Raw genomic sequence first — 251,713 nt, forward strand, 5'->3', positions numbered from 1 at the left:
GAATTGGACATGTGACTGATAAGTGTTTGCTGGATGAAGAGACGCCAGTTAGGGGTGGAAAGTTTGGAGTGGGGGGAGCCTGACTGGGGAGCCTGCCAGAGGTGGGGCTCTATGTCCCTAAAACTCATTCAGTTGTTCCATCGGTCAAGCTTTCAGTCAAGCATTTCCCAAGTTGCCTCTGTGCTAAGCCTTGGGGTCCAATTTGTGTGTGTTGGGGTTCTTTTTTGAGATGAAGTCTTGCTCTGTAGCCCAGATCTTGGCTACAAGTAGCTGAGACAACAGGTATACTACAGGCATATGTAGCTCATATCTCGGCTTGCTGCAGCCTCTGCCTCTCGGGTTCAAGCGAATCTCCTGCCCCAGCCTCCCAAGTTGCTGGGATTACAGGCACGCACCATCATGCCTGGCTAATTTTTGTATTTTTAGTAGAGACAGGGTTTCACCATGTTGGCCAGGCTGGTCTTGAACTCCTGACCTCAGGTGATCTGCCCACCTGGGCCTCCCAAAGTGCTGGGATTACAGGCATGAGCCATGGTGCCTGGCCAAGCTCCTGTTGTTCTAGGCATTTTAGCAAGAGAGAACAGCATGTGCAAAGGCCTGCAGAGAAGATGAAAATCTACTCTGCATATGCACCTGGTGGTATGGAAATATGTGGGAAGCTGCCAAGGCTTAAGTTAGTGACTCTTTTACTGTCCAGTGCCTCTCATCACCCTCAGAATAAAACCTCCACCCTCCTGTGGCGCAGTCCATCTCTCTATCCACATCTCCCTCTACCCATACATCACTTGTTACCCTCGGCTGCCCCTTTACAGTTCTTGGCTTCCTTTCATTTTGGCCTCAGGGCCTTTGCACTTGTTGGTCTGTCTGCCTTTCTGTTCGCTTTTCACATTGCTGACTCCAGCTCATTTCTCAGGTCCACTTCCTCAGACAGGCTCCCCTTGACCATTCTGTCTAAAAGTAGCTTCCCCTCCTTCCGGAAAAAAAGTATTTAAAGTCATAGAAAATTTCTCTTTCTCTCTCTCTCTCTTTTTTCCCTTGTTTACAGCCCATCTTACTTAGCTAGACTGAGACTCCATGAAGGCGAGGATTTTTGTCTTTTGGTTAATGCCTGCATCCCCAGCATCTAGAATGGTGTCTAGTACACAGTAGGTGCTCAACAAATATTTTGAAAGTAATCAAATAAATGTGAACATATTCATTTCTTATTTGAATAATAAAACTAAAACAGGCTGGGTGTGGTGGCTCACGCCTGTAATCCCAGCACTTTGGGAAGCTGAAGCGGGCAATTGCCTGAGGTCAGGAGTTTGAGACCGGCCTGGCCAACATGGCGAAACACTGTCTCTGCAAAAAATACAAAAATTAGCCAGGCATGGTGGCAGGCGCCTGTAGTCCAAGCTACTCAGGAGGTTGAGGCACGAGAATCTCTTGAACCCGGGAGGTGGAGGTTGCGGTGAGCGGAGATTGGCAACTGCATTCCAGCCTGGCAACACAACATGACTCTGTCTCAAAAACCAAAAAATAATAAATAAACAAACAAACAAAAGCAAATAATAGGTATACTTGGCAGGCTTTGGTGATGCAAACAAACAAAGAATAGTTATACTGAGAAACTTGCAGGGAAGAGGGGAGAATCTGAGGCCATTGGATCAGTGAGCATGTTAGAGAAAGGGAGGAAGGAACCCTGACTTTACCCTGCCAGCGAGGCAATGGAAGGGGACGCTTACAGCTTGGGGTGTGCCCTTCAAGATTCCCAGGAAGGGAGGTAGGGTGTAGTGTCTTGGAGAAAAAATTCCCATCTCTAACTCCATGGGAAAGGACTACCGTGTCTCTGGCAATATTAGGGACTTGGTGCACAACAGGCCGTTAATAAGCAGTTGATGGAGGGTGAATGAAGATGAGAGGGGTCTGTGTGTGTGAGAGAAGTCCCAGTGAGGAGCACCTCTCATTCTGTGTGACCAGGATAGGACCCCTCGGAGGCTGGGCTAGGAGTGGCTGGGGTGGGTATTGGGGGTTTATGTGACAGAAATGGGGTCCTGACAAGCAGGGATGGAGGGTGAAGAGATGGAGTTACTTAAGAGATAATGCATGGCCGGGCGCGGTGGCTCAAGCCTGTAATCCCAGCACTTTGGGAGGCCGAGGCGGGCGGATCACAAGGTCAGGAGATCGAGACCACAGTGAAACCCCGTCTCTACTAAAAATACAAAAAATTAGCCGGGCGCGGTGGCGGGCGCCTGTAGTCCTAGCTACTCAGGAGGCTGAGGCAGGAGAATGGCGTGAACCCAGGAGGCGGAGCTTGCAGTGAGCCGAGATCGCGCCACTGCACTCCAGCCTGGGCAACAGCGTGAGACTCCGTCTCAAAAAAAAAAAAAAAAAAAAAAAAAAAAAAAAAAAAAAAAGAGATAATGCGATCCCCAGCACGGAGACTCACGCCTGTGATCCCAGTGCTTTGGGAGGCCGAGACGTGAGGATCACTGGAGGCCAGAAGTTGACACCAGCCTGGGAAACATAGTGAAACCCTGATCGCTACAAAAAATAAAAATAAAAATTAGCAGGAGATGGTGGCATGTGCCGGTAGTCCCCGCTACTCTGGGGGCGGAGGCGGGCTCCCAACAGGCAGAATTGAGCTGGGTAGTAGGGCGGTACGCTTCCAACAGGGGATGAGGGATGGGAATCTATGTTGCAGTTTGGGGATCCCTGTGACAGTTGGGTGGTCTGGGTGAGGTGGGATAGAGGTCACGGTTTGTTGCAGAGTCGGGGTATACCGTGCTTAGTGGAAACGGGGTCCGTGCTGCAGACCCACGCGCAGTGGGAATGGGGGGTTCTTTGTCAGAGTTAGGGGGTCCGGTCCGGTGAGATGGGGATGTGGGTTTAGATAATACGGATGGGAAGTTCCGCGTGTGCGGTGGATATAAGGTCGGCGTAGACTTGGACGTTCAAGTGAGGCGGGGTCCACACTCGGTGGCCCGGTGACTGGGTTATCGAGTGGAGCCAGGGCAGCCTAAGGATGCTGGGGTCCCGCGAGCCAAGGTTGGGTTTCCATGGCCGGGGCCTAGGCAGCGGCTCCTGGGCGCCCCCTGGCGGCCCTGACTCAGCCGCCGCGGCTCCCACAATGCTCGCGTAGCCGGGCTTCGGCTCCGGTGGCGGCGACGGCGGCGGCTCCAAGATGGCGCAGGCGATCTTTGAGGCCCTGGAGGGTGAGGGGCAGCGGGGCCAGGGGAGGCGGCTGTTCCGCGCTGCCGCTCCCTCCCGCCGCGCCCTCGCAGCGCCCGGCGTAGGGCGCGCGGCGGCCGCGGGGCGGAGGGCGCCGGGGCCGGAACAGCCGCGGGGCGGGAGGGGCGCGGGCGGGAACAGCGCGGGAGCTGAGGGCCGGCGGGGGAGCTCCGGGGCCGGAACAGCCGGAGAGAGCCGGGCCGGCGGGGAGAGGGCCCGGGCCCGGAACAGCGCCAGCCTTAGCGGCCTCGGGCTGGCGCGGGAGGGGCTCCCTGCAGGGAACCGCGCGGGAGGCGACGGCGGGGCGATCTGGAACAGCTGCGGCCAGGGAGGCGGCTAGACGGCGCGCGGGGCCCGGGACGGGGGTGCGGCCGCAGCTGCGGGCCGGAGGGCCTCGGCGGCCTGACCACGAAGAACTTCTGCAGATTGGACTGTATGCCTCGTGCTAGGACGTAGTCTCAAAATCAGACCACAGCAGCAGAGGCGCCACCTGTGTGCACAGTCTGGACTCAGAGCTTAGGGACCTAAGCCAGCAAACACCTGGCGCCTGAAGTGTGCACCGTGGCCGGTGCAGTTTTACAAATTCAGCCGACACTGTGGGTGCCGGCGGTGTGCCCGGCCGGGACGTGGTGCTCCCAGACCCACGCCAGCCAACGCTGGGTGCCGACGGACTGTCCCGTGCTCTGCAAGAACCTAGGATGGGGTTGGTGCTCAGGCTCAAAATTGTGGGCTTTGGAGACAGCAAACACTGAGCACCTCCATGTGTACACCTGCTGGGAGTCGGGGAGGAAGGGCAGCCTTAGCGACTCGGGGCCATGACATAGAATAGACATTGTGGGAAATACAGACCAAGTTTGGTCTTGGAGGAGTGGGATGAGATGAGTATACAGATAGGATACAAACTCGAAGTGCTGGACTGGAGGGATGAAGCTGAAGCTTTGAGTCCTGCAGCTTCCTAGGAGATCCTCAGCCACTCCCTGCACTTTTTTATTTTTTTGAGACAGAGTCTCACTCTGTCGCCCAGGCTGGAGTGCAGTGGCGCGATCTCGGCTCACTGCAACCTGCTCCTCCCGGGTTCGAGCGATTCTCGTGCCTCCGCCTCCCAAGTAGCTGGGACTACAGGCGTGTGCCACCACACCTGGCTAATTTCTTTCTTTCTTTTTTTTTTGGAAACGAGTCTCGCTCTGTCGCCCAGGCTGGAGTGTAGTGGCGCGATCTCGGCTCACTGCAAGTTCCGCCTCCCGGGTTCACGCCATTCACTTGCGTCAGCCTCCCGAGCAGCTGGGACTACAGGCGTCCGCTCCAACGCCCGGCTAGTTTTTTTTTTTTTTTTTTGTATTTTTAGTAGAGATGGGGTTTCACCGTGTTAACCGGGATGGTCTTGATCTCCTGACCTCCTGATCGCCCTCCTCGGCCTCCCAAAGTGCTGGGATTGCCACCATGAGCCACCGCGCCTGTCCTTTTTTTTTTTTTTTGGTATTTTTAATAGAGATGGGGTTTCACCATGTTGGCCAGATTGGTCTTGAACTCCTGGCCTCAAGTGATCTGCCCACCTCAGCCTCCCAAAGTGCTGGGATTACAGGCGTGAGCCACTGCTCCAGGACTCCCTTCTCTTCTTGAAGGATCACAATTCGCACCAGGAAATGGGGGGGAAGGGGGATGGCCTGCCTCCATCTAGTGGGGTTCCGATTCAGAAGACTCACTGAGCCAGACACTCCCCGTAGTCTCTGCCCTGCAGTCTGGTGGAGGAGAGAAGTTATAAAACAAGCAATTAGAGAAATGACAGAATTATGGAAAAGGTCATGTAAAATAAGATGACCTCAGCTGGCCATTCCTACGGTGAATAACATAAGCTGGGGGGTGGTGGATCAGGAAGGCCAGGGTCAGTGGTAGTTCCCTCCCAGAGGCCAGTAGAATGGGGTGAGGCTTACTTTCTCTTTAGGCTGTTTGGACTTCCTCATTGTTGGAATTTTTACTGCAAGAATGTGTTTGTGTTTTGAGTAATGAAGACAGTTAAAGAGAAATCCATTCCTAGGACAGTGGGATGCATGTTGGGTGAAGAAAGGGCAGCAGGACTGTGGAGATCTCGGCGAGGGGGGGCATGAGAATGGCCCAGGCAGTGGGAACTGCATTTTCACAGCCATGGGGAGAGAAGTCTCCTGGGATTCACAGAAGCTCGGTGTGGGTGAGCTGCTAGAGATGGGGTTTGATGGAGCAGCTGAACTTTATCTTGGGATCAGTGTGGACCTAACAAAAGATTTTCAGCAGGGGAGCAGTACAATGTGATGTGTGTTTTATAAAGTTCACCGAAGCTGCTCTGGAACAGACTGGAGGGGGCCAGAGTGGCAGTGGGGGGTCGGGGTGGAGGTTGTACAGCAGAGAACTGGGCTGGGGAACAACTGTGGGGATGGAAAGAAAGTTTATTTGAGATGTACTGGGGAGGCAGAATAAGCTAGACTTGCTGAAGAACCAGAAATGGGGAGTGGAGAGGGGGAGCAGTGGGTTGAGGGAAGACCCAAGGGGTGCCCCAGAGGCTGTAGATGGGTGGACAGTGGTGCCCTGTTCTCCTTGATGAGGATTACTGTGAGAACAAACTTTGGGGTGGAGGATGACATTTAATTCGAGTTCAGTTTTACACAGGCTGCCTGTTTTTGTTTTTGAGACAGTCTCACACTGTCTCCCAGGCTGAAGTACGGTGGTGCAATCTCGGCTCAGTGAGACCTCCATCTCCTGGGTTCGAGTGATTCTTGTACCTCAGTCTCCCGAGTAGCTGAGACTACAGGCGCATGCCACCACGTCCAGCTAATTTTTGTATGTTTAATAGAGAAGGGGGTTTCACCATGTTGGCCAGGCTGGTCTCGAACTCCTGACCTCAAGTGATCCATCTCTGCCTCCCAAAGTGCTGGGATTACAGGCATGAGCCACTGAGCCTGGCCCAGGCTGCCTTTTAAATTTAATTTAACTTAATTTTTTTTTTTTTTTTTTTGTGACAGTCTCACTGTGTCACCCAAGCTGGACTGGAGTGGTGCGCTCTTGGCTCACTGCAACCTCTGCCTCCCAGGTTCAAGTGGTTCTCCTGCCTCAGCCTCTCGAGTAGCTGGGATTACAAGGCATTTACCACCACGCCTGACTAATTTTGTATTTTTAGTAGAGACGGGGTTTTACCATGTTGGCCAGGCTGCTTGAACTCTTGATCTCAAGTGATCCACCCGCCTCGGCCTCCAAAGTGATGGGATTACAGGCGTGAGGCACTGTGTCCAGCCAGCCTTTTGTATTTTTATTTGTAGAGACAGGATCCTACTCTGTCTCTAAAGCTGGAGTGCAGTAGTGCATTCATAGCTCACTGCAGCCTCAAATTCATGCGCTCAAGTGATCCTCCCACCTCAGCCTCCCAGGTAGCTATAGGTGCATGCCAGCACACCCAGCCAATTTTTAAAATTTTCTAGAGATGAGGTCTTGCTATGTTGCCCAGGTTGGTCTTGAACTGCTAGCATCAAGCTATCCTCCCACATTGATTTCCCAAAGTGCTAGGATTACAGGCATGAGGCACTGTACCCACCCTGCATTTGTTTAAATTTTTTTATTTTGAAATCACTTTTTCTGTAGATTCACATGCTATTGTGGGAAATAATAAAGAGAGATCCCTCATGTCCTTTACCCCATTTCCCCTGGTGTAACATTTTGCAAAACTACAGTATATTACCACCAGTCAATATGCAGAACAGGACATCACTCCAAGGGGTTGCCCTTTTATAGCCACACCCTAAATCCTCCCCTTCTCCCACCATCCTTGATGCCTGCAACCACTAATCTGTCTCCATTTGTAAAGTTTTGTGATTTCAAGAATGCTATGTAAATGAAATCATAAAGTATATACCACTGAGATGGGCTTTTTTCACCCATCATAATTCCCTAGCGATTCATCCAAGTTGTGTATAGCAATAGTTTGTTCCTTTTTATTGCTTAGTAGTATTCCATAGTATGGCTATTCCACCATTTAACCATTCACTCACTGAAGAACATCTGAACTGTTTCCAGTTTTTACTATTTTTTTTAGACCCTGTCTCAAAAAAAAAAAAAAAAGTAAAAACTGGAAACAGTTCAGATGTTCTTCTGAACCATTTCCTACACCCTCTATCTCCTCTACTACCTTCTGGTCTTCCTCCCCTACTCTAATGGGGCTTAAGCCCCCCACCATTCTGAAACTGCCTCTGCAAAAATTGTAAGAGTGAGAAAATCATGACAGAGAAAGACGCCTGACCTAACCAATCCCCACCTTGCCTTTAACCTCCAAACCCTTAGTCATCCCTGGGCTTAGACCAAGCTAACTTTGGCAGAAATTTAATTTACAGTTTAAATGATAATAGCCCTTCCCCAAAACTAAACTGCCTTTGTAAAGCTATTGAAAGACCACCAGGTTTTCACCTGGGCAACCTGGGGAGATTCCATGTCAAAAGTTCACTGTTGCCCAGGCTGGAGTGCAGTGGCATCATCTTGGCTCACTGCAACCTCGACTTCCCAAGTTCAAGCGGTTCTCCTGCCTCAGCCTCCTGAGTAGCTGGGACTACAGGTGCGTGCCACCACACCCAGCTAATTTTTTCTATTTTTAGTAGGGACGGGGTTTCACCATGTTGCCCAGGCTAAATTTTTTACTATTATACCTAAAAGTGCTTTGAATATTTGTGTACAGATTTGCATACAAATGCTAAAGCACTCACACTTTTACATAAAATGGTAGAAGATTCACTGAAGCTTGTTCAGGGGAGCTTGAACCCCAGGCTTGAAACTCGAGATATTGGAAGGAAGTAAACGGGGTGAGTGAGACTGCCCAGGGACAGCACAAGAGGCAAAGGAGAGAGTCCAGACAAAGGAACAAAGGACAAAGTGTTTCCTCAAAATGGAAACACTTGGCCGGGCGCGGTGGCTCAAGCCTGTAATCCCAGCACTTTGGGAGGCCGAGACGGGCGGATCACGAGGTCAGGAGATCGAAACCATCCTGGCTAACACGGTGAAACCCCGTCTCTATTAAGAAATACAAAAAACTAGCCGGGCGAGGTGGCGGGCGCCTGTAGTCCCAGCTACTCGGGAGGCTGAGGCCGGAGAATGGCGTGAACCCGGGAGGTGGAGCTTGCAGTGAGCTGAGATCCGGCCACTGCACTCCAGCCTGGGCGACAGAGCGAGACTCCGTCTCAAAAAAACAAAAAAAACAAAAAAAAAATGGAAACACTTAGGGGGTAGCCAGGAGAAGAGAGTAAAGGAGGCACAGAGAGGTAGAGAAGACCCAGGGAGGCTGTGCCCTGGAGCCAAGAACAGAGTGTTTCAGGGAGTGGCAGGTACTGCCAGATGGTCTTTGGTGATGATGGGTCTTTGGTGATGATGGTCTTTGGTGATGATGGGGAAAGTGTTTTGGTGGAACTATGGGTCCAATGGGTTCATTTTGCCTGCTGCCCAGATACAGCCAATTTATCAAGACAGGGGAATTGCAATAGAGAAAAAGTTAAATTCACACAGTCGACTGAACAGGAGACTGGAATTTTGTTATTGCTCAAATCTGCCTCCTAGAAAATTCAGAGACTAGGTTTTTTATTTTTATTTATTTATTTTTTGAGATGGAGTCTCGCTCTGTTGCCCAGGCAACATGGTGAAACGCCATCCCTATTAAAAATAGAAAAAATTAGCTGGGTGTGGTGGCACGCACCTAAAGTCCCAGCTACTCGGGAGTGCAGTGGCGCGATCTCAGCTCACTGCAAGCTCCGCCTCCAGGGTTCACTCCATTCTCCTGCCTCAGCCTCCCGAGTAGCTGGGACTACAGGTACCCACCACCACACCTGGCTAATTTTTTATATTTTTAGTAGAGATGGGGTTTCACCGTGTTAGCCAGAATGGTCTCGATCACCTGACCTTGTGATCCACCCACCTTGCCCTCCCAAAGTGCTGGGATTACAAGTGTGAGCCACTGCACCTGGCCAGAGACTAGGTTTTTTTCAAGGATAGTTTGGGGGGCAAAGGAATGGGTGCTGCTGATTGGTTGGGGGTGCAATCATAGGGTTGTGGAAAATGGCCCTCCTACATGCAGAGTCTGCTTCCGGGTGGGGCTGCAGGACTCATTGGCGGGTCTGGGTGGAGCCATTGGTTGTCAGAAATGCAAAAATCTGAAAAGATGTCTCAAAAGGCCAATCTTAGGTTCTATAATAATGATGTTGGGGCCAGACGTGGTGGCTCACACCTGTAATCCCAGCACTTTGGGAGGCTGAGGCGGGTGGATCACCTGAGGTCGGGAGTTCGAGACCAGCCTGACCAACATGGAGAAACCCTGTCTCTATTAAAAATACAAAATTAACCAGGCGTGGGGGCACATGCCTATAATCCCAGCTACTTGGGAGGCTGAGGAAGGAGAATCACTTGAATCTGGGAGGCGGAGATTGCAGTGAGCCGAGATTGCGCCATTGCATTCCAGCCTGGACAACAAGAGTGAAATTCTGTCTCAAAAAAAAAAAAAAAAAGTTGGCCAAGCATGGTGGCTCATACCTGTATTCCCAGCACTTTGGGAGGCCGAGGTGGGAGGATCCCTAGAGCACAACAGTTTGAGACCATCCTGGGCAACATAGGGAGATCTATCTCAAAATAATAATAATGATAATGATATTATCTGCAGGAATAATTGGGGAAGTTGCAAATCTTGTGACCTCTGGAATAATGGCTGGTAATATTTATGTCTACAATTTAGCAGAATTTAGGATCCTCTTATCCTCCTAACCTGGTGGTCTTTCATTAGCTTTACAAAGGAGGGTTAGTTTTGGGGAAAGGCTATTATCATTTAAACTGTAAACTAGGCCGGGAGGGCGGGCGTGGTGGCTCCTGCATGTAATCCCAGTACTTTGGGAGGCTGAGGCTGGCAGATTGTGAGGTCAGGAGATCTAGACCATCCTGGCTAACACGGTGAAACCCTGTCTCTACTAAAAATACAAAAAAATTAGCCAGGCGTGATGGCGGGTACCTATAGTCCCAGCTACTCGGGAGGCTGAGGCAGGAGAATGGTGTGAACCCGGAAGGCGGAGCTTGCAGTGAGCCGAGATTGCACCACTGCTCTCCAGCCTAGGCGACAGAGCGAGACTCCGTCTCAAAAATGAAATAAAATAAAAAATAAACTGTGAACTAAATTTCTCCGATAGTTATCTTGGCCCAAGCCCAGGGATGACTAAGGGCAGTTTGGAGGTTAAAGGCAAGATAGGGGTTGGTTAGGTCAGGTGTCTTTCACTTCATGATTTTCTCACTTTGTCGTTTTTTCAGAGGTGGTTCCAGATGGTGGAGGGCTTAAGTCCCACTAGAGTGGGGGAGGAGAACTGGAAGGTGGTAGAAGAGATAGAAGGTGTAGGTGACCCTCATGGGATCTTTGCTGTTGAAGGGAGGAGAGATGGAAAGGTGAGTTCTCAGGAAGGCACTCTGGAGAGGCTGTGGATGGTTCCCAGGCACAGTGTGGTGAGAGTTGGTGGAGAGTGGCTTCTGAGGAGCAGGAGGAGATGAGGGGGAGGGCTGGCGTCAGGAGGGACACAGCCTGCATTGTGACAAGGGAAAGCATGGATTCAGTTTGGCTGCAGGAGCTGATGGTTTCAACTTTTTTTTTTTTGAGATGGAGTCTCACTCTGTCACCCAGGCTGGAGTGCAGTGGCGTAATCTCGGCTCACTGCAAGCTCCGCCTCCCGGGTTCAAGCAGTTCTCTGCCTCAGCCTCCCTAGTAGCTGGGATTACAGGCGCCCACCACCATGCCCAGCTAATTTTTGTATTTTTAGTAGAGATGTGGTTTCACCATCTTGGCCAGGCTAGTCTTGAACTCCTAACCTCTTGATTCACCCGCCCCTGCCTCCCAAAGTGCTGGGATTACAGGCGTGAGCCACCACACCTGGCCAGAGATAGCTGGTCTGATGCTTTCAATTTGTATTGTAGTTAGAAGCTGGGGCAGACATCCCAGTAAGAGCTGAGAGGTTGGAGGCAGAGCATTGGCTGTGGGGTCATAGAGAGGAGGCACCATCTGGGTCTTTTGGGAGGGGTGCAGTGTGCCTTGGTGGCCACTGAGATGTGAGGAGGCCTCTCATCCGGCTAGTGACATGGCCAGGCAGTGTACTACTGTGAACTTTAACTGTGATAACTGATTAGAAAACATGGAAGAAATCAGTTTCTCGACCCCCCAGCCACCAATTCAGAGTCTATTGTTTATTGCGGAACAAAAAAGACAAGCACACATTGAGAAATAAGGAAGACAAGGATGCCCGCGTGCACACAGATTTGTGGGGTTTGCGGGGTGTGCATGAGGACGACTGGCTAACATGATTTCTGGAGGGACTTTGTCACATAGGATGAGAGTCAGCCATGAGTAAGACAGGCCCCACGTCGCAGTGGCTTCAACAGGCTGGAAGGTTATTTCTTTCACATGAAATTCCAGAGGAAGGCAGTCTAGGATAGGAGGATGGCTATGTTCTACAAGGTTCTCAGAGGGATTTATCCAGCTTTTTTTTTTTTTTTTGAGACAGAGTTTCGCTCTTGTCACCCAGGCTGGAGTGCAGTGGCACGATCTCGGCTCACTGCAACCTCTGCCTCCTGGGTCCAAGCAATTCTCCTGCCTCAGTCTCCCAAGTAGTTGGGATTATAATCACACACCACCATGCCCAGCTAATTTTATATTTTTAGTGGAGACAGGGTCTCACCATGTTGGCCAGGATGGTCTCGAACTTCTGACCTCAGGTGATCTGCCCGCGTTGGCCACCCAGAGTGTTGGGATTACAGGCGTGAGCCACCGCGCTTGGCTTCATCCAGCTTTTTATCCTATGATCCTAAGGTTTGTCCTTATGATCCAGGATGGTGGATTGAGTTGCTACCACCATATTCTTATTCTGGAAAGTGGAAAGGAGGATGGGACAAAGAAGAGGGTCACATATCAGGCAGTTTTTTTGTTTTTTTTTTTTTTTTTTTTGAGACGGAGTCTCGCTCTGTCGCCCAGGCTGGAGTGCAGTGGCCGGATCTCAGCTCACTGCAAGCTCCGCCTCCCGGGTTTACGCCATTCTCCTGCCTCAGCCTCCCGAGTATCTGGGACTACAGGCGCCCGCCACCTCGCCCGGCTAGTTTTTTTGTATTTTTAGTAGAGACGGGGTTTCACCATGTTAGCCAGGATGGTCTCGATCTCCTGATCTTGTGATCCGCCCGTCTCGGCCTCCCAAAGTGCTGGGATTACAGGCTTGAGCCACCGCGCCCGGCCAACATATCAGGCAGTTTTAAGAAAACTTTCCAGAAGCTGCCACATAGCACATTTATATTCCTTTGACCAGAACTTAGTCATTCCCTAACTGTAAGAGAGCCTGGGAAGTGTAACCTTTATTTGGGGGCCATCTTTCCAGCCCAAAATCTTGGGCTCTCTCACAGTGGAAACAGGAGAGAATGTATATTGGGGCATAGGAGCCATCCTTGCCACAGGGTTTTGTTTTGTTTGAGACAGGGTCTTGCTCTGTCAAGAGCAAGTACAGTGCAGTGCAGTGATATGATCATGGCTCACGGTACCCTTGACCTTCTAGGCTCAAGCAGTCCTCCTACCTCAGCCTCCCTAGTAGCTGGGACCACAGGCATGCACCACCACGCCTACCTAAATTTTGTATTGTTTTGTAGAGGTGGAGTCTCACTATGTTGCCTAGACTGGTCTTAAACTCGTGGGCTCAAGCGACCTCCCGCCTTAGCCTCCCACAGTGCTGGGATTACAGGTGTGAGCCACCGTACCCAGCCGCCACAGGGGTTTTGCCGTGGGTCTGGCTTGTAAGGGTGGTGTCAGAGCATGACGCTGGGCCTACCTTCCAAAGAGGCTGCATTTCTTTTTTCAGGAATGGACAATCAGACCGTTCTGGCTGTCCAGTCATTATTGGATGGCCAAGGAGCAGTCCCTGATCCGACAGGCCAGAGTGTCAACGCGCCGCCTGCTATCCAGCCATTGGGTGAGTATCTGCTCAGGTTTACCAGTGGGAGAGTGAATGGCTCCCTGCGAAGAGTAGGTGGAGCTCGTGCTGGGCTGTGGGAGTGAAATGCCTGCTGTGGTCCCCAGGACATGCTCTGGTGCCTAAACTTCTCCCCCACCTCCCAGCCTGGATCTTTGGGCTCATGCCTTTCTCTGCTTAGCTCTGAGGACGCCACTCTCAATTGCTTAGTAAATGTGGGGAGATGGGATCGTGATGCAGGGAATGGCTAAGGGCCCCAATGCCTGACAACAATGCCTGTGCCTTTGCCCTAGAAGTGATTATTCAACTTCCCTTCTGTGGAAAGAATGGGCTGAGAATGAATTTCTCCTGTTTATGGGCCAGGACTGTAAGGGCCTTTTTTTTTCTTTTTTTTTTTTGAGACGGAGTGTTACTCTGTCCTCCAGGCTGGAGTGCAGGGCACGATCTTGGCTTACTGCAACCTCCACCTCCCAGATTCAAGCAATTCTCATACCTCAGCCTCCCGTGTAGCTGGGATTACAGGCGTGTGCCACCACTCCTGGCTAATTTTTTGTATTTTTGTATTTTTAATAGAGATGGGTTTTCACTGTGTTGGCCAGGCTGGTCTCAAACACCTGACCTAAGGTGATCCGCTCACCTCAGCCTCCTAAAGTGCTGGGATTACCTGCGTGAGCCACTGCACCCAGCCTGTAAGAACTTTCTTTTGGAAGTTTCTTTTTTTTTTTTTTTTTTTTTGAGATGGAGTCTCGCTCTGTCGCCCAGGCTGGAGTGCAGTGGCGCGATCTCGGCTCACTGCAAGCTCCGCCTCCCGGGTTCACGCCATTCTCCTGCCTCAGCCTCCCGAGTAGCTGGGACTACAGGCGCCCACAACCGCGCCCGGCTAATTTTTTGTATTTTTAGTAGAGACGGGGTTTCACCGTGGTCTCGATCTCCTGACCTTGTGATCCGCCCGCCTCGGCCTCCCAAAGTGCTGGGATTACAGGCGTGAGCCACCGCGCCCGGCCTCTTTTGGAAGTTTCTATGTGAGACTGTTCATTTATTCATTCCACAAACATTTCTGTGTACTTGGGAATCACACTAGGGACAGGGAGCTAAACAGCTGGGTTTTAATTATTGTTCTTATAGTTCTTAGCTCTGTGACCCTGGGCAAGTGAGTTAATTTCTCTGTGGTTCAGTTCCTATGTCTGTAAAATGGGGACAATTGTTCTGCCTCATAAGAATCTTATGAGAGTACTTGGGATTTGGTTCTAGCTATTGAAGTTTACCATGGTTTCTACAAGATTAAAGGTTGTTTCTGTGTTATGTGAAGTCCTGATGGGCATTTGGGCATTTGAGGTGGGCATGGTGAGACTCAGACTCCTTCTTTCCCATGGCTCTACTGCCCTCAAGCTGCAGCCCAGGATGGTTGCTCTAGCTCCCACTTTGATTTGCACATTCCAACAAACATGAAGGGAAGAAAGAGGGAAGTGGAAGTCATACCCTTGTGCTGTGTTTTGTTTTGTTTTGTTTTTTGAGATGGAGTCTTGCTCTGTCACCCAGGCTGGAGTGCAGTGGTGCGATCTCGGCTCACTGCAACTTCTGCCTCCCGGGTTCAAGCAATTCTCCTGCCTCAGCCTCCTGAGTAGCTGGGATTACAGGCGCCGCCACCACGCCCAGCTAATTTTTGTATTTTTAGTAGAGACAGGATTTCACCACGTTGGTCAGGCTGGTCTTGAACCCCTGACCTTGTGATCCACCTGCCTCGTCCTCTCAAAGTTCTGGGATTACAGGTATGAGCCACTGCACCTGGACAAGTAGACAGGATTTCATCATATTGGCCTGGCTGGTCTCAAACTCCTAACCTCAGGTGATCCACCCACTTCAGCCTCCCAAAGTGCAGAGATTACAGGCGTGAGCCACCATGCCTGTCCAAAAAACTTCTCTTTAATTAAAAAAAAAAAAAAATAGAGACAGGGTCTCACCGTGCTGCCCAGGCTGGTCTCGAACTACTGAGCTCAAGCAATCCTCCCGCCTCAGCCTCCCAAAGTACTGGGATTACAGGCATGAACCACAGTGCCCTGTCCATACCCTTTTCTTTTCCTTTTGTGGGGAAGTTGCAGATACCGTACAGTTCTGTTATTGTCCCATTGGTCAGAATTCTGTCACATGACATTCCTAGCTGCAAAGAAGCCTGGGAAATATATTACTTAACTAGGAAGCCATGTTTCCCACTGAAATTTGTATTATTATATAAGAAGGATACAAGTTGAGAGTGGTGTGCACTATGATCATGCCTGTGAATAGCCCCTGTGCTGCAGCTTGGGCAACACAACAGGACCGTGTCTCTCTTTTTGTTGAGATGGAGTTTCGCTCATGTTGCCCAGGCTGGAGTGCAATGGCACGATCTTGGCTCACTGCAACCTCCGTCTCCCGGGTTCAAGTGATTCTCCTGTGTCAGCCTCCTGAGTAGCTGGGACTACAGGCACCTGCCACCACACCTGGCTAATTTTTGTATTTTTAGTAGAGACAGGGTTTTGCCATGTTGGCTAGGCTGGTCTCGAACTCCTGACCTCAGGTGATTCGCCTGCCTTGGCCTCACAAAGTGCTGGGATTATAGGCGTGAGCTACCATGCCCTGCCCTTTTATTTATTTATTTTTTTGAGACAGAGTCTTGCTCTGTTGCCCAGGCTGGAGTGCAGTGGTGTGATCTCGGCTCACTGCAACCTCCACCTCCTGGGTTTAAGTGATTCTCCTGCCTCAGCTTCCTGAGTAGCTGAGATTACAGGCATGCACCACCATGCCCAGCTAATTTTGTATTTTTAGTGGAGCTGGGGTTTCACCATATTGGCCAGGCTGGTCATGAATTCCTGACCTCAAGTGATCCACCCACGTTGGCCTCCCAAAGTGCTAGGATTACAGGTGTGAGCCACCTTGCCTGGCAACCCGTCTCTTAAAAAAATAAATAAATAAAAAAGAGTACAATTAGAATTGAATAACAATTAGACATTTCTGCTACCACATGTTGGGTGCTTGACCCAGTGACTGCATAGCTGTGGTAGACCCTCAGCAATGGATGATGTTAACTGTAGCTCATCATTCATTTAGTTTTTCATTCATTCAACAAACATCCATTGAGAACCTCCTCTGTTTCCAGGAGATATTATAGTTATGGTGATAAATAAGACACATTTCCTTCCCTTAGGGAACTCACAGTCTGGTATTGATAAGAAAACTGTTATATGATAGGTGTGCCAGAGGAAGGAACTATAGCCGCTGGCTTTTGATGAAAGTCTTCCTGGAGAGGCCGGTGCAGTGGCTCATGCCTGTAATCCCAGCACTTTGGGAGGCCAAGGTGGGTGGATCACTTCAGGTCAGGAAGTTCAAGACCAGCCTGGCCAATATGGTGAAACCCCGTCTCTACTCAAAATACAAAAATTAGCAGGGCATGGTGGTGCACGCCTATAATCCCAGCTACTGGGGTGGCTGAGGCAGGAGAATCGCATGAATCTGGGAGGCAGAGGTTGCAGAGAGCTGATATTGTGCCACTGCACTCCAGCCTGGGCAACAAGAGTGAAACTCTCTCTCAAAAAAAAGAAGAAAAAAAGAAAAGAAAAAAAGACTTTTTGGAAGAGGTGATAGTCAAGGTGAGCCTTGCAGAACAAGTTGTCCACAGAGAGGCAGCCTGGCAGGGCGAACGGTGGATGCAAAGGCATGGAGGAGTATGATCAGGTGGTGCATTTGGGGACTGATGAATAAATTCAGACAGGATAAAGATTCTGAAGTTCTCAACTTTGTAGTGAACACACTTTACTGTTTTTTGATTTCTAATTAATTGATACCTGGCCGCATACGGCTATCCCTGCAGGAACTTGTTTTTTTTTTCTTTTTTTTTAAGATGGAGTCTCGCTCTGTTGCCCAGGCTGGAGTGCAGTGGCACTATCTGGGCTCACTGCAACCTCTGCCTCTCGGGTTCAAGCAATTCTCCTGCCTCAGCCTCCCAAGTAACTGGGACTACAGGCGTGCACCACCACGCCCAACTAATTTTTGTATTTTTAGTGGAGATGGGGTTTCGCCATGTTGACCAGGCTAGTGTTGAACTCCTGACCTCAGGTGATCCACCCTTCACGGCCTCACAAAGTGCTGGGATTACAGGCATGAGCCACTGCACCTGGCCACCTGTGTGGTTTAGAAAACTCCTAGGAAGCACATAGTTGATGACTGACACCTGCATGTCGAGTCGCGGCATTCCTCCCAGATTGCTGCTTGTGGTCAGCTGCAGTGCTCCTGCTTCATACTGTGATGCCCCTTGACATATTCTTGCTTTTTATTCATTACTTGACCTTTGTGGCCTCTTCCCACTACCCTGCGGGTGTGACCCCAGATGATGAGGATGTCTTTCTCTGCGGGAAGTGTAAGAAGCAATTCAACTCGCTGCCAGCGTTTATGACCCACAAGCGGGAACAGTGCCAGGGGAATGCCCCCGCCTTGGCAACAGTCTCCCTGGCCACCAACAGCATCTACACACCTTCGGCAGCACCCGCAGCAGTCCAGCAGGCCCCGCCTCCTGCCAGTCGCCAGGTATTTGTTCATTCATTCATTCAATGTGTCTTTTTTGAGGGCCTGTCGTGCTCAGGCACTGTGCCGGGCACTGGGGCTGTAGCAATGGATAAGACAGACCAAGTCACTGCCCTTGTGGAATGGGGCGAGATGGATGGTGCACACGTACTGTTTTCAGCACGTTAAATGCAGAGAGATAGGGGATGCCAGACGGGGGTGGGAGGTTTTGCCATATTGTCTATGGTGCTTGGGGAAGGGCTGTGTGAAGAGGTGACCGGGAAGAATACTATATAGCAGATAAAAGGTTTTGTATGAAAAATCAAATTGTAGAATAATAGTAGATAATATATTATTATTTTTAAAATCTAAAACAATAGTACTATATAATTTCTGCAGTGACTTAAATCAGTAGGAAGAACATACCAGATAGACCTAAGGAGGTGTGGGGATGAGTCATGCAGCTGGTTTGGGGAAGTGGGAGCCAGGTGCAGGGATCAGCAGATGCAGAGGCCTTGAGGCGGGAGTGTGCCGGGTTTGTTCCAGCAACTACGAGGAGGTGAGAGTGGCTGGGAATGAGTGAGTAAGTAGGAAGGTGGGAGGTGATAGGAGAGGCAGCAGGAGGGTCTTGGCAGATCATGTAGGGTCTGGGGCTTTTTTTTGTTTTGTTTTTTTGTTTTTTTGAGATGGAGTTTCGCTCTTGTTGCCCAGACTGTAGTACAGCGGAGTGATCTCAGCTCACTGCAACCTCCGCCTCCCGGGTTCAAGCGATTCTCCTGCCTCAGCCTCCAGAGTAGCTGGGACTACAGGTGCGCGCCACCACACCCGGCTGATTTTTGTATTTTTAGTAGAGATGGGGTTTTACCATGTTGACCAAGATACTCTTGATCTCCTGACCTTGTGATCCCCTCGCCTCGGCCTCCCAAAGTGCTGGGATAACAGGTGTGAGCCACCATGCCCAGCCACTGCGGCTTTTACTGAGAATGAGATGGGAGCCATTGGAGGCTGTTAAGAAGAGGAGGGACATGGTGACTTTAATCAGGTCACTCTGGCTGCTGGACAGAGAATAGGTTTTGAGGGAAGGCAAGAGAGAAGGCCAGGAGACCCGTTGAGGGGCTGTGGCACAAATCCAGGCAGTGGATGCAGGTAGCTTGACCAGCGTGTTGGCAGTGGAAGTGGTAAGAAAATGAGATTTTAGAAACACTTTGAAGGTGTTGCTGACAGAACTTGTGAATTGACTGGGTGAGGAGTGTGAGATCAGGAAGGGTCACGGGGGACTCCTGATTTAGAGTTGCCACTGACTGAAAGGAGGAGGCTGTGAGGAGAAGGTTTTGAGGGGATGTCAGGAGTTCAACTGGGCCCGTTGAAGCTGAGATGCCTGCGACCTTTAAGCGGAGGCAGTGAGGAAGTAGACAATGTAGATTTCCAAGTCTGGAGGCCAGAGCAGAGGACCAGGCTGGAGGCATCTGGGGAAGCTTCCAGAGTCCTCAGCCAAAAACATGGTTCTGGAGCAAAGACACCCTGGGTGGCGGGCTCATAGAGAGATTAAAGGATCCCTCATAAAGGAGGCTGGGCATATCTCAGGATGCCAGGTCAAGGGGTCAGAGTTTCAACTGACTTCCTTTTCTTTCCTTATCTCTTTAGAACATTATCTTCATTCATTGTACAGGTATCATTTCTGTCATCACAATGAAAGCCTTCACCCCAGACCTATAGGACATGGAGACTGAAACAGGCATCTTCTGGCATAAAACATAGTCATTTTTCTCACTGCTTGACTATGAGTTTTGCTAGTAGAAAATATTCCCCTCACCCTCTGTTATCTTTTTTTTTTGAGATAAAGTCTTACTCTGTAGCTCAGGCTGGTCTTGGCTCACTGCAACCTCCATCTCTGAGGTTCAAGTGATTCTCCTGCCTCAGCCTCCCGTGTAGCTGGGACTACAGACACCTGCCAACACGCCCAGCTAATTTTTGTATTTTTAGTGGAGACGGGGTTTCACTCTGTTGGCCAGGCTGGTCTCGAACTCCTGACCTCAAGTGATCCGCCTGCCTTGGCCTCCCAAAGTGCTGGAATTACAGGCATGAGCCACCGCGCCAGACCGGATATTCTTCTTGACCTAAGATACTTGTGGACTTCTGTGGACATGTGTTCAGTGTTTCTTTAGGATAGATACAAGGAAGTATTTTTTTTTTCTCTTGAGATGGAGTCTCACTCTGTCACCAGGCTGGAGTGCAGTGACGCGATCTCAGCTCACTGCAACCTCCACCTCCCAGGTTCAGGCGGTTCTCCTGCCTCAGCCTCCTGAGTAGCTGGGACTACAGGCATGCACCACCATGCCTGGCTAGTTTTTGTATTTTTAGTAGAGATGGGGTTTCACCACGTTGGCCAGGATGGTCTTGATCTCTTGACTTCGTGATCTGCCCACCTCAGCCTCCCTAAGTGCTGGAATTACAGGCGTGAGCCACCATGCCCGGCTGATACAAGGAAGTATTATTACTGAGTCATAGGGTATGTACTTTGCAGAGAGATGTGAGTTATTCTCCTCATTGTTTTTTCTTTCTGTTTTTGTTTATTTTTAGAGACAGAGTCTCTAAAACCACACCAGCTGTGCACAAAACCACACTGGCTAATTTTTGTATTTTTCTTGTAGAGACAGGGTTTCACCGTGTTGCCCAGGCTGGTCTTGAACTCCTGGGTTCAAGTGATTCACCTGCCTCAGCCTCCCAAAATGGGTTCAAATGATTCAACTGCGTCAACCTCTCAAAATGCTGGGATTACAGTTGTGAGCCACCATGCCCAGCCTTATCCTCCTCATTCGGTAGATGATTAAATGGAGGTACAGAGAGGTAAAGTGACTTGCCCAGGGTCACACAGCAGGGAGCAGCAGAGGTAGAAATGGAATCCAGGTCTGTGGGATTCCAGAACCGGGATCTTTTGTGCCATACCCTCGGCTTACTTACAGAGCCTCAGACATGTCCACACATGCACACACGCACACATGTGCACACACACACTCTGTCTCTCTCTCTGTCTCTCTCTCTCTGTTTCTGTCTCACTCATTCTGTCTCTCCCGCTGTCCAGATCTCCACATACATCACAGTGCCCCCGTCCCCACTGATCCAGACCCTGGTGCAGGGGAACATCTTGGTGAGCGATGATGTGCTCATGTCTGCCATGTCAGCCTTCACATCCCTGGACCAGCCCATGCCCCAGGGCCCCCCACCTGTGCAGGTAAGAAGGTGTGGGCTTCTCACAGGGTCTTGATTCCAGACCTGTACATTAACTCCTGCAGATTCAGAATCTTGTAGAATAAAGGGGGCCTGGCCCCAGCTCTCCCTGATGCTGAGGGAGGCTATCAGCTTCCCCTTGTTCAGCTCTGCTATAGGTGGGAAGCTGCTACATCTAGGTGGGGATCCAGAACATGTGGGGCTTTGTCAATACAGTGCAGCTATTTTGACTTTTTTTGTTTTTTTTTTTTTGTTTTTTTTTGTTTTTTTGAGATGGAATCTTACTGTGTTTCCCAGGCTGGAGTGCAGTGGTGCGATCTTGGCTCACTGCAACCTCTGCCTCCTGGGTTCAAGTGATTCTTCTGCCTCAGCCTCCCGATAGCTGGGATTACAGGCATGTGCCACCACAGCCAGCTATTTTTTTTTTTTTTTGTATTTTTAGTAGAGACAGGTTTTCTCCATGTTGTCCAGCTGGTCACGAACTCCCGACCTCAGGGGACCTCCCTACCTCGGCCTCCCAAAATGCTGGGATTACAAGCATGAGCTGAGCCACTGTGCCCAACCAATTTTTGTATTTTTAGTAGAGTTGGGGTTTCACTATGTTGGCCAGGCTGGTCTCAAACTCCTGACCTCAAGTGATCCTCCCACCTTGGTCTCCCGAAGTGCTGGGATTACAGACGTGAGCCACTGCCCCAGCCTGAGTTTTGTTTTTGTTCTTTTTTTTTTTCTTTTTTTTTTTTGAGACAGAGTCTTGCTCTGTTGCCCAGACTGGAGTGCAGTGGTGTGATCTTGGCTCCCTGCAACTTCTGCCTCCCAGGTTCAAGTGATTCTCCTACCTCAGCCTCCTGAGTAGTTGGGATTACAGGTATGCGCCACCACACCCAGCTGATTTTTGTATTTTTAGTAGAGATGGGGTTTCACTGTGTTGGTCAGGCTGGTCTCAAACTCATGACCTCAAGTGATCTGCCTGCCTTGGCCTCCCAAAGTGCTGGGATTACAGGTGTGAGCCACCGCACCGTGCCTGGCCTAAAAAAAATTTTTTTTTTAGAGACAGAGTCTCACTATGTTGCCAGGCTGGTCTTGAACTCCTGGGCTCAAGCGATCCTCCTCCCTCTGCCTCCCAAAGTGCTGGGATTACAGGTATGAGCCACTGCACCCAGCAGTACCATCATTTTAACAACTGCAAAGGATTCCACCATATGGATAGGACATCTTCTGTTTAGCCAAGTTTCTATGTATAGACATATAGGTCATTGTTGTTTTTTGCTGTTATAAAAATGGCTGGAGTCACCATCCATGTACAGAAGTCTTTGCCCACCTGCTTGGTTTTTTTTTGTAGCATAAATTTCTAGAAGTTACTGGCTGCGTTTCACGACTACCCACACATTCATGATTCTCTCGAAAGACTCACGGGACTCAGAGGTGGTTGTACTCATGGCTGTGGTTTATTACAGCAAAGGAACACACAGCAAGATCAGCAAGGGAGAAAGACACTTTGGGATCTGGAGGAATCCAGAGTTCTTTGTCTTGGGAGGAGGGGAGAGGTTGCACAGAGCACACTTCTTCCTGCAGCAGTGAAGTCTAGAAACATGTGTGCTGGGTTGCTACACAGGGAAACACACTTAAGACTCCAAAGCCAGGGTTTTTTTTTTTTTCTTTTTTCTGAGACAGGGTCTCACTTCAACTGCCCTGGCTGGAGTGCAGTGGTGCGATTTCAGCTCACTGCAACCTCCACCTCCCTGGGCTCAGGTGATTCTCCCACAGCCTCCCAAGTAGCTGGGACTACAGGTGTGCACCACTATGCCTGGCTAATGTTTTTGTGTTTTTAGTAGAGATGGGGTTTCGCCATGTTGCCCAGGCTGGTCTCGAATTCCTGGACTCCACCTGCCTCGGCCTCCCAAAGTGCTGAAATTACAGGCGTTAGCCACTGCGCCAGGCCCAAGGCCAGGGTTTCTGTTAGGGATTGGTCATGTAGGTGACCAGCCACCATGACCAAAATTCCGGACTCCCAGAAGAGAAGGAAGTGTTCGCCATGAATCACATATTTTGTCTAAACACTCTATGTAAGCTGGTACCATAGAACAGTGCCCCAGGTGGCAAAACAAGCCTTGTCAACAAAGGAGGTGTCCCACAAGCCTGGTTCTCAGGTCCCAGTCATGAGCTAGTGCTGCAAGCAAGCCCTTTTTTATTTTTATTTTTTGCAATTTTATCACTTTATTTGAGGTATTTGACGATCAGCGATTAGTTCTCTTCCACTTTGACTGTCTGTAGATTTTTGAAAGTGGTAACAGGTACATAGGTAACCAAAGTATAGAGCTTATTTGGTGAATCTTCATCCTCATTACGTTTTCTGGACAACCGCGCACGGATCCGGTATCGGACATTCCTTATTCCTTTGGCCCAGACAGCTTTGTTGAGCCTGGTATCAATGCGCACATCTGGAGTTACCATCTCCTTTATGGCAAATTTCCGAATCTCTTTGAGTCCCTGAGGGGCACGCTTCTTGAAGCCCACTCCATGGATGCGCTTGTCAATGTTTTTGGTATATTCTTGGGTCACCACCTCGTTGATGGCAGAATGGCCTTTTTTCTTCTCGCCACCCTTCTTTGTGGGAGCCGTTCTGCCAGGTCCAAGTTGGAAAGGGAAGCCCTTCTTTTTTTTTTTTTTTTTTTTGAGACGGAGTCTTGCTCTGTCGCCCGGGCTGGAGTGCAGTGGCCGGATCTCAGCTCACTGCAAGTTCCGCCTCCCGGGTTTACGCCATTCTCCTGCCTCAGCCTCCGGAGTAGCTGGGACTACAGGCGCCCGCCACCTCGCCCGGCTAGTTTTTTGTATTTTTAGTAGAGACGGGGTTTCACCGTGTTAGCCAGGATGGTCCCGATCTCCTGACCTCGTGATCTGCCCGTCTCGGCCTCCCAAAGTGCTGGGATTACAGGCTTGAGCCACCGTGCGCGGCGGGAAGCCCTTCTTAAGATAGCAACATTAGGCTGCTATATTAACTCTTTTGTATATCAGTGAGGTTATTTTTGCCAACTTTCATAGGGAAAAGGGATAGCAGCACCAAGCTGAGGCTTCCTTCGAATTCTCCCATGACTTTGTTTCCCCATCCTCTCTTAGCCCCTCCCCTGAGCTGCCTGGTGAGTAGCTGTTCTTTCCACCTGGCTGGCTAAAGCAAATGTCCTTCCTCCCCAATAAATAAGACAACTAGTATCAAGAGGCTGTAACACTTTTTCTTTTCTGATTTCAGAGCAGCCTGAACATGCATTCCGTGCCCAGCTACCTCACTCAGCCTCCACCCCCTCCTCCACCTCCTCCACCACTGCCCCCACCGCCACCACCTCAGCCCCAGCCACCTCCACCCCAGAGCCTGGGCCCCCCCGGGCGTCCCAACCCTGGTGGGAACGGTGTGGTGGAGGTGTACAGTGCTGCTGCGCCCCTGGCTGGGAGTGGAACGGTGGAGATCCAGGCGCTGGGGATGCAGCCCTACCCACCCCTGGAGGTGAGCAGAGGGGGCAGGGTGGAAGAGGACACTGGTCATGGACATCATGGCCAACCTGGACCCATCCTGAGCACCAGCTGTGTGCCAGGCACTGTGCCGGGGATACCATGAAAACCAGATCCAGTCCCGACCACATCACGGGGGAGAAGGACTTTAATCAAAGCATCACACCCACAGATGTAAGATGCAAGCCATGAGAAGGTGGAATGGAGTGCAGGTTGTAGCAGAAATATAAGCTGTCTGTAGGTAATGCTCAGAACAGTCAGAGAATGCCTACCGTTTTGGGCAAAAAATGAAAAAAGTTTCAAAAAAATTATCTGCCTAAGTGTCTCTTACAGTTTTTAATAAGCTAGGTGTATCAGTTAGCTATTGCTGGGTAAGAAATATCCATCAGGCATCAGTGGCATATAGCAAAAGTGTTTATTGTTCACGTGTTTGCAGTGGTCAGCTAGACAACTGTGGGTCTTGGCTGGGCTCACTTATGTCTGAAGGTTGGCTGGCTGTCAGCTGCTCTAGGATAGCCTGGGCTGGGACAAGTGGTGTGACTCAGCTCTGTTCTGCGTGACTCAGCCTCCACTAGGTTCTCATGGCCATGGTGGAAGTACAAAAATGCAGGCAGAAATGCCCAGGGCCTTTTGAGGTTTAGGCTTGTAAGTAACACAGAATCACTTCTACTGGCCAAAGCAGATCACAAGGCCAGCTTAGATAGTGCAGGTAGGGAAATAGACACCACCTCTTGATGGGAAGAGCTGCAAAGTCACACTGCAAAGGCATGGGTATGGGGAGGGGTGAAGAACTGGGTCCGTAATACAATCAATGTACCATAGTAATTCCCTGACGATGAACTCTAAGCTACAGGCCGTCTACTCGAAATGCACTGAGTTCACAGAACCTTCCAAGACACCAGTGCTGGAGGGTATGGTTATGACAGAAACAACTCACTGCACTAGAAATCACACTAACTCAGACTCACCATAGAATCCAGCCACGGACATCCCCTGTCAGGTAGTCTCTGTATAAAGAGAGCCCAGACCAGTGGGAAGATCCCACCACAAGGCATTCATGTGATGTTCTGAGGGGCTGCAAGGGGATTTGCCCTCTCCTGGGAGAATAGAGCAAGCTTCTCTAGGGAATTTATTGCGTTGAGAAAAAGTTAAGTTAGCGGGATGCTGAGATAATGCTGGTGGCTTGTGGTAGTCAGAGGGGACCAGCCCAGAGAGGACCAGCACAGCGGGAGCTGCTGCTATTGATTTTCCATATAGATGAGGGTGATATTTGAGGGCAGGGCCTGAGTCTTACTAGACTTTGCATCCTTAGCACCTAGCAGAGCACTCCTAGAGTAGATACCTTACACTGGACTGTCTGACCTCAGTTTGCATTCCTCTAAAATGGGAACTCTCCCTGAAGAGCTGTTGAGGATAGTAAGAGCCTATGCCAGTGGCAGTCACATTAATTACTCAGTAATGCCTTGAGTGATGGCTGAATTTATTCACGTGACAAGTATTTATTTATTTATTTGAGACAGAGTCTCACTCTGTCGCCCAGGATGGAGTGCAGTGGTGCGATCTTGGCTCACTGAAGCCTCCACCACTCAGATTCAAGTGATTCTCGTACCTCAACCTCTCAAGTAGCTGGTATTACAGGCGTGAGCTACCACACCCAGCTAAATTTTTTTGTATTTTTAGTAGAAATGGGTTTCGCCATGATGACCAGGCTGGTCTCGAACTCCTGGCCTCAGGTGATCTGCCTGCCTCGGCCTCCCAAAGTGTTGGGATTACAGGTATGAGCCACCGCACCTGGCCCAACAAATATTTGAGTGCTGTATTGGTCGGGGTTTGGTCAGGAAAATAGAAACCAGGCAAGGTATTTCTGTAGAAGGTTTTTTTTTTTTTTTTTTTTTTAAATTAGAGATGGGGGTCTCACTTTAGCCCAGGTTGGTCTCCATCTCCTGGCCTCAAGTGATCCTCTCACCTCAGCCTCCCAGAGTGCTGGGATTACAGGCATGAGCCACCACACCTGGCCAGATTTTATAATTGTTATTATTATTTTTTTACCCTTTTTTCAGCTTTGTTTGATTTTATTATTCCAACTGTAGCTTTCTATTTATTTGTATTTGTCTGAAATATTTTTTCAACTTTGGGTATTTTGCTGAGTTGAATTCTTTTTTTTTTTTTTTTTTTTGAGGCAGAGTCTTGCTCTGTCACCCAGGCTGGAATGCAGTGGCGCCATCACGGCTTACCATAGTCTTGATCTCCCAGGCTCAGGTGATTCTCCCATCTCAGCCTCCTGAGTAACTGGGACTACAGGCATGCGCCACCATGCCCATCTAATTTTTTAAATGTTTTGTGGAGATCAGCTCTCCCTATGTTGCCCAGGCTAGTCTCAAGCTCTTGTGCTCAAGCGATCTTCCTTCCTTGGCCTCCCCAAGTGCTGGAATTGCAGGCATGAGTCATCGTGCCTGACCAGAAATCTTGGATAGGACACCTCAGGAAGACCAATGAATGATGAATAGGCCAGGCACAGTGGCTCACACCTGTAATCCCTGCACTTTGGGAGCCCGAGGTCGGTGGATCACTTAAGCTCAGGAGTTTGAGACTAGCTTGGGCAACATGGTGAAATCTCGTCTCTACAAAATACACAAAAATTAGCTGGGTGTGGTGGTGTGTGCCTGTTATCCCAGCTATTTAGTGGGGTGAGGCGGGAGGGTTGCTTGAGCCTGGAGGTCAAGGCTGCAGTGAGCCGAGATCACATCATTGTATTCCAGCCTGGGCAACAGAGCAAGCAAAAAAAAAAAAAAAAAAAAAGGCTGAATAAATGAATTCTTTACAATGTCACAGTATGGGGATGTAAGCTTAGTGTTAACTAAATCTGAATGCCTCAGAATTCATTTGGTAATTTCTTGTGGTTTCAGTTCTCAGTGAAAGGAAGCCTGCTACTGTGGCATTGGGTAGTGTCAGTCAGGAATTGGAGCAGCTGGGGGAGCACAGACCCCTCTGACTTCCTGGTTCTCTTTTTTTTTTTGAGACAGAGTCTCACTCCATCGCCCAGGCTGGAGTGCAGTGGCGCGATCTTGGCCCACTGCAACCTCCGCCTCCCAGGCTCAAGCGATTCTCCTGCCTTAGCCTCCTGAGTAGCTGGGATTACAGGCACACAACACCATACCTGGCTAATTTTTGTATTTTTGGTAGAGACAGGGTCTCACCATGTGGTCCAGGCTGGTCTCAAACTCCTGACCTCAGGTGATCTGCCCACCTTGGTCTCCCAAAGTGCTGGGATTACAGGTGTGAGCCACTGTGCCCAGCCACCTAGTTCTCTTATGCTAGGAAAGTACCACTGATAAGAATAGGCATGGCAATAGTAACAGCTAATGTGTATTGCATGCTCACTCTGTGCCAGTCACTGTTCTAAGCCCTTTATGTGTTGCTTCATTTAATCTTCACAGTAACCGCGTGAGAGGGGTACTATGATGAGTCCCATTTTACAGATGTGGAAACTGAGACAGAGAAATTAAAAAGATGCCTAAGGTCACCTAGGTGCTAAGTGGAAGAGTCAAGATTTGAACCCAGGCAGCCTGGCTCCATAGCTGTTCTGGCCTCCTGGCTTCATGAAGTTCTAAGGGGGCTTGGGAGTGACTTGGGTGACTGGGCCAGGTGGAGGGGCTGTGATGGTGATGTAGGGGAGAGTGGCTGAGGTCAGCCAGGGAGGCAGGGAGAGTGTGGCTGGCTGGGAGCTCTTCCCCTCCCCTGGCAGGGCTTTTTCTTTGACTGTGTTGTCCTTCTAGGTGCCAAACCAGTGTGTGGAGGCTCCAGTATACCCCACCCCCGCAGTGTACAGCCCTGGCAAACAGGGATTCAAACCCAAAGGACCAAACCCCGCTGCCCCCATGACCAGCGCCACCGGGGGCACGGTGGCCACCTTTGACTCTCCACCAACGCTGAAGACCCGACGGGCTAAAGGTGCCAGGGGACTCCCGGAAGGTGGGCCCCCAGCCTGCCATGGGCATCTTTCCTCAGCATTGGCCAATCCACAAGCTGCTTGGTTCTGGTCTTCCCTTTTATGGTAGTTCAACTTTGGTTGCATGTAATAGAAAATTCAAAACAGCAATGACTTCAAAATGATAGAATTTTGTTTCTCTCCTGTATAAGTCAAGGCCAGAAGCCAGACAATCTGGGGATCATGTGACTGCATGGGCACCAGGCACCCTCATTTCTTCTGTCTTTCTGTTTCCACCACCTCCAAACATGGTATCAGTTATCCTGGTGCCTCATTGTCTAAGATAGCTGCTGGAGCTCCGGTCATCACTTTAATATTCCAGGCAGTAAGAAGAAGGGAAAGGGAAGGATAAAAGGGGCTTCTCCCAGCTTCTGGAAGTTCTGTTTGATATTTTTGCTTATATCTCATTTCTGAAAACTTAGTCACGTGGCCATACCTAGCTGCAAGAGAAGCTGGGAAGTGTCTCTTTTGGCTGGGGACATTGATACTCCTATTATGGGATTTGTGAGGAGTGAAGGAGAGAGTGGCTATTAGGCAAGCAGTAGTATCTGCCATCCTAATGCAGGTGGTAAGTATGGGGTGGGAGGTGGTGTCAGAGCAGGCAGCAGATGGAGAGGATAGAAATTGAGAATTTTTCAGCAGCTTTCCAGTCAACTACTCCTTCCCTTCCTTCCTTCCGCAATGATGTATTGAGCATCTTTGTGCCAGGCCCTGTGTCAGGCACTGGAATCTAGTCTCTTGGTCTGTGATTCCTTCTGCTTTCAGTTTAATGGAAGAGACAGGGAATAAATAAGTAAATATTTCTGGGTTGCTCCAGGAAGGAGGTTAATGGGTCTTACGATTGAGAACAACTAGGAAAATGCTTCTAACTATTCATGTGGGGAGGAGAAGGAAGCAGCCTTGTGGGTATCTGTGGGACAAGCATTCCAGGCAAGGGGGAACAGAAGGTGCAAAGGCCCGGAGGCAGGAACATGCTTGAGGTCTTTTAAGGTTAGCAAGATTAGCTGGGAGTTCACTGCAGCTGGATGGACAGAATGATGAGGTTGTCAGGAGTGAGGGGATGCAGAGTGATGTGGGCCATGGCAAAGAGGGTGGATTTGATTGTAGGGCAGAGGGGAGCCTTTGAAGGTTTTGTCTTGCTTTCCCAGCTGGAGCATATCCTAGGCTTTTCTCCCCAGGCCCTGTGAAGCTCTCCCATGTCTCCTCCCTGGCCTGTGCATGGGCATAGACTTCCCTGGGATATGCATTGTCCGGCTCAGGTACAGTAGCCAGAGGCTACTCTTGGCGCCCTGGACTGCACCCCCAGCCTCATTGTCCCCTCCTTCCACTTGTCTTTCAGCTGCAGGGAAGCCAAAGGCTCAGAAACTCAAGTGCTCATACTGTGACAAGTCATTCACCAAAAACTTTGACCTGCAGCAGCACATCCGAAGGTACACATGCGCGGTGAGGCAGGTGGCTCCTGGGCAGGTGTGGCTGGGACCATCTGCGCTGGAAGCGAGACTCCCTTCTCATCCCCTAGCCTGTAGGGTGACCCAGGCTGCACTTGCATGTTCAGGCTGTAGTCCAGGTTGAGTGGTTTTCCTCTTCTATCTCAGGAGCTGTGGGAGGGACCTGTGAAAGCTGTGGGGCCTGCCCATAGAGACTGGGAAGGTCAGGGATGGGCCGTGTAGGGGAAGAAAAGCACTGAACCCAGAGGGGCTTCCCAGATGTGTTAGGGCTGTCTCAGGTCTCCCCTCTGCAGAACAGACTGGCCTGCCAGGGCTACTGTACTTTGCAAATAGGACTCTGTGGACTCTGTGCTCACTCCAGACTAACCATGCGGGGATCCCTTCTGGACCTTGGTTTTTCCATCTGTGGAAGGGGAGGGTGGGCTTGTTCAGCGTTTCTTACACAGTGAGATGCACTGGTACATGAGATGGTTTTTTTTTTTCTTTTTGAGACTGAGTGCTGCTCTTGTTGCCCAGGCCGGAGTGCAAGGTGCGATCTCGGCTCACTGCAACCTCCGACTCCTGGGTTCATGTGATACCCCTGCCTTAGCCTCCCAAGTAGCTGGGATTACAGGCATGCGCCACCACGCCCGGCTAATTTTGTATTTTTAGTAGAGATGGGGGTTTCTCCATGTTGGTCAGCCTGGTCTCGAACTCCCAACCTCAGGTGATCTGCCTGCCTCGGCCTCTCAAAGTGCTGGAACTACAGGAGTGAGCCACCACGCCCGGCCGATGAGATGATTTTTGGTGGTTCATGAATATGGGGTTGAAAAGTTCTGAAAGATGTAGTGGGAAAGTTATTCCCTTTGCAATTTCAGTCCTTAGGGAGTCATAGAGAAAACCTCAGTTTGGTATAATTTGGTCTTTAACACCTTTGGTATACATGCTCATCTCTTATAACAGAAGGGGAGAGAGAGAGGGAGAGAGAGAGAAACAGAGAGAGAATAAACCTCAGATTCCAGCCATGGCCGGCAACAGCTTCTATCTAGACAAGGGTTTTTCAGTCTTGGCACTACTGACATTTTGGGTCTTGGATCATATCATTCTTTCCTGTAGGGAGCTGACCTGCACATCTTGGAATGTTTAGGAGCATCCCTGGCCTCTAACTATTAGATGCTAGTAGTACTGCAGCTACAGCTGTGACAATCAAAAATGGCAGATGTCCCCTGGAGGGCAAAACTGGCCTCAGTTGAGAACTGGTCTACACGAGTGCTGTCACTGTCCAATAGAACTCTCTGTAGCTGGCCGGGCGCGGTGGCTCAAGCCTGTAATCCCAGCACTTTGGGAGGCCGAGACGGGCGGATCACGAGTTCAGGAGATCGAGACCATCCTGGCTAACACGGTGAAACCCCGTCTCTACTAAAATACAAAAAAAATTAGCCGGGCGAGGTGGCGGGCGCCTGTACTCCCAGCTACTCGGGAGGCTGAGGCAGGAGAATGGCGTGAACCCGGGAGGCGGGGCTTGCAGCAAGCTGAGATCCGGCCACTGCACTCCAGCCTGGGCAACAGAGCTAGACTCCGTCTCAAAAAAAAAAAAAAAAAAAGAACTCTCTGTAGCTATAGAAATGCTCAAATTGGGCCAGGCACGGTGGCTCACCTGTAATCCCAGCACTTTGGGAATCTTGAGGTGGGTGGATCACTTGAGGTCAGGGGTTTGAGACCAGCCTGGCCAACATGGTGAAACCCTGTCTCTACTAAAAATACAAAAATTAGCTGGGCATGGTGGCAGGTGCTTGTAGACCCAGCTACTCCAGAGGCTGAGACAGGAGAATCCCTTGAACCAAGGAGGCGGAGGTTGCAGTGAGCCGAGATCGCGCCAGTGCACTCCAGCCTGGGTGACAGAGTGAGACTCTGTCTCAAAAAAAAACAAAAAAGAAGAAATGCTCAAATTGGCACTGTCCAATATGGTAGCTACTGACAATACATGGCTGTTGAGCACTTGGAATGTGGATAGTGAGACTGAGAAACTGAATTTTGTGTTTTGTTTTATTTTAATGAATTTAATTTTTTTTCTCTTTTTTGAGACAGGGCCTTGCTCTGTTGCCCAGGCTGGAATGCAATGGTGCAATCTCGGCTCATTGCAGCCTCAACCTCCCAGGCTCAAGCTATCCTCCTACCTCAGCCTTCTGAGTAGCTGAGACCACAGGCTCGCACCACCACACCTAGCTAATTTTTGTATTTTTTGTAGAAACAGGGTTTCATCATGTTGCCCAGGCTGGTCTCAAACTCCTGACCTCAAGTGATCCACCTGCCTCAGCCTCCCAAAGTGCTGGGATTACAGGTGTGAACTACTGTGCCAGGCCAGGAGTCTTCATTTAAATGGGCCTGAACAATTAGGAAATGTTCTCTCACAGTATGAGATGGCCAGAGGAGGGCGGCTCCAGGGTTTGTTGATGAGCAGCTCAGTAATGTGACCCAGAACCCAGGGTCTTTCCATCTCTGGTCTGCCTGCCTCAGTGAGGGGGCTTGTCCCTGTGGTGTCAGAATGGTGGCCAGCGGCATCTGGATATTCTTTCTGGGCCTTCCTGGTGGCTGTGAGCTCCTGGGCTGAGGCCTCATCCCCGTTCCTGCAGGAGGGCACTGACAAGCTTGTCTTCCACAGCCACACCGGTGAGAAGCCCTTCCAGTGCATTGCGTGTGGCCGTGCCTTTGCCCAGAAGTCTAATGTTAAGAAACACATGCAGACCCACAAGGTGTGGCCTCCGGGACACAGTGGTGGCACCGTGTCTCGAAACTCTGTGACCGTACAGGTCATGGCCCTGAACCCCAGCAGGCAGGAGGACGAGGAAAACACAGGTGGGTGGAAGTAGGGAACTCCGTGCTCCCCACACCTCTCTTCTGCTGCTTCACAGATTTTTTTGCAAGCTGTGTGATCTTGGGCAACCCCCATGACCTCTCTAGCCTTCAATCTACCTTTATCTATAAAATGTGGCATAAGATGAAAGGAAGGATGACAAACATACAAGATGTGTGGCATTACTCTAATACTGTACCCATGGCAGATATCACTATTCAATCACCTACCCATTTTTTGTTGAGCCTGGATCTCACCTCAGAATCTTTTTTTTTTTTTAACTTATGAATTGTTTATTTCTGGAATTTTCCATTTAATATTTTCAGACCATGGTTGAGTTAGGGTAATTGAAATCATGGAAAGCAAAACTGCAAATAAGGGGAGACTACTATAAAATAAAAATTTATGAGCCCATACTCTTAAAATGAATGAATAAATAAATAGGGGATAAAAGAAAGGCCTTTTTTTTTAACTTGTGCTTTAAGTTCTGGGATACATGTGCAGAACGTGCAGGTTGGTTACATAGGTATACGTGTGCCATGGTGGTTTGCTGCACCTATCAACCCGTCATCTGGGTTTTAGGCCCCACATGCATTAGGTATTTGTCCTAATGCTCTCCCTCCCCTTGTCCCCCACCCCCCGACAGGCCCCCGTGTGTGATGTTCCCCTCCCTGTGTCCATATGTTCTCATCGTTCAACTCCCACCTGTGAGTGAGCACATATGGTGTTTGGTTTTCTGTTCCTGTGTTAACTTGCTGAGAATGATGGTTTCCAGCTGCTTCATCCATGTCCCTGCAAAAGACATGAACTCATTTTTTTTTATGGCTGCATAGTATTCTGTGGTATGTATGTGCCACATTTTTTTTTTTTTTTTTTTTTTTTTTTGAGACAGAGTCTCGCTCTGCCACCCAGGCTGGAGTGCAGTGGCCGGATCTCAGCTCATTGCAAGCTCCGCCTCCCGGGTTCACGCCATTCTCCTGCCTCCGCCTCCCGATACGTGCCACATTTAAAGAAAGCCCTTTCTTATAGTAAAATGTGAACTGATAAAAGTAGAAATAATGATTAAATTAGAAAATAACGATTTGACAACCACCATAGTAATACAGTCACATGCTATGTAAGGATGTTTCCATGAGTAACAGATGGCATATGTGACAGTGGTCCCATAAGATTATAGTAATGGGGCTGGAAATGTCTGTCATCTAGTGGCATTGTTGCCCTTGTAAAATCATAGCACACTGCATTACCTTTTCTATGTTTAGTTATGTTTATTTTTAAAATTTTAGGTTTAGGGGGTACATGTGCTTGTTTGTTACATGGGTATTAGATGTATAATGGTGGTGGCTGGGCTTCTAGTGTACCCATCACCCAAATACTAGACATTGTACCAACAGGTAGTTTTTCTTTTTTCTTTTTTTGAGACAGCGTCTCTGCCACCTAGGCTGGAGTGTAGTGGTGCTATCTCAGCTCACTGCAACCTCTGCCTGCCAGGCTCAAGTGATCCTCCTGCCTTAGCCTCACGAGTAGCTGGGATTACAGGCATCCGTTACCACACCTGGCTAATTTTGTATTTTTAGTAGAGACAGGGCTTCACCATGTTGGCCAGGCTGGTCTCGAACTCCTGACCTCAAGTGATCCTCCCACCTTGGCCTCCCAAAGTGCTGGGATTACAGACATGAGCCACCATGCCTGGCCAACAGGTAGTTTTTCAACCCTTGCCTTCCCTCACCATCCCTGCTCGGAATTTGTTTTCTATGTGTTGCTCCAGGCAGTCAGTGTAGTTGATCAGAAGTTGAAAGCTGTTTGACCTCCATGGTTAGTTGGTCTCCAAAGCTCTTTATACATGTGAGATTCTCATCATTTGTCCCTGAGCTAATGTTCCTACCCCTGATATTGGTTGAGTTTCTTTCTTTCATGAAGACTGAGAACTTGACTAGGTTTAGAGCATTGCTGCCCAACAGAAATAGAATATGAACAACATACATAATTTAAAATGTTCAGCTGGGCATGGTGGCTCACGCCTGTAATCCCAGCAGTTTGGGAGGTTGAAGTGAGAGGATCTTTTGAGCTCAGGAGTTCAAGATCAGCCTGGGCAATATGGTAAAACCCCATCTCTATTTTAAAAAAAAATTTATAAGTTCTGTCTTTAGTGGCAAAAATAATCTTAAATAAATGAAATAAAATTTTCTAGTAGCTACATTAAAAACAATTTTTTAAAAGATCAAATTAATTTTAATTATATATCTTATTTAACCATATATATTTAACCATATATAATATATAACCATATATATTTATATATATTTAAATATATATATGTGTGTGTGTGTGTGTGTGTGTATATATACATATATATATATTTTTTTGAGATGGATTCTTGCTCTGTTGCCCAGGCTGGAGTGCAGTGGCATGATCTCAGCTCAATGCAACCTCCATCTCCTGGTATTTAACCTAATATATTAACATTATTATTTTAACATATAATATAAAGATTAAATATACTTTATATTCTTTTTTTTACTAAATTTTTGAAATCCAGCAGGTAAATACATGTATAGCACATTTGGATATGGACTGGATACATTTCTTTCTGTTTTTTTTTTTTTTTTCCAGTTAGGGTCTCATTCTGTCACCCCAGACTGGAGTGCAGTGGTGCAATCATAACTCATTGTAGCCTCGAACTCCTGAACTCAAGTGATCCTCTCTCCTCAGCCTCCTAAGTAGCTGGGACAGGGGTGCACCACTGTGCCTGGCTAATTGTTAAAAAAAATTTTTTTTTGTAGAGACAGGGTCTTGCTTTGTTGCCTAGCCTGGTCTCAAACTCCTGGGCTCAAGTGATCCTCTCACCTCAGCCTCCCAAAGTGCCGGAATTATAAGTGTGAACCATCATGCCTGGCGCCACATTTCAAGTTCTCAGTAGCCACGTGTGGCTCAGGACCACTTTATTGGACAGTGTAAGGCCAGAGTCTAAGCCATTCCCATGTAGCCCCAAGGGTGAGCAATGCCAGCCATGTGCTAGGTAATGAAGGGAGTGTTTTGCTGGGAAAACAATGTGTAGCCACTTTTATCTGACCTTCTTTCAGGCTTCCTGTTGGAACTAGCCCTACTGTGTGCCCTCTGAGTTCTTGTGAACTCCTTTTTTTTTTTCTTTAAAAAAATTTTCTTTCGAGACAAGATCTTGCTCTGTCACCCAGGCTGGAGACCAGTGGCACGGTGGTGGCTCCCTGCAACCTCAACCTCCTGGGCTCAAGTGATCCTCCCACCTGAGCTTCCTGGGTAGGTGGGACCACCGGCACATGCAACCATGCCCAGCTAATTTTGTTTATTTTTTGTAGAGATTGGGTCTCATTATGTTGCCTAGGCTGGTCTTGAACTCCTGGGTTCAAGGGATCCTCCTTCCTTGGCCTCCTAAAGTGCTGGGATTATAGGAATGAGCCACCACACGGCCCTACAGAATAAATCATTTCTTCCATTTCTTTTGAAGCTCCTTTAGTGCCTAGCATCAAAGGTTTAACTATTTAGCAAACATTTATAGAGGCCTACTATGTGCCCGGCCACTGGACCTGCAGGGATGAGGCCAGAGGTCCCTGGTATCAAGGGAAGTGAGGAACAGTGTAGTGAGGGAAGGATGATGAAACAGATGATTACAATTTTGTTTGTTTGTTTGAAATGGAGTCTATTCTTTTTTTTTTTTTTTTTTTTTTTTGAGACGGAGTCTCGCTCTGTCACCCAGGCTGGAGTGCAGTGGCCGGATCTCAGCTCACTGCAAGCTCCGCCTCCCGGGTTCACGCCATTCTCCTGCCTCAGCCTCCCGAGTAGCTGGGACTACAGGCGCCTGCCACCTCGCCCGGCTAAGTTTTTGTATTTTTAGTAGAGACGGGGTTTCACTGTGTTACCCAGGATGGTCTCGATCTCCTGACCTCGTGATCCGCCCGTCTCGGCCTCCCAAAGTGCTGGGATTACAGGCTTGAGCCACCGCGCCCGGCAAAATGGAGTCTATTCTTATGGCTGAGGCTGGAGTGCAATAGCGCAATCTTGGTTCACTACAACCTCTGCCTCCCGAGTTCAAGCAATTCTCCTGCCTCAGCCTCACAAGTAGCTGGGATTACAGGTGTGCGCCACCACGCCCAGCTACTTTTTTTGTATTTTTAGTAGAGATGGGATTTCACCATGTTGGCCAGGTTGGTCTCAAACTCCTGAACTCAGGTGATCCACCCGCCTTGGCCTCCCAAAGTGTTGGGATTACAGGCGTGAGCCACTGCACCCGGCTGATAATTACAATTATTATTATTATTCTTTGAGACAGAATCACACTCTGTCACCCAGGCTGGAGTACAGTGGCACAATCTCTGCTCACTGCAACTTCTGCCTCCCAGGTTCGAGCAATTCTCCTGCCTCAGCCTCCCATGTAGCTGGGATTACAGGCACCCTCCACCACGCCTGGCTAATTTTTGTATTGTTCGTAGAGACGGGCTTTCGCCATGTTGGGCAGGCTGATCTCGAACTTCTGACCTCAAGTGATCTATCCGCCTTGACCTCCCAAAGTGCTGGGATTACACGTGTGAGCCATCGCACCCGGACAGATGATTACAATTAGAAGGGACTGGGGAGGCATTATGAGTACAACTAGGATGGTGTTCAGAATTTTTAACAACCATGGAGAGGTCTGCAATGTCTGAGGGGAAGGCCAGAGAGGGGAGGCCTGAGGCAGCAGCTGTTTCGCACTCAGAAAGGAAGCATTTCTGTATTTGAGCCTGGGGTTGGCCGTATCAGTGCACACCGGCTGAGTGTGAGTGCAGCACCTTAAGCACAGAGTCCGACCCAAAGCGGGTAGCAGGTGCTGGGTGAACACAGAGGAACACAGGGTAGGGGTTCTGTGCGTCCTTCCTGAATGGGCTGGCTCCTTGTCCTGACTTCCCTGGCTTTCTCCATAGGGTTGGGCCAGCCCCTGCCGGGTGCACCACAGCCCCAGGCCTTGGCCATAGCCGGTGAGGAAGAGGGGGACAAGCCGGAGCCCAAGCAGGTGGTCCTCATCGACAGCTCCTACCTGTGCCAATTCTGCCCCAGCAAATTCAGCACCTACTTCCAGCTCAAGTCTCACATGACCCAGCATAAGAACGAGCAGGTAGGTGGGTGGTGGCAGCAGGGGCCCATAGGACACCAGTCCCCACCTTTCACTGGTGCTAGGGTCTTGAATGCTGCCTAGGAAGGGGTAGGAACCAGTGAGTCAGACCTTCCACGGCTCTATTCCCCCCAGTTAGATTCCGAGCAGGGGATTGATGGAGTTAAGTAAGGTTACCCTTGGGGCAAATCACAGAAAACTTTGACTCACCTCCAGAACTGAGACAGCTGACTCCACCCAGCGTAAGGACCCTGTGTCTTTCCAGCTCTGGTCTCTGCCATCTCAGGGTATGGCCTTGACCTCTCCTGATGGCTCACCTTGTCCTCCTGTCCTGGGATGGTGATCACTTTTTTTTTTTTTGAGATGGTTTTACTCTTCCGCCCAGGCTGTAGTGCGGTGGTGTGATCTCAGCTCACTGCAACCTCCACCTCCGTGTTGGCCAGGCTGGTCTTGAACTCCTGACCTCAAGTGATCTGCCTGCTTGGCCTTCCAAAGTGCTAGGATTATAGGCATGAGCTGCTGCATCTGGCCGGTGGTCACTCTTTCTGGGCACCAATCCAGACCCACTGTTATCTATGAACCAAAAGGGGTTATCTCTTCTGTATCTTTTATAGCAGCAAGAAAGCTTTTCCTAGAAGCACTTTGTAGATCTCTTTTTGGTCAAACCCAGTACATGTGCTCTATCATTTAAGAATGCATTATTATGCTACAAATGATAGAAAACTGGCTTCATAGGGTTTTATTTCTCTCACATCAAATAAATTCAAAGAAGAAGTCCCTAAGTAGGCAGTGTTGGGCTTATATAGAGCAGACTCTATATCACCGTAGACTCAGCTGTCTGATCTGCCATTCTTAGCTTATGGACTTCATCCCCAAGGTTGCAGGATGGCTGCTATGTCTCCATCCATCACATGTGTATTCCAGTCAAGACAAACACAGAAAGCAGAGGGGGTTTCTCCTGGGAAGCTTTTGCCTTTGTGTTCTGGAAGTGATGCTGTCCTCAAAGACTACTGATTGTATATCATTGGTTAGGAAGGAGTCACATGGCTGACACTAGATGCAAGGGAACCAGAATCAAGTGGTTTTTTTTTTTTTTTTTCTTTTTTCTGAGACGGAGTCTCACTCTGGTCACCCAGGCTGTAGTGCAATGGCACGATCTCGGCTCACTGCAACCTCCACCTCCTGCATTCAAGCGATTCTCCTGCCTCAGCTTCCCAAGTAGCTGGGATTACAGGTGCCTCCCCACCACACCCAGCTAATTTTTGTATTTTTAGTAGAGATGGGGTTTCACCACGTTGGCCAGGCTGGTCCTGAACTCGTTACCTCAAGTGATCCACCTGCCTCGGCTTCATAGTGTGTTGCGATTACAGGTATGAGCCACCGCGCCCAGCCCGTGTTTTTGTTTTTTTTAGACAGGATCTCACTCTGTCACCCAGGGTGGAGTGCAGTGGCTTGATCTCAGCTCACTGCAGTCGCCACCTCCTGGGTTCAAGGGATTCTCCTGCCTCAGCCTCTCGAGTAGCTGGGATTACATGCATGCACCACTACACCTGGCTAATTTTTGTGCTTTCAGTAGAGATGGGGTTTCACCATGTTGGCCAGGCTGGTCTCGAACTCCTGGGCTCAATTGATCTGCCTGCCTTGGCCTCCCAATGTGTTAGGATTACAGGCATGAGCCACTGCGCCCGGCCTGGATCGAGTGTTTTAACTAGGTATGTTGCTATCCTGAGCAAATCAGGGTTCACGTTGTTAAGTAGAAGGAGTGCATGATATTGTGTAGGCAACCAGGACTTATGTGCTATTTATCAAAGTATAATTTTCAAGTTGTTAAAAACATACTTCTCATACAAATGAGACCTAAAAGTGAGTCAGAATTTTACTTAACTCATTAGCGAGGGAACCCGAAGGAAGACAAAGCCTGTTCAACAGAGGCCGTGAGACACGGATAGCTATGCCTAATAACTGTCAATGAAAAAAAGAGATAATGAAGTCAGATTGCCAAATTACATACAAATCTGGTTAATGTCCTGCAAGACAACAAAACCTGTGACCTTTGGGGTTATCTTCTTTACCTGACACAAATCAATGACATTGGATCAGTTTTTTACAAATTAACAAATTAACATTTAACTGTAGAGTCCTAATCAATGGGAAGTAGTCAGAAGTAGCCACATCCCGTAGAGTGAGATGACTGTGGGCAGGCTATAGATGGGCTCCTTAGACAGCAGTTCTCAAAGTAAGCTTCCCGGGTGGCAGCGCCAGCATCCCCTGAGGATTCCTCGTTAGTGATGCACGTATTCAGTCCCGCTGAGTCAGATTTCTCAGGGTGGCGGGGGTGGTGGGAATGGCGGGGGCGGCGGGAGTGCAGCCTTCAGCAACCTGTAATTCTGAGGCCCGCATCAGTTTGAGAGCCGCTATTCCAGTATGACATTGAAAGGGTACACTATCATCTTTTCACTGTATAGCCAGGTCTTGAATAATTTTTCTAAATATACTCATGCCACACAGAACCTGAGGGAAGGGTAGTAGGGACATCATGACTGGCTGAGAGGAGGGAACCCTCTAATCAAAGTAAAACCAGGGGCCGGGCCCAGTGGCTCACACCTGTAGTCCCACCACTTTGGGAGGCCAAGGCGGGTGGATCACTTGAGGTCAGGAGTTCGAGACCAGCCTGGCCAACATGGTGAAACCCCGTCTCTACTACAAATACAAAAATTAGCTGGGCATGGTGGTACGTGCCTGTAATCCCAGCTACTGGGGAGGCTGAGGCAAGAGAATTGCTTGAACCTGGGAAGTGGAGGTTGCAGTGAGCCAAGATTGCGCTACTGCACTCCAGCCTGGGTGACAGGGTGAGACTCTGTCTCAAAAATGAATGAATGAATGAATGAATGAATAAAAACCCTGGGATCCAGTAGCAGCAGGGGAGCCGAGGGAGCAGTGGTCAAGTCATCTACCAGCAGTCCAGGGCCAATGCCACAGGCCAGGGGCTGCGGTGGAGGAAGCTCTCCTGCCTCCTGTCACCTGCCCAGCATCTTCCCTCAAGGTGTACAAGTGTGTGGTCAAAAGCTGTGCCCAGACGTTCCCAAAGCTCGACACATTTCTGGAGCACATCAAGAGCCACCAGGAGGAGCTGAGCTACCGCTGCCACCTCTGTGGCAAGGACTTCCCCTCGCTGTACGACCTGGGCGTGCACCAGTACTCCCATAGCCTCCTGCCACAGCACAGCCCCAAGAAGGACAGCGCCGTCTACAAGTATGTGCCCTCCCGCTTCCCTCTCCCTGGGTGGATGGGTGGGTGGGCAGGGAGCCCAGGGCCTGTGGCCTTGGTAGTTCTGACTGCTCAGGACCAGTGAGATACTTGAAAGGAGAAACCGAGGCTCCTGGCTGGGGTCCAGCCTGGCAGAGTGGGTTCTGGCTTTGGCACTGGTGGAAGAAAGGATGCTGGCTCTCCTTATATCATTCTTATGTCTTGGCAGACATTTTTCCCAAAAAAAATCCTTAAAAAGAGGAACCTATATTTCCTTGTTCATAGTGGAAAAAGGTTTGAGCATTTTATTCCAAACTAAACAATTATGACAGTATTATTTTGTCTCATAATCTACAAAATTTAGCTTACAATCGAAGTGGTACACCAGTTCTCACAGTGAAAAAAGAATGAGCAGGGTGTGGTGGCCCACATCTGTAACCCCAGTACTTTGGGAGCCCAAGGCAGGAGGAGGCCAGGAGTTCGAGACCAGCCTGGCAACATAATGAGACCCCATCTCTACAAAATAAAATACACTTTAAAATGAACAGTAACATGTTTAAAAGCAAAAATCATAAAAATAATATTCATTTGTTTTATAATCTGTAAGATCTAGGTTAAAGTTGAAGCTATATGCTGATTCCTATTTTTATTTGATTTTTTTCTTTGAGACAGGATTTTGCTCTGTTGTCCAGGTTGGAGTCCAGTGGCACCATCACAGCTCTCTGCAGCCTCCCCAGGCTCAGGTGATCCTCCCACGTCAGCCACCTGAGTAGCTGGGACTAACAGGCATGCACCACCACCCAGCTAATTTTTGTATTTTTTGTAGAGACGGGGTTTCGCCATGTTGCTCAGGCTGGTCTTAAATTCCTGGATTCAAGTGATCCTCCCACCTTAGCCTCCCAAAATGCTAGGTTTACAGACGTGAGCCACTGTGCCCAGCCTATATGCTGATTCTTAGAATGAACAAGTAATGGATCAAGTATGGATTTTATTTGGGGTAATTTATTCTGATAATCATTTTTATCACTTCAGTCTTCCATTGTGGTCGTGAAGAGGGTTCCTTTGGCAGAAATGATGAAAAGCTCCCTCAGTTTTGCAATGTGCTTTTTATCCTTAGATCTTCACGTTAAAGCCGGGTATAGTGGCTCACGCCTGTAATCCTAGCACTCGGGGAGGCTGAGGTGGGAGGATGGCTTGAGCCCAGGAGTTTGAAACCAGCCTGGGCAACATAGCAAGACCTTGTCTCAACAAAAATAGAAAAATTAGCCAGGTGTGGTGGCACGCACCTGTAGTCTTTGGAGCTACTTACCTCTGATCATCCTTGTTGAGTTTCTCTGCCTCAGTTGTTTTCTGGTCTGTTTGCCGGATCTTCCTTTGTTGATGGTGTTATTTGCAGATGTCTAACATCACTTTGATGATGTCGTGAAATCCCCCATCTGCAGTCATTTTGCTGTACATTTGCCTGCATCATCTGGGAGCAGCTGCCTCACAAAGCTCATGGGGGTAGATAGTAGCAAAAGGCCAGGAGTGGTGTTTGTCTGGGGCCTCCTTCCAGTTCATTACCAAATATTTTACTGTTACAATGGTTTTTGCTTCTCTGTACAAACTTGTACCTGCAGAGATTTGGTGATTCTGTTAATGAGGCCCTGTAACTCCTGGGTGAAGCTTCTGGGTTCAGAGATAAGTAAATACCTTGAGCTTAAAATGCGTGGGCTGCTCAGGGTGACAGGTGTGTAAACAAAAGCACCCTGTCACTTGATAAAATGCTATCATATATGTTTATAAGGTATAGAGGTACCACAGGGGGAGGCAGGCTAGATAAGCTGTCCCAGGAGCAGTGACATCTGAACTGGGTTTTGAAGGATGAATAGGAGTTTGCCAGGTAGACAATGGATGGGGTGGAGTGTGTTCTTAGCAGGAGGAACCACAAGTTTAAAATACAATAGCAAGTGGTTTATTAATAGAATGACTGTTAGGCTGGCGCGGTGGCTCATGCCTGTAATCCCAGCACTTTGGGAGGCCGAGGCGGGTGGGTCAGGAGATCGAGACCATCCTGGCTAACATGGTGAAACCCTGTCTCTACTAAAAAATACAAAAAATTAGCCAGGTGTGGTGGCGGGTGCCTGTAGTCCCAGCTACTTGGGAGGCTGAGGCAGGAGAATTGCGTGAACCCGGGAGGCGGAGCTTGCAGTGAGCTGAGACTGTGCCACTGCACTCCAGCCTGGGCGACAGAGCGAGACTCCGTCTCAAAAAAAAAAAAAAAAAAAAAAAAGAATGACTGTTATGTAGAGTGGAAGTGGGAGGGAGATGTTTAGATGGGGCCTGTGGGAAAAAGTGGGGCCAAGGCATGAAGGGCCGCGTAGAAATCACAAGAGCTTTGAGAAGTTGGCGGAGGAGCTAGAACTCAAGAAATGCAGTGTAGGGTAACTTGCCTCCAAGACTCTGGGAAATGGGGCAAGAGAGGCAGGGAAGCCGGGCAAAGCTTTGGTCAGCCAAGGGGCAGAGATTTCTGGCAGTGATGACTTATTCCCATTTGCACTCGAGAAATTTTCTTTGGCTCTTGCCCTTCCGATTTGTGGGTTATCTGTGAGTTCCTGTGGCTGTGTCACTCTGGAGTGAGATGCCAAGTAAAGGGAAGGAAGCACCTGCTCTGTGCCAAGCTTTGCCCTTAGTGACATGAATCCCTGCAGTCCTGGGAGGAAGGTGGTATTCTCCCCATTTTGAAGATGAAGACATTGAGGTTCAAAGAGAAGTGGCCTGCCCACCAGAGTAGCAACATCAGCAGAGTTTAGATTCGAACCCTAGTGTGAGATCTTGGAAGCCTCACAGCCCTGGTCTTGGAGTTTGCAGTGCTGATGACCCTGTGCAGTCCCCTTGTAGGGTCATAGTGTCAGTGGCCCTTTTTAGACATTGGAGCTGTTGTCCTGTCCCAAAAGTAAGGCCCAATGAGCCAGGCCCCCATCTGAATGGCCTGAAGGTGGAATGGTATCATGGGTAATGGTAAGGGTTCTGGAGCCATTGGCCTGTGCTTAAATCCTGTCTTGACTGCAAATCCAGTGGATGACTTTGGGCAAGGTATTCAGCCACTCTGAGCCTCGGTTTTCTCCTCAATGAAATGGGGATCACAGTAGTGCCTGCCCTATTGGGTTATTTATAAGGATCAAGTAAGACAAGGCTGAGGCTCTTAGACATGGTACCTGGAACATAGTAGGTACTCAATAAATGTTATTGCTGCAATTATTATTATTCATGGTATTTAAGTAGAGGTTTGGCTGCATGCAGTAGAGACCTAAAATAACAGTGGCTTATACACCATGAGAGTTGATTCTATCTCATAGTGACATTTGAGTGGCTGTGGTGGCTTCATCATATTTTTAGAGGTCCAAGCCCTGTCATTCTGGTTTCTGTTCCCTGTCAGCCACATTGCCTTGGCCTGCCTATGTCTACTTTCCCCAAATCTCTCAAATGGATTTTAGTCATGTCACTATATGTTTACTATATGTTTAATATTTTCTTTTTTTTTTTTTTTTTTTTTTTTGAGACGGAGTCTCGCTCTGTCGCCCAGGCTGGAGTGCAGTGGCCGGATCTCAGCTCACTGCAAGCTCCGCCTCCCGGGTTTACGCCATTCTCCTGCCTCAGCCTCCCGAGTAGCTGGGACTACAGGCACCCGCCACCTCGCCCGGCTAGTTTTTTTTTTTTGTATTTTTTAGTAGAGACGGGGTTTCACCGTGTTAGCCAGGATGGTCTCGATCTCCTGACCTCGTGATCCGCCCGTCTCGGCCTCCCAAAGTGCTGGGATTACAGGCTTGAGCCACCGCGCCCGGCCCATGTTTAATATTTTCTTTTAAAAAATAAGATTTGGCCAGGTGTGGTGGCTCACTCTTATAATCCCAGCATTTTGGGAGGCCAAGGAGGGCGGATCACTTGAGGTCAGGAGTTCGAGACCAGCCTGGCCAACATGGTGAAACCCTGTCTCTACTAAAACAAAAAACAAAAAACAAAAAAAACAAAAATTAGCCGGATGTGGTGACACACTCCTGTAGTCCCAGCTACTCCGTAGGCTGAGGCAGGAGAATCGCTTGAACCTGGGAGGTGGAGGTTGCAGTGAGCCAAGATCGTGCCACTGCACTCCAGCCTGGGCGACAGAGAGAGAGATTCCGTCTCAAAAAAGAAAAAAAAGAAAAATAAGATTTATTGATTTTTCCCCCTAATTGCAAAAGTCAATATTCAATGCAAATGTTCAATGCAGAGAAAAGAATTTTGTAAAAACCCATGCAAAAACAAAAAAACAAAACTGTCACCCAGGGATTGCCACTGCACCATTAACCTCTTGGTAGATATCCTTTGGCATATGTGTGTAATAAATATGTTTACAGATACGGATACGGATATAAACATCACAGACTATATTTGAGTCAGGTGATCCCAAATACAGTCACTGAATTTGGTGAAAATTCATCCCACTGTCTTCCTGTAGCGCAATGTCCAACAAACAGACTGATTTAATGGGACCACTGTACATGTAGTTTTATCACTTAAAACTTTTTCACTTAAAACAGTAATTATAGCTGGGCACGGTGGCTTATGCCTGTAATCCTAGCACTGTGGGAGGCCAAGGCAGGCAGATCACTTGAGGCCAGGAGTTCAAAACCAGCCTGAGCAACATGGTGAAACCTTGCCTGTATAAAAAATACAAAAATTAGCCAGGCATGGTGGCATGTGCCTGTAGTCCCACTTACTTGGGAGGCTGAACTGGATTGTTTGAGCCCAGGAGTTCAAGGCTGCAGTGAGCCATAATCATGCCACTGCACTAGTGAGACCCTGTGTCAGGGAAAAAACAAAAACACCAGTAATATGGACCGTCTTTGCATTTCAGCAACAATAGACCTGCCACATTCTTTAAACAGTTACTTAGTATTCTGTTGTGCATGGATGTTCTGTGATTTACTTACGTCATCTCCCATTGTTGGTTAGTGAGGTTATATTCAGTTTGTCATTAGTATAATAAAGATACAGGGAACAACTTCAGAAGTACATCTTTGCTCTTTCGTAAGTTCCTAGAAGTGATTTTGCAGGTCAGAGTTCAAAGGTTTTTTTGTTTTGTTTTGGTTTGTTTTTTTTTTTTTTTTTTTTGAGACGGAGTCTCCGTCTGTCGCCCAGGCTGGAGTACAGTGGCGCGATCTTGGCTCACTGCAACCTCCACCTCCCAGGTTCAAGCGATTGTCCTCCCTCAGCCTTTCTAATAGCTGGGACTACAAGTGCCTACCACCACGCCCAGCTAATTTTTTGTATTTTTAGTAGAGACAAGGTTTCACCGTGTTAGCCAGGATGGTCTCAATCTCCTGACCTTGTGATCCACCCGCCTTGGTGTCCCAAAGTGCTAGGATTACAGGCGTGAGCCACTGCGCCTGGCCTTTTTTTTTTTTTTATTAAAGATTAATTATCTACTTCAAAAACTAATTATGTGTATACAGTGCAATATTTTAAAACTATCATAGGGCATAGAGTGAATAGGAATTCTCCATCCACTGTGACCCACTTCCCCATATCACAGACAATCGTGTTCAAAAAATATTCTTTTTAAATGTTTTATTTTGTCATAATTTGATTATAGATTGATTGATTTTTGAGACAGGATCTTGCTGTCTCACCCAGGCTGGAGTACAGTAGCACAGTCATGGTTCACTGTAGGCTTGACCTCCCTGGCTCAAACAATCCGTCCCCCTCAGCCTCCTGAGTAGCTGGGACTACAGGTGTGTGCCACCACTGCCAGCTAATTTTGGTATTTTTTGTAGCGACAAGGTCTTGCTATATCGCCTAGGCTGGCATAGAACTCCGAGGCTCAGGCAATCCACTCTCCTCAGCCTCCCAAAGTACTAGGATTACAGGCACGAGCCACCATGCCTGGCCTTCAATATATGTGTTTTAAAGCTGTCCTTTGTTTCATGAATTTAACTTACGTATTTATTTTAATTTTAATATAATTAATTAATTTTTTGTTTAGAGACAAGGTCTCACTCTGTCACCAAGACTGGAACGCAGTGGCATGATCATGGCTCACTGCAGCCTTGACCCTTGACCTCCCCAAGTTCAGGTGATTCTCCCATCTCAGCCTCCTGAGTAGCTGGGACTACAAGTGTACACCACCATGCCCATCTAATTTTTTAAAAAATTTTTTTGTAGAAACGGGATTTTGCCATGTTGCCGAGGCTTGTCTCGAACTCCTGGGCTCAAATGATCCTCCTGCCTTGGCCTCCCAAAGTGCTAGGATTACAGGCATGAGCCACTGTACCTGGCCTTTTTTTTTTTTTTTTTGAGATAGTGTCTCACTCTGTCACCCAGGCTAGAGTGCAGTGGCATGATCACAGCTCACTGCAGCCTTCGCCTCCTGGGCTCAAGCAATCCCCCACCTCAGCCTCCCCAGTAGCTGGGACCACAGGTGCCGTGCCACCAGGCCTGGCTAATCTTTTATTTTATTTTTTATTTTATTTTTTATTTTTTTATTTTTTTTGAGACGGAGTCTCGCTCTGTCGCCCAGCCTGGAGTGCAGTGGCCGGATCTCAGCTCACTGCAAGCTCCGCCTCCTGGGTTTACGCCATTCTCCCGCCTCAGCCTCCCGAGTAGCTGGGACTACAGGCGCCCGCCACCTCGCCCGGCTAATTTTTTGTTTTTTTTTAGTAGAGACGGGGTTTCACCGGGTTAGCCAGGATGGTCTCGATCTCCTGACCTCGTGATCCGCCCATCTCGGCCTCCCAAAGTGCTGGGATTCCAGGCTTGAGCCACCGCGCCCAGCCAATTTTTTATTTTTTATAAAGAGGGGGTTTCACTATATTGACCAGACTGGTCTGGAACTCCTGGGCTCAAGCGATCCACCTGCCTTGTTCTCCCAAAGGTCTGGGATTATAGGCATGAGCCACACACCTGGCCAATTTTTATTTTTTTAGAGACAGAGTCTCACTGTGTTGTCCAGGCTAGAGTGCATCAGCTATTCACAGGTGTGGTCCCCTTGCCTCAGCCTTCCCAGTAGCTAGGACTACAGGCAGGCACCACCACTCCTGGCTAAATTTTTTTGTTTGTTTGTTTGTAGAGACAGAGTCTTACTATGTTGCGCAGACTGGTCTTGAACTCCTGGCCTCAAGTGATTCTCCTGCCTGGCCTTCCTAAAGTGCTGGGATTACAGTCGTGAGCCATCACACCTGACATGTATTTCCTAAAAACAAGGATAACCTCTTCCATAAGCGCAGTATATTATAGTTACCAAAATCAAGAAGTTGGGCTCCGTGCGGTGGCTCATGCCTGTAATCCCAGCACTTTAGCAGGCTGAGGTTGACAAACTGCTCGAGCCCAGAAGTTTGAGACCAACCTGGACTACATGGCAAAACGCCATCTTTACAAAAAAAAAAAAGAGCTGGGCATGGTGGCATATGCCTGTGATCTCAGCTGCTCAGGAGCCTGAGGCACAAGAATTGCTTGAGTCCAGGAGGTACACGTTGCCGTGAGCTGAGATCGCACCATTGCACTCCCGCCTGAGGGACAGAGTGAGATGCTATCTCAAAAAAAAAAAAAAAAAAAAATCAGGCCAGGCACGGTGGTTCATGCCTTGGGAGGCTGAAGTGGGCAGATCACCTAAAGTCAGGATTTCGAGACCAGCCTGGCTAACATGGCGAAATGCCGTTATCTACTAAAAATACAAAAATTAGCTGGGTATGGTGGCGGGCACCTGTATTCCCAGTTACTTGGGAAGCTGAGGCAGGAGAATCCCTTGAACCTGGGAGATGGAAGTTGCAGTGAGCTGAGATCGGGCCACTGCACTCCAGCCTGGGTGACGGAGTGAGACTCTGTCTCAAAAGAAAAAAAAAAAGAAAAAAAAAAAGAAAAAAAAAAAGAAATCAGGAAGTTAATATCAGTACAATTCTGTTATCTAATTACAGGTCTTATTCGGAATTTTCCAGTTGTTCCAATAACATGCTTTAGAGAAAAAGAAAAACAAAAAGGCTTCTTTTGGCCCAGAATCACATGTTGAATTCAATGATCATGTCTCTCTCATCTCTCTCATGTCCTGTAAGCTGGAACAGTTCCTCCTTCTGCCTTTGTCTTTCGTGACCTTGATATTTCTGAAGAGTATAGACAGGGTATTCTGTAGAATGTCTCAGTTCGGGTTTGCCTGATTTTACCCCATGATTAAATTCAGGGTATGCACTTTTGTCAGGAATGTCACAACAAATTCTGTGTCCTCCTCTGTGTGTCATATCAGGAGGCATGTGATGTTGATTTGCTCCATTACTGGTGATGTTACCTTGGATGACTTAATTCAGGCGCTGTTTCTGGCAGGAGATTTTAATTTTCCTGGCTATTGGTAAATTATCTCCCACACAAACCTATGTCTCCCCCAAACCCAGCCCCTGAAGCCTGTGAGATTCTGTCCTTTCCCATCTCACTAGCTAGTTAAGTCTCTGCCCTCCTGGTACCTCTACTCCCACCCCACCTTCCCTTTCTTGCTACCTGGAGGCATTTAATATGTGGTTTCTTTCTTTTTCTTTTTCTTTTTTTTTGAGACAAAGCCTCTCTCCGTCACCCAGGCTGAAGTGCAGTGGCGTAATCTTGGCTCACCACAACCTCTGCCTTCCTGGGTTCAAGTGATTCTTGTGCCTCAGCCTCCCGAGTGGCTGGTATTACAGGTGTGAGCCACCACGCCTGGCTAATTTTTGTATTTTTAGTAGAGATGGCATTTCTCCATGTTGGCCAGGTTGGTCTCGAACTCCTGACCTTGAGTGATCTGCCCACGCTGGCCTCCCAAAGTGTTGGGATTACAGGTGTGAGCCACCCGCCTGGCTAGTGTGTGGTTTCAGAGTGCAGTCTGTGGGGCTCCCCTGGGCCCCTCGCAGGTGCAGCCTGCCCGGGGTTTCCCACAGGCAGTACTCTACACAGCCTGCCTTTTTGTTTTTGGTTTGAATTTTCCCCCTACCTGTGACATTCCTCACTGATAACTCATTGTAAATAGGCCAGTTTGCTGACAAATGTTTTCTTTTTTTGTCTGATAATCCCCTTTCTTCCTTAGCTGGCACGTGTTTTTTTTTTTTTTTTTTTTTTGAGACGGAGTCTCGCTCTGTCACCCAGGCTGGAGTGCAGTGGCGCGATCTCGGCTCACTGCAAGCTCCGCCTCCTGGGTTCACGCCATTCTCCTGCCTCAGCCTCCCGAGTAGCTGGGACTACAGGCGCCCGCCACCGCGCCCGGCTAATTTTTTGTATTTTTAGTAGAGACGGGGTTTCACCGTGGTCTCGATCTCCTGACCTTGTGATCCGCCCGCCTCGGCCTCCCAAAGTGCTGGGATTACAGGCGTGAGCCACCGCGCCCGGCAGCTGGCACGTGTTTTCATGATGGGGAGATGGCGGTGTCTTTTCTCCCTTCAGAGTGGTTTGTGGCCTCAGACTGCTGTTGTGAGGACATGTTTATAAGCTGTTTGGCACAGTTGTGTTTTTTGACTGTGTTAGGCCGTTCTTGCGCTGCTATAAAGAAATACCTGAGACTGGGTAGTTTGTTTTTTTTTTTTAAGATGGAGTCTCGCTGTGTTGCCCAGGCTGGAGTGCAGTGGCGCAATCTCAGCTCACTGCAAGCTCCGCCCCTCCGGTTCATGTCATTCTCCTGCCTCAGCCTCCTGAGTAGCTGGGACTATGGGCACCCGCCACCACGCCCAGCTAATTTTTTGTGTTTTTAGTAGAGACGGGGTTTCACTGTGTTAGCCAGGATGGTCTTGATCTCCTGACCTCATGATCCGCCCGCCTCGGCCTCCCAAAGTGCTGGGATTACAGGCGTGAGCCATCGTGCCCGGCCAAGACTGGGTAGTTTTTAAGAAAAGAGGCTTATTTGACTCATGGTTCAGCAGGCTGTACAGGAAGCATAGTGTCTGAGCTAGCGGATCTGCCTCTGGGGAGGCCTCAGGAGGCTTTTACTTATGACAGGAGGAGAAGGGGGAGTAGACATGTCACATGGCCAGAGCAGGAGCCAGATAGAGCGAGAGGGAGGCGCCATACACTTGTAAACAGCTAGATCTCACGAAACTCACTCACTATCCTGAGGACTGCACCAAGGGGATGGTCCTAAACCATTCATGAGAAATCCACCCCTATGAACCAATCACCTCCCACCAGACCTCACCTCCAGTGTAGCAGGACGAGCTGCAGACAAAACTCCTCAGACGCTGAGTTAAAGAAGGAAGGGGTTTATTCTGCCAGGGGCATCGGCAAGCTCCTCTCTCAAGAGCCGAGCCCCTGAGTGAGCAATTCCTGTCCCTTTTAAGGGCTCACAACTCTAAGGGGGTGCCTGTGAGAGGGTCGTGATTGATTGAGCAAGCAGGGGGTACGTGACTGGGGGCTGCATGCACCGGTAATTAGATTGGAACAAAACAGGATAGGGATTTTCACAGTGCATTTCTCTACAATGTCTGTAACCTATAGATAACAGAACCAATTAGGTAGGGGTCGATCTTTAACTACCAGGCCCAGGGTGCGGCACTGGGCTGTCTGCCTATGGATTTCATTTCTGCCTTTTAGTTTTTACTTCTTCTTTCTTTGGAGGCAGAAATTGGGCATAAGATGATACGAGGGGTGGTCTCCTCCCTTACCAGCACTGGGGATTATAGTTCAACATGAGATTTGGGTGAGGATATAGATACAAACTATGTCAGACTCTGTGACAATTTCTTTTTTTTTTTTTTTTTTTTTTTTTGGAGATGGAGTCTCACTCTGTCGCCCAGGCTGGAGTGCAAGTAGCATGATCTGAGCTCACTGCAACCTGCATCTCCCAGGTTCAAGTGATTCTCCTGCCTCAGCCTCCTGAGTAGCTGGGGCTACAGGCAGGTGCCACCACGCCTGGCTAATGTTTGTATTTTTAGTAGAGATAGGGTTTCACCATATTGGCCAGGCTGTTCTTGAACTCCTGACCTCAGGTGATCTGCCCACCTCGGCCTCCCAAAGTGCTGGGATTACAGGTGTGAGCCACTGCACCCAGCAATGTGACAGTCGTAAGAATGAGTGACAGGCAGGTCTGTTTGGGACTCACACCCCATTTTTTGAATGAGGAGGCCCAGAGGGTCAGAAATGGGAAGGCTTTGGGCTTGGATCCCTGTCTGTCTGACTCTTTCACGTAACAAGTTCTCACTGGTGCTGGGAGCAGCTTGTGAATGGGCAAGATGTGGTATCTGGAACAGGGACCACTTGCTAGTGGAGGAGACAGATAATAACCAAGTAAGCCAATAATAAATAATTCCAGTTAAGAAGTGGTAAGAAGAAAATAAAAGTGAGTGACGTAATAGGGAGTGGCTGAGGGTGCATGGTCGGGGGCAGCTTGAGACAGGGTGGCCAGGAGGGTCTTTTTGGGGAGGTGACATTTGAGCTGAGACATGAAGGATGAGAAGGCACTGCCTGGGGAAGACTTGGGGAAGAGTGTTCCAGGGAACAGGAACAGCCAGTGCCAAGGCCCTGAGGTAGGAATGAGCCTGGTGTGTTCAAGGTAGGTCAAGGAGGCCAGGGTGGCCAGAGCAGAGTGAGTGAGGTGGAGAGAGGAGAAGGATGAGGTCTGAGAGGTGGGAGTGGGTCAGACCACAGGGCCTTGTAGGCCAAGGTGGGAGGTGGGTTAAGCAATGGTGTGGCACAGTCTGACTTACTTTTTTGTTTTGTTTTGTTTTGTTTTGAGACACAGTCTCACTCTGCCACCCAGGCTGGAGTGCAGTGGTGCGATCAAGGCTCACTGCAACCTCTGCCTCCTGGGTTTAAGCGATTCTCCTGCCTCAGTCTCCTGAGTAGCTGGGATTACAGGTCCATGCTACCATGCCTGGCTAATTTTTGTATTTTTAGTAGAGAGACGGGGTTTCATCATGTTGGCCAGGCTGGTCTCAAACTTCTGACTTCAGGTGATCCGCCTCCCTCGGCCTCCCAAAGTACTGGGATTACAGGTATGAGCCATCACACCAGGCCTTTTTTTTTTTTTTTTTTTTTTTTTTTTTTTGAGACGGAGTCTCGCTCTGTCGCTCAGGCTGGAGTGCAGTGGCGCGATCTCGGCTCACTGCAAGCTCCGCCTCCTGGGTTCACGCCATTCTCCTGCCTCAGCCTCCTGAGTAGCTGGGACTACAGGCGCCCGCCACCGCGCCCGGCTAATTTTTTGTATTTTTAGTAGAGACGGGGTTTCACCGTGGTCTCGATCTCCTGACCTTGTGATCCGCCCGCCTCGGCCTCCCAAAGTGCTGGGATTACAGGCGTGAGCCACCGCGCCCGGCTTTTTTTCTTTTTTAAATAGAGACAGGTTCTCTTTCTGTTACCCAGGCTGGAGTGTAGTGGCATAATCATGGCTCACTGTAACCTCAAACCCCTGGGCTTAAGCGATCCTCCTGCCTTAGCCTCTTGAGTAGCTGGGAAGCCACCACATCTAGCTAATGTTTAAATTTTTATAGGGATAGGGGTCTTGCCATGTTGCCCAGGCTGATCTTGAACTCCTAGGCTCAAACGATCCTCTCACCTTGGCCTCCCGAAGCGTTGGGATTGCAGGTGTGAGCCACTGTGCTCAGCCTAAGTTTCATTTTTAAAGGTGCCCCTGGCCGCCCTGTGGAGAATGGACTACAGGAGGCAAGGCAGGGAGAGGGCGGCCAGCGAGGAGGCTGCTGCACAAGTCCGAACAAGAGACGACGGCGCTCAGATGAGGACGGGCAGTGGCAATTGAGAAGAGTGGATGGATTTGGAATGGATTAACTGGAGGATGTTGCCTCCTGACGTTGGCCCTGGGGTGGCCATGGGCTGCTTCCTATGCCTGCTGTGTTTCCTCCCTCACCTCTCCTGCTCCTTCCACTTAGGTGTGTCAAATGTGTCAACAAATACTCTACTCCCGAGGCCCTGGAGCACCACCTGCAGACCGCCACTCACAACTTCCCCTGCCCACACTGCCAGAAGGTGGGTGCCACTGTCCTCTTTTCTGGGGCCCCACGCCATAATAGGGGCAAGGAGGTGGTGGGGTGGGGTGCACACCTCACCCTTTCCTTCTCCTCTCTCACCACAGGACGCACAGGCAGGGCTCAGGGGCTGCTCCACAGATGACAAAGTGTCTCTGTCTGGCCATCTCATCCATCACATTCCAGATGTGGCCCTGTCTGGGCTGCTGCTGGAGCCAGGCAGGGCAGGCTGTCCTGGTCCCAGGCCTAGTGTCTGAGCAGCAGCCTCCCAGCTTCCTGATGTAAGATTATCCTTATTACAATTGGCTCTTCTTTTTAATTTTTTTTTTTTTTTTTTGAGACAGAGTCTTACTCTGTCACCAGGCTAGTGTGCAGTGGTTTGATCATGGCTCACCGCAGTCTCAACCTCCTGGGCTCAGCCTCCTGAGTAGCTGGGACTATAGGCATGTGCCACCATGCCCAGCTAATTTTTGTATTTTTTGTAGAGATGGGGTTTCACCATGTTGCCCAGGCTGGTCTCGAACTCCTGGGCTTCAGGGACCTGTCCACCTTGACCTCCCAAAATGCTGGGATTACAGGCATGAGCCACTGCACCCAGCCTAAATTTTTTGTAGAGATGGGGCTCACTATGTTGCCCAGGCTGGTCTCAAACTCTTGGCCTCAAGTGATCCTCCCACCTCAGACTCCCAGAGTGCTGGGATTACAGGTATGAGCCACCATGCCCAGCCTGGATTCTTTTCAGTGACTCTGGAAGCCTCACTAAAGCCTGTTCCTAATAACATCAAACATCCAGGAAGTGCTCCAATTTCTAGTTGTCTCAAAGCTTCATCATTTTGTAAAGTTTATTTGAATCAGTTCCATGGATTGCAATTGATTGATACAAGACAAGTCTCTATTAATCTACAGCCCTGCCTGCCCCCCACCACTGCTCCATATTTTCTTTCCTCTGAATTTATTTGTTAAAGAAACTGGGCCATTTGGTCCAGCGGTGTTCCCCGCAGTCTGGATTTTGCTGATTACGTCTCCCTGGTGTGTTTAACTTGCTACTTCACTCTACTCATTTTCCTTTTTTTTTTTTTTTTGAGACGGAGTCTCGCTCTGTCACCCAGGCTGGAGTGCAGTGGCCGGATCTCGGCTCACTGCAAGCTCCGCCTCCCGGGTTTAGGCCATTCTCCTGCCTCAGCCTCCGGAGTAGCTGGGACTACAGGCGCCCGCCACCTCGCCCGGCTAGTTTTTTGTATTTTTAGTAGAGACGGGGTTTCACGGTGTTAGCCAGGATGGTCTCGATCTCCTGACCTCGTGATCCGCCCATCTCGGCCTCCCAAAGTGCTGGGATTACAGGCTTGAGCCACCGCGCCCGGCCTAGGTGTACTACTACTATCTCCCTTTACAGGAGGGGAAACCAAGGCAGAAAGGCCACCTACCTAGGAAATGATGGGGCTAATAAGCAGTGGGGCAGCTGGGTCTGTGCCCCTGACCAATGCTCCACCAAAATGAAAGAATGTGTGAATACATGCCCTTCCTTTGCCTGGATTGGAAAGAGATTTTCACTTCTGTGTTTTCTGGCTTTAAAAAAATTACCTTTCATACAAAAATTAGCTGGGTGTGTGTTGGGCGCCTGTAATCCCAGCACTTTGGGAGGCTGAGGTGGGTGGATCACCTGAGGTCAGGAGTCCGAGACTAGCCTAACCAACATGGAGAAACCTCATCTCTACCAAAAATAAAAATTAGCTGGGAGTGGTGGCTGGCTCCTGTAATCCTAGCTACTTGGGAGGCTGAGGCAGGAGAATCGCTTGAACCTGGGAGGTAGAGGTTGCAGTGAGCCGAGATCGCACCATTGCACTCCAGCCTGGGCAACAAGAGCAAAACTCCATCTCAAATAAAATAAAATAAAATAAAATAAAATAAATAAAAGTTAAAAATTACCTTTCCATTGATTTCTTTAGTAATTTGCTCATTTTCCATTAATTCTTTTACTTGTCAGTCATTTGACCCAGACCCTGTACTGGGGAATGAAAGCCCCTCTCTGCCCACTTGGAGCTCCTGTAAGCAAAAGGCTGTCATTCAGTGGGTTAAATGCTGACTTAAAAGTGTGGGTGGACGTTCAAAGGCAGAATTGACTTTGCCGGGCATAGCACCAGGGAGCTAGGGAAGGCTTGACAGAAGCAGTGACACCTGAGTTGGGTCTTGAAGGATGTGTAAGAGTTTGTCAGTAACGAGAGAAAGGCCCTCTGGGTGGGAAGAACATCTGGGCAAAAGCTCAGGGCAGGCATGTTCTGTCCGGGCTTGTGGGGAGCCATGAAGTTCTAAGGGCTGAGTCTGACAGTCTGGGTCCTGGCCCCAGGTAGCCAGAAAGGAAGGTGTCTCTATGGGGGCTGGAAACAAAGGACCTTTGAGCTCAGAAGATGGCCAGGGGAGGGGGGCCCGGTGAGTCAGACCTGAAGGCCCCTCTTCTCTGCCAGGTGTTTCCTTGTGAACGCTACCTGCGGCGTCATCTGCCCACCCACGGTAGTGGTGGCAGATTCAAGTGCCAGGTGTGCAAGAAGTTCTTCCGGCGGGAGCATTACCTCAAACTGCACGCTCACATCCACTCAGGTGGGTACCCTGCCCCTGAGAACTCCAGCCCAGCCCCTCCGCTCCTCCTCACCCTCTCCTCATCCCTTTCTCTCTCTTCCCATCCCCATCTGGCTCTTCTCCCTGTCTCCGTCAGCCCCTTTTCCCTCTGCTTCCCCATCTCCCTCCCCATCTCACTCAGCCCGTCTCCCCTCCCCCTCCCTATCTCCCTCCAGCCCCTCTCCCCGCATCTCCCTCTAGCCCCTTTCCCCCTCCCCATCTCTCTCCCATCCCTCTCAGTCCCTGTCTCCCTCTTCCTCCTCCTCTCCCCCCTCCTCCCCCTCTTCCTCCTCCTCCCCATCTCCCTCCTTCTCCCCATCTCCCTCCAGCCCCCTTCTCCCTCCTCCTCCCCATCTCCCTCCAGCCCCCTTCTCCCTCCTCCTCCCCATCTCCCTTCAGCCTCCCTTCCCTTCCCTCTCCCCATCTCCTTCTAGCCCCCTCCAGCCTCCCTCCGCTGTCCTCTCCCCTCTCCCTCCAGCCCCCTACCCCTCCTTCTCTCTGTTGCTCTCTATCTCCCTCCAGCCTTCCTGCCACCCTCCTGCCTCTTCCCTTGCTCCTCCTTCCTCTCTCCTTCCTGGCCCCTGACCCACCTGCCTTAACTGATGAACAAGGGGTTCCTACCACCACTAGAGCAGAGAAGAGCCCCTGGAGGTTGTGTGGAAGGGACTTTTTTTTTTTTTCTTTGAGACAGTCTTGCTCTTGTTGCCCAGGCTGGAGTGTAGTGGTAGATCTTGGCTCACTGCAACCTCTGCCTCCCGGGTTCAAGTGATTCTCCTGCCTCAGCCTCCTGAGTAGCTGGGATTACAGGCTCCCACCACCACACCCAGCTAGTTTTTTGTATTTTTAGTAGAGACAGGGTTTCGCCATGTTGGCCAGGCTGGTTTCGAACTCCTGACCTCAGGTCATCTACCTGCCTCGGCCTCCCAAAGTGCTGGGATGACAGGCGTGTGTGAGGGACTCTTGACTCTGCCCCCTGTGGTGGGGACACTGCTCTCACTGTATGTTCCCACTCAAACCTGGACAAAACGCCGGCTCCTTGTTCCCCAGTTGAAACACACTGACATTTTCTTTTCTGTTAATCTTTAGATTTTTAAATTATATTTTAAAAATTGTTTTTTAATTGAAAAGGATCTAAAGATTGAGAAAACCTGAGGGAAAATCCTTGACAGGACAAAAGCATATATAGTACAAATAAACTCCCTCTCACTTCAGATGAACAATCCAATGTTTTTTCTTTTTTTTTCCTTTCCTATGACCTATGGTAAAAAATACATTTCATATTGCAACCCAAGAAGCACATATATACACATAGGATATATTGCAACAAAAGTTTTACAAAACAGGGTTTTCTATTTTGTCCTGTTCAATTTTAGTTCTTTTATTTTTTATTTTAATTTTTTTTTGAGACAGGGTCTCACTCTATCACCCAGGCTGGAGTGCAATGGTGTGATCTCACTACAACCTCCGCTTCCTGGGTTCAAGCCATTCTTGTGCCTCAGCCTCCCGAGTAGCTGGGATTACAGGCGCCCGCCACCATGCCTGGCTAATTTTTGTATTTTTTGTAGAGACGGGGTTTCACCATGTAGGCCAAGATGGTCTCAAACTTCTGGCCTCAGGTGATCCACCCACCTTAGCCTCCCAAAATTCTGGGATTACAGATGTGAGCCACCACGCCCAGCCTATGTTTAATTCTTAAAATAACCACCAACAGGGTGTGACTTGTAGTTTGCAGTTTGCAAAATACTCCTAATTCTCTTCCCCAAAGATAACTGTTAGCGGTCTAGTCTGCATTCTTCTAGTTTTATTTTACACGTATATAAAACGCTTGCTTACGTTTGCAAAAGTGAGCACATACTATAACTGATATGCCCTTTTTTCTGATCGTATACCTTGGCGATGTTCCCCGAGGAGTGTGTGCTTACAGTTTCCCTGGAGGCTAAATTCTGTGGGTCCCCCTCCCCCAGGCCCCCCCCAGAAAGATGTTACCAACAGCACCTTCTTTTTCACATCTGGGTAGTCTTCCTCAATTAATTTTTCATCTTGTATTTAGCCAGTTCTCTATGTATGAACTTTTTTTTTTTTTTTTTTTTTTTTGAGACTGAGTCTTGCTCTGTCACCCAGGCTGGAATCCAATGGCACGATCTTAGTTCACCACAACCTCTACCACCTGGGTTCAAGGAATTCTCCTGCCTCAGCCTTCCAAGTAGCTGGGATTACAGGTGCCCACCATCACACCCAGCTAATTTTTGTATTTTTAGTAGAGATGTGGTTTCACCATGTTGGCCAGGCTGGTCTCAAACTCCTGACCTCAGGTGATTCCCCTGCCCCAGCCTCCCAAAGTGCTGGGATTACAGGTGTGAGCCATCGTGCCCAGCCTATGTATGAACCCTTAAATTACATTTCAGCTATTAGTTTGTACACACAATGCTATGTTGGTCCCTTGGCAACCTTTTGGAAGTGTATCTGTAGTGTATATCCTTAGGAGTGGAAATGCTAGGTTAAAGTGCATGTGTAATACTGAGTTTCAGTTTGGGATGATGAAAAAATTCTAGAGACAGATGGTGGTGATGGTTGCATGATGGTGCAAATGTACTTAGTGCCACTGAATTATACACTTAAAAGAAGCTTAAGATGGTCAATTTTCTGTTATGTATATTTCTCCACAATAAAGAAGGGAAAATAGGCCGGGCGCGGTGGCTCAAGCCTGTAATCCCAGCACTTTGGGAGGCTGAGGCGGGCGGATCACAAGGTCAGGAGATCGAGACCACAGTGAAACCCCGTCTCTACTAAAAATACAAAAAATTAGCCGGGCGCGGTGGCGGGCGCCTGTAGTCCCAGCTACTCAGGAGGCTGAGGCAGGAGAATGGCGGGAACCCGGGAGGCGGAGCTTGCAGTGAGCCGAGATCGCGCCACTGCACTCCAGCCTGGGCAACAGCGTGAGACTCCGTCTCAAAAAAAAAAAAAAAAAAAAAAAAGAAGGGAAAATAAGTAATGCATTGTAAGTTTGATATTACCAAGTTGCACTTTATGGCTTTTAAAAATTATTATTCAAAAGTAATACATGCTGCCAGGTGCAGTGACTCACACCTGTAATCCCAGCACTTTGGAAGGCCAAGGTGAGTGGATCACCTGAGATCAAGAGTTCGAGACCAGCCTGGCCAACATGGTGAAACCCTATCTCTACTAAAAATACAAAAATTAGCCTAGTGTGGTGGTGCACACCTGCGATCCCAGCTACTCGGGAGGCTGAGGCAGGAGAATTGCCTGAACCCAGGAGGTGGAGGTTGCAGTGAGCCAAGATCGAACCACTGCACTCAAGCCTGGGCGACAGAGCAAGACTCTGTCTCAAAAAAAAAAAAAACCAAAAAAAACCAAAACCAAACACACACACACACACACACACACACAGAAATACATGGTTATTATAAAAATGGAAGCAATATAGGAATACATAAAGTAAAATGTTACATTTCCCCTTCAAGTTGTAATTGCCACTGACACTTTGGTCTGTCCTCTCCCTATACCTCCCCATCTTTCTCCCTGCATCTTCAGTTTATTTACAGAGACACATGGCTAGGGCTTTTTTTGGGGTATGCGGGTTGTATTTTTTCTTTCTTTCTTTCTTTTTTTTTTTTGTTGGAGCTTACATATCCAGTAAGGATTATATTTTTTTCTATGAAAGATGAGATTGTGTTAAGCTATTCTACTGCTTTCTTTTCCCACTAGCAATATGTCCAGGAGATCTTTCCAGATCAGGAAACACAGATTGACCTTTTTAATCTTTTTAATGACCACAGAGCATTCCATTGTAGGGACCAGCATTTCCGTATCAACTGGGTTGATGTTTTTTCAGAAGTACGTTATTCATTCCAGAGGGAGAACAGAGAGGAAATAATGGCAGGAAGTCACAGCAGCCCAGAAACAGCTCCTTCTAAAGGGCAGGCTGTGACCCCACGGCAACTTTGCAGGCACCTCCCTTGATTTCCTGTGGGTTCCTCAGGTAGCCCATCAGGCGAAAGCTGCCCCAGGACAGGTTTAACAGCAGGAAGATCTGGGGTAGCTCAGATGGGCTCTGGATCACGCTGCTGGGCTGGAATCTTGGCTCCCCCAACCATAGGGGTAGCCCCTGAGCCAGTCCCTTCACCTCTCTGAACTTCAGTCTTCTTTCTCATCTGTGAAATGAGGATGATGGGAGTCGGTGCCTCCTGATTTGTTGGAAGGATTCAGTTAGATAAGGTGTGATTCCTCATCCCCCAGGGTGGACCCCATTGCCATAAATGCCATGAGGCCACCTTGCTACTCAGGCCACGCCTCAGATTCATCCTTGACTCCCCTCCTCCTCTCACAGCCACAGCCAATCCAGTGGCAAGGGCTGCCGATTCTGCCTTCCCAACATGGCTGTCCTGGGCCACTTCCTGGTTATCCTCACCTCCACCGTCACCCCCTCAGTCTGCTCTCCACACGCAGCCAGAGGGAGCTGGTTAAAAGCTTACATCAAAGCCCATCCCTGCGCTGCTCAGACCTTCTGGTGGCTTCTCTTCTGCCTCAGAGTAAAAGCCAAAGTCCTGGCAGGGCGCGTTGGCTCATGCCTGTAATCCCAGCACTTTGGGAGGCTGAGGCGAGTGGATCACTTGAGGTCAGGAGTTTGAGACCAGCCTGGCCGACATGGTGAAACCCCATCTCTATTAAAAATACAATAATTAGCTGGGTGTGGTGGCACACACCTGTAATCCCATCTACTCAGGAGGCTGAGTTGGGAGGATTGCTTGAAGCCAGGAGGCAGAGGTTGCAGTGACTCATCTGAAATCTCGCCACTGCACTCCAGCCTGGGTGACAGAGCAAGGCTCTGTCTCAAAAAAAAAAAAACAGGCTTGAGCCACTGCGCCCGGCCAGTTTTTTTTTTTTTTTTTTTGAGACAGAGCCTGTAATCCCAGCACTTTAGGAGGCCGAGACGGGCGGATCACGAGGTCAGGAGATCGAGACCATCCTGGCTAACACGGTGAAACCCCATCTCTACTAAAAATTACAAAAAAAAAAAAAATAGCCGGGCGAGGTGGTGGGCGCCTGTAGTCCCAGCTACTCGGGAGGCTGAGGCAGGAGAATGGCGTGAACCCGGGAGGCGGAGCTTGCAGTGAGCCGAGATCGCGCCACTGCACTCCAGCCTGGGTGACAGAGCGAGACTCTGTCTCAAAAAAACAAAAAAAAAAACAAAAAAAACAAACAAAAAAAAACAAGTCCTTAGCTCCGCCTCCCAGGTCCTCCCTTGTGGGCCTGGCTGGCTTGCTGCCCTCACCTTCTGCCTTGTTCTCTGGCCACACCAGAACTGTTGTTCATCAGCACCGCCAAATGCGCTCCTGCCTCAGGGCCTTTGTACCTGCTTTCCCTGCTGCCTGGACCATCTCCCTGATGACCTGAGGTCTCTCCTCATGCATGGCCTCATCAGAGAGGCCTCTCCTGAGCATCCTATCAAAATAGCCCTGTCTTGTCCCTGGCAAAACAAAGCCACCGAAGAATGAGAGAGGCTATTTTCTCCCCTGGCCACCTCCCTAGAGGAGCTGCTCCCCTGAGGGGCCCAGCGGGGACCCTTGTGCCCTGGATTCCGACTCCTGGCGAGTGCTGGCTCTCCCTGTCTGTGTCTGCTGCAGGCGAGAAGCCCTACAAATGCTCAGTGTGCGAGTCTGCGTTCAACCGCAAGGACAAACTGAAGAGACACATGTTGATCCACGAGCCCTTCAAGAAATACAAATGCCCTTTCTCGTGAGTAGAGACTGCCATGCAGGGGCGGGTAGCGGGGCAGATTCTCCAGGGGCGCTGCCCGGGAGGGTGGGACAGAAGTGAGGCCTGAGGGCAGGCCTCTCCTTTTTTTTTTTTTTTTTTTTTGAGACGGAGTCTCGCTCTGTCGCCCAGGCTGGAGTGCAGTGGCGCGATCTCAGCTCACTGGAAGCTCCGCCTCCCGGGTTCCCGCCATTCTCCAGCCTCAGCCTCCTGAGTAGCTGGGACTACAGATGCCCACCACCGCGCCAGCTAATTTTTTGTATTTTTAGTAGAGATGGGGTTTCACCGTGGTCTCGATCTCCTGACCTTGTGATCCGCCGCCTTGGCCTCCCAAAGTGTGGGGATTACAGGCGTGAGCCACTGTGCCTGGCCTTTTTTTTTTTTTTTTTTTTTTTTTTTTTTGAGACAGAGTCTCACTCTGTCGCCCAGGCTGGAGTGCAGTGGTATGATCTTGGCTCACTGCAACCTCTGCCTCCTGGGTTTAAGCGATTCTCTTGCCTCAGCTTCCCAAGTAGCTGGGATTACAGGCGCCTGCTACCACACCTGGCTAATTTTTGTATTTTTAGTAGAGATGGAGTTTCGTCATGTTGCCCAGGCTAGTCTTGAGCTCCTGACCACAAGTGATCCATCCACCTTGGCCTCCGAAAGTGCTGGGATTACAGGCATGAGCCACTGTGCCCGGCCAAGCCTCTCTCCTTTTATCCTGTCCTGGGCCCCGTCTACCTCACTCCCCACCCTACCTCCTTGCCCAGCCCTTAGGGTAGACAAGGCTGTCCCTTGTGCCCAGGGCTAGCGGAGGGGCCAGCAAGAGCATCCTAAGCTTAGTGAACTCCCCCTGACCGGTGGCTTTGGGTTTTAGGACACACACAGGCTGCAGTAAGGAGTTCAACCGGCCAGACAAGCTGAAGGCCCACATCCTTTCCCACTCTGGTAAGTGGCTCTTGGGCCTGCCAGGAGGGTCTGGTTCAGCTCTAGTTCACTGGGATAGACCCGCCAGGAGGAGAAAGAGCAGACATATCCCGTGAGGCTTGTTTTCCCTGCCTGGCACATTCCAGCCAGCACTTGCACTTATGTGGGCTATGAGCCAGGCCTGTATTAGGGACTTTAGGATGAACAGAGATGAATCAGACACAGTCCCCCAGTCCAAGGAGGAAGCTGACCTGAGCAGAGATGACTCAGTCAGAGCAGTGCCCAGTGTGATAGAGGTGTGGACCAGGTGTGGAGGGAATCAGATTCTAGGCGGGTCCAAGACATGGCCAGGAAGCTTCCTTGATAAGGCGGGGCAGGGGTCTTCAAGTCACTCCTCAGTTTCTCAGCAGCTCCTCAGAGCAGACTGGCTGGCTTTCCACATGCCAGCCGAGGTCTAGAACAAAGTTCTTCAACCCTGGCACCACTGACATTTTGGGCCAGATAATTTTGTTTTGTTTTGTTTTGTTTTTGAGACAGAGCCTCACTCCGGCACCCAGGTGGAGTGCAGTGGTGTGATCTCAGCTCATTGCAACCTCTGCCTCCAAGGTTCAAGTGATTCTCTTGCCTCAGCCTCCCAAGTAGCTGGGATGACAGGTGCCCGCCACCACGCCCAGCTAATTTTTGTATTTTTAGTAGAGATGGGTTTTCACCATGTTGGCCAGGCTGGTCTTGAACTCCTGACCTCAAGTGATCTGCCCGCCTCGGCCTCCCAAAGTGCTGGGATTACAGGTGCGACCACCGGCGCCTGGTCTGAGCTAGATAATTTTGTCCTGGGGGCTGTCCTGTGTCCTGTAGGATGTTTAGTAGCATCCCTGGCCTCTATCCACTGGGTGTCAGTGGCATCCCCCCCGCAGCTGTGACAATCAAAAATGTCTCTAGGCATTGCTGAGTCCCCTAGGGGGTAAAGCCTCCCCTGTTTGAGAAGATTTCCAGAAAGAAGTCAGTCACTAAAGAAAGTGTGAAAACTGGGAGAGTAGGTCAATGACTTGGACACATAGAATGGGTTGGAGTCTTGGTGCTGCCACGTTCCTGTGGGTGGCCTCAGGCGTCACTGCCCCTCCCTGAGCCTGAGATGACCTGGCAAAGCAAGCCAAGGTGCAGGGAGTGAGCGGCTGTTCCAGGCAGAGGAGAATGGCAAGTACAAAGGCGCAGAGGCAGGAGCCAGCGTGGCATCTCTGAGGAGAGCGAGTGTGGCTGGCACAGAGAGTGGCTGGGAGAAGGCAGACGACGAGGGTGGAAAGAGCTGGGGCCAGATCACACAGGCACTGGTGGGGTAAGAGCCTGGATTTTATTCCCAGTGCAAGGCACCGTTGCAGGGTGAAGGTCCGGATGCTTCTCACTGACTTTCCCTTGCCCTCCAGGCATGAAGCTCCACAAATGCGCCCTGTGCAGCAAGTCCTTCAGCCGCCGTGCCCACCTTGCCGAGCACCAGCGTGCCCACACGGGCAACTACAAGTTCCGCTGTGCTGGCTGCGCCAAGGGCTTTTCCCGCCACAAATACCTCAAAGATCACCGCTGTCGTCTCGGCCCCCAAAAGGACAAGGACCTGCAAACCCGGCGCCCCCCCCAGAGGAGGGCAGCCCCCCGCAGTGGCGGCAGTGGTGGGCGCAAGGTGGTGACCCCCTTGCCTGACCCGCTGGGGTTGGAGGAGCTGAAGGATGCAGGGGCTGGGCTGGTGCCCGAGGCTGTCCCTGGCAAGCCGCCCTTCGCAGAGCCGGACGCCGTGCTGTCCATCGTTGTGGGTGGTGCGGTGGGCGCGGAACCTGAGCTGGTGGTACCTGGACACGCTGAGGGGCTGGGCTCCAACCTGGCTCTGGCGGAGCTGCAGGCTGGGGCCGAGGGCCCATGTGCCATGCTCGCTGTGCCTGTCTACATCCAGGCCTCGGAGTGACGAACCTCAGGTGTGTTTCCTGGGCAGGCCTGATGCTCCTGTTTGGGTCCAGGGCCCTGGGGGCAGACTGCTGATCCTTACCAGTGGAAGCGAGCCATTGAGCCATTGGCAGAAATCCTGCTGAATGTCATTCAGAAACCCTGGCCCATGGTCGCCCTCCTGTGTCCCTTCTCTTGCTGGAAAACCCTGCAACATTCTAGGGTCGGGGGCAGGGCTGCCTACGGTTTCTGGGCAGAGCCACAGCGGCAGGAGAGAAATGGCTGAAACCTGAGCAGCCCAGAGTCTCGCTAGTCTAGGCTGGTGGTTGGGGCCCCTGGGAGAGAAGACTGGGCGTTCCTCCCCACTCTGCCTCCAGGCTGCCTCTGGGTGGCCTCTAGTCCGCTGTTCTTCAGGAGGCCTGCCATAAACTCTTCGGAGTTTATGTGTTGGACCTTTTCACAGACAGTTCCCCACAGTGTCCTCAGACAGCTCTGTGATGTAGCTTTTAGGAGGCACTCAGGTGTGACAGTTAGACTGCAGCTATGAGACCGATCTGGCTTCAAATCCAAGAGTTGCCATGCATTTGCTGTGTGACCTTGGGCAAGTCACTTCACCTCTCTGAGCCCCATGTTCCTCATCTGTACAATGGGGCTTACGATACTACTACCTCATAGGGTTGTCCTGGGGATCCAGTGTGATGAAGTTCGCCAGGGGCTCGGCATGGTGCCTGGCACGCAGAAAGTGCTCAATAAATGTTTTTGTCATAGTATGTGTCCGGGTGGCATGGGCCAAGCTGTGGCAGTTTCGTTCTTTGCCCCTAGGTGGCAGCACTCCCATCTGCAGCTTGTGGTGGCTGAGGGGTCCTGGGCCCCTCACACAGGGAGCCCTGGAGAGGTGATGAGGGAAGCAAGGCTGGGCACAGCAGCTCATGCCTGTAATCCCAGCACTTTGGGAGGCCAAGATGGGCGGATCACCTGAGGTCAGGAGTTTGAGACCAGCCTGGCCAACATGGCGAAACCCTGTCTCTACTAAAAATACAAAAATTAGCCAGGTGTGGTGGCGCACGCCTATATTCCCAGCTACTTGAGGGGCTGAGGCAGGAGAATCACTTGAACCCAGGAGACAGAGGTTACAGTGAGCTGAGATCGTGCCACTGTACTCCAGCCTGGGAGACAGCGTGAGACCCTGTCTCAAAAAAAAAAAAAAAAAAAAAAAATTAGCTAGGCGTGGTGGCCGGTGCCTGTAGTCCCAGATATGCAGGAGGCTGATGTGGGAGGATCACTTGAGCCCAGCAGGTCGAGGCTGCAGTGAGCTGAGATTGTGCCACTGCATTCCAGCCTGGGCAACTGAGCAAGACCCTGTCTCAAAGATTAAAAAAAAAAAAGGAAATTGGGAACACCCATCCACAGAAAACGGTCCAGGACAACACCCCACGGGGTCAGGGTTTGTACTTACTTGTGGGAATTCGGGATTGTTAGCCACCTCCAAATCCGTTGTAATCAAGATCAGAAATTCCTCTCGCGTGGGCATCTGGAGGCCGTCAGTGTCCCCACGTCCAGTGCTTCCTCCTCCCCCTCAGCTGGTCCAGGTGGGAGGTGGATTGGGCTCATGAGGAGGCGGGAAGAGAAAAGGGCCTTTGACTAGTGTTTTCTGTTTATCTTCACAGCCACCCTTCTGGGCTGTCAACTCCATTTGATGACTGAATTGTTTTGAAGGCTGGCAGGTCCCTCAGTCATCTGTGTTGGAACTCAGGGCTGGAACCCAGAGCCAGGCCCAGCTTCCCACGTCCTCAGGAAGGATGTGAGGCGGCAGGAGGGACAGAGTTGATGGGGGTGAGGTGTGAAAGTGTACTGGCCTGCACAAAGGCCCAAGGGGGACTGGTGGGGACAGGAAGTCAGAGGGGATGCCCCTGGAGCTGGGCCTTGGCCTGGGGTGCTTTGATGGGTGGATGGATAGGGGAAGGTGTGCCGTGTGAGAGCAGGGCGTGCACAAACACCTTGGGGTGGGACAGCGCCGGGCCTGCTATGTTCTGGGGCCGGCGGATGTTCCAGGATGACCAGAGGTCTCGGAGGAGTAGGTGGGTAATGATCATGGCTGATGCTTCCAGCTTCTCCACACGAGGAACACTGTGCCAGGCTATTTACAGTCACATCGCCTCAGCCTGTCATGTGAGTGCTGTTACTTTCCGTATTTTACAGCTGAGAAAACCCAGGCCCAGAGGGGCAAACTTCCTTACCCAAGCTCACACAGCCAGGAAAGCTGCAGAGCTGGGACTCAAGCTGGGGCAGCCTGCCTCCATGGGTTCTTAGCCACTTTCTGCGATTGAAGTGTGGGTTGATGAATCAGAGAGGGACTTAGATATGGGTTAAGGAATCTGGACTTTATTCTCCACGTAATGAAGGAGTCGTGGGAGACAGTGAACATTTAAAAAAATTGTATAATGGCATTGAAAGAAATGTGAAGAATGACATCTTCAGCCAGGTGTGGTGGTTCACACCTATAATCCCAGCACTTTGGGAGGCCGGGGCAGATAGATTACCCGAGGTCAGGAGTTCGAGACTAGCCTGGCCAACATGGTGAAACCCCGTCTCTACTAATAATACAAAAAAATTAGCTGGGCGTGGTGGCACATGTCTGTAATCTCAGCTACTGAGGAAGCTGAGGCAGGAGAATCACTTGAACCTGGGAGGCGGAGGTTGCAGTGAACTGAGATCATGCCATTGCACTCCAGCCTGGGTGACAAGAATGAAACTCCGTCTCAAAAAAAAAAATGACAACTTCTTCCTATTTAAGTGGTTTTTCTATTGCTTCTTCCTGTCAGTGTACACAGGCATACATGTCTACTGGTAATCACAAGAACTTACATTTATTAGTTATCAAATGCCTGGCACCATCCCCAGCACTTCAATGGAGGCGCTACTTTTAAGCCCATTTTGCAGCTAAGATGAGGCAACAGGAACATTAAGGCTAAGCAACCCGAAGTTACACAGCAGGGAGGTAGCAGAGCCAGGCCACAGATAAGGACATACCAAGATCAGCTATAATGTTTAACAGAAAGTTGGTGACAAATCCCAGCACTTTGAGAGGCCGAGGTGGGCAGATCACAAGGACAGGAGATTGAGACCATCCTGGCTAACATGGTGAACCTCCATCTCTACTAAAAACACAAAAAATTAGCCAGGCGTGATGGCACGTACCTGTAGTCCTAGCTACTCGGGAGGTTGAGGCAGGAGAATCTCTTGAATCCGTGAGGCGGAGGTTGAAGTGAGCTGAGTTCATGCCACCACACTCCAGCTTGGGGGACAGAGCAAGACTCTTTCTCAAAATAAATAAATAAATAAATAAATAAATAAATAAGAAAGTTGGTGATAGCTGCTCCAGGACCCCAGGGTCCGCCACCGAACTCCAAGATGCTGGACAGAGTGGAGCATAAAAAGGGGCTGGCCTAGGCATCCAGGGTCTCACTCTATCCCCAGAAAGATGACAGTCTTTGACCCGGCGCGGTGGCTGACTCCTGTAATCCTAGCCCTTTGGGAGGCCAAGACGGGCGGATCACCTGAGGTCAGGAGTTTGAGACCAGCCTGGCCAACATGGCAAAACCCCATCTCTACTAAAAATACAAAAAATTAGCCATTCGTGGTTGCGCTTGCCTGTAATCCCAGCTACTTGGGAAGCCGAGGCAGGAGAATCTCTAGAACCCAGGAGACGGAGATTGCAGTGAGCCAAGATCTCACCATTGCACTTCAGCCGGGGTGACAGAGTAAACTCCTGGACATGTGAGTGTCAGAGTAAGAGTAAACTCTGTATCCAAAAAAATAAATAAATAAATAAATATAAGTCCATCTCAAAAAAAAAAAAGAAAAAGAGAAAGATTAGAGTCTTTGGTATCAAGCAGAGCTGGGTTTGAATTCTGGCTCTGCCCCCTCCTAGCTGTGTGACTATGGCAAGTCACTTCACTTCTCTGAACCTCAGTTTCCTCTTGTCAGTGTGGAGAATAGTAGTACCTACGTGGCGAGGTTGATGTCACAATTCAGGGAAATAATTCAGGTAAAGCAGAGATCACAAATTGCCGCTCATGGCAGCCTCCAGACAGTTTGGCATTCACAGTGTCTGAAAAAGTGAGCCAACATTTAACAACAAATTTAAAATATACTGCAGTGGTGAAATGTGAGATGCTACGCGTCAGGAATGACACAAGGATGTTATGCTGTTATGACTCCAATATTACATTAGCGGCCTGGCCAGAATAATAGAGCAAGAAAAAGAAAGAAATAGTATCAGGATTGGAAAGGGTGAGATAATAGCAAGGGTGCTGAAATAGTAGCAAGATCAATATATACAAATCGACTATGCTCCTCTACTCCAGAAGCAATTAGAAAATGTAAAAAATTGGGACATTTGGGCCAGGCGTGGTGGCTCACACCTGTAATCCCAGCACTTTGGGAGGCCGAGGTGGGCGGATCACAAGGTCAGGAGATCAAGACCAACCTGGCCAACGTGGCAAAACCCCGTCTCTACTAAGAAATACAAAAAATTAGCCGGGCATGCTGGTGCGTGTGTGTAATCCCAGCTACTCGGGAGGCTGAGGCTGGAGAACCAGTTGAACCAGGGAGGTAAAGGTTGCAGTGAGCTGAGATCATGCCACTGCACTCTAGCCCAGGCAACAGAGTGAGACTCCATCTCAAAAAAAAAAAAAAAAAAAAAATCAAAAACCAAAAACACTCATTTCCTCTGATAGTTTTCCTTGGCCAATCTGTCTAACATAGCCCCACCTCCATCATTCTCGAATTCCTTACCCTATTTTATTTTTATTCATCACCCTTGACATTATATTAGACATTTGTTTATTGTCTGTTGTCCTCATTAGAAACAAAAGGTCCACAAAGGCATCGACTTTTGTCTGTTTTGTTCCTGATATATCTACAGTGCTTAGACCTTCCCAGGAATTGTTCGATCAATATTTGTCGAGTGAATAAACAACAGCACTTTGAGAGAAGAAGGCCCACTTTACCCACCCCCTCCTCTCACCCCAGGGAGGCCAAGGGGGAATCTGTCATGTAGGCTGAGATAGGACTGGCCCAGACTCCAGGGAAGTAATGTCTGATATAAAAGGATATTTTCCTTTGTTCAAAGACGGAGCAGAGAATATCTGGGCCAGATGACTAATGCAGGTGGCTTGGAAGTCTCCGGCAACAGAGCAGGTGTCTCTGTGACCCAGGAGAACTGGCTGGACTAGTTTTGTCTCCCTTGGGGAAGAAGGAGTGGAGGTGGCAGCTACTGGTGCTCCCAACCCCCAAGGCTGCCAGCAAGTGACCCCCCACACACAAAGCTTTCAGGGCCTGAAGGGTGGTGATCAGGGAGGTGAGCAGGTTTCACCTAAGGACTGGGAGTGACCTCTTACTATCTGAGGGTGCCTCGGGTAGGCTTAGGCACAGAACCCAGAGGCAGGAGGCCAAGGCCGAACTTTTAGGGCCTTGGTTCCTTTGAAGAATCACAGAGAATAAACAGTCCCAGGGAGGGAAAAGGTCTTGTCCAAAGTCTCATCAAGGCAAGGCTGCTTCCCAGGTCACTGCTTCCTCAGTCCACTTATTTATTCATGGAACAAATATTTCTTAAGTACCTACTATGTGCCAGGCATAGTTCTTCAATGATACATCATGAGCAAAACAATTATTTGTGGAGATCCTTTGTGAAGGAAGCAGAAGATAAACAACAAAGTAAATAAGTAAGTTATAGATGTTAGGAGGTGACGAGTATTACAGAGAAGGAAAAAAAGTAGAGGTGAGTAGAGGTTTTGAGAGTTTGGGGGTTGCTGGTGTGTTTGAGGAAGAGTAGAGAGGCCAGTGTGGTTGGAGTGAGGCACTGGAAAGGAGGAGGGCAAGGAGGTGACGGGAAAACCATGACATCATGTAGGGACTTGAGGGACATTGAAAGGACTTTGGGTTTTACTTGAGGGACGTGGAAAGCCATTGGAGGATTGTGAGCATTCAGTGACTGGATCTGACATACGTATATATGTCCAATGTCAAAACATATGTATATATGTGTATATGTGTGTGTATATATATGTATGTGTGTGTGTGTATATATATGTCAGATGTCAAAAAAAAAAATATATATATATGTTTTGGTTTTTTTTCCTGAGACAGAGTCTGTCTCTGTTACCCAGGCTGGAGTGCAGTGGCATGATCTCGGCTCACTGCAACCTCCAACTCCCAGGTTCAAGCGATTCTCGTGCCTCTGCCTCCTGAGACTACAGGTGTGTACCACCATGCCTGGCTAATTTTTGTATTTTTAGTAGAGAGGGGTTTCACCATGTTACCCAGGCTGGTCTTGAACTCCTGGCCTCAAGTGATCCACCTGCCTTGGCCTCCCAACGTGCTGGGATTATAGGGATGAGCCACTGTGCCCGGTCAAACACATATTTTTTAAAGGATACCTCTGCTTACCATGTAGAGAATGAACTGGAAGGAATAAAGATGGAGACAGGAAGGCCAATGGGGAAGAGTATTAGGTTCCTCTTGCTTCTGTAATAAAGAACCAGAAACTTAGTGGTTTAAACCAACACAGATCTTACCACTCTGGAGGTCAGAAGTCTGATATGGTTCTCACTGGACTAAAATCAAGTGGTTGGCAGGGCTGTGTCCTTCTGGAAGCTCTAGGGGAGAATCTGTTCCATTGTCTTTTCCGATTTCTAGAAACCACCTGCATTCCTTGGCTTGTGGCCCCTTTCTCCATTCAAAGTCAGAAGGGCAGCATCCTACCAGTCTCTGACTCTGAAACCTTTTGCTTCTGTTTTGTGATTACGTTGAGGCCAGCTGGATAATCCAGAATAATCTCATCATTTCAAGCTCCTTTTTTTTTTTGAGATGGAGTGTCGCTCGGTCGCCCAGGTTGGAGTGCAGTGGCACTATCTTGGCTCACTGCAAGCTCTGCCTCCTGGGTTCACCCCATTCTCCTGCCTCAGCCTCCTGAGTAGCTGGGACTACAGGCACACACCACCATGCCTGGCTAATTTTTTGTAATTTTAGTAAAGACGGGGTTTTGCCATGTTGGCCAGGATGGTCTCGATCTCCTGACCTCGTGATCTGCCCACCTCGGCCTCCCAAAGTGCTGGGATTACAGGTGTGAGCCACTGTGCCCGACCATTTCAAGCTCCTTAACACTTCTGCAAAGTCCATTTAAGGAGATTCTGGGGATGAGGACACGGACGTCTTTGAAGGACCATTATCCTGCCCACCAGGAGGCTACTGCAATAGTGCAGGTACTTTTGACCAGAGTGACAGCAATGAAGATGGTAAGAAATGATAGGGTTCTGGATATATTTTGAGGGTAGAGCCAACAGGACATTCTAAGGGATTGGATGTGTACTTTTCCATCCTCGTGCAGGGAGACTTCTAGTCTACCTATGCCTTGGGCCTGGGCCTGGGTGAGGATGTGGGTTTCCCTGGGGTAAAGTCCAGGAGTCACAGTCATTGACTAGAGCCTGTGTGGCCGTCTAGGGCCTGCTGCATGGCCTGCATGTGGTCAGACATATAGGTATGGAGTAGGCCCTGTAACCCACCATTAGCATGAGTGTAGGGTCCTTTCAGGGTCAACAATCTCACCCGCCTCCCCCTCACTCCTCCCTTAACCCCTCAAGTTCTGCTGGGCCAGGCCTTTCCTGCCCCCATTGCTTACTTTGCCCCACTCCCCTGGGAGGTCAGACCTGCTCCCAGGCCCACCACACTTTATTTATTTACCTGTTTGTATGTGTGAATGTCTGTTCATTCATTCATTGGCATGTAGGCAGAATAGTACAGTGGCTAAATGGGTTGCATTTACAGTAAGAATCCCAGCTCTGCCTCCTACAAGTGTGTGATCTTAGGCAAGCTGTCCAACCTCTGTTAACGTATAAAATGGGAACAATAAAGCCTACCTCATATAGTTGTTGTGTGGGCTAAATGAGGTAATGCATGTAAAATCCTCGACTCAGTATCTGGCTTAGCATAAAGTGCTGAGTGAAGATTCTCTGTTATTTTCTCACGGTTCAAGTGCCAACCAGACCACTCAATAATGGTGTGATCTTCGGCAAGTTATTCAACCTCTCCAAGCTTCTGTTTCCTCAGCTGTAATCTGTACCTGCCTCATAGAAATATAGTTGGATGATTAAATGAAATAATCTGGCTGGGCATGATTACACCTGTAATCCCAGCACTTTGAGAGGCCAAGGTGGGAGAATCACTTGAGCCCAGGGGTTTGGGACCAGCCTGGGCACCATAGGGAGACCCTGTCTCTATAAAAGATACAAAAATTAGCTGGGTGTGGTGGCACACACCTGTGGTCACAGCTACTCGGGAGGCTGAGGTGGGAGGATTGCTTGAGCCTGGGAGGCAGAGGTTGCAGTGAGCCATGATCGTGCCACTGCACTCCAGCCTGGGTGACAGAGTGAGACCCTGTCTCAAAAAATAAAATAAAATAACAATAAAAAAAAAATGAGATATTCTATGTAAGCTGTCTGTCGGAGTGAGGGTTCCATGGATATTAATGATTATTATTCCTGTGGTTATTATTTCATAAATATTGGTTGAATACATATTCTGTGCTAAGGCCTTTGTCTGTGTTGTCACTGAGTCATCAGAATGGCCTGGTGAGGAATATAGTGTTATTTCTGTTTCTCGGATAGGAAAACCAAGGCAGGTAAAGCACATGGCTGAATGGCAAAGCCCCACTTCTAATCTAGGTTTGTGTGGTAGGCATCAAAACATGGTCCCTCTTCATTACTTCAATGCACTTTTAAAAATTGAGATAAGGGGCCGGGTGCGGTGGCTCACGCCTGTAATCCCAACACTTTGGGAGGCTGAGGCGGGCGGATCACGAGGTCAGGAGTTTGAGACCAGCCTGGCCAACATGGTGAAACCCCGTCTCTACTAAAAATACAAAAATTAGCTGGGTGTGGTGGCACATGCCTGTAATCCCAGCTACTCTGGAGGCTGAGGCAGGAGAACTGCTTGAACAGGGACCCGGGAGGCGGAGGTTGTGGTGAGCCGAGATCGCACCATTGTACTCCAGCCTAGGTGACAAGAGTGAAACTGTCTCAAAAAAAAAAAAAAAAAAAAAAAAATTGAGATAAGGCCCGGCGTGGTGGTTGTAGCCTGTAATCCAAAACTTTGGGAGGCCGATGTAGGCAGATCACCTGAGGTCAGGAGTTTGAGAGTTTGAGACCAGCCTGGCCAAAATGGTGAAACCCTGTCTCCACTGAAAATACAAAAATTAGCCGGGTATAGTGGTGGGTGCTTGAAACTGGGTGGTGGAGGTTGCAGTGAGCTGAGACTGCGCCACTGCACTCCAGTCTGGGCAACAAAGCGAGACTCTGTCTCAAACAATAAAAATAGAAATTGAGATAAAATTCACATGACATAAAATTGACCATTTTGGCCGGGTGTGGTGGCTGATGCCTGTAATCCCAGCACTTTGGGAGGCTGAGGCGGGTGGATCACCTGAGGTCAGGAGTTCGAGACCTCCCTGGCCAACACAGTGAAACCCCATCTCTACTAAAAATGCAAAAAATTAGCCAGGTATGATGTCAGTGCCTGTAATCTCAGCTACTCAGGAGGCTGAGGCAGGATAATTGCTTGAGCCTGGGAGGCAGAGGTTGCAGTGAGCCAGGATTGCACCACTCCACTCTAGCCTGGGCAATAGAGTGAGACTCCAGCTACCAAAAAAAATAAAAATAAAAATAAAATAAATAAAAATCACCATTTTAATTAAAGTATACAACTCAGCACTTTTTAGTACATTCACAATATTGTGTAACCATCATCATAATCTAGTTACATAACATTTTCATCATCCCAAAAAGAAACCCTGTACCCATTAAGCAGTCATTCTCCTTTTCCCCCCTCCCTGGATCCTGGCAACCACTAATCTGCTTTCTATCTCTATGCATTTGACTATTCTGAACATTTCATATAGGGTCAGCCTGGATGACAGGGTCTCACTTTGTCACCCAGGCTGCAGTGGAGTGATGAAATCACAGCTCACTGCAGCCTTGAACTCCTGGGCTCAAGTGATTGTTCCACCTTAGCCTCCTGAGTAACTGAGACTGCAGGCACACACCACCATGCCTGGCTAATTTTATTTATTATTCTTTTTTTTTTTTTCAGAACTGGGGTGTTACTATGTTACCTAGGCTGGTCTTAAACTCTTGGGCTCCTGCAATCCTCCTGCCTTGGCCTCCCAAAGTGCTGGGATTACAGGCATGAGCCACAGGACCTGGCCTCATTCCTTTGCATTTGGATACCCAGCTGTCCTAGCACCACTTGTTGAAAAGACTATGCATCCCCCATTTAATGGTCTTAGCACACTTGTTGAAAATAAATTGACTATAGATGTATAGGTTTATTTTTGTACTCTCAATTCTTTTTTTTTTTTTTTTTTTTTCTTTTTTTTTTGAGACGGAGTCTCGCTCTGTCGCCCAGGCTGGAGTGCAGTGGCCGGATCTCAGCTCACTGCAAGCTCCGCCTCCCGGGTTTACGCCATTCTCCTGCGTCAGCCTCCCGAGTAGCTGGTACTACAGGCGCCCGCCACCTTGCCCGGCTAGTTTTTGTATTTTTTGGTAGAGACGGGGTTTCACCGGGTTAGCCAGGATGGTCTTGATCTCCTGACCTCGTGATCCGCCCGTCTCGGCCTCCCAAAGTGCTGGGATTACAGGCTTGAGCCACCGCGCCCGGCCTGTACTCTCAATTCTATTCAACTGATCGATAAACATCTTTGATTATTGTAGCTTTGTAGTAAGTTTTGAAATCAGGACATGTGAATCTGCCAACTTTATTTTTCTTTTTGAATACTGTTTTGACTATTCAGGGTCTCTTGCAATTCCATATGAGGTGTGGGATAAACTTGTCCATTTCTGCAAAAAATGCAGCTCAGATTTTGAAAGGCTTGTATTGAATCTGTTGAGCAATTTGGAGAGTGTTGCTATCTTAACAATGAAGTCCTCTAATCCATGCAGATGGAATGTCTTTCCATTTATTTAGGTCTTCCTTAATTTCTTTCAACAAGGTTTGGTACTTTTCAGAGGACAAGCCTTTCCTTTCCGTGGTTAAATTTATTGCTAAATGTTTTATTATTTTTGAGGCTATTGTAAATGGAAAAGATTCTTAATATCATTTTTTTTTTTTTTTTTTTTGAGACGGAGTCTCGCTCTGCCGCGCAGGCTGGAGTGCAGTGGCCGGATCTCAGCTCACTGCAAGCTCCGCCTCCCGGGTTCACGCCATTCTCCTGCCTCAGCCTCCCGAGTACCTGGGACTACAGGCGCCCGCCACTGCGCCCGGCTAGTTTTTTGTATTTTTTAGTAGAGACGGGGTTTCACCGTGTTAGCCAGGATGGTCTCGATCTCCTGACCTCGTGATCCGCCCGTCTCGGCCTCCCAAAGTGCTGGGATTACAGGCTTGAGCCACCGCGCCCGGCCTAATATCATTTTCATATTGCTCATTGCTAATGTACAGAAATACAACTGATTTTTGTGTATTGATATTGTTGAACTGTGCTGAACTCATTTTTAGTTCTAATAGCTTTCTGTGTATTCTTTAGGTTTTTCGCTATATGAGATCACGTCATCTGCAAATATAAATAGTTTTACCTCTGGTTTTCCAATCTGGATGCCTTTTTATTTATTTTTCTTGCTTAATTGCCCTGGCAAGAACTTTCAGTACAATGTTGATTGGAAGTGATGAGAGTAGGCATCCTTATCTTATTCCTGATCTTAGGGGGAAAGCTTTCGGCCTTTGTCTTCACCATTAAATATGATGTTAGCTGTGGGTTTTGCACAGATGCCTCTTACCAGGTTGAGATGTTCTCTCCTCTTCCTAGTTGGCTGAGTGTTTCAGGTTTGTTTTTTTGTTTAATCAGGAGAGGATGTTGGATGAACTCTTTTTTACAACTAAAAATCAGCAAAGTCCTCTGTATTTAACTTGGTGTAATTATGTGAGACCAAGTTTCATAATTAAGGTTTTATTTCATAATTAATGCTTTCAAGGAAGTTTACAAATATATGGCTGGGTATCTTTAACCATGTGACTTTAGTCAATTCCTACTTCTTTGGGCCTCGGTTTCCTCAACTGTAAAATGGAGGTGGATAGTAATGCTTATTTCATGGGGCTAAGAGGGATGATGGAGATGAGATGGGATTTTTGTGTGCAAAATAAATAAAAACCATTCTTCTGTTGCTCCTCTTATTAGAGATATTTTGTGTGTGTGTGTGTGTGTTTTTGTTGTTGTTCGTTTTTTTTTGAGACAGGGTCTCCCTCTGTTGCCCACGCTGGAGTGCAGTGGTGTCATCATAGCTCACTGTAGCTTTGAACTCCTGGGCCCAAGCAATTTTTCCACCTCAGCTTCCCAACTAGCCCAGACTACAGGCTTGCACCACTATGCCCGGCTAATTTTAAAATTTTTTTCTAGAGAAGAGATCTCACTATGTTGCCTGGGATGGTGTTGAACTGTGGCCTCAAGCAATCCTCCCACCTTGGTTTCCCAAAGTGCTGAGATTACAGGCATGAGCCACCATGCCCAGCTAGAGATGTTATTTATTTACTTATTTACTTATTTTTGAGATGGAGTCTTGCTATGTCGCCCAGGCTGGAGTGCAGTGGCATGATCTCGGCTCACTGCAACCTCCACCTCCTGGGTTCAAGCGATTCTCCTACCTCAGCCTCCCGAGTGGCTGGGAATACAGGTGCGCGCCACCATGCTCAGCTCATTTTTGCATTTTTTAAGTAGACTCAGGGTTTCACCATGTTGGCCAGGCTGGTCTCAAACTCCTGACCTCAAGTGATCCACCCACCTTGGCCTCTCAAAGTGCTGGGATTACAGGCATGAGCCACCATGCCTGGCCTAGAGATGTTTTATTAAATTGTAATGTAACATTTTTTTTTTTGAGCCAGAGTCTCGCTCGGTGGCCCAGGCTGGAGTGCAGTGGCCGGATCTCAGCTCACTGCAAGCTCCGCCTCCCGGGTTCATGCCATTCTCCTGCCTCAGCCTCCCGAGTAGCTGGGACTACAGGCGCCCGCCACCTCGCCCGGCTAGTTTTTTGTATTTTTTAGTAGAGACGGGATTTCACCGTGTTAGCCAGGATGGTCTCGATCTCCTGACTTCATGATCCGCCTGTCTCGGCCTCCCAAGGTGCTGGGACTACAGGCTTGAGCCACCGCGCCCAGCCAATGTAACATGTTTAATAAAGTACATAAGATATGTAAAGGGCACTAATCTTAAGTATAAACACTGATGAATTTGTATACAGCCATGTGAACACCTCTGGATCCTGCTATTGAACCTGTTAGCACCTCGTAAGGTCCTCTTCCTGGTCTGTACCTCCCTGGAGGTAACCATTATTCTGATTCCTAACACCACAGATTAGTTTTGCCTGTTTTTGAGCTTCGTATATGTGGAATCATACAGGCTTTTGTATCTGGTTTCTTTCACTCAGCATAATATCTGTGAGTCATCCAAATTCTTGCATGTACCAGTGGCTCATTCTTTTTCACACAGTTTTGAAGAAGTTAATACGAGTTGGTCAGAGTTTGAAATGGCTGTGCATTTGTCTGAGAGACCAGAAAAATAAAGACCAGCAAAGCCCAGGACTCTCCAGTACTGAGCCAGTCCACTCTGTGAATCTCTATCGTGGCAGCTGAATTCTCAGCCAAGATGGCAGCTACTGTGCCCACGTGTCACCACTCCCCATCCCATACCCTGGGTAGACATCACAAATCCATCTTGAGCACTTTTTTTTTTCTTTTTTTTTTTGAGACAGCATCTCACTCTGTCACCCAGGCTGGAGTGCAGTTGCATGTTCACAGCTCACTGCAGCCTCAACTTCCCGGGCTCAAGTGATCCTCCTGCCTCAGCCTCTTGAATAGCTGGGACCATAGGTGTGTGCCACCATGTCCAGGTAATTTTTAATTATTTCTTGAGACTGGGTCTCCCTATGTTGCCCAGGCTGGTCTCAAACTCCTGGGTTCAAGCAGTCTTCCCATCTTGGCCTCCCAAAATGCTGAGATTACAGGTGCGAGCCGCCATGCCAGGCCAATCTTGGCACTTTTTTACAAGAATTTCTGATGCAGCCTCAAAATTGTTTTCAACCCAGAGGTCCAGGTGACTAACACTAATTGCTTGTAGTTGGTACTTGATATAGTTTGGCTGTGTCCCCACTCAAATCTCATCTTGAATTATATCTCCCATAATTCCCACTGTTGTGGGAGGGACCTGGTAGGAGATAATTAAATCATGGCAGCAGTTTCTCCCATACTGTTCTTGTGGTAGTGAATAAGTCTCATGAGATCTGATGATTTTATGAGGAGACACCCCTTTTGCTTGGCTCTCGTTGTCTCTTTGCCTGCTGCCATCCATGTAAGACGGGACTTGCTCCTCCTTGCCTTCTGCCATGATTGTGAGGCTTCCCCTGCCATTTGGAACTATAAGTCCAATTAAACCTCTTTCCTTTGTAGATTGCCCAGTCTTGGGTATGTCTTTCGCAATTCCAGGGCTAGATGATTCGTTCTTACTGCAGATCCCAGTAAGCTCAGCATATGATTTTTTTTTCTTAAGCTGAGAACTTCCATCCTTACATTTATTTATTTATTTATTTATTTATTTATTTTTTTTGAGACGGAGTCTTGCTCTGTAGCCCGGGCTGGAGTGCAGTGGCCGGATCTCAGCTCACTGCAAGCTCCGCCTCCCGGGTTTACGCCATTCTCCTGCCTCAGCCTCCGGAGTAGCTGGGACTACAGGCGCCCGCCACCTCGCCCGGCTAGTTTTTTGTATTTTTAGTAGAGACGGGGTTTCACGGTGTTAGCCAGGATGGTCTCGATCTCCTGACCTCGTGATCCGCCCGTCTCGGCCTCCCAAAGTGCTGGGATTACAGGCTTGAGCCACCGCGCCCGGCCTCATCCTTACATTTAAAAGAAGCACTTTACAGCTTCAGTTTGGCATATCCAAACTGCCAGCGTTACTACTCTTGCACTTTAGGCCATTATTTAGTAAAATGAGGGTTACTCGAACGAAAGCACTGAAACACCGTGACAATCCATCTGATAACTCCTAAGCTGGTAAGTGACTAACAGGTGGTAGAGGTATGTTGGACAAAGGGATGATTCACATCGCAGGTGGGATGGAACAGGATAGCATGAGATTTCATTAGGTCAATGGAAATTAAAAACTTATGAATTCTTTATTTCTGGAATTTTCTATTTAATACTGTCAGACCTTAGTTGGACAAGTGAAACTGCTGAAAGTAAAATCGCAGACAACCGTACTTAACTGGAGAAGATACTGCTTTGCTTCTGTGACCACAGAATTGACAGGTTGAAATTGAAAACAACTATTGCCTTCACGCTTTTAAGACAACTTCACATGATGTAAAGTTCAAGCATACCGGTATCCCATTCTAGCAATACATTTTTGAGCAGTGTTGCACACTTACTGTTATTTGTCTTACTGTTATACTACTCCTACAGAGCACAGGCCAAGAAGACTACATTTCCCACCATGCCACACGCCCTTTGACCCCAGCTAGACCAAAAAGACGCGCCGGGGAGCGCCTGAAGCCGGAAGACTATAGCCTCCCGGCATGCAGCGCGCTTCCCTCCATTAGATTTGAGGTGCGGCCGGCGCGTTGCCCACCGGGAGTTGTAGTCAGCGGCGCGTTGCCCTGACGCCGGCCGGGCCGGGCGTGGGGGCCTGTGGGAGGTGGCGCGGCCGGGCCCAGCTGCGGGGCGGAGGCGGAGGCGGAGGAGAGGCCTGCGGCGGCAGGGAGCAGCGGGGCTGGGAGCGGGCGCCGGAGCCGAGCCGAGCCGAGCCGGAGCGGGCGGCGAAGGCCGGCGCGGCGAGCAGCAACCATGTCGGTGTTCGGGAAGCTGTTCGGGGCTGGAGGGGGTAAGGCCGGCAAGGGCGGCCCGACCCCCCAGGAGGCCATCCAGCGGCTGCGGGACACGGAGGAGATGTTAAGCAAGAAACAGGAGTTCCTAGAGAAGAAAATCGAGCAGGAGCTGACGGCCGCCAAGAAGCACGGCACCAAAAACAAGCGCGGTGAGGCGGCCCGGCCCCTTCAGACTTCCCACGGGCTCCCCCCAGGATCCCTGGGCCCGGACTTCCCCCTTCGTGACTCACCTCGGGGTCTGGTCTGACCCTGGAACTCTCCGGGTCAGACTTCTTGCCGGGTCTGGGACCCCCTCTCCGACTCCCTTCAATGTCTTCGCGATCCCTGGACTTTTCCATCGTCAGACTTATTCTGCTCTCTCCTCTCATCCTCTCTCCACCCCGCGAGGCCCCTTCAGACCCAATCTCACAGCACTTTCCTCTGTCCTCACACTGTCCCTTTCTCTTCCGCCTTTTTCTGCTCCCTTTGGCCTCACCCACCTGCCTAGCTACTGCCCCTGCCTGCTCCTCGGCTCATTTCTGCCCCCATCCCAGCATTTCTGTGCTTCCTGGTCCTACCTGTGCCCTCTCCCGGCTCCTCGGAGGAATCTGTGAGCTGCCCTTGGCGTCTCCGCCGTCCTCTTAACTCAGAATTCTCGTTGAAAAGCCTCCTTGGTGGAGAGAAAAGGGGACTGGGGGAGAGGAGATCCCCTGATTCCTGCTTGTTCACTTGCTAAGTGAACTTGAGCAAGTTGCTGTCCCTTTGAGGCCTCAGTTTCCCCATCCGTCAGCCAGGGTTTGGCCTCAGTTGAGGCCTAAGGTGTCTTCTAGCGTTGTGATTCACTTTTTGTTGCCTCATAGCTTGGCCTTACCAAAGTTTCCCGTGGCGCAAGCCTTCACCCCGTGACTCACCGCTTCCCCATCCCTCTGAACCAGAAATAGAGACTCCCGACTCCTCCCCAGTCCCCAATACTGGGATTCAGGGCCCCGGCATCGAATCTTGAAGCACTGCTTACTTTACTTCCTGTTGTTGTATAGCTTTCTGGGCATTCTAAGTGCTTTGTGTTTTTCTTAAGTGAGATGAATGTGAAAATGCTTTAAAACTGTAAAGCTGTTTAGAAATGTTTGCTTTTTCTTGTTATGGCCGTGTGAGAGTGAAACACAGAACGACATCCCTTCCCCTTGAGAGGGGTTTAGAAGTGAAGTAATTCACTCAGAAGTCTGCTAGTGACTAACAGTGTGACCTTGAGCTAATTTACCCTTCTGAAAGGAAAATCATGGATTTACAGTGCTCAGCACATAGTAGGGGCTAAATCGATGTTTTCTGCATTCTAATAGGAGAACAAAATAGCCTATCTTGAGGATGCTTCTCTGCTGATAGTCAACAAATATTCTGGAAATTCTTTTTAGTGCCTGGTGCATGCGCTGTATTCATAGGGGTGAACAAAACACAGCCTCAACCCTAATGGGAGAGAAGACCGAAACAGGAAAATAAATGAAGAAAATACTGTCCGGGGGTGATAAGTACTAAACACACAAAAAGATGGTCTGATAGGGAGTGGTGGAGTGGGAGGGATGCCACTTGAGGTAGAATGGTCAGGGAAGGCTTCTTTGAAAAGGTAAAGTTTGAACTGAGTCTGGAGAAGGAACCAGCTCTGTAAAAATCTGGGGGAGGAGTCTTTCAGGCATGGAAAGCAGCATGGGAAAAGGCTCAGAGGTTGGCAGGTTGTAAGAAACAGAAGAGGGAGACCCCTGTGTCCGGAATGTAGTGCTTGGAGGGAGAGTGGTATGAAATAAAGGGGGCGGGGGTTGGACTTTGAACTTGTTGGTGAGGAGTTTGGATTTTATTCCAAGTGGATGAAAAGCTTTTGAAGGGTATTTTGCTGGAACGTGTCCTTATTGACAGGGTTTTTAAAACATCATCTGGCTGCTGTTTGGAGAGTGGGTGGGGGATGAGGGTGGGAGCAGGGAGAACAGTGAGGAGGCAGCTGCAGGGTCCATTTGTGGCCTGGACTCCAGCTTAGTTGTGGAGATGGGAACAGGGTTATATTTTGCTGTCTCTAGCTTTTTCCTCTGATGACTCTCCCTTAGTCCAGATCCTCTGTGGTCATCAGAGTCAGTGTTTTTACCTTTCTGCATTTTGGAATGCAGGAGGAAGGTGTCAGTTTACCATTCGCCTCTGATCTTTTGGTCTGGAGCTCGCTTAGTTTCCGCAGTTTTGTTTTTTCTTTTGAGACGGAGTCTTGCTCTGTCACCCAGGCTGGAGTACAGTGGCACGATCTCAGCTCACTGCAACCTCTGCCTCCTGGGTTCAAGTGATTCTCCTGCCTCAGCCTCCTGAGTAGCTGGGATTACAGGTGCGCGCCACCATGCCTGGCTAATTTTTGTATTTTTAGTAGAGATAGGGTTTCACCATATTGGTCAGGCTGGTCTCGAACACCTGACCTCGTGATCTGCCTGCCTCGGCCTCCCAAAGTGCTGGGATTATGGGCGTGAGCCATTGCGCCCAGCCATTTCTGCAGTTTTGGTGATTGAATTGACTTTCAAGGGGCTGTGGGAGAGCTCGTCAGCCGACTGCAGAGGACCAATCTCAGTTGTCAGACTTGCTGAAAACAGGCTGTCTTCCTGAGTTTGCTTGAGAGAATGGGAGCTACTGTAACCTACCCTTCTTTTTAGCATCCTCTGGGAGGAAGGTCTTAGTGTGGGGAGGTGAACACTACCACATTCAGTTAGTCTACTTATTCACCTGCCAGTATGCTGGGACCTTGAGAGTCAGAGATGAAAATACACTGTGCCAGCCCTTCAGGAACTCAGAATTGCAAGTGTGGGGTGGGAGTGTGTGTGCGTGAGAGAGAGAGAGCAGGAAATGATTATAACAGTGCAGACACGTGAGTGTGTACATGGGCTGAGGCTGCAGAGGAGGAGGCATCTGTTTTGGGGGAAAGGATAAAGAAGACTTGGCAGAGGAAGGAGAATGTGAGGTGGGTCAGCAAGGAGTTGGGTGTGATTGGGAAGCAGGGACAGTGTCACCTCTGGAGTCTGTGGGTGGGACAGGAGATAACACTTGAGCCTGTAGTCTTTGGACCTTGACCTGGAAGTGGTGAGGAGCCCTTAGCTGTCCTTTATTGTTATTTATTTATTCATTTTAAGCAACAGGGTCTCGCTCTGACGCCCAGGCCGAAGTGCAGTGGTGCAATCATAGCTCACTGCAGCCTGCAACTCCTGGGCTCAAATGATCCTCTTACTTTAGCCTCCTGAGTAACTAGGACTTCAGGCATATACCTAGCTAATTCAAAACATTTTTTTTTTGTCGGGACAAGGTCTTGCTGTGTTGTCCAGGCTGGTCTCAAACTCTTGGCCTCAAGCGATCGTCCCGTATTAGCCTCCCAAAGTGTTGGAAGCAGAGAGTCATCATATCTGCTTGGAATTTTGAAAGAGCACTCCAGCAGCAACTTAAAGGAAGAAGTGTAGACTGACCAGGAAGGGACTGGAGGCAAGAATCCCATACGGGGCAAGGTTAGCATCTTTCGGACCTGGGTTTGAGCCACAGCTTCATCATTTACTAGCTGTGTACCTGGGGGGCAGGTTACTCTGCACCTCAGATTCCTCCTCTACAAATCGGGGTACTAGCATCTGCCTGATTGGATGAAAATATATTACACATGCAAAGCTCTTAGGACAATGACTGCCATATGGTAAGTGACAGGTAAATGCTTGTCATTATCATTATTACAAGGAGACTTGCAATTCTTCAGGTGAGAACAAAGGGCCTAGTATAGAAGCATGGGAAACTGGAAGAGAAATAATACATGTCTGAGACTTTTCTGAAGGAGAATCAAAAGGACTTGGTGATTTGTTGTAATTGTGGGAGTGGGCAGGACGAAGGAGAGAGGGGAGTGGAGGATGATTCCCCAGTTTATAGGTTGGGCAGCTGGTTGGATGGTGATGGCATTAATGAAGTTGGGAAACAGGAGAAGGAGTGGGTACTTCATAATTGTATAGTCCCTGTAAGTTTGGAAAACCCCTCAGCATCCACTGAGACTGTGAGGTCCACGAGGTAAGATGTGATGGTCACATTCATCACTGTGTCCCCACCACCTGGCACAGTGCTTTGCACGTGGTTAATGGTCAGCATTTGTTAAATGAAAAAAAACAATCTTGTGGATAAGTTCTGTTATTCCCATTGTACAAGAGAGGAAAATGAGGCTCACGAGGGGACGAATTCAACTCAGAGACCAGTTCTTCTGTTGACTGTGGGCATCTTGTGTTGTTTACTCCCATGATGACCAAGGGTGTCATCATGGCCATCATCATGTTCATTAAACACTCAGTTCATTAAACACCCACCTGTGCAAGGTGTGGTGCTGAGTAGGGGAAAAAGAAGTGAAGGAGAAACAGGCCATTCCCTGCTAGGTGTGTAGCCAAATGTGGATGCTATCTTTGAGGCATACACTTTGGAAAGATGAAACAAACTTTAGAAGCTTTGAAACAGACCTCAGAAGCTTCAGTAGAGTATTTGCAGTGTGTAGGTGTGTCCCAGGTAGTGGTTCCAGTGAGGGGCCTAGAGCAAAATTTGGATTGCATGTTTTTTCCAAATTTCATTTCTTTTTCTTTAGTCACATATTCATTCTTTTTTTTTTTTTTTTTTTTTTTTTTTTTGAGACAAGAGTCTCCCTCTGTTGCCCAGGCCAGAGTGCAGTGGTGCGATCTCGGCTCACTGCAAGCTCCGCCTCCCGGGTTCATGCCATTCTCCTGCCTCACCCTCCAGAGTGGCTGGGACTACAGGCGCCTGCCAGCACGCCCGGCTAATTTTTGCATTTTTTAGTAGAGACGGGGTTTCATAGTATTAGCCAGGATGGTCTCGATCTCCTGACCTCGTGATCTGCCCGCCTCGGCCTCCCAAAGTGCTGGGATTACAGGCGTGAGCCACTGCGCCCGGCCTAGTCATATATTCATTCTTAAGCACATAGCAGGCCCTTACTGTGTCCTCGGCCCCATTCTTGGTGCTGAGAATGTAGATGTGAACCAGATGTGGTCTCTGCCATTCAAGGGACTTAAATATCATTTATGAAATAATATTCATCTCACATGGCTATGGTGAGGATCAGCTAAGATAATATATGAAAGAGTGTGGCAAATTGTGGATATTGAGTAAGTGTACTTTTCTGATAAAGTTATTGTTGGTCAGACTTCTTTGGTTTAGTTGTCAAATGGAAAAGTTCTTTCATTGAGAGCTGGATGGAAACCAAGATCAGAGTTTAGGTGAAGTGACAAAAATCACCCAAAACTAGGTCTTTTTTGGTACCTTTCTAAACAATGCCCATTAGTTTTTTTCCCTAAGAAAGGTGATCATACTTTTCTGGAGAACATGTGGGGAAAAAAAGAAAATAAAAAAATGGAAGATGATCAAATATCAAAGATTCTTTTATTTTTAAGTCTGATAACTAGCTAAGGAAATATCTACTCTAGATGGTTCAGATTGTCCTTTTTTTTTTTTTTTTTTTTTTTTTTTGAGACGGAGTCTCGCTCTGTTGCCCAGGCTGGAGTGCAGTGGCCGGATCTCAGCTCACTGCAAGCTCTGCCTCCCGGGTCTACGCCATTCTCCTGCCTCAGCCTCCCGAATAGCTGGGACTACAGGCGCCCGCCACCTCGCCCGGCTAGTTTTTTGTATTTTTTAGTAGAGACGGGGTTTCACTGTGTTAGCCAGGATGGTCTCAATCTCCTGACCTCGTGATCCGCCCGTCTCGGCCTCCCAAAGTGCTGGGATTACAGGCTTGAGCCACCGCGCCCGGCCCAGATTGTCCTTTTTTTCCTGTTTTAGTAAAGATGAAAACAGTTGTAGACAAGATCATAATTCTTTTTTTTTTTTTGAGACGGAGTCCCGCTGTGTCGCCCAGGGTGGAGTGCAGTGGCCAGATCTCAGCTCACTGCAAGCTCCGCCTCCCGGGTTTTTACGCCATTCTCCTGCCTCAGCCTCCCGAGTAGCTGGGACTACAGGCGCCCGCCACCTCGCCCGGCTAGTTTTTTGTATTATTTAGTAGAGACAGGGTTTCACCGTGTTAGCCAGGATGGTCTCGAACTCCTGACCTCGTGATCCGCCCGTCTCGGCCTCCCAAAGTGCTGGGATTACAGGCTTGAGCCACCGCGCCCGGCAAGATCATAATTTAACAAGAGAATTGTATAAGATTTGGAAATGGAGGCCGGGCGCGGTGGCTCAAGCCTGTAATCCCAGCACTTTGGGAGGCCGAGACGGGCGGATCACGAGGTCAGGAGATCGAGAGACGAACCCGGCTAACACGGTGAAACCCCGTCTCTACTAAAAAATACAAAAAAATAGCCGGGCGAGGTGGCGGGCGCCTGTAGTCCCAGCTACTCGGGAGGCTGAGGCAGGAGAATGGCGTAAACCCGGGAGGCGGAGCTTGCAGTGAGCTGAGATCCGGCCACTGCACTCTAGCCCGGGCGACAGAGCCAGACTCCGTCTCAAAAAAAAAAAAAAAGATTTGGAAATGGAGACTGGCATCTAAAACACCCTACATTGGTACATTTCTGTGGATTTATGGATGCAAATCAGTTCATTTACAGGTTAATTTAGGTGTAGCTGAGAATGTCTGATGGATGCATAGAGGCCAGGAGCTCACAAGAGATATTTCTTCATTAAGTTGTGCTCATTGCTGGAGTGAGAGTGGTTTTCTCCTGTTTAATAAAGTCTCTCTAAAACATAAGCGTGTGTGAAGACACCGTAATAAGTTAAATTTATAGTGAACTTAACTATGGTTCTCTGGAATCAAGATCTCAGGTTGAAAAGCACAGTGTCTCAATGGGGCATGTGCCAGCAGGATCTCTTATCCTAGAGGCCCAGGGATAGAAAACTCGAAATCCACCCAGGGAACTGAGCAGTGGGAATTTCCCTCAGTGATGCTTAAGTTTCTTGTTTGGAAAAATGGTTGGCTAGGTTGAGTTTGGTTTACTTCTTAAGACAGATGGAGTACCAGAGGCCCTATGTGTTGACTATCCAAACATGCTGGTGCCTTTGATTCAAATGACAAAATCCTTATTTTGCCCCATTTGGCAGGTAGATTAGATATTTTTAAGTGCCTGCCAGAGTAGGTTTATAATGTGATTTGTAACTCAAGATAGATTTTGTTTGGAAGTTTAACTAAACGTGAAGACCTTTGAGCAGGACTGTTTTGCTTGGAGAAACCTTGAGTTGTCCAGAGTTGGGTTTCAGTGTGGAGGGAGGTCTTGGAGACCATCCTATGAAGATGTGTGCAAGCCAGCCATTTCTGAGGCATAGAACCAGGACCTAATTTGTTTACAGTGGTCTAGAGCCTTGGCATGGAGCCAGGGCCCACCAGGAGGAGGGGCAGAGCTATTGGGGCCTTGAGGATTTTCTTATGAAAACTTAGTCTTCTTGCTCAGAATTATTTTGTGTTGTGTCACTGTCTTTAAAAGTGTGTGAGACAGAGGATGTTAGAAAACAACTGTAGTTGGTCATTTTGCAGATGGATGATTATATTTAGAAGGGGAAAATCTGAGCATAGCAATGGGAAACTACAGATCTAGCTGGTTATAGTACTGGTCTGTTTTTAAGCTGTTTGGCTCAAGTCAGCCATCATTTATTACGTGTCTTCTCGGAGGAAGGCAGTGTGGTGATGTGGGCAAAAGATTCCCAGTTTGAATGCAGCTTTCCCTCTCACCAGTAGTACCTTGGCAGTTACTTAGTTTCTCTCAGTCTCAATTCCCCCGTGTGTGAAAAGGGAAATACTACCAATGCTTACTTGTTAGGGCTCTTGTGAGGATATGGAATAAGTTGATGTATGTAGAATGCCTGGCAAATAGGCGAGATGAAACTGTTTCCTTGGCTTCCCAGGGATAGTCTTAGGGACAGTAAGGGTTTAAAGATAGATGAGACACTGCCTTCTCCCCACAAGGGCCCACACAGTTCATTGAGGAAGACACAAAGGTAAAAGTAACTATGAGAAAAGGCAAACCCCTAAGTTTACAAATGAAATGTTAGAGGAAAATACAGCAGGAAGAGTTTAATTCATCTCTGAGGTTGCAGGTTCATCTCACCCAGCTACCCATCCAATGCCCAGATTCCCTTTGTGGCATTCCTGCCAAGTGATTAACCTCTGATTGAACCCCTCTGTTGACAGGATTTGTATTAGGTGCCCTATCCCCCCACACTACAGCCTAGTCTGTCTCCGGATAGCTCCGACTGTAAAATCACCTTTCTTATTTGGGATTGATATCTGTCGTTCTGTAGTACCTACCTCTGCTACAGGTTGGGATGGTAGCTTCATAGGGAAGCAGCCTGGGCTGGTGAAAAGAATGTGGGATTTGGGGACAGAAGGGTTGGGGCAAATCCCAGCTTTGACACTAGACATTTGTGAACTGGAAAACGGGTCGTGATTTCTGCCTCTTGGGGCCACAGAGAACAGGTCTGATTCCCCTTCTCTACATGACAGATCAAGGACGATTGTGCTTATGTCTAAGCCTGCACTTCTCTAGGACAGCCCTTCTACATTTCATTGACTGTCCATTTTCTGGTGCTTCTGTTCCTTCCTTTTTACCCTCCTTTGGATATGCTGCTGTTTACCAGTGTTGCTCTTTTTTTTTTTTTGAGACGGAGTTTTGCTCTGTTGCCGGGGCTGGAGTGCAGTGGTGCAGTGGCGCCATCTGAGCTCACTGCAACCTGCGCCTCTCGGGTTCAAGTGATTCTACTGCCTCAGCCTCCTGAGTAGCTGAAACTACAGGCATGCGCCACCAAGCCCAGCTAATTTTTTTGTACTTTCAGTAGAAATGAGGTTTCACCATGTTAGCCAGACTGGTCTTGAACTCCCGACCTCAACTAATTCGCCCGCCTTGGCCTCCCAAAGTGCTGGGATTACGGGTGTGAGCCACCGTGCCCGGCCAATGTTGCTCTTAAGGTGTGGAGTGGACAGAGCTGAATAATCTGAATATTCTAGCCAAAGTCTGAGCAGGACAACCCCAGAACATGCAGGGCCAAGCCATTTGTTTAGGAACTAGTTTGGTTACGTGTGCTCTTGAGCCCTGATACTTCCGGTATCACTGAGACAGGGAAAAGTGATCGTATTTTCCTGTGGCTTATTCAGTAGTAAAGGGATGAGCATCTAGGAACCCCTAAAGTTTGTTTGGTCCTTCTTAAGGAGTCTTAGCTGAAGGATTGAATGATTTAAGTTCTTAACAAGAGCATCTGGCTGGCTTGATTCCCCAACAGCTGATATTTCTAGCTCTACCTCCTCCCTCTTCCTTAAAGGGCAAAGCTGGCTTGGAGGGTTTTTTTGAGTGATAAAGTAAAGCTATACATCCCTCTGGTTGTGGTTGTTTAGCTCAAAAGGCCAGTGATATGGTATAGTGGAAAAGGTGCTAGCTTTGGGGTGAGAAGGCCTGACTTCACATTCCACCTCTGCCACTTGCTAGTTTAGTAATCCAGGGTAAGCCTCCTCATATCTCTAAACAACAGCTTCTTTAGCTACAAAAAGGAATACAGAATTGACTACACAAGCTTTCTACTCAAAGTGTGGTCTATGGAAACATCTGGTACATTGTTAGAAATGTGGACTCTTAGGCCCCATCCTGACCTACTGAAGCAGAACCTGCATTTTATGAGGTGCTCAGGTGGTTTGTATGCCCATCAAAGTTTGAGAGATTTTGAAACAGATTTGGATATTTTGCAGTTTGGGGACTCTGATGTTGAGATCCCAAATCTTTGATCTTAATGCTGTATAGGTACACATTTGTGTTTAATTTCAGTTGATCCATTTTCAAAGATGGTGGCTGGAAACTTTTGCTTCACTCATGAATCTAGTTGATAGGTAAGTATGTAGTAATTTGAACTGTGTGCCAGATACTGTCCTAGTTGCTGGGTAAACGCAGATGAAGACAGGTCATTGCCTCTGAGGTGCTTATAATCTAGCCAAGTGACACAAGTAAACAGATAACCAGGATACAGTGCGATTTGTTCTCGAAGCATATTCAGGATTCAGTTTGTGACATGCACCAGAGGGGAACTGGAACAACTTCATTGTGGGGGCTGGGGGACTTCAATTTATGTTTTATTGAGTAGTTATTTTGGGGAGTAATGAAATGTTAGAGCAGAAAGGAACTCAAAATGTATGAGTGCTTGAAACTTTAGATTAATAGGAAAAGTTTTTTGAGAAAGAAAAACCAGGAATGTGGAACTATTTGCAGTACTTTTAAAAAGTACTTTATTTGAATCAGAAGCCCCTTGGTGGGGACATGAGAATGGGTCAGTGTTTAAGTTGGTCATAAAATAATTAGCTTTGGAATACTAAATTTAAAGTATAGTTTATTCTGATAATTAATTTGCTTAATTATTCAGTTAATGATTCAGTTAAAATTGTCTTCCTAAGAAAGGAAGTAGGAACTAAGAAACCTGAGTAGTGGATTCTCTACTGTCTGCATAAGCAATCATTATAAATTCCTGGTTTGTAATCTTTATAAGATCTAATAGTTGTATAAATAAAAATAAGACTTTACATGTGTGTAGCCCAGCCACTATTCCCTGCAGAGGTTTGGAGACGAGTTGCTACCCAGACTAGGATTTACTCTGTGACTCCCCCATTAGGGTGAGGAATTTGATCAACATGGTGTGTCCCAGAGTTCCCTGGACTTGGAGACATTGACTGACAAGGCTGACATTTAAAACCCAGATTAGGCTGGGCATGGTGACTCACACCTGTAATCCCAGCACTTTGGAAGGTGAGGTGGAAAGATAACTTGAGGCCAGGAGTTTGAGACCAACATGGGCATCAGAGCGAGACCCCATCTCTATTTTTAAAAAAAAGTTAAAATAAAGCCCAGATTATTGCTAGTTTCTTTCTTTCTTTCCTTTCTTTTCTTTCTTTCTTTCTCTTTCTTTCCTTCCTTCCTTCCTTCCTTCCTTCCTTCCTTCCTTCCTTCCTTCCTTCCTTCCTTCCTTCCTCCCTCCCTCCCTCCCTCCCTCCCTCCCTCCTTCCCTCCCTCCCTTCCTTCTCCCTCCCTTCCTTCCCTTCCTTTTCTTTCTTTCTTCCAGTCTTGCTGTCGCCCAGGCGGGGAGTATGGTGGCAAGATCTTGGCTCACTGTAACTTCTGCCTTTCGGTCTGAAGCCATCCTCCCACCTCAACCTCCTGAGTAGCTGGGACAGCAAGTGTGCACCACCATGCCCAACTAAATTTTTGTATTTTTTCTTTTTTGTAGAGACGGGGTTTTGCCGTGTTGCCCAGGCTGGTCTCAAACTGCTGAGCCCAAGGTGTCCACCCACTTTGGCCTTCTAAGGTTTTGGGATTACAGGCGTGAGCCACTGCACGCGGCCTATTGCTATTTTATTTATTTATTTTTTTGGAGACGGAGTCTCGCCCTGTTGCCCAGGCTGGAGTGCAGTGGTGTGATCTTGACTCACTGCAACCTCCACCTCCCGAGTTGAAATGATTCTCCTGCCTCAACCTCATGAGTAGCTGGCGTTGCAGGCACATACCACCACACCCAGCTAATTTTTGTATTTTTAGTAGAGACGGAGATTTCACCATGTTGGCCAGGCTGGTCTCGAACTCCTGACCTCAGGTGATCCACCCACCTTGGCCTCCCAAAATACTGGGATTATAGGCGTGAGCCACCGCCCCCAGCCTACTCTCTTAATTCTCTATCAGGTAAACTAGTTGCTTTCATCTCTCCAAAGCATGTTCTCAGAATTTTGCACATAGGCAGTGTGTCATTGCAGATGCTTGGCAAGTCTGGAGTTAGGACTTTGGGCGTCAACTTGTAATGGACTCCGATAGCCTTCTGTGGCCTTGTCTAAGGAGGGAACTGATATCAGCCTGGCATTCAGCTTGCTTCTCCTAGCTGACAGGGCTGCAGGGCTTACAGCTGCGGACAGCCCTCATGGTTAGATTTTAGAGGTAATTTTGGAGGTGTAAAGGACACAGCAATATAGGCCCAGTTAAGTAATTTTCTTTCTTTTTTCTTTTCTTTTTTTTTGAGATGCAGTCTCGCTCTGTCACCCAGGCTGGAGTGCAGCGGTGCAATCTGGGCTCACTGCAAGCTCCACCTCCCAGGTTCACACCATTCTCCTGCCTCAGCCTCCTGAGTAGCTGGGACTACAGGCGCCCACCACCATGCCCAGCTAATTTTTTGTATTTTTAGTAGAGACGGGTTTCACTGTGTTAGCCAGGATGGTCTCGATCTCCTGACCTCATGATCCACCCGCCTCGGCCTCCCAAAGTGCTGGGATTACAGGCGTGAGCCACCACGCCCGGCCCAGTTAAGTAATTTTCATTGTGCTTAAAAACATTGTATTTCAAAGAAAAAAATTTTTTTCAGAAAAGGTATCCTCAGGAAATGAAAACATTTCCCCCATCTTTGGGAAATGCCGTGTACTTTACAAACTTCATCGTGTGTGAGTGGTATTGTTCCATTTTAGAGATGAGAAAGTCGAGGTTCAGATTATATGAGTCACTGGGCAGATCTAGCTCTGTGACTTGGGGATCCTGAGGTGGGCTGTATCACAGTGGATTTTCTGGTGTGTTTGGTATTCCGTAGGATCTCAGCTCTGTCGCCCAGGTTGGAGTGCAGTGGCGTGATCATGGCTCACTGCAGCCTGGACATCCTGAGCTCAAGTGATCCTCCCACCTCGGCCTCCTGAGTAGCTGGTACTATAGGCATGCACCACCAAGCTTGGCTAACATTATATTTTATTTTATTTTTCTGACAGGGTCTCACTCTGTAGCCCAGGCTGGAGTGCAGTGGAACGATCTAGGCTCATTGCAACCTCCGCCTCCCAGATTCAAGCAATTCGTTTATCTCAGCCTCCCGAGTATCTGGGATTATAGGCGCGTGCCAACACACCCGGCTAATTTTTGTATTTTTAGTAGAGACAGGGTTTCACCATATTGGTCAGGCTGGTCTCAAACTGCTGACCTCAGGTGATCCACCCGCCTCGGCTTCCTAAAGTGCTGGGATTACAGATGTGAGCCACTGCACCCGGCCTAATTTTTTATTTTTTATAGAGAGGGGAGTCTCACTATATTGCCCAGGCTGTTCTTGAACTCCTGGGCTCAAGCATCTTCCCACCTTGGCCTCCCAAAGAGTTGGGATTACAGGGATGAGTAACCACACCCACCCCAGATTGCTATAATCCTTGAGTGCTTGTAATTTATCAATAGACAGAATCTTGTCATTGGAAATCAATTTTTATAATATTTCCTGTACAATGTGAGCACCTATCCTTATTCTGCAGAGGAGTACTTCACAGTGTTTTATGGCTTCCAAAGAACTTTCACATACATAATCTGGTTTTGAAACTCAGAGAAGCCTTCTGTAGGGCAGATTATGATTTTTAGCCCCGTTTTTTTTCCTTTTAAAGAAAGGAAGAAACTAAGGCTCAAAACAATTAAATGGTGTTCCTAGAGGCAGAGTCAAGGCTAGAGCCCTTCTTGAGGCTCCAAGGCTAGTGCGTTTCTGCCACTCTGTGCATCCACCCTGGCTCCTTCCTGTTAATGCTGCATTTCAGATTCCCCCCAGCTTCAGCAGGGCTGTGTCAGTAGTGGGTGTGGTCAGTCAGGTTGAGGAGGACAAGGTTGGGGTTGCGGTGTGGGGGCCTCAAGAGTGACTGGACCGTGTTATACACAGCGGGACTAGTGCCAAGGAGAAGACCAAGAGGAGACTGTTGTTACATTCTGGAATGGTTTGAGAGCCTTTATTCACTCGTCTTCATTCATTCAGTTTGCTACAACATCAACATTGTGCATTTCCCTGCCAGGTTTCCGTCTTTTCCCACAATAAGCTCATTTTCTCTGTGGCCTCTAGAGTAGGGTTTCTCAACCTTGACTATTGACATTTTGGACTGGATAATTTTTTTGTTGTGTGGGACTGTCTTGTGTATTGTAGGATGTTTAGCAGTAGCTTTGGCCTCTACCTACTAGATGTTCTTAATACCTCCCTATCCAGTTGTGACAATAAAAATGTCTCCAAATATTGCTGAATGTCCCCGAAAGGGTGGGGGGAGGGTGGCAGAAGCTCCTAGGTTGAGAACCATTGCTCTAGGGCTTGTCAAGCCACTGCAAATAGAGCTCTAGAGTATCAGAGGCTGGTCTAAGGATAAGGGGTCATAAAGAGCAGGGCCGGGGGAAGTCTACTAGGTACTTTTCACCCTACCATTTTGTTATTCTGCTCGGGAAACCAAGATCTAGAAACTTAGCCAAGGACCACCTGGCTCTGCTTTCTGGAAGTCTGGCTAGGGCTGGGAATCCCTCCCACCCAGGACTCTTTGATCAACCCATAGTCCCTAGTCTTTTCAGGTTGAATAACCCTTTTCTAGTTTCAAAAAATATTGAGAATGGGTGTATGATAATGGTTGTACTTTTAATACCTGTTAATTCCGAAGATCAGATATTAATACAAAATTCCCTTCATCCGATATTCAGTATATAGCCACTGTCTTTCTTCCCTATGTCTGTGTCTGTGTAAGTGGTAAATTTACACACATGGTAGTTGTTTTTATTATTGTGTGATACATTCATCATTTCGTTTCAGGCAGGGCACAGGTGGGCACATTCACAGAGCGCTGGAGTGACCACTGTGAACCCCATGAGCTCACAACCCATAGGTTGGGAACTTATTGACGTATTATACTAGGAGACTTGAGAGAACAGCAGACCTGAAACTCGGCTTTTCCTGAAACCATGAGCTGTCTTCACACTTGAGATGGAAATCTCCACACTCTGGAAATGAAAAGCCGACAGGCTACCCAGAGTGCTCAGTGCTGCTCTCTCAGCAGCTATACACTAGGGCATTTGTGATAAAAGAAGAGGCATTTGGCTGGAAACAAGCTTTAAGTTTCTAGCATTAGTTGGTAAATGGTGCATGGGTCTAAGGGGAGTTTAAAATAATGGCCTTTAACTTGGGAATCTGTGTTTGCAAACCCTCTCATCTCAAAGCACTGAGCTTCTCTGACAAGAACCTTTATTCTTATTTCAGAAGTAAGAAGCAGAGAGGCCAAGGCCACACAAAGGGTCCCTGAAAAAGAGCCAGCTCCTCCCAGGTTTAGGAGATGGACCGGTGGTTGGCATCACAGGGTGGAGCTGTTTGTTTTTATCAGGTGATGGTGGGAAAAGGAAGAAAGGTTGTTAAGTTCCACCCAGTTTGGCAAACATTTTGAGTGTTTACTGTGAAAGACTCAATTTGAAGGGATGGTGTGGGTCATAGTTCTTACCCTCTAGGAGCTCCCGGTCTGGTGAGGGCTGTAGAGAAAGACAGTGCATAACTCTCTGTAAAATAAGGCACGCCTACCATTGCTATTTAGTCAAAGTATGGTAGGAGAAGGAAGGAGGAAGAAGTGAATTCCAGCTGGGAGACTCTAGGGTAGCGCCAGGGGGATGGCAGGGGTTCTGAGCTGGGACTTGATGAATGGGATTTGGGAAGGAGGAGGCCGGCAGGACCATTTGAGGCAGAGGGGACTGTGGGACCCAAGGTACAGAGATTAGCATGTGCTGTGTTTGTGTGTGGGAGGGTTGAGGGGTTATGGAGTATAGATGAGGGTTGGTGGTGGCTCAGGTGGAGTGAGAGTGTGGGTTGCAGCCTCCCTGAGGAGCCCTGGATGCCAAGCTGAGGAATCTGTGTTAGTCTGAATTTAGTGAGGCACATGCCAAATGGACACTTTCTGTCTGTAGAGAGCAGTTTGCTGGGACCAGCAGCCATCTCCCTACAGCACTCAGGTGAAGTTTCCCATTGGTAGGCTGTCTGTCTATTACTGTCTGAGGGAACAAGGTGTGTCTGGGGGCTGTTCCCTTATAAGGAAGTCCATCAGTCACTACCGTTTCTCTTGTTTGTTCTCCCTGTTCCCCTTCTGCTTTATTTGAAGTCCAGCCATTCTGGGCAGCTTGGTAGAGGCAGAACAGCAATTTTTCTGTTTTCAGAGTATCTCAGGTTGCATGCCAAAGGTAAGCAGGCAAATCCTCTTTGCTTAAACTAGCTTGACCCAGCCTCATTTATTAATCAGGTCCTTGGCTAATATTGCGCATTTCACTCCCAGCTGGCTCGCTGGCTAACTCAATTAGTTGTGATCTTTGGGACTGTTTAATCTTCCTTTCATGTTTATCTTTGGTTCAAAAGAAAGCTAGTTATTCTTTTTGGTTGATGACAGTGACCTGTATTTCTGAGGCCATACATTTCAGGCCATACAGTTCAGCCCAGGCTTGATCTATCCCATTCCCAAAACTCTGAGAATGAACTCTTCCCCTCTTCCCCGTTTCCGGAGTTCCTGGCCTCCTGTTAGCTGTCCTATCCCTGGGTGTTCCCTCCATTGCCCAGATTGGTCTGGCAGACACCTAAGACTTCGAGACGCTGCACACTAGTTCAGACTCTGTCACTGTATATCTTTGGACAAGTAAGGGCCTTCCTACCTCTGGGCCTTTGTTTTGTCAACAACAGAATGGGAAACTGGATTAAATGAGTGCTAAGATTTCTCTGCTGTAACATTCAACAAGTGCCACATTACAGTAACCTTACCCTCCAGACAGCCAGGTGTTGCTCTAAGCAGTTTCACTGCATAAAAAGATGGAGTAACTCAGCCTTCATCTTATCTACTAACAGCTTAGGTACATGCCTGCTTATTGTAAAAGTTGAGGTCAGCCATAGGCTTTTTTGTAGAAGGTACTGGACATTTTTCTATTTTGATTCCTTCGATCAGAGGCCAGAACTGAATAATGGTTTTTAGCTGCTCCCCTGATCCTGCATCCAGGCAAGCAGCACAGATGCTGGAGGGCATCTCTTCTGGTACCTGAGCCTTGTTTGGATCAGTAGCCTGCCTCTGACTTTACTGCCAGTGTTTTGGCAAATCAGAGGCACAAATTTCTGTTGGGGCTCGGCAGGTTCACGCCCTACTGGACAAACCCCCAGCAGTGACCAGTTAAGCACACTGGGGTAAGACTTGTGATAGGACTTGACTTCCTCACCTGCCCACCTTTGGGGCCACAGGATGTAGGGGATTTGTCTCCTGTGTAAGGATAGTAAAGAAAGGAACCAGTTGCTAAGGGCTGGCCTGACTTGAGTCATTTTAATTCAATCTGCTTTTTAGGATGGCGATCGAAGAGAAAATCAATGATCCTGGCGGTGTCAGAAAGAACAGCGGGGCCGGGTGCGGTGGCTCAAGCCTGTAATCCCAGCACTTTGGGAGGCCGAGACGGGCGGATCATGAGGTCAGGAGATCAAGACCATCCTGGCTAACACGGTGAAACCCTGTCTCTACTAAAAAATACAAAAAACTAGCCGGGCGAGGTGGCGGGCGCCTGTAGTCCCAGCTACACAGGAGGCTGAGGCAGGAGAATGGCGTGAACCCGGGAGGCGGAGCTTGCAGTGAGCCGAGATCCAGCCACTGCACTCCAGCCCGGGCGACAGAGCGAGACTCCGTCTCAAAAAAGAAAAAAAAAAAAAAAAAGGAACAACGGGCTTTTCTGCAAAGGCCTCATGTGCTTAGCGTAAGTCCTGGCTCCATCGTGAGCAGCTAAGCCTCTTAGGAATATGGTAAACATTTACCCACCTGGTTCTAAATTAGGCCCTTTAAAACCTCAAGTCTCCACTAGTGACATTAAAACAGCCCTCTCCCTTTTATTAACCTGCCCAGTACATTGCTGTCTCCTAAGCAGTTCTGGAAGATCAAACTTTAGTGCTCATCTTGTCCATACAGAGGGAAATCCCAGGCCCAGAGAGGTGAGGTGACCTATTAAGAGTAATACAGCTCATTGAAGGGAAAGCTGAGACTGGAACTCATGGCTCTTATCTCCTCATTCCAGTGAATTCTGCTGTGGCCTCATCTGCTTCTCAACAGACGCTGTGGTAAATGTGGCCAACCCTGCCAGAATAGTTTTGAAAATAAAGTTAAAGTGCCATGCAGAAAGCCAGCTGACAGGAGAGATGGAGTAAACAGTTACTATTTTAGGGGGTTGTTTTCTTTTGAGTTATAACTAGCGGTCGGTGGTTAGGCGGGCGGGCACAGCCGTGGTGGAGGATCATAAACTACAGGATCTTGTTGCACCTACATTTCTGACTCTCTGTGTGACCAGGCTGAACAAGTCTCTCCCTGCATCAGTTTCCTCCATGCAAGCCATCAGAATAATTCCTACCTTCAGCTCATTTTACAGGACTCTGGGGAGGGTTAGGAAGTCTATAAAGAGACCTAAGAAAAAGTTGATATATAAATAGTAATTTTTGGTGCTGCTTGTTTTTTTTTTTTTTCGTTGAGGTATAATTTATTTATAGTAAAGCAGAGAAGTCTTAGGTGACAGCTGAATGAATTTTTAAAATGTATACACTTATGTAACAACTACACAGATCAAGGTATGAGAACATTCCAGCACTCAGCAGTCTGGAGGGTTTATAGCAGTTTAGGACTTGAGAATAGAGCAATATTTGTTTATTCTGGCCCCTTTTAGAATTTCAGAGGCCATTTATCCTTCTGTTACTCATTCAACATGTTTCCCAAACACCTTGTAGTACTGGGCACGGTGCTAGGTATTGCTGGGAGAACAGAAATGAAGAATTGTTGGCCTCTGTCTTGGGCTCACAGCCCATTAGGGATTATGACTTGAATCCAAGGGAGAAAGCGAGAAGAGCTGTGAGAGGAAGCTTGGAGGAGAGAGGCTGCTTCTTGCTGGGAGAGAGGAGGGCGTGTGGTATTTATGTAGACACAGAATTTTCCCCAGTTCTCTCTGTTTGTAAACATAGGAAAGGGACCAGATTATGAACTTTAGCCCCTTCTCGGTCAGTTCTTTGCATTCTCAGACCATGTTGGGTACTTGGAGAGGTGCAGGCCCAGCCGAGAATGCCCATCTGTGGTGTTTGCTCAGCTTTGCCTTTCCCTTGGGAAGCAGAAACAAACTCAGGCAAGAACAAGAGACACTTCCCTCCCTTTCTTTGGCCCCTAGGCTCTAAGGAACTGATTTCCCTTCTGTCTTGGGTCTTAAGGTTATAAGGCCACAAATCTGTGAATTAATTTTGGCCTGAATTTCTTTCTTTGCCCTCTTTGGTTGAGTAATTAAAAATTTCAATTTCTTATGTGAAACCAGACCCCAGAAAGACTTTCCTGATCATTTTCATATATGAGAAATAAGTTTTAGATTTTCTTGCTGGCTGATATACACACGTATAGCTCTGTGGTTGGAAGAAAGGAGGAGGCTGTATCCAGAGTAGACACATGGTGACCCCTTTCTTTAGAGAGAGTCTCCGGAGATGGTTTAAGACCAGTGCCTAATGTAGGGTCAGCCTGAAGAGATAACACCATAGAACATCTGAGCATTATAGAGCCACATCTTGGTACATGTGTAGACAGTAGATAGGAAAGGAAGAAGGGCAGATGGCTCCGCCTGGCTGAACCTTGTTCAGGGTCTGATGAGTTGTCGGTCTTGGAAATGACTTGAGAGATCATCTGGGCCCATTTCTGCACTCCCATTTTACAAATGAGGAAACAGACTTTGATTTGACCAGAACTGACTGGCAGCAGAGCTGGAACCATAACCAGGTCTCACATGTGGTGGAGAATGAAGACGTTCTGGTGGAGTGCTCAGCAGGATGTGGAAGGAAGCTTGGCTGGGAGAGGGTGGTGGTGAAGAGGAGGATGAAAGGAGTGGCAGAAGCATTTGATGGTTCCCTCAGCATATGGAGCCAGGAAAAGCAAGGCGCCGAGGTGGGAGAGACACTGAGGTTGTTAATCATCTCAGGGGAGGGACCTGGGAGCCCTACAGCAAGAGGGTATGGGGGATACCGTGGCCAGGCTGAAAGATTTTGAATGTCTTGGGCATCTATAGTGCTTATCTTCCTTGTATTAGTTTGCTTGGACTGCCATAACAAAATACCATAGACTGGGTGGTTTAAGCAACAAAACTTTATTTTCTCAGTTCTGGAGACTCAGAGTCCGTGGTCAAGGTGCTGGGTAATTCTGTTTCTGGTGAGAGCTCTCTTCCTGACTGGCAGACAGCTGCCTACTTGCTCTGGCCTCACATGGCCTTCCCGTAGAGTATGTGTTGTGCATCGCGGGGAGTGGATAGGGAGTGGGGGGTGTCTCTCTTCCTATAAGGCTAACAGTCCTGTCAGATTAGGGTCCCATCCTTATGATATCAGTTAGCCTTAATGACCTCCAAGAGGCCCCATCTCCAAGTGCAGCCACACTGGGGCCAAGGGCTTCAACATATGAATTCTGGGGGATATAGGTCAGTCCATAGCACTCCTTAGCTTTTTGTTTTCTGATTGACTACTTTAGGACCCTTGAGGTATTGTTTTTCTTGGTAGGAAGGCTGCTTTCTGACATTCCTTTCTTTATATTATTTTCTAAACAATCAGATTATAATCTAGCACTGTGAATTAATTGTTCAAAGGAACAGAGGTTTTTTTTTTTTTTTAATTTTTTTAAAATTTTTTTGAGACAGGGTCTTGCTGTGTCACTCAGGCTGGAATACACTGGCATGAAAATGGCTCATTGCAGCCTGGACCTCCACAGCTCAAGGGATCCTCCCACCTCAGCCTCCCAAGTAGCTGAGACTACCTATGCCCAGCTCATTTTTTTTTTTTTTTTTTTTTTTTTTCAGACAGAGTCTTCGTCTGTCGCCCAGGCTGGAGTGCAGTGGCGCAATCTTGGCTCACTGCAACCTCCGCCTCCTGGGTTCAAGTGATTCTCCTGCCTCACCTCCCGAGTAGCTGGGATTACAGGCACGTACCACCATGCCTGGCTAATTTTAGTAGAGACGGGTTTTCACCATGTTGGCCAGACTGGTCTCAAACTCCTGACCTCAAGTGATCCGCCCACCTCTGCCTACCAAAGTGCTAGGATTACAGGCATGAGCCACTGTGCCTGGCCGCCCTGCTAAGTTTTAAAAGTTTCTGTGGAGATGAGGTTTCACTATGTTGGCCAGACTGGTCTTAAACTCCTGTGATCTACCCGCCTTGGCCTCCCAAAGTGCTGGGATTACAGGTGTTAGCCACCATGCCCAGCCTCTCAGCTAAGTTTTAAAAATTTTTGTGGAGATGAGGTTTTGCTGTGTTGCCCAGGCTGGTCTTGAACTCCTGGCCTCAAGTGATCCTCCTGCCTTGGCCTCCCAAAGTGCTAGGATTACAGGCATGAGCCACTGCACCTGGCCTCAGAGATTATGTTCTGTCAGTGTTTCAGTGTCTGGTAATTCTGTGCAGTTTGGAGTTCATTCTTTAATTTTGTTATTTTCTTTTTTTTTTTTTTTTTTTTGAGACGGAGTCTCGCTATGTCGCCCAGGGTGGAGTGCAGTGGCCGGATCTCAGCTCACTGCAAGCTCCGCCTCCCGGGTTTTTACGCCATTCTCCTGCCTCAGCCTCCCAAGTAGCCGGAACTACAGGCGCCCACCACCTCGCCCGGCTAGTTTTTTGTATTTTTTTAGTAGAGACGGGGTTTCACCGTGTTAGCCAGGATGGTCTCGAACTCCTGACCTCGTGATCCGCCCGTCTCGGCCTCCCAAAGTGCTGGGATTACAGGCTTGAGCCACCGCGCCCGGCCAATTTTGTTATTTTCACATATACAGTTGTAAGCGACAGTGTTCAGCAGGGATCGGATAGCAAACCCATGAACCAGACTGTTTTTGTTTTTTAATTGTGGTAAAGTATACATAACGTTACAGGTGTGAGCCACCGTGTCTGACCTGTGCCCCATTTTTTAAGGACCAAGGCAAGACTACCTTTTCCCAAAAGAGAATCAGCTTCCTGTGCCCTTCGCCCCTTGCTGCCTTTGGGCAAGGAAAATCATTTGTCTGCAACCCCTTCATCATGTCTCTTTTGATTCCAAAAGCATAAAAGGCTGGTTGGGTTTTCCCTCTTGCCTTGCTTTTCTAACAAGCGTGCACATTGGAAGTATTTTTCTGCCGGCATTTCACTCTCTTCCCCACTTCCCCACAAATGTCCCCAGCCCCCAGACCTCCGCTGTCATCTCGGTTGCCAGGGTGCTCTCATGCTTGCTCAGGCAGAAGGGGGCCCTTGTTGGCATGGATTCAGCTGGAAGCAGAGGAAGAAAAGCCAGTCGGAAAAGAAAGAGTGCATCCCAGCCTGGGAACGGAAAACCAAAACAGGCTGTTTCCCCTCTGTCCCAGCCAAGAACCTGGTCACCTCCAGCAAGCCTGGCTAAGAGCATCCAGCCTAGGACCTGGCGGGTGGGGGAGGAGCTCAATCAGTGCCTTCATTCCACCCGGAGGGCCAGACCAAAGCGCCAGTGCCAGTCATAGTTAGGTTGTTCTTAGTAAATGATTTGCTTCTTTAAATGTAACTGCCTTTCCACGTCTGGGGATGAGGAACAAATGGGCTGTTGTTTTTGTTTGTTTTGATTAGGTAGTCATGTAAATTGTACATAATTTTAAAAGTGCCTTCATTGCCTCAGTCACTGTGTGCCCTTCCCAGAAATGACCAATTACAAGGCCCTGAGATAGTCTCTGCAATTACAAGCATATACTATACCTGTATATTCTCCTGAGACACGCCCATGTATGAATGGTAGTAATTAGGTTACCTTTGAATCCTGTGCTCTTTATAGTTTTACAATAAATGATTTTTCTTTCCTTTTTTTTTTTTTTTAAAGAGACAGGGTCTCGTTCTGTTGCCCAGGCTGGAGTGCATTGGAGCAATCATAGCTCACTGTAGCCTCAAACTCCTGGGCTCAAGCATCCTCTCGCCTCAGCCTCCCAAATAGCTATGACTACAGGTGTGCACCACCATGCCCGGATAATTAAAAAAAATTTTTTTTTTTGTAGAGACGGGGTCTTACTATGTTGCCTAGGCTGTTCTCAAACTCCTGGCCTCAATCGAACCTCCTGCTTTGGCCTCCCAAAGTGCTGGGATTGTAGGTGTAAGCCACCACGGCCGGCCAGAAATGATTTCGATTTGACCTACCATGCAGTCCCTGAACTCCATCTTCCTCATATGGATTTAGAGAATGTTAATTCAAACGTCAGGTGCTAACTTGAATTTTGAAGCCCATGGCCCCACAGAAACACCTGGGAGAATGGTTTCTCCCTCCCTGCCTTATCTTCTCTTCCCTGAGTTACTAGTCTCTCTGAGAAATGGCATCTCCACCACCTGGTTGCCCCAGCCAGGAACTTGGAACTTATTCCTGACTCAGTCTCCATTTCCTTCTCTTGTACATTCAAACAGGTGATACAGGCCCATGGTTCTCCCCCTTGGTGTCTCTCAAGTTCACCCTCTCCTGGGTAGCCCCTCTGCTGTGGCCTCAGTTCAGGACCTTGAAATCTACACCCTCTGGATTACAGCAGTGGTTGCCAGCCCCTTCTCCCCACAGCAGCTAGAGGGATCTTTCTGAAATGTAAATCTGATCACGTTCCTGTCCTGCTTTGAATCTTTCAATGGCTTCCTGCTAACCCTGGGATAGATTCCAGCAGCTCCTTAACAAGACATCCAAGTCTGTCCTTGAGTTTCTCTCTTTAACTTTTATCTTTACTTGCTCCCTCCCCTATTTTCTCATGCCTCTCTTTTCCTGCTGCTTGGATACATTCCTCCGGGCTGTCTCCTGCCATCCTTTAAAATGCATGATAACCCCAAAAGTTAGTTTCCCTGCCTTAGGCATCCACAGTAAGTGTCCTGTGCTGACCTCTGTCATCATATTACATTGTCCATATCTGCTGGCCTGTGAATTCCTTCAGCCTTGGGACTGTATAATTTGTGTCCCTAGTTCCCTAGCAGGGTTTCATGAGCAAAGTGTAATTCTGGTACAGTAGAATGAGCAAAGGAATTGCCTGTTTCATCTAAACTGTTGCATCTTTTGTATTGGTATGACGTTGCTTCAGTTTTTCTAGTATTGTCATGAAGTTGTTCATAATATCCCCTTTTTATCCTTTTAATGTTCGTGGAGTCTGTAGTGATATCACATCTGCCATTCTCGATACCGGTAATCTTTTTTTCCTGTTCAGTCTGGCTAGAAGTTCAATTTTGTTGAACTTCTCAAAGAGCCAGAATTTTATTTCATTGACCTTCTTTCTCTTTTGTTTCTTTTTTGTCTTTTATTGATTTTTCATTTTAATCTTTATTCCCTTTCTTCTGCTTGCTTTGGATTTTGTTTGCCCTTTATTTTTATTTTTATTTTTTTTTGGAGACAGGTTGTCACTCTCTCACCTGGGCTGGAGTACAGCGGCACAATCATAGCTCATTGAAGCCTCAAACTCCTGGGCTCAAGCGATCCTCCTTGCCTCAGCTTCCCAAGTGGCTGGGACAGTACAGGTGCCTGCCACCAGCTAATTTTTGAAAAAAATTTTTAATAGAAATAAGGTCTTGCCATGTTGCTCAGTCCCAAGCTGGTCTTTTTCTAGCTTGTTAAGGTGGAAGCTGAGGTCCATTTGAGATTGTTCTTTTCTAGTATAGGCTTTTAGTTCCTTTAAGGTACCACGTTAGTGGCATCCCACATATTTTGATATGTTGTGTTTTTATTTTCATTCAGTTCAAAATACTTTCGGATTTCCCATTTCATTTCTTCTTTGACCTGTGACTTATTTAGAAGTATATTATTTAGTTTCTAAAGATGTGGGGATTTAACAGATTTTCTGTTTGTGATTCCTAATTTATTTATTTATTTATTTTTTTGAGATGGAGTCTCACTGTGTTGCCCAAGCTGGGGTGCAGTGACGTGATCTTAGCTCACTGCAACAACCTCCACCTCCTGGGTTCAAGCGATTCTCCTGCCTTAGCCTCATGTGTAGCTGGGACTACAGGCACACACCACCACGCCCGGCTAAATTTTGTAGTAGAGACGAGGTTTCACCATGTTGGCCAGGCTGGTCTTGAATGCCTGACCTCAAGGGATCTGCCCACCTCGGCCCTCACAAAGTGCTGGGATTACAGGGATTACATGCCACTGCACCCGGCCTATGATTCCTAATTTAATTCCATCCCAAGTGATATATACAATATCACCTCATGTATAGTACACCTCATGTATGTATAGTCTCATTTGCTTTTCCTGGCCTGTGTGCAATTACCATGTTTTACTTTTACATATAAATCCCCACACTACACTATTACTGTGTTTTTGTTTAAAGATATTTAAATAACTTACATTTTATTTATTTTTTTTTTAGAGATAAGGTCTCACTCTGTCACCTAGGCTGGAGTGCAGTGGTGCAATCATAGCTCACTGCAGCCTTGACATCCTGGGCTTGAGATTTTCCCACGTTGGCCTCCCAAAGTACTGAGATCCTGGGCATGAGCAGCCACACCTGGCGAGATTTAAATAATTTTAAAGCCTTATGTATTTACCCATGTGTTTATCCTTTCTGGTACTTGTCATAGCTCTGCGTAGATCTATATTTGTATCTGGTATCATTTTCCTTCTGCCTGAGGGACTTTAAAAAAAATTTTATAGTGAAGATTTTCTGGTGATAAATTCTTTCAGCTTTTCTTTGTCTGACAGTCTTTATTTTGCCTTTTTTTTTTTTTTTTTTTTTGAGACAGAGTCTTGCTCTGTTGCCAGGCTGGAGTGCAGTGGCGCCATCTCGGCTCACTGCAACCTCTGCCTTCCAGGTTCAAGCAATTCTTCTGCCTCAGCCTCCCAAGTAGCTGGGACTACAGGCAAGTGCCACCATGCCCAGCTAATTTTTTTTTGTACTTTTAGTAGAGACGGGGTTTCACCATGTTGGCCAGAATGGTCTCTATCTCTTGACCTCATGATCCGCCTGGCTTGGCCTCCCAAAGTGGTGGGATTACAGGCGTGAGCCACCACACCTGGCCTTGCCTTTGTTTTTGAAATATTTCACTGGGTTTAGAATTCCAGATTAACAGTTTTTTTTGTTCCCTTTCCTTTTCCATTTCCATTTTATTTTTGAGATGGAGTCTTGTTCTATTGCCTAAGCTGGGGTGCAGTGACGTGATCCCAGCTCACTGCAACCTCCTCCTGGGTTCAGACAATTCTCCTGCCTCAGCCTCCCGAGTAGCTAGGACTGCAGGCGCCTGCCACGACGCCCAGCTAATTTTTGTAGTAGAGATGAGGTTTCACCATGTTGGCCAGACTGGTCTTGACATCCTGACCTCAAGGGATCTGCCAACCTCGGCCTCGCAAAGTGCTGGGATTACAGGCGTGAGCCATTGCACCTGGCCTATAATTCCTAATTTAATTCCATGCCAGGTGATAGAATTAATGAGATCCTTTAAAAATATTGCTCTACCATCTCCTTGCTAGCATTGTTTTCTATGAGAAATCTCTGTCATCTTTATTTCAGTATATGTAATGTGTATTTTTTTATTTGGCTGCTCTTAAGATTTTCTTTTTGGCCGGGCTGGGACTACAGGCGCCTGCCACCTCGCCCGGCTAGTTTTTTGTATTTTTTAGTAGAGACAGGGTTTCACCATGTTAGCCAGGATGGTCTCGATCTCCTGACAGCGTGATCCGCCTGTCTCGGCCTCCCAAAGTGCTGGGATTACAGGCTTGAGCCACCGCACCTGGCTGGCACCATGCTTCTTGTACAGCCTGCAGAACTGTGAGACAAATAAACCTCTTTTCTTTATACATATCCCAGCCTCTGGTATTTCTTTAATAGCAACACAAATAGACTAAGATAATTTTTTAAAAAACCTAAATCGAGCTTCTAGAAATTAAAATTTCTGTAGTCCCAGCTACTCGGGAGGCTGAGGCAGGAGAATGGCATAAACCCGGGAGGCGGAGCTTGCAGTGAGCTGAGATCCGTCCACTGCACTCCAGCCCAGGCGACAGAGTGAGACTCCAGACTCCGTCTCAAAAAAAAAAAAAAAAAAAAGAAAGAAGCACGGTGCCAGCATCTGCTGTTCACGAGGACTCAGGCTGCATCCTCTCATGGTGGAAGGCGAAGGGGAGCTTATGTGTGCAGGTCACACAGCGAGAGAGAGAGAGGAGGAGGTGCCAGGCTCTTTTTAACAACCAGCTCTTTCCAGAATTGACTAAGAACTCACTCACTCCTGGATAATGGCCTTAAGCCATTCCTGAGGGATCCGCCCCCATGACCCAGACGCCTCTCACTAGGCCCCACCCCCAACACTGGGGATCAGATAGCAACATGAGACTTGGCGGGCCAAACAGTATCCAAACCATAGGAAATACCTTCCCTGTTTCTCCTTCGCTTTTTAAGCATATAGACTATAGTTATAACTATTTTAATCTCTGCTAATTTTGACATCTGTGTTAGTTTGGGTTACTTGGCAATTTGTCGATTTTACTCTGCATCATGGGTGTTATTTACCCATTTCTTTGCATAAATTGTAGATTTTGATTAGATGTCAAATGTAAATTTTGCCTTGTTGGGTACTGAATCTTTCTGTATTCCCATAAATATTCTTTATGTTTTGGGGGCAGAATTTTTTGGTAACAGTTTGCCTTTTAGGTCTTAGGTGTACGAATTGTGAGACAGGCTCAGAGCAGTGTTTATCTAGTATAGGGCTAGTTAATCCCTACTATTAAGACAAGGCCCTCCTGAAGGCCCTCCAAGAAGAATTATGAGGCTTTTCCAATCTAACTGAGGAAGAGGCAATATGACTGGCCCCATGTGAGTACTTAATATTATTTATTCTCTGTCATCCTTTTGAGTGGTTCTTTCCCTGGCCTTAGATAGCTTTTTCACACATGGGTGCTAATCAGTATTCTGCTGAATACTTGAGGGGGACCCTCCATGGCTCTCTGGGGTTTTCTCTCTCCGTGCAACTCTCTCCTCAGATACTCTCATGAACTCCAGCTGCATTGGTCTCCCCAGACACTCAGCTCTATCTCATTAATTCAGGAAGTTGCTGGACTCTGTCTGGGTTTTCCTTGCCTGCACCTTGGCCTGGAAACTCTCAGCGATCAACTGGGTGTGACCGTAGGTTCAACTTACTTCCGAGCTCTCAAGGATCACTGTCCTTTTTTGCTTGATGTCCAGTGTCTCAAAAACTGTTGATTCATTTCTCTTGGGCTAGGGGTAACTCTAGTCCCTGCCATCCTGTCTTGGCTAGAAGCAGAAGGAAGAGTCTGGATTTGAATCCTGACTCTGCTGGTTTGTTATTCACAAGCTTTGAGATAATCTCTCCAGGCCTCAAATCTCTTTGTAAAATTGGCTAGTAAGACGAATTCCTTATTGTCAGGATTAAATACAATAAAATACGAGGCTCAGAATAGGTGATACTTCATGTGAGAAAGGAAGAACTGCCTGGGCATGGTGGCTCACTTCTGTTATCCCAGCACTTTAGGAAGCCAAGGTGGATTGGATTGCTTGAGCTCAGGAGTTGGAGACCAGCCTGGGCTACAGCTATTTGGGAGGCTGAGGTGGGAGGATCACTTGAGCCTGGGAGGTGGAGGTTGCAGTGCACCGAGATTGTGCCACTGCACTCCAGCCTGGGCAATAGAGCAAGACCCTCTGTCACAAAAACAAAAAAACAGAAGAACCCAGGATCAAGATTTTTAAGATTTGAGCTTCAACCATTAGGAATTGAGAAGAGGAAAGGATCTAGGAAAAACAAAACAAAACAAAAACTCAAGAAGGAATGGCCTCTGGGGCAAGGGAACCAGGCTAGGGGATCCCCCAAGGCTGACAGGAGAGAGGAATTTCAGAGAGAGGAGGGAGGCAGTGCCAGAACTTGTAAGGAGATGGAGGGTGAAGATGTCTGTGTTCACATTCTAACTATAGTTACCTTTGCTTCCTGAGTGACATTTGTGGCTCACATTGGATCTGAGTGCTGACTTCCTCTGCCCAGTTGAAGCAGCTTAATTCAGAGGCTAAAGGGAGTCTCTGATTTTTCTAACTCAGTTTGTGAAGCCAGTTAAAATAAGAAAGACTGCTCATTGGGCAGGAAATACTTGATTATGTGAAGCAGTCGGGAATTGGAGCATATGGATGTTAATTACATATTCTGGATCACGCAAGATCAACCAGAAAGAGCCTTTTGTGTTTGTTTCAATCCTGTTATTGGAAATCTCAGAACTATATGGGTTCACCTATTGTTAGAGCTGGAGGAAGACCTGGAGAGAGCACCTAATCCACCCTTCTTGTGTCCTTGATGAGGAGTGTGAGGCACTAAGGAATGAGGGGACTTGCTCAGTGACATACTTTAGTCATGGCAGAGTTGGAACTAGAAGCCAGATTCAGGATCATAGGACGTGTGTTGCAGGTTGTGTCTAGATACAGGTCTCCTGTTCGGGGCACCTGGCTTGGATTCCTCCTTGTCAAGTACCTTTACCTTTGTTACTTTGAGCACCTTGTTGAACCTTTATGACATCAGTTGCCTATCTTTAACTTGAACACAACCTTAACTGCCTGAAGGCAAGGGATTGTACCAGATAACTCCTAGCAGTTTCCTCTGGGTGTAAGATTAGTGTCAGGTGTTACAGGGACTGTCGGTCAGGACATGTAAATGAGTAATGTGTCCAGGTAGAAGTTGGTGGGCAGTGGTGGGCTCTGAGATGGACTGGAAAGTATGTGTCCCTTCTAAAAGGGATGGCTGCTGCTCTGCTCTAGTGGATTGTTGCTAGGTGGCAGTGTGGGCTCAGTGTTGCCAGATACTCTGTCTTTACAAGAGGAAGCCAAAATCTGGATTTTTATGTGAAATATGTAATATTCAAATTTATGTATTAAGATACGACTTAATTAAGACATGGGACAAATGAAGACATATCTGTGGACTGCATGGGCGCTTAGTTTTAGCCTCTGGTAGCAGTTCTGCAGCCTGGCTGGTGTATAGGAAAGAACTTTGGCCTTGGATTCCAGGGCACAGGCTGAATGACTATGGCCCTCACTAACCAGGGGGAGGTCACCTTCCTTCCCAGTATCCTGGTTTCCCCACCCTGGCCCTGAGTTACCTTGATCACCAAGAGCTACTCCAGGGCTGCCTGCAGGATCTAGGAAGTGAAACCCCTTCTCTTCCTGATCAGCTGCCCTTTGGGGAGCAGGAGGAGGCAGCTCAGATAGGCCTTGAACCGTTTCCTTTGGTGACCCTGACCGCCGTGGCCATTTCTCTCCTTCCTTATGGCCTGGGCCACGCCTGCTGACCCAGTCTGGAATAATCCGCTGCTCACTTTGGGTCTCTGCTACTTCCCTCCAGGTATAGTCACAGGGGAGGTCCTAGGCTCATTGCCCCTAATAATAAGCCTCTGACCCCTTTTGTTTTAGGGTTCTAGCAATTCCAGTGTGGGTTGACACAGGAAAAAAGTGGACAAGTGACAGAGGTTCTTGTAGCTTTGGTCCCTGGGCCCTCCAGAATGTGGAGGAAAGGCCATATTAGGACCTGGGAAAAGATCTGGAAGCCATTGTAGGGTGAGAGGACAGAGGGCACTGACGGGTAAAGAAATGGCGGGGTCACATTGGCTATTATGGAGTGCCCTTCCCTTCTCCCTGTCTCAGTGCTGTTAGGGGCACAAAGATGGAGGTTCCACCGTGGAGGAGCTTATGGTTTAGGGTAGACATGAGGGAAGAAGACATTTATTCTTTAAAACACAAAAAAAGCTCACAGCAAACTTTCCAGCTATGTAGAGTCATCGGCCTAAGTGTAGAGAGGATGATAATGGTTGGGTTTTTATCCTGTGTGCTTTTAACCAATTTAAAATCTACTAGAAAAATTTTTTTTTCCAGGTAGAGGTTTTTACTGCATACCCTCTGGACTGTCGCTAGTGGACAGTTTGTGGGCAGAATAGGCAGCCCACTGGATGCCCTTGGTGCCAGACTGTTGCTAGCTTGTGGGATCCATGGGGAGGGGAAGGCCTTCAGGGCTTTCAGATCCCCAGGCTCAGGCAGAAGCAGGCCCAGCTGCCTGCTTGGTGCAGGGTAGATGCTCTTCTGCAGAGAAAGAACATGCCCTTTGCAGATAGGCAGCTTGACTTTGATCCCAGGCCTGCCACTACCTAACTGTATGACTTGGGCAGGTGATAAACTCTTTGAGCCTCAATACCCTGATCTTTGAAGTGGGACAGTAACAGTATCTACCTCATAGATAGGTTGTCTGGAAGAACTAGTGAGCATGGATAGTATCAATTTTTCATTCCCATGAAAGCACCAATCATGGCACCCAGGAAACCTCTCATAAATGTTAGCTATTGTTATATATTATCTTTTTCTCCACTATACCACAATTGTCTACTCTTTCTTAGACACACTGGGCTGGGAAAGGGGATAGGACACCACTGCATGGTGGCCGGCTCCTGTAATCTCAGCTCCTTGGGATGCTGAGGCAGGGAACCTGGGAGGCGGAGGTTGCAGTGAGTGGAGATCACCCTCCTGCACTCTAGCCTGGGTGACAGTGTGAAACTCCATCTCAAAAAAATAAAAATAAAAATAAAAATGTGTGGGAGACGGGACAGGGACAGGAAGATGCAGAGATCCCCAGAGACAATGTTGGACACAGGCAAGGAAAGAGAGGCAGCGGGGAAAGAGGCAAGAAGGAGAGAATGCCTACATTCAGCAAGTGTTTGCATAGTGACTGTCCTCGTCTGTCCTTAGGGTAGTGGTTTCACCCCCATCTTGCATCTGACAAACATGCTCAGAGATGTGAAATAACTTACCTGACAGCCACCTTCAGGGCTGGGATTCTGACCTGGTCTACTGGTACCAAGCCTCATATTCTTTTTCCTTTGTGCCCCAGTGCTGGCCGGCATCAACCAAGGGCAGGGGTTGATGAAGCTGGCATTGGCCAAATGGTCAGGTGGTTTTAAATTGGTTTCTCCCAAGCCGTGTCTTACAGATGTCGGTGTGTGTCTTGTTGGTTTTTCTTGTCTTTCTCTTTTTTTGGTGAGCCAGTTAGGTGTCAGTGTTTTCTTCCTATCAAAATAGGATCTGGGAAGTCCTGCAGTAAATAATACCAGTGACCAACATTTACCTGTCATGCCCTGTGCCAGGTGCTTTACATATGTACTTCATTTTAATCCTCACAATAACCCTATGAGGTGCGTGTTATTATCATGAGGGTTATTAGTGAGATTAAGTAATTTACTTGATGGTGGAGGTGAAACTTGAAGCTGGACAACTGGACTCCCTAAATGACCATTGTAACTTGATGTGACCCAGCATTTCCTAAGGTTGTTTGACGGCAGAGTGTGTTTTATCATGCCTTTTACGGAACACACTTTGTATGTACTGTTTAAATGATTCAGAGCGTTTGATATTCTGTTAGGCTGTTAGTTGTGGGGCTTATTTCTTTCATCTTTGTCCCTTTCAAACAGATAAGGGGCTTCTTTCTTTCTGTCTAGAATTTTCCCTTGCAGTGAGTACTGTACTCCCTATGTGTTTGCTGATGAAGTCAGCAGGGCTTCAGACTCCGATTTCCTGGTCATACACAAGTACTTATTTTACCATCTCTAAATGGAGTGCATTAGCTCCAGGCCACAGAGAGCAAATTAGAGGAACAGGGAGATATATCACAGGGAAGGAGGCTGCTCTGGAAAAAGCTGTCTGCACTTCTCGCCTGAACTCTCCAGCTGTGTGGGAATAAATACAGCAGTGTCAGGGACAGCATTCCAAGGCTTTTGCAGGGTGAGGCCCTCGTCCTGCAGGTGAGCCTGCAACACTGTCTCAGCAACAATCGACATGAAACAGCCTCTGTCTGGGCTTCCAAGGTGCATTTTGTGCATTTTGGTTTCTGATAACTTTCTGTTTGCCCATGCCGTCCCAGGCACCCTCACCCAGGGTAGAGAAATGAGAGCCTAACCCTGCCCTGCCTTCTGAAACTGTAGGTGCATCAACAGTACTTACTAGGGGAAGGTACTGTTGAACTAGCCTGATTAGCACCTCTTTTTTTTTTTTTTCCCCCCCCTGCTGTCTAGGGACCTAGGAGAGCAAACTAGGTAGCTTTTTGGTTTTCATGTGTCAGCATGAGCTTTAAAATGGAGTTTATCAAGGGCAGGGTTTGGAAACTGGATGAAAGAACATTAGGCAGACTGTTTTCCTTATGGCACAGGGAACTGCTGATTTATTTGTAGCAACTAAATTTGGAAACAACAGACTTGAGGTGGTGGAAAGAGTCCTGGGCTGGAGACCTGGGTTCTAGTCCTGGTTCTTCCTCTGACTCACTGCGGGGTCCTGGCAAGCTGTGCCACCTGTTCTGGACATCATTTTTCTCAGTTATCTAATGAGGGGTTGGTCTTCATTATCTCCAAGAGCTCCTCAAGCTCCCTCTATTCTTGATGCCATGATTATAACTCTTATTTAGTCAAAGTTTGGTGGGATCTCTAATGCCGTGTGGTGCAAGGATGGTCACTAATAACCATGTTTATGGGTGAATGGGTTTCTTTGACATTGGTGGTTAACTGTGTTATTTTGACTTTGGGTCATCCGAGATCAGACGAGATTGGGCATATTCAGGGTGGCATGGCCGTAGACTTAACTTTGGGTCTTTTCTTGCCCATACTCACAGGGCAGATGACAGATCACAGATGACACACCCATCACTTCCTCTGTCCAGCAAAGCAACCAGTGGCTTGAGGGCCAGGCATGCTTCTCCTGGCTAAGGCACCCTGAATATCTGAGTTTATTCACTGGCAGAATAACCAGGAGGCTCTAACTGAGTGATTGCTGGCAGGCAGAGTGGGGCTCCCTTAGCCCTCCTCGGCTGCCCGCTTGCCGGTAGTCCTACTGGGACCAGGCTGCTGAGGGTTCTTCAGAAAACCCACTTAGGCTGGAGTCCTGGTGTTGCATTTGTGTGTAAGTGTCCTCAGGAGTGTGTTCATTTGCTTCGTCGTTCACACTGAGAGTGGGAAAGCAGCAGCCCTCTTCCCTCCCAGTCCCGTACCTTCTGTTAGATGACTTCAAATGTAGACTCTGGGGTCTTCGAAAGGACTGTAGACACTGCCATTCATTTAGTGAGAGCATATTATTGGTCCGTTTTTCCCTCCATGCCTGAATTTCTCTATACTAGTAATGAGTGTATAGTTATGACTTCTTGGCATCTATTGAGATGCCCTGGGCTATTTGCCCCTATACTGAACACCCCTAGATCTGGGACAGGCAAACTTGCTCTCCTCAGCAGCTTTTCAGAGAAGTCGTGTTTGACTAGGAGAAAGGAACGTCCTGTCTGGTTGTGTCGAACTGATGTGTTCTCTAAAAATGGTTTCTGTAATCACTAACTGTTGCCTCGCAGGAAGGTTTTCCATCCTGGGCAAACGTCTTTTTGACTGGTCTCTGCTTCTTAGGGTATCTGTTCTGTATCTTTCCTCTAAATGGCTGTTTGGAGGGTCTAATGAAGCAACTGTCTGGAGACCAATGTTTATTTCAACATGGTTGGAGTTGTTTTTGCTTCAGCTTTCAGAGCCAATAAAGCTGGTTATTAGATTCTGTAATTGCTGCTGTAATTACTCTCTTGGAACTGGCAAAGGCATAATTAAATATGGAGATTCCAAGGACTGTTTTTTTTCCCATCTAAAAGCAACCTCTTAAACTTCTATTGACCTGGGTTAGATTTCAATTGTTAAAGCCATTGTGTTTATAAATGACGCTGGGGGTTCTCTGGCAGAAAATGGATTTCTTGAATATTTGATTTAGATGAACAGCTTCTTTTTAACTCAGTACTTGTTTTTAAATCTAACCATCAGGAATCTGGAGAAGTTAAGGCAAGACATTAAGAACCAGTATATATTTAATATTTATGAAAACATTGGGTTGGTTACAGATAGAATTTCTGTAGTCAGAAATAAGGTTGGCATGGAGGAAGTTTTACTAAGTGTAATAGTATTCAAGAAGACTGGCATTTTACTTGTGGAAGCACTCTAATACCTCTGAGCCTTTAGTTTGCCCTGTTACACCTCACCACCGATGCCATGCATTTGTAAGATACAGGAGGTGGTTCAAGTGCTGTGAATATTTGTCTACGTCTGTTTCTGCAGCCCAGATGCTGACCCCATGTCAATTTTCAAGGTTACTTTACTCATGAAGCATGTTTGGGGGTTTCTGTGGGGGAAAATTAATAATGTAGCCTTTCCCTTTGGAGTTCTCAACTAGCTGAGAAACACAGACAGCAGATAGATCTAGATAAGAAAAATCAACCTCCTGGAGAGTTCACTGCTTAGAGGGGAAGAGGCTGTGTGAACCCTGCAGGCAGGAAGGGGAGTCCTGGGGGGATTCCCCGGGACTGTCCCTCATACTGTTTGCTCAGGTCCTATCCCCAGTATGAGATAGCACACCTTACAGCCAGGTGCTTGCGGGAAGTCCCTGTTTGTGGGCCAGGAGGAATGCAGTGGAAGGATGCTGCCAAGTGATTGTTCTAGCCTGTGTTTCAGTAAGACGTCAATTCTCTGGGTCAGAGGTGCATGGGAGATAAAATATGGGTGGATCCCCCATGAAGAACCCTGGATAGAATACATGAAAACCTTGTAAGACAAATGAAATTGGAGGTTCAATTTAGTAGATACTAAGCACTTACTGTGTATCAGTTATTTTGCTGGATTGCTGATCTACAAAGATGAATAATATCAGCATTATTTCATTCGGGGTGGGGATGGGCTGTTGGTTTCCTCCCTGGTATATTTGGGTTTTGCTTCCAGATAATTTACTGTTTGGGAGATTTTAGAAGTGGGAGGTGGAAGTCAGAGGAAGTTAGGATTGGCATACAAGGAGTCACTGCCAATGGAAAATGTATTGGAGAAAAAGCAGTTCTAAATCTATGATGTTAATAGGGAAGTAACTTTGGTTTTAAATATAAGAATGTAGCTGACTGTATAAAATCAGTTTCATAAGCATTTTACCAAGCTCCTGCTACACTCAGGACACTGAAAAGCAAGGCAGCTCCGTCAAAGAGTGTTTGCTCTTATGAACGGTCTCAGAGTCACTTGCTGTTGTTCTGAGTCCATGAGGAAGAGCATAGAGCTGGGAGTTACACAGACTACTCCCCTCCTCACTTGGCAGCAGGATGACTTGGGTGAGCTGCATCACCTTTCTGATCTCCAGTCTCCTTGTTCCTTTGGGATCTCTGGATGATTAAATGAAATAGGAGGCGGATGAGACTGCTGTTGCTTGTTCACCATCACACAGCAGGCTCTTGGAAGGCCTTGGTGAATCTTTTCTTTTCCCCCACTGAGATGGAGTCTTGCTCTGTTGCCCAGGCTAGAGTTCAGTAGCACAGTCCTGGCTCACTGCAGCCTCCACCTCCTGGGTTCAAGAAATTATCCTGCCTCAGCCTCTCGAGTAGCTGGGACTACAGGTGTGTGCCACCATGTCCAGCTAATTTTTGTATTTTTAGTAGAGATGGGGTTTCACCATGGTGGCCAGGCTGGTCTTGAACTCCTGACTTCAGGTGATCCACCCACCTCGGCCTCCCAAAGTGGTGGGATTACAGGCATGAGCCATTGCGCCCGTTCTGGAAGGCCTTGGTGAATCTTGAATGATGGGCTGGGCTGTGGGTGATGGAGCTGACTGGAGGGGACTTGGGAAAGGGGTACCTGTGGGCCATTGGCACTTGATCTTGGAAGGATTCACAGTCACTTGGTGATTAGAGTATGTCTGGGGTATGCCTTTTGTGGAAAAGGAACACAACACCAAGGAAGTCACAGGAAGCAATCCAGCCATCCCAGCCCTGGGGCACTTACAGGACTCCCCCAGGACCTCTTCCCTCTGACATTACTCATGGGAAAGGTGGTTCTGTAGACCTTGTGCTAGGGCTCCCAGGTCTTGGGCTTGCGGAGAGAATTCTAACGCCTTGCCTCTGCGGGACGCTGCAGGCCATATCAAACCATATGGTAAAGGGAGCTACTGAGGATTTTTCAGCAAAGGAATGGTTGGATTTGCATTCCCTCTTCTGTGTTCCCATGGTCCCCATGTCACTCCCTGCAGGACTGGACGATCCCTCCAGGGCAGTATCCTACCTTTTTCATTAAGTGGGGGGCATAACATAGTGGCAGGGCAGGGACTTTGGGGTTCCACACCTGGTTTAAGTCCCCTCTGCCAGTTACCTGGGCTGTCACAGGACGTCTCTGAACCTCAGTTTCCTCATCAACTAAAAGGGGTGGTCGTTCTAACCTTAAAGGGTTGCTGTTTTGAGGCCCTTATGAAGTGAGCATGACTTATGCTACCAGAAGGTGAGAGTGAAGGGTCTCAAGGATCCCCTGGTGTGACTGCAGGATGGGTTTCTTGAAGTCTTGGGCCATTCCGGCCTACATCAGAATCAAGGGAGATTACGGATTCAGTGACTTTTCAGATTTAATGGGGCACATTTCATTGTTTTTCAGATGTTTTACGAGTTCTCTTTATGTGCGTATGTATGTATTTTGGTCAGCATTGGTTGGAAAGACTGGCTGGGAGAATTTTTCTGCTGCTTTTGGAGGAACTGTGTGCTATACGAAGGCCAAGCTGTTTTCCCTTGGCAAATGGTCCTTAGGACGGAATCCCACGCCAGCAGGGGGTGTGAGTGGAAGGAGCATGGGACCTATTCATGTGACATATGGAGAACCCACAGCCCCATGGGGGAGGGGGTTTTGACCTCCAGTCTGCAGGAGGTGGCCGTGGTCCAGAACTCCAGGACATGGCAGAACGCTGAGTACACGTGTGTGTGAGGCTAGTGCTCCCGACCCAGCCCACTCCAGCTCAGCCATTTCTTCTGACGGAGTCTCTGCTAAGCCTCCTTCCTGGGTTTTGATGCCCATTGCAGGGGAGCAAAAAATAGCTTCCCTTCTAGGTTCTTTGGCTGGGCTACAAACTAAATTGATATAAGACAGATTAACAAGAGAAAAACCGTATTTAGTTACATATGTACATGTGGAAATCCCACAAAATATGAGACTTGAAGAAGAGTCAGATGCTTGAAGCTTATATAGTATCCTGAGCTACAGAAAAGAATAGGGGCTTGGGGGTTGTGGTGGGGGACACAGCTTACCGGAGGGTGAGGGAAGAATTACTGTATGGTGAAGACTTGGGGGTTGTTGTGGGGGGACACAGCTTACGGGAGGGTGAGGGAAGAATTACTGTATGGTGAGTAAAGGATGTGTTGTTATGCAGAAGGTCTCTTAGGTAATGAAAGTTTTCAGAGCAGCCCCCTTCCTGACACAGATACTTTTAGTAATGTAGATCTTCTTCTTAGATGTACTTTGTGTGTTTTTTTTTTAAACAAAAGGACAGCTTTTTGAGCTACTCTAGTTTCTTAGAATAACCAGCTCAAAATATGCCAAAGAAATATATTTTTGGGGTGGTATATTCTGGTCTCCTACAGTCATATTTTGGGGTGGTGTGTCCTGACCCCCAACGTCATCTAAGATGTGTGCTAAAGATATTTTTTCAGTGTGAAGAGTGGAACTGAGACTGTGAGGGGGAAGGAAATCTGGGTTTCAAGTTGGGAGATGTGGTTTTGGTCCCAGTTCTGCCACAGATTGACCTTGGTCAGATTGCTTGCCGTGACTGGACCTTAACATGCGATGATCTCCACAGTCTCAGCATGCTAGGAGGCTAAGGTAGATGATGCCACTGACCCAACTAAATGGCCAGACTCTAGGTTTGGCCGTGGCAGGGAGTTCTGTCTGGCTTTTTAGTTTAGTCGTGTTTTCGATGATGGAGGATGCTGTAGTAACCATCTTCAGGCATGGGGCTTTTTGCTTTTGAATACATTTCCAGAAGGAAATTACTGGGTCAGAGGGTAAAAACATCATGGTGGTTGTTGCTGTGTGTTGCCATGTTACTTTTCGGAAGCATTGTAACAATTTACAGAGTTGTTGGCTATGAGTGAAATAGCATTTTTAACCCAAATGGATCTAGTATTTGGTATAGTCATTATATTTATGATTTCTGTAGTTTAGTTGGCATAAAATGGTACTTTTAAATTGCTTTATAATAATGAGAACTGCTTTTTTTGAGGGGCGTACACACTGATGAATGTGCCAGGTGTTCACATACAGTATGTCATTTGCTGCTCACACTGACACCATCTGGGAAGCCAAGTAGCTCACCTGAGTCTGTGAGCTGGACTTTGACCCTAAAGGAGTTTGACCCCAGAGCATCCTTTTCTTCAGGTGGCTGTCCATGCTTTGATTTGTGTGTGTGCGTGGTTACCCGAGGGTTGAACTTTGGCTTGTGTGCTTGTTTACTGGCTGTGTTTTGAGGTATGTAAATTTTATGTTTTTATAGAAAATTGAACGTGCTCTTTGTGTAGAATTTATGAACCCTCTGCTATAGTGGAAGCAACAACAGAGGTGCTTCCAGTAGAGTTCGGGAAAGAACTCAGTGAACACCAAGACCTCGCCCTGTGCCTGGGCTCTCTAAAACCCTGTTTTCTCCCCAATGCAGCAGCCCTCCAGGCACTGAAGCGTAAGAAGAGGTATGAGAAGCAGCTGGCGCAGATCGACGGCACATTATCAACCATCGAGTTCCAGCGGGAGGCCCTGGAGAATGCCAACACCAACACCGAGGTGCTCAAGAACATGGGCTATGCCGCCAAGGCCATGAAGGCGGCCCATGACAACATGTACGTGTCCACCCGCCCCTGCGCCACAGGGCAGTGCCAGTCCCGGAATGCCTCGTACCCAGGCCATGGCCTTGGGCAGACGGATCCCTTGACTTACCTATTTGAGCACCTGAGTTTGTTTGAATTCTCAATCTTTTTTGGAACTCCGAAAATGGATGATGTGCCTTTGGAAGCAGATCTCATGGCATGCAAAAATACTTTCTGAGTAATTCAGGGTTATTGTGATGAGCATAGTTTCAAGGTGGAAAGGCCTTTAGAAGGTCCTGTTGTCCAGACCTGTGAATGTGAAGGTGGGGAAGCTGTGTCCCAGAGAGGGAAACTGATTTGCCATGTGTCACATGGGAGCTTGGATAGAACTGGGATTAGAATCGGTGCCCATGATTTTTTCTGATGCTGTCAGGGGCCCTGAAATGTATGGTTCATCCAAGAGCTTTGGATCTCTCTGTTCCTGTGTCTGCTTTTGATGGCGTTTTCTGCCTCCTCCCTTGCTCTCCAGCTGTAGCTGTCGTACTGACAGTGATCTTGCCCTCAGCACTCCTTCTTCCCCTATATGGCTACCTCTCATGGCAGTGGCCTAAGAAACTAGATAACCAAGCTTGTTACAGTTGTAACTAGCCAAGGTAAAGGCCAAGGTAAGGAGGCTCCAAATGAAGACCTCTCTCATGAATAAAACTTCATTTGGGCTGGACGAGATGGCTCACACCATAATTCCAGCACTTTGGGAGGCTGAGGCAGGCAGATCACCTGAGGTCAGGAGTTCGAGACCAGCCTGGCCACCATGGTTGAAACCCCATCTCTACTAAAAATACAAAAATTAGCTGGGTATCGTGGCATGCACCTGTAATCCCAGTTACTAGAGGCTGAGGCAGGAGAATTATTTGAACCCAGGAATCGGAAGTTGCAGTGAGCCAAAATTGTGCCACTGCACTCCAACCTGGGCGACAGAGCGAGACTCCATTTCAATTAAAAAAAAAATAAAAATAAAAATAAAAAATCTGCATTTGTTGTAGTGCTTAGATTTGGCAGCATATATTTGGGGGTGCCAGGAGCCTTTTTTGCTTCCTTTTGGGTACTCAGCTGTGCTGTCCAATGGGTGGGGAAAATGCACCCTATGGGCTTGCCATCTATTTTTGTAAATAAAGTTTTTTTATTATTTGAGACAGGGTCTTGCTGTATCCCGTCACCTGGGCTGGAATACTGTGGCCCAATCCTAGCTCACTGCACTCTCAAAATCCTGGCTCAAACCATCCTCCCACTTCAGCCTCCTGAGTAGCTAGGACTACAGGTGTGTGACATCATGCCTGGCTAATTTTTAAAATTTTTTGTAGGGATGGGGTCTCACTGTGTTGCCCAGACTGGTCTCGAACTCCTGGCCTCAAGTGATCCTCTCTCCTGGGCCTCTCAAAGTTTTGGGATTACAGGTGTGAGTCACTGTACCTGGCCTTAAAAGTTTTATTGAAATACAGTCATGCCCCTTAATTTACATATTGTCTGTGGCAGCTTTTGTGCTACGCAGCAGGGTTAAGTATTTGCAATAGAGACTGTCTGGCCATAAATTCTAAAGTATTTACTATCTGGTCCTTTGCAGAAAAAGCTTGCTGATCGCTGATCTTGCTGTAGGAATGTAAGGTTACAGGAGAAGTAGCCTTCAAATAAGTGAGGTTTTGTCTGAGGGTAGATGTTCATTGGACTGAGCTGCTTGAATGAGAACCATATATGCCTCATTTCTGTGCTCTCCTAAAAACCTAGCAGAGTGCAGCTCATTAAATACTGTGCAAATGTTGACATATATGTGCATATATTGGCTTGAGGAAATACAGGTTTATATGATTGTCAGTGTGTAGAAGAAAATTCTGCATATTTTCAGAATTTGCCTTTCCTTTGGGGTCCTAGAGGATCCATAGGTGGACTGAGTAGATGGAAGGCCCATTAGACGGCATGGCTGTCTTCTGTGATTGTGCTTTTGCTTCCCCCGTGCAGAGTTACCCTTGGACTTGAAAAAGAGCTATTGGCCCAGGAGTTAAAGCCCTGCGGTCTTATCTGACACCTTTGCTAATTTGCATGTAGGACCTTGATAGTGCCACCTGTAGGGTGTTGGACTGGGTAGTGTCTTGAAGACATTCCTGTCCCCTTGAGTCTGTGCTTCTCTATTTTAAAGGGGAGGAGGCAGGCAATAATGCCAAGTAACAAGTAACAGGGAGTCATTGCAGGGGGTGTGGCTGGGAAGTTGATTGTGTGGGGCCCAGTTTCTGCTCCTGCCTTGCCTTGCAGGCCCTCTTTACACAGCCTAACGAATTGATATGATACCTGTCCATTGCATTTGAAGGGATATCGATAAAGTTGATGAGTTAATGCAGGACATTGCTGACCAGCAAGAACTTGCGGAGGAGATTTCAACAGCAATTTCAAAACCTGTAGGGTTTGGAGAAGAGTTTGACGAGGTGAGTAGTTTTGTACAGATCCTATAAGCTTCACAAATGACACCCTGAGGCTGCCCCTTGATGTGCTCTTGAAGGCTCTCAGGCAGGGAGCATTTGGACTTGGACAGAGACAGGACATGGTGTTAACCCTCCCTGAATTCTACATTTTGAGGGACACTTTCCCTATTTGGGGTAGAAGCTTAGGTAGAGTAAAGGAACATTCATCACAACCCTTTAGCAGGCTTCAGGTCACTAACTGATTTGAACAAGTAGCTAGCCTGCACCTTTCCAGGGTGGGCCCTGGCACAGAGCTGGGCAGCAGAGATGACCATGCCCTGGAGAAGTTCACAGGATTTGCCCTGAGACAGCTCCAGCATGAGGGAAAGGTAGAGCAAGGAGTCGGGGGCACTTACCCCTGACCCGGGGGATGTGTCTGGATCTCAGCCACCTGCCAATTTCTGCTGAGCAATTTGGGACCTTGAGTCTCTTAGGTTTTTAAAATAATGGTGCCAGCCCCTGTTGAAGGTACTCCACTGTGTTAGATTTGAATCTCCTAAAGGTCAGATCCTTTCTGCTCGACCTTTCTTTGTGCTTTCTGACCCTCACTGTATAACTGAGAAAACAGCCTGCAGCTCTTACCTTTGGCTCTCAAAACCAGGGTTTTCATGTTTTCACACTGGAGTTTGATGGAAGAATCTCATTCATTTCAAATCAGCAAACATTTCTGAGCATTCACTCGTGTGCCCAGCTCTGAGCCAAAGAAATAGGAAGGCAAAGATACGATCCCCTCTCCCAGATGCTCACAGTGTAGTGCAGGACACCGAGGTCTACATCAGTGATGTGCAGCAGTGATATGTTCCCCAGTAGAAGCTGCTTTAGGATATTTGAATCACAGGGTGTGGAACCTGGAGTTCACCCCCCGCAGACCTTCTCAGAGGGGTGTGTGTCTCCATGAGCATTAATTAGGTAGGAGGCATGACCGCGGGGGCTGGGATTCCCAGGGAGGGCACTCACTTTGTGTTTCCTTTTACTAGGATGAGCTCATGGCAGAATTAGAAGAACTAGAACAGGAGGAACTAGACAAGAATTTGCTGGAAATCAGTGGACCCGAAACAGTCCCTCTACCAAATGTTCCCTCTATAGCCCTACCATCAAAACCCGGTGAGTGCTTCTAGAGTCATGGTACACCCACGAGGTCATGTGGCGGGTGATCTTGTGGTCGGTTGGCTTTGGTTTGTGTCCTGAGCTTGCCCAAGATTGAGAACCAGACAGGATCCATTGTAGTGGCTACAGAGGCCATGTCACCTGGCTTTTTCTGGTTTCTCTCTGGAACAGGGTTTCTTAATCTTGACGCTACGGACATGGCCAGATACCTCTCTGGGTCGAGAGAATGGAGGGCGGGGTTGTCTGGTGCACTGTGGGTGTTCAGCACCATCCCTGGCCTCTGCCTACTAGATGCCAGTAGCAACCGCCCTGAGTTATGTCAACCAAAAATGTCTTCACACATGGCCAGATGTCCCTTTGTAGGGGTTGGATCACCCCCAGTTGAGAGCCTCTTTTCTAGAATGATCTTTCCTATTTCACTAAAGAGAAAGTTCCAGGCACTGTGAGAAGGTATGAGAACATGAGTCCAGGACAGCTCTTGCCCCCTCTCTAGTATCCTGTGCTGTGCACACCTGCAAAAGCCCTGGCCCCTAGAGGCCGCCCCTGGGGGAAGGAAACAGCTTTGATTCCTTTGGAGACCTGATTCTATAAAACCTTCATTTCCTCCTTCTTCCCTTCCCCCATGCCCTTGCACAATATTTCACCCCCAGGTAGAAGTAATCCACACAGAACTTCTAGAAAAAGTGAGGCAATTTGATATGGCATGAGAGAGAGCGCCCTGGGGGCAGTGCCTGACCAGCTGTGGTCACCTCCCTCTCCTGTGTAGAAAGAGGAAACGGCCCCCTCAAGTAGAGTCAGCTGCCTGGAGTCCTGTGTAGGCAGAGGCTGTCCAGCAAGCCTCCTGGAGTCCTGTGCGGGCAGAGGCTGTCCAGCGAGCCTCCTGGAGTCCTGTGTGGGCAGAGGCTGTCCAGCGAGCCTCCTGGAGTCCTGTGTAGGCAGAGGCTGTCCAGTGAGCCTCCTGGAGCTGTGTGGGCAGAGGCTGTCCAGCGAGCCTCCTGGAGCTGTGTGGGCAGAGGCTGTCCAGCGAGCCTCCTGGAGTCCTGTGTGGGCAGAGGCTGTCCAGCGAGCCTCCTGGAGTCCTGTGTAGGCAGAGGCTGTCCAGCGAGCCTCCTGGAGCTGTGTGGGCAGAGGCTGTCCAGCGAGCCTCCTGGAGCTGTGTGGCCATGGGTCAAGCCACTTGAGGTGGAGTTGGGGGTTGGCAAGGATTTGATCTCTTGTGTGGTTCTTCCCATTCTCCTCCCACCTTGCAGGCTCTGGGACCGAAGCCTCGTGGGAATCCTGAGGGCCTCTGTGTAGAATCCCTCTTGTTTTGTCTGGGCCTGCTGGAGGTGGAGGGTGGGTGCTGCCAAAGTGTGCTTGGTTTTCCAGAGTTGTATGTTGCAGCTTTTAGGCACCAAGGAGCAGTCTGCCTACAGCCTGGAGAGGAGGCTGGCCACAGGGCAGGGCTGTTTGACAGACACCATGGAGCACAGGCAGCGCTCGTTTCCGGCCAGAACATGTTGAACGCACCAGCCATCCTAAATAGCCTTTTCTGTCTTCACACAGCCAAGAAGAAAGAAGAGGAAGACGACGACATGAAGGAATTGGAGAACTGGGCTGGATCCATGTAACGGGTCCAGCGCGGGCTGGGCCCAGACAGACTGTGGTGACCTGCGCAGCGAGCAGGCGTGTGCGTGTGCGGGGCAGGCAGGATGTGGTGCAGGCAGGTTCCATCGCTCTCGACTCACTCCAAAGCAGTAGGGCCGCGTTGCTGCTCACTCTCTGCATAGCATGGTCTGCACCTGGGGGGACGGGCGGGGGGAGGGGGGTGGGCGGGGTGGGAAGTGCCTGCTGTTTATATTGTTGAATTTCTGTAAAATAAACTGTATTTGCAAATCCAACATTGAGCTTCTGGACTACGCTGACTCCACTGCTGAATCCTCAATGGAAAGGGTCGACCAATTGCAGTTGAAATGACCTGAAATGTAGCCTCTGTCCTTGTAAGTCAGTTGACTTGCTGCACATCTCTTTGTGTACTTGTACGGTACTGGCAGAAAAGTCATTTTTCAAAAGCCATAGGCTTTTCCTTGCCCTTAGCTGTAATAATGCATCCGATTTTGATTTCCTCCAGAGCTGTGTTTCTGTCCATCACCTGTGTATTGGCCCTGTGTTTACCACTCTGGCCCACTCCTCACCCCCTTGCTCCCCTGGTCTTTTGGAGTTTGTGACATTGATTTGAAATGGATGGTGTTCTCTTGAGAGCAAGTGAGATTGTTAGAATTAAGTTCCAGCTATACAGTTTTCTAACATAGCTATAAGGTCCTTGTTGCTGTTTGTGATAACTGATAGATAACTCATTGGAAACATGTGCATACATTTATATTCAGATGAAATTATGGTTTGCACTGTCTATTAAATATCTCGATTAATTTTCATACTTTGCTGTTGTGTTTAATCTATCATTTGCCTCGGGATCTGACCCTTTCCAGACCAGCAGGGTGTACAGTGGAGTCTGGAAACATGGAAGACTTAACCATGACATGTATCAACAGTTTGAATCAAAGAGCAGAGCTTGTCTCACTGGAAGTCTGTTCAAGTTCTAGATTGGCCCTCACCTTGCCTGGTGACTCTCTGGGTACAGTTCAGGGTGAGTTGGTTCTTGGGCACTCCAGGGTCTTCCCTATTTCTTCTCTGCCAGTGTCCATGGGCGGTGCCAGCAGGAGCCTTACCTGTTGGAAGCCATGATGCTCCCATCAGACAAGGCTCATCGGGAACATTGAAGAAATGGCCTTTCCCATGGGGAGGAAGTGTAGGGCAGTGACTGAGAATCTAGGACACAGAGGTCACCTCAGGACTGCTGAGACTCAACATACGACTCTGGCCCAGCCCCTTCCACTCTGTCCCCTTTTCTTTTGGTCTTGTATCCCCTTGAGAATGTGATGCATGCTGTGGAACCTCTTCTGAAAGGTGGATCTCTACATATTCATCCTTAATTTTGCATGCAAATTTGCAGTATTGAGAGGACACCCCCATCCCCCGTGCTCACTCCCAAACCTTTTAAAGTAAAACCAACCTGAGTTCATAACGAGACACCATCATTGCTCACCGGGTGCCCTGGGGCAAGTTGCCTACCCTCCCTGGGGCTCCTGTTCTCACCTGGAAAGCAAGGGGATGGCAGCAGATCAGTCCTGAGGTCCTGCCTGTGTGGAGCGGCTCATGCCCTGTCCCTCACCCCTCATTGCATCATCCCAGGGCTGCCACACTTAGATGGGACTTGAAGACAGTGGCTTAAAAATTCCTGACTTCTGTGGAGGTTGGGTCTGGCTAGTCTCAGAAGTTCTTTCACCTCAAAACAAATCTAGTGGCAGTGCTCGCTGCCAGCTTCCACCCCCTCAGCCTGCAGTTGGTGTGGCCTCTGGGTATCACTGGTGTGGGAGACCCAGTGGACTTTTTTTTTTTTTGAGACGGAGTCTCGCTCTCTTGCCCAGGCTGGAGTGCAGTGACGCGATCTCGGCTGACTGCAAGCTCTGCCTCCCGGGTTCACGCCATTCTCCTGCCTCAGCCTCCCGAGTAGCTGGGACCACAGGCGCCTGCCACCAGGCCCGGCTAATTTTTTGTATTTTTAGTAGAGATGGGGTTTCACTCTGTTAGTCAGGATGGTCTCGATTTCCTCACCTCATGATCCACCCACCTCAGCCTCCCAAAGTGCTGGGATTACAGGCGTGAGCCACCGCGCCTGGCCCCGCAGTGGACTTTCTTAAGCTCTTCTCATCAGCTATTACAGGGCGTCTTGCCCTAGGCCTGTTTGGGGGGAACTTGCAGACTCAGTCCTCTAGCTCGTGAATCCAGGAGCCAGGTCCGGGGCAGGGCCTGTGACTCCTCTGAGCAATAGCTGCTTATTTCTACTAGGTGTGGGTCTTGTGCCAGGGCCTGTGGGGTACAGTGTTCAGTAATACCCAGCCACTCTCCTGTTCTCAGGAGGTTCTTGGGGCCACAGAGAAGTTACTGAGTCAGGATTCCTTGGCTACAAGCAACAGAAGCCTCAACCCACTGGTATAAGCAATGAAGACATTTACTTACTTATGAAAACTTAGTCAACAAATATTTATTGAGCACCTACTCTGTGCTAAGTACTGTTCAAAGGGCCAGGAGTACAGGCATCAGAGTCCCTGCCCTCAAGGTGGTTACAGTCTAAAAATTTTAGGACAAGAAGTCTTGGTGGTGGGGCGAGGCGGGGGTTCTGGGTTTGGGGTAGTGGCTCAACCATGTCCTCAAGAACCAGATTCTTTGCATCCTTCTGCTCTGGCACCCTGCACACATAGAGGCTTTTTCCTTTTTTTTTTTTTTTTGAGACAGGGTCTCACTTTGTCACCCAGGCTTGGATACAGTGCTGTAATCATGGCTTACTGCAGCCTCAAACTTCTGGGCTCAAGCAGTCCTCCCACCTCAGCCTCCTGAGTAGCTGGCACATGCCACTACTCCTAGCTAATTTTTAAATTTTCTGTAGAGAGGGAGTCTCACAATGTTGCCCAGGCTGATCTTGGACTCCTGGGCTCAAGCGATGCTCCCACCTCGGCCTCCCAAGGTGCTGGGTTTACAGGAGTGAGCCACCGCACCTGGCTGGAAGGCTTGCCGTCTCTTGGTTGTGAGATGGCTCTTCCTCACATGCCCAGTGTCAGGAAGCAGCAGACCCAGCACCCGCCAGCTTTTCCTTCACCCGAGCCTACGTTAACAGGCCAGGCTTCCCGAGTCATCTCACAACTTGTCCCTTATGCCTCATGGACCATAACTGTCACATCGCCACTTCTTGCTGCAAGGGAGTCTGGAATGTTTGTACCGGACGAAAGGGACCAATAGGGCTCTCCCGTAGGGCTAGGGCTGGAGCCTCCCTTCCCTGAATATATTACTGCCCACTTACTTGATACTGGCTGGAATTAGGCTTCTGTCAGCAAGGAAGAAGGAGGGATAGTTGCTGAGTAGGTGGAACGACAGTGTCCACCATGGAGGCAGAACCAAGAACATAAGATAGATATGTGGTTGGTGCTACCAGTTTCTTCCAAAAAGTGGATCTGATCGTGACACTTGGTCCTTTCGAATCCCTCAGTCTGCCTCTATCCTCTCCTGTTCTGGGCAGACTAAAGGTGCGTCACCATTATCCAAGGAACTTGTGAAAAATCCCCAGAGCTGGGTGGAGACTCAAGAATTGGATTTCACTGCTGGGTGTGCAGTGGCTCACGCCTGTAATCCTAGCACTTCGGGAGGCCGACGCAGGTGGATCACTTGAGGCCAGGAGTTTGAGACCAGCCTGGCCAACATGGTGAAACCTCGTCTCTACTAACAATACAAAAATTAGCTGGGTGTGGTGGTACATGCCTCTAATCCCAGCTACTTGGGAGGCTGAGGCAGGAGGATTGCTTGAACCCCGGAAGCAGAGGTTGCAGTGAGCTGAGATTGCACCACTGCACTCCAGCCTGGGCAACAGAGTGAGACTCTTGTCTCAAAAAAAAAATTGCATTTTCACAAACTCCTGAGGTAGTTCTAATGTAGGTGGGCTGGAGCCCACACTTGAACACTCAAGATCGACAGGATCAAGTCCTCAGAATGGCTAACTTGGCGTCATGACCTGGCCCCCATTTTCATCTCCCTTTGAACCCCAAATCCTGTTACCCAGACTTCCCTGTCTCCTGGAGCATGTGCTCTGGCCCTGTGGCCCTCCCCTCCTGGATACAGCCCTCCCTGTCCTGCAGGAGCTTCAGCTTCCTCCTCTGCTGCCCACCCCTCCACGCTGTCTCTTCATCATTTCCCACTCCCTTACCAGATGCTGAGGTTGCTGTACTTCCTGGCCCCTAGGTCCACCTGGTACTGATCAGGTACAAAGACGTTTATGTGAACACCGGTGTGGTGGAAAGTCAGAGGGAAGTACTGTCGCCAGAGTGTGCCAGGAGGAGACAGGATCTGAGCTTGCATGTGAAGGAGCAGATTTTCCACGTGTGCCTGTGAGGGGTGGAACACTGTAGACCAAGGGAACCTGATGAGGGAGACACGGCAGGGAGGCCAGGGGCTGCCTCAGGAGGAGTTGGCTGGGGAAAGGGGCTTGCTTGGAGTGAGTGGGAGGTAGAACTGGAGAGGGAGGCTGGAGCTAGATGGGATGGAGGGCATGAGACTAAGGCAAGTGCAGGCAGGCAGGAAAGGATGGAAGGAAAGGCAAGGAGGAAGGAAAGAAGGAACAGAAAACAGGAAGAAAGGGAGAAAGAAAATTAGGTTCTCAGGCAATAATTTGGGGCCAGGAGAGGATAGAGATGAAGCTTCTAAGGTTGCCTTCCATTTCCCTCAGTGATGTGGAGACAGCTTTGCAGCAGCTGTGATCCTGTACAGTCAAACCCCACTGCTCCAAGTAGAGACAACACTGGGCAGGCGTGTGGCCAGGCCACATCAGCAGCCTGTAACGTGGACACACCAACTTCAGTTAAAACAACAGAAATATATTCTCTCACAGTTCAAGGGATCAGAAGTCCAAAATCTAGGTATCAGCAGAGTGTCTGGTGGAGAAGGATCCTCCTTGGCCCTTGTGGCTTCTGGTATCTCCCGGCATTCTTGGGTGCCCCTTGGCCTGCTGCCGCATTGTCCCAAGCAGCAAGTTTGAGAATCCCACCTGGTCTGTGAGATAATCTTTTCTAGTGCAACACCGTCATCCCCATTCTGCAGATGAGGAAACTGAGGCCTAGAAAGGCTCACTTCCCTGAGGCTTGTGTTTATTTAGGGAATGGAAGCGTTCACTCAAGCCAGACTTCAGGGTCAAATGTGCATTGGGAATCTCCAAGGGACATCTCCCAAACTACCTGACCAGGGTGTGAGTTCCGCCGAATATCTTTTGGGAAACGCTGTCGGGGGAGCCCTAGAGCGTGTGGGGTCCTCCCCATCCCTCTTCCTGGATTTGAGGGGCCGACGTGGCAGCGCGCCCAGGGGCCTGCAGGTGGCGCCATGTCCCAGGCTGTGAGACCCCGCTCCCGCCAAACTGAGGGGAGAGGAGACAGTGAGCTCCTCCCGGCTGGTCTACGCCTGGCGCAGGGAGGGGCCTAGAGGAGGTGGTGGAGTGGGGCGGGGAGCGGTGTCTGCTTAGCATCGGGGGCTGTTCCCTTGCCCTACCTCGCTTTCCCCTCTCTCCATGCTTCTCAGGTCCCCACTGCCCCCCTCACTCCTTCGTCCCCCACCTGCCCGCAGGGACACCCCCATGGGTAGGGAGAGGGCTGTGTCCTAGCTCCTGCCAGGGTCTGGAGGCCAAGAGCCCTCGTGTAGAAGGGGGCCAAGCCAGCCAGGAGGTGGGGCCATTGTAACAACAATCAGCAATAGTCACTGTGCACGGAGGCCCACTCTGCGGTGCTGGGGTCGGGGGCCGCAGTTGCTAGCTGCTCGCTCATCTTCTGGGCGGTCTCCCTGTTCCAGGTCCCTGTGCTGGCCCCAGGAGTCCAGCAAAGCAGGACAGCTCTGTGGACATGGGTACATGTGTGTCCCCCACCTCAGGTCCTGCATCTGGCGTAGCCGGAAGGCAACCCGCTCCTGGGAGGGTGGGAGTGGGTCCCAGGCTGGGGACTTCAGTTGTTGCCCTGGAGCTGGTTCTCAAGAGCACAGACCCAAACCGCTGCCCTCTACTTCCCCGGTGAGCTCCCCACCCCCATACCTTAGGCAAATTTCCTTTTCCAACCCCACTCCACCAGTTTCCTCTGCCTCCTCCTCCTTCTGCGAGGTTTGTGGGCCCAGTGTGGCCTCGGGGCTGAGGGGATCTCATGGGGCTGAGCCTCACCTTGCACAGTGCCTAGCGAGGCCTGGGGAGGGGTGCCCAGAAGACATGTTTTTATCATACTGCCAAGGAGGGCCTTGGATGCACTTGGGGAAGCGCTGAGGAAGAAATGCCTTCAGAAAAAAAGACCCTGATTTGTAATCTTTGCTGATTTCCATCGTGTAAATTCTCTTACCATGGCCAGCTTCAAGCTACCAACGTGACAAAAAGTTCCTTCACATTCAGCCATTCCTGTGCTCCCTGGAATATGTGGGGGGAAAAAGTTGAACCATAGGGTCTCAGACCTGGTACAAGCCAGCTCCAGCACAACAGTGGGAAAGGTCTGTTTAGGACTCTGCTTGTTACAGAAAGATCCCTGCCCTACTTTGGTCAGGATGGGCTACATCACTGAGGGGCCCAGTGCAAAGTGAAAATACAGGGCCCCTTGCTCAAAAATTATTAAGAATTTCAAGACAGCAACAATAGACTATTAAACCAAGTGTGGAGCCCTTCTGAGTGAGGGCCCTGTGTAGTTGCTCAGGTTGCACATCCATGAAACCTGCCCCGGCTCTGTTCCAGGCCACCAGGATGGCTTGCCTGCCAGGACCTCCTCACTGGCCTTCCTGCTGTCTCCCTGACCTCCTACAAACCATTCTCCACTCAGCAGCCAGGGGTACCTCTTAGTCTCTGGGCTGGATCTTGTCACTCCCACACCTGCCGCTTGTCCTTGAGAGCAAGGGCAAAGCTCCACTGCCTGGCCTGGTTCTGAGACCCTGGGCTCCCCAGTTACATATCCTTATAGCTCCGCACACATGCTGCCTGGCTCTCTTCCCTGTGGAAACTACATTTCCTTGTATGATCTCTCCCTTTATACCATCAGCAGCATAGTCCTGCGCTCAGCGCCACTGCAGGCCTGCACTTAGTAGATACTCAGTACGTGCTAAGTTGAACCAAATGAATTAATTGATGAAAAAGACAATTGGATCAGGATAGGGCTGTTCCAAATGTTTTCTGGCAACAGACTCATTTCATCAAATGAGATCTTACAGGGAAACCCACGACATGAAACAGAAAAGGGCCGCTGCTTTGCCTGCGATGGGAGGAGGGACCAGACACCTGACTCCGGAGGCCACGCAGCCACTGCCTCTGCAGAACCTGGTTTGGCAGCGCCAACATTGCCACTTTCCTTTGTTCTTCCTGCATTTAATCTTAGCCGACCCCTCCTGGGTGACGTTGACGATCTGGTTTCTGTTCGTATTAGCCGGACTGGGAACTTCAGCTGCCACATTGTCGTACAGGATGATGCTCCTCTCTCCCCTTCTCCCTGTATCTGCGGATCACTCGGCCATCGCTTGGCTCTGAGAACAGCGGCTGGGCTGAGTCATGGGCAGAGGATTTGGTGTCCTTTGGGGAGGGGTGCTAATGGTGAGCACAGAGGCAGGGCTGCAGTCCCGCCCACTGCCAGCACAACCAGCCTCCCCTACTCCCCTCCACTTTGGTCAAGTGACCTTCTGTGGCTGGGGGTGAGGTGCTGCCTCTCACTGACCTCTAACCTTGCTTGAACACCCGCCAGCATTTATTGAGCGCTTGCTGGGTGCCAGCATGTTGCCAAGGGCTCCCGGGGTTTTATTTCCATGGGTCCTCACTACAACTCTTAGGAATGGCTATTACCATGTTCCCCATTGTACAGATGAGAAAACGGAGGCCCACAGAGGGAGAGGACTTGACCAAGGCCACACAGTGGATGATCCAAACTTCCGACCCACCCTGGCCCACAATGGGCAGCGGAGCCAGAGACCAGTAGTTTATAGATGAGGGGGAAAGAGGAACCAGGGCCTCATGCTGTTTCTGGTGGCCTGGCTGCATCCCCCGACCCTGGGACGTGCTCCTGACTCTTACCTGGGAGGCAGCATAGCAGGCGGCACTGGAAGCAGAGGGGCCTGAGCTAGAATCCCGGCTCTGTTGCCGACCAGTTTGGTAACCCAGCTATGTGGGGTCTCACCAGCGTCACTCTCCTGCCTGGAGCAAGGGAAGCAGAGATGTCAGAAACTGCCTCCCCAGTTGGGGGTGGGGTGGGGGCACGTGAAGGAGAGGTTGTCTTGGCACATGGCATATCTGAACACTCGCTGGAGTGGCTGTGGGGGGTCTTCACCCTTTACCCACCTTGGGCCATCTTAGAATGAAGGAAAATTGATCCCCCAAGGAGTTCTCTTTCCTGTCCTTCCTCAGAGCATCTCGGAGTGGGACCCTAAGGGGACCCTCCGCTTGGGGCTGTCCTGGGCTGGGCATCCTCCCCTCCCTGCTCCTGATGTGGAAACTGCCGGGGTGGGTGCCACATGAGGAGGGCCAAGGTGCTGCGTTCTAGTCCTTGCCTGGCCACTGACTGGTGCCTCGACCCTCTCTGGGCCTCAGTTTCCCCACCTCCAGCATGGGTCTCCTGCAGAGCCCGTGAGGCAGCAGAGGATGGATTTGAGCCTGGCTGTGTGTGGTCGGGGCACCTCCCATACGCGACGGGGTGGATCAGTCTCCTGGTATTGCCGTGACAAATGACCATGAACTGAGTGACTGAAAACAAGACACGCATTCGCTCACAGCTCAGGCCGGCAGTCTCGTATCAAGGTGTCAGCAGGGCCACGCTCCCGCAGACACTCCGGGGGAGAACCCTGCCCTGCCTTCTCTGGAAAAGATGTGGCGATCCCTGGCGTTCCTGGGCTTGTGGTCTCCAATCTCTGCTCTGTCTTCACGTCTCCTCTGTGTGTCTTCTCCTGTCTAACGACACCTGTCATTGGATTTAGGGCCCACTCGGGTAATCCAGGATGATATCATCTTAAGATCCCTAACTTAATTATATCTGCAAAGACTCTTTCCCTAAATAAGGTCATATTCACAGGTTCCAGGGATTTGGATGTGGACATATCTTTGGGGGCTATGACAGTCAGCTGCACCTCACAGGCTCGCTCTCAGAGAAAGGCAAGTCAGGACCAGTGGATTCCTCTAAGGACCTTGGACAGTGCCACATACAGTAAAGTCAACAAATGTGAACCCCAAGAAAGACATGCAGGCACAGGGAGGAAAAGATCATGGGGGAGCTTGCCCTGGCAGTGCTGAGACCCCTTCACCCCCGCTTTGGGCCTTGTCTCTGGGGGTGGGCCAAGTCTGACCCCTCCAGGCCGGGGCGGCAGCACACACCGCCAGCCTTGCGTCTCGGCATCCCATTCTGGCAGAGCACTACCCAGAAACATATTTTACCCATAAACGGGCCAATTAAGAAGGCAAATGTTTTCAAACAGGAGGATTTACTGGCATAGAATGTGCCATCCCTCTAAGCAAGAGGAGTGGGGGTGTGTGCGGAGCCATCTGGAGGGGAGTTGTTTATCATATTTATTTAGTTACAAGTTGCTGGTTTGGAACTGGCAGGGCTTTGTGAGGTGGGAGCGCAGATCCCTGGGAGGGCACAGGCTCGGGTGGCTCTGTGCACAGGGGCATGTCCGTGTCTGTTCAGACACGTATATCTTTGTGCCTGAGCGTATGTGACCATGCGCCTACATGTGGGTGTTTGCCTGCCTATGCGTGTGCGTACCCTTTATTGGTCTGCTCTCTGTGTGTGCACACATGTGCCTCTGTGTGTAGAGGGGCATGCACACATGAGTGTAAGCGGGCCTAGAGATGTCCTGGTATATGCGTGTGCACATGCGTGTTTGTGTGTATGTCTGTGTAATTCTTCTTTGTGTGTGGATGCATGTGTGGCCTTGTGTGCACTTGCCTGGGACAGATCCTTCCTGCCCTACCCGATCTGACTTCCAGGCAGTCTTGGACATCTCTGAGAGTCTCTTCCCTGACAATTTCCCACATCATCCTCTTTCTTTGATCTCTTTCTCTTCCCTGCGTCTTCTCTTCTCTCTCTAGACCAGGGGACACCAGTAGATCACGTGAATGAGAGAAGAAGGTCTGGCCTGGGCTAGGCCTTTGATGCAGACTCATTGTGTGTGGCAAAGGCAAAGGAATTGTCTTGGGCTCTGCAAACATATATGCTCTCCTATTTTACCTAAACGCGTGGATCTGACTCTCTGAGACTGCTCTGTTTCCCTGCATTTGATAGAGACAGGGGACAAAGAATCATTACAAGTGCTGTGATCACCAACAAGAACTACTTAGCCTCAGGTTCTGGGAGGCAATAGACAAGGGTGGGGGCTGTGGTGAACAGGAGATCGCGTGCCCCTGTCTAAGGGACAACCACTCCTCGGTGATGGTTGCTTTGAGGGATTTCCAGTCTCTGTTGCCAGGTCTTCTGAGTTCTAAGAAAAACCAAAGATTTGTATTTTTAAGAGAGCATGCTTGATTTTTAAACATTGGCTCAAAGATTTTTGAAACACTGCAGGCCAAATGGAACTTGTGTGCAGGATGAATGAACAGGGTGCTCATCTGCAGCCTACCCCACGCTCCATGTGCACCCCTCTGATCTGTGGCTGTAGAGATCATTGTCAAGCTCACAACCAACATCTGTGCCTCAATTTTGGGTCTAGACCCACTATGAGTCAGACCCTGTCATCCTGGGCCCATGTCTCACGAGCACCATGAACCCAGCATGCCCATGAGGCAATGCCGCATCTTTCCACCATCGGTGCCTCCCTTGAGTCCCCGAATCACAGGCAGCCCCGCCATCAGCTCTGGAGACTGGAATCTGGGTGTCATCCTTGGGTCCTCACTGCCCCTCAGCCTCCATGGGCATTGAATCAGTCACACAGTCCTACTGGCTTTGCCTCCAGCACACATCTCTACAGCCTCCGCCATCTCTCCCCTGAATGACAGTGGCAGCCTACTCCAGCTTCTCCAGGCTTCTAGTTGTGCCTCCCTGCTCCTTCCCTGTCTACCTCTCCAGCCTTGTCCTTCTCTCTCCCTGCTGGCACTTTAAGCTTCAGCAACACCAGACTGCTTTTGTTCTATTTATTGCCTCTTGCCTTTGCAATGACGTCCCCTCTGCATAGAATGCCTTTCCAGGCCTCTCCACTTCCCCCAACTAACTCCTCTTTATCCTGTGAGATCCCATAGGAAGCTCCCTCTGCAAAAGAGTGATAAATCTCAGCCAGCAGGGTTGTTCTCAGACTGCATGAGATCCTTCCTGGCACAGTGCTCGGCACACAGTAGGCGCTCACTTGACGTGCGTGCCTCCCCATCCGCTGGCCTCCCCTGCCTGCCACTGTCTCTGGAGGGAGGACTGTGGGCACTGCCTGGGCCCTGAGGGATGAGACAGAGTGGCCCCCAGACAGGTGATCTCACCACCTTCCCCAGGCTTGGAGCCGGTGACTCTCAAATGACATCAGCCACGGAACTTCACCAGCAGGTCAGATGGGCTTTCCAATCAGCCCTCTCCTGTTAAATAGGCATTTTGATATTTTCACTGGACGTACATTAGTCACGGAGAATTCTGATTTGCAGAGCCTGTGTTTTAGAGTGTGACGTTCTAGGCTGTAAAGATAATCGGCTCTCATAAGAGATGGTTTCCTTGGTGCCAAGGGTGGGGGATTGGGGTGGTGACAGCATGATTGGAACTCTAAATGTCTAAAGTGACTGTCTCGAGTCCCCCGAGCCACAATTCAATCAGCTTCTCCAAACGAGAAATTCAACTGTGAGCATTAAAAAAACGGTGGAGGATGAAAATCAAAAACGAAAAACACTCAAGATGAAATGAAGTTTTTAGGGGCATTGGATGGAAGTTTTAAAAATGAACAGTCACAGCCCTCCAAAAGGTGCGTCCTCTCCAGCTCGGCGGGAGCAGGGAAGGTTTGCTTTCTGGGATTCCGGAAGAACTTTTGAAGTTTCTTCTTCCTTTCTTCCCCTCCCTTCCTTCCTCCCTCCTTTATTCTCTTCCTTCCACAGATGTTTCCTGAGCACCTACTGTGTACCGGGCACCACGCTGGGCACTGCAGACCTAACAACGAACAAGGCAGATGTTGTTTCTGCTCTTGCAGAGTTTATAATCCTCCCCTACTATTAGGCCTGAGGGTCGTTTCCAGTTTTTCATGGTTGCAGGTAATGAGTCAATGAACATTTTTGCACGCATACCAGGTGAGGCATGGAATGAAGTTTTCTGTTGCCCCAGAAATGGTGCCTGAGGCCAAGCTACAGACAAAGGCATCAAATACGCCACGTTATTTTTTAATTTAATTGTATTTTGAGACAGAGTCTTGCTTTGTCACTCAGGTTGGAGCGCAGTGGCTCCATCTCAGCTCACTGCAACCTCCACCTCCCAGATTCAAGTGATTCTCCTGCCTCAGCCTCCCGCGTAGCTGGGATTACAGGTGTGTGCCACCATGCCTGGCTAATTTTTTTTTTTTTTAAGCAGCCATGGGGTTTCACCATGTTGGCCAGGCTGGTCTCGAACTCCTGACCTCAAGTGACCTACCTGCCTCCCAAAGTGCTGGAATTACAGGAGTGAGCCACCGCACTTGGCCAAGTCCCCCAGACACATCCTTCACGGCTTATACAGTCTAGCCAGTTCGGTTATCCCCAGCGTCTCCTGGCTCCCCTGGCTCCTCACCTTGTTCTGCTCCATAAGCAGTAAACTGACAAGAGACGGAGAGAGGGGAATTATTGGATAGTAAGTTGTCACCCCTGGGAGGGGGTCAGTTATTGTCCCCTCCCTGTGGGAGAGGAAAGGGGCTCTCTAAAGGGACCCCTTGCAGAGATGGGAGGTGTCCACTAGATGGGCAGACAGGCATCTCGGGCCATGTTGGAAGGTGTGTGTCTGCTTAGACAGTGGCCCAGCCTCTGCCCTGGGACCTCTGTGGGGTTGGACTAGGTATGGGTGGGCAGGCAGGGGATGCATGGAGGAGTCTGTGGCCAAGTCGACCCCAGAGAACAAGGCTGGCTGGGACTGTTTACCAGGGCAAGGACTCAAGGGGCAGCAGAAGGCTGGGTATGGTGCCTCATGCCTGTAATTCCAGCACTTTGGGAGGCTGAGGCGGGCCAATGGGTCAGGTGTTCGAGGCCAGAGTGGCCAACATAGTGAAACCCCGTCTCTACTAAACATACAGAAACTAGCTTGGCATGGTGGCATGCGCCTGTAATCCCATCTACTTGGGAGGCTGAGGCAGCAGAATCGCTTGAACCCAGGAGGTGGAGGTTGCAGTGAGCCGAGATGGCACCACTACACTCCAGCCTGGACGACAAAGTGAGACTCTGTCTCAAAAAAAAAAAAAAAAAAAAAAAGAGGAGGGCAGCAGGAGGTCTGGGTGGCTGCGTGGGGTGCGAGTTAGTGGGTGGGAGAAGCAGGGCCATGGTGGTGGTCCCATGTCAGGGCCCCTGCAGACACAGAGGCCCTAGACCACAGCTGGGGGGCATCTGCATACCCTCCTCCTTCACTTGGCCCTGGCTCCTGGATGCTGTCTCTGTCTACCCTCTCTTACCCTCTACAACTGCCAGGCCAGGCCAGGGGCTGCCTCTGGGTTCTTGAGGCCCCAGGGTTCCTGCTGCCTCAGCATAGCCCTGGCCTGTCACTGCCAGGTCCATGTCCATCTCCGGCTGATAGCAGGGGCTTTGTCTCGTTGGCTGCTGTATCCCCCGTGCCTGGCACAGGGCTGGTAAGCAGCAGGCGCTTGCTATGTGTTTGTGACAGGACCTTTGTTGGAGGAGCACTGAGCTGAGGGGAAGGTCGGCTCAGGGTCCCCCGGCTGCAGAATACTGTCCTCTGTGGAGGGGAGGGCGGGCTCAGGGTCCCTGGGCTGCAGGGCGCCGTCCTCTGCCAGCTCTTTATTATCCCTCCTCTTTATGCCCTGCCTTGGTCTGGCTTTCACTTTACAACCAAATAAATACATCTTCATCCTCATAGAGAGTTTTCCTCTGGGCAGTGCTCCGAAGAACTGGAAATGCTCCCAGGCTAGGTTTATGGCAAAGGAGCCACCAGGAGGGGACTTCTTGAGGCTGGTTAGGTGACCCCAGGCCTTTACCAATGCTGTGCTCTCTGCCAGCTGTGTGGGCTGAATACATCCTCCTCTGATGAGGCCTGACCGAAACCCCATCTCCCCTAGGAAGCTTTTTTTTTTTAATTTAATTTTAATTTTAATTAATTAATTTTTTTTCAGACGGAGTCTCGTTCTGTCGCCCAGGCTGGAGTGCAATGGCGCGATCTCCGCTCACTGCAAGCTCTGCCTCCTGGGTTCATGCCATTCTCCTGCCTCAGCCTCCCAAGTCGCTGGGACTACAGGTGCCCGCCACCACACCTGGCTAATTTTTTGTACTTTTTTAGTAGAGACGGGGTTTCACCATGTCAGCCAGGATGGTCTCGATCTCCTGACCTCGTGATCCACCTGCCTCAGCCTCCCAAAGTGCTGGGATTACAGGTGTGAGCCATCGTGCCCGGCCAGGAAGCTGTTCTTCATCTCCCAGCTGTGTCAGGGAGTTCTTCTATCTAGTCCTACAAGAACCCTTCATCCCACATCATCAAAACAGGATTTTAGTTGTCTGTGTCTTTTTCATTAGACCGGGCACTCCCTGAGGGCAGGGACTCGGCGCTGTGTCCCCAGCACACATAAGGTGCTCATCACGTGCTTTTGAAGGCAGTTGATTGCTTGAACCAGGCTAGAAGGTGATATACAGAGTGTCTAGAAATGAGTTAGGTGTGAGGTTGAGATGAGGCAGGGCACACGAGCTGGATAAATAAACAGAGGGAAGGGCAGGCTAGGGAGAGGGTGTGGTGTGAGCAGAGGCACCACGGCAGGACACAGCTTGGTGTTCGGGGCTCTCAAACAGTGAGACTGCTGGCTGAGCCCGAGCTCCAGGCATGGGGCGGGAAGCCAAGAGATGGTAACTAGGGTTGGCGTGGCAGATCTGGAGAGTAGGTGACAGACTCAACTGAGGTCCTAGAGGTGGAATCCATGGGGACAATTATTGGAGTAGGAGGGTGGCCGGGATGGAGACCAGTACCCTGGCTCACAACTGGGCAGCTGGTGGAGACAGAGGAGGAGTTGGGGGTGGGGTTGGGGGTGGGGAGCAGCTGTGCTCAATGTTGGACCCTCCGAGTGGGACATGGGGCATCGGGGGAGATGCCCAGGAGGCCCTGTGATCTGGAGAAAGGTCCAGGCTGGAGAAGGAGCAAGGACACGGCTGGCAAGGGGGCGCCCGAGCCCGTGGAGTGGACAGAAGCCGAGGAGGAGGGGGACTTCACCCCGAGCTTACAGCTCCTTGCATAACTTAATTGCCAATATGATTAAACATGTAAATGTTTATTTAAAAATAAATGTATTTAAAAACTTAAAGTTTGGATTCAGGGACATTTTAAAGAAAAAGCACAGATGGCCAGGCGTGGTGGCTCACGCCTGTAATCCCAGCACTTTGGGAGGCCGAGACAGGTGGATCACGAAGTCAGGAGATCGAGACCGTCTTGGCTAACATGGTGAAACCCCATCTCTGCTAAAAATACAAAAAATTAGCTGGGTGAGGTGGCGGGCACCTGTAGTCCCAGCTAACGGGAGGTTGAGGCAAGAGAATGGCATGAACCTGGGAGGCGGAGCTTGCAGTGAGCCAAGATCGGGTCACTGCACTCCAGCCTGGGCAACGCAGCAAGACTGTCTCAAAAAAAAAAAAAAAAAAAAAAAAAAGCAAGTAAAAGAGAAAACATAGACGTAACAGTGAATTGCACATTGCCTTTCCCAAATATGCTCACATTATGTTCTGAAAAGTTCCCTCTGCTCCTTGCCCACTCCATCCCACTCCCCAGGGAGTAACTGATTTCTCTTTCCAGCGTGGTCCAAAGGGCTTGTCAGGGGTTTGCTGTCAAGTGAGTGATGTAAACCCTCCCCTCCACTAGTCCCAGGAGGTGTCAGTAGTGTTCACTGCTCACTGGCATGTTTCAGGATAAACTCTTTTGTGGAAACAAGAAAAGGAGAAAAGGAGCTTGGGCCTGTGTCACTGGGAGTTCACTTGGGGGCCCCTGGAGCTAGACAAGGTGGGACAAACTGATGTGTACATCACACAGCCCTCCTCAGAGGGGTGTCCCATTGTCCCCATTTTACAGAGTTGGCGACTGAGGCTCAGAGAGGTGACTCTCCTAAGGTCATGACACTGATGAGTGGCCGAGCTTGGATTCAAACCCAGGTGTGCCCAGCTTCGCCCAGGCTCTTGCTCATATTTTTAGGAGAAGACACAGACCAAGTTTGTTTTACATCAGGATTCAGAGATTCAGGATCCGGAGCTCTAGAGACCATTTGACAGATGGAGAGACTGAGGCAGAATTAGGACTAGAACCGAGTTCTACTGCCCCTGAGTCTGAAGTTTTCACCGTCAGCAATCATTCAGGGTGAAGGGATCTTGCAGGAAAGATGACAACTGGATGGGGCCAGGGTTCAGAAGTGTGTGCAACTGGGGGGTTCAGAAGCTTCCCTGGAGGCTGCAGCCAATTCCCCCCACCTCTCCCTTCCATCCCTCACATAACCTACTTGGCCCCTGTGAACCCATGGTTCCTGCTCAGAGCAGGCGGCCAAAGCAGTGTCTTTGCTGCAAGCGAGGGACTGAGCTGTTCAATGAAGAATCATGTCCTTCATCTTGTCCCCTGCATTTTACACCACCATGTAAAATTTTCCATTAATTCCTCGGAATAAAATGTAGTGGCTGTTAATTTTTGACGCCTGGGAAGTAGCCAGTGAATGCCTTTTTATGCCTGAAACTATTTTCTACCATTAGGAGAGTGTAATAAAAAGTTTTCTTTCTTTGATTTTATTTTTTAATTAGATGAGAGGGTTTAGGCCACTCTGCTGTCGGAGCTGTGGCCGGCAGCTGGGAGCCCAGGACGCGGCAGAGGAAGGACACGAACACCTTCACTCTCAAATACCTTCCCCACTGTCAGGCCTCGCCTCTGAGCCAACCGGGAGGGCCAAGGTCTGGCCCAAATCATAAAAACCCCCCAATCTTCATTGCTTTTCCAGAAAGGCTGTTTGCAAGAAGTAGCACGCTTCTGCGAGAAGTTTCTGTCCTGGGCTTTGGCTTCGCACAGACGTGAGAAATTCCTCCTCTGGGTCTCCGGGTCTAAGTCTTGGATCCTCAACTTAGTAGCTGAGGGACTTTGAGCAAGTCCCTTCCCCTCTCTGGGTTTCTCCTCTGTAAAAGCCCCCAGGGTTGTTGACTAAGGCGATATTGATTAAAGGAGAAATAGGCGTCAACCATCTAGGCCATAGTAGATACCCTGGAAATAATGATGATGGGGGAGTGTGTTTAAGAGGCGGGAAAGGGCCAGCACGGTGACTTATGTCTATAATTCTAGTGCTCTGGGAGGCTGAGTCAGGAGGATCACTTGAGGCCAGGAGTTCATAGACCAGCCTGGGCAACATAGTGAAATCCTACTCTAATAATTTTTTTTTTTTTTTTTTTTGGAGACAGGGCCTTACTCTGTCATCCAGGCTGGAGTGCAATGATGTGATCTCAGCTCACTGCAATCTCCACCTCCCATGCTCAAGCGATCCTCCCACCTCAGCCTCTCAAGTAGCAGGGACCACACGTATGTACCACATCTGGCTAATTTTTTCTATTTTTTTGTAGAGATGGGATTTTGTCATGTTGCCCAGGCTGGTCTTGAACTCCTGAGTTCAAGTTGATCCATTCACCTAGCCCTCCCAAACTGCTGGGATTACAGGTGTGAGCCACTGTGCCTGGCCTACAAAATAAAAAAAAAAAATTAACTGGGCATGGTAGTGCACCCCTGTAGTCCTAACAATTTGGGAGGCTGAGGTGGGAGGATCGCTTGAGTTCAGGAGTCAAGGCTGCAGTGATTATAATTGTGCCACTGCACTACAGCCTGGGTGACAGAGACCCTGTCTGTAAAAAAAAAAAAAAAAAAAAAAAAAAGGAAGTGAGAAGCCTTCAGGCTTCTTCATGTTCCTTGATGGGGTTGTGGTGGGGCCGGGAGGAGCTGGGTCTAGGCTGGCAGGTGCAGGCAGAGAGTTAGGGGAAGGCTAGGCGCAACCTCACCTGCCTGCAGGAGGAGACCTGTGGGGGCAGGTCCTGCTTTGCCACTGGCATTTCCTCCTTTCAGGAGTGTGTGTTACTCCTCTCTTCTGGGGGTACTGTCCCTGGCCACCCCCTACTACCAGCTCACCCGCTTTAGGATCCAGAGGATGCCATCATCTTGTTTCATACCCAGACGCCTGGGTCCCTCCTTGCTGGGAATTTTTAAACTGGAGACAGGGAAGAGGAACCCCTTCCTCTCTGGTCATGTAGCCGGAAGGACAGGAGCCCAGAGCTACTGGTCACCACGCCCCCCACGCGCACCCGCTGGAGGAGCCTTTCTGTGCAAAGAGAGGAGGGCTAGGGACATGAAGAGAAGCAGAGCGTGAGGCTCCTATCCCATCAGCCTGGCGAGGCTATAACTCAATTAAACGCAAATCTCAGTGTTGCTGTGCAGGTGTTTTGTAGCTGTGCTCAACATCTGCAATCAATTGACTTAAAGTGAAGGAGATCATCCCCGGTAATGTAGGTGGGCCTCATCCAATCACTCAAAGGCCTCAAGAGCAATTCAGCTTCCTCAGAGAAGAAATTCTGCCTCAAGATTGCAGCATAAAATCCTGCCTGAGTTTCCAGCCCGGGGCCTGCCCTTCCGATTTCAGACTTGCAAACCCCACAACTGTGTGAGCCAATTCCTTAAGAGAAATCTAGCTGTCTCCTCTCTGTGTTTTCTATTGATTCTGTTTCTCTGGAGAACCCTCACTAATATACAGAGGAAAGAAAGAAGAGGGAGGAGAGGGGATCCTGACAGTGGGAGGCCACCACCTCATCTGTCCATCACTGGGTGGACACTGCCAGGGCCCTGCCCACTTGCCCTTGGGCCATGCCTTTGAGGTGGGGACTTTCTTCTTTCTTCTTTTTTTTTTGTTTTTTTTGAGACAGAGTCTCACTCTGTCACCCAGGCTGGAGTGCAGTGGTGTGATCTCAGCTCACTGCAAGCTCTGTCTCCCGGGTTCACGCCATTCTCCTGCCTCAGCCTCCTGAGTAGCTGGGACTACAGGCGCCCGCCACCTCGCCTGGCTAATTTTTTAAATTAGAGACGGGATTTCACCTTGTTAGCCAGGATGGTCTCGATCTCCTGACCTCGTGATCAGCCCGCCTCGGCCTCCCAAAGGTGCTGGGATTACAGGTGTGAGCCACTGTGCCCGGCAGAGGTGGGGACTTTAAATGCCTGCGGGCTTTCTCTGGCATTCTCCCAGGGAGGAGCCTGTCTACTTCTCCTGCACTCTCACCGAGGGACCAGCTGGACTTGCCTCCCAGAAGACGTCTGTCTGAGCGCAGGAGTGGCAGTTGTGGGGGCGCTGGAAGGACCAAACACCCTGTGCTCTGGCTTACAAATGGCGACGAGTCCATCAACCTCCTCTGGGTTAGACTCCTAATTCGCAGCCCCCACCCACTGCTGAGCTCAGGGCTCTGGACACTGACTGCCTGATTCAGCCAACAGGATACATGGTGCTGGAGCCTGTGCCGATGAGCCCGTTAGGGGAAATGGAGGCTCCCAGGCACGATGAGCTGTCCCAGGCCATCTCACCAAGACGGGGCCCGAATGCTCCCGTGAAGCGTGAAGCGCAGTGGGGAAGGTAGCGGGACGCTACACTGACTTCTTCCCTTGCAAAGGCGCAGGATGAATCTGCTTGGAGCAAGGCGGGCAGAAGAGGTCTTCCTAAGAAGTCTTCCGCGGGGAGCGGTGGGCCTCTGGGATGCCCAAGGTCTCTGCCATCACCCTCTGGTCTCTACGCTTTCAGAGGTATTGTAGAGCACTGAGTTGGATGGGATCTTAATATTTCATCAGCTCTGGGAGTTTTCAAAACTTTTTTTTTTTTTTTTTTTTTTTTTAAGATATGGGTCTCACTTGTTGACCAGGCTGGAGCACTGTGGTTTGATCATAGCTCACTGCAGCCTGGACCTCCTGGTCTCAAATAATCCTCTTGTCTCAGCCTCCCAAGTAGCTGGGACTACAGGTGTGAGCCTTTGATCAAATTCAACCTGAAGATACTCCTGGACTTTTCGGTTTCACAAGCCCACAAAGTCCCACTTCAGTGAGGGAGGGGGAATGAGTTTTGGAGCCACCACACCCGGCTCCAAACTTACGTTTAAACTGTTACAGGCCAGGCACCATGACTTATGCCTGTAATCCCAGAGCTTTGGGAGGCCGAGGTGGATAGATTGTTTAAGCCCTGGAATTTGAGACCAGCCTGGGCAACATGGCAAAACGCTGTCTCTTCAAAAAAAAAAAAAAATAATAACTAACATTAGCTGGGTATGGTGGTGGGCGCCTGTAGTCCCAGCTACTCGGGAGGCTGGGGCGGCATGATCATTTGAGCCTGGGAGGTTGAGGCTGCAGTGAGCCGTGATTGCACCACTGTACTCCAGCTTGGGTGACAGAGTGAGACCGTGTCTCAGAAAAACAAAACCAAAACCAAACTTGTTACAGAGCCCTTCTCCAAGGAAAATCTTACATCAAAGCCAGGTATATAAGAGAAATCATGAGGAACCTACTCTATTAGAGGCGGGGAACTGGGAGATCCAGCTGTTTGATGGCTCCCTTCTCTGTGGCTGTAAGACCCTTATAGAGATCAAGTTCAGCCACCTCATTTTCCCAGCTGGCTTCCACCTGCCTAAGATCACCCCCAAATCTGACACTAAATGGCACATATCAGTGGGATGCTCGAGGAATAAAAGCCATGTGGGTGATCTGCTGCTGCTCACCAACCACACTGCAGTGCTGCGAGCCGTATCCTGGCAAGTGTTCAAGGTGGTGGTAGGGAACAGAGAAGGGGTTGTGAAGGTGTTGTGGGCACAAGCCTCGGCAGGGAGAGTGAGCTTAATAGGAGGAGCGCGTGCGTGCATGCGTGCTTGCGTGTGTGGTGGTGGTGGTGGTGTGGGGATTACAAACAGGAAGGTAATCTCATTAGATGGGCTGGGTCTTGGTCCAAAGACCAGATAAACTAGGATGCCACAGGTGGGGACAGATTCCAGGATTCAATGTCTTCAGAACTCTCCTGGTCAATAGTTATGAGATTCCATGATTCACAAAGACAGGGACCATGTTTTGTTTATTTAATACATATTTATTTACCTCTGCTAAACAACAAGCTGGGGGAACCAATCTTATTGGTTTAGTTAGCATCCATGGGAAAGCTGTGGTGTCAATGAGGGCTCTTTTGGTTGAAAGTGAGAGAACACTCTAACTTTGTGGGCAGCTGAAACTGAAAAGTCCAGGAGTATCTTCAGGTTGAACTTGATCAAAGGCTCAAATAACATGACCAAGATGGGATTCACTTCTCCATCTCTTTAATCATTTTCCTTCTTGTTGAAGTGCATCCTTTAATCTTTCAGTGAGGGCCGATGGGTAGTAAACTCTAAATCATGTATGTCTGGAAATATTTTGAGACAGAATCTTGCCCTGTTGTCCAGGCTGGAGTGCAGTGGTGCAATCTCAGCTCACTGCAACCTCTACCTCCTGGGTTCAAGCTATTCTCGTGCCTCAGCCTCCTGAGTAGCTGGGACTACAGGTGTGCGCCACCACACTCAGCTAATTTTTGTATTTTTAGTGTAGATGGGGTCTCAACATATTGGCCAGGCTGGTCTTGAACTCCTGGCCTCAAGTAATCCTCCCACCTCAGCCTCCCAAAGTGCTGAGATTACAGGCGTGAGCCACCACGCCCAGCCTGGAAATATGTTTTGATCTCACTCTTCAGTGACAGTTTAGCTAGGTGTAGAATTCTAGGCTGACAAGTATTTTTTCACTGTGTTTGGAGATATTATTCTACTCTTTTCTGGCTCCTATTGTTGCTAATTAGAAGTCTATTTTTTAGTCTAATTGTTTCTTTGAAGGGAATCCGTCTTTCCCACCAGTCTGGCAGCTTCAAAAGTTTTCTCTTTTCCCTTAAACTTGTCCAACTGCAATTAAACATGCCTAAGCGTAGATTTTATTTGTTTGTTTTTGAGACAGGATCTGGCTCTGTTACCTAGACTGGATTGCAGTGGCATGATCATAGTTCACTGCAGCCTCTACCTCCTGAACTCAGGTAATCCTCCTGCCTCAGCCTCCAAAGTAGCTGGGACCACAGGCACACGCCACCACACCCGGCTAATTTTAAAATTATTTGTAGAGACAGGGTCTCCCTATATTGTCAGGCTGGTCTTGAGCTCCTGGATTCAAGGGATCCCCCTGCCTTGGCCTCCCAAGGCATTGAGATTACGTGTTTGAGCCACTGCACTGCACCCAGCCTAGATTTATTTTTATCCCACTCTGAACTATGGCTTTTCTCTGTGAAGAGAGAGCTTTCTTCAATTCTGAAAAATTGTTTTTTTTTTTTTGAGACAGAGTCTCGCTCTGTTGCCCAGGCTGGAGTGCAGTGACATGATCTCGGCTCACTGCAAGCTTCGCCTCCCAGGTTCATGCCATTCTCCTGCCTCAGCATCCCGACTAGCTGGGACTGCAGGCGCCCGCCACCACACCTGGCTGATTTTTTCTATTTTTTATTAGAGATGGGGTTTCACCGTGTTAGCCAGGATGGTCTCGATCTCCTGACCTTGTGATCCACCCGCCTTGGCCTCCCAAAGTGCTGGAATTACAGGCGTGAGCCACTGCGCCCGGCCTGAAAAATTTTTATATATCATATTAAACTATATTATATTTTATTTATTTATTTATTTTTGAGACAGGGTCTCACTCTGTCACCCAGGCTGGAGTGCAGTGGTGCAATCTCAGCTCACTGCACCCTCCGCCTCCTGTCTCAGCCTCCCAAGGAGCTGGGATTACAGGTGCCTGCCACCATGCCTGGCTAATTTTTGTATTTTTTAGTAGAGACTGGGTTTCACCATGTTGACCAGGCTGGTCTCAAACTCCTGACCTCAAGTGATCTGCCTGTCTCAGCCTCCCAAAGTTCTGGGCCGTGCCTGGCCCCTATTATAGTTTCATATATTGCTTTTTCCATATCCTCTTTACTGTCTCTTATTGGAATTCCTATTCCTGTTGTACGTCCTATTAGATATATAATGGATTGTTTCATTTCATCCTCCGTCTTAACTTCCCCTTTATGTTTCACATTTCTTTATCTCTCTGTGTGATGTATTCTGGGTGAACACCCCTGATAGGTGTTCTGTAGCCCCCAATACTTCTGAGTATGATTATGTTGGAGATAGGGCTTTTGAAGAGGTGATTAAGTTAAAATGAGGCTGTCACGGTGGCCCCTAATGCAATCTGACCCATGGCCCTATAGGAGGAAATGTGGATGCACCAAGGGGCAGGAAGGATGAGCATGCGCAGGGGAGACCATGTGAGGACACAGTGAGGAGGTGGCCATCTGAAAGCCACAGAGCCAGATCTCCAAAAAAACCAAACACCGGCATCTTGATCTGAGACTTCAGCCTCCAGAACTGCGAGTTAATAGATTGCTGTTGCTTAAGCCACTCTACTGTGTTTTATTATGACAGGGCCAGTAAATGAATATGACAGACTACTGTCAAACCCACCTATTGAGTTTCTGTCTTTCTTTTTGGTTTGTTTTGTTTTTTCAGTTTATCTTTGGTGACTTTTTTCTTTCTATGGCCCAGGGCAAGACACCCACTTCTAGGCTGCAGCCCAAGGTTATTGGGCGGTTTTTCCAGTCCCAAGAAGAAACAGCTGATTTCCAGCTTTTTCCTGATGTAGGGAGCCTAGTTTCAGCTGGAGGGCTCTCACAGGGCCGGGAGCCTTGTCTTTCATCCTCACAGAGGCATTCAGACCCCAGTGCTATTCAGAAGTCTGGATATGGCAGCCCAGGTGACTTAGTGGCTCCATGAAGCTGCCAGGGACTTGGACACCTTTGATCTTCACATTTCACCACCCTTGGGGTGCGGCTTTGACCCTCTTGTTGCACTTCCAGGCGTCTCATCTCCAGATGTCCCATGTCTTCTGTCTTTTGTTTGCTTCTTTGTTTTGAGATGGGGTCTCACTCCATCACCCAGGCTGGAGTGCAGTGGTGTGATTACGGCTCACTGCCGCCTCAACCTCCCAGGCTCAAGTGATCCTCCTACCTTTCCTCCTGAGTAGCTGGGACTACAGGTGTGCACCACCACGCCTGGCTAACTTAACACTTTTTTTTTTTTTGAGACAGAGTTTCACTCTTATTGTCCAGGCTGGAGTACAATGGTGAAATCTCAGCTCGCTGCAACCTCTGCCTCTTGGGTTCAAGCGATTCTCCTGCCTCAGCCTCCCGAGTAGCTGGGATTACAGGCATGCACCAGCACGCCCAGCTAATTTTATATTTTTAGTAAAGACAGGGTTTCACCATGTTGGTCAGACTGGTCTTGAACTCCTGACCTCAGGTTATTTGCTGACCTCGGCCTCCCAAAGTGCTGGGATTATAGGCATGAGCCACCGCGCCCGGAGATTTTTTCTTCTTCTTCTTTTGTAGAGACAGGTCACACTATGTTGCCCAGGCTGGTCTCAAACTCCTGGGCTCAAGCAATTCTCCTGCCTCAGCCTACCAAAGTGTTGAAATTACAGACATGAGCCACCGTGCCCGGCCTTACGTCTTATCTCTTGTCACATAGTGGCCCCTGCTCCACAGGAAGCGGGAGGAGTGAGTTTTTTCGGGAGTACCTTTCCTCCCCATCCTGAAAACAAATGTGATTTTCCTCGTAAAGAAGTAGAGCAAGTGTGTGTGGAGCTGTTAACATGCAATGCCTGCCACATAAAACATGATCCCCATTTTGGTGAGGAAATCACAGCCTGGAGAGGTGTGGTGATTTACACAGCCTGGATTCGATTGCACTGAGCCTGCCCCACCCTCACCCTGCTCTGATTCAGGGACCCTGGCCTGGCTCTCATCTTTGGCGGTTGGCTGTCGTCACAGCGCACTGGCCTTGCATGATGGATGAACAGGCAACCTCATTAAACACAAGCCCTTGTTGGTTTCCCAAAGCCCACAGGAGCCGCGAGGCCCGGGATCTGGGAGCAGGGAAGCTGAACAGGGCCCCATCTGTCCTGTTCCCTCCGGCTTTTGCTCAGACAGGCATTTGTCTGCCATGGCAAGAGGGCAGACTCAGACACTTCATCTCTGGGCAATTAGGGGGCTGCACGCAGAAAGAGTAATGACTGGCCGGCGGGGATTTATCAGGGGCCAGCGTGGCTGGGCAAGGCTTGAGGTTTGACATCCACCTCTCTTCCGAGGGGAAGGAGCCGGTTGGCATCCCCGCCTGGCAGTGGAGCCTCGTTAGCTCTGCTTTCTACTGTCCCTTCCCCCTCCAACGCTCTGCTCCCTGCCCCACCTCCTTGTCTCTGCCCTGGATCAGAGGCCAGGCACTAGCTGGATGGTCACACCTGCCTCCTCCACGCTGCCCCCTTGAACCACTTTCCGCACTGGCTGCTCACAAGTCTGATCACATCACACACATCCTCCCCACCTTTAAATCCTTCCATGGCTCCCTACTGCCCTAATCATAAGCAGCTGTTGTTTTTTGGTGGTCCTAGGTGACCAGCTTCCCCAGGGGCAATTTCTCCCCTTTGGTTTGATTTGTGTCAAAGATGAGTCTTAGACACTGCCTGATGCTTAAGTGGTTTCCCCCCCCTTTTTTTTTTTTTAAAAGAGATGGGATCATGCTATGTTACCCAGGCTGGTCTTGAACTCCTGACCTCAACCCATCTTCCTCCCTTGGCCTCCCAAAGTTCTGAGTTACAGGCACGAACCACTGTGCCCGGCCTCAAGTGATTTATTTTGGCTGTGCTATTACGAGACAGACATCAATGACATGGGCCAGATACACTTAAGGGGTCAGAGGACCAGCTGACCAGGAGGGTCTCTGTGTAGAGACCATCCTCAGAGTTTGGGGGATCCTTCTCCCTTTCCTAGACCTAGGTTCAGTCTAGGTTCGTTGCCAGGTGTTTCTTTCAAAAAAGAAGTTCAAGCTATTCTTGTAAGGGGAAGCTTTGTTTCAAGGTTTATGAAAGTTGCATCTGTGCTGGGGTGGTCTCGTTTCCTGGAAATCCCCTGGCCAGGGTTGGAAATCCTGGGGCCAGTCTGCATTAACTGTTAAGTGACACCTGGTGTCCGGCCTGTGAGATGCTTAAGTGGGTCCTATGGCTCTTGTTAATCTCATAGTTGGCAGTATGTCTCTTTTTATACGGTGAAAGCAACCTCAGCCCTGGTGACCTCAGCTCCCACGCCACATCCTCTGTACTCTTGCTCTTCAATTTTTAAGAATGAGTTTCATGATTATGGGTTTCAAAGATTACATTAAGGACTGCGTGTGGTGGCTCATGCCTGTAATCCCAGTACTTTGGGAGGCCGAGGTGGGTGGATCACTTGAGGTCAGGAGTTCGAGACCAGTCTGGCCCACATGGTGAAACTCCATCTCTACTAAAAATACAAAACTTAGCAGGGCGTGGTGGTGCACACCTGTAATCCCAGCTACTCAGGAGGTTGAGGCAGGAGAATCACTTGAACTTGGGAGGCAGAGGTTGCAGTGAGCCAAGATCATGCCACTGCACTCCAGCCTGGGTGACAGAGTAAGACTCCGTCTCAAAAAACAAAAACAAAAACAAAAGAACATTCAAAAGGCACGCAGTGAAACAAGTCTAACTCCTGCATCTTCCTCACCTGCCTAGTCCCCATGACCCGCCACATGCCTTAGTTCCTTGCGTATCCTTCCAGTTTCTTTATGCAAATATAAGTAAGACAAAAACATAGTCTTATTACCATCCCTACACATGCTTTTTATACAAAGGGTAGCTTATCAGGAACGTGGTTCTGTATTTTGATTTTTGCACTTAATACATCTCGGAGATCTTTTCGAATCTGCAGAGAGAAGGCTGCTTCATTCTATGGTACAGCTTGAGCGTCATTTCCTTAGCCAGCTCCCAGGGGGTGGATGTTTGTGTGGCAGGTGCTGCGATGCCCTGTCCCATATCCCCCACCTACCCGAGCTCACCAGCAGCCCTTTCATTTCTCCAGGCTTTAGCCTATACAGGTCTCTCTGCCTGGCGTATGCTTCTGCTTCTTCATCTCAAATCAAGAGTCCAGCAGCGCGGCCAGAGACACTGACCTAACTAGTTCAGACAGGGCTGGCGCTTTGGGCCCCAGGGTCTCCCATACCTCCTCTGCATCAGGAATGATCACAGTGGATTAAATCCTCTCCTTACCTGCCTGCCTGACTGGGAGCGCTGGGCAGGGGTCAGAGCTGTTGGGGGTGGGGGCAATGGGGAAGAGGCATCAGACTCATCACTACGTCCCAGCACCTCTTGTCACATCCCATGGCCTCTAGTGAAGCAGGAGAAGGATTGTATAAAATCCAAACTCCTTCCTGTGGCCTACAAAGCCCTGCTGACCCTGTCCCTGCCATCGTCCCCAACCTCCGGTCCAGCCAGTGTGGCCTTCTTGTTCCTCAAATACCTCAAACTCGATCCCGCCTCGGGGCTTTTGTTCTTACACTTTCTTCTGCTTGAACTCTCTTTTCCCCAGATCTCTTGAATAGACCTCAGCTCAAATTACACCTCCTCCGAGAGGCCTTCCCTGACCACCTTGACTAAAATATCCTACTCACTCCTGCCAACTTTGGGAAGCCAAGACAGGAAGATAGGTTGAGGCCAGGAGTTCAAGACCAGCCTGGGCAACATAGTAAGATCCCATTTCTTAAAAAAACCGCGCCCCCCCCCCAACTTTCCTAGCAGTTATGGGCTGAATTGTGTCCTTCCCAAAGTTTATAGGTTGAAGCCCTAACCCCCAGTACCTCAGAATGTCACTGTGTTTGGAGATAAGGTCTTTAAAGAGGTGAATAAGTTAAAATGAGGCCAGTAGGGCTGGGTCCTAATCCAATCTGAGTGGTGTCCTTTTGTTTGTTTGTTTTGTTTTGTTTTGTTTTGTTTTGTTTTTGAGACAGAGTCTTGCTCTGTCTTCCAAGCTGGAGTGCAATGATGCGATCTTGGTTTACTGCAACCATAAGACACTGGGAAAGGTTGGCAAATCCTGTTACCCTCAGTGCCCATTGCAGCCGGGAGAAGGGAAAAGAAAATTCCTGTCCCAGTGGGCAAGGGGCAAGGGTGAGAAGGCCCCACCCACAACACCCAGAGACACAGTGCCTGCCTAAAACTGAAGAAGTACCAAGACAGCAGAGAACAATCTCCACACAGTGTACATGCACACCTTCCAGCCCCAGGCTAGCAAGTATCAAGTAACAAGTAGTAGTCTGCTGCTGGAGAAGGATCAAGAGCACATAGAGAAGCCAGGCATGGCGGCACGTGCCTGCAGTCCCAGCTACTCGGAAGGTTGAGGCATGCAGATCACTTGAGCCCAGGAGTTCAAGACCAGCCTGCAAGACATAGAGATGCAGGATCTCTGAGGTGCAGGATCATAGACAAAGTCTGGAGCTGAGGGTGGAATAAGATCATTGAGGAAAAAAACGCACCTGGTTCTACCTTAAACACAAAAGAATGCTAGAAGAATTTGAAGCCCACAGTGCACTGATGGTAAGCCAGTAACAACAGAGGCCAAACCCAGCTCCATTCTTGTCCCCTACACTTAAGGCCTAGCAAAAGAAAAGGCATATGCATTTCCAGTCATAAATACCATTTACCTCATCTCTACCATCCTATGCAAGATGTCTGTAAACAAAAAATTAGAAGACATACAAAGAAGCAAGGTAAAATAACAGACTGTCAAGAGACAAAGAAATCAACAAACAAGGCTGGGTGCGGTGGCTCATGCCTGTAATCCTAGCAATTTGGGAGGCAGAGGCGGGTGGTTTGCCTTAGCCCAGGAGTTCAAGACGAGCCTGGGAAACACGGCAAAGCCCCTCTCTACAAAAAAATACAAAAATTAGCCAGGCATGGTGGTGTGCACCTGTGGTCCTAGCTACTTGGCAGGCTGAGGTGGGAGAATCACCTGAACCCAGGGAGGTCGAAGCTGTAGTGAGCTGTGATTGTGCCACTGTACTCCAGCCTGGGTGACAGAGCAAGACCCTGTCTCAAAAAAAAAAAAAAAAAATAAATAAATAAATAAAATAAAAATAAATAAATAAATAAGAAAAGGTATAAAATTGTAGATTATCTGGCCTTTCTCGATGTGAGAGTGGATGTGATACTCTTTTCAGCTTTCTCCATCCTAAGAGGAGGCTGGGGAGGAAACTGGGACAGTGTGCAACACGCACGCACATTCCTTGAATGCAGTGGAGGTGACTCTGCATCGCTTCTGAGGTTGTGTCATAGAGGGCGAGGCAGCTTCCACTGTGCTCACTGGAGTTCTGAGCTACTATGTCAAAGGTTCAGTCACTCCGAGATAGCCATGCTGTGAGGAAGCTGATTCTTAGCTGGCGTATTGACACACCTTATGTTGGAGTTCAAATCAGCTCCTAATCAAATCGGATTTTGTATTTCTGGCCATTAAGAAATCCAGGGAGATCAATAATAATAACAGAGACATTCAGAGAAGCACAGTGCCTCTCTGGAAAAATGAAGGGAGTTTCATCCCACTCAGTCACGGCCCAGACAAAGACAGTTGTGAGCAAATGGAGGTGATGACAGTTTTGTTTAACTGTTCTGGCACATCAAATAGTCATTCCAATTCCCCCACACAACAGGGGAATGCAGACTATCCTAAGATTGCTCAGTGGGGCCCAACTCTCGTCACCAGGGCAGCAGCCATCTAGTGCATGATGTGATCATTAACTAGCCTGTGACAGAGAACAGCTGATGGGTACAAGCTTTGTTTGAGGGCTGGGAGGAAAACCTCAGGGACTTGAGGAAATCCTGGAATCCTTGTCACAAATTATTTGGTCATCTATCTACAAGGTCCTTTGTAAAGTTGCTGTTCTTTTGGTGGATTCAAAGGAGATTGGAGTGAGCTAGAAGATCCCTTCCTCTGATACTGCTTTTGGGTCCAAAGTGTAGCTGGGTGGTTTCATCTCCTGTGATGAATGGCAGTCTGGAGTGCTGTGCTGAGAAGCATTCTGAGGTTCTGTCCAGGTTCAGCAGGAAAGAGCTCTGTGATCAATTCGTGATGTATCCCACGGAGGCAGGGAGTGGAAGAGGCATATTTGCTCCAGATTTGTAAGCTGTCTTAGGTCGGTTCCAGGGAAGCAGACTCTGAGGTGGGGATTTGCATGCAGGAAGTGTATTGCGGAGTGCATTCAGGAACATTTGTGAGAGTGAGAAAGCCAGGTTGGGCAACAGAGGCCTCCTCAGTCAATCCTACGGGCTTCTCTGGAGTTGTCTTCCATTGAGGCCAGGCATGAACCAGCCATTGATACAACCAACACTCCTGAAAGTTGGGGGAATTAGGTCCTTTTTTGTCCAGGCAATCATGTGCCCAGCTGCAAGGGATGAATGATGGGTGATCCAAATTATTATGACTATTCCATTCCTCCTTGCTAGTGACCAGTCTAGAGGTGGGCGTGCGACCTCATCCCGTCAATGACATTTAAGGGCAAGTATGCTAGGGGCTCCAATAAAGATTCTCCTTCTTGATAAGGGAGACATTAGAAGGAACACTTTCTCCTCTCCTTTCTTTGTTGGGATGTGAAGCTTGGAGTTTCAGCAGCTATTTTGAGAGCAGGAAGGAGACATTTCCCACACACCATGGAAGTCAGAGTGAAGGGCCTGAGTCTGGGTGACCTCACTGAACCATTGCACCAATCCTGATACCTCTCACCAGCAGCTTCCTTGGCATGTGAAATTAACAAAGCCTCATAATTTAAGCACTTTAGTCAGGCATTCTGCTATTGCAGTGGAACCCTTCCTAACTGAAGCAGTTCCCTTCATAGGAACACAATTGAAAGAGTACATGGCTGCCTGCATACCAACTGAGTTCTGTGAGCCATGAAATATGGGAAGGGCTTGAGGATAGGACATCAGGTCTCCTGGAAACATTTCTTATTTTTGTTTTCCTAGCATAGTTTGCACCAGAGAAATGCACCTTCCATACTCCACATAATCCTAGAGGGCTGTCAATCACAGACCCACAGCCCCAGGCCAACAGGGCAGGCACTGTTACCCAAGATAAATCAATCAGATGTCATCTCCTGGGAATTCAAACCTTAAATGAAAACACAGGGTGGGGACTTCCATGCTGTCTCTCCCAAGAGCCTCTTGTTGGGTCCTTTTGTACCTTCTTTTTCTTTTCTTTTCTTTTCTTTTTTTTTTAGATGGAGTCTCACTCTGTCACTAGGCTGGAGTGCAGTGGTGCAATCTCAGCTCACTGCAACCTCTGCCTCCTGGGTTCAAGCAATTCTCCTGCCTCACTCTCCTGAGTAGCTGGGACTACAGGTGCCCGCCACCACGCCTGGCTAGTTTTTTGTATTTTTAGTAGAGACGAGGTTTCACCATGTTGGCCAGTATGGTCTCGATCTCCTGACCTTGTGATCTGCCCGCCTTGGCCTCCCAAAGTGCCGGTTGCACCCTCTTTTCTCTCTACAAGTCTAACTCCACACTGCAGACAGAGTGATTATTTAAATGCAAATCTGATCTTGTCACTCTCTTAAAACTCCTCAGTGGCTCCCCAGTGCTTTTGGGATCAAGACCATCATTCTTCTGATGGGCTGTGGACAAGTTGATGGAAATTCTGTGGGATACGTCACAGACAGCTGGAGGCACGGTTTTATAGGGGAGGGATGGCAAGGATATGGGGGTGTTCAAAGGAGGAGAAGGGACCGTGGAAGAAATTGTGATGTCATTCAGGACTACAGGGTAGGCATGAATGGAAGGGATATGTGTTGGGTAATTACTTTGTGCCAGGCACCTGTCAAGTACAAGCACACCTGAGTAGCATGACTCTCCTCATTGTGCAGCGGAAGAACCAACACTCAGATGGGTAGATAACTTGCCCAAGGTCATACAGCTAGTCAGAGGTAGAACCCAAAATTGAACCCAGATCATTGTCCTCAATTTCAGAGTCTGCCCTTTTATCTACAAGTCCATCACCGCTTTTGTGACAGACATTGTAATGTGCTCCCCAGGGCCCCTTTAGGAATCGCTATGGTTTGAATGTTCACGTCCCCTCCAAAATTTATGTTGAAACTTAATCACCAATGCAACAGTATTAAGAGGTGAGCCTTTAAGAGGTGGTTAGGCCACGAGGGCTCTGCCTGCATGGATGGGATTAGTGCTTTATAAAAAGGCTTGACGTGTGTGTTCACCCCATTCATTCCTTCTGCCATGTGAGACAAGGTGTTTGTCCCCTCTGGAGGATACAACATTCAAGGTGCCATCTCGGAAGCAGAGAGCAGCCCTCACCAGACACTGCATCTGCTGGCACCTTGATCTTGGACTTCTCAGCCTCCAGAACATGAGAAGTATATTTTTGTCTTTTATAAATTACTTAGTCTCAGGTTTTTTGTTCCAGCAGCATAAATGGACTGAGACAGAAATGAAGGATTTATTCCCATGGCTTCTGGGAATGCTGCCAGAAGACAGCCCTCAGCTATTAGCCTTCTTTGGAGATTGTCTCAAGAGAAGAAAGCGGTCTCATCCCAAGGTCAGGCCTCCTTCCAGAGGCAGCCTTCATCCAGCGACTGACCAAAGCTGGGGTACAGAGACCTGGTCCAGTTGCTCTAGTTCAGGTCAACTCCAAAGGACCATCCCAACTGGAGAGCCCCTCCCAGAGTCAGCTGAACCTTCAATGAGACACTGCAGCCCCACCGCTCCCTCTGCCCAATCCTGCCTCCGTCCCCTCCCATCCACAGGTGTGAGCCCAACAGCACGCCCCGTAAACATCCTGCACACTCATTTCCATCTAAGGCTGCTTCCCGGGGAACCCAGCTTGTGACAGCCCCCAGATTTCTTACCAAGAATTTGTTTCTGCTGTTTCCTCTAACTGAAATGTGGTTCCCCCAGCCTCTCTCTCTTTTTTTTTTTGGAGATGGAGTCTCACTCTGTCACCAGGCTGGAGTGCAGTGGCATGATCTTGGCTCACTGCAACCTCTGCCTCCTGGGTTCAAGCGATTCTTCTGTTTCAGCCTCCTGAGTAGCTGGGAATACAGTATATTTTTGTCTTTTATAAATTACTTAGTCTCAGGTTTTTTGTTCCAGCAGCATAAATGGACTGAGACAGAAATGAAGGCCACCACACCCAGCTAATTTTTTATATTTTTAGTAGAGATGGGGTTTCGCTGTATTAGCCAGGATGGTCTCGATCTCCTGACCTCGTGATCTGCCCGCTTTGGCCTCCCAGAGTGTTGGGATTACAGGCGTGAATGACGGCACCCAGCGCAGTCTCTCTTTATCAAGATGTTCCTGCTCATTCTCTGAGTGAGAGTGGTGTGAACACAGCTCTGCCACAGTCAGGCTGGTTTCTAGCCAAATAATCCATGACTGTTCCTACTGTAGTGCCTTAGTTTGTGGTATATCCCCAGTCCTCCTGGAATGTTCCTCACCATCCTAACTCTACCACCTTTGCTGGACTCAAAGGAACAAATATACAGGACTGACAATGACAGTTGCTCAGGATGATCCCTGCACAAATCCCAGGGGGCACCATTCCCAGTTCAGCAATCAACCTGTCCAGCATCACTTTGCAAATTATGCTACAGGAAGTTGAGAGCCAGGCTTTGGGTCAAAAGGACCCAGATATGAATCCTGGTTCTGCTGCTTATTAGCTATGTAGCTTTAGAGAAAACATTAATTCTTGTTTCCTTGGTGTTTTCATCTGCAAAATGAGGGTACACCATATCGTATTGATTCTTTTGTTTTGTTTTGTTTTGTTTTTTTTGAGACAGAGTCTCGCTCTGTCAGCCAGGCTGGAGTACAGTGATGTGATCTCGGCTCACTGCAGCCTCTGCCTCCCAGGTTCCAGCGATTCTCCTGCCTCAGCCCCCTGGGTAGCTGGGATTACAGGTGCACTCCACCATGCCTGGCTAATTTTTGTATTTTTAGTAGAGACGGAGTTTCACCATGTTGGCCAAGCTGGTCTCGAACTCCTGACCTCAGGTGATCCACCTGCCTCGGTGTCCCAAAGTGCTGGAATTATAGGCGTGAGCCACCGCATCCAGCCCATATTGTATTGATTCTAAGATGCACAGTTTTTCACGGTCACATCTCTGAAATTAGGCTATATCTTACAATTGCTGGTATGCTGTATTTCTAATCAGTAGCATTTTTTCTTTCTTGGTGTTGATAAAATCATGGCGCATATTATAATTAATGCCATGGTAGACTTGCTGAAAGATGGAAAAGTATCTATCTCACAGGAGGATGGATAAGACCAGCATGGGATGCCCAGGGTCTCACCCAGCTTGTATCCCCTCAGTCTACCCTGAGGGTCACCTGAAGCTTCTTTGGAAGTTCTTGTACACCATGTAAATGGGGCAAGTCATTTCCAACCCCTCTTTCCCAGTTTCCTTTTCTGTGTAAAGGGTACATAATAGAGGGTTTTTTTTTTCTCTTTTTTTAAAGAGAGAGTCTTGCTCTGTCACTCAGGCTGGAGTGCAGTGGCACAATCACAGCTCACTGCAGCCTTGAACTCCTGGGCTCAAGCAATCTTCCCACCTCAGCCTCCTGAGTAGCTGGGACTACAGCTAATTAAAAAAACTTTGGTGTGTCTAAATGCTTAGGATGGTCTCAAACTCCTGGGCTCAAGGGAACCTCCCACCTTGACCGCCCAAAGTGCTGGGATTACAGGTGTGAGCCACTGTGCCCAACTCTCATACAGTTTCATAAGGACAAAATGAACTCGGTATGGTGAAGTGGGTGTGCCCTGTGTCAGCCTGCATGCCGCCAGGTGCAGCTCTCACAGCGTAGGCTGAGGCCAATGGCAATGGCAATGCAGTCTCATCTGTCTGTCTGTCTGCCGGGCTTTGGTTCATCTCTGGTTGTTGGGACACTCGAGGTGAGGTAGGAGGTAGCTCCTCATCCCAGGTAGGCAGGAGGACCTGGGTAGCAGTCCTCGCTCTGCCAGCATGGGTGAGTCTCACCACCTCTCTGAGGCCCAGCTTCTTGTCTGTATTCCTGATCTCTTGGGCTTATTGTAGGACTAAAAGATCGTGAAGGTAAAGTGCTTGGCGCATGGTAGATGCTCAATTTTAAAACAGAACTTCTGCCTGGCCAAAGGAGAAGCCTGGCTGGGGGCTGACATGGAGGCATATTGCCCAGTGGCCCACTCCTAAAGATGGTGAAGGTAGTGTAAGTGTAAGAGCCCACACGCAGAGCCTGTCCCTACCTGCTGAGACTCCAGGATTACAAATCTGAAGTACAGCCGGGTATGGTGGCTCACGCCTGTAATCCTAGCACTTTGGGAGGCCGAGGCGGGAGGATCACCTGAGGTCAGGAGTTCGAGACCAGCCTGGCCAACATGGTGAAATCCCATCTCTACTAAAAATACAAAAATTAGCCGGGCGAGGTGGCAGGCACCTGTAACACAGCTACTTGGGGGGCTGAGGTAGGAGAATCTCTTGAACCTGGGAGGCGGAGGTTGCATTGAGCCAAGATCGTGCCTTTGCACTCCAGCCTGGGCGACAGAGTGAAACTCCATCTCAGAAAAACAAACAAACACCTGAAGTACCACAGGCATCTCAGATCGTTCCTGCCTCCAGACTGGAAGGACACTGTGAAGCAATATTATCAGAAATACATGCCTGTAATCCTGGCACTTTGGGAGGCTGAGGCAAGCGGATTGCTTGAACTCAAGAGTTCGAGATCAGCCTGGGCAGCATGGCAAAATCCTGTTTCTACAAAAAAAAAAAAAAAATTAGCTGGGCATGGTGGCACACACCTGTAGTCCCAGTTACTTGGGAGGCTGAGGCAGGAGGATTGCTTGAGCCCGGGAGGTAGAGGCTGCAGTGAGCTGAGGTCATGCCACTGCACTCCAGCCTGGGCGACAGTGAATATATACGTATTTGGTCTCTGACTATGGTTCCTGAGATAGAGCTCCTAAGACCTTGTAATTTCCTGAGCAATAGGGGAGTGAGGAGAATCTTTTGTTCTGATATTTGGTCTTTGACCCCAGTTCCTGACACAAAGCTCCAAAAACCTTTTTAATTGCCTGAGTAACGGGAGCACGTGGCATAGCTCCTAAATCCCTCAGGATTCCCCAGGTGACAGGAGCTTCTTTTGTTCTTATGAGGTGACTCTTGGTGGGGGGCTCCTGGACAGACTCAGAATGGGGGTTGGTTGCCAAGGGAACCAACCATGTGATTAGATAGCTGGAACTTTCAGCCCCACCCCCTATATCCAGGAAGAGGAGGGGGCCGCAGGTTGAGTGGGTAACCAGTGGCCACTGATGTGATCAGTCAAGCCTATGAAATGAAACCTCCATCAAAACCCAAAAGGATTGGGTTCAGGGAGCTTCTGGGTAACAGAACACGTGAAGGTGGCTGGAGGGTGGTGCTCCCGGAGGGCGGGGAAGCTCTGTGCTCCCTCACTCCCATGTGCCTTGCCCTGTTCATTTCTTCACCTGGCTGTTCATCTGTCCTGTGTAATATGCTTTGCAACAAACCTGTAAACATTAAGTGCTTCCATGAGTTCTGTGAGCTGTCCTAGCAAGTTAACCTGACTCAAGGAGGGAGTTGTGGGATTCCTAGTTTGCAGCCTATCAGTCAGTGGTGACGACCTATTACTTGCCACTAGCCTCTGAAGTGGGGGCAGAGTTGTGGGACTCTGTGTGATCTGACGCTGTCTTCAGGTAGAGAGCATCAGAATGCATCTGAATTGAATTGAATTAGAGGACACCCCGTTGGTGTCTGCTGGAGAACTGCTTGGTGTGTGGGGAAAACCTCTCACTCACACATCTGGTGTCAGAAGTGTTGTGTTGTGTGGTGTGTGAAAGTTGAAGAAGATTTTTTCCACTTACCTCTTTCCCTCTCTCTCTCTCTTTTTTTTTTTTTTTTTTGGAGACAGGGTCTGGCTCTGTCACCCAGGCTGGAGTGCAGTGGCTCGATCTCGGCTCACTGCAGCCTCTATCTCCCAGCCTCCAGCCATCCTCCCACCTCAGTCTCCTGAGTAGCTGGGACTACAGGCACATGCCACCATGCCTGGTTAATTTTTTTTTTTGTAAAGACAGGATTTTGCAATGAACTCCTGAGGTCAAGCAATTACCCACCTCAGCCTCCCAAAGTGTTGGGATTACATGTGTGAGCCACTGAACCCGGCCTCCACTTACCTCTTTTTTTTTTTTTTTTTTTTTTTTTGAGACGGAGTCTCGCTCTGTCACCCAGGCCGGAGTGCAATGGTGTGATCTCGGCTCACTGCAAGCTCCGCCTCCCAGGTTGAAGTAATTCTTCTGCCTCAGCCTCCTGAGTAGCTGGGATTACAGGCAAGCGCCACTACGCCTGGCTAATTTTTGTATTTTTAGTAGAGATGGGGTTTCACCGTGTTGGCAAGGCTGGTCTCGAACTCCTGACCTTGTGATCTGCCCACCTCGGCCTCCCAAAGTGCTGGGATTAGAGGTGTGAGCCACCAGGCCTGGCCCACTTATCTCTTATAGACCCCAATCCTGCAACCAAGTTTCATCTCTGACCAAAAACTTCTCCTCTACCACCTTGCTGTATGGACCAAGATACCACCATTGTCACTCATGCTTTCCTGGCATCTCAGGCTGGCACATTCCTCATCTATTTTAATCTTCCTTCAGACACCGTTTCTCTCCTATGATACCATTAACTAGGAGTTGTCCACTCTCTACTTGAATGCTCCTAGCAGTGAGGATCTCCCTCCCTCCAGAGACAGCCTCCTTCAGCAGAGTCCAGCTATCTCCTGTGCAGTTCTTCCTTATATTCAGCTCCTGCCTGCCTCTCCCAGGCCCCCACGCTCAGTCCTAGGTCTGTCCCTGGGGCCACCCAGAAGTGGTCTGCTCCGCCTACATCCCCATCCCCACAAGGATGAAATGTTCCTTATAGGACAAGGTTTATCCATCAATCCATCATTTCTTTTTTTTTTTTCTCAGACAGAGTCTCACTTTATCGCCCAGGCTGGAGTGCAGTGGTGCAGTCTCGGCTAACTGCAAGCTTCACCTCCTGGGTTCAAGCGATTCTCCTGCCTCAGCCTCCGGAGTAGCTGGGGCTACAGGCACGTGCCACCACACCTGTCTTATTTTTATATTTTTAGTAGAGACAGGATTTCACCTTGTTGGCCAGGCTGGTCTCAAACTCCTGACCTCAGGTGATCTGCCCGCCTTGGCCTCCTAAATGACTGGGATTGCAGGTGTGAGCCACCATGGCCAAGCCATCATTTCTTTAAGAAAATAAAACACCTCTCTCTTTAAATATATGCCTTTCTTTTTTTAAGTGGAAAAGTAATCCATGTGCATTGTGGAAAATATGGGAAATTTATGTCAAAGTAGAAAGATTAAAATTACCCATAATTCCAACTCCCAGAAACAACCACTATTAACTTTTACTTCTGTCTTCCTGTTCGTTTTTCCCATAATTGAGTACATAGTACATAGACAATTTGGTGCTCTGCTTTTTTCCACATGACATTATTACAGGAATATTTCACTGTACCATTAAAATTTCTTTGCAAACATGATTTTTATTTTTAATGATTATGTAGTACACCATTGTCTAGACAATTTACTGATCGCTCCCAATTGTTAGACATTTGGGTTATATTTAATTTTTAACTATTACGTCACAATGCTGTGGTTAAAAAAAAAAGTTGTATATAAAGTATTTTACCGCTTTCAAATTATTTCCTTAGACTTACATCCTAGAAGTGTTACCACTAGGCCCAAGGGTTGTAGGTATTTTAAAGATGACATTCTCCCAACTGTTTTGTCTTTAACAGCTTTAATGGGACGATAAATACAGCTTGGGAAACATATTGTGTGACAAGATGTCACACCAATAGCCAGACTGTAAAAATGTGCACAACATCCTTTTATAAAGTTTTATCATTTGTTTTCAATTTTATAAAGATGTCTGACTGTACTGGTCATTTGCATCTTATCATTCACACACCAGCAGTACAGATGCCAGGGACAGTGCCTGGGACTGAGGTGCTCCAAGGAGGACAGAGGCAAAGCCATGGCATTCTGCTGAGAAAAGACTTGTAGGAGCAATTTATTATTTTATTTTATTATTAAAATTTTTAAAAATTATTATTAAAAATTTTTAAAATTATTATTAAAAATTTTTTTTTTCATGACGGAGTCTCACTCTGTGGCCCAGGCTAGAGGGCAGTGGCTCCATCACAGCTTACTATAGCCTCCACTTTGAGGGCTCAAGCGATTCTCCTACTTCAGCCTCCTGAACAGATAGGACTACAGGCGTGTGCCCCTACGCCTGGCTAATTTGTTTTAGTTTTTGTAGAGATAGGGTCTCACTATGTCGACCAGGCTGCTCTTAAACTCCTCCCCTCCCAAAGTGCTGGGGTTACAGACGTGAGCTACTACACCCAGCCAAATTCATTACTTTAAAACCAATTTTTACTCATGCTAAAATCATGTGAGTGTCCATTATATGTACTTTTTCCAACATTGAATACTGTTTTTCAATATTTGCTAATTTGATAGGTAAAAATGAATACATTTTTCATTTTCTTCAAATGTTTTAAATTTTAGTAATATGGAATACTTTAATATTTATTGGTCATTTGTATTTCTTCTTGTGCAAACTGCCAAGGTCACTTGTCTCTTTATCTGCTAGGAGTCTTACTAGGTGTTATACTTTTTGATTTGTAAGAACTCTCTACATATTAAGGATGTTTTGGAAACCAACTATTATCTCAACTTGTTTGCCTGTATGTTTCATTTGTGAGTTGTTTCTGTAGAGATCATTTAAATTTTGTCTATCAGTCTTTTATTTTGTGATTCTTTTTTCTCCTTTCCTTTTTTTTTTTTTTTTTTAAGACAGGATCTCACTCCCATTGCTGAGGCTGGAGTGCAATGGTGCATTCATGGCTCACTGCAGCCTCAACTTCCTGGGCTCGGGTGATTCTCCCACCTCAGCCTCCTGAGTAGCTAGGACTACAGGTACATAGCACCACCCCTGGCTGATTTTTTGTATTTTTGGTAGAGACAGGGTTTTGCCATGTTGCCCAGGCTGGTCTTGAAATCCTGGACTCAAGTGATTTGCCTGCCTTGGCCTCCCAAAGTGCTGAGATTACAGGTGTAAGCCACTGCACCCTGCCTTCTCCATTGCTTTGGAATTTAGGAAGTCTTCCCCAACTTGATGAATATCTGTTACTATTTTCTTCTAGGTTTTAAATGTTTGCTTACATTTAACTGGATTCCATCTGAAGTTTATTTTTGTATACATTTTGAGGGGAGGATCTATGTGGATCTTCTTTTTTCTTTCCCCAAATAGTAAATCAATTATGCACGAAATAGTTTTGGGTGCTCCCACCAGCCTCATCACCCATGGAAAAAGCTCTCATTCTTTCACGTCCTTCCTAAAGTGTGGGGAACAGAACAGGAATAAATAATTCTTAAAAAATTAAATGAAAGCCTAAGCTAGATTCGTTTCAGCCTTCCTATAACAACCCTGAGAAGGAGATTGACTGTCAGTCCCATTTATGGATGAGAAAGCTGAGGCTCAGAGATGTAAAGTAACTTTCCCGAGGTAACACAGCTAGTCTGATCTGGAATTAGAACCTACATTGTTTGATTACTATATCCTATATCCCAGGGCCTCAGCATTTAGAATTGGTTTCAAGTTGATTTAGCTCTGGGTTCTCTTTACAGAAGAGCGACCTGACTTCTCTACTGGGAGAGGAGCATCCAGAGCCCAGCCACTAGAGAATGGCTTGGGAACCTGAGCCCAGAGGAAACACCTGCCAAACCAGTTGGTGAATTTGTTTTTATTTATTTATTTATTTTTGAGACAGAGTCTGGCTCTGTTGCCCAGGCTGGAGTGCAGTGGTGTGATCTCGGCTTGTTGCAACTTCACCTCCTGGGTTCAAGCAATTCTCCTGCCTCAGCCTCCCAAGTAGCTGGGATGACAGGTGCCCACCACCACGCCCGGCTAATTTTTGTATTTTTAGTAGTGACGGGGTTTCACCATGTTGACCAGGCTGGTCTTGAACTCCCGACCTCAGGTGTTCTGCCCGTCTTGGCCTCCCAAAGTGCTGGGATTACAGGTGTGAGCCACCGCACCCAGCCAAATTTGTTTTTCTTAAGTTAGCAAAATCTTACATTTTCACTGAAAATATTTTGGGTGTTGCAACAATCTTCACATCTCCGGTTTCCTTTAGGATGAATTTGGTTAGGCTGGTTTGTTTTGTTTTCTTGTTGCAAGGTACACATTCCCACTCAGTGGTTAAAACGAAGGGGCTTACTAAGGTCAAGGAAACCAGGGTGGAGCCAGATGTGGTGACTCATGCCTATAATCTCAGCACTTTGGAAGGCTGAGGCAGGAGGATTACTGGTGGCCAGGAGTTCAAGACCAGCCTAGGCAGCATAGCAAGACCCTGTCTCTACAAAAAATTGTTTTAAAAAAATTAGCTGGGTGTGGTGGTGCGTGACTATACTCTCAACTACTCAAGAGGGTGAGGCAAGAGGATCACTTGAGCCCAAGAGTTCGAGGCTGCAGTGAACTATGATCACACCATTGCACTCCAGCTTGGGTGACAGAGCAAGACCCTGTCTCAGAAAAAAAAAAAAAAAAAAAGAAAGAAAGAAAGAAAAAGAAAAGAAAAGAAAGGAAAGGAAAGGAAGAAACCAAAATAGAAAAACACAGTTCATGGGGCTTTAGGACCAATGCCAGCCCGGCCCTTCAGTGCCCCTGGAAGTCACTGTCTTGCCTTTCTCTCCAGACTACAGGCTAGGCTGCTTCATAGGGTCCCACAGGATGTCAGCCCCTTAGTTTGCATACAAACGTACAAAACACAGATTTGGGAGTAGTGTGCTTACCGGATTTGGGGGAACTGCCAGTCTCTATGATTTTGCAACTTGAATACTCCTCACCTTAAAAAAAATTTTTTTGAGAGTATCCAATTGGTTATTTTGTTTTTGTTTTTGTTTGTTTGTTTTTTGAGACGGAGTCTTACTCTGTCACCAGGGCTGGAGTGCAGTGGTGCAATCTCGGCTCACTGCAACCTCTGCCTCCCGGGTTCAAGTGATTCTCCTGCCTCAGCCTCCTGAGTAGCTGGGATAACAGGTGCGTGCCACCATACCTGGCTAATTTTTGTATTTTTAGTAGAGACGTGGTTTCAACTGGTTGGCCAGGCTGGTCTTGAACTCCTGACCTCAAGTGATCGGCCCACCTCCACCTCCCAAAGTTCTGGGATTGCAGGTATGAGCCACCGTGCCTAGCTCTAATTGGTTGTTGATCAACCAATGAATTCACTGTGTCTGGTCAGGTGATCATCTCCGGCTCTATCAACTGTAATGGTGGTGGCTGTGGGAGGTCACGTGGTTCTCAGGACGCCCCTCTCTGGAGCTTGAGGTGAGGCAGAGAAACTGACATCCCTGTCTCATCAGAGGTACCCAATTCTGTATTCCACGGGTGGTTGAATTTCCTTCATCCCATATTTAATGTTCCAAAGCAGAGGTGCTATTGTTTTATTTTGCCAAAACAAGATAATATTAAGCAAACAAACAACATAATCCCCATTTAGTATCACCACCATTTCAGAAACCATAGGGAACTTGCACCTCAAACCTAAAGGTTAGAGATAATCCCAAAGTAAAGGACAGCCTTCCTTGTGACGGATAATTGGCCACCTCAGGACATCCTTGCTGGCGACCATGGGCACAGGCACCAGTCCACGAACCAATACGTGGGATTCAAACCTTCTTCTTTTGCCTGCTCCCATGGGTACACTCTTTCCACGAATGCAACTTTTAGAAGATAAACAGGGGGCTATGGTCCCAAGTTAACTGCCTTCATGTCTGGGGCAAAGAGCGACATGCTGCCACCTGGAACTCTGTTCCATTCGGTGGAACCTCATGTGGCCGAGAGGTCAGCGTTAGGTTAGGATAAGCTCCTGGGATCCCCAAGCCTGTCTCCAGAAAATACTTTAGACCCTCTAACCTAATTCCCACTTCATCCCTTTGGATCCAACTACTGATAAGACTTCATGCCCTTGATCTCCTGTTTCCTGCAGGAGCTGGGGCAGGGGCCCACCTTTCCCAGCCCCTTGGGTTTGACTCATGGAGGAGCTTTGGGAGTAAATGTCCGGCGGATGAGGCACAGTTGGTGGAGTGGACACTGTTGGAGCTCTACCCAGCTGCCTTCGGATCCTCTTAGCATTTCTGTGTGATCAGGTTCCAGGTGCTTTCATCTGACAGCTTCCATGTGAGATTTTTCTTCAGAGGATTGCCCTTGGGCTCCTAGTGCCACTCGCTGCACAGCACAAGGACCTGGAAGTGCCTGTGAGTTTATTTCCCCGCCGGGTGGCCCTTGGCCATAGATGGACAGATATACAAAAGTATGAGTCTAGCTTCTTTACCTCCAGGCGTGAACTCTGAGCTGTAATTTACATTCCTCTGCTCCCAGTGGGATCAGACTGAGGCTGGGACGCTCTCTGCTAGTGCACCCTTGCTAGGCATTTTCTCTTTCCTATCTTCTTCCCCACTCCTGCCAGTTTCTCGTAGGAGCACTTGATAAACCACTTGCCCAGGAATCCTTGTCTCTGGGGTTGCTACTAAGCCTGTCCCCCTGTGATGGGGATCAGTAGGCTATTGCAAAAGTAATGCCCAGAGGAAAAGCAGGCTGTGAGTGGCACTTTCCCTAGCTCATGCTTGGGAGGGCCTGGACCAGCACCCTTGCATGCCCTAAATCAACAATGCTCCAGCCTTGCAGGTGGTCTGATTTTCAGTAGGAAAGGATAACCTATTTTTTATTTTTTACATTTAAAAATTATTTTTAAACTTACTTGGAGACAGAGTCACTTTTTTTTTTTTTTTTTGAGACAGGGTCTTGCTCTGTTGCCCAGGCTGGAGTGCAATGGCGTGATCACAGCTCACTGCAGCCTTAAGCAATCCTCCCACCTTAGCCTCCTGAGTAGCTAGGACTACCGACGCACACCACCATGGCTGACTAATTTATTTTTTTGTAGCGAGGCAGTCTCATTATTTCGCCCAGGCTGGTCTCGAACTCCTGGGCTCTAGAGATCCTCCCGATCCTCCCACCTCAGCCTTCCAAAATGTTGGGAATACAGGCATGTGCCACCTCGTGCAGCTGAGAGTCACTCTTTTTGGTGTGTAGTTCTGTGAGTTTTGAAAAATGTGTAGAATCAGAAACCACAACCACAGTCAAGATATAGAGCCAGGCCGGGCGCGGTGGCTCAAACCTGTAATCCCAGCACTTTGGGAGGCCGAGACGGGTGGATCACGAGGTCAGGAGATCGAGACCATCCTGGCTAACATGGTGAAACTCCGTCTCTACTAAAAAAAAATACAAAAAACTAGCCGGGCGAGGTGGCGGGCGCCTGTAGTCCCAGCTACTCGGGAGGCTGAGGCAGGAGGATGGTGTAAACCCGGGAGGCGGAGCTTGCAGTGAGCTGAGATCGGGCCACTGCACTCCAGCCTGGGCGACAGAGCGACACTCCGTCTCAAAAAAAAAAAAAAAAAGATATAGAGCCAGTTTTGTTGTGTGGCCAGGGCCCTCTGAAGCCAAACCTTCCCTTCACCCTGATCCCCTGGCAACCACTGATCTGTTCTTCATCACTGTAGTTTTGCCTTTTCCAGAGTGCCATATAAATGAAATCACACAGTATCTTTGGCTTCTTTTAGGTAACACAATATCTTTGAGAGTCAGCCACATTTTTGCATGTATCCATTGCTTGTCCCTGTGGACGTCTTCAATAATCAAAATGGAGTCACTTATGTTAACCCCTAACAAAATGGAGCCCATGGGCCATGAAGGAAGGGCTCTCATGCACATATGCCTATGATTGGAATGATTGTAAGGACTCTCTGAAAACCACAACAATTTCAAAAATTTCAGATAAGCCTCTTGCACAAGAACATTTGACTAACGATGGCTGCCTTCACCAGTGAGTGGACGCCAACTATCGCAACAGGCCCCTATAACCAATGGTCCTTGTTTCAAAGCAGCTTTTGTGAACTTTTCCTTTTGACTGTAAAACGAAACCCCTCTGTTGCACCTCATATGCCTGTGGTTCACTATAGCATGCATATCCCTCCTGTTATTCCCAAATAAACTGTTTTAGGTAACACAATGTATTTGAAGTTTATCCAAGTTTTTACATGTATCAGTTGCTTGTCCTGGAGAGCAATTGTTCTGGAGAGCACGTCTCCTGTTTACTTTAGGTAGACATCGTTTTTTTTGTTGCCGAATGGGGTTCCACTGAACAGCTCAACTACAGTTTATCCTTCCTCAGTGTGGAAATATTTGGGGTTTCCAGTTTTTCATTATTATAATTAAAGCTGATATGAACATTTTAATATGTTTTTTTGGTTCAGCATAGGGTTTTGTTTCACTTGAATAAATGCCAAAGAGGTTTCTGGGTAGTTTGTTAAGTGGATGTTTATCTTTGTAAGGAACTGCCAAAGTGTTTTCCAGAGAAGTTGAACCATTTGGCCTTCCCACCAGCAACGTGTGAGAGTTCCTATTGCTTAACATCCTCACCAGCGCTGTACAGTCAGGGTTTGTTTGCTTGTTTGTTTGGGTCTTTTTTTGGAGGGACTGGTTCTTTATTTCTTTCTTTTTCTTCCTTTCTTTTTTTTTTTTTTGGTTTGAGACAGGGTCTTGCTCTGTCGCCCAGGCTGGAGGGCAGTGGTGCAGTCTTGGCTCACTGTAACCTCTGCCTCCTGGGTTTAAGCAATTCTCCTGCCTCAGCCTCCTGAGTAGCTGGGATTACAGGTATGTGCCACCATGCCTGGCCAATTTCTTTATATTTTGGTTAGTAGAGATGGGGTTTCACCATGTTGGCCAGGCTGGTCTCAAACTCCTGGCCTCAAGTGATCCACCTGCCTTGGCCTCCCAAAGTGCAGAGATTACAGGCGTGAGTGACCATGCGTGGCCTGGTTCTTTATTTCAAAAAGACACTCATCAGTCTTTAGTATCAAAACAGTTGCATTATTGATTTCTCTTTATCCCAATTGTCGTCAAAGAGGCATCAAAGGAGAGTACATTGTAAGCCAATAAGCTACAGTGTGTACGCCTAACAGACCTCCTAGGGAGTTTACCAAAAAGTGGGGATTAGGTAGGGAAAGAAACTTTAAAAGATCAGCAATCTGCCAGCCCACAGACTGTAGAGAGCTCTCACAGCCAGAGCGGGTAGCCAGGGTGCCAGAAACCCAAAGAAGCAGAGTTTCAAAATAATACGACATTTTAAAAGTTTTGTACACAAGCTATTCAAGATTTCTCACTGACTGATACAAAGCACAATGAGATGGCACTTTTAGAGACAACAGCTTCAAACCCAGAAAAGGGTAATGAGATGAGTTTCATGTGGCTAAATCAGTGGCAAAAACATAATCTTTCTTTCAAGGAGGCAGGAGAGCAATCAAGTGGTCACCTCAATGTAAGGGGCACATTAGCCACTCTGTAAGCGGCTGGGAGTGGGGTGGAGATGGGACAAAAATTTGGTCTCAGAGGTCTCACCATCTTAATTTGGTCACTTCTTTTTTTTTTTTTTTCCCCCGAAATGGAGTCTCGCTCTGTCGCCCAGCCTGGAGTGCAGTGGCGCGATCTTGGCTCACTGCAACCTCCGCCTCCCAGGTTCAAGCGATTCCCCTGCCTCAGCCTCCCGAATAGCTGGGACTACAGATGCCCACCACCATGTCTGGCTAATTTTTGTATGTTTAGTAGAGACAGAGTTTCACCATGTTGGCCAGGCTGGTCTTGCACTCCTGACCTTAAGTGATCTGCCTCCCTCGGCCTCCCAAAGTGCTGGGATTGCAGGTGTGAGCCACCGTGCCTGGCTTAATGTGGTCACTTCTAGTGGGAAAAAAATAAAAATAAAAATAACTTTGTCCGAAGATATCTTAAAGCTGAAAACCTGAACAGCACATTTTTTGTTGCTGTTGTTTTTGGGCTAACTCCTGGAATCACCTTTCTGGTTTGGCTGGTACTTTGTGCAAAGCTGTGATGTCTCAGAGTGGAGTCCTTCCCTGGGCTCTGTCTGGTTCTCAGTAAGGCAGGCTCATACCTTTTTCCCTCTTCTCTAGAGGAAGTAATATGCAGTAAGCTAAACAGTCACCTTCCAAAAGGGAGAAAGGGATTAGATTGCCGCTTCAGAGCTATGGAGCTATTTGGACTGTGTTATAAATGGTTGCTACAAAACAACAAAAAAGGTAATTACAAAATGTGTACAACACAACATGCTTTTAAAAACATTATGCGTTGCACTCACATTCGCTTAAATGTTGTTCCCGAAGGTGCTCAGCCTCTAGCCCAGCTGGAATCTCTGGGAAGAGGCAGAGACAGTTTGGCAAAAAAGACACATCGGGGAGGTGGGGGCGGTGAAAGGAGAAAGCAGCCTTCCAGTTAAAGATCAGCTCTCAGTGTAAGGGCAGCTTTGGGCAGGCTGGCCTAGGTGGAGTTGGGGTCAGAGGCAGGAGCAGTGGCAAGGTGGGACTGGGGTGCTCTGCATCTCATTCAGTCAAGCAGGTCTGGTCCGGCATCCTTTGTGTGCAGAGGTGCTCCTCTGTGGTGCATTTCAGTTTATCTTCCAAGTCATCAATCATCTCTTCCAGCTTGATTACTGATCTCTTGGCAAACTCAGCCCAGGTCTCTGCCTCCTTGCGCTTATCAGTAAGAATCTCGGTTGCTTCTTCGTATCTGTCTTCTTTGTGAGAGTCCTTTCCTTCAGCAGCACTCAGCCACTTCAGGTTCTGGTCCATCGATCTGATCTGCTCATCCATCTCTCGGCCACAGGACTCTGCCAGCTCAGCTCGTTCCTCTCTGCATCCCAAGTTTCCTTCAACAACCACCAACTTATGAGCCGAGCCCCATCTTCATGCTTCCTGCCTGTTTTCTGCAATGTGCTTAGCTTCTTTGAGTTGGATTTCCTTGAGTTTCATCTTTCCTTCATCTTTTTTTTTTTTTTTTTTTTTTTTTTTTTGAGACAGAGTCTCCCTCTGTCACCCAGGCTGGAGTTCAGTGGCGTGATCTCAGCTCACTGCAACCTCCGCCTCCTGGGTTTGAGTGATTCTCCTGCCTCAGCCTGCCAGGTAGCTGGGATTACAGGTGTGTACCACCACATCCAGCTAATTTTTATATTTTTAGTAGAGTTTTACCATGTTGGCCAGGCTGGTCTTGAACTCCTGACCTCAGGTGATCCACCCACTTCAGCCTCCCAAAGTGCTAGGATTACAGGCGTGAGCCACTGTGTCCAGCCTTTTCTTCATCTTTTAAGGCTCGATTTTCAATAACCTTCCTACCTCTCCCACTCTCATCAGCAGCTTTTACCACTTCTTCCAGCTTTTGCAGGGCAGTGGCCAGGCACGCCTGAGCACAGTCCAGCCCCTTTTCAACCAGCTGGATCCTACAGTTCAAGGAGGCCACCTTGGCCTCAGCTTGTTCCAGGCCTGCCTTGCTCCCTCTACTCCCTGCTGGAGGTGCTCAGCTCTCTCCTCTGCATCATCTGCCTGCTGCTGCTGAACCTGGCTCTTACGCTTCACTGCCTCAATGGTGGCGATCCCAGTCACGGTGCCCACCCAGCCCCTGCTTGTGCTCCGGGTCCTGCCTCTCCACTCAGCACTGTAGCCATTTCTCCTACTGTCAATTTTTCCCCCCGTATTCCAATAGGTGTCCTCAGTTTTAAAAAATCAGGTCAGGGCCGGGCGTGGTGGCTCACGCCTGTAATCCCAGCACTTTGGGAGGCCGAGGCGGGCGGATCATGAGGTCAGGAGATCGAGACCATCCTGGCTAACATGGTGAAACCCTGTCTCTACTAAAAATACAAAAAATTAGCCGGGCGTGGTGGCGGGCGCCTGTAGTCCCAGCTACTTGGGAGGCTGAGGCAGGAGAATGGCGTGAACCCGGGAGGCAGAGCTTGCAGTGAGCCGAGATGGCGCCACTGCACTCCAGCCTGGGCGACAGAGCAAGACTCCGTCTCAAAAAAAAAAAAAAAAAAAAATCAGGTCAGTTGGGTCATGCCACTTCTTTGCTTCCACTTTCCAATGACTCATATCATGCTTAGAATAAAACCCGAATCCTTATGTGGCCCATAGGGTTGACTAGCTCCTGACAGCCCCACTGGCCTCTTCTACTCTCCCACTCCAGCCATCCTGGTCTCCATGCTGTTGCTCAGACATGCCCAGATGCCCCACCTTGCAGCCAGCGGCCTTGCAGCTTCCTTATCTGGAATGCTCATTCCTCAGGTTTTCCCATGGGCCACCTCCGGAAAAGGTGGCATCTCAAAGCTATCTCTGCAGAAGGGTCTTTGCTGGCTTCTCCATCTAATACCGCCTGCACCCCCACCCCCACCTGCAAGGAACTCCCCATCCTGTGGCATGGTTTTATTTTCTTCATGTCTTTCATCACCATGTGAAATTATCTTAGCTCTTTATTATTTTAAAGTTTTTTCTTATCTCATTAAAACGTTTGCTTTAATTGAAGTATAATATTAAGTATATAGCTCAATGACTTTTTGTTTGAGAGAGAGAGAGAAAGTCTCGCTCTTGTTGCCCAGGCTGGGCTGCAATGGTGCAATCTCGGCTCACTGCAGTCTCTGCCTCCCAGGTTCAAGTGATCATCCTGCCTCAGCCTCCCAAGTAGCTGGAATTACAGACATGTGCCACCATGCCAGGCTAATTTTTTGTATTTAGTAGAGATGGGGTTTCACCATGTTGGTCAGGCTGGTTTCAAACTCCTGACCTCAGGTGATCCACCTGCCTCAGCCTCCCAAAGTGCTGAGATTACAGGCATGAGCCACCGCACCTGGCCTCGATGACTTTTTACATATATGTGCTTGTAACCGTTTCGCATATCTGGACATAGAAGGTTCCCAGACACCCTAGAAAGCTCACTCATGCCTCCTCTTCCCAAAGGTAGCCACTATTCTACTTTCTATTTGGTTTCTATCATAGATGAGTTTTGCCTGCCTTTGAGCTTCATGTAAGTGGAATCGTATAATCTGGACACTTTTTGCCCAAATTCTTTCTTTCATCATTGTCTGTGAGATACAGCCACATTTTTGCGTGTGGATAAATGCAACAGCAGTTTGTTCTTTTTGTATTGCTGTTCCATGGAGTACTGCATAGCAATACTCCATTGCATAGCAGTGTTCAATTGTGTCAGTATAACACAATTCGTTTATTCATTCTTCTGCTGGCAGACCGTGGGTTGCTCCTAACTGGTTGCTGTTGAATAATGCTGCTGTGAACATTTTTACACGTCTTTCCATGGAGAGATGCACTCATTTATTTTGGATATATGCCTGAGAATAGAATTGCTAGATCATTGAGTAGGCATATGTTTATCGGCTATTTTTTCTTTTACTTGTTTATATTCTTTTTCTCCTCCTGGACTATAAGTTCCATGAAGGTAGGAAACAAGCTTGTCTTGTTCACTATTGTATTCCCAGTGCATAGCACAGTGTCCAGCACATAGTAGCTGCTTAATAAATATTTCAGTAAATGAACAAACTTAAGCTACTATCAGCTCCAAGTAAGTTGTGACAAAGAACTCAGGACTAGCTACAAATCCTCCTGACATTCGCCCTTCGCAAGCTGATATTTGAGAGCCCAGCTGACTCAGAAGGAGGCAGAGCCGCAGGTGCCGGGTTATTCAGCATCCTGTTATTCTTTGAAGTGGCTCCCCCTCCCTCTCTTGGCCTGCATTGTCACAGCTTGAAATATTCTTTTGATTATGAGAACATTTCCCATTAAGTGTGCATCTCCAGCTTCCCCCCAACCCCCCAGTATTTATGAGCTCATAACTCCAGGATCTGTCACAATCAGTGTTGCAAAAGTGTATCTGAATGTAATGAAATAATTCGATGAGAAACGTGGCAGGGAGACAGTTGGAATTTTCTCCTGCCTTGCAAACCATCCCCAGGGGACGGGTGTACATAAATCAACACCTCCCTTAATTAAGTAAAACATTTTAGGGAAAAAACAAATTAATTACCACTTCATGGCACCACCCCAGCCGATTACCCAAATGGTTCACATTCCATAAACCTCGCTTGAATTCAGAACTAATTATCACTCTTTTGGTTTGTTTATGCTTCCCAGTCTACAAAGATCTGTATTAAAAGTGGGTAGTGTGGTGTGGCTTTTTCACTTTACTTTCAGGATGATGTAAGCTGTCAAAATAATCAAGAATTAAGTCTTAAAAAAAAAAACTGAAAATGAAGGGAATGTAGAATGTGGAACATTTAGGGTAGGAAATAAACATCACCTTGGGGTGTTGCGGGGGTGGTGGGGAGAAGCCTGTAGAGTGCAGGATATATGGGGTCTTGGCCTGGCTGAGTCCCTGACTTGCTGCGTAATGTTGGGCAAGAACTGGACGTCTCTCGTCTCTTATCTGGGGACCATTGTCTGTTACCTGCCTGGCCCCTTGGGGGCGCACTCGCCTCCTGGCATGTGATCCCAGCAGGGAGTGAGAATCCTGACCTCTGAGCCTTCATTGTCCAGCCTGGCCTGATGTCTTTCCTAATTATCCTTCCTGCTGGCTCTGGCCTCCCCCTTGCCCTGTGGGCCCGATCAATTCTTATCTTTGATCCTGCAGAGCCCCGTGGCCAGGATAGCTGCTGACTAATAGCTTATCCTTTTCCCAGTCCGTCCAGCTGCCTTCTGATTGGTCCACTCCCCCAGTGGAGCCCAGGCCTGCCCTTGGCTCTTCTGGGCTATGTGTGGGAGTGGGGTCTCAATGGCATCAGGCACAGTTGCCCTTGGTAGCCCCTCCAGCTGTAAGCCTTGCAAGTCCAGAGTCTAGTGCCAGGCTAAGCCAAGGCCTAACCTTCCCTTGTTTCTGCCACTTGCCCCTCTTGAGTGGGTGTGTACATTGTAAGCGCTCAGTCAGTTCTGAGTCACTATCTGGATCTTAATGAAGGACATAGATAACTAGAAAGAAACAATCCAACTCTTTAAAAACATTTTTAAGGCATGAATTGCACATAGTAAAGTGCATAAGTTATACATGTACAACTCAGTGAATCTTTACTTTGTGTACACCCGTGTAATTCCAACCCATGGCAAAACACAGGTCATTCCACCTCCCTAAAAGGTTCCCTTCCAGTCAGCACTCCTCAGAAATAACCATTATCCTGACTTCTATCACCATAGATTGATTTTGTCTGTTCTTGCATTTCATATAAATGGAATAATCTGGTATCTAGCTTTCTGTGTCCGGCTTGTTTTGCTCATTCACTGAGTCTATGAGATTCATTCTTGTTGCAGATAGCAGTAATTCTTGAACTCCTTTTTAGACTGAAGTTTTAAAAAGCGATTACTCGAGCGATTACTGGTTGTTGGTATCTAGCTTGACAGTATGTTGTCCTTTTAAAAAATAACCACATGCCAATATATCTGTGGGTCTAATACTGTCATTACCATATGTACAAAAAGAGTAATTTAGCTCCTGCGAGCACTCGAGTGCCTTCAAATTCCAAATGGAGCAGGGATGAATTTGATTAGGAAGGTGTCTGACTACAGCCCTCCCATCTTGAGAACCTTCCAGGGCATTTTCTTATTGCTTTACTTCCCATTTGCTGAGTGCTGTGATTTGAATATTTGTCCCCTGCAAAACTCATGTTGAAATTTAATCTCCAGTGTGGCAATATTGAGAGGTAGGGCCTTCAAGAGGCGATTGGGTCATGAGGGCTCTGCCCTTATGAATGGATTAATCTGGAATAATTCCTGGATTCATGGGTTAGTGGATTACTGGGTTATCGGGGGGAAAGACTGGTGGCTTTATAAGAAGAGGAAGAGAGGGTTGAGTGTGGTGGCTTGCATCTATAATCCCAGCACTTCAAGACGCCGAGGATAGAGGATTGCTTGAGCCCAGGAGTTTGAGACCAGCCTGGGCAACATAGTGAGACTTCATCTCTAATTTTTTTTAAAAAGAAGAAGAAGAGGAAGAGAGACTTAAGCTAGCACGCTCACTCCCCCCTCGCCATGTGTGATGCCCTGCACTGCCTTGGGACACTCCACCAGCAAGAAGGTTCTCAGTAGATGCAGCCCTTAACCTTGGGCTACTCAACTTCCATAACCATAAGAAGTCAATCCCTTTCCTTTGCAAATTACTTTGTTTCAGGTACTCTGCGATAAGCAAGAGAAAACGAACTGACACTGGGTTACTAGAGAGGTTTAGTATCTTTTCTTAGGGTTGTTTGTTACCTGTGTAACAGGTAGGTCCTGCTGGGACCCTTTCTCCAGGGAGGGCGTGAGGAAGTTGGAGGCTGCTCCCTCCAGGTCATGTGTGAGAGGGTGGGAATAATCTGGGTACACCCTGCAGGTTGTCTCCAAAAGGGTCAGTCACCCCCAAACCCAGGGAACATCAGTGCTGGGGCAGGTGGGGGAAGAGTCAGGGTCCACTGTCTCTTGGGCTAGACCTAGGCAATGTCTGTCCCCATGGAACCCTCAGCTCCAATCCTGGCCCTGAGAGCTTGTTAGCAAGAGGCTCTGATCCAGCAGGTCTGGGGTGGATCCAGGAATCTGATATTTTCAAGCTCACCAAGTAATTCCAGGGAGTGGCCTGGAGCCAGGCTGCTTGCATTTGAATTCCAGCTCTGCCTGTTATCACTGTGACCTCAGCCAAGTAACTTTGCTTCTCTTGCCTTCATTTCTTTATTTGTACAATGGGCATTATAATCGTGTTGGAAGAATAAAATGAATCAATGCATTTATGCTTGAAAAGCACTTAGAAGAGTACCTGGCACAGAGTAAGCACTCAAAGAGAGTTGGCCACCGCCGCCATCATCAGCATCGTCAGCCCCGGCAGCGCTAATGCTTCACCAACACTTCTGCTTTACACACAGAAACTGAGAACCACAGACGCGTGTGGACATAACCAGAGTCACCCAGCAAGACACAGGTGGCACAGGGACCAGAAGGCCAGCTCCCTCTCCCCTTGGGACTGTGTTCTCTCACCCGTGTGGCTGGCTAGCCATCCTGCCCAACGTCCCAGTCACATGCTGGAGGACAGAGTGGGGAAGATAGTCTACAGAGTGGGGGCTTTCTGAAAGATTATATTAGGTTGGTGCAAAAGTAATCACGGTTTTTGTCATTAAAGGTAATGGCAAAAACAAAAACCGTGATTACTTTTGCACCAACCTAATAGAACTGGAAGTGTTGGCATTTGCCTTTCGCCCACCATAGCAATTCTCTATCCCCCTCCTCACCCTTGAAGGGACCAGCCAGGTCCTCTTTCCCACTTTTGGAGTAGGAGGACGGGAATGACCTGAGTCACCTCTAGATTTCTGAGGTTAGGACAAATGTCATGTCGCCAATGATCAAATCCCACCAATTCTACCTCCACAATGTCTTTTGTATCCAAGCCCTCTGCCATACCTGCGGCCAGGCCACCATCATCGTGTGCACCTGGGCAGCTGCACCAGCCCCTCCCTGGCCTCCCTGCTGCCAGTCTGGCTGCTTCACTTCACTCTACATACCACCCTCCTCACCACCCCTTGGAGAGGTTTTTTAAACCACCCCCATGGGCCGGGCACGGTGGCTCACGCCTGTAATCCCAGCACTTTTGGAGGCCAAGGTGGGCGGATCATGAGGTCAGGAGATCGAGACATCCTGGCTAACACGATGAAACCCCGTCTCTACTAAAAAATACAAAAAAAAAAAAAAAAAAAAAAAAAAATTAGCCGGGCGAGGTGACGGGCGCCTGTAGTCCCAGCTGCTTGGGAGGCTGAGGCAGGAGAATGGTGTGAACCCGGGAGGCAGAGCTTGCGGTGAGCCAAGATCATGCCACTGCACTCCAGCCTAGGTGACAGAGCAGGACTCCGTCTCAGAAAAAAAAAAAATCCTCATGTATGAGTGGATAAAAATGTGATATCTAAATAAAATGGAACATTATTCAGTCTTTTTTATTTTATTTTAGTTTAGTTTGAGACACGGTCTTCCTCTGACACCCAAGCTGGAGTGCAGTGGCATGATCCCAGCTCATTATAGCCTCGACCTCCTGGGCTGAGGTGATCCTCCCACTTCAGCCTCCCGAGTAGTAGGGACTACAGGCATGCACCACCAAACCCAACTAATTTTTTGTTTTTGTATTTTTTTTGTAGAGACAGTTTTTTACCTATTGCTCAGGCTGGTCTTGAACTCCTGGGCTCAAGTGATCCTCCTGCCCTGACTTCCCAAAGTGCTGGGATTATAGGCATGAGCCCCCACACCTGGCCTACTTTTTTTCTTTTCCTTTGAGGCGGGGTCTCACTCTGGCACCCAGGCTGGTGTGTAGTGGTGCAATCATAGTTCACTGCAGCCTCGACCTCCTGGGTTCAAATGATCCCCCCACCTCAGCCTCCCAAGTGACTGGCACCACAGGTGCACACCACCACTCCCAGCTAATTTTTTACTTTTTTGTAGAGATGGGGGTCTCACTATGTTGCCCAGGCTTGTCTCAAGCTCCTGGCCTCAAATGATCCTCCTGCCTCAGCTTCCCAAAGTGCTAGGATCATAGGTGTGAGCCACCATGCCTGACTATTCAGCCTTTAAAAAGAAAGAGATCCTGTCCTATGCCACAAGGTGGATGAACCTTGAAGACATCATGCTAAGTGAATAAGCCAGCCACCTACATGAGGGACCTAAAGTAGTCGAATTCCTAGAAACAGAAAACGGAGTGGTGGCTGCCCAGCACGGGGGAAATGGGAAGTTGTTCAAGGGGGAGAGAGTTTCAGTTTTGCAAAATGAAAAAGTTGTAGAGATCTGTTGCGCAAAAAGGTAAATATACTTAACGCTACTGAACCGTACGCTAAAAAATGGTTAAGATGGTAAATTTTATGTTATATGTTTTTTTCTTTCTTTCTTTCTTTCTTTTTATTTTTTTATTTTTAGCAGAGATGAGGTTTCACCATGTTGGTCAGCCTGGTCTCGAACTCCTGACCTCAGGTGATCCACCTGCCTTGGCCTTCCAAAGTGCTGGGATTACAGATGTAAGCCATCATGCCCAGCCTGTTTGTTTGTTTGTTTGTTTGTTTTTTGAGACAGAGTCTGGCTCTGTCACCCAGGCTGGAGTGCAGTCACAGGATCTTGGCTCACTGCAAACTCTGCCTCCCAGGTTCAAGTGATTCTCATGCCTCAGCCTCCCTAGTAGCTGGTATTACAGGCGTGTGCCACCACGCCTGGCTAATTTTTTATGTTTTTGGTAGACATGGGGCTTCGCCATGTTGGCCAAACTGGTCTCAAACTCCTGACCTCAGGTGATCCACCTGCCTCAGCCTCCCAAAGTGCTGGGATTACAGGCATGAGCCACTGTGTCTACCCTGTTATATGTTTTTTTACCACAATTAAAAAAAAAAAAAACAAAAACCTTCAAAGTCTCCCCATTGCCTTTAGGGCGAACCCAGATCCCTTGCCTGGCCTTGGAGACCCTCTGCACTGTTGCCACCCTCCCACCAGGCCCCTCAAGCTGCCATGTCCTCAGCCCATGGAGCTCTTCAACTTTTCCCTGACACGACTCACATTTACTCACCAGTGAATTTCTCCGTGGCAGCTTTCCATCTGGAATGTGCTTCCCTCAACTTGTCAACCTTTTGAAATTCTCATCATCCTTCAAGAACCGGTTCAAATGTATTCTCCTCCGTGACACCTTCTCTTTTTTTTTTTTTTTTTGAGTCGGAGTCTAGCTGTGTCGCCCAGGCTGGAGTGCAGTGGCCAGATCTCAGCTCACTGCAAGCTCCGCCTCCCGGGTTTACGCCATTCTCCTGGCTCAGCCTCCCGAGTAGCTGGGACTACAGGCGCCTGCCACCTCGCCCGGCTAGTTTTTTGTATTTTTTAGTAGAGACGGGGTTTCACCGTGTTAACCAGGATGGTCTCGATCTGCTGACCTTGTGATCCGCCCGTCTCGGCCTCCCAAAGTGCTAGGATTACAGGCTTGAGCCACCGCGCCCGGCCAACACCTTCTCTTAACCCTCTCCTTCAGGAAGAATTAAGGCCCAGAGTGTGTGCCCCCTGCTTTTTTTTTCTTTTTGAGACAGGGTCTCACTCCGTTGCCCAGGCTGGAATGCAGTGGTGTGATCACGGTTCACTGCAGCCTCAACCTCCAGGGCTCAAGTGATTCTCCCACCTCAGCCTCCCCAGTAGCTGGGACTACAGGCACGCATCATCATGCCCGGCACATTTTTGTAAATTTTTAAGTATAGATGGGGTTTTGTCATGGTGTCCAGGCTGGTCTCGAACTCCTGGGCTGAAGAGATCTGTCCACTTCGGGCTCCCAAAGTGTTGGTTATAGATATGAGCCACCATGCCCAGCCCCCGATAACTTTTTTTTTTTTTTTTTTTTTTGGAGACAGAGTCTTGCTGTGTCACCAGGCTGGAATGCAGTGGTGCGATCTCGGCTCACTGCAACCTCTGACTCCTGAGTTCAAGTGATTCTTCTGCCTCAGCCCCCCGAGTAGCTGGGACTACAGGTGTGCACCACCACACCCAGCTAATTTTTGTATTTTTAGTAGAGAAAGGGTTTCCCATGTTGGCCAGGATGGTCTTGATCTCTTGACCTCATGATCCACCCACCTTGGCCTCCCAAAGTGCTGGGATTACAGGCATGAGCCACCGCACCCAGCCCCTATAACTTTTCACCTCACCACCACCACCACCACCGCTGTTGAATGGGGGCTTTCTACATGCTGAGTCCCATGCCAAACAAGCTGTATGCATCAGTGGCTCAGTTAATCTTCATGAAAACCCACACCATCCCCATTTTACAGACGAGAAAACAGAGGTCCAGATAGGGAATGTGTCGTGCCCGAGATCACACAGCTAGTAAATTGTGGCACTGAGACTTAAATCTTCCTAATTCTAGAGAAAAGCTTCTGACTACTCAGTTCTGCTCCCCGACACACCTGAATAATTGCCTTGTCTGTATAATTGTTTTTCTGCCTGCCCAATTAGGGGAGGGTTGTGCGTTAGCCCTCCTGGCTCTGATGCGCCATGCCTGGCCCCGGGACTGGCACAAAGCAGGTGCTCGTTTTGTGGGAGTTGTTTTGTACACCTTGGAGTAAATCAGTGTCAGTGCTAACTCCTCTAATTTCACCATTTCTATTTCCCCTCCAGGAACTGGCAGGTCAGGGATTGCAAAAGAAACATCCCCCAGCCCATCAATAAATAATAATGTTGGAGAATTTAAAATAAAAATCTGGATTATTAAAGTTACAAATCTTTGGTCTTTATACCTTTAATAAAACATGCGTCTATTAATAATGAATACTGGTTCTGGCCTGCTTAGGCTGAAAGGGAGAAAAAAATGACCAGTCAAAAGATGCTCATATTTTTTCTCCTTACCCAGTTTGGCTGCCAAGATGCTGCATCCCTGACAAATGGCTCATCATTTAAAAAGGTTTAAAAAGTTTAACTGCATGAAAGGGAAATTGAAGATGGCTTGTTCAGCCTGTGGACCCTCGGTGAGGAGAGGTTGTGTCTTCTCGAGACATTCTCTCTCTTTGGTTTTGGTGGGCCCACCTTCTGCTGGTCCTTCTCCTTGACCTCTGGTTGTCTTTCTCAGGCTCCTCATGTTTTGGTCTAACTCTATCCTGGGTTCCCTCACCTCCACTCCCCTTCTCTCCCTTCCCCTCCCCTTCCCTTTCCACTCAGCTCCCTTACGCTGTCGCTCACTCCTGTGACCACCAGTCATATCTTTTGCATGAGGGAAGTCACTCAGTAGGAGAGATGGTCAGAGCGGTAAACGGGGTCAGACCCTCTGGGGCCTTATAGGCCAGGATGAACTGTGGCTTTTACTCCAAGAATCCTGGTGCCACTGGAGGCGCAGAGGATGGCATGAAACAAATCTCTTTGGAGGCTGTGATTAAAATAGACTAAAGGGTGACAAGGGCAGAATTAGGAAAACCAGTTAGGAGAATATTGCTATAATCCGGACAAGAGATGATGGTAGTTTGGAATAGAGTGGAAGCAGTGAGGAGCTGAGGTTGGAGACAGGATATACTTTATTTTTTAAAATTTTAATAGAGACAGAATCTCACTCTATCACTCAGGCTGGAGTGCAGTGGCACGATCATGGCTCACTGCAGCCTCGAACTCCTGGGGTCAAGTGATCCTCCCACTTCAGCCTCCCCAGTAGTTGGGACTACAGGCATGTGCCACCGTCCCCAGCTCCAGGATATATTTTAAAGGTTGAGGTGATAGGATTTGCTGATGGATTGGAGTGGGGTGTGAAAAAAAAAGGGAAAGGAGTTGTGGATGTCTCCGGGGTTTTGAGCAACTAAAGATGAGTGTTTTCATTTTCTGAGATGAGGAGCCTCTGGTAGAGAAGCTTTGATGATAAGGAGTTGAGTCTTGGATGTGTGTTGTCTGAGATACCTGTTGGACATCTAAGAAGAGACATCAAATTGGCAATTGGACATACAGGTCTAGAGCTCAGGAGAAAGGCCCAGGTTAGAGGTATAAATTTAGGCATCATCATCAAAGATGCGGTATTTAAAGTCATGAAGCTAGATAAGATTGCCAGTGGAAGTGTATGGCAGAGAAGAGCATGAAAAAGGACTGGACTCATGATGTTCCTATGCTTAAAGTTCAGAGAGATGAGGAAGAATCAACGAAGAAGAATGTGAAGAGGCCAGTGAGCTAGGAGTAAAACCAAGAAAGTAAAGGATCCTAGAAGCCAAATGAAGAAAGAGTTTCAAGAGGGGGAATGTCATTATGTATGTCAAGTACGGAAAATGGGTTAAATAAGGTGAGGACTGAGGACCGACCATTGGTTCTAGCAACCTGGAGGTCATTGGTGGTCTTGACGAGGACATTTAACCTCACTTTGGGCCACTTGATGGTGAAAGTAAAAGGGAAAGTCAGTGGATTCCATAACTCTCACTATTGTCCAGAAGGAAATCTGCCAATTGTTCAAGACACCCCAACTCGTCCTGGGAGCTTGTCATGTGAGTTCTTCAAAGGAGGTATTGAATAATACAGCTGACCCTTGAACAACACAGGTTTGAACTGCATGGGGCCTCTTGTATGTGGATTTTTTTTCTACCAAATGCAGATTGAAAATACAGTATTCGCAGGATGACAAATAGGCATATATGCAGGGCTGACTTTTCCTATGCGGGTTCCTCAGGGTTGACTTCAGGACATGAGATTGTGTGGATTTTGCTGTGCACAAGGGAGGGAAGGTATCCTGGAACCAATTTCCCGTGTATACTGAGGGACAACTGCATAATGAATATTGTCAGTAAGAGTTTTATAGCAAAGCCATAGGTCAACATTATACTCCCAGGATATAAGCGGTGCTGTGGGAAGCATGGAGTGGGGGAGATTGTCATGTTGATTATTTATCACTCCTTTGATACATGGAGTATTCCATCCAGTTTGAGACTGGGCTCTGCCTCCTGGAGAAGCGACAGCAGCCAGGTGCCACTCTCGTGGAGACCAAGAGTTAGTGGCCTATGTGGAGGGCCACAAGGCTGCCCTGTTACACAACTCCAGGCGACACATCTATGTCATGGTCTATGTGAAATGAGTTTCCTGGTGTTGTGCAGTGCACAAACTGTGCGGCTGTACGAAACAGGCCTGATGTGACAAGAGGCAGCTAAGGGTATCCCCAGAACTCCCAGAGGGATATTGGGACACTGTTGTCCGAAAAAGGGAAAGTAAGTGATGGAAGGCAAAACAAAAGATGCTCACATCCTAACGCGAAGGACAAATTCCAGATGGAAATAAGCTACACGCTGTCTTTATTCTTTAATCTCCCAAACTTCAAAAGAATTTTATTGTTTTCTTCCTGCCATCAAATCTGTGACTTGTCTTAGGGGAAGGGCAAGGTATGTGTGTGTGTGTGTGTTTGTGTTGGGGCACGGGGTTATATAGCCTCTACCCTTCTCTCTTCTTTCTCTCCAAAATTCCTAACTGGGAGGAATTTTCTAGTCGTTGGAGGAGAGGTGTTTGGGAATACATTAATTCGAGCAAGCCTAAGCTGCTGTAATAAAGAGGGCACAAAATACAGTGGCTTGAAGAAAATAGAAGTTTATCCACTCTCATGTAACAGCCTCAAGGTAAGTATTGCAGGGTGGGGAGATGGCTCTGTTCCATATGATCACTCAGGTATTAAAGATCCTTTCATCTTGTTTCTCTGTATCCTTCATGGTGTTATCTTCATCTCCATTGTCAGAACTTGGTCACAGCACATCTATGTTCAGGGAAGGAGAAAGAATGTTAGGAAAAAGGTGCCCCATCCCTTCTGTTCATATGCCCTTGGTGACAACTTAGCCATGTGGTCACATGGCCACAAAGAAGCCTGGGATGTGTTGTCACTAGCTGGAGAATCAGCATTTGTTCAGTTTAAATTCTATTACTATGGAGGAAATTCAGAATGGGTTAAAGTAAGTAACTGGCAAAAACTGGTTCTTTTTGCTTTCATCTCTTTTCTTTTTCTTTCTTTCTTTCTTTTTTTTTTTTTTTTGAGATGGAGTCTCACTCTGTTGCCCAGGCTGGAGTACAGTGGCGCGATCTCGGCTCACTGCAAGCTCTGCCTCCTGGGTTCACGCCATTCTCGTGCCTCAGCCTCCCGAGTAGCTGGGACTACAGGCGCCCGCCACCACGCCCAGCTAATATTTTTGTCTTTTTTAGTAGAGACGGGGTTTCACTGTGTTAGCCAGGATGGTCTCAATCTCCTGACCTCATAATCCGCCCGCCTTGGCCTCCCGACTGTGCCTGGACACTTTCATCTCTTTTCTAAGCATTTTTATCTCTCAAATTTAGAAATGGAAAATTTGGGCCGGGTGCAGTGATTCACGCCTGTAATCCCAGCACTTCAGAAGGCCGAGGCAGGAGGATTGCTTGAGGCCAGGAGTTTGAGATGAACCTGGGCAACAAAGTGAGAACCCATCTCTCCAAAATAACCTTAAAAAATTAGCCAGGCTTGGTGGCACATACCTGTGGTCCCAGCTACTCAGAAGGCTGAGGCGAGAGAATCACTTGAGCACAGGAGTTTGAGGTTGTAGTGGGCTGTGATTGCACCACTGTACTCCAGCCTGGATGACAGAGTGAGAACCTGTCTCTAACAAGAAAAGAAAGGAAAGAAAGAGTGAGAAAGCAAGGGAAGGAAGGAAGGAAGGAAAGAAGGAAGGGAAGGGAAGGAAAGGAAAAAGGAAAGAAAGAGGTTGAAAATTTGAAGATTCTTTCCGTGGGTCCCTTTCTGACCATGTGACCCCGGTACACGTGTCAGCCCTATGTATCCATTCCAGTCATAATGTGGAGGGTCCTGGGGTTAAAGGGTACGTGGAAAAAAGTCTATCAGTCAAGCTCACATGTCAACCCACAATAATGACCATAACAATGAATGACAACAATTGTAATTGTTAACATGTTTAGTTTACACATATATGTATCACTTATAACGCTCTGTAGTTTATTTTTAGTAATATATACATGACTTCTGCCATAAGTCAAAAGTCTTGAAGGACTGACTTTCTAGGAAGAAGAAGTGACTCACTTTGCCTGGAGAGCTGGGAAAGAGGAGCCACTGAGATGGGCTTTGAGAGGACGACTAGGAATCTCCAGAGAGAAAAAAGAGAGCAAATGGCATTTTACAAATGAGAAATATTAATAGCATGTACAAACTCTAGCATGTGCTTTCAGTAAAACAAAATTTTTCTTTTTTCTCTGTTTTTATGACTTTGTTTCTTTTCCTCTCTCTCTCTCTTACACCCATTAACAGACACACCATGTAACTGTTAGAATTCTTGTTTGCAAGTGACAGAAAACTCACCTCAAAAATATCTTAAATCAACAAAGGGAATTTATTGGCTCATGCAATTGCAAAGTTCAAGGGTAAATTTAAGATGTGGCTAAACTCAGGGGCCCAAACAATAGTACCATGACCTGATCTTTCTCCACCATCTGGCTTGGCCTTGCTGTGTGCTGGATGAGCGTTCACACTCCACATGGTGCCAGGATGGCTGCCGGCTATGCCAGGTCTAAGTCGTCTTCATCTCAATGGAAATGAATGGAGAGACTCTCTCTCCATTGTGTCCCATTGGCTCTGACTAGGTCAGGTGATCATCCTTGCGATGCTCTCACGGGTTACAGCTGAGATACGTGCCAACTCTTACCAGCAGGGGTAGAGTCAACTCTGTCTAAAGCTAGGGATTAAGAACTGGGAGAGAGTGATCTGCTGAAGGAAAAATTTGTTACTGAAGAAGGATGAGGCCAAGTGCATGGTTTATGCCTGTAATCTCGGCACTTTGGGAGGCTGAGCAGAAGGATCACTTGAGGCCAGGAGTTCAAGACCAGGCTGGGCAACAAAGGGAGACCCTGTTTCTACAAAAAAAAGTAAAAATTAGCCAGGCATAGTGGTGTGTGCCTGTAGTCCCAGCTACTAGGGAGGCTGAGGTGGGAGGATGGCTTGAGCCCAGGAGGTTGAGGCTGCAGCGAGCTGATTGTGCCACTACACTCCAGCCTGGCAACAGAGCAAGATCCTGTCTCAAAAAAAGTTAAAAAAAAAAAAAAAAAAAAAAAGGCCAGGTGCAGTGGCTCACACCTGTAATCCCAGCACTTTGGGAGGCCGAGGCGGATGGATCACCTGAGGTCAGGAGTTCAAGACCAGCCTGACCAACATGGTGAAACCCCATCTCTACTAAAAATACAAAAAATTAGCTGGGCATGGTGGCATGCGCCTGTAATCCCAGTTACTCGGGAGGCTGAGGCAGAAGAATCACTTGAACCTGGGAGGTGGAAGTTGCAGTAAGCTGAGATCGTGCCGCTGCACTCCAGCCTGGGCAACAAAGCGAGATTCCATCTCAAAAAAAAAAAAAAAAAAGGGTGAATGGTCCTTTGGCCACAAAAGCTGCTTACGTCCACTTTCATGGAGTGGGATGTTGAGGATCTCACTGAGATACTGGATTCCTACCTATTGTGGGGAAACGTCAGTCTTAATGATGGAATGGCCCTCCGAGCAGGAGAACCTGCAGGTGAATTGAGCTCTGAAGCTCAAGAAAGTGGAAGACTGGGAAATGCAGCTGGTCCAGGGCTCAGCAGTCATCCAGCCTTTCCACGGGACAGATGAGGAAACAGATCATAGAGGGTGAGGGACTTGCCTGAGCAAGTAGAGGCAGAGCTGGACCCAAACCCCAGTGATGTGAAAGCCAGAGCCAGGCTCTGTCTGTGAGTCTGGCAGCTGCCACATTCATTAGCTCCCTGATATCTCCTTGTTTCCTTGTATATTTTTACAAGGTTGTTAATTACCAGCCATAAAGCTCGGCAAACATTTTGATAGGCTTTAAAGGCTCATGAAAACAGCATTACATTTTAAGGCATGGCTTCCTTATTAATCTAATTAACTGTCAGCCTCACATCCTGCTGGTTTCCAGATGAAGCGAGCTGTGCCTTTCAGCTTCCGATTCAGCCCCAGTGGACAAGGCTTGGGGCTGTCATCGTCACAATCTCTGAGCCAGGAAAGCAGCTCACACAGGCCCAAGGTGTGGGTTGCTGAAGCGCTGTCTAGATGCTCAGTGTCGTGCCGATTTATATCCCAGGATGATCTATTTCTAGAACAAAGACACGATGGCTTGGAAATAGCCCAGATTACATGGATGCCTCAGCTCAGGACGCTCCCAGGCCACGGTGCAGACACTTTTGGGTGACCTTCCCCAGTGAGGCTCCCTTTCCAGAGCTCTGTCCTCATTTACAACCCTGTCCCTGGCACCCTGCTCTCCCACAGCAGCTGATTGGACTGAAATGGACACCTGACCCAAAGAAGACTCAGTCACCTCTGACCTGTAGCCTGGCTTGAAAGAGGGGCTGGGCCAACCGGAGGCAGGAGTGGAGATGGAGAACTCGAACTGGGAAAGAGTGTCTTCGTTTATGAGGGCTGCCATCACAACATACCACAGACCGGGTGGCTTAAACTATAGAAATGGATTTCTCGCAGTTCTGGACACTAGAAGTCTGAGATCACAGTGCCAGCAAGGTTGGCTTCTCTCTCCTTTTCTCTCTTTTTTTTTAGGTAGGGTCCTGCTCTGTCACCCCTCAACGTTGTCGGGCTCAAGTGATCCTCCCACTTCAGCTTCCTAAGCAGCTGGGGCTACAGGCATGTGCCACCATGCCCAGCTAATTTTTCTTTCTTTTTTTTTTTTGAGACTGAGTCTCGCTCTGTTGTCCAGGCTAGAGTGCAGTGGCATGATCTCGGCTCACTACAACCTCTACCTCCTGGGTTCAAGCAATTCTCCTGCCTCAGACTCCTGAGTAGCTGGGATTACAGGTGCCTGCCACCAGGCCTGGCTAATTTTTTTTTTTGTATTTTTAGTAGAGATGGGGGTTTCACCGTATTGACCAGGCTGATCTTGAACTCCTGAGCTCAAGTGATCCACCTGCCTCAGCCTCCCAAAGTGCTGGGACTACCGGCATGAGCCACTGCACCCAGCCCCAGCTAATTTTTTTAGTTTTGTAGAGACGGAGGTCTCCCTGTATTGCCTGGGCTTGTCTCAAACTCCTGGGCTCAAGCGATCCTCTCGCCTCGGCGTCCCAAAGTGGTGGGAAGACAGGCGTGAGCCACTGTGCCCAGGGATGGCCTATCTTGAGGCATCCCTCCTTGGCTTGCAAATGGCCACCTTCTCACTGCGTCCTCATGGGGTCTTTCCTCTGGGTGCACATCCCTGGTGTCTCTCGTGTGTCCAAATTTTCTCTTCTCACAAGGGGAGTAAGCTCTGATTATGGCTGACCCTAACGACCTCATTTTACTCAATCCCCCCGCCCCTTATTTTTTTTATTTTTATTTTTTTATTTGAGATGGAGTTTCATTCTTGTCGCCCAGGCTGGAGTGCAGTGGTGCGATCTCAGCTCACTGACTGCAACCTCCGCCTCCCAGGTTCAAGCGATTCTCCTGCCTCAGCTTCCTGAGTGGCTGGGATTACAGGTGGGTGCCACCATGCCTGGCTAATACAATCCCCTCTTTAAAGGCTCTATCTCCAAATATTGTCTTTGGATATGGAGGTACTGGGGATTAAGGCTTCAATATATGAATTTTAGGGGACACGATTCAGCCCATAACAAAGGGTTTGAGATGAAAATTCACATGGCATCTGAGCTGGGGCAAGGGAGCCACCATGGCTGCTGCCCTGCTTATGTCTGCAAGACCCTCAGCCCTACCCCCTGAAGGTATAATCACAAACACCTGCCACCTCCCACCTGCGGGCTTTTATCTGGCTGCTTTCTGCTGAGGGCATGTCCACCTGCGTGCAGGGAAAGCCAATCTGCTAGAGGGTTAATGGCCAGGAGCCCTCCACCAATGACTGATGGGATACAGACACAGCTCCCTTGCCTGTTGTGGGGCAACTCTGCCTCCATGATCTACACTGTCTCCAGCATCCCCTGGCGGGATTGAGCTCCCACTGCCCACGGGGTAACTGGCTTGATCATGTACCTTTCTTTTCTGTCTCACTTTGCCCCTCCCCTACTGGTACTTCCTGGGATCACCTCCCAAGTAAATAACTTGCCCTTGAACCTCTGTCTCAAGGTCGGCTTCTGGGGGAACCCAAACAGTTAGGTGGCATGTGGACATGATGTGGGGGCACGGGCAGAGGACGCTGGCGGGGGAGGGGAGAGAGGGAAACGTGGACTCCAAGAGAGTGAAAGGGTTTCTGGGTTCCTGGTCCCTGTGAGCACTGCCCTGTGCCTCTCCCTCGTGGCTCTCCAAGTAGTTACATAAGTGGGATGTTACGTGTTCTGGAACCTAAGATAGTTTAACCTCTTCCCTATCTAGATGCAGCAAATTCTCTTGGACTCTTCCAGATTCTTCCCTCAAATATGGAATTATCAGGCAAGTTGGTGCCTCTTGCTCTGGGGGAAAGGTACCCCCAAAGACATTCTGTGGCTATGTAAATACGCCCCCCAAAATAAATCCACGGTTTGTAGCGCGAAAATTGGCAAATTTGCATACAGGCCAGGAGCTACCTGGAAGGTTAGGAATCGAGGCCACATGCCCTTTTCTTTTGAGGTAAAACATGATCACAACCTTTCTGGTTAATTGTGATGAGCCCGACCGAGGCCCCTGGAGGGAAAAATGACGTAAAGACCCACAGGGAAAAGAACCATGCCTGTGGGAGTCTGCACTAATGACCAGGGTTAAATACGAACCTCTTCCAGAGCTGCTTCTGGTAGTGACTTCAAGTATGTTTCTCATTCCCAGCATAATTGAAAGTCGTCAAATGATTAACACCAGAGGTTAATATCTAGAACAATTTTGTGCAACCTGTGGGCTGCAGGCACCCCAGGACAGCTTTGAATGTGGTCCAACTTTCTTAAGATGTTATGAGACTTTTTTTTGTGATATATATAAATATATAAATAAATATATAAATATATATATATTATATAAGCTCTTCAGCTACCATTAGTGTATTTTACGTGTGGCCCAAGACAATTCTTCTTCTTCCAATGTGACCCAGGGAAGCCAAAAGATTGGACACCCCGATCTAGAAGTTAAGAGCCTTTCAGGAAGCTGAGAACAACTTATAGACACCTGATTCTATAACTCTATGAAACTTCTTAGATTTTTTGGTCTTAAAATAGATTGGCCCAGGCGCAGTGGCTCACGCCTGTAATTCCAGCATTTTGGGAGGGTGAGGCGGGTGGATTACCTGAGGTCAGGAGTTTGAGAGCAGCCTGGCCAACATGGCGAAACCCCATCTCTAGTAAAAATACAAAAATTAGCCAGGCGTGGTGGCAGGTGCCTGTAATCCCAGTTACTCAGGAGGCTGAGGCATGAGAATCACTTGAACCCGGGAGGCGGAGGTTACAATGAGTTGAGATCATGCCACTGCACTGCAGCCTGGGTGACAGAACAAGACTCTGCCTCAAAAAAAAAAAAAAAAAAAAAAGTATTGCAGTACGCTCATAATCCCTGTAGGCAATGGAGCCAGCCGAGTCTGGAGTCAGAGAGGAGTGGTTGGGTTTGCTGGCTTCAAGACTAGAGGGGTTCTTAATAATATAGGGTGCTATAGGCAAAAGTGGGGGTGTACCCCAGGTATTAGCAGGGTCCAACCCTTGGGTCTAGGGGTAGCATGATATTTATGACAATAATGATGGTGAACATGATAATGGGCATGACCACTCCTGTTTACAGGTGAGAAAACTTTACTCCTCTCAGCAGGACTGTCAGGTCCAAGGAGTAAAATTGGACCCTAAAAAATAGGATTCAACAGTCCTATTTGGGTCAGGGTGAACTCTTTGGCCACAAGGCTGTGGACACCTTGAGGGTGAAGCCAGGTAGGGTGGGGCTGGCTCTGGGGAAGGGCTGGTTCTGGTGGCCTGAGGCGCAGCAGGACTAAACAGGACTGTCCTTCCAGTAACCTCCATCCTTCCTCACCGAGCATGTCCCAACTCCAAACCTGTTTGACACTTGCCTGATAGATTTAAATTGATGCCCTCAAAACTGCAAAACTAGGGCCAGTTCTCCCCCGTTTCTGTCCATTCACCTTCAAGAATTTAATGAGCTTGTCTAGGTTAAAATGTTTTATTCAAGCCCAATGCTTATGGTATCACTGAGGAAGTAAATCCCAAACTAATAGAAGTTGAGTGTAATGTAAAATAGCAATTAATCTCCATCTTGAAGGGTAAGAAAAATTAACAAACCGCTATTCAAATATTTATTAGCAGGAGAGACTGGACAGATATTCTTAGTCTATTACTGGGGCAATTGAAATACAAGGAAACTGGGCTGGGCGCGGTGGCTCACGCCTGTAGTCCCAGCACTTTGGGAGGCCAAGGCAGGTGGATCACCTGAGGTCGGGAGTTCAAGACCAGCCTGACCAACATGGAGAAACCCCGTCTCTACAAAAATGCAAAATTAGCTGGGTGTGGTGGTACACGCCTGTAATCCCAGCTACTTCAGGAGGCTGAGGCAGGAGAATAGCTTGAACCCAGGAGGCAGAGGTTGTGGTGAGCCGAGATCCTACCATTGCACTCCAGTCTGGGTAACAAGAGTGAAACTCCGTTTCAAAAATAATAATAATAATAAAAAAAGAAGAAATACAAGGAAACTGTCGGGTCCTTAACTGGGCGTGGAGATGGGGTGGGCTTAGGAATGATTCCAGTGGGTAAGGGGTTCAGTGCCAGCCCAGGTGGGTGGGGAGGGGTAAGACCTGTGGTCTCTGACATATTAGAGAGGTGGGCAACATCTGGATGATGGTTCTCCCCTCTTCTTGATGAAATCAGATTACGGTTGTTCAGCCTGACATGATGGTCATCGACACCGGCAGGAGAATTCTGGCCCCTGCCCCAGCCAGAGGCTTAGCCCTGAACCCCAGCCTTGACCCCTCCTACCATTGTCCTGCCTCTATGTTCCCTTCATCTACCTCCTCTTTTGATGGCCTTGGTAATTCTTTTTTTTTTTTTTTTTTTTTTTTTTGAGATTGGAGTCTTATTCTGTAGTCCAGGCTGGAGTGCAGTGGTGCAACCTGGGCTCACTGCAACCTCCACCTCCCGGGTTCAAGTGATTCTCCTGCATCAGCTAGAGAATCGAGTAGCTGGGATTACAGGCGCCCACCACCACGCCCAGCTAATTTTTTTTTTTTTTTTTTTTTTTTTTTGGTATTTTTAGTAGAGATGGGATTTCACCATGTTGGCCAGGCTTGTCTCAAACTCCTGACCTGAAGTGATCCGCCCACCTCGGCCTCCCAAAGTGTTGGGATTACAGGTGTGAGCCACCGCAATTGGCCTAGGCAATTCTTAACCATTCTGGATTTTTCCCTAAAAATGCTGGGCCACTCCCACAGGATTAACAACCACCTGTCCTCCTCCTACCAGTACCCCACCTAAGACTTAAATAAAGGTGATGATAAAGGCCGGCACCTGGAAAACAAGTGTTCAGGCTTCCTTTCCCAGCTGAGGGAGATGCCTCCAAAGATGGCCACCAACAATGCCGGGTGTAGTGGTGCATGCCTGTAATCCCAGCTACTTCAAAGGCTGAGGCAAGAGAATCGCTTGAACCCGGGAGGCAGAGGTTGCCGTGAGCCGAGATCCTGCCATTGCACTCCAGCCTGGATAACAAGAGCGAAACTCCATCTTGTTGAGCGAAATGCCTCCTGTCCCTGGACACGCAGGCTCCCGTCAAGAGGTGGCACTATTTCTCCTCCCTAGAATCTGGGCTGGCCTTGTGACCTGCTTTCACTTGTGTTGGTTCCATGCCTGGCTTGTAAGAGGCCTAGCAGCTTCCGTTCTCTTGAAGCCCTGAGCCACTGAGAAGGAAATCCAACTAACCTTCTGGAGAGAGGCCCAGCCAGGGCCCAGCCGGTCCAACCACCCCTTGACAACCAAGGCTGCCACGAAGACAGGGTAGAGGAAGGAACACAGAGACAGGACAATGGGAAGAGCCGTTTAAGGCTGAGGTTCAGGGATGAGCCCCTGGATAGGGAAGGGGCCAGAACCTTTCTATGTGTATCTTGAGTGTTCCAGCCCCAGCTGAATGTGGGAGTGATCCCCAAAAATATCTTGTGGAGCAGAACTTTCCATCTGTGTCTGGACTTCCCTTAGAACCATAAAAAATAACTCTAACGGAGGCTGGGCATGGTGGCTCATGCCTGTAATCCCAGCACTTTGGGAGGCCAAGGCAGGTGGATCACCTGAGGTTGAGATGTTGAGACCAGCCTGACCAACACGGAGAAACCCAGTCTCTATTAAAAATACAAAATTAGCTGGATATGGTGGCTCATGCTTCCCGGCTACTCAGGAGCCTGAGGCGGGAGAATCGCTTGAACCTGGGAGGCGGAGGTTGCTGTGAGCCGAGGTCACGCCATTGCCCTACAGCCTGGGCAAAAAAAAAGAAGAAAGGAAGGAAGGAAGGAAGTGCAGTGGTTAATAGTGAGAGTCAACTCGGTTGGATTGAAGGATACAAAGTATTTATCCTGAGTGTACCTGTGAGGGTGTTGCCAAAGGAGATTAACATTTGAGTCAGTGGGCTGGGAAAGGCAGACCCACCCTCAATCTGGGTGAATAACATCTAATCAGCTGCCAGCTTGGCTAGAATATAAAGCAGGCAGAAAAATGCGAAAAAGTGAGATGGGCCTAGCCTCCTAGCCTACACCTTTCTCCTCTGCTGGATGCTTCCTGCCCTTGAGCATCCAAATTCTTCAGTTTTGGGACTCGGACTGGCTCTCCTTGCTCCCCAGCTTACAGACGGCCTATTGTGGGACCTTGTGATCATGTGAGTTAATACTTAATAAACTCTCCTTTATATATATATATATATCCCATTTATTCCGACCCTCTAGAGAACCCTAATACAATAACACATCATCATTTTAAGCCACTGAGGTCTGCAGTGGAGTAGCATATTAAATAGCAATAAGTAACTGAGACTCCAGCCCTGCTAGGACTAGAGTCTGGCTCCCCCCTGCCATTTTGCATGCTGCAAACTATACTTGGCCAACTTCAGGATCCCCAATTGACAGTCACGTGGGGTCTCCTGCTGCTGACCACCTGTCAGGGCTGCTCTGCCCACCAAGCTTCAAGCGGAAGCTCATGCCATTGTTCAACAAACATGGAGTTGCACCTGCTAGTTAAGCCAAGCCCTGTATTGGCCGCTGAGGATTCAGAGACACTCCTGGCCTCTGAGGAGGTCACAGGCCCGAGGGGAGTCAGGCAGGAAGATAACATGCTAAAAGTCAGCGTGCAGAGCGTGAAATAGTAGCAGGACACAGTCCCAGGCGAGTTCAGGAGGTGGGAGTGGCAGCTATGCCCCAGTAGGCTTCATGGGGTGGGTTATTTGAGTGATCAGCAGGGAGTTCTCCAGGCAGGCTGATTTTGTGCTGTCCCCTGTGGCCCTTCTCAATGCCGTTGCCTGCCCTCTGACCCCCTGCTCCCCAGCCCTGGGCCTCTGTGCTTTACCCAGGCAGGTTTTGCCCTCGCTGGAGCCAAGCTCTGCAGCCAATGGAGGATTTTAAGCAGAATGACATGGTGGTTGATGTTAGGTGAGGATTGGGAGGAACCAGAGACTTGGCCAGAGATGGGGAGCTCGGTGACAAGGCAGGTGCAGTGGTTAAGGTAAGAGAATCATGGTGGAAAAGGGGCAAAGATCTGTGCTGAGAATGGAGAGCCTAGGATTCAGAGGAGCCTGGCAACCAGGTCAAAGTGGGTGGACTCCCAATCCAGTGCTCATTCCACTGTCGAGCGAATAAAGAGTAATTTTAAAGGTTAAAAATACAGATGAGTATGTAGCGGTGAATACAAGGATGTCCTCGGGAGCTGTGATTGTGATGTTAAGAAGTTGGAAAGAATCTATCGAGAGGAAAATAATTACATAAATTATGGTAATTCTTACAATAGAACATTATCAAGGAGCTAAAAGGAATGAACTCAGGTGTATGTAACCACATGGGTAAGTCTTGCAAATACACTGTTGCGTAAAGAAAAGCTGCATAATGATATATATGGTAAAAAAAATCCACTTATTTACTAAAATATACGAAACAATATTATATTTTTTCTATGGGTTCCTATAAAATGCGTGAATATATTTTTGAAAGATCTGGAAGGCACTTGCCAAGTTCAATATTTGGAAAGGGCCGTGGACCAGGATTGCAGGAGGTGGGCAAAGAAGACTTGTGCTCCATTTATAACGTTTTTTAAAGAATGGTTCCATTTTACTGACGTAATTAAATATTAATTAAAAATAGAAAACAATGAATTAAGGTTTGACTCATAGGTAGGTACTGTTAATCCCCCAAAATAATCAGCTCAGACCTTCACCCTCTGATTCCTTGCGGAAGCTGAGGTCCTACTACCAGGCACTCATTCTGTGCCAGTGTCTGGGTGGCGGGAGTGTCACTGAGGAAAGGAAGGGACGAGAGTGTACTGAACCCCTGTTGTTTGGCATGTTGTTTGTGGGCCCATGACAAATCTTGTGTCACTGAATTGTCACAGCTACCCTAAGGCGGGGGGGTATGACGATTCTTATTGTACAGATGAGCTGCATACATTTCAGAAATTCAGTCAAATAAATAGTTCAAGATCACCCAGCATGCAAGTGGAAAGATTTGAACCCAGGTCTGTATTGTCCCAAAAGCCATGCCCTTTCCCCTGTACCAAGGAGGAACAAGAGGACAGACAGGCATGGAATCACCTGGGAGCTTTCAAAGCACACAGGTGCCAGATCCTGCCCTCAGAGATGCTGATATGATTGACCTGGGGTGGGGCCTGGGCTTTTTTTTTTTTCTTTTTTTAAAGTGGTGCCCTGCCAGGCTTGAGGACAACTGCCTTAACTGGAGTCCAACTCATTCCTCTCAGATCAACCACCACGGGGTGACTCTTTCAACCATGCCTCCCATTACTGAAGGGCTGTCCTTTTGGACAATGACTTTGTGAGAAGTAAGTGTTTATTACACTTGGGTGCATTTTTAAAAGGTGGCTCACAAACCCTGTCTCAGATTTGAGTTCCCATTTTCTCAGTGCTTTTTTATTAGAGAATGCGAGATGGGTTCTTCAAAAAAAAAAAAAATTACCCTAAGAAATAAATAAACACCGGCCGGGCGCGGTGGCTCAAGCCTGTAATCCCAGCACTTTGGGAGGCCGAGACGGGTGGATCACGAGGTCAGGAGATCCAGACCATCCTGGCTAACACGGTGAAACCCCGTCTCTATTAAGAAATACAAAAAACTAGGCCGGGCGCGGTGGCTCACGCCTGTAATCCCAGCACTTTGGGAGGCCGAGGCGGGCGGATCACAAGGTCAGGAGATCGAGACCACGGTGAAACCCCGTCTCTACTAAAAATACAAAAACTTAGCCGGGCGCGGTGGCGGGCGCCTGTAGTCCCAGCTACTCGGGAGGCTGAGGCCGGAGAATGGCGTGAACCCGGGAGGTGGAGCTTGCAGTGAGCTGAGATCCGGCCACTGCACTCCAGCCTGGGTGACAGCACGAGACTCCGTCTCAAAAAAAAAAAAAAAAAAAAAGAAATAAATAAACACCTTAGAGAAGGAGCAGGATCATGAATTTTTAAAAAAGAAATTAATAAATAACCAGTAATAATTTTATGTATTTTATTTTATTTATTTATTTGAGAGTTAGTCTTGCTCTGTTGACCAAGATGGAGTGCAGTGGACTACAACCCCCGCTGTAGATCTCGGCTCACTGCAACCTCTGCCTCCCGGGTTCAATCAATTCTCCTGCCTCAGCCTCCCAACTAGCTGGGATTACAGATGCACACCACCATGCCTGGCTAATTTTCATATTTTAGTAGAGACGGGGTTTCACCATGTTGGTCAGGCTGGTCTTGAACTCCTGACCTCAAGTGATCTGCCTGCCTCAGCATCCCAAAGTGCTGGGATTACAGGTGTGAGCCACCACGCCCAGCCTAATTTTATTTATTTTAAAGTCAGCGTTTCCTAGACCTCAGGCATTTGGGAGACACCTTCACATTTGCCATGTTTGTATCACCACTGTTCATTTACTTAGTATTTCACTCCAAATCAACATATATTTCATAAACTTAAAAATCTTTATTTTAAAAGATAACTGTGTATCATTGCTAAAAATGAAAAACAAAAATACTTGTAATAAACACATAACCATAAAAACAAAACATGGTTACTTGGTGTCCTACCTAAAATGAGCTCATATACCACCACTGATGTATGTCCTGTATTTTGGGAAATAGTTCTAAATACTAAATTGAAAAGACTGAAACTTTTAGATAAAATCTTAATGACTCCTAGGGCATCTCTCACCTGGATTATTGCCAGATCCTCCTAACTGACCTTCCTGTTTCTAAGCTCACCACCCAGATTCCCCACCTATTTTTCTCCCAGCCAATGGTATCCCTTTTTTTTTTTTTTTTTCTTTTTGAGACGGAGTTTTGCTCTTGTTGCCCAGGCTGGAGTGCAATGGCGCAATCTTGGCTCATTGCAACCTCCCCACCTCCTGGGTTCAAGCAATTCTCCCACCTCAACCTCCCAAGTCACTGGGATCACAGGCATGCGCCACCACACCTGGCTAATTTTTTGTATTTAGTAGAGATGGGGTTTCACCATGTTAGTCAGGCTGGTCTTGAACTCCTGACCTCAGGTGATCCACCCACCTCAGCCTCCCAAAGTGCTGGGATTACAGACGTGTGCCACCACGTCAGGCCTGGTATCCTTTAAAAATGTACATCAGATCATGTAATTTCTCCATCCAAACCCTCCATTGGCTCTCATCTCATTCAGGGTAAAAGCCATAGAACCTACTATAGCTGATACGTTTTCTACTCAAAGTGCGGTCCATTGGCCAGCAGTATCAATATCATCTGAGACCTGGTTAGGAATGCAGTATCCGGGCATGGTGGCATGCACCTGTAGTCCCAGCTACTTGGGAGGCTAAGGCAGGAGGATTGCCTGAGCCCAGGAGTTCAAGGCTTCAGTGAGCTATGATTGCACCACTGCACCCCAGCCCGGGTGACAGGGTGAGATGCATCTCTTAAAAAAAAAAAAAAAAAAAAAAAAGCAGAATCTCAGATCCCACCCCAGACCTGAATCACAGCCTGCATTTTAACAAGATCCCCGGGTGATTCATAATACACATTAAAGTTTCAGAGGCACCTTAGTGGTCCCCTCACCTACCACAGTCCTTCTCTCTCTGCCTCAGCCACCTTGCTGTTCCTCTACCACACCGATCTTGCTCCTACCTCAGGGCTTTTGCACTTCCTGTTTCCCTGCCTAGAACACTTGCCAGAGCCTGGGTTCCCCAGAAAGCAGAGCCAGAAGAAAGCTCAAGGTTTGTTTCTTCTTTTTTCTTTTTTTCTGAGATGGCGCCTCACTGTGTTGCCCAGGCTGGAGTGCAGTGGTGTGATCTTGGCTCACTGCAACCTCTGCCTCCTGGGTGGGTTCAAGCAATTCTCCTGCCTCAGCCTCCTGAGTAGCTGGGATTATAGGCGCATGCCACCATGCCTGGGTACTTTCTGTATTTTTAGTAGAGACAAGGTTTCTCCATGTTGGCCAGGCTGATCTCGAACTCCTGACGTCAAGTGATCCACCTGCCTCAGCCTCCTGAAGTGCCGGGATTACAGGCATGAACCACTGCGCTGGGACGGCTTATGTTTATTATGTCTGTGTTTACTCGGAGTGCAATCCCAAGGAAGGAGGAAGAGCCAATACAAGGGTGCACCACCAACCAGGTCACCACTTGGTATCAAGCATGACTGATTGCTCGATCTTCTGGAAATGTCTTCCGTGAGACCACATGAATAAAGCCAGCTCAGGACAATCCACCCAAGGGAACAAAGGGAAAGGAATTCATCCACCTGCTTCTGTTCCCACTAGGTAAAGGTTCACTAGCATTGATAATGGCTTGGATTTGTGTCCCCACCCAAACCTCATGTTGAATTGGAGGAGGGACCTGGTGGGAGGTGATTGGATTGTGGGGGCAGATTTCTCCCTTGCTGTTCTCATCATGGTTATGATGAGAGTGAGTTATTGTGAGATTTGATGATTTAAGTGTGTGACGCTGTGAGATCTGATGGTTTAAAAATGTGTGACGCTTCCCCCTTCACTGTCTGTCTCCTGCCACCATGTGAGGAAGGTCCTTGCTTCTCCTTCGCCCTTCCACCATGATTGTAAGTTTCCTGAGGCCTTCCAGTCATGCTTTCTGTTAAGCCTGTGGAATTGTGAGTCAATTAAACCTCTTTTCTTAGTGAATTACGAAGAAATTCTTAGGTAGTTCTTTATAGCAGTGTGAAAACAGACTAACACTGGTATTAACCCCCTCACTTTCCCAGTAGCTCAGGCACAGGCTCCCAGCAGGTCCCATGTCATCTCCAACCTCAGCGTCAATAGGGAATCTCCAGAGCAGGAGGCGAGGGCAGGTGGCCCAGGCATGAGATCAGTGAGAGCTCGCACAGAGCTGGCCACAGAGTAGCGGCAACTAAGCTGGAACCAGTGGCCAAATCTGTGGAGCCAGGGGAGGCCGGGAGGATCCGGAGTGCCCATGAGCAGTACTTGCTACAAAGCTCCTCCCTGAGATGGCTCTTGGCTCGATCCTCGCTTTCCTTGTGAGCTCTCAAACGCCGCCCTCACAGAACCCTTCCCTGATCATTTTTTAATTTTCTTGTCTAATTAAATTTGTTTGTTTTCAGTTGGGGTCTTGCTCTAGCATCCAGGCTGGAGTGCAGTGGTATAATCACAGATCACTGCAGTCTCCATCTCAAACCATCCTCCCATCTCAAACCTCTCAGGTAGCTGGGACTACAGGCATGTAGCACCATGCCAAACTAAATTTTTGATTTTTAGTAGAAAGGAGGTCTTGCTATGTTTTCCAGGCTGGTCTCAAGCTCGTGAGCTCAAGCGATCCTCCCACCTTGGCCTCCCGAAGTGCTGGGATTACAGGTGTGAGCCACCGCGCCTGGACCCCTGATCACCCTTTTAAACATTGCAGCTCCCCTGTCTCTTTGAGTCTTCTCCAGACCACTCATCACCTTCTGATGAATGTGCAATTTACTTTAAAAGGAATGTGGTCTCATTGGGGGAAGAGATTTTTTTGGCCTGTTTGTTCACTGATGGGTCCTCAGTGCCTTGAACAGTACATGGCCCCTAGCAGGTGCTTGGTAAATATTTACTGAATACCTTGAACAAAGGGCAGAACTAGATGGAGCTCTTGGAAGTCATTGAGTTTGCCAGTCTTTAGGTGTATTTCCAATGAAATCTGACGTGGAAGCCCCATGTTGAAACAGATAAAAGAGAGCAACAGCTGAGGCCTCTCTGCAGGTGTCCTGGATATACCCTCTCCTATGCTGGTGACAGAAAAACTGCCCAGAGAGGGGATGTCCCTTTCCCACATAACTCTACGCTCAAAAATCACAGATATAAATAGGCGAGAGTTGCTTTTTCTGCTTGAAAGTCTTACTTGAAGGCCTAAAAAGAAAACAAGAATGAGCACAGCCTAAATGAATGTTCCCTGGGCTGAGAATTCTCCCAGTATCTGCAAAATCCTTTCCTGAACAGGAAAGCCCAAGTTCTCTACACTGAACTAGATTCATAGGAAACCAGAGGGATCAGTTTACTGATGCTAGGAGAAAACTTGTTATTTTATTTTAATTTTAAAATTTATTATTATTATTATTGAGAAGGAGTCTTGCTCTATTGCCCAGGCTGAAGTGCAGTGGTGCAATATTGGCTCACTGTGATCTCTGCCTCCCCGATTCAAGCGATTCTCATGTCTCAGCCTCCCTAGTAGCTGGGACAACAGGTGCGTGCCACCGTGCCTGGCTAATTTTTTTATTTTGTTTATTTATTTATTTATTGAGATGGAGTTCTGCTCGGTTGCCCAGCCTGGAGTACAGTGGCACAATCTCGGCTCACTGCAGCCTCCACCTGCCAGGTTCAAGCTATTCTCATGCCTCAGCTCCTGAGTAACTGGGATTAGAGGAGTGTGCCACCATGCCCAGCTAATGTTTGTATTTTTAGTAGAGACGGAGTTTCACCATGTTGGCCAGGCTGGTCTCAAACTCCTGACCTCAAATGGTCCACCCACCTCAGCCTCCCAAAGTGCTGGGATTACAGGTGTGAGCCACCGCACCTGGCCAATTAATTAATTAATTTATTTATTTATTTTTTGAGACAAGTTCTCTCACTGTTACCCAGGTTGGAGTGCAGTGGCACAATCACAGGTTGCAGCCCCGACTTCCTGTGCTCAAGCGATGCTCCCACTTCAGCCTCCCGAGTCGCTGGAGCTGCAGGCTTGCCACCACACCGGGCTAAGTTTTGTATTTTTAGTAGAGATGGAGTTTCATTGTGTTGCCCAGGCTGTTCTCAAACTCCTGGGTTCAAGCGATCCTCTCACATCGGCCTCCCAAAGTGCTGGGATTACAGGCGTGAGCCATTGCACCCGGCCAAAACATGTTATTTTTATTATTATTATTTTTTGAGACGGAGTCTCCCTCTGTCACCCAGGTTGGAGTGCAGTGGCCGGATCTCAGCTCACTGCAAGCTCCGCCTCCCAGGTTTACGCCATTCTCCTGCCTCAGCCTCCTAAGCAGCTGGGACTACAGGCGCCCGCCGCCTCACCCGGCTAATTTTTTGTATTTTTTAGTAGAGACGGGGTTTCACCGTGTTAGTCAGGATGGTCTCGATCTCCTGACCTCGTGATCCGCCCGTCTCGGCCTCCCAAAGTGCTGGGATTACATAGGCTTGAGCCACCGCGCCTGGCCCAAAACATGTTATTTTATATGCAGTGTGCGCATAATACTGTCTATAGGCAGATGTTAGAATTCTTCCTTGAGAAAGAACTCCTCTTGGGTTTGGGAAAATATTTCAAGAGACCTATTGATTATGCAAAGAAATGCCTGGGGAGCAGGTGAGACACCTGCTAGGGGGGCCAGTGTTGCTGCGCTTGATTAAAGAACCGGGATTTTCAGCTCTCCCTAAGTACTTAAGTACTGTCTATGGCATTTGCCTCATGTATCTTTGCTCTTTTTTTTTTTTATTGTTAACCTTTATTTAGCACTTTGTTTTAACTGATTTTTGTAAATGCATAGAGAGGGGAGATTGGCAACAGGCCATGGTGAAAGGAGTGACATTCCTAGGTGGGGGATGTTGGCTACAGCAGTGTCTAACACTCAGTTCAAGAGATGATTTATTCTGTGGTGACACCTCCTTGTGTTTGTTCTCGAATCTTCAGGATCAGTTGTAACTCTAGGGGTGGGCTGAATTGTGGGTCCAAAAAGATATGTTCACATCCAAATCCACAGAAGCTGCGAATATGACTTTTTTTCTGGAAAAAAAAAGACTTTCACGGGTATAATTAAGGATCTTGAGATGAAATCATTCTGGATTATCTGGGTGAGCCCTAAATCTAATGACAAGCATCCTTATAAACAACAAAAGAGGCTGGGTGCGGTGGCTCATGGCTGTAATCCCAGCACTTTGGGAAGCTGAGGCAGGCGGATAACTTGAGTACAGGAGTTCTAGACCAGACTGGGCAACATGGTGAGACCCTGTTTCTTTTCTTTTCTTTTCTTTCTTTCTTTTTTTTTTTTTTGAGATGCAGTCTCACTCTGTTGCCCAGGCTGGAGTGCAGTGGCATGATATCAGCTCACTGCAACCTCTGCCTCCCAGGTTCAAGCGATTCTCCTGCCTCAGCCTCCTGAGTAGCTGGGACCACAGGTGTGCGCCACCACACCCGGCTAATTTTTATATTTTTAGTAGAGACGGGTTTCACAGTGTTGGCCAGGCTGGTCTCGAACTCCCGACCTCAAGTGATCTGCCTGCCTCAGCCTCCCAAAGTGCTGGGATTATAGGCTTGAGCCACTGTGCTCAGCCTGGTGAGACCCTGTTTCTATAGATATATATATGGATCAGAAACAGAAAAGGAGAAGGCCATGTGAAGGAGGAGGCAGAGACTGGAGTGACACAGCCACAAGCCCAGGAATGCCCGGAGTCACTGGAAGCAGGAAGAGGCAAGGAATGATCCTCCTATGGAGCCTTGGAGGAAACGTGGCTCTGCCGACACCTTGACTTGGGACTTCTGGCCTGGGATCTGTTAGAGAACACATTTCTGTTATTTTAAGCCACCAACTATATGACAGCCCTAGGAAACTAATCCACTCCCTGATGGCCTTCTGTGAGTGGAGCCTTGGGAGTGCAGGAATAGGCTGGGTGAAGGCTGCCATGGACATTAGTGAGAAATACATTTTACTGAAGATTTCATGGGAAACAGAAGGTGGGTTGCCTGTTATACACAGCACATGCCAGGGACCTCCCACACTGTTCCCCTGTCTTTCTTTCTCTTCTCCCTTGGGAGTTCTTTGAAGTCCGCCTGTTTTCTAAGCTCTTTGGCCCTGCCCTCAGCTTGCTTACTCCTCTTGGCTGAATGAGAGTCCCATGGTCACCTGGCTGGTGATGATCTCTGACCCTCTCATGTGAACCCTCATTTTTTTTTTTTTTTTTTGAGACAGAGTTTCCCTTTGTTCCCCAGGCTGGAGTGCAATGACGCGATCTCAGCTCACTACAACCTCTGCCTCCTGGGTTCAAGCAATTCTCCTGCTTCAGCCTCCCAAGTAACTGAGATTACAGGCACCCGTCACCATGCCCAGCTCATTTTTGTATTTTTAGTAGAGATGGAGTTTCACCGTGTTGCCCAGACTGGTCTCAAACTCCTGACCTCAGGTGATTCACCTGCCTTGGCTTCCCAAAATGCTGGTATTACAGGAGTTAGCCACCGTGCCTGGCCTACCCTCATTTTTGGAGTATTTTTTTCTTCTAACCAGCAGACTCTTTACTAAGGCATGAGAGGTGAAAGGAGTCCAAGTGGAAGGAGGATAGAACCAGAATTGTTTCCTTTTTCTTATTTAATTTTTTGAGACAAGGTCTGGCTCTATCACCCAGGCTAGAGTGTAGTGGCATGATCGTGGCTTGCTGCAACCTCACACTCCTAGGTTCAAGTGATCTTTCTGCCCCAGCCCCTCAAGTAGCTAGGACCACAGTTGTGCACCACCACACCAGCTAATTTTTTATTTTTTATTTTTGTAGAGATGAGGGCTTGCAGTGTTGCCCAGGCTGGTCTCAAACTCCTGGGCCCAAGTGATCCTCCTGCTTCAGCCTTGCAAAGTGCTGGGATTATAGGCAGGAAACACCACGCCTGACTGAGACTGACAACCCCAGCTCTGGGTTAGGCTCCTTAGGATGTAGCTCTCTGGGCTTCTCACTTTCTCCACACTCCCCAGCCTCCACCTCCTAGCCCTGTCCAGAAACTCAGGTCTTAACAAATGCCTGCAATACATAGAATACACCTTGGTGTTTCTCGTTATTTAATATTTATTGGAATGGAATGAAATAGTGGATGCAGGGTTTGTAAACTGATCCCTGGATGTATGGAGTAGCTCTCCATTTCATAAAATGGATTTCGAATCTGTTGGAAAGGACTGGAGGAGTGGAGTGATGATGGGATGTGACCAGCAGGTAACTGCCCTGGCCACACCTCAATATGTAATGTTCTGTGGCCTCACAGATTTCTCATTTGTCTCGACCCAGCACCTGGCATTCAGCAGGTGCTCAGTAAATGTGTCAGGCTGAACTGTGAATCTGGCATGCCACGCACGCTCAGTACTGTCCTGAGACCCAGGCAAGTGGGGACCCCTGCCCCAGGTCTCAGGGGGCCCATGCTTTGGAGTGCCTTCCTCAAAGGAAGTCTTTTTCTGGTGTCTGGGACCGGGTGGAGTGGGCAATGCTATTCCAGCCTGGTACCCTATGAGGTATTCAGTCAAGGTCGCCAGAAACACCTACATCAAAAATTTCTAAAAACCCCTCTGGGGGCTGGGACTGGCAGTGCCATGTGGGCAGAGTCCCCTGAACCTGAACTAGGCTCCAGAGGGGCTCCTTTTCCTATTTCTCCTCTTTGAAATGGTCTCCGAGGCTGGGCATGGTGGCTCATACCCCCAATCTCAGCACTTTGGAGGCTGAGGTAGGAGAATCACTTGAGTCCAGGAGTTCGAGAGCAGCCTGGGCAACATGACAAAACTCTGTCTCTATCAAAAATACAAGATTTAGCTGGGCATGGTGGTGCACATCTCTAATCCTAGCTACTCAGGAGACTGAGGTGGGAGAATCGCTTGAACCCAGGATTTGGAGGTTGCAGTGAGCAGAGATCGCACCACTGCACTTCAGCCTGGGCAACAGAGTGAGACTCTGTCTCAAAAAAAAAAAAAAAGAAAAAAAAAAAAAAGAAAAGAAACCTTGGCATGGCATGCGAATATTTTTCTATCCTATTAGATTCATTATTCTTTTTTTTTTTTGAGAGAGATGGAGTCTCAGTTGCTCTGTTGTCCATGTATATATGATCATGCCAGAATGAATGAGTCTCTAGAATGCTCCCAACACACACATTTTGGGTGACTCTTGGATCAGACCCAGGAATAGTTCAGAGCTCTGGGCTATCAATGGCCTGGCCTACCACTGACCCTTGAGTTTTTCTCTCCTGGGTAGGGCCTATGCACTGGGTCTCACCCATTTGCATTCAGACTGTGATGCCACCTCTGGTCTGTGGCACTCATGGCTGCAGGGTGGCAACAGGTATCCTTACTCTGTGCACTCTCTGCTGCTGGGGCCCCACCCCTCTGTAGGCTTCAAGCCATGTGTCAGACAGTCCTCTGGTGCAGCTAGGACCACTCATTGTTCTGCAGCACCCATGGGCTCTTTCTACCAATGCCCTTTCTTGCCTCTGATTGATATGACAAGTCCTGCTGTTCTGGGTTGGCCTTAAGCTGTGCTGGATTGGAACAAACATTCCTCACATGAATGGTACGGTTCTTGCTCTATTTGTTAGCCCCTCACTTATGCTCCCCACTGGTAGTGGTGTGTGGAAGGCAGGGGGTGAGGTCAGCATTGAAACAGATTGCGTTTTAGGAATGCAGTGATTGTGGCACAAAGAGTTGAAGAGAAGAGATGGTTGGGAAAAGCGCTGTTCTACATTTACATGGTGTGTTCGTCCTTTTGTGTTACGGTATACCTGAGACTGGGTAATGTATAAAGAAGAGAGGTTTAATTGGCTCCTGGTTCTGCAGGCTGTACAGGAAGTATGGTGCTGGGATCTGCTCCTGGGGTGGACCTCAGGAAGCTTACAGTCCTGGTGGAAGGCAAAAGGAGCAGGTGCATCATGTGGTGAGAGCGGAGTGAGAGACAGCTGGGGAGATGTGCCAGGCTCTCTAAACAATCAGCTCTTGCATGAACCATCAGAGCCAGAACTCACTCATTACCATGGGGATGGCACCAAGCCATTCCTGAGGGACCCGTCTCCATGATACAATCACCTCCCACCAGGCCCCACCTCCAATACTGGGAATTATGCTTCAACGTGAACTTTGGAGGGGACAAACATCCAAACCATATCACACTGTAAAATTCCAAATGGTAAATTTAATATGACCACAAGACAAATGATCGTTCATATATTCTCCAGACTCTGGGGAAGACTTCCCTTGTGGGCATCATCAATGAAGCACTGTCTTTAAGTCATTGGAAGCCCAGTACTCCCCAGTAGCACAACGGATGATGCAACCTAATGAGTAACCAGCATTCAATAAATGTTGTCAGGGAAATGCAGAGGCAAGAAGATCTCTATTGTTTCGATATAAACGGAGCCTGAGGAGCCTGGCATTGTGAGCAATAACAATGTTGCTGCTTTTTTTCTTGTGCTTTTTCCTTGTTGTGGGACATATGACATTAGCCCAGGGCTGCACATTTGACAGTAAAGAACAGGAGGAGATGGTGCCTAGATACTGCAAAGAATCTTCACATGCACTAATTGAAAAATACTCAAATACCTAAGTACTTCTTCCGTATTCACAACTCTCAATGTTCATCAATACCTCATCATTCCTCACATGGGCTCAATAATTTTGTAATACATTTTAAAATCAAATTGTTTATATAGGCAGGGCTTCCAAAAATATATTTTCCAGGGTCCTATGCACCTTAGGGACAGCCCTGTTTTCACTGTCAGATGCAATGTCTTCCAGAAGCTCACGCATGGGCCCCACATCCATTTATCCTCCTTCCAGTATCCATGCCCCCATTTTCCTCTGAAAAAAACACTCCCTACCCCATAATCAGCCCGCATGGAATCTGATGAAGCAGAATTGACCAACTCTGGGGATAAAAGTCCTGACTTAGCCCTAAGCCAGTCAGCATATCTCATCCTCTGGTTCTAACACTTGGTTCAGGAATGGGCATATGACCCCATCAAAGTCAATGAGAGGCAATGAAACTTTTATTTGAGATTCTGGGAAAGGGACACTCTCTTTCCTGCTGTACCTGAAACCTAAGAGCACATAAGAGCTGGGTCTGTTCCTGCCATCTTGTTGTCACATGAGGTCTAGAACTCAAACAGCAGCTGAAGAAGCAAGTGGGGACATGATAAGGGAGCTAGGATCTGGTGAGCTCATCTGTGTTCCTGATCAAGCTGCACCTGGAGCCAGGACACCTGTGGACCATAAGCCAATAACATCCCCTTATGCGGAATCAGTTTTGGTTGGATTTCTTCTTATGTGCAACCAGATTAAATCAAATGGATTATCATGTCTGAGTGTAGATGCTTTTGTCGTCCATATACGAATGCCTTCTCAATTCTGATTTTTTTGGCTGTCTAACAGAATGATGTCCTGAAGTATGCATTAACCTCTGCCTGGTTTTTTCCCTCCCCCTCCCCCTCCCCCTCCCCCTCCCCCTCCCCCTCCCCCCCTCCCCCTCCCCCTCCCCCCCTCCCCTCCCCTCCCCTCCCCTCCCCTCCCCCCTCCCCTCCCCCCTCCCCTCCCCTCCCCTCCCCTCCCCCCCTCCCCTCCCCTCCCCTCCCCTCCCCTCCCCTCCCCTCCCCTCCCTTCCCTCCCCTTCCCTTCCCTTCCCTTCCCTTCCCTTCCCTTCCCTTCCCTTCCCTTCCCTTCTTTCTTTTTTTGATGGAGTCTTGCTCTGTCATCCAGGCTGGAGTGCAGTGGCGTGATCTCGGCTCACTGCAACATCCGCCTCCCAGGTTCAAACAATCCTCCTGCCTCAGCCTCCCAAGTAGCTGGGATTACAGGCACCCGCCACCACGCCCGGCTAATTTTTTTTGTATTTTTAGTAGAGATGGGATTTCACCACCGTGTTGGCTGGGCTGGCTTCAAACTCCTGACCTCAGGTGATTTGCCCACGTTGGCCTCCCAAAGGGTTAGGATTACAGGCATGAGGCACCGCACCCGGCCCTGGTTCCTATTTCTGCCTCCTCCCTGCCCCACAACTGAGGCCTCTTGACATCTGCTGCAGACTCAGCCCTTTTCCAATTACCATGGAAAAATCCTGCCCTAAATTGGAGGAGTCAATAACTCCAGCCCCAGTACAGACTCAGTTGAGACCTTCTCTCTCATTTCGTAGCCTGTCCAGCCTTTCCAATTTATAACTGTATTCCCCACTCACCAAACTCTAAGGTCTAAGTTCAAGTCACGGTGTCTAAGATCTTAAAAATAGAATAAACAGAATGGCGCACCTTGCCAGTTTGAGGGTACAAGTATAGCCACCTTTATTTCAATTTTCCACTCATTCAAGTTCTCACATACTTTTATTAATGCAAGGTCCCAAAACACCCTCTTTAGGCATCCCCTGATCCCTGGATTTTCAAAGTCTAGGGGATAACTTGGGCTTAGGGTATCAGTATGGTTCCAATGCCACCTACAGAGAGAACTAGTCTATCAGTCCACCACCAATAGTCATTTCTCCTCACTGCCACAGGGTGTCGCTGTTGAAGACTGATTCTGCATAGTCTCATGGTTGCTTGTCCATTGCTGCCAGATGTCCTTGCTGGGTTCCTGCACAAGTCACAGTAGTGCCCCCTCTTGGTCTTAGCATTTATTCCAAATTCAATCACATATTTGTTTTCCTGCTTATTGTCTGACTCCCTTATAGGATGTAAGTTCCATGGGTGCAGTTCCTATGTATGCTTTATTCAGCACTACTGAATTTGTACCAGAATAGGTACTTTATAAATATTGCTGAAATCAATGAATGAATGAAGAAATGCATGCATGCCTGCATGAATAAATGAAGTAAAGTGTCTGAAGCAATGGGGAGACAAGACAGAGAAAGTGGTTTCCAGAGACAGAATCTCAGCCCACCTCTTGAGAGGGAGATGGCAATATTTGTTACACAAATGCTTCTACTCTCCACTTCTTTGTCCATAGGGTCACTAATCAATCACATCGTTCTTTCTTGCTGAGGTTGGAGACAGTTTCTAAATCCTCAGTGCAGAAGTCCAGCCATCTCTTGTAATGAATTGGAGGAGGCAGACAACAGTGGAATCTTTTGTGGTAACAGGATGCAAGGGAAGGTTCTCACTGTGGCAGTTTTAATATATAGCGCCCAAATTCTTTGACATTCCTCTTATTTAATGGTGGGATCCCTGACCCTTGCCCTTGAATCTGGGCTCTGCGAATGCTTGACCAATAGACAACAGCAGAAATGATGTTCTATCAGATTCCAGGAACAGGACTTAAGAACCTGGCGACTTCCTCTTTCTGTCTCTTTAAACATTCATCTTGAAACCTAGCTGCCATTCTGTGAGGAAGCCCAAGCTGCTTTGAGAAGAGGCCCACCTGAGAGAAAACAGCAGCCAGTGCCAGCTTGCCAGCCATGTGAGTGAGCCACCTTGGCATCGGAGCCTCCAGCTTCAGTAGAGACATCCCTGGTGACATTACATTAACAAAGATGACCTGTCCCCACTGAACCCTGCCCAGACTGCAGTCTCATGAGAAAATAAATGGTCTCTGTCTTATGCCACTAAGTTTAGAGTGTTTTGTTATGCAGCAGTAGTAACTGGGACACTCACCAAACTTCAGCCTCAACTCTCCTACCATGGCTCAGTCCTTCTGTCTCAGTTTCCCCAGCTACACATGCCAGGTCCCCTTCTGGGCCTGTGGCTTTGAGAGGAAGCTTACATCCTATCCCACCCATTGAATGGGATAGGAGCTTATTCTGCTCCCTATATTGCCAGTCGTGTAGGGGGATTGCATAGCCTGCGGCCACCACCCACTTGGTCTCTCCAGCAGCCCATGCTGAGAGCCTGAATATTTCATGATAGGCTGCAGCTTTTGAGTTTAGGAAGGAACTGCGGGTGTCATTTTGAGCTAGCTCCCATCCCTTTCATTTCCATGCCTGTATTTGTCAACACTTAGCAGAGGACTCGCCCTTGTGCGCTGTTTGGGAAGCTGTGTGCCATGTCCGATTCACTGCCCCCTGTCACTCCCTGTTACTCCTCACGGAGGCAGACGCCCTAGACTCAGGGGGACCATCTTCAGAGCCTCTGCTAAGTGGTTCTCAAACATGTTTAGATGCCATTTAGCCGCTTGGATGAGCCAGTGACTGCCTCATTAATCTGACAAATGTTGGAAACAACTTGCTTCCTTCCCTCTTTCTGACATTAGGCACCAGCAGCTTCCTCACCTCTGGGACACTTTGAATTTTAGGAGGCCAGTGGAGCCTGCCTTTGGAGGTAGACAGAGGTGAATTTAACTTCCAGATTTATGGTGCGAATCTCTCATGTTCTTGTGATCTTGGGCAGGAAATATCTCCTTGATCCTGGAGTTCTACATTTTTCAGAAAGCTGCTATGAGGAGTCAGTGAGACAAGGTACACAACTCATAGCTTAGTGGGCCTGTTAGCCCCTTGAGATCAGCACAACATGAGTTCAAATCTCCCACTTGCCCTTGTAAGCAAGTTAGTGCTTGTTAGGGCTCAGAATAGTACCTGTTAGGAAGCACTAGAGAAGCCGGGCATGATGATTCACGCTTGTCATACCAGCACTTTGGGAGGTTTAGGCTGGCGGATCACTTAATCCTAGGAGGTCGAAGCTGCAGGGAGCTATGATTGTGCCACTGCACTCCAGCCTGGCAGACAGAGCAAGACCTTGTCTCAAAAAAAAAAAAAAAAGAAAGAAAGAAAGAAAGAAAGCACTAGAGAAAGTCCTATGAATTTTATGGATCACTTTTGTGTGTCTTCAACTCCAGGCTTCTGGAATGTTTGCCTTTGATCATAATTATTTTTCTTTTTTAGAGATGGGATCCTACTATGTTGCCTAGTCTGGTCTCGAACTCCTGGACTCAAATGATTCTCCTGCCTCAGCCTCCCAAAGTGCTGGTATGACAGGTGTGAGCCACCACACTTGGCCTGGAATGTCCGTCTTGAGTGGTAAAAAGTGTGGATTCTAGACCCAGTAATTTAATAAATACTATTTATGTGATCTCGGGCAAGTGAACCTCTCTGGGCTGCAGCTTCCTCATCTGTAAAGTGGAAATGATAGTAATACCTACTTTTTTTTTTTTTTTTTTTGAGACAGGGTCCAGTTCTGTCACCCAGGCTGTAATGCAGCGACACAACGACCATGGCTCACTGCAGCTTTGACTTCCCATGCTCAAGTGATCCTCCCACCTCAGCCTCCCAAGTAGACGGGACTACAGATGTGCACCACCACTCCTGGCTAATTTTCTTTCTTCTTCTTTTTCTTGTGGACATATAGGATCTTGCTATGTTGCTAGGGCTGGTCTTGAACTCCTGGGCTCAAGCAATCCTCCCTCTTCAGCCTCCCAAAGTGCTGAGATTACAGACATGAGCTACTATGCCTGGCTAGTAACACTTACTTCTTAAGGCTGTGATATAGATTAAATAAGTCACTGTATGTGAAGTACCCAGCACAGACATAGCACTATATAAAAGTTATTCTGCATAATGTTGATCCAGATGTGAAATTCCATCCTTTCCTTAATTCCCACAAACTCTAATTCAAAAACATTTTTTGTGTGTGTGAGTATATTAGAGCTTACAGAAACCTTTGGGTTCGTGCAATGGGTAAAGGAGGGATTTACTGCTTGTTTCACACACTGCTTCAAGTTGAAATGTAGACCATTCATAAACTCCAGCCATGCCTCCATCTGTGGCAGCCCCTCACCATGTCACCCCGTGTGGTCCCCATCCTCTCACCTTCTCAATGGTTCCTTGCTTCTCCCTCCCTCCACCTCCATCTCTTCTCCTCAACTCTCCACCCTGGATCATTCTTATCATCCCATCCAAATTCTTCTCCCTTGAGTATGCCAAGCAATTCTTCTCTCCCCAGCCCTAACTTTCTGCACAAGCACGTGCAACACCCACCCCCACCTCCCATGTGCTCAGCAGAACACAACGACTGATATGGTTTGGCTTTGTTTTCCCACCCAAATCTCATGTTGAATTATGATCTTCAGTGTTGGAGGTGGGGCCTTGTGGGAGGTAACTGGATCATGGAGGGTGACTGTTGTTCTTGGGATAGTAAGTGAGCTCTCATGAGATCTGGTTGTTTGAATGTGTGTGGCACTGCCAGGCGTGGTGGCTCATGTCTGTAATCCTAGCATGTTGGGAGGCCGAGGCAGGTGGATCACAAGGTCAAGAGATCGAGACGAGCCTGGTCAACATGGCGAAACCCTGTCTCTACTAAAAATACAAAAATTAGCTGGGCATGGTGGTACATGCCTATAGTCCCAGCTACTTAGGAGACTGAGGCAGGAGAATCGCTTGAACCCGGGAGGCAGAGCTTGCAGTGAGCCGAGATTGCACCACTGAACTCTAGCCTGGTGACAGAGATTCCGTCTCAAAAAAAAAAAAAAAAGAAAAAAAAAGAAAGAAAAAGAAGAAGGTGCTTGATTCCCCTTCACTCTTCTGCCATGATTGTAAGTTCCTGAGGCCTCCCCAGTTATGCTTCCTATACAGCCTGCAGAACTGTGTCAATTAAACCACTTTTCCTCATAAATGACCCAGTCTCAGGTACGTCTTTATAGCAGTGTGAGAATGGACAAATAGAAAGAAAGACCTTCCATTTAAACTGGCCCTACCCTCCTTGGAAGGCAGTTTGAGTTATAAAAAGAAATGAGGCTGGGCACAGCGGCTCACGCCTATAGTCCCAGCACTTTGGCCAGGCTGAGGTGGGATTGCTTGAGTCTAGAAGTTCAAGACTAGCCTGGGCAACACAATGAGACCCTGCTTCTACAAAAAAATTAAAAAATTAGCTGGGTACAGTGGAGTATACCTGTAGCCCCAGTTACGTGGGAGGCTGAGGCAGGAAGATTGCTTGAGCCAAGGAAGTCAAGGCTGCAGTGAGCTAAGATCACACCACTGCACTCCAGCCTGGGTGACAGAGCAAGACCCTGTCTCAAAAAATACATGTAACCTCTTGTTACAGGCGTGTAAAGACTATCATAGATAGAGTATAAATTACACAGGTTCAACTATTAGCTAAAATATACATGTATTATATTACATTTACCCCTTTACCTTCTCACCCCCTTCCTCACTAGACCTCAGCTCTCACTGTTCCAGGGAAAGGGAGCCACGGCAGAATAGGGAGAGAAACCAAGGAAGTTAATTTCCAAATATCCGGGTCCTGCTGATTAAAAGGCAGTTCACACAGAATCTTAGGACAATTTTGACAATCAGTAATTTTCGCTTTACAGTGTTGAAGTTAGGACATAACCCCCACATGAGATGGGCATCTATAGCTCAAAAAGTGTTGATGGTCTTCTTAGAAAAAAGAAAATTAGGCTTCTAACAGAGCAAGAGAGTAAAAGTGAACATGAAATCTTTGCACAGTTATTTGAAAGAGAAAATTCTGATTTTGGCAACGAGATCTACCATGCTTATGTGGATACTTGTTTCAGCTACAAACATAGGGAAATGTTCAATAAAAGTCTTGAAACAGAGCTGGGGTCTCACTCTGTTGCCCAGGCTAGAGTGCAGTGGCAGGATCATAGCTCACTGCAACCTCCAACTCCTGGGCTAAAGGGATCCTCCTGCCTCAGCTTCCCAAGTACCTGGGACTACAGGCGCATGACACCAACCCCGCCTAATTTTTTAAAATTTTTTTGTAGAGGTGGAGTCTTGCCATGTTGCCCAGGTTGATCTCAAACTCCTGCGCTCAAGTGATCCTCCCGCCTTGGCCTCCCAAAGTGCTGGGATTACAGGCATGAGATGCCATGCTGGGTCTAAAACATATATTTTTAATACAGAGCTGAGTTGAGAAGGAGGAAAGCGAAATCTCCAAGAGCCTGAAAATAGGAGTGATCTTCAAGCAAGAGCAGTCAACTCTCACCTGCTGTTGTGGCAGCTCCCAGGGCACATCCTTGGACTTTAGGGACAAAGGACAAGGGTTTTAATACCCATGCAGGTCAGGAGATGTGGCCCTGGGGCTCCGTGAAACAGTGATTGGGAACGAAGACCCATTCAAATCCAAGCTGGAGCCTGGAAGGACTCTTCCCCGTGAAATGGGGACCAGAAGTTCTCCAGGCCAGGCCCTGGCCTTACAGGCTGAGGACAGAGCAGATGACAAGGTCAGGAATCCAGACACACGGGCAGAGCACAAGACCATTTATCACAGTGTAGGCACAAGATTGGGGCAAATTTGATGATGAGTCTCAGAGCACAAGATTGAATCATAAGAACGAGAATAACGATGGCCATTTATTGTGCACTCACTGTGTGTCACATGCTAAGTATGTCACTGAATTCTCCTGATGCAGTAGATGCTACTACTGACATTGTCACTGCGAAGCTGACCTTGTAGATTTGGACAATGTCAGGATGGGAAAGTGGTTGTCTACTGGCTCCAGCCTGGCGGGGAGCTTTAGTAGAATTAAGAGGATACTTTTTCAACCCGGTGGCTTTTAAACTGTGCCTCATGGAAGGTCAGGGGCTGCCTTAGGTAGCAAAGGGAAGGTCTTCTATTTGAGGCATTGTTCCACCCCCTCTTCAACTGAAGCGGTTTCACTTATATCTGTTTTATTATTTATTTATTTATTTATTCTTTTTTTTTTGAGATGGAGTCTCACTCTGTCACCTAGGCTAGAGTGCGGTGGCGCAATCTCAGGTCACTGCAACTTCCACCTCCTGGGTTCCAGCGATTCTCCTGCCTCAGCCTCCTGATTAGCTGGGATTACAGGCACACACCACCATGCCCGGCTAATTTTTACATTTTTTAGTAGAGACAAGGGTCTCATCAAGTTGGCCAGGCTGGTCTCGAACTCCTGACCTCAAGTGATCTGCCCACCTTGGCCTGCCAAAATGCTGGAATTACAGGCATGAGCCACCACGCCCGGCCTCTATCTGTTGTATATATTGTGCTTCTCTCTCATGAGATCTGTTTCACTAAGAGGGGTTTGTAGCTAATCATCATCATCATCATAAATAAAATAACATAACATAAGGCTCCAAAAAAGTGACAATCAGACGTGGTGTCTATTGCTGTGCACAGCCTATCCCTGTCCCTTCCAGCACCTCATGATGCTACATTGTCAGCTCTTGTTTGGCGGCCACTGGACACAGGTCGAGCAGGGACTTTGTTCTCCCAGATTTCCCCAGCATCTGGCCCAGAAGAGATCCTCCACAACTGTGGAAGAGGAAATTACATTGGATTTCCACGTGCCCCAGGCTGACCCAGGAGTCTAAAGGGTATAGACTTGGAACAGGGCTCTGTCCATGGGACATGGGCTGCCCTCCAACCCCTGGGCACCCTATATATAACTAAGAAGAATAAGGGTCTGTTTCCTGCTCATTATATTCACCTAAAGTATAAAATAGGCTCTGCTTCTGGAAGCCCCTTAATTGCGGCTTTATAAAGAGGTTCCACATGCAGAAAAGGGGGGAAATTAATTGGTCTTCCAGGGAGCCGCTGAATGAGGTCTGGTAATTGAATTTCACAATGGATGCCTCCCTCTGGGTGGCCTGCATGTGATCTGGGATGGATATTTGAGGTTTTCCTCATGTAAATGGCTTGGGCTCCTCAAGGTTTATATTTTTTGGTAGGCATTACTCATTCACACTTCTATCTTGGACAAGATGAAGAGGAATTTATACCGTCTTACAAATTCTAAAATGATAGAAGGGAAAGAAGAAGGAGGCAGGGGCCTCTCCTCATCTCGAGATGCAATTTGCTAGATCCTTTGCAAAGGTTGGGGAAGGGCCAATTCAGAGAATAAATTATTACTCAAATGCCGGCTACCCCAGAATGAAGGTGCAGACCCAGCTGGTAGGTACTAGTGCTTGGGAGCTTGGCTCCAAAATGAGTTCTGATAGGTGAGACCCAGAGAGGCAAGAAACACACCAAGTCGTGATGATAATTAATACCTTGAACAGGTAGCTTTATACTGAGATGCCCCCTGAAGATTTGACTAGCACCATGACCCAAATGGTTACTTAAGTCTCTAATGGTTAAAGACTTAACTCGTGTGTTTTCTGTCTCAATAAAATAGTTACTAGTAAATCACTGTCCTTGGGCTGGACGTGCAGGGTAACCCCCAACCACTGCCACTACCAGGATAGGCATCAGACCTTTTAGGTTTTTAAAATCCAAGTCAGCGCTGAAAATATAGAATATATTTCTAGAAATATATCAAATAGATGGAAATATAATACGAGCCACAAATGCAAGTTACATATGTAATTTTAAATTTTCCGGTAGCCATATTTAAAACGTACCAAAAAGATGATATTAACTTCATAATAGGCTAGGCACAGTGGCTCATGCCTGTAATCCTAGCACTTTGGGAGGCCAAGGTGGGTGGATCTCTTGAGCCCAGGAGTTCAAGACTGGCTTGGGCAACACAGTGAGGCCGCATCTCCACAAAACACACGCACGCACACACACACACACACACACACACACAGAAATTAGCTGGGTATGGTGGTGCATGCCTGTAGTTCCAGCTACTCTGGAGGCTGAGGTGGGAAGATACCTGAGCCCAGGGGGTTGAGGCTGCAGTGAGACGTGACAGAGCCACTGCACTCAGGCCTGAGTGACAGAGTGAGGCCCCATCTCAAAACAAAAACAAAAACTTTATATTTTATTTAACCCAATATATCAAAAATATCATTTCAACATGTTATCAGTATAAACATTGTTAATGGGACGTAAACAAATGTAAAATGCGATGTATGTAATGTAAAAGAATTTACATTATTTGAAAATTTTTTGTTTATATTATTTACATGATTTCTTATTATTTGAGGGCTATAAGAGAAGGATCTGTTTCAGGCCTCTGGAATACACTAATTCTTGTACTAAATACATTATTTCTTATACTAAGTCTTTGAAGTCCAGTGTGCATTTTTTTAAGAGATCAGATCTCACTGTGTTGCCCAGGCTAGAGTGCAGTGGAGTCATCAGCTCACTGCAACCTCGAACTCCTTGGCTCAAGTGATCTTCGCATCTCAGCCTTTTGAGCAGCCCACCATGTATTTTAACTTACAGCACATCTCCATTCACATGAGCCACATTTCGAATGCTCGATAGCCATGTGTGGCTAGTGCTACAAACTGGAGCATGCAGGTAGAGTCCTTCCTACAGACAGTGAAGCCAAAGAAACAGAATAAACCCTTTGTGATTCAAGGGCCACAAAGGAAACTGAAGAGAGTTCTAGGTGAAGAAAGCCAACTGAGGTGGGCGCGGTGGCTCATGTCTGTAATCCCAGCACTTTGGAAGGCTGAGGCGGGTGGATCACCTGAGGTCAGAAGTTTGAGACCAGCCTGGCCAACATGGCGAAACCTGTCTCTACAAAAGATACAAAAATTAGCTGAGCGTGGTAGCGCACACCTGTAGTCCCAGCTACTCAGGAGGCGGAGGCACTAGAATTCCTTGAACGCAGGAAGCAGAGGTTGCAGTGAGTGGAGATGGAGCCACTGCACTCCAGCCTGGATGACAGAGTGAGACCCTATCTCAAAAAAGAGACATAATCTACCACAATAGTGCCAAGATAACTCAATAAAGGAAGGAATTTTAGTTTAAACAAATGGCACTAGGACAATTGACTATCCACACGTAACATAAAGTTGGATTCCTATTTGCACCCTAAAAATTAACTCAAAAAGAATCAAACACTTAAATGTAAGAGCTAAAACTATAAAACTCTTAGAAGGAAAAGATGTGAAAATCAGCCGGGTGTGGTGGCTCACACCTGTAATCCCACTACTTTGGGAGGCCGAGGAGGGTGGATCACGAGGTCAGGAGTTCGAGACCAGCCTGGTCAACATGGTGAAACCTCGTCTCTACTAAAAATACGAAAATTAGCCTGGTGTGGTGGTGCGTGCCTGTAATTCCAGCTACTAGGGAGGCAGAGGCAGGAGAATCACTTGAACTTGGGAGGCAGAAGTTGCAGTGAGCCAAGATCATGCCATTGCACTCCAGCCTAGGCAACAGAGTGAGACTCGGTCTCAAAAAAGAAAAAAAAAAAAAAAAGACGTGAAAATCTTTTTTTTTTTTTTTTTTTTTTTTTTTGAGACGGAGTCTCACGCTGTTGCCCAGGCTGGAGTGCAGTGGCGCGATCTCGGCTCACTGCAAGCTCCGCCTCCTGGGTTCACGCCATTCTCCTGCCTCAGCCTCCTGAGTAGCTGGGACTACAGGCGCCCGCCACCACGCCCAGCTAATTTTTTGTATTTTTAGTAGAGACGGGGTTTCACTGTGGTCTCGATCTCCTGACCTTGTGATCCGCCCGCCTCGGCCTCCCAAAGTGCTGGGATTACAGGCTTGAGCCACCGCGCCCGGCCAAGACGTGAAAATCTTTGTGACTTTGGATTAGGCAATGGTTTCTTAGACATGACATCAAAAGCACAAATGAACCAAAAAACAGATAAATTGGACTTTACCAAAATTTAAAACCTTTGTGCTACAATAGGGAAAAGATAACCCACAGAATGGAAGAAAATATTTCCAAACCATATACCCCCCCTTTTTTTTTTTTTTTTTAAAGAGACAGTGTCTCACTTTGTAACCCAGGTTGCAGGGCAGTGGAATGATCATAGCTCATTGCAGCCTTGAACTTCTAAGCTCAAGAGATCCTCCCACCTCAGCCTCCCAAGTAGTTGGGACTATGGGCTTACACCACCATGCCTGGCTAATTTTTTAATATATGTTTTGGTAGAGGTTGGGGTTTCTCACTATGTTGCCCAGGCCGGTCTTGAACTCCTGGCCTCAAGTGATCCTCCTGTCTCAGTCTCCCAAAGTGCTGGGATTGTGGGCATGGGCCACCACCGTGCCTGGCCTCCAAATCATGTATCTGGCAAGAGTCTAGTATCTAGAATATATAAAGATCTCTTACAACTCAACAATAGAAAGACAAATAACCCAATTTTTAAATAGGCAATGATTTGAATAGACATTGACTATAAAAATTACCAAGAAGGCCTGGTGTGGTAGTTCACACCTACTAATCCCAGCACTTTGGGAGGTCAAGGCAGGCAGATCACCTGAGATCAGGAGTTCAAGACCAGCCTGGCCAACATGGCGAAATCCCATCTCTACTAAAAATACAAAAATTATCAGGACTGGGTGGCACACATCTTTAGTCCCAGCTACCCGGCAGGCGGAGGCAAGAGAATCGCCTGAACCCGGGAGGTAGAGGTTGCAGTGAGTGAGATGGTGCCACTGCACTCCAGTCTGGGCGACAGAGCAAGACTCCATCTCAAAAAAGAAAAGAAAAGAAAAGAAAAAAAACTAGTCAAGAACTACATGAAAAGGTTCTTAATATCATTAGTCATTAGGGAAATGCAAATTAAAACAAAACAGAAAAAATCAACTAACAACAACGTTGGGGAGGATGTGGAGAAACTGGGACCCACATACATTGCTGATGTGAAGGTAAAATGGTATAGCCACTTTAGAAAACAGTGTGTTAATTCCTCAAAAGGTTAAACATGTTCATAGTAAAACTCATACACCAATGTTTATGGCAACATGATTCATAATAGCCAAAAAGTGAAAACGACCCAAATGTCCACCAACTGATGAATGCATAAACAAAACGTTGTATGTGCCAGGCAAGGTGGCTCACACCTATAATCCCAGCACTTTGGGAGGCTGAGACAGGTGGATTACTTGAGTCCAGGAGTTGGAGACCAGCCTGGGCAACATAGGGGGACATTCTCCCCTTCCCTTGTCTCTACAAAGAACACAAAACTTACCTGGGCATGTTGGTGCGCGCCTGTAGTCCCAGCTACCTGGGAAGCTGAGGTGGAAAGAACACTTCAGCCCAGGAGGCAGAGGTTGCAGTGAGCCAAGATCGCCCACCGCACTCCAGCCTGGGTGGCAGAGTGACCCTGTCTTAAAAAAAAATAGTTCTGAGAGGCCAGGCGCGGTAGCTCACGCCTGTAATCCTAGCACTCTGGGAGGCCGAGGCAGGCGGGTCACTTGAGGTCAGAAGTTCCAGGCCATCCTGGCCAACATGGTGAAACCCCGTCTCTACTAAAAATACAAAAATTAGCTGGACATGGTGGTGCACACCTGTAATCCCGGCTACCGGGGAGGCAGATACAGGAGAATCACTTGAATCTGGGAAGCAGAGGTTGCAGTGAGTTGAGATTGTGCCACTGCACTCCAGCCTGGGTGACAGAGCTATAATCCATATCAAAAATGAGTAAACAAACAAATAAACAAACAAATAAATAATAGTGATAGTTACACAATCTTATGAATATACTAAAGCTACTCAATTGTACAATCTAAAGTGGTGAATTTTATGGTATATAGATTGTATCTCAATGAAAATAAATGCATGCAAAAAATCCATGATACTTCATTAGAAAACAGAGAAAAATTTAAAAATGTAAAAAAATATATAAATAACAAAAACTGGGATGTAAAAAGAGAGGTGAGAGTACTAGTGCCATCATTTTCAAAATGGGGAGACAGACAAAACTGCAACACATGGTTTAAAATAAAAGCACAGTGACTACAACTTTAATGTATTTGTAATCTCTCCTTTATAAATTTAGAGGGATATTTCAAAAAGTTATCTCTTGAAGTACAGAAATATTTGTTTGACTTTCAACAATTCCTTTAGTTTCCCTCCAGTTCTTTTTTTGTCTAGTAAATTATAATAAAATGTAACATTTCTTAATTAAAATTTGAACCTATAATATAATCTCCTTTTAATAAAATATTTCTATCTCATCCTCCTAATTTTTTTTTTTTTTTTTTTTTTTTGAGACGGAGTCTCGCTCTGTCGCCCAGACTGGAGTGCAGTGGCGCGATCTCGGCTCACTGCAAGCTCCGCCTCCCGGGTTCACGCCATTCTCCTGCCTCAGCCTCCGGAGTAGCTGGGACTACAGGCGCCCGCCACCACGCCCGGCTAATTTCTTTTTGTATTTTTAGTAGAGACGGGGTTTCACTGTGTTAGCCAGGATGGTCTCGATCTCCTGACCTCGTGATCCGCCCGCCTCGGCCTCCCAAAGTGCTGGGATTACAGGCTTGAGCCACCGCGCCCGGCCTCATCCTCCTAATTTTATATTGGCACAAAGACGTTTCAAATAATGCACATCTCTTGTAATTTCTAGACCACAAAATATGATTTTTTTTCTACTATCACCTTCACCCTTTCCTTTATTATTTGAATTCTTCATAATAATGTTGTATCAGTTCCCTGTAACAACAGAGTTCAGGTTCTAAATGACTGGAAGAAAACATGCCAAGACAGGCCATGGTGAAATACAGATTATTTTTTCTTCACATTATTCTGTATTTTTAAAATTGCTACCCCCACCATCCCCAGAGGAAACTGACCCAACCTTTAGGCTGGAAACAGGGAAAAAATAATTGTGGTTTTCATAAGGGAAAGATATCTAAATAGCTTTGGCACAAAACTTCCTGGGCATCTGTACTCCAGAAGAGAATGGTTGATAGGGTACAAGAGCTGTGCCTTGCACCTAGTGTTAAACATGGCCCCAGAGCAGTGGCGGAACTCTGTCAAAGGACCACAATGGTCCATGCTGGGACCTGGAAATAGGGAAACATTGCTGCAGCCTAGACCAGCAGTACTCAAGGAGGTAGGAGGGTCATCATGTGACAGCAGCTTCTACTGGACGGGAAGTGACTCGGCAACAATAGCACTCCTGGACTCTCCAATGTTGCTCCCATGGCTTTAGGATTTAATTTAAAGAAATAAAAGAGGGCCAGATGCGGTGACTCATGCCTGCGATCCTAGCACTTTGGGAGGCTGAGGTGGGCAGATTGCCTGAGCTGGGGAGTTCGAGACCATCCTGGGCAACATGGTGAAATCCTGTCTTTACTAAAAATATAAAAAATTAGCTGGGAGTGGTGGTGCACACCTGTAGTCCCAGCTACCCTGAGAGGCTGAGGCACGAGAATCGCTTGAACCTCAGGAGGCAGAGGTTGTAGTGAGCTGAGATTGCGCCACTGCACCCTGGCCTGGGCTGGAGAGAGAGGGAGCCTCTGTCTCCAAAAAATAGAATTAAAATAATAATAATAATAATAATAATAATAATAGAATATGGCTGGGTTCAGTGGCTCACGCCTGTAATCCTAACACTTTGGGAGGCCAAGGTGGGTGGATCACCTGAGGTCAAGAGTTTGAGACCAGCTTGGCCAACATGGTAAAACTCCATCTCTAGTAAAAAAAAAAAAAAAAAAAAAGGCTGGCCTTGGTGGCATGGGCCTGTAATCCCAACTACTTGGAAGGCTGAGGCAGGAGAATTGCTTGAACCCAAAAGGCAGAGGTTGCAGTGAGCTGAGATCACGCCACTGCGCTCCAGCCTTGGTGACAGAGTGAGACTCCACCTCAAAATAAAAAAAATAAATAAATAAATAAATAAATAAATAAAACAATCTATAGCAGTTGCTATCTACAGTTGAGGAATAGTTTACAACTGTTCCATATACACACTTACAGGTTGCAAGTCCCCTGTAATGTCCATTATTTTATTGAATGCTTTTAAAACAGTCCTATGAGGGAAGGCAAGGATTAGAATCAGTATTTTATGGGTGAGAAAACTGAGGTTCAACAGAGTTCAGTGACTTGTTCAAGATGACACAGCTAGGCCAGGTGTGGTGGCTCATGCCTGTAACCTCAGCACTTTGGGAGGTCGAGGCTGGTGGAACACTTGAGGTTAGGAGTTCAAGACCATTCAAGACTAGCCTTGACAACACGATGAAACCCCATCTCTACTAAAAATATAAAAAATTAGCTGAGTGTGGTGGCACAGGCCTGTAGTCCCAGCTACTTGAGAGGCTGAGGCATGAGAATCGCTTGAACCCGGGGGCAGAGGTTGCAGTGAGCAGAGATCGTGCCACTGCCCTCCAGCCTGTGCCACAGAGTGAGAGTGCATCTCAAAAAGAGATCACACAGCTAGTTTGAGACTCAAAGTCAGCTTTGTCTAGGCTAGATGGTGCCTAGCACAGGAATCTAAGGGAAGCATGGCTACATTTAGAGTTTTTGGAGAGAACATGTAGCCAGAGGGACAGTAGGTGAGTGTGAATTAGGCACCCAAAGTGAGCTTGGGTCCTGAGCTCAGACCCGGGAGAATCAGTGAACCCTCTTAGTGTGGGTCTTTTCTTCATTCTTATCAGCAGCTCCTCTGCTCAGATCTGCCTCTTTCATCAACTAATACTCACAGCTCTCTCATTTCCAGACACTTTCCTTTAATTGTGTGTGGGATCATATATAGTATCAGGGAAAACTATCCATCACAAGCCTGATTACAGACACTGGGAAATTAGCAAAGAGAGAAGAGGTTCTGTTTTGTTTTGTTTACCATTTGTTTAACATATGTATCTGCTTACCCGTGGTGTCAGTGCCTGTAACAATTATACATGTAACCCAGATGTTCCCCAGGGTCTCTCACCATAGGCAAGCTCAGTAACATGGACTCAGATTCCATTTCCATGGCCTATATGTCCACAGAGCCCTTCCCAAGAGTCTGGAGACCCTAGGGGACTCACATGCTTGGTAACATTGCCTCTGGGGTCCTGATTCTGGCATGAATCTCTATAACCCAGTTGTGAAACTCAGCCACACACACTCAGACAAATAACCAAAAGCATTCATGGGTATAATTGGATTTTTTCTCAGTTGGTAAAAATCTTAAATACAGAAGAAACAGAGAGCTGTCTAACAAATACCCACACCCTCCAACTCTTTGAATTTAATGTTATTATTTTACAAGATTGGCTTTTGATTTTTTTAATCTAATAGGATTAAAAGTGACCTATCTTACGTACGTCTTCCTTCCCAGAGGAATCCACCGTAGGGAATTTGGTGTCTGTCTTTCCAAATCTTGTTTTTATACTTTTACACATAAAATGTATCCATAAATGTTTGCCTTATGTGCTTTTATAATGCTATTATATTCCATTTTCTGCAAGTTGCTTTTTTATGCAATAATGTGTGGGTTTTGTTTGTTTGTTTGTTTTTGAGACAAGAGTCTCACTTTATTGCCTCAACCTCCCAAGTAGCTGGGATTACAGGCATGTGCCACCATGACCCCGCTAATTTTTTGTATTTTTAGTAGAAACGAGGTTTCACCATGTTGCCCGGGTTGGTCTTGAGCTCCTGAGCTCAGGCAATCTGCTCTCCTCAGCCTCCCAAAGTGCTGGGATTACAGGTGTGAGCCACCGTGCCTGGCCTGGTTCCTGTTTTTGTAAGGAGATTGAAATGAGATGCAAATAAACAGAGAAGAGACTATATCTAAGAAATACAAACAAGTCTCTCTGCCGCCCTCACTACATGGACATAGACCCACCAAGCAATTCCACCTGCTGCTTCAACTCGTATTATTCCCAGTCGTTTACCTTCTGGCTGGCAACCTTCTCCTCCTTACCTACTTTTAATGCTCCTACCTCCATTCTGTTCTCTCTACCTTCTTCGCAGGGGCAAAAAATAAATTCCTCCCATTTTCTCATGGAAAGCTCTTAATCACATCTTCTGTTACTAGGGGCCTGGTGCTCCTGCCTCCAGTTTGTGGTTCCTCAAACACAGTTCCTTCCTGTGTCAGTTAAGGATTGCAACGTAGCAAGCCCACCCCAAAACTTAACTGTCTTAAAACAATACTACTTATTAGCTCATGAATCTCTGGGTCAGCAGTTTCGGCTGGGCTCAGCTAGGTATTATTTCTGGTCTTGGCTAGGTTCATTCAGGCACTGTGGTTAGCCAGGTGACTCTGCTTCAGGGATTGGTTGACTGTCAGTTGGGACAACAGCAGTGACTTGACCACTCGTCTCTCCTGCTCCTGCAGGCTAGCCAGGGCCTGTTCTCACAGTAGCAGCAGGACTCCAAGAGCGACAGAAGCAGCATGCAAGGCTTCTGGAGGTTCAGGCTCAGAACTGGCACGATGTCACCTCTGCCTCATTCTATTGACCAGAGCAAGTCACAGGCCAGCTTAGATTCAAGATGTCAAAAAATAAACTCCATCTCTTGATTGGAGAAGCTGCAAAGTCACATTCCAAGGGGCCTGGAAACAAGGAGGATGGGAGGACTGTGGGTTGGATTCTCTGGGAAGCAGACTCTGAGATGGAGATTAACATGCAGGAAGTTACTCAGGGAGCACTCTTGGGATCAACAGCAGAAGAAGAGCAGAGAAGGAAGCAGGATGGAGCAGAGGGAGAAATTGAAGTGCAATGTCAGAACAAAGACTTCCACTGACCTCATGGAGACCTCTGAAACTGGAATAGGTCTTCCAAGTTGTCCTGAGTAGAGGTAAGGGGACCAGGCCTCTAAGCTCCCAAGCTGATCAATCATTTATGCAGACTGCCCTGAAAAGGCAGCAGCCAAGGAAATTCCCAAAGAGGGCTTACAGCCAAGAATCATCTGCCAACACTTCTCCCAGTAGCTGGTGGAATAAATCCTTCATTCCTCAGTGGGGGAGGAGGGGTGCCTGTGCCAAACATCACAGTCCACTCGACTGCCACCTCTCCCTAAGAATGCTAATGCGTATGATAAAACGCTTGTCACTTGCTATATATGTATACATTAAATATTTATAATCACTTACTAAATGCATCGCCTAACTTGTACAGATTTTAGAAGATCACAATGCTAAATGTCACTCCTTTGAACTTAGTCGTCATAGTTTCATTGCTCATTTATCTAGGTCATCCACTCGAAACTTTAAGGGATGAGGAGAAACAGCTTCTCCATCAGAAACCTAGGGAAGAGCCGCTGGCTGGCTCCCACCCAGGGGGAGGGTCATCGTGCGCCTGTGCCTGAGTGGGAGGAGCCTTCGCGCCTAGGCCTTTCCCTCAATTTTTCTTCTTCCCCTCACCCACCCCTCCCCCACCCCACTCCCGCACTGGGGCTTCCTGGTCGGCGCTTTTGCAGGGAACTCAGCGCTGAGACTGTCTAAAGCCCCAGGAAAAATGGTGGAAAATTCACTGCTGCCAGGAAGAGCGATTTATGACTTTGTGCTTCTCTTAAGCTCCCAATTTGGCTTCATACTTTACCTTGTGTGGGCTTTTATTCCTGAATCTTGGCTAAACTCCTTAGGTTTAACCTATTGGCCTCAAAAACATTGGACAGTTGCATTATCTCTCTACCTCCTTATTACTGTAGTAATTGGCTATGTGCTCTTGTTTGGGATTAACATGATGAGTACCCCTTCACTCAACTCCATTCATACAATCACAGACAACTATGCTAAAAATCAACAGCAGAAGAAATACCAAGAGGTGGCCATTCCAGCATTAAGAGTTATTTCTACTAGTGAAGTAAACCAAATGTTATTTCTTGCAGCCAAAGACCTTTACACCAAAAACTGAAATGTATGTGGCCATGCTAATGAGAGGTGAAGCTGGCTGGGCTTCTGGGTCCGGGGGGGACTTGGAGAATTTTCTGTCTAGCTAAAGGATTGTAAACACACCAATCAGCACTCTGTGTCTAGCTAAAGGTTTGAAAATGCACCAATCAGCACTCTGTAAAAACAGACCAATCAGCACTCTGTAAAATGGACCAATCAGCAGGATGTGGACGGGGCCAAATAAGGGAGTAAAAGCTGGCCACCCAAGGCAGAAGTGGCAACCCGCTGGGGTCCCATTCCCACACTGTGGAAGCTTAGTTCTTTCGCCCTTCACAATAAATCTTGCTGCTGCTCACTGTTTGGGTCTGCACTGCCTTTATGAGCTGTAACACTCACCATGAGGCTGTGCTCTGCGGCTTCATTCCTGAAGTCAGCCAGACCAGGAACCCACGGGAAGAAAGAAACAACTCCAGATGCGCCACCTTTATGAGCTGTGACACTTACTGTGAAGGTCTGCGGCTTCACTCCTAAAGTCAGTGAGACTGGGAACCCACCAGAAGGAAGAAACTCTGGACACATCTGAACATCTGAAGGAACAAACTCTGGACACACCATCTTTAAGATCTTAAGAGCTGTAACATTCACCGTGAAGGTCCTCGGCTTCATTCTTGAAGTCAGTGAGACCAAGCACCCACTGGAAGAAATAAATTCCAGACACACTGACACCAAGCATTTATTTATTTATAAGTTTTTGCCATCATAATTTTGACCGTAAATTAATTCAACCGTTTCTTATTAATAGAGATGTAAAAAATGTAAGTTGATCTTCTCTTAGATTATGTTCAATGAATATTGTAAGTGCTCTCATGTATTGTTAATGAACAGAATAAATAAAATATTGCATTACCATAAAAAAAAAAGTCTAAGCAAGAACCATTTCAAGCCATGCTGGCAACAGAGTCACCAAACTGCAGTTAAGTTATAGACACAATGTTCTTTGTAGTTCTTTGGAGAGAGAAAGACTGAGATCTGGGTCATGGAGAGATGATCACTCAACAGGGAATGCGGAAAGCTAGGATAAAATTTGGCTGGCAAATCAGGTCGTGAGAGAAAAAAGAGACCAAGTGAGGCACTGAAAGATAAAGAAACAGACTGGGCGTGGTGGCTCATGCCTGTAATCCCAGCATTTTCAGAGGCTGAGGCGGGCAGATCGCCTGAAGTCAGGAGTTCGAGACCAGGCTGGCCAGCAGGGTGAAACCCTGTCTCTACTAAAAATACAAAAAAATTAGTCAGGTGTGGTGGCAGGTGCCTGTAATCCCAGCTACTCAGGAGGCTGAGGCAGGAGAATCTCTTGAACCCGGGAGGGGGAGATTGCAATGAGCCGAGATCACACCATTGCACTCCAGCCTGGGCGACGAGTGAGACTCCGTCTCCAAGAAAGAAAGAACCCCACGAGGGCAGCTCTTGAAATATGGGAAGACATTTTATGCCTTACAGAGGCAAGTTGTTTTGGCAAAATTCCAGGAGAGCTGTCAAATCAGAATTTGGGGACCTGGGTGGAGAATTGATTTCACCTGCAACAAAGGAGACTCCCTATGACCACATAGAAAAGCCTCTGCTTTTTAGAAACCAAAGGCTGTGACCTTCAAATGCAGGCTTATAGATAGGAACAAACTAACAGGTCAGACCAAAAAGGAGGAGATGACAGAGGTGGCCAGTTGGAAAGTTCTGGGAGAACCACAAAATGCCAGAGTCTTTCAATTAAAGTGGAAAAACCAGTTTACAGTGACTCAATGGAAAGACAAGGATCATGCCATGTGTTGTTAGCTATTCTGTTTAGTCCTCTAGATCTACCCTTCACCTTCTCCACCAGTGGTGCTGTGCCCCAGAGATTCACTTTAACGGAATATATCAAAAGGATTCTTTACTCCCTGACTTTCTATTGGGTTTTCCCAATGGGAGACACATGGAGGATACTAGAGGATGGAAGAAGAGAGAAATGAGGGTATTTATTTACCCAGATCCCCCTCCACTGGGGCCAAGGACTGGAACCATCATGGAAGATCCTTTTCGCAACTCCAGCTCTTTCCACATTCATGGAAGCACTCCTTCTCCCTGCCCCATAATGTACCCCCCTCAACAGTCGCAGTCTATGGGGTGCTTCCGCCATTCCTGTTGGCTTCCCTTAACCATTCTTACAACTTTATAAATACTTTCCTGGCCAGGCAGGGTGGCTCACACCTGTAATCCCAGAACTTTGGGAGGCTGAAGCAGGAGGATCGCTTGAGTCTGGGAGGTCAAGGCTGCAGTGAGCTGTGATCACACCACTGCACTCCAGCCTGGGAAACAGAGTGAGACCTTGTCTCAAAAAATAAAATAAATAAACAAATACTTTCCTTGATCACTCCACTTGAGTGTTCTCTCTTTTTTGATGCAATTCTTAATGCTAATCACTGGAGCTAGCTTATTGAAAAGGAGACACCGTGGATTTTTATGGATAATTGTCCCTTTTGGCTGTCCAGCCTCAGAAATGCATACTCACGTCTGGAGAATTTCCCATCATATGAGTCTTGGTGGGAAGTAGAGCTCACTTCCCCACATAGAATGTGGAAGTGCTAACTATTTGCTTTTCAGCCTCCCTTGCAGCTAAGGCTTGGGCATGTGACCTAGGCTCAGCCAGTCAGAGGCATAAACTAAACTTTGAATGAGAAGTTGGTGATGTAAAGACATAAGGACAGTGTTGGGCATGGTGGCTCGTGCCTGTAATCCTGGCACTTTGGGAGGCTGGGGCAGGTGGATTTCTTGAGGCCAGGAGTTTGAGACTACCCTGGCCAATATAGCGAAATCCCATCTCTACTAAAAAATACAAAAAAAACTAGCCAGGTGTGGTGGCACGCCCTATAGTCCCAGCTACTTGGGAAGCTGAGGCAGGAGAATCACCTCAACCTGGGAGGTGGAGGTTGCAGTGAGCCAAGATAATGCTACTGCACTCCAGCCTGGGCAACAGAGCAAGATTCTATTTTTTTATTTTTTAAATTTTATTTATTTATTTATTTTTGTGATGGAGTGTTGCTCTGTCACCCAGGCTGGAGTGTAGTGGCACAATCTTGGCTCACTGCAACCTCTGCCTCCTGGGTTCAAGCAATTCTCCTGCCTCAGCCTCCTAAGTAGCTGGGATTATAGGCACACACCACCATGCCTGGGTACTTTTTGTATTTTTAGTTGAGACGAGGTTTCTCCATGTTGGCCAGGCTGGTCTTGAACTCCTGACTTCAAGTGATCCGCCCGCCTCGGCCTCCCAAAGTGCTGGGATTATAGGCGTGAGCCACTGTGCCCTGCCAAGACTCTGTCTCTAAACAAAAGAAAACACACAACACAACACAACAATAACAACCCAACCCAGACCAAACCAAAAAAACAAAAACTTCCACCTAAATCTTAAAAAAAAAAAAAAAAAAAAAAAAAAAAAGACATAGAGACAGTGGAGAGGCCCAGTCTGGTGGTGGTGGCCATAGAAGCAGCAATATCCTGTCTCTGGGGCAGCCCAGGCAGTAGGGCCAGTGACTGTTCCTAGCATCCAGATGTGGAGCTTTAGCAGAATCAGAGAGGCAAGTGGAAGGGTCTGGTACTCTGCACTGGGGACAGCAGGGTCCTCACGGGCCCTGTGTTTCTGCCATTGCGGTGTCCAGGTCTGGTTCTTCAGCCTTCCCAGCAATGCCAAAAACTCTCTGGTATCTTTTCTATGGATTCCTCTCCTGCTTAAATCTACCACAGTCAGTTTCTGTTGCTTGCATTATGAATCCCAACTGGTGGTTTGCCTGCAACCCGAATGTGGATTGCAACTAGGCTTCACAGGGAAATAGAAAACTGGGGCCAATGCAGCTACTCACTCTGCCTCCCACTTTGGTGCCTTAATTTCTCTCTACCTATCTATCTCTTTCTCTGTCTCTCTCAATACAACTCCCACATTCTTCTTTCCAGCTGTGGTTTTGTCTTAATTCATGGAAAGACATTATAGCTTATTGTTTAGGAAGCACCCACTTGGAGGTCAGAATGCCTAGATTCAAATCTCAGATGTGCAGTTCACCAACCACAAGGTTTTGGTCAAGTTACTGATCCCCTTTGGGCTCCGTTTCCTCATCTGTACAATGAGGACAGTAGTAGGGTTTTTCTGTTTTGAGGATGAAATCACACAACATGTGTAAAGCCCTCACCAAACTACTTAGGGAACCATCAGTAATTGTTGCTATTGTTATCTTCATTATCAGCGTTATTATCAGCATGATTTGGGGACTTATAGAGACTACGTAGAGCAGGCATCTTAAACTTTAAATGCTTACAGGAGCCAACAGGGATGATGAAAAGGAGCCATGTATATGAACACAGGCACACACATTTTCCATAGTCCCAAGGGAAGCTCTCCCAAGGGACTATGGAAAGTGTGTGAGTATGTGCCTGTCTAGAGGGAGCAGCCACTTGCCAGCAACAGCCATTTATTGCCGTGTGGAATATGAGCCCAGTGATGCCAGATTTTCCACTATTTCAAGAGAGGTCAGATATCCAGCTATCTGGGGGAAGCTTGATGTTTTTCAAAAATCTAAAAAAGCACTATCCTGGCCAAAGGAAAGCTCCCTGGGGCCACAGCAGGCTGCAAACACTAATTTCTATGTTCTAATGCAAATTTCTGGATTGAGTTGAAATTGTCAGGGAGGGAAAGTGGTTAGGTCAGGTTAATTTCATTGGCTCAATCAGGTATGGCCATGGTCCACCACTCACCCAGTGGGGATTGTGGTGGACGCTCTCTGACAATGGGGTGTGGGCAGGAATGTAGTGACAGGCATACTTTAGAGAAGGAGGCAAGGACCAAAGGGGTGCCCCGAGAGTTGCTTTCCTATGAATGCCAGCGCACTGAAAACAAATGCATCAGGAATGCAGTAAGTCCCAATAACTGCAAGGTTAAGATAGGGGCTTGTTTATCTTGTTATTTATTTAAATAACAATGTGTCTGGTGGTAGGGCATAACAGGGCTAGCACAAAGGCTCAGATATATCCATATGATTCCAGACTACTTCCACCTTTTCACACCTCTGTCCTGGCATGTAGGCCTTTGTCCTCATACTTGTCACCTCATGGTTGCAAGATGGCTGCAATTGTGACCATCACAACTATATTCCAGGCAGAAGGAGAGGAAATGAGAAGGAGTAAGTAATGGCCCTTATGTCAGGACTTTTCAGAAATTCCCAGCATATGTATATATTTTCATCTTATTGGCCAGAGCTAGTTCCCATACCCATACCTAGTGACAAAGGAAATTATGAAGGTGAGTATTTTTAGCTTGGTACATTGCAGCCCCAAAGAACATCAGGGTTTTTTAAAACCCTGTTTTGGAAACAAGGAGAGAATAGACCTTGAGTAGGAAATCAGCAGCCTCTGCCACCTCCTCTGGATATGCACCATGTGCCAGACCCCAGCCGAGTACTGAGATACCAGGCTGACAGTAAAGTCTGCACAGCAGAAAGACACAGAAGTGGGCCAGGTGCAGTGGCTCAAGCCTATAATCCCAGCACTTTGGGAAGCCAAAGCAGGCAGATCACCTGAGGCCAAGAGTTTGAGACCAGCCTGTCCAACATGGCGAAACCCTGTCTTTACTAAAAATACAAAAAATTAGCCAGGCATGGTGGTCTGCACCTGTGGTCCCAGCTACTCGAGAGGCTGAGGCAGGAGAATCACTTGAACCCAGGAGGTGGAGACTATGGTGAGCCGAGATCGCACCATTGCGCTCCAGCCTGGGCAACATGAGCAGAACTCTGTCTCAAAAAAAAAAGAGAGAGATACAGAAGTTGTTGTGGAACCCAACACAGCTGGGCCGGGTTCCAAAGTGAGAAAATCAGCGCTTTGGCTCCTTACAGATCCTCTAGGCCCCCCATCCTTCCTGACCCTTCCCTGACCCTCCTGCTGTCAGTGCAGTCCCACAAAGGGCAGAGTACGGTGGAAAGAATGTGTGACTAACACCGGTAGCAGTTTCAGGAGGCATCCAAGAGATGTTCCAGAGAGAAATATGTAACTGGCATATCTGGTTTATAATGTGTATTAATTCCTGACATGTAACTTGAGTAATATATGTAAAGCAAAAAGTCCAAGTGCTGATTTAGGGGCCTTATTATTACTCTGTCAGCAGAATTCATGTTCTATTTGTGCAGTGCTCTGGGCCCAGCGTCTCGCCTAGGGCAGCAGGAAGGGGAAGGCTTTCTCATAGGTGCCAGTGGATGGTGGAGGCCCCTGCTGATGGCGATAGGGACGTGGATGAGTACTTGGAGCCCCTGGTAGGGTTGGCAGGAGCTCGTTTGGCAAAGAAGATCGTGGAGCTAGACCAAGTGCCAGCTGAGGCTAGAAGCAGAGGCATCCTACCCCTCAGAGACAGAAGTAACTTAAAGTCTAGAAAACTGTGGGCTGTGGAGTTCAAAGCCAGCTCTGCCACTTCATTGCCATGTGACTTTGAGTAAGTCATTCCAGCTCTCTGAGCCTCAATTTCTGCTTCCGTCAATGAAAACCATAATAGAGCCTACCTAACCGGGCTGTTGTGAGGTTTAAATAAAAGTAACAGGTGCTGAGCATTTACTATGGGTCAACATAGTGTTACAAGTGTTTGACATGTATTATCTCATTGAATCCTCACAGTAACCTCATGTAGATACTATTGTGATGCCTAATTTACAGTTGAAGAAATGAAGCACAGAGAGGTGAAGTAACTTGCTCGGGGTCACACAGCTAGTGACTGGCAGAGCTGGGGTTCATACCTAGACAATCTGGCCCCAGAGAACACCCACTGAGATGCTTCAACAGACTGCTATATTTTATAGTAAGCACACAGTAAAGGGGAACTCTCTAGGTCAGTGATGTCCAATGGAACTTTCTGTGATGTAAATGTTTTGTAATTCTGTGCTGTCCAATACACGAGCCACTAGCCACAGATGACTATTTAACATTGAAATATGGCTAGCTTGACTAAAGATGTGAATTTTTAATTTAATTTAATGTTAATTAACTTAAATTTAAATAGTCAGGCCGGGCACGGAGGCTCACGCCTGGAATCCCAACACTTTGGGAGGCCAAGGCTGGTGGATCACTTGAGGCCAGGAGTTCGAGAGCAGCCTGGGCAATATGGTGAAACCCTGTCCCTACTGAAAATACAAAAATTAACTGGGCATGTTGGCGCACACCTGTAATCCCAGCCACTTGAGAGGCTGAGGCACGAGAATCACTTGAGCCTAGGAAGCGGAGGTTGCAGTGAGCTGAGATGGTGCCACTGCATTCCAGCTTGGGCGATGGAGCGAGACCCTGTCTCAAAAAAAAAAAAAAAAAAGAATTTTGAATATTGAACCAGCCTTGCATACCTGAACAAAATCTCACTTGATCATGGTGTATAATTCTTTTTATCTGTTGCTAGATTTGATTAGCTAATATTTTGTTGAGGACTTTTACATCCAAGTTCATGAGAGCTGTTGGTTTGTAGTGTGCCTTCTTTCCACCCTTGAGAATCTTCCTAGGCTTGCTGTGTTATGTCCAGGGATTTTTAGTTGTTAGAGAGAGGTCCTGGGAGAAATGGAGCTATTCCATGTTGGTGGAACTGGAAATCCCACACATTCTTTTTTTAAACATATGTACTATTATATGGATGTGCTGCAATGGATTAAACCAATTTCCTGATTAACACTTAGATTCTTTCTAATTATTTGTCATTGTGAACAATGCCACAATTAATAAGTTCATGCATTTGTCATTTCATACTTAAAGGTAAAGATGCCATTATAAATTCTCAGAAATGGAATTGTTGGGACAAACAGCACATGTATTTTTAATTTTGATGTTTCCAAATTGTCTTCTATAGGCATTGCACCAACTTATATTCCCAATTTTCATGAGACTGCCATGCCCCCTCCACTGACCCTCTGCCAATGGATATCATGTTAGGGTCTTGCTAATCTGATAGTAAAAAAAAAGTCAAGTTTATCTGAGTTTTGAGTCATAGGTAGGCCTTTTTCATACCCTCAAAATAAAGGGATTTTCCTATGTTTTCTTTTGGTATCTTTACTTTTTTTTTTTTGAGACAGTTTTGCTCTGTTGCCAAGGCTGGAATTCAGTGGCGTGATCTCGGCTGACTGCAACCTCCAACTTCCAAGTTCAAGCGATTCTCCTGCCTCAGCCTCCTGAGTAGCTGGGGCTACAGGCATATGCCACCATGCCTGGCTAATTTTTATATTTTTAGTAGAGACGGGGTTTCACCATGTTGGCCAGGCTGGTCTCGAACTCCTGACCTCAGGTGATCCGCCTGCTTGGGCCTCCCAAAGTACGGGGATTACAGATATAAGCCACTGTGCCCAGCCAACATCTTTACTTTTTTACTTGAATCTTTGATCCAGGTAGAAATTATCCTGAGCTGTATGTGGTGGCATGTACCTGTAGTTTCAGCTACTAAGGAGGCTGAGTCAAGAGGATTGCTTAAACCCAGGAGTTGGAATCTAGCCAGGCAGCTTCACCAGAGTCCTGTCTATCTTTTAAAAGTTCCCGTATCTTATTACCAGGAACTAGAGACTAAAAAAGAAAAAAATGACCTGGTGATGAGAGGGAGAAATAGATCTAACTTGTTGCTGTTGTTTTCTATCATATGGGTACCCAGTTTTCCCATCAACTCTCTTGGAATAGTCTATCTTATCTCCTCTGGTGTAAGATGCCACTATTATCATATACTTAATTCTTGTGTGTATTTTGGATGTATTCTGGGCTTTCTAGTCTATCCAGCTAGTTGTCTATGTATTCATACAACAACACTATACTGCTGTAATTATTATTTATAAAGATTGAATGTTTGATAGCAGTAGTCCTCTCTCATTCTCTTCTTATTTATTTATTTTATTATTTCTTTCTCTTTTTTTGAGACACAGTTTCACTCTTGTTGCCCAGGCTAGAGTAATGGCACCATCTCGGTTCACCACAACCTCCGAATCCCGGGTTCAAGTGATTCTCCTGCCTCAGCCTCGTGAGTAGCTGGGATTACAGGCATGTACCACCATGCCCAGCTGATTTTGTATTTTTTGTAGAGATCGAGTTCCTCCATGTTGGTCAGGCTGGTCTCGAACTCCCAACCTCAGGTGATCCGTCCACCTCAGCCTCCCAAAGTACTGGTATTACAGGCGTGAGCCACTGTGCCCGGCCTTCTTTTTTAATTTTTTTGTAGCGATGGGGGTCTTGCTTTCTTGACCAGGTTGCTCTTGAACTGGCCTCAAGGGATCCTCCGGCTTCAGCCTCCCAATGTGCTAAGACTACAGATGTGAGCCACCATACCTCGCCTTCTTATTTACATTTTTAAAGTTAACTTTAAAACATCCTCAGGCAGGAACTTCAGGAGGTATTCCTGAAGAAGGCATTGTTGTCATCGGAGTTGACAGCTCTATGCATGTCTTGCTGCCGAAGACCTTCCAGTGGCACGAGATGTGGGTGGACCTGGAATATGATGATATTGGTGATCCTGATCCTGTGTGGGCCTAGGCCAATGTGTGTGTTTGTGCCCTGGTTTTTAATTTAAAAGTTTAAAAAATAAAAACAAAAACCTTCAGAATCAAAAAAGCTTATGGAATACGCGTATAAAGAAGGAAAATAGTTTTGTAGAGCTGTACAATGTGTTTGTGTTTTAAGCTGTGTAACAGTCAATAGGTTTTTAACATTTTTTAAGTTTATAAAGTAAAAAAGTTACAGTGAACTAAATTTATTTTTTAAGAAAAAAAGATACTTTTCATAAATTTAGTGCAGCCTTGGTGCCCAGTGTTTATAAAGTCGACAGTAGTGTACAGTAATGTCCTAGGCCTTCACATTCACTCACCACTCACCCACTGATGCACTCAGAGCAACTTCAGTCTTGCAAGCTCCATTCATGGTAAGTGTCCTATACAGGTGTACAATATGATCCTTTATACCATATTTTTACTGTACCTTTTCTATGCTTAGATATGTTTATTTATTATTTATTTATTTGGGAGACAGGATCTTGCTCTGTCGCCCAGGCTGGAGGGCAGTGGCGCAATCTCGGCTCACTGCAACCTCTGCCTCCCGGGTTCAAGTGATTGTCATGCCTCAGCCTCTCGAGTAGCTGGGATTACAGGTGCATGCCACTACACACTGGCTAATTTTTATATTTTTAGTAGAGATGGTGTTTTGCCATGTTGGCCAGGCTGGTTTGAACTCCTGACTCAGGCGATACACCTGCCTTGGCCTCCTAAAGTGTTGGGATTACAGGTGTGAGCCACCACGCCCAGCCAACTTAGATATGTTTAATTACACACACACTTACCATATATATGTCTATGGTATAGCAATAGGGTGTATAGTAGGGTATACCATCTAGGTTTACATAAGTGCACTCTATGATGTTCTTTGCACAAGGATGAAATCACCTAATGAAGCATTTCTCAATATTTATCCCCATGGTTAAGTGATGCATGACTATTTATATGTACATATATACATATAAAGAGAGAGAGGGAGAGGGAGAGAGAGAGAGAGCACATAGGGACTGTGTATAATTATCATATATATATATCTTTTTCCCTATGCCTTATATATTAAAAAAGAAATACATATATGTATATTTTTTATTATTGAGTCATCTTATCCAAGAACATGACACATTTTCCTATTGTTCAACATGTCCTTTGGTAATATTTTAAACTTTTCTTCATATAAATCTCGCACCTTTATTCCTAGGTACTTTGTAACGAAGTGTTTAAATTTCTTCATAAATTGAATCCCTGCATCTTTTTTGTTGCTATTGCAAATGGAATATCTTCTTCCTTTGTGTCTTCTGGTTGACTATTGTTTGCATACATGAAAGCAGTTGATGTTTATTAATTATTTACCATATTATTCCGTGGAATTCATGTATTGTTGTCAGCAGCTTTGCAATTAGTTCTCTTGGTGTTTTCAGTTACATAATATTTTCCCCCAAATACTGATAGATTTATTTCCTCTTTTCCACATCAATGCCTAATAAGATGACCTAATAAGAAGAGACCTCAGTTCCCTACCTTAGTAGTCTATCTGGAAAAAAAAAGCCTCAACAAATTAACCATAATAAAGATACAAAGGGCAGAGTCAAGACAAGAAGCGAAGGTGTCTGGAATCCCAGTCTAAGTTCATTTGCAGTGTTCTATGCAGCCTAAGAGGTGAGGGCCTGCCTGCTTCACCCCCAATACTGTTGCTTCTCAAATAGCCAGCTTAGAGCTGCTTCTCAAAATCCAACCATAATTTTTCCAGACTGGGCTGAACCAATGAAATAAAATATCTGAGAAGCGAGGAGAGAAGAGGAAGGGTGGAAATAATAATGCTGGCTTTCTTGGGTTTGCACTGTGGCTTCTGGCTAAAATCTTCATGCCAGAGCTTGCTTAACCTTTCCACGGTCTCAGGAATGGGAGAATCTACCAGAAAGATTCAGACCCTTTGTGCAACAGATCTATGACCAAGATATATCACTAAATAACACATTCCTGTTACAAAACAATGTACCAAATAGGCTTATAGTAATACTTTTTTTTTTAAAAAAAGTATTTTTATTTTGAATAAAAATACTTTATTTTAAATACTATTTTATTTTTATTTCAAAATAAAATACGTTTTGAAAAGTATGAATATATGCTGGTACATGCATAGAAAAAGAGATCTAGAGGAATATTAGTTAAGATGATGTCAAAAGCAGTTATGAGCCAGGTGCAGTGGCTCACACCTGTAATCCCAGCATTTTGGGAGGCCAAAGTGGGAGGACTTCTTGAGTTCAGTAGTCTGAGACTAGCCTGGGCAATGTAGAAAGACTCTATCTCTACAAAAAATTTAAAAAAACATTAACTGGGCATGGTGGTGTGTGCCTGCAATCTCAGCTACTTGGGAGGCTGATGAGGGAGAATTGCTTGAGTCCAGGCAGGTGAGGCTGCAGTAAGCCCTGATCACACCACTGCACTCCAGCCTAGGTGACAGAGCAAGATCCTGTCTCAAAAGAGAAAGAAAGGAAGCAGTAATGTCTAGAGATTGTGGCTATGAAAGATGTCTTAGTCTGCTTTCTGCTACTATAGCAGAACACCACAGGCTAGATAATATATAAAGAACAGAAGTTTATTTGGCTCATGGTTCTGGAGACTGGGAAGTCCAAGAACATTGCATTAGCATCTGGTGAGGGTCTTCCCATGGTGGAAGGGCAGAAAGTGGAAGCTAATGCACAAGACAGAGAGGGGACATTGGGCTAAACTCTTTCTTTTATCAGGAGCCCACTCCCGTGATAATTAACCCACTCCCTCAAGCCCTCATGACCTAGTCATCTCTTAAAGCCCTCACTACCCAATACCATCACATTGGTAAATAAATTTCAACATGAGTTTTGGAAGGGACATTCAAGCCATAGCAAGGAATATTTATTTTCCATGTTATCTGTGTCTGTAACATTGGTGTTTTATAGTAACAACCAGATATTGCTTTTGTCATTAAAAAAAGAAAGATAGCTCTACGTAGACATACTAAAATGTTTATGAATGAAACAATGTAATTTCTGAGATCTACTTCAAAATAATGTGGGAAGAAAGAAATGGGTGTAGGTAGAGAGAAACCAGACTAGCCATAAATTGATAAACACTGAAGTTGGATGATGGGCAAATGGGAATTTGATATATTATTTCCTCTGCTTTTGTATATACTCGAAATTTTCCATAATAAAAATATTTTAAAAGGAAGTAATTTTATAGACACAGATATGAAGAGACAGCCACGTTGTAATTTTTAAAAGAAACAGCGTTGTATGTATGATATTGCATCTGTGTGCAATGATACTTGTGTCTCTCTCTAGGTTTGGTATATATGTAAGAAAAAAAAACCTTGGGTCAAGTAATAATAACAAGCAAGTTTACTGAACACTTGTGAGGGTAGCAGGGAGCATCTTAAGTATAGAAATCTCTACTTTCTTTTTTTTCAAAATGATGTGTTTAAAGCTGAGCGCAGCACGCACCTGTAATCCCAGCACTTTGGGAGGCCGAGGAGGGCAGATCACCTGAGGTCAGGAGTTTGAGACCAGCCTGGCCAACATGGTGAAACCCCGTCTCTACTAAAAACACAAAAATTTGCCTGGTGTGGTGGCATGTGCCTGTAATCTCAGCTACTCAGGGGGTGGAGGCAAAAAAAAGATGTATTTAAAGCCACCACCTGCAGGTCTTTTGGAAATTTAAGTTTTTGCTAGCCCAGTGAATTTTTTGACGTACTTCCCATAAAAGGGTGGTGTCATGTACCCTCCTTTTGAACCTGGATGGGCTTCTGTTTTGACCAACAGAGTACAACAGAAGTCCCACCTACCTAATATTCGCACCCTTTCTCTACCACTTGCTAATTGTGACCTGTGGCACAATATGAACTTTACGGCTCTATACCTCCTTTTCCACCTCTGTAAAATGAGGATAATCATAAATACCTCATAGGATCATTGTGAAGATTAGATGAGTTGTATGTGAAATTCACAGAACAATTTCTGGGCAGGTAGTAATTACTAAATAAATATTTTCTTCATTAACAACAACAACAAGAAAGAGTACAGCAGAAATGATGCAGTGTGATTTCAGAGGCTGAGTCATAAAATACCATGCAGCTGCTGCCTTGTTCACTGGAGTACTTACTCACAGGTTCCTGAGCCACTGTGTAAGTTTAACTACCCTGTGGCTGCCATGCTAGGAGGAAGCCCAAGCCACATGGAGGAGCTATGTGTAGGTATTGTGATCTGCAGTCCCCACTCTGCCCAGCCTTTGAGTCATCCCAGCCCAGGCACCAGATAGGTGAGCACAGAAGTCTTCAGATGATTCTAGTCCTCAACCCTAGGAGTCTTCCTCAATAAGCCCCTAAACATCATGGAGTAGAAATAAATTATCCCTACGGTGCCCTGTGTGAATTCCTGATCCTCATTATCTATGACCAGAATAAAGTTGTTTTTGTTTTACATCACTAAGTGAGATGGTTTGTTATACACAATAGATAACTGGAACATAACATGCAGACTTTCAATTATATGAGATAATTACATTGGGTTCTTACGTTTTAAATCACTGTAAAGAGCATTTTTGTCCTTACTCACAGTTAATCACAGTCTTACACTGTAGTCTTCTTTACTTATATTTTTAAGTTAATCTATTATTTTTGTTTAAATATATCTTTAAGAAGAAAAAAAGAGTGTTTTTGTAATGCATAGTAGAAACAATTGCTATGAAAATTTTAAATCATGCTTTTCCATGTATCATTTTAAATCATGTTGTGGCTCACCAGGGACGTATCCCACCTTCTAGGAATTACTGCATTAAGCTTTCTTCTGATCACAAAGGTCTCTTCTAACTTTTACATTTGAGAATGTATGAGGTTCCTGTCCCCGGGTTGTCATTGCATGCTGCCCCAGGACACCCTTTCTCTGAAGGAGTTCACAGACAGAGTTCCCGTGCAGTGCATGGGAAAGTTAATACTCGCGGGAGGTGACCCACATCAGGAATGGTGAAGGGTCTGAGATTTTACCCTACTTACAAACTCATTAGCTGGATTATTTCCCGAATGCTGGCAGAAGACACAGACTCCTGGGTCAGAGATAAGAAACTGTATTACTTACAGAGAAAGTAGAGGCTGACATCAGGCTTACCCTGATTCCCCAAACCTCCAAAGTCCTGAGGATGCGATGCAGGTGGGCCTGCTCACACGGAGTTGTGTCACAGGAGAGGAATATTGAGCTAAGAGAAACTACTGCTTTTACAGTGAGCAGTCACAAACCTTCCCTTTGAAGACATGACTTCATCCCTCAAGGTTGTTTTCTGCAAACACAACCCTGAGAAATGGCCTGAGTAAAGGGCAATCAGGGTCTTGTCTTCCTGGTGCACCAGCAAGAACATGCAGGGATGCTCAGAGCTCATGGATATCCTGATCACAAGCTGCATGGCCTAGGTCAGATAGGCTAGGGGGTGCTGTGAGGTCCCAGAGCTGAAACTCCACCACTCCCTTCCCAACTCCTGAAAGCATAGCATAATGTCAGCAAAGCGGAAGGAGGGGTATTAAGGGGATCACCTTGACTCCACTTTAATCAGTAATAATAAAAGGCAAATGATTTGCTCACTTCAGCTTTACTTTATTAGTACAATAATCCAAATGATGCTGAGCTTCTTCAATTTGCACTTTCAAGGAAAATCACACTAACAGGTTTCGTCAATTAGTTATTGCTATAGCAATGCCACATAACAATCAACCTCAAAGTCTCAGTGGCATATGACAGTAAGCACTGGGGTTACAAGTTTCCTGATCAGCAGGTGGCTCTGCATCACTCCAGAAGTAGGCAGGGTGGCTCTGCTGCACGCAACTCCCATCCTCTTCCTGGAACCAGTGGGCTAACCAGAACATATTTAGTTCTTGGAGATGATGGAATTGCAGGAGAGTATGCCTAGCTGTGTAAGCATATTCCAAGCCCATTTGCTTTATGTCTGGTGCTATGCCATTGGCCAAAGCAAGTCTCATGGCCAAGCCCAAAGTCAAGGGGTGAGGAAGTATACTCCATCCATGGAGGTGGAGGGGAAGGAGGAAACGTTCCTGACAACAATGGAATCTATTTTCTATCAAAAGCCCATAGTTTCTCTTCCTATTTTTCACTCACACAGGCCTCACACCCTTTTTGCAAAGTCTTCTTCGTATTCTCCCTTCAAGTCCAAAGTACCGAAGTACAATTAATTCTCAAATAACGAATATTCACATGATAGTTCCTCCCTTACCTCTCAGAATTGGGCTATAGAAAAAATTTGCACTCGTTTTTTCTCAATTAACCAATATTTCTTCCCAAATAATAAAGAAGAAACAAAACATTGACTTGGAGTTTATGCCTCTTAGCTCCTACTTCTGCCCACCCTGCTGGGATCTGCTCCTGGAGGCTTGACAATGACCCCAGCACTTTATGTTCAAGCTTTTACAGCACACGAGAACTTCTGTTTGAGAGATATGTACTGTGCAATTCCTTATAAAGAATGACTATAGTTTTTATGGTTATATAAGGTTATAAAAGGTAATAAATTAATTTAGGAACGATTCTGAACGAAGAGCAAGAATAAGAGAACAATAACTAAAACATCTATTTTCTTTGCTGTCTTGTAGAGTTGAAAAAACATACTTAGGGAATGAGCTTTACAAAGATGTTAAACAATACAGTACCTAAGAATGTTGTTATGGTGATATCTTTTCCTTAAAGATATTTTTTCTTTATCCCTGGTGTGTGTATATGTGTGTGTGTGTGTGTGTGTGTGTGTGTGTGTGTGTGTGAGAGAGAGAGAGAGAGAGAGAGAGAGAGAGAGAGAGAGAGAATATCAGGGGACGTGTGTATCCCTAGGAGTCTCTGGAAGGTATTTGTTACATGCTTAAAGACCAGTTATTGGCAGCCATTATTATAGCCCCCCAATCTTGTCCCAGCTGTGAACATCCGCCGCCTGGGAGGGCACCTGAAAACTCCTCATCTATTCCATTGCTGGCGATATCTGTATTCATCAAAATTCATCAAAGGTTTTTTGTTGGAAGTGATAGAAACCCAACTGCAACTACTTTGAGCAAGAAAGGGTAGTTCATTTGTTCACATAACCAAACCGTGGACAGCGCCCTGTGGAGCCAATACCCCGGATGACTGGATTCAGCTACATAAAGGCCACTAGGCTGTTCTCTCTCTTTTCTGCTGCTCTTTGCCTGTTGGAGCCATTCTCGCCAGTCGCAGGTGGACTTCTCCACAGGGAGGGGAAGACGGACTCTGGCCACTCCAGAATCACAGCCTTTCAGCTTTAGCAACTCTTGGAGTTCAGAGAACATCTCTCCCTTAGTTTTGGTGTAAAAAGTTCCAGGAGATATCTCTAATTGGCCTAGCTTGAATGACATGCTCATGGCCCGGACCAATCACTATGGCTCCATTTCCACGACAAAGGTGGGATGCGCTGATATGGCCACCGGGGACATCATTGGGAACTATGAAACCACTTTAATTTGTATTAGCTATGGAGATTCTTATGAGAACTATCAAGTTGATAGCAAGCCCTCTCTCTTCGTCTGTGCCTTAGGAGGCCCATCAATGGGAGGGAGGGGATCTGGAGGTTCCTCCTATACAGCAGGGTTTGGTCCCTGTGGGTCAGTGAGTGGGGCTTATAAAATTAAAAGCCAGGTGCGGTGGCTCACGCCTGTAATCCCAGCACTTTAGGAGGCCGAGGCGGGTGGATCACCTGAGGTCAGGAGTTCTAGACCAACCTGGCCAACATGGTGGAAACCTGTCTCTACTAAAAATACAAAAATTTGCTGGGCGTGGTGGTGGGCGCCTGTAATCCCAGCTACTCAGAAGGGTTAGGCACAAGAATTGCTTGAACCCAGGAGGCGGAGATTGCAGTGAGCCGAGATCGTACCACTGTACTCCAGCATGGGCAACAGAGAGACTCTGTCTCAAAACAAAACAAAACACTAAATGGGTGATGTTTTAGGGTTCTCTCAGTCACACACCTTGAGACAAGAATCCAAGGCCAGGTAGTTTATTTGGGGGATGATCCCAGGGAACACGTTAACAGATTAGGGAGTGAGACAGGAAGGAAAAGGCTGCCAATAAATCAGGTATGATGAAGAATGTATGTAGCTGAATCCAGTTCCCCACTGTGGACAACTGGAGCTCAATCCCACTGGGACTTCCAGGACACAAGAACACTCAGGTGTATCCAGTACAAGGGAAGAGGATACTAACATCATCATCAATTCCCTGTCATTGGCTGAACGATATTTCTGTGGGTACCACATCTCCAGTACTTCTGTCTTGTCCAGTGAGTGGGCCAAGTTTGCCTTGGTGTCAGGAGAAAGCTCTCAGCAGAGTCACAGCTGCAGTCATCATCTTAGGGATTCAGGGCTGAGGAGGCACACGTGGGGCCCTAGCAGATGACCCCGGATTTTCAGCCCACGAAACCATGATAGGCTGGAGTTTCTCCATCCCGCTTCTAAGTCAATGGGAAGGGCCTCTCAGGTCATATTCCCAGAGGATGGCTCAAGGATCCATGTGTGACCTGGCTGACACCCAGGCCTTCTTGAGGGAGGAAGAGGTGGGAGGAAAGGAAGATAAACCTTTTACTCAAATGGTATGAAATACTCCTTCATGAGACTTTTAAACTGGAAGAGACTCGGTTACAATTAGTAATCAGATTTATATTTTTCTCTATCAGAAAATAAAGGAAGCACACACACAAAAATGATCACTTACGGAAAATAAAGGCTACTCAGGAGACTGAGGTAGGAGGATCACGTAGGCCCGGAGGGTTGAGGCTGCAGTGAGCTATGATTGTGCCACTGCACTCCAGCCTGGAAGACAGAGAAAGACTCTGTTAAAAAAAAAAAAAAAAAAGAAAGAAAGAAAGAAAAAAGGAGAAAGAAAATAAAGAACTATGCATTTTTTGCAACTGTGAATTGTAGAGGGTAGAATTCAATCCTTCCATAATCTCCATGATTATATTTGGGGAGCCCTTTATCTGCTTTGATCATTGCCATATTCATTGCATGTAGCACTGTACTAGGCACATAAAAGATGCAGACTAATAATTTATTGAATGAATGTATGCTTCTATATTTCCCTACTAGTGACCCTTTCCCTCCCGAGATTCAAGCCATTGAATTTCAATTAGTATATTGCAGCTTCACCCAGAGCTGTGGGAGTGTTGGTATTTTTTCTCAGACAATTAAGTGCTTTAGTGGAGAGTCAGGGGGTGAGGGGTTGCGCTCTGTGCCCCACACAAGCTACGCTGGCCTCACAGAAAATGGTGAGATTGTCAGAGCACTGGCTGGTGACGGAAGGGCTGTATGTGCCCCTTCAATTTAATGGCCTTTTAATTAGTATCAATAATAGCTAGGCCGTCCCTCGCTGCACTGCCTGTCTGTCTCCAAGGCTCATTATGACCAGGGATGAACAGCGCTCCTCCAATCCCTTATGTCCTCATAGTCATGAGACCCTTTGCTATTGCATAATATTGCAATCCACCATCACACCTGGCCCACAGTAGTTGCTTAGTGGATGCTACTTCTTTTCCACTTTTGGCCCTCCTTTGAAGCCCCAGCAACTTCAGGCATTCGAAGCTGGGCCTCTGCACCCCATTCCTTGTAGACAGAGGGGTGGAAGGGCTGGAGATGAGAGTCCTCAAGAGAAAGAGAGTAGCTACACCCAAGGCCTCCCTGGTGTTCGGGCTCTGTGAGTTGGGCTGGGGAGATAGATGGAACTGCTCTGTGTGCGTAGGGCAGGGCTGGGACCGGTAGGCATCCTTCTTTGATGTTGGCATAAACTCTAGCAGGACATTTTGAAATAATCTGATCCAGGGTTTCAAACCAGCAGACTGTAGGTTTGAATGGCTGTATATTTTTAAACAATTCAAATGAATTCATAACATTTCTTTTTCTTTTCCCTGCTTTTCCTGAGCTGTATATAACATTTTAATGTTGGGAAATTTAACATCATAACCTACATTTCCTGCTTCTCTAAGGAAAAGAAAAAAATCAGGTGATCTAGCTACACTGGGCCCCGATTCCATATGGTAACAGTTGGTTGAAGCTGGGTAGTGACCACCCCCACATAGAAGGGCATAGGCTCAGCCACTATAATCCTCACCTGACCTGCTTCCCTTGTCTGTGTTATCTGCCTGGCCTCTGCGAGCATTTCAGTATGCTTCCCCCCTCACTGAACAGCTGGAAAGACGGGCTCAGGGAGGGAAGTGGTTTGAGTTGTCTAAGCACATACAGACAAATAATGGCCAACTTCAAGCCAGGCTATTGTGAATCCCAGTCCAGTGCTCCTATACCTCACCACTTTCTGCTGCTGCTTATAAGTTTCTTCAACTGGACAGAAGTTACTGCAGTGGGAGGTGCAGTGGAAGGAGCTCACTCAGAAGTGTATGAATGTGACAGCTCTGTCTCTGCTTGACTGGGGCTGTTGCTTCCCATCTTTGGGCCTCAGCTTCCCCATCTGTAAAATGGGGCTAATAACAATCCTAATCTCTTAGATGTGGTAGAGCTCTGAGAACTCTGTGGATGTAGGAAATGTTATTGAACATGATTGTTGTTTCGATTGCTATGTAACCCCAAAACTTTGTGATTTAAAACAATAACCATTTTATTTGCTTATGATTGTTCAATCCGGGCTGGGCTTAGTTGGGTGGTTTTTCTAGTGATCTTGCTGGTGATCACTCTTATGGTTGCATTCAGCTGGCAGGTCGGCTGATGGCTGGGCTCAACAGAGAAGCTGGGATGGCTGGCCTGACTCTCTTTATACAATTTTAGTCTCTTCCCACCATGTGTTCTCTCCATGTGGTCTCTCCAGCAGGGTAGCCAGACTTCTTACACAGTTGTTCAGGGCTCCCAAGAATGAGCATTCCAAGAGGACAAACCCCAGTGTGCAGGCATTTCCCAAGTCTCTGCTTGCATCACAGCTGCTGATATCCCATTGGCCTAAATTTGTCACATTGAGGTAGAAGGCAGGACTCAACTCCAGAGGTGGGGCTCAAACTCTGGACCAGATTGAAGACTAGCTGAACAGGGAAGCAGTGAAAGCACCTCTCCATAAGACATACCCAGCAATGCCATGTCAGTTTACCACTGTGATGGCAACACCTGAAAGTTACCACCCCTTTCCATGGCAATGGCCCGGAAGTACCATCCTTTGTCCAGAAAATTCTGAATAACTGGCACCTTAATTTGCAGGTAATTAAAAGTGGGTATAAATATGACGACAGAACTACCCCTGAGCTGCTACTCTGGGCATGCTGCCTATGGGGTAGTCCTGTTCCGCAAGGAGCAGTGCCTCTGCTGCTGTTGTACACTGCCGCTCCAATAAAAGTTGCCATCTAGGCCTGGTGCGGTGGCTCATGCCTGTAATCCCAGCACTTTGGGAGTCCGAGGCAGGTGAATCATGAGGTCAGGAGATAGAGACCATCCTGACCAACATGGTGAAACCCCATCTCTACTAAAATTTAAAAATTAGCTGGGTGTGGTGGTGCTTGCCTCTAATCCCAGTTATTCAGGAGGCTGAGGCAGGAGAATCACATGAACCAGGGAGTTGGAGATTGCAGTGAGCAGAGATTGTGCCACTGCACTCTAGCCTGGTGACAGAGTAAGATACCATCTCAAAAAAAAAAAAAAAAAAATTGCCATCTAACACCACCTGTTTGCCCTTGAATACTTTCCTGGATGAACCTTCCCGGGCTAAGCCCCAATTTTGGGGCTTACCTGCCCTGCATCAACATGGCAAAGTCCATAGTCAATGTGGGAGGGGACTACATAAGAGTATGAATGCCAGAAGCATGGTTCACTGGAAGCCACCAAATTAACAGTCTACTGCAATCATTTCATTGGGGTCTAACTAATGGCTAGAGTAGGCAGAGTAGGCCTTCACCTGCAAGGTGAAACTTGATAGTCCCCAGATCTTCCTGCTCAGAATGTTCTCTCCTGATGAACCAGCCCAGATTTGATGTTTACCTTTACTTTGCAGCTTTGGCCCAGCATGACCAGGCTTTCAGAGTTCACATTAGGTCACAGCCCTCAGTGCCAATCCAAATGATTAGTATGATTGTCCACGTGTGCAGAAGGATTCCATGGTGGGCAGGGGGACAGAATGTCCCGATTGGCCAGGCCTGGGTCAGGTGCCATCACCAGGGCCGGGGGGAATGAAGTCAGCCCCTTCTGAATTAATAGTAATAATATGAATACTAGATGACATTTGGGGATGTTTACTATGTGCCAGTCACTCTTTTAAACATTTTATCTGAATTAACTCATATAATCCAATAACTCCCTGAGGTAGATACTATTCTCCACATTTCTTATATGAGGCACAGAGAGGTTAAGGAATTTTTCCAGGTTCACACAGCTGGTCAATGGC

General features: G+C 47.8%; 4 protein-coding genes, 2 long non-coding RNA genes and 1 pseudogene across 35 annotated transcripts; 3 read left to right on the forward strand and 4 right to left on the reverse strand.

The window, feature by feature from the left end:
• Positions 1-3,136: 3,136 nt before the first annotated feature.
• On the forward strand, positions 3,137-66,014 carry ZNF341 (zinc finger protein 341). Of its 23 annotated transcripts, none has more exons than XM_074005059.1 (16): positions 3,137-3,194; positions 10,501-10,632; positions 13,074-13,184; positions 17,545-17,741; positions 20,800-20,949; positions 24,190-24,441; positions 28,223-28,418; positions 29,774-29,864; positions 32,524-32,717; positions 37,650-37,840; positions 40,881-41,089; positions 53,926-54,022; positions 56,484-56,616; positions 62,280-62,391; positions 63,269-63,339; positions 64,740-66,014. In XM_074005059.1, the coding sequence occupies exons 3-16, from the start codon at positions 13,076-13,078 to the stop codon at positions 65,267-65,269; spliced, it is 2,532 nt and encodes an 843-aa protein (XP_073861160.1). In that variant the 5' UTR covers positions 3,137-3,194; positions 10,501-10,632; positions 13,074-13,075; the 3' UTR covers positions 65,270-66,014. The 23 variants fall into 23 exon arrangements, 11 of the variants coding, with proteins under 11 accessions (XP_073861160.1, XP_073861161.1, XP_045218714.2 ...); XM_074005060.1 differs by having other exon boundaries at positions 28,223-28,397; XR_012419276.1 differs by lacking the exon at positions 10,501-10,632 and having other exon boundaries at positions 61,956-62,391.
• LOC107131054 (large ribosomal subunit protein eL31-like) lies at positions 21,689-23,651 on the reverse strand (the record flags this gene model as incomplete). Its single annotated transcript, XM_045364232.3, has 1 exon — positions 21,689-23,651. A coding segment is annotated over one exon (465 nt), but the record flags the coding sequence as incomplete, so codon positions are not given.
• LOC102146393 (uncharacterized) lies at positions 60,401-82,022 on the reverse strand. 7 transcript variants are annotated; one of them, XR_012419289.1, is made up of 4 exons: positions 81,719-82,022; positions 71,688-71,775; positions 66,704-67,601; positions 60,401-60,806 (listed from the first exon to the last, which is right to left on the reverse strand). It is a non-coding gene; the product is annotated as an uncharacterized lncRNA (long non-coding RNA). The 7 variants fall into 7 exon arrangements; XR_012419288.1 differs by having other exon boundaries at positions 60,401-60,839; XR_012419291.1 differs by having other exon boundaries at positions 81,392-82,022.
• On the forward strand, positions 80,983-126,525 carry CHMP4B (charged multivesicular body protein 4B). The gene is made up of 5 exons (XM_005568747.4): positions 80,983-81,310; positions 120,350-120,527; positions 122,854-122,968; positions 123,982-124,108; positions 125,657-126,525. The coding sequence occupies exons 1-5, from the start codon at positions 81,121-81,123 to the stop codon at positions 125,719-125,721; spliced, it is 675 nt and encodes a 224-aa protein (XP_005568804.1). The 5' UTR covers positions 80,983-81,120; the 3' UTR covers positions 125,722-126,525.
• A 46,747-nt stretch (positions 126,526-173,272) lies between these two features.
• Positions 173,273-174,996, reverse strand: LOC102146896 (uncharacterized; annotated as a pseudogene).
• An 11,748-nt stretch (positions 174,997-186,744) lies between these two features.
• Positions 186,745-195,833, reverse strand: LOC135965372 (uncharacterized). Of its 2 annotated transcripts, none has more exons than XR_010578247.1 (2): positions 195,593-195,833; positions 186,745-186,932 (listed from the first exon to the last, which is right to left on the reverse strand). It is a non-coding gene; the product is annotated as an uncharacterized lncRNA (long non-coding RNA). The 2 variants fall into 2 exon arrangements; XR_010578246.1 differs by lacking the exon at positions 195,593-195,833 and adding an exon at positions 187,679-187,849.
• A 33,542-nt stretch (positions 195,834-229,375) lies between these two features.
• Positions 229,376-229,774, forward strand: LOC102115090 (phosphatidylinositol N-acetylglucosaminyltransferase subunit P-like). Its single transcript, XM_045364469.1, has one exon. It carries the CDS (start codon positions 229,376-229,378, stop codon positions 229,772-229,774), a length of 399 nt encoding a protein of 132 aa, XP_045220404.1.
• Positions 229,775-251,713: the final 21,939 nt, after the last annotated feature.

Source organism: Macaca fascicularis, chromosome 10, assembly GCF_037993035.2.
Source record: "Macaca fascicularis isolate 582-1 chromosome 10, T2T-MFA8v1.1".
NCBI classification, from domain to species: Eukaryota; Metazoa; Chordata; class Mammalia; order Primates; family Cercopithecidae; genus Macaca; species Macaca fascicularis.

Coding starts and splice junctions, on each gene's coding strand:
- ZNF341 (XM_045362777.3), top strand. CDS start 5,353: ATGGGGAGAGAAGTCTCCTGGGATTCACAGAAGCTCGGTGTGG. Junction 13,185..17,544: donor GCCTGCTATCCAGCCATTGG/GTGAGTATCTGC, acceptor GTGTGACCCCAG/ATGATGAGGATGTCTTTCTC. Junction 54,023..56,483: donor CCTGCCCACACTGCCAGAAG/GTGGGTGCCACT, acceptor CTTCTCTGCCAG/GTGTTTCCTTGTGAACGCTA.
- CHMP4B (XM_005568747.4), top strand. CDS start 81,121: ATGTCGGTGTTCGGGAAGCTGTTCGGGGCTGGAGGGGGTAAGGCCGGC. Junction 120,528..122,853: donor AAGGCGGCCCATGACAACAT/GTACGTGTCCAC, acceptor TTGCATTTGAAG/GGATATCGATAAAGTTGATG. Junction 124,109..125,656: donor AGCCCTACCATCAAAACCCG/GTGAGTGCTTCT, acceptor GTCTTCACACAG/CCAAGAAGAAAGAAGAGGAA.
- LOC102115090 (XM_045364469.1), top strand. CDS start 229,376: ATGGTGGAAAATTCACTGCTGCCAGGAAGAGCGATTTATGACTTTGTG.